The 224,570-nt window shown below is 36.2% G+C and overlaps 1 protein-coding gene and 1 pseudogene across 6 annotated transcripts; one reads left to right on the top strand and one right to left on the bottom strand.

Moving 5' to 3' along the window:
* Positions 1 to 88,910: 88,910 nt before the first annotated feature.
* Positions 88,911 to 215,098, top strand: FAT1 (FAT atypical cadherin 1). 6 transcript variants are annotated; one of them, XM_039839245.1, is made up of 28 exons: positions 88,911 to 89,259; positions 106,349 to 109,631; positions 146,365 to 146,679; positions 166,520 to 166,581; positions 169,422 to 169,751; positions 170,097 to 170,307; positions 173,151 to 173,290; positions 177,456 to 177,731; positions 177,858 to 178,068; positions 183,468 to 187,535; positions 188,156 to 188,352; positions 190,883 to 191,036; positions 191,839 to 192,072; positions 193,128 to 193,517; positions 194,767 to 194,981; positions 195,252 to 195,389; positions 197,594 to 197,737; positions 198,385 to 198,582; positions 198,997 to 199,798; positions 199,927 to 200,058; positions 201,441 to 201,598; positions 202,229 to 202,691; positions 204,239 to 204,392; positions 204,558 to 204,668; positions 206,142 to 206,773; positions 207,466 to 207,603; positions 212,610 to 212,645; positions 213,666 to 214,294. In XM_039839245.1, the coding sequence occupies exons 2-28, from the start codon at positions 106,367 to 106,369 to the stop codon at positions 214,292 to 214,294; spliced, it is 13,803 nt and encodes a 4,600-aa protein (XP_039695179.1). In that variant the 5' UTR covers positions 88,911 to 89,259; positions 106,349 to 106,366. The 6 variants fall into 6 exon arrangements, with proteins under 6 accessions (XP_039695179.1, XP_039695180.1, XP_039695175.1 ...); XM_039839246.1 differs by lacking the exon at positions 88,911 to 89,259 and adding an exon at positions 91,758 to 91,895; XM_039839241.1 differs by lacking the exon at positions 88,911 to 89,259 and adding an exon at positions 92,241 to 92,416 and having other exon boundaries at positions 213,666 to 215,098.
* On the bottom strand, positions 130,525 to 130,642 carry LOC120583959 (uncharacterized; annotated as a pseudogene).
* Positions 215,099 to 224,570: the final 9,472 nt, after the last annotated feature.

Raw genomic sequence — 224,570 nt, 5'->3', positions numbered from 1 at the left:
TTATGCCGAAGAATACATATATATGTACATATCTATATATAATACATCTATATCTATCTCTCTCTCGAGAGAGAGAGAGAGATGTATTATATATAGATATGTACATATATATGTATTCTTCGGCATAAGAATGATATATATATATCAGTTATATCATGCCCCTTTACTCTTAAATATTTCAGCATATGTTTCTGAAAACAAAGACTTTCTCATATATAACCACAGTGTAATTATTGAAATCAGGAAATTTAACATTGACATCATAATCCAACCTATGGTCCATATTCAAATTTTGCCAACTGTTTCAATAATATCTTTTATAGCATTTTTTTCTTCCCAAACTCAGGATCAAAGCCAGGATCACATACTGTATGTAATGGTCATGTTTCTTTAACCTGGAATAGCTACTTGGCCTTTCTTTGTGTTTAAAATGTGCTTCAAATTGGGTTTGTCTGTTGTTCATGATTAGATTCAGAATATGCACTTTTGGCAGAAATGCCACAAAGTGGATGTATATCATATCAGAAGGTACATAATAATTTGGCCCATTGTTAATGACATTAACTTTGAAAAGTAACCACATCAGTCAGTCAATCAAGAAGTAAATAATACGAACATAGGTTTTTATGATAGCTTACAAAAAAGTGAACCAAATATAGGAAATGTTTAACATTCAGAAAGATAGCGTATGCTCATAGCAGACCCTTTTGACAAATAGGCAGGAAAACAACTGAGGCATTAGAAACAGAACAGAAGAGACATGGCTGTGGGGAAATCTTGGAAACAGGGACATTTGCATATTAAGGGAAAGCAAGCCACTAATAGTTGCAGAGAATATATAATAAATTGGAGGCTATTTTTTAAAAACTAATTTGAATTCCCCTAATTTCTCATTCCAGGACCTCACTGGTAATTACGTTTACAAATCATAACTGCTTCGTGACAATGGAAAATTTGGTCTGTCTCTGGTGAAAAAAAAGTAAGTTTTGAAAGTTCCTTTTGACTCAAAGCTTTTAATTTTAAAGGGTTATAGGAATATGTCTTTATGACACAGATGACACAGCTTTTAGTAACAAAAATATAATACTTGTGAGCAAACTAATCAAAACAATATATAGATTAACATGTATATGTGTAATAGTATAAATACACATGCTGTAATATATACAAAAAATGGAAAATTTGTTCCCTTCTGTTAATAAGAGTGATAATTCACAAAGCATTAACTCAGTTAATGTCACCTTGGTTTGCTACCTTTTCCCATCATGAAGTTTCCATGTGTAACAGGCAGCATTTCGGCATAAGAATGATACTCAGAAATCTCCTGTGGCAATTTTATTCCATCCCCGCAATTGGATATAGTACAACGCTATTTAGAGTGAAGTAGAAGGGAATTTCAATGCATTACAATGTCCAAGCTGTAATTTCAGTCTCAATCTTCACAAATTGTTCTGTTAGAAAAAATAACTTCACTGGAAGCTTCAGCGCATACTATTTTTATGCAACCCTCTAGGCATGTAAACTTAAAGACCTGGATTGCCCAGAGAAGTTATTTGTTTTGTTAAGAACTCAGTTCATTTAGCACTTAAGCAGAGAATGAAGAGAACTTTTTTTTTTTAAGATGATGATGTGCTGGCAAGAAGCAGGACAAGGAGTTATCCTTTTTTGCTCTTCATCTTTATCATTCTCCAAAACTTAAAAACATTAATTTTAATGAGGCTAACTCATCTGCAAAGCACCATTCTAAACTATGGTGTAGGATTTTAAGAAGAGGACATCCTATCACTTGAGCTATTTAATACCACTTAAGGACTGTGAAATATAACAAATCCAAATAATTTGGGGGTGATGCCGCCATGTAATATTACAATAATTAACAAATGACCCTGTGAGAAAAGTCATCTAAAAAAGTTTGGTGGAGGCGCTGGAGTGGGATATAGTTGACTGAACTTTGTGTACATCTCAAGGTGAGAATCTCTCAGACTTTTAATCTCCAGAAAAAGGGATATAAAAAAAATAGTTCTTTCTTAGACATAATGGACAATCTTCCTACCCATTTATTTATTTAGTTATTTTTATTTATGTTTTCTTCGTACTCTTTTATAAAAAACTTCTGCCATGAGTTCTAAAACATGAAGTCGTTCAAAGGTAAGGAAAGTTCACGGCCAAATGAAGAAAACTTCTAGCACATTCTCATTCTTTTCTAACCGGGTCTTCTTGTGTTAACTCCCTTTGCCCCATTTACTTTGCTGTCTTCATAATTATGCACTTTCTCTTTGGGTCATCTTTAACAGCTGAGTCCTCATAAATGTTCCCTCACAAAGAGTTTATAGAGAAACAGTTGAAAGTAGATTTGGCCACAGCCCTGTCTTTATAGCTTCTGACTCCCCTGTCTTTATAGCTTTTGGCTCCTGAGAAGATAAGAAAATTTGGCCAATTCTTCTTCATGTCAAATCACTTTATCAGATGGAAGAAATGAGTGAATTAATCAGTCACCAAGCAAATCATTGGCAGAGGAAGCAATAACTGACTCTTGGACTCTGCTTACCCCTCCCATGTGGCCTTTCATGTCACATTCATTAGAGAACCTGTATGGAATGCACAGCAAAATCATTAACCAGGGAGCCGATGATCCCAGCACCAGATCCTCACAACCTAAGCTACTTACAGAAGTTTCTACGGGAGCCCTTAAAAAAATAATCCTGTTTATATTTGAGGCCTTACAAGAGAGCTGGTCATTTTTGCTCTTTTATTTTTTATCACTATGGAAAAAGCTAGAAGTTGTTTATGTGAAGATTGCTGCTTGTTGCCAAGGGCAAAATGTAGCAAGAAATGATGTAAACAGGTTAAAGTGTAACAACAAATATAAATACATGTTTTAAAAAAAATGTTGCAACCCCTATAGGTGGGAAGCAAAGATTTTTAAAGCAGTCATTTTTTCTTTCAAAGTAGTTCCTTTAGTTATGAATTTTGATCCATTTTTACACAGGTAGCAGAGACTGATTGAAAAGAAAATTACATTCCATGCTGCTTGAAGTGAGATGAAAGAGATAAATCCAAGGGATAGTTCAAGAATTGGAAGGTACTAGACTTGAGGTTAGTCATGTTCTTGCAAAGTGGAAATCGTTACATAGTATTTTCCTTGTGATAGCCTCCTCTTTGGGGTCATGAAAATAACACTGACCTTAAATGAACAGTGTGAGCATCCCTACACCATCAATAGCAACACTGTGTGTGCTTGTGAATTACATGTTCTCCTTATAACCAATGGGTATTATGTAGCACCTCACTTTTCTAATCCAAAAGGAAAATAGACATAGAAAGCAGCAAAATCTGTCAGCTGACTGAAATCCTGGACCGAACTCACCTTAGAGAATGAGGGGTTAGCTTTGAAGTGGTTGTTGTTTTTATTAACCGAAAGGACAGACTGAATCTCTAGCATATTTTAACTAATCCAGGTTCTTAAAAAAGTTTTGGAAACATTTCAGATACGGCAAGCCCCCTAAACCAGCATTTCCACAGCTGACATGATTTGCTCGCTGGTAAACTAGAAATTAAAAGTGTCTACTGTGTGAAGTCCACGGTGGCGTGGTGCACAAAACGGTCACTCTTCTCTCTCCCTTCCACACTCCTGGGTGCTACAGTGGAGAGAGAACTGGGATCTGCGAGAAACTGATTAAAACTCCCACTGTGAATTTAACTTCCAAGTCAGATATTTGAGCAAAAGTAAGGCAAGCAAAACCAATAGTGCCCAGCAGAGTCCAGCCCTTTGTGTGGTTTCTCTTTCAGAAACCTTCTCCTAGCAGGATTGTTTATAACTAAGAGAAAAATTAAAGACAACAAAATTATCCACCATGAAGAGCTGGTTAAATATGATCTAATAAGCCAATTGAACACTATTCAAAAGTTAAAAACAATGAGGTAGGTTTATGTATCGATATAGAAAAATAACCAAGATGTCGTTAAGTGGGAAAAAAGCAAGTTGCAGATTAGTAGAAATACAGTTCATTTGTGTAAAAAACATTGAGAAAAAATATATATTTTTTAAATTTTCTGGAAGAATGTGCAAAACATAGCTAGTAGTTGTCACTCCAGGCCAGAGTCTCTCAACAGAGGCATGAAGGACACTTTGGGCTGAATAATTCCTTGTCATGGGGGCCATCCTGCACGTTGCACGATGTTTTGCAGCAACTCTGGACCTTTCCGCTAAATGCTTGCAGCAACTGCCTCCTTCCCACAGCTGTGACATCCAAAATGTCTTCAGACATTGGCAATGTCCCCTGGGAGTCAAAATTGTCCCCAGTATAGGACCACCGCTCTGGGGAGTGAGGCTGGATGGGGGGATTTTACTCCTCCGAACCATTTATTTTTGTTTCTTTGTTTGAGTCTACCATGAACATGTATTACTTTTATAAGAAAAAAGCCAGTTATTATTTTTTTAAAAAAAGGCATAAAGTTTCCAAATTCACCTCAGAATTCATATATAAGCTGTGAAAAAAAAACTAATAAAGGTTATATAACTAATAAAAATACTTCGTAAAGTTGTGTTGCCATTTTAAGTGATTTAGTAGCTTCACATACACATAGTACTTACTCCAAAGAGCTTAAGGTATTGTTAAAAAAAAAAAAAAAATTCTGAAAATTGTATAGCCAAAATATGACAGCAGCAAAAACAGTGGAGAAAATGGCAGCCAAAATCAAGCTACTTAACAAATGCAATTGGCATCGGTATCCAGGGTTAAGAATTTATTTCTCCCTAGGAGAGCCAACTCTCAGCAAGACTTCGAGGAATGTGAAAACTGTCTTCAATATCCTTTCATACTCTCATGCCCCTGGCCTTGATCATCTTCATTTATTTACTCAGATATGCAGAAGAACTATATTAGACACTGAATTCTTTGGGATTTGAGAAGCATCAACAGCTTTGGTATAAATTAATTTATGATTTTATCCTTATCAGTGACCTATGCACTTTAACACACTACTCAGAGACAGAAAAGTTCTCATGGGGCAACTTTACAGACCAATGTCTCCAGGCAGGAGCTACGAGGAGAACAGGGCTCCCTGCCAAATTATACCACAAAGGCAGCTGCCTGATGAGTTCAGGGGCAGGGCCGGGCTGCTCCTTAAAAAAAGATAAGTGAAATCCATGAGAGGAGAGGACAGCCATGTTGTTTCACTCAGTAAAGAGAAATTCCAAAAGAGGACATGGAATCTAAAATCTTTTGAAAGAGAAAAGTCAAATGTTTGGCCAAACAGAGAGGAAAGCAAGCAACAGATTGAGTAACAGTATGGGGGGTAAAGGAAAGAGCAGGGACGACAGAGATGACAACAACGCTGAGGAGAGCAGTGTGAAGAGAAAGAGTCCCAGGAAAATAAGGAGCAGAAGGGAAGTGCCTGCCGGGTAGTGGAGCAAAGAGTAAAGTTTGAAAAGTAGTCTTGGATCTGGATCAACCGGAACAGCACTCAGAGGCCAAGGGTGTTTTCTTAAAGCACAGAACCAGTGGTGAGTTTTGACAAGGTCGATGAAGTGGCATTCCTGAAAGTCAGAGACATGAATAAGTAGGTTCTACTTTAAAAAAAAAAAAAAAAAAAAATTATTGATAGTCTCTTCAAGTCACCCTATTTTAACTTCATCATGTTTATCCATCATTCAGCTTGTACTTTCATCAGTTGGTGGAGACTTGAACTGCCATTTCCTGGTTCTGTGGGTGGTTAGGATAATGAGGGGTATTCTATGGCTTTGCTTCATTTCCGGCTCCCTCCCTTCTTGAGGGTGTGTGCTCCCTTTGCTCTGCTCCATAAAAGATACTGTCACATATGAACGCTGTCTGTGTGTGGCCCTGGAGCCCCTCCAGCCTGAGCCTTAATAACAGCAGCAGCAGGAAAAGGCAGAAAATGGATTATAAACCTCAATGTTAATGTTAGGACAGGCAGTGGCCATGGTGCTGCCACTCTTTTTCTGAAACAGAAACAAAGAATGAATGTCCTAGGCTGTCTATGAAATGAGTCATCTCTGCAAAATATTTTCTTTGTTCTATCTCAAGGCAGTTGTCATGTCGACTTTTGAAAACATCAGTGTTCTTACCATTTAGAAAATCATAAAATCAAGAATTCTCCATTGAAGAATAAGTAAGACTTTTTTTCCTCCCTCATAATCTTATTTATGACAATATTTAAATGATTTACCTAAAATTTAAGTGTTAAGAATTATGAAATACCAAACTGGAAGCTCCCTTTACATAAACTGCTTATATCCGTGGTTCTTAATCTGAAAGAAATAGGGTTTCCTAAGCCATTTTCAATATTTCTAAGCATTAAAGGAAATGGTAATTTCACTTTCAATAAATTTGGAAGGCTAATTGAAATATCAAGCACCTTTAATTCTGCATGGAATTATATTAATGTAAAGTGGCAGCACTGATTATGTCTTGCAGGTCAGAAAGGGAAGCGATAAAGAGGGGAGGAAAGGAGAAAGGGAGGAAAAGAGGGATATAGGGGGTAGGGAGAGAGAGAAGAGGAAAACAAGATTTAGCTCTAGGCTTGAACAGGTCTTTGTTAAATTGGGTGATTTATTTCCTATCTCAACATGCCTCAAGCTCTCACCTGTAACCTGAGCATCATGCGGTGTCGTACCCGGATGAGCACTGGGAATAATCTGTGTAAGCATTCAGGTTGCCTAATGTGGAATCACCAACATTTCTTGAGTGCTTACGATGTCCTAGACACTGTTCTAGGTGCTTTTCATGAATTCATTTAAAACAACATTATGAGGTTGACAAAATTATTTTCCCCCTTTTAAGAAAAGGAAATTGAGACAAAAATAAAATAGTTTTCAAAAACATATCTCAGGCCTCACAGCCAATGAACTGGGGTTTTAACCAAATGACTGTTCATTACAAGTCCATGCTCTTAATCACTCTATTGCCTTAATATGTAATGTGAACCTAACATGCAATCACTGCTGTCAATACTGGTTTGGCATTGTTATTAAAAATGAGAAAAAGAAATTGCTTACCAAATAAATTTATCATGTTTAGTAGACAAAATTCTTCAAACTACAAGATCCATGGTGGTAAAATGGTTGGTAATCATTGCTCTTTAATGGGAAATTTGACATTTTATGTTCAATCATTAATTTAGTCACTAGGATAACTCTGATATAATGTGAACTTCCCATTATTCACTTTTCCCCAATCATTAATTTACCAATTGCATGCCAAGCACTATTTTAACAGATTCAAATGTAGTGTTATTTTGAAACCACAATGTATTTATAATATATATTTTTATACTCATTAAATATAAAATATGCTCTTAGATTTCTAAGTGTGTACTCTGAAATCACGATTCCTATACTTGATTCACTTCCAACTTTGTTCTGTGTTACTAATTTATAATTTATTTATGTATAGCTACACACAAAACTGAATTTTCTGAAATATATAAAAGGTCTTATGCATTCTCTGAGAAGATTTAATCCAAATTGAATTAATAAGCATAAAACAAAGAGGAGGAAAAATAACCCCCAAATAATTGTTACTTACTATGGATTTTAGTGCAAAAATTATATAAGATACATAATAATCCTCCCATGTCCTGATATACAATTCTTATAAATCCAATTAGTAAAATTTAAAAAATAAAAAGCTTCTTCTAACTATATCTAATTAGAATGCAATTAGCTACAGTGGATGGTCCATTCCTAATTGTTCAACAGCAGGTTATTCAGTTTATAGATTAACCATCTACTACCATTTTTTTATTTTATGCTTTCTGTTTCCCTTCCTTTAGCCTTGTACCTGTTTATCAACACATGAAGATAAGAGGCTCAAAGAATAGGATTTTGAGGTAGAATTTATTGAAGTACTTTGACTCATTAGAGGTTCTCATGGGGCTTCAATCAGAGGGGAAAAAAAACCAATACAATGAGTTATATTAGGTTTCAGATATCAGAGTGACATGTCCTCCTTTCGATAGTTAGTTTGACTGTATGTGACACCTCTGCAGCTGGAAATATTCTTAGAGATTGTGAATTCCTACCTCCATACTTTACAGGTGATGAAACTAGAGACCAGACAAGGAAGATAATCTGCCCCAGGTTACCCAGTTAGAATGAGAAACTAGGTTTTGCTAATGTCTCAATCAGTTCTTTTCAATCCTCCATACTATTTTTTATCTAGACTCATATTTTCCCAGTACATTTTATTTCTACAATAGTTCATAATAGTGAGGAATAGAGTAAATTAAAATAAAACAATTATATTAATAATTACAATAAAATTAGTTTGTTCGAATAACAGTTTTGAGTCTTTCCTATTGGTGTGGAATGTATGCATTTAAAAAAAATTTTTTTTAAATTTTTTGTGTTTGTCTTTGTTTTTGTTTCCCTGCACCCATACTAATATTAGGTGTCTTCCCTATTTTCATCTTTACCAATCATCAAAATCTCTCATGCTCTCTCTCCTCCCTCCACATCTCTCCCTCTCTTGATTTTCTTTTGCACTTGTCTATGTTAATTTGTAATCACTTCTTGTAAGTTAGGTGAAACAGTCCATTCTCTTTCTAATGCTTTACACGTTAGGTAATCAAACTGCTCTACACTAAAATAAAGAACTAGAAGTAAGAAGAATAAGTGGGAGGAGAGGAAGACCACACATTATCGCAGGAACACAGACCTGGCATATAAAGACTAACAAGGGACTTCTAGGCCAATGTCTACCATAGGATTTTTACTTTTTATAACTGTAACAGTATTCTCAAACTTCAGTAAAATCTTCTGCACACAAACACATTGTAAAAAAGATTTTTGTTGTAAAAATTTTTTAAATGCTGAGATTAATGTTTTGGCCAATAAGAATCTCAAGACCATAAGGTATAATGGTGAAATGATCCTGAATAAAGTTATTCAGTGGAGATAAGAGCCAGAGAGGAATAAGAGTGTAAATCAAAAAGAATCTTAAGAAATCTTAGGTACAGCCTTGTCTTTTCCATTTTCTCTAGAAAAAAGGGTTTAAATAAATTATATCTAGATTTGAAGGGCAAGATGTCTTTAACACACTTTAGTGTTGCCATTTCTTTCAAGAATAACTCATCCTTTAAAAAATTAATTACTGCATCTTTCGAAAGGGAAAAATTAAACACTAAAAGTTTTTTTGTTTTGAGCATCAAATAGTGTCAAATAATATCAAAAAATACAACAGGAGCTCTTCTAAACATACAAGTTTTCTGTCAAACAAATTTAACCCGTAATGAGACAAACAAAATAAATACTAAGAGCACTACATCTTTAGAAAACCGTTTCTGTCTGTTTATTCCTGCTAATATTTTAGAGTTGGCAAAACCCAAAAACTGTTTTGGCAACCATTTTGTTTTAAATTTAATATATTTTAAAGCAAAGGTTGTTCTAGGACCTGGTTTATCATCCTGAATTTTTTACATAGATCAGAAAACTTCGTTCTTTTTTTTTTAAATTAATTTATTATTATTATTATTATTATTATTTAGTTTATTGGGGTAACATTGGTTAATACGATTATATAATTTTCAGGTGAGAAAACTTCATTCTTAATGATGACTATTCATGCCTTCATTCTATCTCTCCAGCCACTTACTGCCTATATTCTTAACACTCACACACACACACACACACACACCTTAATATTTCATCAGAAACTACTCCAGGATCCAGAATATGGCTGAGACAAAGAGTTATCAGAATCTTTCCTTACAGAAAGCTGGATGCTGCAGAAATGACAAGTTAAATGTGGTCCAAGAGAATGTGAGGTGGGGCACAAAAGAATCAAATACAACTCACCTCATATGTCATTCAGATCCACTGAGGCTTTCCATGAAAATTAATCTGTCACAGAATTTTTAAACTCTGACCTGATCACAATCTCTCCTGCAGACCTAATACAGTAAGAATACAGGAGGGGTAGTGAAACAAGCTTCAGTGGCCACTACTCCAGCTGCCTCCTCCAGCATCCATTGTAAATTTCCATCACTTTTGGTCATCATTTCAGCAGTTCTCAAATGCTTGCCTGGTGGAATGACCCAGATCTTCACTCTTAAGGGAGCTGAGTCCTTAGTGGCCTCACCCTTGTTGGACATTTATACTTATTGCTGGACAAGGAAACATCAAGACATCTCACTGAATTTCCTGGATTCTGGACATACTGCTTTGTACTTCTGTTGTGTAGCAGCAACAATAACTCCTCATGGAAACAAATACATAACTCATTTCTTTGCTCGATGACCCACTATCATGAAATATCCAAAGTGACCAGGCAGCAGTCACAGTGTGAAGTTCTGTGACATCCTTATTGTATCACCCTGCATAAGAGCAATCCCATCCCCACTCTTGGGAACCAGGACCTCTAACCCAATAAAGCTATAAATTGGCAATGACAGGAGACTAATTCTGCAAATGGGTCACTGGGAGTGATAGTGACAGGAGCTAGTCTATCATACCGTTTCCTTCACCTGTATATTCCATTAGATACAAAGTACCACATTTGATCATTGCTTCAAATGAGATATCTCATTCCAAAGATAGTACCCAAATCTTATAAGTATGTTCTCATACTGGTGCCTTAGATAACTCTTTAATTAAAGTTATTTCTTCCCTTCAGGCCAGCTGCCCCTGGATTAGGTTTGCACATGATCCAGGAGAATCCCAAGGTCATATACATGTTGTTGCATTTCCTTGCCCCCAAAATGGGTCATTTGATCTAAGGTACTGCTGTGAAAAAAACAATGCTGGTAAATTTGGCATTCTGAAAGCCCTCAGATGGTGATTCCGAAAGAGGCATTTTGGGCAAAGAAAGCAAGCCCAGATCTAGAGTTTACTTCAATTCTGGTAAAGAACTATTTCCCTGCCAAAGTAGAGAGTTCAGTGTAATCAAACTGCAATCAAGTGGCTGGCTGGACTCCTCACAAAAGTAGTCTCAGCATTGGTCTCTGCTGCAGGCAGGTTGGGCATTGAATGGCGGCAGTATTTATGCCAGCCAGAGCCCATGTGTACCTTCTATTTCTGCCACTATTGCCATGTCATTTATAGGATAAGAATTGGGTAGCCAACGACAGAGGCTATCTTACCTATACTGGATGAGTCATGATAATCGACCGGTTGTTCAAGAGCCTTTTGTTTGTGCTCTCTTGTGAGCATCACCTTAAGACACAAAAGATCTACAAGTTTTGTGCCTGTTCCCACTTACTCATTAACGCACCTCTTCACTAATTTCCTTATCTCCAGTTTTCCAGTTCTGCTCCTTTCAGGTTCCTAACCAACTAGCTATTCACTACTACCCAAGAGTCCATATATATTTTATATTTCCATAAAATACGAACAATCCAGGGCACTGCTTGCAGTTCTGTCATCTTGGTAGATCTCCCTCCATTACCATCCTTAAGTCCATCCCTAAGTGGTGCTGTTGTATGGCAGCACTCCATTTATAACAAGGACCAAGATATTAAGCCAACCCATCTGGGAACCAAGCCTAAGTTTTTTCTTCCTCTTCCTGTTGGTCATAGGAAACCCCCCATGAGACCAGAGCTATGAACTGAGGCACTACATAGAGGCAGATAACAATGGACTCTGAGTCAGATATTGAATGTAATTTAAATGTGGTTTCTGGGCCAGTTTGAGGCTCATTGCAAATGTATCATTTTCATCATAAGAGAAATCACTGCTGTACCCACTTAACCTGGTAATATTCAAAACACGATGGATATCATCAGAGTCATGATGTCCCACAGTCAAGTGCTTGGGCTCTACTAGGATCCGGTAACACTGAAATAGCCATGTTTCTAACAGCTAGTGTTTTTATTTTGTAGAATACATGATCTTGCTCCAGAACCTTAGGGACATTACTCTAGGGATTCATCACAGATTTCTCTAACATCGCTGAATGTGAAATCTCTATAAACTCTGTCCCGGAGACTTTTGATTTTTACAACATTCTCTGATTTGACAGTTTGCCAGCTAGAGCCTGTTATTATATTTTTCAAGACTTCTGAAGCAATGAATAAAATCCAGCTTACTTCTCAAGCATTATGGTTACTATTGTTTCTCTACCTTTCAAACTAACACGTAAGTTAATGTCCTTCCATCAACTGTACCTTACCTTAATCTACCATCGTTAAGAGTAATTGTGCTGCTCCTGCACGCCATTGTTCACCCCCCACTTACTGCCAATAGCAATGCTCTTACCGCCATCTGAACTGTGAATGATCCAGTTCCTAAGCATCTGCCTGAATTCTAAGGCCATTTCTCAGACCAACCAAAAAGCTTATATACAGGTGGTCCATTTTAGGAATTGATCCTAGAAAACAGGTGAAGAGGACTAGAGAAAGTAAATCAGGAAAAAGGAAAAAAGCTAATCTAGTGTTACAATATCCAGCTGGTTACAACTGATGGCAGTTGGGCCTCAACAGCTGAGATTTTTTTGAAGAAAGCCATGAGTCCTGCACCTGTGAGACAGAAAGCTGACCTTTAGCCACTGACTCCCATATCCCACAGGTTGTGGGTTGACCCCATGGGATACTAACTACCTTCTACTTCCTTGTTGGGCATACATGATTGCAAACAGCCCAGGCTTTGGTATCAGAGGAGCACCAGAGAAGAAAGTGAGATATACACAGTGCAGTGAGGCCACATACAAGCAGAAAATTCGTGCGAAGCTGGTTGCATGAACAATGGCTAAAGCAAAAGATGGATTAAAAGGATAGGACACCAAGCACAAGAGATTTCCTATGCAGACAATTCCAAGGTTATTTTGTCCTTCATAAGGACTAAGTTACAATTTACCGAGATGGAAAAGACTGCAGAAGCATTTCCACAGACAAGCCTGAACTTCAGAGTGGAGATCGAGATTGGCAAATTAAATTTGGGAGTTGGTCATATAGATGGTATTTAAAGACTAGATAAGAACATCAAAGGAATGAGTGTAGATAAGGAAGAGATCTAAGGACTAAGTCTTGTGACAGTACAATGTTAAGAACTAAAGAAAATGAAGAAAGACCAAATAAGGAAATTGAGAAGTGGTGAGTTTAGAAGAAAGTCAAATTGTGTGTTTCTAGAAGATGAATGTAAAGGTGTTTCAAAGAAGAGAGAGGAATCGATTATGTCAAATGCTGGATATATGTCAAGTAAGACAAGAATTGAGAATTTAACATTTAGATTTAGCAATATGGAGGTCATTGGTGACTCTTTCAAGTAGATTTTAAGTTTACCACTGTGGGGTGGTGGGGAGCAAATGCCTGATTATAATGGGAAGAGAAAAATAGAAAAAGGGAAAGTGAAGACACAAGTACTAAAAACTCTTCAGAGTTTTAACTGAAGGAGAGATAAGGAATATAAATAAGAATAGAGAGTACAGGGGAATAAAGCAGTAGCCGGAGGAGAAAGAGTCAAAAGAGATTTACTTGTTTTAAGATGGAAGAAATAATGTCATTTTATATGCTGAGGAGAATGATCCAATGAAGAGGAAGAGTTGATGATGCTAAAGAGAGAGGGGAGAATTACTGAGATTCAACATCACAGAGTAAGTAAACAGAAATAACATCTGTATTAATGTTCTGTAATAACAAATTGACACAAGCGGGCATCTTGAAACAACACAAATGGGTTATCTCAAGGTTTGTGTAGGTTTGGCTGATTCCTCTACTCAGAGTATCACAAAGCCAAAATTAAGGCATTGGCCAGCCTGGTCTTTTGTATGGAGGCTGTGGGGGAGAATCCACTTCCGAGCTCATTCAGGAAGTTGGCAGAATTAAGTTCTTTGTGGTTGTACGGCCGAGGTCCCCATTTCATTACTGGCTGACTGCCAGGAGACTCTTAGCTCCGTAAGGTCACCTGCCTTCCCTGTCAAGTTGCACCCTTCAGGTTAATCAACAACCACACACAGACTCCTTCTCAGGCATCCAGTCTCACTGACTTTTCCTCCGCCACATCTCTCCTGCTTTCCAGTAGAGAAAGGTCTCATGTATCTAGATTGAGCTCACCTGGGTGGTCCAGGATAAGCTCCCTATTTTAAAGTCTATAACCTTAATTATATCTGTAAAATCACTTCTTGCCATATAACATAAAATACTCACAGGTTCCAGGGACTAGGGAATAAATATCTTTTGAGGATGGGGTGCAAGTGTTTTCTGCTCTACCTACCACAGGAACTACTCAATTGGTTTTAGATAGGATGCAGAGTAAAATATGCAGGTATACTGGAGAGATGGTAAGTGGAGGTATATAGACTGGAAGCTGGAAGTTGGTAACTGCTCCTGTTTATTCAATGACATGGGAAGCAAGGTTATCAGATAAGTGTAAAGCTTGGGGTGGAGGTGCTGGAGTTTGGAAAAGAGAGAAACTATGAAATAAGAGTGGGGAAATGAATGGACTAGATGTACTATCATTTCCAGGCAAAATAAAGGATTTAGTTGATGTTCATCTAAGAAATTAAAAAGAGAGTAGTCAGACCAGTGGTTATTGAGCCTGAGAACAGTAGAAATTGAAAAGAGAGGATCTAAATGGAAAGAGATATTAGAAACTTTGATGACTGAATGAATAGGTAAGGAAAGGGAAAGGAAGAAATCCTATCTAGGGGATAGGTATAATTTCATAAAAATAAGGAACATTTGATAGAAATAATGAAGTTGGAGGCACGGAAGAACTCTCATAGGAATAACAAATACATTAACAACTAAATAATAGAATACAAGCCACTAGAATTATGAGTAGAATATCTGTATTGTGTAAGAGAGGTAGTTGATGAGTTGCTAAAAATTGGGTTAACTGATTCCTTTTATCTGGATCTTCCAGCAAATGCCATTTACACACTTAGTAGTAAAAAGTAGTAAAAAAAAAAAAAGTTATTTTTTACTTAAATTCCTAATTGCTCTATGATTGTGTTACTATAGTTCTTGTTTATTATTCAGGTACCAACTTGAAAAAACAGGTACACACAACACAAACACACACACTGAAAAAGTGTATAAAAATTCGTACATAAGGAACATAAATATGTTAATATAAACAAAGTATACTACCAATACAACCTGTGTAGAAGTGATAAAGATTCAATTTCAATTCAAGTTATACCACCACCATTTCAGAAAGACAAGAACAATATATTTTTATAGACACTGCAAAGTAATGGCTTTAAATAAAATGTTAACTCATAGTAATAAACTTTATTATTTCACATGAATAAAAAGGAGGCATTATAACTTTTAAAATAAATAATTTAAGTTATTCATTCAAACAACAAATGAGGGAGATAAAATTCAATGGAATTCTAAGATTATTTTAATGTTATTTTGTTAATTTTACACATTAAAAACAAAATTAGAAACTAGCTAGTCTATCCTCACTCCAATTTTGCAGAGGAAATTACTGACCAGTAGAACACAAGTCAAGACGTTTTACCAGTTTCAAAATTTACCATCTTTTCTGAACTAAATTCCTATGTTCCAGCTTCTTGCATTATCAACCCCTACCACTTGTACTGATTGAATAGATAGTATTGACCAAAACTGAGTGCTTAGACTTACTTTTTCACTCCCACCCTGCCGCCAGGCCCCGTCAGTTCCCTCTTTGCCCTAAAGACATAGGGAAAAAGAACATTGCGAGATTTCCATATCTCAAAACATTACACAAAGAGATTCAAACACTCTATTATGAAATACATAAGAGTGTTAGATGAAATATCTATACTACCCTTATGAACAAATGGTTGAGCTTAGAAAAAAATAAGAAAATTCTTGTAAGATCAGAAATGAAGTTAGAAAAAGATTCCTAGAAGATAAACAAGTAACTAAGCCAAAGTTGACCTGGCCATACCTACTAGCTTCAGGTGGCCTGGAACTTTGGTTTCATTTCTGCAAAGGGTCCGAGATCCCTGCTTAAACCTAGGATCCAGTAGCATTAATGATAGGATAAAAGAAGGGGTGGACAGAAAGCCACTTTGCTGAGGCAGACAAAAATCAATTCATAAAACAAAATTGCAAAGAACCATAATACAAACTATATTTTCTAACCACAATTTAATAAAGATAGGAAATAGTAACAATAACATAAAAAATATTGAAACTCAATAAGCATTTGGAATTTGAGACCTGATATAGTTTCTTCTGAATGACTGCTCCAATCTTCATGAGAACAAAATTTGCTAAATTCTGCACCTAAAATTTATATGCACTGATTATAGTCTGTAAATCCGTTATGAAGTTACTGGCTCTGTTGGCTCTGCTTGCACTTCTGTATGTCCTCATGATTCTTTATCTGGGGACTCATTTGTTCAATACTATAAATATTTTTCAAAAAAATAAAAATTAATGTTTTGAGCTAGGAGTCTTGATATTTTTAGAAAAGAGAGAGAGCAAGAACAAGCATGTAGCATTAAATAAAAGAGGTCCTTCTGGTTTATTTACTCAAATACACTTCCTCCTCCACCAACCTCCTGTTATAAGTAATTTCCTCCAGTTATTCATAGAAGTTTCTCTGAAGTTCTTTATAAATTGTCCTACCACCATAGACCTTGAAAGATTATACTGCATTGTTAAGCTCCACTCAACAGAGAAGACCCCCACTTGTAAACACTATAAAAAGAAATTACTATTTTCTGTAAACACATTCACGTTTTTTCATTTCAGCAGTTATTCAGTCACCCCAACCCATGGGGCCAGTTATATTCATTTATTCATTTATTGCACAAATATTGAATGATATAAATTATGTGTTGGGTACCACTAGCCATTAAGGATACAGTGATGAAAAAGACACACATACTCCTAGTTTAGAGCTTGCTTTGCAGCGAAGACACATTATACGTAATATGTGTTAAATATTTATTCAATTACGTAAATGCAATAAATCTGTTCATAAAATTGACTTCATTTCAAGAAAAATTACAATATAGAAAAATGGTACATGCATTTTATTAAAGCTTCCTCAAAATCTGTTTTTACAAAAAGCTAACAAATTGCTTTTGTAGAGATGTAACAGATAGCCTTTTGATTTCATAATATATAATTACATAGAATAAAACTGGAAACCTTTACTTGCTTAGCACGAATGGAGAAAAGGCTTCCTTTAAAGAACACACTCTACAACAGGCTTTTGAAATATGATCAGCTAACTTTATAACTAAAAATGAAGTACCCAGAAAAACAAATGACCCATTCTACTCAAAAATGTATTGTACACTTGTGACAGTTGTTATATCGTAGTATAATCCCCCTAGAGAAAACTATGAAGATTTCCCACCCTCCCCCCACCAAGAAAAAGTTAATTTGCACATACTAGTTATTCAACTATGACCTATTTGTATAGCATAATTCCCAAGATATTCAACCCACAAATGTGCCCACTTGTTGGACCTCCTGATTGGAGCCACTCTTTTCAGACTTAAAGAGGAAAATCCTCTGAGGGGTTATGTAGGAGAGAGGGAGACAGAATCTAATCCTTCACAGCACACTGGCTGCCTGCCAAAGTGCTCCAGAGGAATTCAGGAGCCCAGAGCCCGGAACGCAGCCCCATCTGGAGAGGTTGTCTGACGAGAGAGAGAGAGAGAGAGAGAGAGAGAGAGAGAGAGTGAGAGAGAGAGAATCATGGAAGCTGCTACTGCTGCTCCATACAGCACTCCCGAGAGACGTGGAAATACAGCGTGAATGGCAAGTACCAACTCTCCATCTTGACTGCAGCACTCCTGGCTTAGACACTATAAGAGAGGGAGATGAAAAATGGTTTGTCTTTTCCACAGCAATATAAGAAAATGATTTGTCTTAATTATTTTTAGATTGCAATATGTTGCCTCATATGTCAAATGTACATTAAAGAGCAATTAGCTTAAATGTCAGCATTAAACGATTCACTACTTAGCATTTCAGAAACAAAAGCAAAAATAATGAAACCAAATGTCGGTGTACCCAATCCGAAAAGTACATAACAATATATTCTTTCTGCTTTAAATTTGGAATAAAGCTGTCTTAACTCCTATCCAGGAGATAGTAACCACAAAAATAAACAAAACAAAATTCAAAAAACAGTCACAAGAGTCAGTAAACTAAGGCCCTTAAGCCAAATCTGGCCTGCCACCTGCTTTTGTGTATGTTTTATTGGAACATAGCCACACCCATTTATCTGTATATTATAAATGCTTTCAGGCTGTAATGGCAAAGTTGAATAGTTGTAACAGAGACCATAAACCTAAAATATTTACCATCCGGACCTTTACAGAAAAAATTTGCTGACCCCTGGTTTATACAGGGTGTATAATTCTACAAGGAGCATCCTTTGTGCAGATGCCCAAGTATTGCATAGAGAGGAGTATGAAAACCTGTGGAGAGCCCCTTGAGTATTTGGCAGAGTACTGATCAGTGACCACACCACCTAAAATGAGAGCAAAAACATTAGCAGGATTAGAGGGAACAGTGTCAGGCTCTCACACAGAGTGAGGAATAGTTTTTATTCCTGCCAGCCATATTGGAAGACATCATAATTCTATCTAAGGCGTCTAGTAGAATATTTAGAAAGGCATTGCCTTAGTGAAGTAGAGGGGATATTTTTAAGTTTTTCTTTTTGCAAAAGATAAGATTAGTGAACTTTAAGACAAATAAGCAGAAATTATTAAAAATTAAAATCAAAAAGAAAAAAATTAAGTGAAAAACCACGGGCAAACTCTGGAACAATATCAAAAAGCCTAATGTATGTTTCACTGGAGTCTTAAAGGAAAAGAGTGAAAAGTAGAGAAGTATTTTAAGAAATAATGGCCAAATATTTCAAAATTCAATTAAAACTATAAAACCACAGATTTTAGAAGTTCAACAAATCCAAGCTCAAGAAACACAAAGAAAACTATTCCAAGGTTATCTAGTCTCACCATTTCTATTCAGCATTATACTAGAGGTTCTAGCCAGTGCAATAATGCAAGAAACAGAAATAAAATGCATTCAAATTGGACAGGAAAAAGTAAAACTCTTTATTCACAAATGACAAAATTGTCTATGTGGAAAATTCAACGAAAACCGCAAAAAAGCCACTAGAACTAATAAATTATCTTAGCGATGTTGCAGGATACAAGATCAATATAGAAAAATCAACTTCATTTCTATTGACTAGCCATGAACAATGACACTGAAATTTAACAAGCAATGCCATTAACAATAGCATCAGAAATATGAAATACCTAGCTATAAACACCTGTACACTGAAAACTACAAAACATTTCTGAGAAAATTTTTTTAAAAACCTAAATAATGGAAAAAAATGTATTGTTTTATGGGTCAAAAGACTCAATAACTAGATTTAAATTATCTCTAAATAGAGCTATAGATTCAATATATCTGAAAAAAATTCCGGTAGGCGTTTTTGTAGAAATTTACAAGCTGATGCAAAAGTTGATATTGAAATTCAAAGCACCTAGAATAATCAAAATAACTTTGAAGAAGAAGAACAAAACTGAATGATTTACACTAATTTCAAGACTTCCTTAAAGCTATTTTCAGGTACTGTGTTATTGGTATCAAAATAGATAAATAGATCAATGGAATAGAATAAAATTTAAAAATAGACTTCAACATAGACAGTAAATTTTAGAAAAAGATGCAAAGACAATACAGTGGTAAAAGATAGTCTTTTCAACAAATGGTGCCAGAAAAATTGTAATATTAATATGCAACAAAATAAACTGATTCATATCTTGCATTATATATATACCTATATATATATACATATTAACTCAAAATGGATCATAGACCTACATGTAAAACCTAAAATTACAAACTCCTAGAAGAAACATAAGAGAAGATCTTTGAGACCTTAGACTAGGTAAAAAATTTTTAGACACAACACATAAAAAAGAAAAAAAAATTGACAAATTTGGCCACATCAAAATTAAAAACTTCTGCTCTTTGAATGGTACGAAAATAAAAAGACAAGCCACAAACTAGAAAAAATATTTTGCAAAGCCTATATCTAATAAAGTACATGTATCTAAATTATTATTTCTCAAAACTCAGCAGAAAAACAAACAACTAAATTAAAAAATGGGCAAAAGTTTTAATAGCCAATTCACTAAAGAAGATGTACAAATGACAAATAAGTATATGAATAAAACCCCAACATCATTAGTCATTAGGGAAGTGCACATTAAAACCACAATGAGATACTAAATCACACCACTTAGAATGGATAAAATTTAAAAGACTGACCATACTGAGTGATGGTGAGGATGTGAAGGAACTGGAAATTATACATGACTAGCGGAAGTATAAAATGAATTGTACAACTACTTTGGACAACATTTTCACAGTTTTTTAAAGAAGTTAAACATATATATGCCATATAATCCAGCCATTTCACTCCTTGGTATTTACCCCAGAGAAATGAAAACATACAATCATACAAAAACTTGTGCATAGATGTTCATAGCAACTTTGTTTAACAGACTTGATATTTTTAAAGCAATTTTAGGTTCAGAGCAGTATTGAAGGGAAGGTACAGAGATTTCCCACATACCTTGTGCCCCCACACATGCATAGCCAGCCCCATTATCAACTTTCTCATCGAGAGTGATATATTTGTTACAATTTGATGAACTTACATTGACATATTATTATCACCCAAAGTTCATTGTCAGAATTAGGGTTCACTCTTAATGTCATACATTCTATGTGTTTGTAGAGACAGGTATCCAAGATTATAGAATTATACAGAGTAGTTTCATTGCCCTAAAATCCCTCTATGCTTCACCTATTATCCCTCCTTTCTGCATCTTAATTTTTAACATTCCCAAAATGCAAACAAACCAAGTGTCTATCAACAGGTCAATGGATAAACAAACTGTGATATATCTATACGATAGAAGGCCAACAGTAACAAAAATTAGTGTACTGATATATTCAACAATAAGTACTAACCTAACATCTGTATATTTAGTGAAAGAATCCACACAAATAAGAGTACATACCTCACAATTCCATTATATAAAACGCTAGAAAACACAAACTAATCTTTAGTGACAGATCCAAGATCAATGGTTGCCTGGGGAAGAAAGAACCAAAGAGTACAGGAGAGAGTGACTACAAAGAAATGGAAGACTTTTTTGTGGATAATGCATATGTACATATCTTGATTGTGATGGTGCTTCCGTAGATATATACATACATCATAATGTATCAAATTGTACACCTTAAATATGTGCATTGATAATAGCAATTGTACCTCATTAAAGCTGCCCTAAAAAAGAATATGTAAAGATCTACATCACAAAATGAATTTGTTTTGGAGCCATGTCAATCCTAATAAATTAATATTCATTGAGCTCTTATTTTTTTTCCAGGATGTTTACAAACATCATTATATTTAATTATTGTAACACAGCATATGAGATAGGTACTGTTGTCCTCATCTGATAAGAAAACGAGGCTCGGGATGGTTAAATTCCTTATTGTCATGCTACTGTGTGGTAGCAATTTGATTTCGAACTCAAAAGCCAAAGATACTCTCTCAATACACTTTGCTTCACAAACAATTCTCCTTTAATAAACAATTATTAAATAATATTGATATAGTATATATCCTGAAATGTGCTAATGTCTCAAATGATAGAAGGTAAATTCAAATTTCAACATTTATAATTCAAGCAAACTTCTTAGAAATTTATCATAATATAGAAGTCTTCCATGTATCAGGGTGCTAGAAAGAAATTTGCTAATAAGTATGGCTATTTAGAAAAGGAATGGCTATCATATGGGGCAATAAATTAGTTTTATTTCTCTGTAAGACTTTAAGTAGCATAACGCAACAAGATATCCATATGCAAAAAAATGAAGTTGGACCCCTACTTCACACCATATGCAAAAATTAACTCAAACTGAGTCAAACCTAAATGTAAGAGCAAACAAAACTATAAAACACTTCAAAGAAAACATGGGGTAAATATTCATGACCTTAGAGTTGGCATTGGATCCTTAGATACAACACCAACTCGAGCTTACGTCATAGAAATATTTATCACAATCAAAGGTCCTATGTGTAGCAAGATGCTAGGAAGAAATGTGATGATATTTACAGCTATTTGGAAAAAGAATAGGCTGCCTTGTGAGGCAAGAAGTTTATTTTCTTTCCCCTAAAAATTAGTAAAACTATTCAAAACTTTGTCTTATATTCTGAGTTCTTTGTATTATATTCTGATCTCTGAGTTCTAAAGGTTTCAAACTAGAAAAAAATACCATCCCTTTCTACTTTTTCTTTCTCCGCTCCAATCTGCCACATCAGTTGTAGGAAAACAAACAATTGAAATTTTGAGCCAAGTAAGTACTAGCTTCCAAATTATAGGAAATTTGCAAAACACCCATGTGTTTGTTCATTTTATTTAAAAAATGAAATTTTCTGGAAACTCAGTATTGTCACATCATCTAGCCTAATAAAACTCTAAACATTTCCTTAGTTGAGAATTTTACAAGAGAACAAAAATTGTTTTGTTTTTCTACTTTACAAGGAAAAAGAAAGGAGAGAGAGAATAAAAACAAAATATTTAATTGCCACTCTTTAGTGTTCTCTACTTAAGTAGACATAAAATCGCTTGAAAGAAGACTTTTTTCTCATTCAATTCTATGGTTATAATCGCTATTTAGACTCAGCAATATTTATTTACATTGTGACAACCTCCCGGAATACAAGGCCACTGATTACTTTGGCTAGAGATCTAAATCCTAGAAAATATTCCACGAGAATGTCTCATTAACTCACAGATTAAATCAAAGATGTCTAATAGGGTCTTCAACCTCTTTTACTTTTAGTTTATTCCAAACTTTGTCTTTTAATCTTGAATGATATTACTGGACATGGCTATTTCTGGCAATAATCATGTTCTGTCTATTGCTATATTCTCAACAGAACCTAAAATACCACATTTCTCGTAATAAACATTGCATACATTTATATTAAACAAATATGTGAGTGCACAAACAAGTTTATATGTTTTGTGACACATATAGATAGAGATAGACATAGTGCTAGAGAATATGTATAGTTCTGAAAATGGAGACAGATTCAGGTGTACATCTGAATACAGCTACCAATACAGTTGCTAATTAAAAGATACTACAAATACAGATGAGGATTTATATGTGTTTCTTAAAGTGAAAGGAAATTTAGAGATCTCAAAGTCAGCCTTTCATCAAATGTAGGAATTCCTTCTTCCGTATCCTCAACTTTGGCTTGAACACTTCCAATGACAGAACAAGTATTATTTCAAAACCACTGTTCTTTTCTATGACAACTGAAATTTATAAAAAGTTAATCATTATAGTGAGGTTGAAATCTGCTTCATATTTTCTACCCAATGGCCTTAGATCAATCATCTGTAGCTAAAATGTCCATTCTTTTATGGGTAGAGGAAGGAAGAGGCAGTCTAGTGGAAGAAAAGCAGTTTTTAAAAACCAAGTTGTGCAATGAAATAACCATTGGATAAACCATTGGATTAATAGGTTATGAACTAATCTGAGGAGGTGCTTTCTGAGAATGATGACATTAAGCTGCATGTGCCACTTTCTGAGCTCAGGACTTCATCTACAAAATAAAATGACTTAAACAGTTCAAGGGTTATAGGTTAAGATGCTTTCAAGAGACAAAGAAGAAACGTCAGTGAACAAAAGATAACAGGGTAAACTGGGGACTGTGTTGAAATGAAAACTACTACCCTTCTAATGACATTCATATTCAATTTAAAAATCATCTTCCTGAGAGCCCAAACAGACACATCCACACCATCCGGCCCTCAGGCTGCTAGTTTCCTCCCTTGAACTAGATAACTTCAACCTATCTGTCAGGTTGCTTCCACCTATAACAACTACAATTTTAGAGTTAACTGATCTCTCACAGCATTGGTCTTCTCTGAGCATCCTGCTATTTGCAGTCTACTTGCACTTGTGTTAGCTTTCTGAAATATGGTAAAATTTGTATGTTATCTATTCTTTTTGCTTTTGTGCACTTCACCGTTCTGGCTCACTTCTTATGGCATGCTGTTCCTATACTCAAGCCTGTCGTTGATATGTAAATTAAATGTTTTTATTTGTTTAAAATAGTTGTTGTACACAGCAAATAACACTGGACTTTAGGGAATTAAAAAATACAAGGTCCTTCTCTGTCCCTTAGCAGATTGATCTTTTGCAAGAGATTTAATTTGTTGGGCCCTAGTTTTCTAATTTATAAAATAGAAAGGTTGATGTACATCTTGCTTAATTCATAGAATTGCTGTGAGAATACAAATTAAGATACTGTATTTACTTTGTATAATATAAAGATTATATAATGCAGTATACAATTAAAATTAATTTTCTTGACCTCTGTTTCTGAGATGTAATAGGTTGTGAAAGGCCACTGCTTCTATTGTAAAAGTAGAAAGAGAGAGACACGTTTAAAAATATTATGTTCATACAGACATCAGAGAGCTAGAATAGGGCCCAATCAGAGATAATTATCATGAAAAAAAAAGAAACCAGAAAAGTACTTAGCAGTTGTATAGTGCCAGAGGACAAATTGGAAACTTGAGGAGCCACAAATACACTGTTTTTTTTTTTTACCTGATGGGCTATTTGTTGAGTTCTGAGGTTTTGCAGAGGTTTTGCCGTGGAGCTAGACCTAAGCATCCAAAAGGAGAAATGATATTTTCTGCAATTTCACCAGGCTTAGGAGACACACACGCCAGGGGAGAGGGACTGCTTCAAGCACGTGATCAATACCCAGAAGGTAATTGGCAACACAAAGATGAATTTTTCTCCAAAATATTTTAACTCAGTCATTTTGCCTGGAACTATAATCCTCAACTAAAAGTCTCTAACTGAAAATCATCCATTCGTAACGTCATGAAAGGCTTTTGTTATTCCACTTGTAGTTGGCTTGCTCTGGATCTTTAAGAATTTGTTGACATTATGTCAAAAGTTCTTCATATCAGGGATAGATATCCCTTTACAGGGTCAAAATTCACTTATTCATTTGTATATAACAAGATAGTTAAACTTGAATTGCTTGCAAACTACAGCAACTTAATTATATATTAGATATAGATAGCTATAGCTAAAAAAAAAGAAAAGCATAGTAGAGTGATAGCTGTCCTATGTCCATGTACTTGTTTTTTCAGGAAAAAAAATGTCATACATTTAAAAAAATGCACTGTATCTTTAATTGAAAATATATCTGTGCTTCCACAAAAACAGATACACAGAATATCCTCAAACTTAATGAGTATATGAGCCATTTTTCATTACACTGCTCCTAAACCTTGCTGCTTCAGTTGGTAACATTCTAGGGTAGAACAAAATGTAAATAAGTGTAAGGATGACTAGACTGCATCATGTACTGTGGAATCTGTATTCTATTAGCAGGGTCATTGCCAGGATTTTTGTAATTAAAATTCTATTGACCCATCTCTTTTTCTTCCAAAGCTGAGGAAGATTATTTACTGGGTCATACATTTAAAGGTCATCAACTCTAAGACTGCACAAATAAGCAGAGAGTTGCCAGAAATCCCCTCAAAACAAGCATTGCCACGATGAAGTTAGAAGCACACAAGCAAGAATGAGTTCTGAGGACGTGTTCCATATTTATAGTTTTATCATTACATAAAAATACTTTTTTGCATCCAAATTCAAGTTTGTGCTGAAATAATTTAAAGGCCATCTCTACGAATATGTAAATATAATTAACAAACACGCAGCTGTCCATCACTGTGTAACCTGTATGGCTTTTTTTTCCTCATTACAAAAACTGTAGCTTAGGAACTGACTGCCAAATACCTAGTTCTTCACTGTAGCCAGTACAGGGATAAATCCATGGAAAATCCATTTCTTAATCTGTCTCCCACCAGCAGGTTCATCGGCAGATTTTATAAACAGCAGTTGTAAACTTGTTTACCTATTCCTTGTTTTACTTTGTATGTGAAAGAATCATTTCTCTATGTCCTCAAATCTTAAAGTTTTCAAATGTCAAGCCTAAAAGTCAAGCCTCATTTTAAAGAAAAGAGTTGTAAAATCTTTCCTTGTATTTCAAGTTTAATTTTACCTTGAGCTGGAACACAATATCTATGGACTGTAGAGAAGGCTTCAATACATGACACTTCATAAAACCGAGGAAAGTGCAAATTGTAAGGGTTAGATAATTTGTTGAATGTTTATGACTTATTTTTCAATATTAGAAAAACAAGTTAGATAACCTTTCAGAAAATTTCCTTTATCCTAAAAAGAAAGAGTTTCATATAGCTCTCTAAGTCTCAATTCATTACAACTAATCACAACTTCATATGCATTTTTCTTGTGTGTCCACCATTCAGTTTGCATTAAAATGCAATAAAAAACTATCTTTATTTAGATTCTACCTGATTCATCTGATGACAAAAATTAATCTCAGAAAAATATAAGAAATTATAGATAACATATTGTTTTAAATTTCAGACTGAAATAAATTATCTTTTTCTTTTTGGAACATATTCATTTAGACTTATAAGTTACATTAAAATGTAGTATTTTAAAATTCTTAAGAATGAAGGGCCATCTTTGCAAAGAATGATTATTTTACACAATTGAATGATCTTGTGTTGTAACACAAGGTAATTGCAAACAAATGTAAGCTATATTGAACATATTTATCTTTAATTTCAGACAATGGAATAATTTATCCAGCTTCTTTAAAGTGAGTTGCCAGCTTTAAATGAATTGTGAGGCTTTTGTTGAAATTGTTGTTGTTTGAAGTAACAGGAATACAAAGTTCATGTTTAATGTTACAGTTAATGATTGATTTCTTACCCTGACAAATAAAATCTTTCTCTTTCTCATTTCTCTGGTGTCCAACTTTTTTTTGGTCTTCAGCTGTGAAGTGGTTGCTTTATAAAACCAAGTAAAAATGTACAAGGCCTCCTTGAAGTATTGAACTTCCTTCTGGCAGATTTCTTTTGTTCTACATAGGACAATCCATTCTTATTCCTCATTAATTCTAATAAACTCAGACAGGTGGCTGGCCTTCTCAAAGGATTTGCTTTTAAAATATAACAAAACCTGTTTCTACACATATCAAATGAAGTGGCATAATAAGCTTTCTTTTGTTGAACTCAATTAGTGTGGGGTGGGGGCCAACCTCAACTATTTAGGGGAAGAAAAAAAATATTTTCTTCAGTAGGCAATTAGAGATGGCTTAAAAAAATTAAAATTAAAATTAAATAAAACCCATTGCCTATTTTTATAAATAAAATTTTATTGGAACACAGGCATGTTCATCCATTTACATATTGTCTAAGGCTGCTTTCATGCTATAACAGCATAGGTAAGTAGTTGTAACAGCGACCACGTGACCCTCAAAGCCTAAAATAATACTATCTGGACTTCTACAGAAAACATTTGCCAACTCATGGTCCAAATAAATATCTCAAATTTTTACTTCATTCTTGCCTCCATAGAAGAAGCCAAAAACATGCAAAAATAACTGTTTTGGCAGCCCAAACTAACATTATATCTTTTTGTTGAATTTCTATGAATCATTATTTTAAAGAAGATACAGAAGCAAATTATTTCAATCAGGACTTATTTTAATGTTCAGGTAAATCCATTGGACTTATTTTGTGATAGCCTCAAAGGGCATATGAAAACACTCTCCCTGTAAATTGCATCTTATTCAGTTAAGGTCATTTGGTGGTTTGATATGTGTGGTTTTCTCTTTAATTGCTGCAAGGGTATAAATTGCAGGTGAATTAAAATTTAAAATTCTGATCATTTTGCAAACTTGTCATTATGAATGCTATAGGCAAGTTAGATTTAGTTATGCCAATGATAGCAAAAAGATACATTATTGCTGCATTATAATGCATAAACAGGTTTTATGTTCTTCTGCATGATATTAGAAACTCAAATTTATGTAGTCACAGAGCTATGATCATCATCTAGTTTTTAAATAAGAAAGCGTTTGGTGATTTATATCACACATAAAGAAGTTTCCTTGTCAAGGTGCTTGCTGATCTATGGCATATAATTTGGATAAACGATACAAACCTTTGATAGGGTCATTAGCAATTATTTGTATTCATGGTTTTTTAAAAAGTGGGGGTTTTTTTTGCCGTTGTGAATCTCAGATGGCACTTACTTATTCTCTCTCAACAAATTTTGATTGTTCAGAAAATCCATTTCAAGAGTTTTTACATAAAAACTTTTAAAATTAAAATATATATATGAAGATCTAGGCATTGTGCACCAACAGCCGTTAACAGTATAATAAGACAACACACCATAAGTTACAAGTCTCCTAATGAAAAAAATACAACTTCGTCTATGAAGAAGTCTTGCACCCCCCAAAAAAAATTGAACCTGGATCCGATCTACTATCTAGATTCAATTAGCAATTTACAGGAATACAGAGAGCAAAGGAGCATATTAAATTACACTATGGGGATTCAACCCCCAAAAGCCAGACTGGGAAAAACTCTATAAGATAATGACCCAGCGTCCTAACCAAATAAATAAATTTGAAGGATAAATAGTGAGGTGAAGTGGAATCTACACAACGATAAATAGTAGTAGGCAATTGCAATATGAGCCCAGACTCAAACAAATAGTTAAGAAGCTACAGATGCTCCTTGATTTACGATGAGGTTATGTCCCAATAAACCCATCATAAGTTGAAAATATCGTAGGTCAAAAATTCATTTAATATACCTAACTTACAGAACATCTTACCCTAGCCTACCTTAAATGTGCTCAAACACTTACTATTAGCCTTGAGTAAAATCATCTAACACAGAGCCTATTTTATAAGCCTTATAAGTGTTGAATATTTTATGTAATTTATTATGCATATTGCTTTTACACATCATAAAGTAGAAAAATCATGTTGAACCATCATAAGTCAGGAACTTCCTGTATTTATGACATTTAAGAGATAATGAGAAATTTAAGCCTGGCTAGATATATAATAAAAGGATTATTGTTAATTTTTAAGAGCTATAAAGGTATTATGGTTTTTAAAAATAGAATTCTAATCTTTAGAGACACATTTTGAAATTTTGTGGATGAAATGATATGTTTAGGATTTGCTTCAAAATAATAAAGAGAAAAATTAATTTAAAAATAAAAGAAAAAATACTGAAAGAAGGGGTAAGAGGAAACAAAATTGTGATGAGATCATAAATATTAACACTGAATAATGGGTATATTGAAATTTATTATTCTGTCTCTACTTTTGTATACATTTGAATTTTTAATAATAAAAAGTTAAAAATATATGTGGGATACAATATAAAATAACATGCCTCTTATGACTAATTTTACTGATTATTAGTGACTAATAAAACAAATAGATGTAAGTAATTTATTTAGGTATAGGATTAATTCTGTTACTAGCTTAAAGAAAAAAATGATTTACTATCTGGTTAGCAGTAATCAACAGAGATTTTAAAAAAACGAACAGCCTCAATAAGTTAATGAAGTTCAAGAAATATAGAATTTGTGTTATCTGCTCGTTTCCAATATGGTTTATATTTTGTTCTTAAAACTCAAAATCCTTGAGCCTGGTCAAGACAGCAGAGAAGGTTAAACAATGTACTTGCCTCCTCTCATGACCACATCAAAATTACAACTACACATTCGAACAAACAGTATTGAGAATCACCTGAAATCTAACTGAACAGAAGTCCTACAACTAAGGAAATACAGAAGAAGCCATGACAAGATGGGTAGGAGACACAGGAAAAGCTGGTCTCACACCCACGGGTAACAGCTGAAAATCAGGAGGGACCATCAACGATACAGAGGCAACCAGCCGAATGAGAGAAGATATTTGCGAACAGCCTCTGACAAGGGCCTAATATCCAAAATATGTAAAGAACTCATACAACTTAACAATAAAAAAAAAAAATTAAAAAATGGTCAGGAGACCTGAACAGACACTTCTCCTGAGAAGTCATACAAATGGCCAAGAGACATGAAAAGATGTTCAACTTCACTAGCTATTAGAGAAATGCAAATCAAAACCACAATGAGATACTACCTCACACTTGTTGGAATGGCTATCATCAACAGGACAAGTACTAACAAGTGTTGGAAATGTTATGGGGAAAAAGGAACCCTCATGCACTGCTAATGGGAATGTAAATTTGTGCAATCATTATGGAAAACAGTGTGGAGGTTCCTCAGAAAACTAAAAATAGAATTACTATATGACCCACCAAACCCCTCTTCTGGGTATTTTGGGTATTTATCCCCAAAAAACTGAAAACATTTATCTACAAAAATATATGCACCCTGATGTTCCTAGCAGCATTACTCACGGTGGCCAGGACATGGAGGCAACCAAAGTGTCCTACGATAGATAATTGGATAAAAATATGGTACAGATATACAATGGAATGTTACTCGGCCATAAGAAAAGACAAAATGCTGCCATTTGCAACAACATGGATGGATCTTGAGATAATCATGCTAAGCAAAATAAGTCTGACAGAAAAAGTTGAAAAACATGATTTCACTCATATGTAGGATATAAACTGAAAGCAACAAATAAACATGGCAAACAAACAGAGATTCATGAACAGAGACAGTGGTTACCAGAGGGAATGAGGGAGGTAGATAGGGGTAAAAGGAAATTTAACTTTGCAATATATATATATATAATGTATTATTGAATTGTATACTTGAAATTTATTTTATTAATGGATTTTTTTAAAAAAGAAAAAAAAATCAGGATGGATAGCAAGGCTGTGGAGATCCCTCCTGAGTAACAAGGGGTCCCAGCCCCACACCAGGCTCTCCAGCCCAGAGTTCCAGTGCCGGGAAGAGAAGTCCCCACAACTTCTGGCTGTGAAAACCAGCATTGATTCTGGCTGACTGAGATGAGAGGCCGCTGAAGTCCCAGGTATTCCACTTAAAGGGTCCATGCATGGGCTTACTCACTGACAGACTCACTGATTCTGAGCTCCATTTCTGGGGCACCAGCTCAAAAAGTGCCAGGAACAGACAGGGAGGAACTGAATTGTCTGGCTTCAGCATGAGGGCTGCAGGGGCAGCTTTCTTCAAGACAGAAGTGCTGGTAGAACCCATTGTTTCTTTCTTGAGCCCTCCCCATCCCCAGCATGTGGACACAGGCATCAGCCATATCTGAGTCTCCATCATCCTGACTAACACAGGTTGCCCTGCCCTGGTGATTCCGAGAGAATGCCTCACCCAACTTTCAGGCCCACCCAAGCCACTCCCAGTGGCTTTTCCACACAAACAGCCTGCTTTGGCTTACGCTGTGGACTTTCCTAAAATCTCTCAGAGGTTCACACAACCCAAACAAGCAGCAGCCAGCCATAGTTCATGGTTTGGTCCCTGAGGCACCTCTGAGCCTAATGTGGGTGGCAACCATCTGTGGATTGCTTGGTGGCCCCAGCAGGGCACAGGGTGAGGCTAAACTTGGCCTTTGGCAGGGCCCCTCCCAGGAGTCCCCAGGGCCAGCATGCCTGCTGGCCAGTCGTGGACCAAACTGGAGCGCCACCCAGGGCCAAATGCAAGGACAACACACCCAAAGGGCAGACAGTGCAGGCACCCGAGCCCTGCTAAAGTGAATTCTCTCTGTAGGATCAGCCCTTGCACAACAGCTCCTCCACTGTAGTTGCCAGCCAGTCTTCACAGCCAACCAGCCTAATGGTCAGTCTCTCCCACTGACATGAAAACAGCAACCAAGGCTCAACTACAGTAGGAGGGCACACACAACCCATTCAAAGGACACACCTGGAGCACCTGGCCTAGGTGACCAGGAAGACTGTGCCACAGGACACCCTCTACATAAGGCCGCTCTACTAAGACCGCAAGATACAACAGCCCTACTTAATACAGAGAAACAAACACAGGAGGCAGCCAAAATGGGGAGACAAAGAAACATGTCCCAAAGATAGAATAAAATATAGCTCCAGAAAAAGAGCTAAACAAAATGGAGACAAGCAATCTACCAAATGCAGTGTTCAAAACACTGGTTATAAGGATGTTCAATGAACTTAGAAGAGTAGATGAATTCAGTGAAAACTTTAACAAAGAGATAGAAAACATAAAAATGAAGATAGAAAACATAAAAAAGAACCAGTCAAAAATAAAGAATATAATTATTGAAATGAAGAAAACATTAGAGGGAATCAACCATAGATTAGATGAAGCAGAGGATCAAATCAATAATTTAGAAGATAAGGTAGCAGAAAACACCCAATCAGAACAGCAAAAAAAAAAAGATTTCAAAAAAAATGAGGATAGTTTAAGGGGTCTCTGGGACAACATCATGCATATCAACATTTGCATCATAGGGGTACCAGAAGGAGGAGGGAGAGAGCAAGGAATTAAAAACCTATTTGAAGAAATAATGCCAAAAAACTTTCCTAACTGGTGAAGGAAATGGACATATAAGCCAAGGAAGTGCAGAGAGTCCCAAATAAGATGAACCCAAAGAGGCCCACATCAGTACACATAATTAAAATGCCAAAGCTTAAAGAAAAAGAGATCATCTTAAAAGCAGCGCGAGAAAAGCAGTTAATTACCTATAAAGGAGCTCACATAAGACTGTCAGCTGATTTCTCAATAGAAACTGCAGGCCAGAAGGGATTGGCAGGAAATATTCAAATTGATAAAAAGCAAAGACCTAGAATCAAGATTACTCTACTCAGCAAAGCTATTATTTAGAATCTAAGGACAGATAAAGAGCTTCCCAGACAATAAAAAGCTAAAAGAGTTCATCAACACCAAACCAGTATTACAAGAAATGTTGGACTTCTTTAAGAAGGAGAAGAAAAAGATAAAAAAAATATGAATAATAAAATGGCAGTAACTACATATCTATCAACGATTACTTTAAATGTAAATGTAGTAAATGCTCCAATCAAAATATAGGATGGCTGAATGGATAAGAAAACAAAACCCTTACACAGACTGCTTACAAGAGACTCATTTCAGATGGAACACACACATACACACACACACACACACACACACACACACACACACAGAGCAAGCACACAAGGTCTGCTTCACGAACACATAGTAATACTTTAATACTATGAAGCTCAGAAGTCAGAAGTCACATTTTCTAATCCAGATATCTTAAATATCTTTACGGTCATCCATACACCATCATTTCCTATGCTGTTGATATATCACACTACATGGTAATTTATTTGTTAAATGTCAGCCTGCTAGTTCTTGTGTTCCTTTAATTCCAGCAACTGTACTTATTTTTATATTTCTAGCCTTCAGTCCAGCGTGTCGTACACGGTAAACTTTAGCAAGTATTTGTTGAATGAATAAACGAATAATCTCAATGCTGTTGTTCATCTAGTAAACCCTTGGCTAATGCCTTCTGAAATAGTTCAATCAATTATTTAATAAACGTTTATTTAGCATTTTGTGTAAGACTGTGCCAGACACTGATGTGGGTTACAAAACTGAACAAAGTATGGTAAAGTAGCTGTGCTTTGGGAGAGAAGATAACAATGGTACACATGCCACTGCGGTAATAATGCAAAGCACAAAACCCTACAGTTCTCATAAAAAAGTGTAAGCAAATTTTTGTATAAATTAGAGAAGAAATAGGAAGGAGGTACCAGACTTTTTAGTGGGATGGAGAGGATTTAATCAAACAAATTGTTCAAAAGCTATGGAATAAGGTTGATATTTTTGAATGAACCTTTTACTTTTTACTACCCTTTTAGCTAATGTTCAAAAATGACTTTTTTTATAGCTTAGAAATATAAATCTGAAGGAAAACTAAAGATCTGGTAGTCAACTGCATTATTTTAGAAAGAAAAAAACAGAACTAGATCTCAGAGCTTCTTTCTGCCAGTCTATAACTCTTTCCATAATGAAAAACTGTCTCACATTTAAAAAATTAATTCTATATATTTCTATTTAATTTGTGGTAACTCTAGACATAGACACTAAACTATGGATAGAAAAAAAGTTGAAAGACAAAATTTTGTCTGTATCTAGGACTACATAAAATTATTGTAAATGCGTTTCAAAGTTTGTTTCTCTGTATTGCTATCTTTTAAGTACTATTTATGGATAAAAATTAAAATAAATATCAAATTATATATGACTTAACTCTGATAATAAAATAATTTTAAAGTTATTTGAAAGATAACGCATAATAGTTCATTTGTTTCTCTATGGATTTTTAAGCATTTGACAAATTATAGATTCTTGCTGACAGCAGATAATGTATGATTTTATAGAATACAATTTTGTATAGTTTGTATTGGCAAATAAAGTGGATATAAACAGAATTCATTTGATCATTCAAAGATATTATTTAGTACCTTCCATGTATAAAATATATTGGTATGGAAACAAAATAGTCTTTTTATTTTTTTAATACCTAGGCAAGCATTAAGATTAGATAACACCTTCTGCCTGTTATATTTAAGAGTTATATTTTATATTTTAAAATAACATTATTCACCCAGACTTTATAAATTTATTCTACTTTCTTCATATCGAAGTCTTCTTCCAAAACTAGCATTTGGCAAAACTATGCATTTTATCTGTTTCGTTGCACATTACATTAAACAGCTAGGTGGAGAAAAGATTTAATATCACCTTAATGGAACTTTTGGGAATAAAAATCTCCATTTATCTTTCTGCAGATGGTAGATTTTCCAAGTGATCTTTTTCTGATGAAAACTGTAGAGAAAAATATATTACCCACTCATCATAAACCGCAACTCAAATTTAAACTTTGTGATGCAATCCTCCAACTCTTGCTTTATTCTCATTCAGATGATTGTTTAGAAATTGGGAGGAGGGGGAAGGTGTTAAAAACATGTCTGAAGTTGGTGGCTTGAGGTACATCCAGGCTCAAGCAACATCATTTGTACATCACACCTTAAGGTGAGATGACATGAAAACCACAAGATAAAACACATCTGATAGTAGCCTTCCTTCTTGGAGTTTGACCCAAGTGGTCACCATCTTCAGCATAAATATGAAAGTACTAAAGCCATGATATATTACTAGGAACATAGAGAGTAAATGTTAGATAAAAGATAATGGTCAAGTAGAAACTTGACAGGTGGTGACTTATCACCTATTTGATGTGAAAAATCATCTGTCATATCCTTGAAAGTATTTCTAATCTCTATTGCCAAATATATTCCCTTTTGGAGAAATTTAGAAGTAAATATTACAACTCAATTATAGGTTTTGTCTGTAGTCATTGTTGCCAAACTTTGAATTTCAGAGATCAGTAAAATTTCAAATATACATTTGGGGATTAATGTAGAGTTACCTTAAAAGCTTTTGTCAGTTCAAAATTTTTTTTTTATTTGAGTCATTATTTAAAAAATCATTATAATGATAATATTTCAAAAGTAGAAAGTTCTAAGCAAAGTTGTGGGAAGGGCACGATATTAGAATAAAGAGCAATCTTTCAAGATTAAAAAAATAATAACTTTATTTAAAATCCACCATATTAGACTAACTTTTCTCACTTCAATACAGACCGATGAAGTCTTTAACTCATTAATTAATTAGGAACTACTGGAGGAAGAGAGGGATGAACGAAAGGACTCAAGGAAATTTTAATATAGTACAAATGTGAGCAAAAAAAAAAGTGAACAAAGACTATCTCATTTTTGAAAAGGCTTATTCAGTAGCATTAAGAGTTAGTTTCTTATTTACATGTCTCCCTCTAGGTAAAGAGCTAGAAAACTATCACAACCAATTCATTGGTCTAATGAAATCCTTATGGTTAGCTTAAAGTTTTAAAGGAACTTCAAAAATTTCTGAGCATATTGTATTATTTATTCTAAACTGTCGCTCATTTTCTGGGCAAATAATAAAACAGGGCCTAAGATACTTGGGGCTTAATAATGCTGTAGCTTTCTTTGAAAGGCTTAAGAATTAGTTTTAAAATGACTGTCCTAAAATATATTCAAGAAGAAAATTGCTGGCTCTACATAATACTTGACTCCTGAGCATCAGTCATCTTGTCCTCAGGTGAACATAGGTCTATGCAGTTGATGTTCTTTCAGCACCTATAGTGTCACATAAGAGGCAAGTGCCAGGTTCTAGATAACAAGATAAGTTCTGAGTTACAGGTGACTCAAAGCCAGATATGCACACTGAAGTAATAGAGATTCAGAACAAGTTTTTAAAAACGAGAAGAAAAAAAAAAGTGTGATTACGAATATTTCTTAACAATACTACAAAACAGTTCAGAAACTTACCTTTAGGATTTAAGTTCAAAAACTACTTTAATGTTGGTTTTCACTGTAATGTCCCTAATCTAACATATTAGTTGATAATAAGAATAATAAAAATTGTTACCCTATATAAAAACAATATGCCAAAAGAAAAAATGATAGTATAGCATGATTGAAAAACATTTCAAACATATAAACGAAATTCTTCTTGTACTGTGTTTTTCTAAGTTTTGAAAGTTTCCCTCTCTCATTAGACCAGTATTTAGTAATGTACAGGGTCAGGAGAATAGTACAGTCTGCATGGTGCATTTCAAGATGTCAAAATAAGGACAGTGAACACAGCCAAATGTAATCAAAGAATAACACAACTAAAGTAACACTAAAAATTTATAGGCTACATACACAGTTAGGTACTGCTTAAGAAAGGGCAAATCTTGTACACTTTGTTAGTAAATTGCTGTTAGTTAATTCAATAAATAATTCTTGAATTTTGGAGAACTATCAAGTATAAATGTTAAATATGTGTTAGTGAAACATCTCCTTCACATCAAAGCACTTCCGAGTTAATGATAGTGGCTATTACATTCCATATATAATGTGAATGTCTCAAGAACACTCTGGCAGAAATAGTACCATCTGACATAGCACACTTTTTTGTCCTTCACACATCCTCTGTTAAGAAATAAATTATTGTGCTAAAGAAATGAATTTCTGATATTAAGTTAACAAATATAGGCTAAGCACTTCAGTTAGAAATGCTACCTTTGGAGTTATATCCTTTGTAAATTGTTATCGGAAGTTCTGAAAAATCAATTTTAACCTTGTATAGGAACTAAAAGCAAAATAATTATGAAGTGTGTCAAGACAGAAAAGAACCTTAAGCCAAAGAATAGAAAATTTAGACTTACAGGGTAAAAACAATAAATCCTAGATGTATTGATCCAACTTCCATAGTAAACCAGCTTTTGATTATTTTATACTCTATAAACTTTTCAACCATTATTAATGCAATAAATAACATCCAAGAAAAGAAGCAAAATTTGTTCCTAAAATATTCCAGTTTTATCAAAAGGAAATAAAATTTTATTATTTTGGAAATTCAGGCAACTATTTGGCCCCAATGAATATACAGTGTTTGATGCTTAAAGCTTCTAAGTCACTTAATTCTCAAAGAAAAATTTAGTTGTTTTATAAAAGAAATTAAAGTTTCACTGATTCTCCCTTATTTTTCTGCAGACAGACACATGTTGAAGTCAAATCACAAGTTGAAGGTTGAATTTAATCAGGCAAATATAGACTCACATCTTCGAAAGTCAGTTTTTTTCCCCAAATAATTAGAACAATGGTCTACACCTCGTACAGTTAATCTGAAGATTAAATGAGATATAGTGTATTTGAATGCTATCACATAGTAAGCATTTAAAAGGATCTATAGTGGTAATAGCAGTAGGAAAAGTTGTAATAACAAAGAACATGAATCAGAACAAGGGAAAGCAACTGAATAATATTTCATGACATTAGGCATGAAAATCTGACTCATCATTCTCACAGATAGAATAGTTTTGCCTATGGTATTCAAATAGTCTCTACAGAAAGACATTCTGTAACTCATCTTCATTAGGGATGTCCTTACAAATAGGATAGGAATAGCTAAAATCTGTTGACCAAAGTCTTTTCTTTTTCTGAGAGTTATTGGCTGGCTCTGCCATCATTGCCTTCTTTAACTTCCGTTTTTCTTGGCCTCCAATATTGCCCAGCTTCTTTTTTGATCAATATCCTTGCTACTCGTTCTTTAGATATGTTAACACCTTCAAAGCTGTTATAGTCTCATAGACTCAAAAGTCATTCTCCTTTCCCTCTGTGATATGAGATGATCAATCTAGGAATTGACTTGAAAGTTTAACTTTCTAGAAGGCAATGTTTTTCTCCATTTCAAATTGAAGGAGGCATCACCAAGAATAGTAAAACAAGAATATCTGCAAAATACAATAATTTTTACTTTTGCATTGTTTCATATTAGTGTAATATGAATCTCAGTTTGAATCTAAATCATGTTAAATCTAGGATTCAACCTGTCTGGGCATATCTGGAAGACTAGTCAGGTCAACATAGCATGGCTTTATTTAAATGACAGGTGGGAAGGTTTGTTGAAATACACTCACCAAAATATATATGTTTAGTATAAGAATAGCAGAATGAGTTGTAGAGGTGATTCTGAACACAAGATAGTTGCTGTCCCTTACCTGTTCCTCAGTACAAGTCCATGCATGCTAAAATTCCAGGAAAAGAAGCTGTAATATAGCAATGAATAAAACTCAAAAGCCATTTATTGCAATCCCATTAGGAACAAAAGCACTATTAGACAGTACTACTTTATCACTTCTGCAAAAGTATGGCTCAATTTAGAATGTCAGAATTATGAACTCGGTGAACTGAGGAAGGCAACTGCCAGAAGTCCAGGAGAGGCCTTTTAGACAGGGACCCCTCAGGCAGGGCCCAGACAGATCCTCTTAGCAGAATCAATCACAACAAAGAGGAATAACCATCCAGAAAAAAAATTACAACAGCCCATGATATTTCCCTATAGAACATTCCCAGAGGACTCTCAAAACTCTCTGCGAGTAGAATTTAAGCTGTTTGGGATTTCCAAAGAAGAAACCTAGGGAGTCAGTGAAACTGTTTTGTTTCTGCTGTAGTAACCTTGTTTTAACCTCCAGGTTGTTGTCAAACAGGTAAAGATGGATTACATAAACAAATAGTTTCATCCATTAAACTCAGCTTTTTAAAAATAGTCTCTGTTTCCTTATTAAAAAAAAAAAAAAACATTTTGGATATAGAGAAGGAATCTTATTTGTTCTGTCAAGGAGGAATATTTTACAGTCCAAAGAACACACCAAGTAAAAGATTAGAACACCATTCTCCATTCTTTCATACTACAATTTTTGTATATGTTATTAAACTAGGCAGTAGTTATTAAGAACATGGACACTATAAATAAAATGCATGAACTCAAATGCCGGGGAAAACACAACTGTGAAACCTTGAACAAATTCTTTAACTTCCTATGTCACTCTGTCCTTGTTTGTAAAATAAAGATAGCAATTGTAACTACCTCATGGTGGTGTTGTGAGGATTGAATGGTTAATATGTTTAAAATACTTAGAACAATTCTAGGTGCCTGCCTACGCTTAGCTGAATAAAAATTAGTTAATAAATGACGAAACATTCATCCCACATATGTTTATTGAGTGAACATCTGAACATAACAAGCACTTCTGATACTGGGAATATGGAAAGAACAAAATACACATTATCTTCCTCGAAGAGCTTGGATTTTAAGTACTCTCTAAACCATAATCAAAGCTAAACACTCCAGGGTACCATAAATAAAATTTTTATAATATCAAGCATTCAGCATTCATAGTTTCTCATGTTACATAGAGCATTACTAAGATCAACATTTTTGCCTAAATTTTGAATACTTTCTTAGAATGAATATTCAAAAGTTGAAATATTCAGTTAAATTTTTTCTTATATTTTAAGGAATATATGCATGGTTTTTCAAGATAATTTAATTAGCATCTATAAAACATAAATATACATAAATGTGGCTCAAGACACAGTTAAATAAAGGTTAGTGAAAACATGGCTAAACCACTTTAGAAATTGAATAAAGCAATGAGTGCTACTATATTAATAATAAATTTAAGCTTTGGAAAAATAGAAATAACCTTAGACCTACATTAAGATAATATAATTTGGTTATATTGTATCCAAAGACTAGTTCTGCATGGAGAAATCTTTTCTGGAAGGAGATTTTACACAGAAGTTATGAATTTGGTGTAATTAGAGAAAATCTATGAATTTTCACCATTCCGATGTAATTAAGAGCTTCAAAAAATGTTTTAAACCAAGAATGGCCCGTAGTAAGATAATTTTCGGTGTCTTAATAACTACCAACAGCTCAGATTGTGGAATACCATACATTTATGGACCAGGAAACTGATAGTATTAAATCATGTAGAAAGATCTATTAGGACAATTATTTTCTACTTGGAGTATGTTATCACCTCATTTTCTTAAACTTTTATAAAACTACAGTTTTATTAAATAGTATATCTATTTAGTATCAAATATGAAAAATACTCATTTGAAGACTATTTTAGTTTTCAACATTGTAGTCTGAAGGCATCATCCATTATTTTATCTGTATACATAATTTTAGAGCCAGAAAATTTACTCTCAAGAACTTGCATGCTTCCATTTGCCGAGGACAATGGAAGCTATAGAACTCTTTGTGTTTCCTTTGTCAAAAACTCAGAGCTAAATTTAGGACTTAGCTGCAATAATAAACAAACTCTACAGCTAATATATCTATTTCTTCTGTTTAGCTAAAATTCTTGGGGTTTTTTTGTTTGTTTTCTTTTTAATTGCCCTGCTTATTATGCCTTTAAATATTCAAAGCAGTATCAAATCCATGTTGGAAGAAATTGAGCTTGGAAGTCATACATAAATAGAGGATAGTACAGCCAATTAAAATTTTTACCCCAAATTACATAATCAGTGACAGGTATTTCAACATCACTCCTAGTACTGCCTCGGCACCTAGTTCAACTAAACATGGGATTAGATAGTGTCTGAGAGCCATTTTACCACAAAGTATACAAAGACTGTAATCTGACCTCTCTGTGCAACTACACAGTAGAAAACCTTTGGGCAAAGAATTGATCTCTATGCTGTATGGGTATAACTTGAATTCAAGAACTAGTTCATGCCTTAAACCAATAATTGTTCCAACTAAAATGAAAAAAAGAAACCTTAAATGGAAAGTAATATCCAGAGTTGGCTGGGTTCTGGGAAACAGGAATTCTCATATACATCTGGTGAGAGTTTCAATTAGTACAGCCTTTCAAAAAGCAGCATAGTAGAGTGATTAGCAACCAGGGTCTAATAGCCAGAGTCAGAAAGACCTAAGACCCAGTTCTGGTTTTCCTACTTACTGGTTTTGTGATCTTGGTCAATTTTTTGTCTTTAAGCCTCATTTTTTTACCACCTTTAAAATGGGTATAACGATAAAATTAACTTTGTAAAGTCATAGTGATGATTGAGATACGGTGCCTAGCACACTGTAAACATTCACATGTTTGATTTTATTGTGATTATTCTTAAAATTGTGATTTGGCAATACATACAAAGTCTGTACGTTAAACATTAGCTTCTGATCCAGAAATTCCAGTTTTAGGAATTTAGCCTAAGGAAATAATTAAAGACACCCACAATGATTTAGCTGCCAGGACACTGAAGAATTCCAGAGTCAGTGTTTGTTGAACATCACTTGTGTGTATTGGGTCTTGGAGTTGAAAAGAGAAGGTGCAAACTGAGTATAGAGTGACTCCAGCTCTTGCCTGCTGCTAATTAAGCATTCTGTGATTCTTTCAAAGTGAAATAAAGAATTTAAAATTTTGATTATTGTATGAGAATGATACTACCTGGAATAGCAGTGTTAAAATTTAGGGGAGAAAAAACATTTAGAAAATGATCTTCAGTATGAAAGTTTCCCTGAAGCTTTAAGTTTAATTTTTTTTGTTTTGTTTTTAAGAAATGCTTTGAGCTGACAATAACTAATTAATAATAAGATTAGCTCTCTGGCAGTGTTTACTTAGTATGATTTCTGAAATCCCTGATTTAAAATCCACTGATTTGTTTGTTAAACAAGTATATTCCCGTGTTCATCCCAGGCCTGCTAAGTCACAATCCTGGACAGGAGATTGGAAAGCTGCACATCTTAAAGGCACTCAGAGGTTAAATTGGCTTTCATTCCATTCTCCTTGGAGACGGGGAGCAGCGGTCCATCTGGGGAAACATTCGCAGATCTCAAGTGGGAAGATTCAAAGTCATGGCCTGTCAAAGCATTTTTGAGAAGACAAACATAGAAATAAATGACTTTTTAAAGAAAAATGGAAGAATACATATTGCATTTTTCTGACTTACGAAAACCTATTAGATTATTTTAAATATTGCCCTTTACGCCTGCCTGTTTCTGTATATGTGTATTTACAGGATTCTATCAGTGGGTTTTTCTTCACGTTTCATCTGCAAAGAATGTACATGTAAGCATTCCATTCTTTGAGGGGCACTTTTCTATAAAGTCTGATATCCCTAGCAAAAAAATAACAGCTGTCCAGCCAAGCTCTGGCAAGGGGTTTTATTTTTCTCTTTCTACTCACTTTGCCAATATAAGCCTTAAATTTATTGTCACAGATGAATGCGGTTGAAAGATTGGCTTTCAAAAGGCAAATATGGGCCCCTCGATGGCAACCATTCTGTAGAACAGAAGGAATTCCCTCTGCATTCTTTCTACATCGTAAATCGTTTCTTATTTAAGCAGAGATCTCAATAAAGAATTTCATAATTCATTTTTAACTTTTATACCACTTTTTCAAACAATTCAATATCAAAAAAAGTGAGAACAATGTCCTAGTAACCCAAACTCTATGATTATGGACCTATGGTCCTATCCACAGGAAGTGGACCTTTGCTTTAGTGTCTTCCATATGTAGTGTCATGGAAAGTAGGTATTTAAAAATGACAATGGCTTGAGAAAATTGGTGAGGAATGAAGAAGGTAGCAGTTCCAGCTGATATGAAATTTTTTAATTGGCCAAAAATATATACATATATGTGTATTCAACTCATATACGTTAAATATATATGTGTATATCTTTACCAATGCAGTAGGATATACATGCATATTATATTATTATTAGGCATATATGTTAAAATGGTTCAATTAATGACAAAAATAAAAATTTACTTTAATGTAAACCAGAGTTTTAGAGAATTTTTTCTGTATTTCATATCCAAAATCTGAGTTTAATACAGTATGTGACATCTGAAACCATGTATTTTTTATTTATCTTTGTCAGCCTGACCCTCACCAGTCCCATCCATCCCATCTTATCTCCCGTTTTCCCCACTCAAATGCATACACATGAAAATCCTCCACATGTAAACAAGCCAAGTCTTCTGATGTAATTTCTCAGCCCCTTAGATTTCCTCTCTCTACTATATATTGTCATTTCTAAGTGCCCCAAGGCTGAGATTCCCTGTACTTTATAAAGGGCTGTGAGTTCCCATTCAGTGTCTACCTCTCACTCACACAACTGAGGCATTCTTGGAGTGGTAGTCCAGTCTCCTAGCCTAGAAGAGTGAAAATCTCGGCAAGGGGCCAAGGGGTAGAAAGAGGAGAAAGACATCAGGAGAATGTTCTGGCATATGGGAATCTTGAAGCAGAGAGATGGGGATGGGGGGAGGAGGTCAGAGTGAAGATGCCAGGAAGGGACAGCCTATTCCTATATTTTTAAGGAATCACTTAAAAATATAGTCAAAGTTGGCAGACATGCCCAGAGCACTTAACAGAGGTCATCCTCTGTAGGCAAGTGGAGAGGCCGGGGAGGGACATCGATCACGTGTTCTCAGTCAATCCCCTGAGCACTCTGAAGAACTGCGTTCAAAGTGTCCACTGACCCAGTAACCTGCAGCTCTCACTTACAAATTTAAAATAAAATCAACTTAATTGTTCAGTTCGAAATTTAAGTTTATTTTAAAGTCTAGAAAATAACACTGACATAAACACGTTTCTACAAAGAGTATACAACTATAATTAGAGCCTGTCTTATTTTAATGGAGAGATTCTGTAGCTAAATATAAAAATAGGAGCTGAAATAGGAACAAGGAAGCCACTGGAGGTGAGGAAGTAAAGAGGGTAGACCAAAGGCATCTGATATGATCTTCACTCAACTGCTTCATAGTTTTCCGAGGACCTGCCTATCTCTTTATTGATGGAACTGAAGATATGCAGATGTACTTTCGGTACTTAATATTCTACATGGCTGGGAATGAAGCGTGTTGGCCTGAATTCTGCCTGACTTTGCCTAGGTGTGGCTGATTTCTCTACCCTGCTAGGTCAGTACAGCCTACAAATTCATGAAATCTCCTGCAATTAACACTCACCTTTCTTCGCATAAAACAAGACACTATTACGTTGCTCATTTGGAAACCCTCACATCTCTGTCCTCCCTTTAGAACTGGCTTCTCAACTTATCTCTGTTCTTCCAGCCAAGTACTTTAATATTTCCTCAGTCCAAAAACAGGGATTCCATCTTGGGCTTCTCACTCTAACCCGCACTTGTGAGACATTCTTATCTATTCCCCTGGCTTTAGTTATGATTTTTATATCCATACATATGAAAATCTAAACTGAGTCTCCTTGAAGCTCATCCTTGAGGCCTAGATCCTAATATTAAACTGTGCACTAGACAGATCCTCTTGAATACCCAGCAGACACCTCAAACACCAGTATCTAAGATGTAACTCATCATCATTTACCCTCCCTCAAAGGCGGTGTTCCCCATCTCAGCAATGACACCATCATTATTTCCCTGGGTCACAAACCCAGTCACCACACTGAGATTTTCATTCTCATTCTCACAAGTAGCCCTCCCTCCCACATACCACATCAAACCAATCGTTTAGTCCTTGCATCCTGAAGAATTCTATCTCTCCATTCCTTGTTTCTAACATACTCCAGGCTAACGTCACTTCTTTCTTCTGTTGAGAAAAAGTGATATTTTTGTATGCCCTTCTGTTCTCTTTAGCCCCCATTGGAAAAATCCAGATGCAGATGCCCTTTCATAAGCCAATTCTCCATAAAAGTAAACCATATCTGACATTGCTCATGGATTCAAATCTGTACATCTTAAGGTTGCATGAGAATCTTTGTTGATCCTCCTAGCCTTAACAGAGTTAGGCTTCTCTATTTCCACCAGCATTAATTTCAGCTTATTTTTCCTTATACTCTTTAAGGTACCAAGTTCAACTCATCTCAGTGCTTACCTTTATACCATATTTTTTTTCAGCTTGAACTCAACTTTACCCCACCCCTTGCTTTAGCTGGGCCACTTCTCCTTAGTATTAGTGATAAATATGACTTTTTTAAAAAAAATTTACTTAAATTTAATGAAGTAACATTGCTTAGTGACATTATGTTAGTTTCAAGTGTACAACAGTGTAATGCATCATCTGTATATTCCATTATGTGCTTAGCACTCAAATTCCAGTCTTCTTCTATCACCATACATTTGACCCCCTTTACCATCTTTATCCTTCCCATCTCCCTTCCCTTCCAGTAACCACAAAAAAAAAAAAGGTGAAATATTGCCTTTTGCAACAATATGGATGGATCTTGAGAGTATCATACTAAGTGTAATATTGCTTCTTAAGATCGACCATCCCCAGCTTTCAAACTAGTTAGATCTTCATGGCAGACATGGCTAGTTACCTATGCCAAATTCATTCTACCCATCTTTCGTAATAACAAAACGTAGATTGTGTTCTGTGTAGCAACATGACCAGCTAAAATACTTACCTTCTAGTGGTCATGTGACCCAGTTCTAGCCAAAAAGAGTGAATCAGAAGTCTCCTGTGGGACTTACAAAAAAAGATTTTTTAAAAAGAAAGATTTAATTGGCATGTGTCTTTTCCTTTTGCATTTTGCCTTTGCCTTTCCCTCTCCTTATTTCTTGGACTCGTGAGTGATGTCTGGATAAGGGTAAAACCAACATCTTATGACTATGAAGAAAAAACTCAAATTATGATTGTGGAACAGGAAGGTAAAAGGTACTTGAATTTTTGATAATTAATCTCTGGACTCTCATGCATTGAGGTGGAAAATTTCTTACTTTTTAAAGCTTTCAGTCTTGTTTATTACTACATGCCTCATATGGTGCTAGACACAAGAAAGAAACTATGATTATGGAATGAATAAGTAAATGGAAGGGAAATAAAATGTGGCAGTCTCTAAGAACAGTGGACGTGAGCTTCCTCCAAGGCTAAATTTCTTTATTCCTTTTAAAGATTGATAATTATAAAGGTTCTATGGATATTTAAGTATAAATATCTGGATATGAGAATCTAATATTTCCTCATCGATCATTCATTTGATTTGAAACCCTAAAACCATGGTTAAAATGCAGACATTCCATAGGTAAGGAAACAAATTAAGTCATTAATGTTAATGTTCAGATCCGTTTATCATGAGGAAAAGAAAGCAAGTTGAAGATAATGAGAAGTGGGTATCAAAATATAGCCTGAAATTTAGGAAGTGCTCCTGTACCAATCTCTGTGTTGGCCATAAACAGATATGGTTCCTTATTTCACATAGGACAGCTCTTCAAGGATCTTTGGGTATACTTTTTTAAATCTCTTTTACATTTGAAACATTTGCTCTATTGGCACAGTCACCAGAGGAGTGATATCATTTTTACTAACTGAAATATAGCTTTATAACTACATTAAAAACTGCTATAGGACAGCGATTCAGAGTAGCGGGTGGAAATGGTGGTGGAAATGAAAATACTATTTTTGTTGCAATTATTAACCTAGAGTAGCATTCCCAGAAATAGCAAAGACTGAATCCCATATAGCAGCTTCACATTTTACCATTTTTAATATGTATAATACTAAGTATGGGGGGAAAGGTAAAAATAGTATCTTCTGAGGGATATTTCTTAGTATGCGACTTTCATTAAGAGACGAAAAGACTGAAATTAACTATCACAAATTTAATTCTTAGCATCTTAGAAAAGAAATTAAATACTTATTGTACTTCTTTTCAAACACATGTCACTGAAAAGATAGATGAGTAACAGAATTTAGAGAGAAAAGAAACAGGTATAAAGTTTACTAGTCCTTGGATGCTAAGCCAATTTTCTTTTTAATTTAAAATACGCAAAGAGTAAAGAATATTTTGATCCAACGGCTATAAAGTACAACATGATGAAACACAATCAGAAAGTTGACAGTTGATACATTATCACTTTAGGTTTAATATGTGAGCCAAAGTAAATAAAATATAGGTTAATCGGGATTACAGTTTTTTGAAAATACTTCTGTTTGGCTTACTTTAATAAATGAAGAATCTCTATTCCGATAATTAAATTAAAATGATATGTTGTTTCTTTTTTATTTGCTCTTTTTCGTGAAAGGAATTTCACTAATGCTCTTCATTTCCTGAATAGCTACAGCAGTTATCTTCCCATGTTAAACACTATGGTCTGTGACTCAAAAAAGTCATGTAAAAACACAGACCTCTCTTAACAATGGAAGTACTGTTAGCGGGAAAAGGGACAGGCTTAGACAAGAAAAGCTAGGTATGGCATTTCCCCGTTTTTTATAGGAAAATAAACAATTTGGATTGATTGAGAAAAGAGATTGAAAATGTATTGAAAGACAAATGGAAGACCAAATAAGAATGCAATAAACACTTGTCCTTTGTTTAAGATTACAAACCTTATATCTTCCATAGGGAAAAATGCTGTTCACAGTCCAGACCCAGAGAGCTGAAATAGGTGTTAAAGATTGCTGAGAAGCAAACTCTAGAAGGCTTTCCTGTACTTTGCCCCTGAAAACACTTGAAGAGAGTGAGGAAAAAGCTCTGAGGCCTGGCTAGCAGATGTGAGACCACATTCTCATCAGAAGAAAGACAAGAAAAGAAAGAGTCTTTCTAAAAATTGTTCACAAAACAATATTTCTATCTTACCACCCTAAATATGCGTGGTTTATAATGATTTCAAAGGGTGATCACTACAGCTAAAGATAATACTGATTGATTGAGTCATTCACGATTTAGCAATTCACAAATTGCTTTCATATGCATTGCCATGTCTTGGACCCAGTGTAAGACTTATCTGGATGGGCGCAATATTTTGAAAGGCCTAATTCAGGGAACATCATAACCTAAGAAATACTTTTTTTTTTTTTTTTTAACAGAAACTCCAGTGAAAGATTGACGATGTATGTATTGCACTTTTCTAATTCCAGCAAGAGAGTACAGAACCTGTTGTCACTCTGGGTCAGTCACCTCGGATGGGCATCGGCCACACATTCAGGCACCAAGGGAGTAAAAAGGGTTTACTAGATGAATGTTCTCTGCTTTCAAGGAACATACTGCCTTCTCTACTTCCTCAAACTTTCCCCAGGTCTATACCTGGCACAAAGGGAGGGACCAGGGTCCCCTTGCTGGGTGCTAGGCCTCATCTCCATTTGCCACCCCAGGCATAAACTTTCTCTTCTGTTATAAATGTGGTCAGAAGTTAACAAATGTAAGGTGGAGTAGCAGTCCTGGGGCAGAAGCATGGCAGAAGTAACTTCTTCCTTTTCCTCATCGTCTTCTCCAAGGAGAGCCACAAGCAAATAAAAAGATTAGGTCACACGGTTTTAGACTGGGCATAAATCTTAAACAGTGGTGCAAGTACAGCAGAAGCATCATCATTATTAGGCTAGTCTGTGAGGCATTTTCAGCTTCCTTGAGCCACTATTAGTCATTCCCTGGTAATTACTGACTCAGGACTTCATATCTACTTGAGTTGAAGTAAAATTATTTATTTATATGTCCATCTCTTTGTTCTCCTGTGGACTGTTAAATTATGAGTCCTCTACAGCACAGCTAATGTCTTATATATAACGTATCTTTTCTTTCCCAGCCCATCCCCCTTTTCCTCAAACTTGCAAATGCCTAGCACTTACTAGGCTATAGAAAAGCATTCGCATGGTGAACAAATAAATGAATGACTTGCAGCTCTGAGCCAATACATTCAATGGAGGGAAGTTTCCAAATAGAACATAAAAATCACCGTGTCACATTTTTGTCCCCAAGCATTGGAATATATTAACGTCAAAGTCAGAAAATAAAAGAATTGTATTAAAAATATATGGAACATTTCAAGGGCATGTGTGTACATATGTATGCATTTCTTCCCAATATAAAGTTATTTTGAGCCTAAATATGCCAATAGCATCCTTCTGAACAAAATGAAATTCTATATTTCTGCTTGCGAAATAGTTTCCACTGACTATTTGAACAGATCGATATAGTGCAAAATGTGTATGTAATGGGAGGTCCAAACCAGGAGCAAGCGCTGGATCTGAGATACAGTAAGCGCAGCTGGGGAGCAAACACATAAGCGAAGCCAACACAGAGGAGGATCCTCAAACAAATCTAAAACAGGAAAGAAGAGGGGCCAAGAAAAGACAGGAAAGTGAGTACCTGAGTATTTTGGTCTGTCATTTTGCTTGGAACACGGGAGGGTTCCTCTCAGCAGTGCTTAAGGAAACAGCTGCTCCTCACCTCAGCCCTTCCAAAAATAAGATCAGCCACACATCAGGGGCCCTGGGGTTTTGTTAGAAAGGTGGTGTTGCTCAGAGAGGTGAGCCTGCGCTGGGCTAGGCTGAGGAGCCTGAAGAGGGCTGAGTTCAGCATGCCCAGGGAGCAGTGGGCATGACGCACCCACACTAACAGTCTATGAGAAAGTTAACATAGAAACAGACAACATCCAAAAACTCCCTTCTGGGTGGATTTCTGAATCTTGTGCTCACTTTACTTCCTCTAAGCTCCTTTCAATTTAATTTAACAGCTGTATGTCAACATATGTCCACAATTTCACCTTAAAAAATCTGTTGCAAAGGCACCTCTTTTGGAACCACTGGGGAAGGCAAGGAACCATTGCCTGCTTCTTCCTGGCTGTTTTTGGTGCTGCTAATCTGAACGGTAAATTAGAGAGCAGCAGAGGGGAATCGTAGAAGAGTCTTCCTCAGAGCAATTCACAGGGGGAGGTTCCAGAAAATTCCAAGCTCTGTACGGGAAACTAGAAGAATGTTTATGTAGTAGAGGTGGGCCAGCACATGGAGCAACATCACCCAGGCCCAAGGAGCACATGGGGTTTTTTCACAAGTGACAGTCCTAGTGAGTGCATGACGGAGAGTCTATGGGTGTCTCCTTCACTTGCCTTTATGTCCATCCAGGAAGAAAGACTAAGGCAGTGGGAATGAGCAATGAGTGTGGGAGAATCCTGTTCCTATTGCCATTTGAGAGGTTTAACTATAGATGAATAGTCACTTATCTAGCCTGAGTTCAAGTGTTAAATACAGTTCATTTTGTTAGAAAAGTAAAGTAGTTAAAATTCTAAGTTTTTTATAATAATATATGCTCATAGGGACAAAAATGCATTTTTTTCTTCATTGAATTTATAAATTGTTTTGTTCGAAATAAACCTACTAGTAAAGCCATAGTAAAGCACTCAGTCTTCAATAAGATGATTCTGGCATTTAATTTTGAAACTCCTTAGCAGAAATCAGAATGCCTTGTTTCTTCTAGTTTGTCTAACTCTTATTCATCTTTAGAGAATGCTGATGGCTGTATTTTTATATGTTATTTGCCTCTTTCTGAAAATTGTATTCTAATCCTCTTTTTTAAAATTCTCTTATTCTAATAAACTTCTACAGAAATTTATCGTCTGAACAGAGGTGTTCTTGTTTTGATTTATACAAATCACTGTGTGATATCAACGAATGCTTGGCTGATGATTTCACTTGCATAAATTTGCCTGGAGATAATGAATACCATTCACCTAATGTTCCAAAGGAATTGACATGTTCTGCTGTGGCATTTACACCTGCATTTGATCTTTGTTCTTTTTTAAAGATGAGAAAACTCACTTCATTTTCTATGTGTCTATCTACAAAGTATTTTAGTACTCTAATATTTGAGAGATAGCACAGTTTTGTTCACTTTTCCCCTTATCCTGTAGACTAATGAATAGTCATTTTGAATCTTAAGCAATATAAATAACATGGACTATGAAATAAAAAATTAATTTTTTTACAATTCTATTTCTTTACAATCAGGTGTTTAATGTTACATAGGCAGACCGTTTTAATGTTTTACCTAAATTTTCAGATATCGCTTTAATTTTAGATTTAGATACTTATTAAGCAAGTTCTATGTACAAATTCACTCTAGTTATTATTTCAGGAGAGAAGAAAAAAGCCTAACACATTACACTGTTTCTAAAAGCTTTAAATATACTTGGAGAAATAAAATCCCAATAATAAATAATCATAATAATAAATAATGTAGGTAAAGTGTTTAATAATTTACCAAACTCTATCACATATAGACTACTAATATGCTCCTCTGAGAAATCCTGAGATAAAATAGATATTATTATCTTCATTTTATAGATTAAAAAATGAAAGCTTGTAGGTGAAATACCTGCTCACCTAGTGGTAGAGCCAGGACTAAAGCAAGTGCTAGATTTCAAATATTGTCTTATTTCTACTGCAGCAAATAACAACAACTCAGGAAGTGATGGAGATGACATAGAGTGACTCAGGTAATTTGCTACAGTATTTAGACAAGAGTGCCATCTCTTCTGATTAAAGAGCTGGCATTACAGCTAAGCCTAAAGATGGAGTAAGAATTTATACAATAACATTCCAGAAAATAAAATCATATAAGGAAAGGCACAGAGGTGAGAAAGGGCAGGACATATTGGAGAGAGATCGAGGGATCAAATTTGGCTGGATTACAATTTATATCTTGTGCAAAATACATTCAGAAGGCATCTTAAGATCAGAATGCAAAGAGCCTTGTAAGTCTTCACTTTATTTAGTAAGCATTGGGGAACTACTAAAGATTTTTTTGCGAGGGGAGGGCGAATGACATGCTGAGATTTCTTTACACAATAGGAAAATTACTATGATGCTGGTAGATGAATGGAATCAAAGGGAGGAGGATTAGCAGATGAGAAGAATATTGCAAAATTTGGACCTACATTAGCGTATTAGTGGAGGGATGTAAACATAGGAATGGACAGGATGATTATTTCAAAAGTAGAAACAAAAAGACATAGGAAAAAGTTAAATGTTGAGAAGAAAAAGTGAGAGACTTGTTAAAAATTTATTCTGCAATTTCAAGTCTGAGTGTGGGAAAAACACTGGTTATCATGAACCAAAATATAGAAATCAGAAGTAAGAGGTAATTTGGGTGAAAGAAAGGTAATTTCCATCTTAGGAATATTGAGCTTGAGCTGCTGGCAAGGCATTCATGTGAATAGGGAGTAAATATATCATAGATGAAGATGCACCCCCATAAGAGAATCCATGGTGGTAGAACAGTCGAGGGAGAGAATAGAGAGAGAAACGAAGTTAATGGACTGAACTTAGGGGTGACATAAATTTGTTGAGCCAGGTAGTAATGAGACAGAGTAGAGATTTTGGAAAGAATGGTCAAATGAAAAGATAATAACCATCAGTATTGTACAATTCTTTAGGAAGGATAACATTCACAAACATAATTGGATTTATAGTAAGTAAAGAAAGTTTTGTATAAGGAAAACAAATTGTATAAAACTAGAGCAGGAAAGGTTGAATACTCTTTCAAGAATTTTGAGAAAGATAAAGTAGGATTACAGGAGGAAAAAGAAAATAAAAGAAAAAGATAAGGTGGTAGCTTGAAATCGAGGTACAACTAAAAGAAAATGCTTTATAGTATGAGGAAGACTCAAGTATATTTCAACACAAATAGGAAAAGCCTGAAGAGAATATGATATCCAAGAGAGAGGGGGGGAAACCAAAGGAGCCAGTGGCTAAAGGGTATAAAGTAAAGAACTTGAGTGAAAAGAATATTTTGGAAAGAAAATATATATTTTATGGTGACATTGGTTAACAAAATCTAGTAAGTTTCAGGTGTACAGTTGAATAGTAAGGCATATATATATATTGCATTGTGTGTTCATCGCCCATAGATTTCTTTCTGTCACCACATATTTGACCCCTTTTACCCCGTCTACCTCCTCGCTCCTACCTCCCCACTACCCTCTGGTAACCACTAGTCTATTGTCCATGTCCATGAGTCTCTGCTTGTTTGTCCTGTTTATTTGTTGCTTTTAGGTTTATATCCCCCATATAAGTGATATCATATGGTTTTCAACTTTTTCTGTCTGGTTTACTTCACTTAGCATGATTATCTCAAGGTCCATCCATGTCGTAGCAAATGACAGTATTTCATCTCTTCTTATGGCTGAGTAATATTCCATTGTATATATGTACCACAGCTTCTTTATCCAATCATCTGTTGTAAGACATTTTGGTTGCTTAACAGGAGATATATTAAGAGAGAAATTTTGAGGTGCAGTGAATTTGCGTATGTTCAGAAAGAACAGCTCCAATTTGTATTGATCTCGCCCCCAACACAATCTACATTGAACAGAGTGGTAAGTCACCAAAATCCAATTCTATAGGTAGATCTCACCTACTTCACAGAAGCAGAATTAGATTGATTAGGTTTTATAAAGTAAAACTAAGGATTAGAAAGAATTTGAACCCCCTATTTGATACAATTTGATTTCTTCAGCGATGTAATTAGCAAGCCAAACTGTTGTAGCAGAACTCCTGAATATGATGTGACTTAAGGGACAAAGAAGTTTATTTCTCTTTTGTTTTAGTTTGAGGTAAGAGTTCTTTGTCAGAGGGAGGGTCTATTCCACACGGTCTTTCAGGGGCCCAAAGTGACAACAGCTCTGCCATCTTTGACACATGCTTTTCAAGGTGCTGTGGGCACCACCAGTTGTCCAGGGGCAAAATCACCTCTTAAGAAAGCTAGGTGGTAGTAAAGACTTCGTTCCATTCACATTCCTTTGACTTGTCCTGTGGACACACTTCATTGCTAGGGGCTTGGACGATGTAATCCCTTGTTGGGCAGTTACATCCCAGCTACAATGCTATTTCTAAGGAAGAAGAGGAGAACAGATGTTGGTGGCAAACCAAAAATTTTTGCCACAAGTATCTCAAAAAAGAAACTCTTACTTGTGGCTTGTGCTCTAGAACACACTTCTAAATAAGGTTATAAAAATGGTTGTGCTCTTGAGGAAAGCTCTCCACATTATAAAGAGATAAGCTTAGAAAAGAGACTTAAATAAGTTTATTTCTTACTGGATTAACTTTCCCTTCTTTGGAAGAACAGATAAAAGCCCAGTACATCATAGATGCTTATTAATTATTTACATAAGTAACACTTACTATCCTTCACTTATGTAATCTGATAATTCTCTGGATGCAATTAATTAGAAATGAGATCAAAGCTACATACTCCTTTGATGTCCTATTTATATAATTTATTTCTGTCAGAAGAAAATAATCATAATATCATGTGTCATGTGAATATATGCAAGTTCTTTCCGACATTGTTATTTTGAATTTCTTAGCTTTTTCTCACGAAGGATATGTCCTGTGATGTGACATCTTGTCTATTCTCACTGCTTCTTTTTATATACAGACTTGGTGGTCTTTCTAACTATTTAAGTCTTCTGGATTATTTTTACTTTATTGACGTAACTTTTCTGAACTTCACATTGTTCACTTTAGGCTCCTGAATCTTAAGTCTTTTCTTCAGTAAATAGCACAGTTATGGTAGTAATATGTGTTAATGTGCTTAATTTGTAATCCTAATGATTATTACCTATATTCTCTACCTATATCATGTCTTGGAAGTTTGATTGGATGAGGTCACACATTTAAAAAGCTATCTAGACATATTATTGGATGTTTGGAAACCAGTTATTTCTAATTCAAACACTTACCAGTAAATAACTTACCAAATGTTCTGAAAGTAACCAATTGTGTGTTGTCAAAAGAAACTATGTTCTTGTAGTACATCTGCATAAAAATCTCATCTGTGGTTTTTGGTTTGACCCTGACATGAGATAGTTCTATCTTTTGAGCCAAGTCTCTTAGTTTTTCTGAATTTCTTGTATATCCACACTGGCCAAACAGAAATAATGCCTTCCCAACCTGCCTTGTCAGTTGGTTAGAAATTATATATATTTTTTTAAATCAGAGTACTTTCAAAGGCAAAGTAATAAGCATCATTATTTTAATTCCTCAAAATTTCAATTTGCTGATAGATCGAAAGAGTAGCAAGAGATCACACCAATAATCACTAGTAACAGCAAGAGATCACATCAATAATCACTAATAAACATTCTCATTTCAATCTAGGAATTAGAAAACAGGATTTAATGGGGAAAAGATAAATTTTTCTAAAACAATCTCTAATTTTACTTGACTGTTTTTTCATTAAAAATCAGATGAGACTTTAAAATCTTCATCAAATCAATTAAAACTGATTTTGAGATGGGATTCTACACTTAGAAGAGAATATATGGATAACATTTGTTATTTCCATTAGTTAGGTACAGGCTGGGTTGCTATAACAAAAAGACCCCAAATGCAGCAGTTTAAATAAGATAATTTCTCACACAAATAACAGTCCAAAGATGAGCAGACAGTCCAGTACGGCACTGTGCCCGCCCATACAACTTACAACATCTCTGAGTCTTAAGATTCTTAACTTAATCTGCAAAGTTCCTTTGGCCATTTAAAGTCACACATTTACAGGTTCTAGCGATTAAGATGTGGGTATCTTGGGGTGCCGGGGGCAAGATATGATTCAGCCTACTACAAACAATAAAAATAGACTTTCATGAAAAATAACTGTATTTCCACAACTCAAACTAGTTTAGTGAGAAGAGTGACATTGTTTCACATTTTGCAACTCTCTTCAGTGACTTGATAAATAGAAGACAGCTGGATTCTCACATTTGCTTCTATACTCAGTCTGTTGTGACACGTTTTGGTTAAGTATATGAAGAAAATCCATCTTCACACAGTCTCATATTTAGGAAAAGATTTCTCAGATAATTGTGCATATGCTTATTTAATGCTACACCACAACTTGACAAGTGGTAGTTTTTAAAGGTTGGTTGCAATGTGGAATCTGAAACAATATTAATGAAATTTTTATATTCGCTCACATGAAAATCCACTGGTCTAGTTTGTACTTTAAATGATTTTGTGACATCATAGATTCATCATTTGGAAAATACTGATTCACTAAATTCTGCATATCTTTTGAAAATTACAACTTTTTATTAAATGATATTTAAAAAACATTTATTAATATCACAACCAATCTTATCAGAAAAAGCCTTTAAACATTGGTAAGCTGGTAAGCTCACAGGAACAGATACAAGTTTCCTAATTCTAATTTATTTCTTTAAATCTTGAATTTTAACTCTGGTAACAAACACTGTCAGTTGTTTTTCTGGAAGCAACAGGTTTCTTTCTTTCATTTTCAAGAATATGTTTGTCAAGTACTTATGTCTGAATAACTATGGTTTGTCTGTCAGTTGTTTTTTCAAATAAAAATAATTTGATGTTAAAAAGTAATAATAATAACTGAGTTCCATTCTCAACTCAAACATTTACACAAGTGATTCCTTTCGAGACAATCGTACTTCAGTATGTACATGTGTTTTATGCATATTTCTTAATTCGTTACATAAACCATTAAAAAACTGTGTAGTTAAAGTTCCAGATAGATCCAAATTGAACAATATTGACCATTGTTACTGCTTTAATATATTCATCAGCGTATTTTTATATTTTTAAGTGAAACTGACATTTTTCCTCTGTGAGTGCGTGGCAGCGAAGGATACACAGCAACTGCTTGTTTTACCACTACCTTGATTCACACTAAGGCACTAACACTTCTACCCACCATTGCTTTAGCTCTGTCAGGGAGAATATCAGAAAACATTAGTATTATTATTGAAATAGTTTTGACAATGCAGACCCACTGAAATTGTCTCTGGGATCCCTAGGGACCTGGGGACAACAAATTCAGTATGGCCGCCTTAGGGCTTGTCTTTCCCTATCCTCTTTGAATCAGTGCTACACCCACAATCCAGCTTTCAGGAAGAAAGAGCAGAAGCGGAAAGCAAGTGATTTCTTTTTAGAGAAGTGATAGAGCAGTTATGGACATTACTTCCATTCACATTTCATTAGGGATAACTTAGTCATATGACCAAAGCAAGATACTGAGAATAATGGGAAATGCAGCCTCCAGCTAAGCAACACTGTGTTTATCAAAAATTGGGTTACTGTTAAGGAGAACAATTTTTAGGGAACAAGGAGCTTTCTGCCACATGAATCCCATTAAATAACATTGTTTAACTTGCCATATAATTAGCTTCCTGCCTGTTTATTTTAGCACATGTATATCTTTAAAAGGACCATAAGTTTTCCATGTAATTCATTTTAGAAGTAGAGTTCTGCTGACCAAGATCCATTAAAATCATGGAAATATAAGGTTTAATACAGTATTAATACAATTGAGGTGTTCTTAGAGTTAAGACTAGCTCTGAGCAATGGTTCCTGGATGGGGAAAAGATAATGGGAGTTGTGGAGCACACTGCTGAAATAAATGCTGGAATAATTTTAAAGAAAAAATAAAATGTCTATATATTTGTTTCTTGTCCTTTCTCCTCATTCAAGATAGGAGCCTTCACAGTAATGGAAGAAGCATGGGCCTTTGCACAAGAGAAAGTCTAAGTTCTTTTCTCAGGTTCCGCATTTGAAAATGGTAATAAATAATATCCACCTCATAATAGTATTGTGATAGATTAAATGAGATCACTTGTATGATACACTTACCACAGGCTACTTAACTAACACAACAAAACTATGATGCAAATCACTAAGCAAATAAGTAATTTTCCCTGTTAGGAGCTAAAGCTAAAGGTATTGAATAATTTCTAGGTTTCTAGTTTTGTCACTATCATTCGATGATTAATGTAAATGCACAATAGGAGTTAACCTCTCAAAAATCTCGAGATAATTCAATGAAAAATAAGAGACTTTCCAAAATCAAAATTTTCTCTACCACCGAGTAGACTACATCCCAATTTGTCTGAATCCAGTGCTTTCGTAGACTTGTTTTAATAGCCTCTTTCCATTTAGGTTAACAGATTCATCAGTTAACCCACTCAGCAATCTCTCCCCACAGGAGTCGGGGTAGGGGTGAAAATCAAGACAGTGGCCAGTTAAGAACAGATAAGATCGCCAAGTGCTCCCTAACGCAATCTGGCTTCTTTGAGAAGGTAAATGCCAGTGGTTCCTCCTCATTTACTTGTCAGGGAGCTGTGTGCTTTTCTGCTTCTCTGCAGCTAGCGAGACAGTCGGGTTGGTCTTAGATCACAGATCCTTATCAACTTCTTACAGGCACTCTGCCTTTCATTAGTGTAAACAGAGAAAATATCTACTGCCTGTTCAATAATTCCAAAACACAGAGAACCGTTGGGGACAAAGATGAGTTTCTTCTCAATTGCTTGATTCGTTTGTGAATTGATCAATGAGAGACTGAATGCTTTGATTAGGTAAGAGAAACAGGACTTTTAATGAACTTGGATGTGGGGATTTGAGGCTATATCCCAAGAGGATTCCTGGCAGGGGCAAAGTGCAAGGGCATGCAGAGGGTGCAGATGAAGGCCTCTCACTCTGCTGGGCTCAGGGATGCAGAAGGCAGGGAAGAGGTAGCAACCATGGAGCCCCACAGCTTGCTACAATCACGCTTTAGTACATGAAAAGGAAGATGAGACTAGAAGGAAACAAAGGCCTAACCAGACCATGATGCTGCAGAAAACAAACATGATTAATCCAGGTTAGCCCTGACAGTCTTCGAGATGAATAAACAGGCCATGGAATTCTGTCAATCATGTAATGATTCACGCTGATCATTACTAACAGAATAAAATGGCTGCATCTACAGTGCTACATTAAAAAAAAAAAAAAAGACTGCACCAGCTACAAAGACACTCAAAAACATTTTCTCTTTTAAGAATAAAAAAACAAACTTATAAGAGAGTGAAAAATGGCTATCCCTCTCGACTTTTGTGTGATGACATGGAATGGACACAGACTACTCATAAACTTCAATGACCACAGCTCTTCTTTGCAGTGTCCCTTTCTGGAGGCCTTCGCCCCACTTTTCTTGCATGATTGGAGGTTTGAGGCAGAGCTGTGGCCAGTCCAGCCACACATGTAGTCACAGAGTTTGCAGACGCAACTACTACTAACCACTGCTAAGAATCTCTCGAGAATCCACGTGCTGGCAGCTGGGCATACTCAGGATTCTTGAAGTACTACCTCATAACAGGACATTTAGCACCTACAACTTTATCCACTGAGTCTTTCTAAAAAATGTTGAAACATGCCACAATAACCAAAGGATAGCTTATTATAGTCCAGGTCACTTGGGCAAATAATGATTTATTCATTATTCTATAATTCAGTAAATAAAAATAAACAGATTATAAAATCAAAGTTTATAAATGCAGAAATCGGAAGTCAGAGCATATTAGGAAAGCATAAATAATTTAGAAGTGCTTACTACTTCTCGTATTTTTCTGCAAAGTTTTAAGAGAGAGTCGTGTTTTGTAATAATTACAGATCTCAAGGTTGATTTATCTTTTTCTAATATCACCCTTTCTCCTACTTTATTTGGAGAATACATCTAGTCTGTTATAAAACATTGCAACAAAATGAAAGACACTTCTCCACCTGGGTTGAAATTTTTAAAACTTTTTTTTTCACTGTTTGCTTTAAAAGAATACTCATTCAAACAGAAAACTAACAAGTAAGATTATAAAACAATTCTGAACCTAACAGACAGTGATTTGTAGCAATTATCTTTGGTTTTTTTTTCCCCTCCTAAATGGTTATATTCTCTGGAAATGTGTATCCTACAATTTCTTCCATTCTCCTCACAGGTGTTCATTTTTCTGATTAGAGATCAAAATGCTTATTTTATTCAGCCCATTGCTGTCAAATTATTGGTACTCAGAAACTTATTATTTGCAAGTCATGCAGAGAGAGTACTTCATTTTTACTATACCTGAAATGAAAATCACACAATTTAAATGAAGTTTTCATCAAGATTAGTGATTAAGTCACCATGCAATTAATTTGGACTTCAAAACTTTTTCCTTTTCTTTAGAAACACACTACAATCTGTAAGCACCCTATAAAAATTTGTGAAGCAGTTGAAATCACAATCAGACATCTCACTTTCTGTAGACAGCCCTAGGAATTCATACTATTTCCGTGTCTCCCAAACTTCTTGTAGAAAGGCTCCACCAAGTCCAGATCCATAGATGTTCCCACTGCTTCATCCTCATTTGGAATATAGTAAGCATCCAATTAATGTTTTCCATTACTATTATAATCATAACCTTTAGGATTAAAATATGAACACTATCCCATATTTTTAAGTCCAAAAGCTAGTTATCTTAGTCAGCTTGGACTGCTATAACAAAATGCTATATACTGGGTGGCTTGAAAAACAGACATTTATTTCTCACAGATCTGGGCGACTGGGAAGATAAAGATCAAAGTGCTAACAGATTTCGTTTCTTATGAGGGCCTTCTCCCTCTGTCCTCAAATGGTGAGGAGAGAAAGCTAGAGGAAACAAGCTCTCTGGTATCTCTATTTATTATGGTTTCACCCTCAGGATCTAATCTAAACCCGATTACTTCCCAAAGTCCCCATCACCAAATACCATCACATTGACAGATAGGCTTTCAATACATGAATTTGGTGGGGGGACACAATTCAGTCTGCAGCATTTGGTTCCAACCCCCACAAATTGATGTCCAACTCACATGCAAAATATATTCATTTCATCCTAACAGCCCCCAAAGCCTTAACTCATTCCAAGTCTAGGGTCGGAAGGCTTATTTAAATATTATCTGAATCATATATGAGCAAGACTTGAGATATGATTTATTCTGAGGCAAAATTCCTCTCCAGCTGACAACCTGTGAAACCAGACAAGTTATGTGCTTCTAAAATACAATGGTAGAGCAGGCCCAGGGTAGGTATTTCCATTCTAAAGAGAGAAATGGGGAAAAAAAAAAGAGTAATGGATCCCAAGCAAATGTAAAATTTAGCAGGGCAAATTCTATTAAATCTTAAGGATCAAGGATAGTCTTCTTTGATTTAATGCTTTGCCTTCTAGGACCACTGAGGTGGTAGTATCACCCTCCCAGTAACACTGAAGTGGCTTAGAGTGAGGTGCCCTGCCCCCTGGGCTCCACAGGACCTGCTCCCATCTCTCTCTGAAGGCCTCTCCCCTGAGGCACTGGGTAGGGATCCTGACTGATAAAGGCTAATGTATCAATGGGTGCTATCAGGATTAGTACTTTGCACCATATTTTTTTCTTTTTCTTTTTCTTTTTTTTTAAAGTAGGCCCTGTTCTATCTAATGCATTAAATTTAAACAGTGGGAATTTCAAGTTCAAGTAGAAGCTGTGCCTTGGCAAATGTCCCAAATGTAAGGGAATAATCAGAAAAGGCAAATGTTAGTAATCTACTCTGATCTCTAGGTTTCAAGCACCATTTGGTAGCTCAGTTTTGATAGTGATGTGCAAATGCCTGTCTCGAAGCATCGCTCAGTCCATAAGAGACAACAATGACATTGTTTGCTTTTCAGGGCCTAGAACATAAGACTGCTGCATGTTTTATATTCTCTATCTGATGAAAAATATACCCCAGGACAAAATATGTCTCTCAGACAGAATAAATCAAACATTTTTAACTCCTTTCTTTGACATACACCATAGATCTCATGAATAATTAAGTAATGATTCACAATTGGCCAGTTTTTTTTCTCTTTTTTACTTTGCAGACTTCAAAGTTCTTTTGTCTAGTAGAAGGTGAGGCTGGTGGTAAAGATCAACTTAAATTATCTTATCACTCAATATATGTTTTTGCTAAGGAAAATTTCATTCTTTGCCATGATTAGAAAAAGCCAAATCTTCATCTTCAAAGCCTTAGAGTCTTTAACAAATCCTTGCTCACGTCAACTTGTAATTCTGAATTCCACCTGTACCTGCTCACTCATCTGAGTCAGTCTGTGCGTAGTTACTTAAACCCTCACTAACCAAGCCTTAATCCTCCTGCTGAATGACTTCGTGCAAGTAGAGACCAGATTTTCCAAGGTCAAAACACATAATTTATATAGCGGTGGTAAAGCGGACAAGTGGATAAGGAAATGGAGTTGAGTTTATGATAAAATTTGTAGTTCATGCTCTTTACTAAATATTTTATTTAATGACTTGGTTTTTAAGAGCAAAAAGCTAAGCAAAAACAATTATTAGAATACACGTCAGTTCCTCAGCACATTAATTCTCTTCTTTAAAAAGAAAGTAAAGTAGTGAATTGAATCCGATTACAGTGGATGCTAAAACAAAGCATACTTCAGAAATGTGCTACAGACATTTCATTAATATTAGTTATAATGTATTTGGCCTTCAGTAGGTCATGTTCAGTAATTATCTTATGAGACTTTTTGATCAGATTTAATTTCACTGTTTAGTTGCTTTAATCCACTGTTCTTAATAAGAGAAAAGATGTGTTCAGAGCCCAGGAATAGGATTAAGTTAACTTTTCTGCAAATCCAAGTTGGCCTCGGGCCCCTGAATCACACTTTGGTAGGGATCCCCACAGGCACTTGTTTGCCAGGGAACTGTTCCTGGACTAGGCCAAAGGCACAACACATTATCTGACACCTTCTTAGGCAAGTTTAAGATTGGCACAGTCCTCAGTGCACATATCCTTATGAGTAGAGGTTTAGTATCTTCCCTGTAGGATAGTCATGCAGATTAAATGTCATGCAGATTAAATGAGTCAGGTCATAGAAAATGCTTAGAACAGTGCTTGGCACCTGGGAAGTATTCAGCAAATGAGAATTATTATTTGGTTACTATTGTTGCTGCTGTTTTTATTGTCTTAAACCATGAAAGGACAAGTAGGTAAGCAAATCTTTATTATCTTTGGTACTTGCTGAAACTGATGAGGTTCTGTATGGCATGGGTGCACCCATGGGAAATGCATTTAAATAGAACCTTTGACATCCTTACAAAAGGTTTCATGTAGAGATCTCAAAGAAAGCCTTTCCTATAACATACAATCTGTGACCCAATAAAGGTAGCACATATAGAGGTCATTAAGTCAAATTCAAAACAAACTTATTTTTTACAACCAAGAAAAAATGTTTCAGTGCTGGTGTTATTTGAGATCTGGATGAGTGTGTGGCCAGCGCTGAAATGTAAGGTTGTAGAGAAGGAAAGATGGAGAGAAAGAAAAGAGATATAAATTTAGAGAAAGAGGAATTTACATAATTTGTAGTGGTATCTTTCTGATAGGACAAAGCTGGGCATATCATATTCCATTCATTCACCATTCATTCTGAATTTTCCATGAAAATCATTCATAAATTCTAAATCCTATTCCAGTATCCTCCCAAAATAATTCAGTTCATCAAACCATGTATCCCAATGTTTACTAAATCTATGTTCAGTCACTTCATTAGTCAAGAGACCCTATTTCTCCACCCACTTCTTCCCACTACTTCAGCATAAAATATTTTTTTATACCAGTTTGTCAGTGCCTAACATCCCATCTCACAATTAGGCCTCATGCATGATTCTTGAGTACTTCCTATCCCCTTTTAAAATTCAAATTAAATTATACACTGTTGAGTTCAGAGTGTTTCCAAAAACCAAGAGTTAATAGCAACTAAGAGCAGAAAAGACACACGGAGGCTGAGGTGAGAGAGTGGGGTAATGCACTACAGAGAGCATTATGGGAAAATAAAAAATAATAAGAAAGGCTAAGGGCCCAAAGACAAGTTTGCAGTCTTCAAAGAGTGTTCAAACATTAGACCTGACAGGAGCCTTGGTTGAATAGAAGTGAGAAGGTGCTGACATACAAAACCATGATTAAATTAGCTTTTTGTGTGATATACAGTTTCGTTTGGTCATCTTTTCTCTAGGGACAAAATGGGTAGAAGAGGGATTAGTTCCACTAACTCCACAAGGAGAGAGTATTGTTGTCCAGAGAAGAGATCTTGCTGGTAATCAGTCCACAAGAGTCAACGGAAATGAGGGCTTCTCATACAACTCAGTTAGGAAAAAGTGGCCAAAAACTACAAACCGCCAATTATAAGATAAACAAGTACTAAGGATATAACATACAACAGAATGACTATAGGTAATACAGCTGTATTATATATATATAATATATATGTGTGTCTGTGCGTATACACATATATGTGTGTATATATATATATATACACACATATATGTGTGTGTGTGTGTGTGTGTGTGTGTGTGTATGTGAAAGTTGTTACAGTAAATCCAAAAGTGTTCTCACTCACAAGGAAAACTTTTCTTTTTTTTTTTGCTTTTTCTTCTTATCATATCTATATGAGATTATGGATGCTAACTAAACTTATTGCAATAATCATTTCACAATACATGTAAGTCTAACCATTATGCTGTATATCTTACACTTATATAGTGATATGTGTCAATTATAGTTCAATAAACGGGAGGGAAATAAAGAAATGAGGTCCTTTGAACCCTTTTTCTTAAACAAGCCCCATGGGCCTATCTTACAACTTCCTCTGGGTACATGACTAATAGAAATCGAGGATACGATTCTCTCTCTGCTCTAGTGAAGTATAAAACCAGGCTTGGAAAGGACAAGTAGGGTTTGCTATAGCTTGTTCTTTTAGAATCAGTAAAAACAAAGGATTTACCTAAATGTCTTTTCCCCCTTCATTCTACTTAATTCTTCATTGCTAAAGCAAACTGCATTTAGCCCCTCACGAATGTTGGAATGACTTGGCAGATAGTCCAGCATTACTATGAACGTCATGAGAAAGTTCTTCTGTCAATACGTTTTAGAGTCCCAATTAACATCTATAAACTCATCAATTAATATTTTGATACTAATGCCAAGAATATCTTTGCTTTCTGATATCTTCAGACTTTTTTCAAAGCTAGTTTTTTCATCCCTATAAAAATTGAATGTCAGTGTGTTGGGTAAGGAAATTTACCTACATATAAATAATTGAAATTTAAACCTGAGTTAGAAAGTAATAACAAATGGTACACATTTAAAACACTCATATAGTGGAGAAGAGTATATCCCAATCTACAGAATCGGAGATGAAGCAGAACTGGAAAATGACTGCTACTTCTGGTCCAGTCCCGCAAAAGAGAAGATGTGATTCAAGAGGCTTGGTATGGCCTGAGGACAGTGGGTAAGACCCTGCAAGATAAGGTGTGAACCTTTGATGAACAATTAAATCTACATTAGGGAGAGGTACCAGTTAAAGAGCAATAATACCTTAAACTTAAAATTTCTAAGCTCAAAATCTGTCAGGTGGCTATTATTTCTTGTTTTACATATGAATACACTGGGATCAGGAGATAGAGTGATTTACTTAAAGTCACATGTCTGGGAAGTCCTGGAAACAAGATCTGAGCTTAGGCCTAACTGGATGAAAAGTTATGCTCTTTCCAACATACCAAGTTACTGAAGATAAGACTGGGCCTCTCTGGTGATTACATTCCATTTCCTTTAAGTTGCCGACATTCCATTCACATATTCACCATCCCGTATTTTATGATATTCATCAAGCTTTGCAAACTTGCACCTGGATTGCGAGGAACTGTTTCTTTTAAAAAGCTGTTGTAAATAAAAGGGTCTATAGTACTTTCCTTGTTTGTTGACAAACTATAGATAAATCCTCATTAATTCACAAATTTAATGCCTTGTTCTAGAAACACTATGAAAACAAGAATCTTTATTTTCTTTTTCCTCTGTGTTGTCTTTATCTTTACTCCTAAGCGTTCTTCTGGAATAGCATCAGGTGTGAGTTAGGGTCATGATAATAAGCCAACCATAGGAATATCTTCTGTGACACATTAATTAAGTTGGCTATGGCTTCTTAACACTCTTCTCTCTGTGGCTCCAAGTACAGAGCTGGGCTGAGATGGGAAAGGGCACCAAAGTACCAATAGGTTCTTCAAATGAGGAAGCAGCCAGCCTCGTTTCCCTGTGGTGAGCTTTCAGAGAAACTCAGTGGTTACAGTAGATAATTTAAATCTTTAGTGATGCAGTTTTAAAAAAACACTATGCCCATCTGTTGGCCTCATGTACAGGCAGCTGCGCTAGGGCCCGAGTATCAACATTCTGAATGTCAAGGGGTTGTGAAATTTTGCTTTTGTGACAAGAGGTCTTCAGGGCCATAATTAACAGAGTAGGAAATTTCAACTCAAATATTACAACTTCTTTAAAATTATGCCCATCTGCTAGCCTTATGTCCTCAACTGAGCCTGAGTCCTGAAAGTAGCAGGAAAAAAAATACAAAACTTAATTTTCATTTTGATGTTTTGTTGTTGTTGTTGTTTTGTTTTGTTTTGTTTTTGTTGGTGGTGGTTTTTTGGTTTTTTGAGGGTGGTGAGTTGCTGAGGAAGCAGGTATGGGCCTTGTTCACAATTTACAAAGGAAGAAAGTGAAACTATTGTATTTGGACTTCTTTCTGCTTTCTAAAATTTTCCCACTACAAGTAAAGTTATAGGTTTGGAGAGCACTGGTTTAAGGCTATCCAATTAGCAAAGCTTATGCTTTTGTTTTTGCTATTGTCTCCTTCTTTCCTTTCTCCCCCACTTTACCTTTCCTTTCTCCCCACTTTCCAGCTTTCTCAACATTTTCAAAGTAACTTTATTTTTCTTGGTAATTTGGATCAGCTTCACACCAACACCTCTTATGGCCAAAGTGGGAGATGTCAATAAAACATCAAATATATGGAATCTAGCTATGTTACATGGCTATCTTTGAGGTTTGTTTTTTTTTTTTCCCCCCAGATGTTTATTTAGTTTGTTTATTTATTATTTTTTCCCAGAATTAAGACCAGACCACAAACATTTATTAAGCCCCTATGCCAGGGACTAAGGATATAAAGATAAATAAAACACAGTCTCAGCCCTAGCGATAAATCGTTTAATATTTAAACAGATCATTTTAACCTAGGTGATAATGCTACAATTAAAAAGTCACATAATGAAAGTATCATAAATAGGCAAAAGAGCTACTTAGCCAAGGATAAGCAATTCGGGGAAGATTTCCTAGAAGAGCTGTCACCTGACCTGAAGGATAAGGAGTTGGTTAGGTAACAGAGTCAAGAGGTATTTTGGGGGGACATAACAAATTGATCATTGAGTAACAGTGAACTGACAAGTGTTCAGAATTGCTAGAGCAGAAAATGTCATGTCAGAGGCTCCAAGACTGAGAGAGGCTGGCTTAGAAAGGGCCAAGAAAGCTGTGCTAAAGAGCTTAGATTTTGTCCTTCAGAAAACTGAAGCATTTTAACATGGCAGTACTTTGCCATTTAGATAGATGACACCAGAAGCAGTGTGAAGTCTGGATTTGAGAGAGAACACACCAGAGTCCAAAGGACCAGTAAGAAGACTGGAATTACTCCAGTGGAGCAGCAGACAAAGAGAAGAGAGTGAAATTCAAACTGCTTGGTGGTTAGGGTAACGTTGCAAGAGAATGTGTTATTTCTAAAGATTACCACCGTGAATAAAGTGATCATGATCTAATTAATTTAGACAGAATAGGACATAGAGTTTGTCTTGATGCAGTGAGGTGAGGCAAAAGCTGAGTTCAGTTCATATTTAAGGTATAAAATATACATGGCCAGAAGAATTGAAGCTTGAGTTCTGGAGGCAGTTGAAGGACGGAGATACAAATATAGAATTTATCTGCATATAAATGAAAACCATTAGAATGGAGGAAATGATCCAAAGAAAGTATACAAAGTGAGAAAAGTTGCAGACAGTGAATGACCCCTAGGCCTCATGCTTCAGCAGCCCCCAGTGTCAAATATTGTGGTCAACATGGTGAAAGATCTCACTAAACATCTGCTTAGTCATAAATCAAGATGTACTCACACTCAAAGTGCAATACATAACTTACGAATCAACTTTTTGCAAAAGGTTATTCCCAGTGAATGAAATAAATCATTCATTTATTCAACAAATCTTTATTAAGCACTACAAGGCAGGTAACAGTTCAAGACACCGTGGGTAATGGTAGAAATATAATGATTGTTAAAATATGTAAATATTTCTGTACCAGATGGCCTATAACCGTGGCTCTCGGCTAGGGTGATTTTGCTTCCCAGGAAACATTTGACAAATATCTGGAGACTTTTCTGGTTGTCACAACTGAGGGAGAAGTGATCATGGAAACTACTGGGTAGAAGGCAGAGAAACAGCTAAGCCTCCTACAATTTATAGGACAGCTCCCAAAACAAAGGATTATTGGTCCCAAAATGTCCACAGTGCCAAGGCTGAGGAATCTTGGTAGATAGTCACTGTTATGAACCCTTGGGAACTTCCTCATTTTTCCTCTGCTTCTTTCTTAATCTACCTTTTCACTCCCACTTTCTCAGGATCCAGCAGCTAAAGGGTTAATGTCTGACCCCTGAAAGGGGCCTGAAGGACTTTGTTCAGCTTTATGGCTCATCTCCCTTCCCATTGGTCAGTGCTCCAGCCTTATCAGTTGTTGAGTATTTGGAATATTTTATAAACATTTATAAAATATGGTCTCTCCCCAGTAAGTTCAACTGAATCATCTCAATGATGATATTAAATCCCTTCCTTTAAGAAAGATAATACCTTTTACTAAATAATATGTATTACCAGAAAAATTAAGATTTGGTACACCAAGCTCTTTGTGAGGAGTTTGGAAGATATAAATTAGTGGTACATGATGGTACAAGACAAAAACAACAACACAATTATTGTTTATATACAGGGAAATCTAGAATAAATCTAAGAAACTTAAAACAAAATGACCCGGATTTAAATAGTTTTTTTCCAAAGTATATTAAGGTATAAAAATTTAAACAATGTTTAAAAAGATATTTTTAATAGAGCAGGTGATAATAGGAAAAAAACTTTAACAGTTGTCGAGCCAATAATTTTCCACTCTTAAACTCTTACATAAATTGTATTAAATGTGAAGTACAAATAATATTTGTATAAGCAGTACATCTTTTTATAGGTTTTAATTCAAACACTTTAAAAAACAAAATATCCCAAGGAAATTACGTAGCAAAGGAAATCTGTTTTGAATATGTCGTTTCTTTCAGAACATCTTTACATACTGACATGGTTAGTTACTAAAGATAAACATAAAATATTAATCATCCACCTACAGTGTTGCTTTCTGCTCTATGCTACTGAGAATTAAACAACTGTATTATGCTTATTAAAATGCACTGTAAATTAAAAAATAATTTTGTAAAGACATAATTTTCATGGTCATACGACTTAAAACAGGGGAGCATGCCTTTTAATTTAACAGCCTTCAAAGTACCCCTCCATTTTACCAGATCATTCAGACCTAATTAAGCAGCATTAGAAAGAAAGAAGTTGTCCCCAAAGGATATTGGATTTTTTTTCTTTTAACCATCAAGTTCAGCATTATAACTATGGACCACTCAAATAATGTATTGGTGAGTGATGCCTTTGGAATACACTTCCATTTCTTTTGTTACTACATTATTTTTAGCAGGAAGGTACTACACCAAAAAATGAGGTTTATCCATCTTTCACATAAAATTTAAGCCAATATTTACAGGAAAAAGTTATTCAAGAATCGACATTAAAAATCTAATGCAATAGCATAATTAGAGTGTTTTAAAAAGCATAAAATAAAGTGTTTACTTATTGTTATTAAGTAATAACAATCCTTATTGTTTTTTATCCACATGACACTCGATGCCAGCTACGTGGTAACTTCCTCACAGAGATTCTACCTTATGTTTCTTTTATTCCTCAAGCCACTGAGAGCAGCACCTGGTCATAGGTGCTCAGTGAATACTTGAAAGCTGCCTCAAAAATAATCATCTTGGGTCATCTTTGATTGCTTTTGATTAACTCAGTTCATTTGGTTGGTCGATTATAACTTTTTTTAATGGTAACAGTTGAGGCTCTCCTGTCAATGTTAACACAAACCAAAAAAATAATAATAATAAAGTGAAAAATAAGAATCTTGACTCTCATTGTCACCCAGGAAAAATCAAGTCTTTAGAACACAGACTTAGTTTAGCACGAGAAACACCACAAGAACCAGATATATATTGCCCTTATAATGTTAGCATGATTTTATTGCCATCTGAAATACCACTGGCTGAAATGGCCTTAAACTTGGCAACTTATTTCCTACAGGAGCATATGTTCAAGTTAGCTTTAATTCAATGTTTACTCGCAGAGTATTTGTATTATATGCAATGTTCTGTTATGATGCACAAATGGTTTGGCATTTTGAACTTTCTCCTGGGTGTCAAGGTGTTGATGATAGGGCCAAAATGCATTTTGTGTGGTTTAACAGGGCAATATCCCTGAAAACCAGGTAGGTAACAGGGTCTATCTTAGAGCACTTAGACAGGAATTGGCCCTAATGCCGGCTGGGTAGTTCTTGAACTACACTAAAACTTCACATTTACTTGGGACGAAAGAGTCCATAGTAAATGCTCGCTAAATACTTGCTAAATGAATGAATTTGAATTTTTTAAATTTAGAGATCTTTCATTTATTTTACAAGACATCTTAGACCTAGTATATACTACTCATTTATTTAATTCCCTTGAAATTTTAGGAAACTTACTTTTACATGCACACATACACACACAAATTTAGTTAGAAAGGAATCTATTTTGTAGAAATGGTCTTAGTATATTTTATAAATGATACTATGTATTGAGATGTGAAATTTTTACAATGGTTAGAGAAATCAAACTTTTCTAATGTTTCAGAACTTCAAAAGTCTTCAAATGTCTAAATCTTACTAACAATAACACATACATGAAAAATCATTGACCGAATATTTCTATGAGAATAAAAATTGGGGCACACTTAAATTTTCATTGTTCAGCATCTGTTGAGAATCTGTTTCATCAGATTATTTATTCTAATTCTCAGTTTCTATATCTGTCAAGTATGAATAATACCTACATCATAAGTTTGTCATTAGGAGTAAATGAAAGGGCATGAAAAGGAATGAGTACATTTTTACGTGTGGACAAATCAAATTTTACAGATGGAAGAACCGTAGCTTTCTTCTGTTTAGAAATGACAAAATTAAGCTTCAGAGTGGGTAACTCGAACAAGGTCACACAGCTCGTCTGTGGAAGATCCAAATCAAAACCTGGGTCACAGGACATCCAGCTCGGTGCTATTTCCACAGCATTTCGCTGGAGTCTGAGCCAAACTGACTTTGAAATAATTAATAGTGAATTTTGTGTCATAACCACACACACCATAAGCTTCTACCCTCCAGGTAATCACTCGTCAAAAAAATGTATCTTATTTTAGATTGTAATGCAGTCTCTCAACAGTGACCGATTTGATTTATTTTCTGGATTAGTTAACATAGATGCTTTTCGAACTGTTTTCCACAGGCTTTCTCATGGAAATAGAAGCTAAATATTAACACTCATTAATTTTTTCCCTATATCTAAGAAGGAATTTTAATAAAACTACGAGCTATCCCATCAAGCAGTTTCTCCTGTATCCTGAGTTTTTCTGCATCGCCTGCGCATCACTGCGATTGTGAGCCCTTGAGAATAATCCAATGACCAACTCTGAGAGCACTGCCACTGAGGGTGAGAAAGCAACTGGGAACAGTGCAGGGAGAGATGGGGGAGGAGCAAGATAGAGAGTTTGTTTCAGCTTCTCTTCACTTGTTTCATCTTTATTCCAAAGTTCTTGCTACCTAAATGATTCCCAAAGCTATATCGGAACCAACAGGGAAGCTTGTGTGTTTAAGAAGAACCTGTTCATGTATTTTAACCTTTTATTTTGTGATACATAATTTTATTTATTTATTTAAAATAAATTTTATTTTTAAAATATTTTTTATTTATTTTTAAATAAAACTTTAAAAATTATAAACTTTTAGTACAGACATTTTCAAACATACACAAAGTAGAGAAAATGGTATAATGCATGACATATATTCCCAACCAGCTTCGACAAACTAGCAACATTTTCTCCATATTTTCTGATCTATTCCTCTCCCCCCGCCCCCTTTTTTTGTTTGCCCTCTTCTGGCTTTTAAAAAGCAAATTTTGGTCATCATATCACTTCACCCATAGATACTTCAGTATTTCTATCTAATAGATAAGAGCTTTTAAAAAAATCATCTCAATGTTATCACACGAGGAAATTAGCAACAAACCTTTAACACCATCTAACACCCAGATTGTGTTTGATTTTCTTTAAAATGTATTTTGAAGTTGGTTTATTTGAATCAAAATCTAAACAAGATCCTAAAATATGTTTAGTTGACATGTTTTCTAAGTCTCATTAAATATTTACTATTTCCCTCTGCCCACTCTCATTTTTTCTATGCCATTTGTTTGTTGAAAAATGGGTTATTTTGTCTTTTAGGATTTCCCTTATTCTGAATTTGGCAGATTGCATCCTGAACATAACAATCGATATGTTCTTCTTTCCCTCACATCTTTTATAAACTGGGCAAACAAGATGCTTTGATTCAGATTCAATTTTCAAGGCACGAATATTGCTTAGGACAGACTTAATGTCTGGTTGTTTGTTCTACTTTTACTGATAAGATTGATCAGTGGTTCAGGTGTTACCAGGCTGTTCCACCCTTACAAAGTTTCCCCTTAACCTTTCACCTAATGGTTTTAAGAACCTTTGTTTATTACTGCCTAGATTCATTATTTTATTAAAGCTTGCAACATTAACAGTCTCATATTCTAGCATTGTTTCTGCATTTTTTAATTATTTATTTATTTATTTTAGATTTTTTTTAGATACAATTGACGTCCAACGCTGTATAAGTTTAAAGCATACACTATAATAACTTGACATATGTATATTGCAAAATGATTACCACAATAAGTTTAGTTAACATCCATTACCTCATATAGTGACAAAAAAATATATTTCTTTTTCCTATAATAAGAACTTTTAGGATCTACTCTCTAAGCCACTTTTGAATATACCATACAGCACTGTTAACTATAGTTATCATACATTATATCCCCAGTACTTATTGGAAGTTTTACCATTTGACCACCTTCGCCAATTGTTTGACACACACACACACACACACACACACACATGCCGCCACCACTCCCTCTGCCTCTGCTAATCACAATAAGTTTGGGAGTAACATTATTAGTACATGAATTTTTTAAAAATGTATTCAATGTGTTGCAATCCCTTGTACTCATTCTTCTCTTTTTTTGTTCCTGAAATTATCATATTTTAAGCCAAGATGTGTTCCCAAGTTGTCACTTGTGTCTTTTTGACAAGACCCAAGTTTGGCAGCCTCTTTCCTTTCTGGCAAAGATGCCCTAGAATCATGTTCTCTGTTACCTGCCCTGTTGATTAGGTACAGCAGACTCAGTTTATATACCTCTCTAGATTTGCCTGGCCGTGTAGCTTTTTGCTCAGTGCTGTTGAAGACCCTCAGAGAAAGCCTAACCAGTGCTAAACATAGCTTCTTTAAAACACGCAGATTATTCTGATGTACTGTAGGGCTTTGAAACCAAGTTACACCCTTGCCTTACTCTTGAAGGTAAAGAAAGGGAGTAAGTAAAGCTTGGAAATAATCACACCCACCTTCATAATTCTCTTTTTATGTCTTCATTTAAAATTAAAAAAAGGAGTGGCAATTTGGCTTCAAGTGTAAGCTCTTAAAGCCTATGCAAACATTTCTCTTAAATTCAAATCAAACCAAATTTTCCAACCAAGTAAGTGAACTGGCATTCGAGAAAAAGGAAATAACTGGAACTGCATGATTATCAACACTACATGGCTTGATATTTGTGTCCATGGTCCACAAAGAAGGTAAATCCGCAATTATTTCAACCACTTATTTCTATTGTTTTGTTTATTTAATGTATGAGAGTCTAAAAATCTCAGCCTCTCTCATCTGCCACACACCTAAAGCTGCTGGATCTATGATCAATAAAACATTACTAACAGAAAGTCTTTTCTTTAAAAGATTTGTTATATTGTGCTATGAACAACCATAACTACAAAGTATACAGAATAGTACATCCATGTACCCATCATCTAGCTTTGTCTAATCTCAACATCTATTCATTTAAGGAATAAAACTTTACAGATGCAGAGGAGCTCTCTGTTCTTCACTCATGACCAATCTCATTCTTTTCACTCATCTCTGAGATTTAACCACTTTTGAGATTTGAATTTATTATACTATTCACATTAATAGTTTCATCATGTATACATTCATAAGTAATATAGAGTAGTATTTGGCATTTTCTAAACTCGTATTACATAATTGTGTTATATAAATTGTATGATGCTGTATGTAGCCTTCTGCAGTGAGTTTTTTTTTCATCTTCATTGTTTTTAAGATATGGCCTTTGTTTACTCACTTTAACTAGATTTTATTCTACTCAATGTGAATAAATATTCCACAATTTATTTACTTATTCATTCTTTTTAAGGAATATTTAGATCATTTCCAAATGTCACTAAACAACATTGAGATGAACTAACATGCATTAGTGAGTTTTTGTTGGGATAACAAATAAACCCCCAAATCTCAGAGGTTTACAACACAAAACATTAATTTTTTATTTTAGTGGGACAGTGGTTTTGCTAAAGCTCTAAGATTGAAGCATGGGAGAGCAGAGAAAAGGAAGAGAAAATCAACGGCAGGGATCTCTGTATTCCCTCTGAACATTATGCATTCCCTTTCCTGCTCTTCAGGGGGTGGGAGGTGAACTTGTTAGAAATACAAATTCTCAGGCCACAACCCTGACATAGTGAATCAGAAACTATGAGGGTGGAGTCCAGCAAGCTCTTAGTGGTTCTGATGCCTGATAAAGTTTGAGAACCATCAGCACAGAAGAATAAACGATTAACAGTGATTAACATCTTAAGATAAGGAAAGTGAAGACACATGTGCTCTTTAGTGTGCTTAAGGTAGGTGAGTGATATTTACTAAACAATGGAATTCTTTTTATATTGCAAAGGGTTATAAAGCATTTGCAAATTGCATAAACTATAAAACATGAAGAGAAACCAAGAGATGCTACACTACTGACATATTTGTAAATAATCTTGATTGATGTAATAACTGAATGTATTGCTGTTGATTTATAGGAAGATTCTACTTTGATTTATGTTTTTGTTTTATTACTACTGACCTTTGTGTGATCCCATTTTGTGAGTAAGTTTTTTGGATCATAGTAATACAATATTGGTCTCTAAATGAATACTACTGAAGTTCATTTTCTGGCTAATTTACATGCAAATGGCCCTATCTGAAACACTGATAACAGGGATAAAGATAGTTTAAAGACCCAAACCTTTGGAAGAAAGCTTATTAAGAGTTCAGCTTGAAGAGTTGTATTATGCTAGGAGATCAAATTTCCTATATAACAATTTTCTAATCTATGCCTTTTAAAGAAATAAAACAGTCTTTTAGGTTATTGCTTAAATAAATAGAATTTGTATACATTTCACAATAGTTAATAGGCAACAAATATATTTTTAAAAGGGAGAAAGTCAAAACCTATATTTGAGACTTGCTATTTTTCAGATTTTGTTAGGTACTTACACACATTATTTCAATAATTTATTGGGTAAATACGATGTACATTTTTAGATAAGAAAACTAAGGCTCAGAGCTGGCAGGTAAGTTCTCCCACGTCACAAGTACCACCCTAACGTTGGTCTGTCTGACTGCAAACTTTTATGCTTTCCATGTATCATTTGTGTACTTAGGCAAAATAGTCTTTCTAATAAGTTTCTACAAATAGTTACTGGGTAGATGCATCGAAAAAAAAAAAAAAGTCTTTGCACAGGAAAGTGTAGTATAAACTTAGCCAAGCAAGGGTCAAATCTGAGCCTGAAATAAAGTTAACCTGTAGGTGATTTTATAGAATGCATAAGAATATTCACCATGTTTTAAAGTGGGTATTTCAAAGTAGCTTTCTACATTCAGCTATGTGATCCCGTCCAAAAAAATTAATTCGTGCAGTATGCCGTGATAATAACCAGTGTCACAATTAGTTATGAAAAAGCCGCTTAATGAATATATCAAGTTTCTGTGGCCACACTCTTGGATGCTGTGTCTGCCCTGTTCCCTCTCAAGAAGCATCAGGATCAGAATCACCATGTCCCATGTACACAGCCCGCGTGAGGCAGCACAAGTAAAAATAATGCTCACTGGTCTAAACGCTGTGATGTTAATAATGAGATCCTTGCTTCTCTTTGAAACGTTCCCACATAACTAGTTGTGAAACTGCTGAAGTTTTACAGAATAAAGTTTTAAAATAAAATGCAGTACCAAATAGAAGTTGCCTACATGGTACAGTTCAGAAACTAATTCTTCATCTATTTCAGAACATTAAACTTAACAAAGAAAGAATTTAGTGCTTCCTAAAGATTTTCAGAGGTGGGTTTACTTGAATTGCTAGACTAAAGTCTACCAAAATGTTAGCCTTCTTAGCAGAATCATTTACTATATTTAAAACATGCACAAAAATAAAACCATCATTCCAAAATAACTATTCAACAGGAAGTATTTGGACAGAAAGAGAATCTAGAACATATCCCCATTGCTAAACCTGTTCAAAATACACACATGCAGTCTAAAGGCAAATTATACACATTCATACATAAATAGGACATCTCAGAACTAGAACATTTCTGGGAAAATGGATATACATATACATATATATCTCCTTAATTTCAGACAAACTTGAGAGCCTTATCTCTTCATTGCCTCTTCGCAGTGAAAATAAACAGATCACGAATGACAAATGTACAAGTTCAAAAAAGAAAAACTAAAAAACAAACAGAGGTAAGCCGGTTATCTACAGTCAAAGTACTCAGCTCATTTCCAGAAGTTTTCATTTTATATCCAAGCAGTATAATATCAGGGAGTCAGTGCCAAATGAAGCACATGGAAATGCATTTTATGGCTGACTATTTAATCAGAATGCACTTTACCTCAGAGAAGTAAAGACATGATTAAGGAGGCTTTTCAAAAATAAAAATAAAAATAAACAAGAAATAGTAAAAGCGAAGAAATAGTAACTTTCACTAAACTAAAGATTAAGCAATGAGGTTTCGATAGGTTCTCGGCATAGATGCTATACCCTGTACAGTAAACATTAAATATGAAACCCAAGAAGACCTTAATTCCTAGGAGCTGATTAGGTGATAATGGTGATAGCAATTTTGGAATATTATGCTATAAATAATTTGAGGTCACGACAAAACTGTAGTTTTTCATAAGATCGTTTTTAGTCATTATCTGAGACGTATAGGACTTTAGAGAATGGTTCCTTGAGCTCTTATAACATTCTTCTAAACATAATGATGCCATCCACTTACACTGTTGACTTATCACTTCTCAACAAAGCACAGAAAGGTGGTGGGAGTAGCTGAGATCCCCCCAAGATCCCCTCAAATGGTACATTCTGCTGGAAGATAAAAAGCATCTCTCCCCACTGTCACAGCATTCCACAAATTAACTTTATCTCTCCAATAAGTTACCAAGTTCTTTCTTGAACAGGAACTACTAGAACTACATTTGCCCTGTTACTATAACTAGAATAATTATCACATGCTGAATTTTTTTTCTCTCACTACCATATTTGGGGAGGGTATGGGCTGTAGAATTAGATGATAATCCCATTAATACAAATCTATTTAATAGACTCCCTCAATTCATTAATCTCCAATAAAGTCATCTACGTAGGACACTGTTGAAATAGACTTGAGTCACTTATTTAACGTGATGGTAATAATGAGCCCCCGAGACTCACCCCACATTAAATTCATCTAGACAAAACTATTCCCCCTTAGTTTTTAAGCTGCCTTTCTATCATCCACTTGTACAGTACTGGAGAGTTCCATATATCTCAGTCATCCAGACTCAGATCATGTTAGGAAATTGTGCTGTTTCCTAACATGATTTTAGAAAACGGAACAAGAACTCAGAATTTGTGTTGCTTGTCTGGTATCATCGCCTCACCTTCAACTTTTATTTGTAGTCAGGCTGCTAAATAAAAGACATGGATTGGTAGGTACCTAATACCTTTTACTTGCCCCCTACCTTCTACCCTTCTGCACTCTGCTCTGTGCCTTAGAAATATATTTTACATATATTTGCAACACAAATACAAGTATGTATATATAGTTTTTTGATGGACTATCCTTAGCCCTTTAAAAAGAAGAAGAGCCTACCATTTGTAACAACATGGATGAATCTGGAGGACATTATTTTAAGTGAAATAAGCCAGGCACAGAAAGAAAAGTACTGCATGATCTGACTTACATGTGGAATCTAGGAAAGTCGAAATTATAGAAGCGGAGAGTAAAACAGTGGTTACCAGGTGTGGAGAGATAGTGGTATTTATCAAAGGGTGCGAAGTTTCAGTTACACATGATGAATAGTTCTAAAGGTACAACCTGACTACAGTTACTAGTACTGTACTGCATACTAGAAATTTGCTAAGAGAATAGATTTCAGGAGGTGCTGTCACCACACACACACACACACACACACATAATTATGTAAGGAGATGGATATGTTAATTAGCTTGGCTATAGTTATCATTTTACTATGCATATGTATAACAAAGCATCATGTGGTATGCCTTAAAGAGAAACAGTTTTTTTAATAAATAAATAAATAAATAAATAAATAAATAAATAAATAAATAAATAAATAAAAAGTTTAGCTGCTATTAGCTTCAAGATGCTGGACTATCCATTGTGATTCTGCTATGCTAATGATTCTCATGCTTTAACACATATCAGAATATCCTGGAGGGTTTATTAGAGCAGATTGCTCAGCTCACCCACAGAGTTTTGGATTCAGGAGGTAGGTCTTGGGTGAAACCCAAATTTTGTGTTTCTGACAAGTTCCCAGGAAATGCTGGTGCTGCTGGTATGAGACCACATTTTGAGAATCACTGCTCTATACTGACACCTTTGTTTACAAGGCTATAGTCAAATAGTATGGTAATAGCTGTCAAGAAACCACACCCAAGATTGCCAACAGCTGGTTTGAGAGGTAATTAATAGGCCTGCTTGTACCAGTTAGGGTCCCAACTGGAAACAGATGGCATACTTCAAATAGGATTAATTCCCTGCAGCCAACAAGTGAATATACGAATCTTGTTAGGCCTTGGAGTTTTGTGCTGAAGACCTAAACACACAGATAAAAAATTGAACTCTGCCCATCTCCACATGCACTCCTTTAAAATAGCTGACACAAGCTCAAGTTCCAAGATTATATTCATCTGTATGCTAACTAAAAGGCCCAAGTAGGTATCTTTGCTGTACATTGTGAAACTTTTAGGTTTTTTTCTCTAAGGGCACCTAGTGGCCTTGCCCACTTCATCCCACTAATTCATCTTTAGTCAAATCATGACTCATATTTTGAGTATCTAGGAGAACTTTTTGTGGTGGATCAGACTTTTATCTAGGCACTTCTATTGTCCTTTTTCTGATCTATGGCCCGTTTTTCTACTACCTACTGTAACAGCTATTCTCACCTCGACACATATGCAGAGGGTTAATCCCTTTCATTTCTATATTTGAGGTTATATCCATTCTTGCTACCCTCCATTTCTTCAAATACCTGTCAAAAGGGTATTCAATGGACACAGTGATTAACTTTAGGTTACAAGTGATCGCTATGTGGCCTTAATTATTATAGTTCTCCTTTACTTTTGTCTTAGTATTAAATATTTTTAATACTAATATATAAATAAAATAACTTATATAAAATATTTTTAAGTTAATAAGCACAAATGCAATCAAGTAGGGGCCCATTCCCTATCTCAGAACTAGAATATTCCTGAACCTGAGTTTATCTCCCTATCTCATCCACCACCCTTCTCTCCTTAAGTAACTGCTATCCTTTTTAAAAATGAATATGCTATATATTATATGTATTTCCCTAAGCAACATATTGTTTAATTTTGCTTGATTTTGAGCAAATTTCTATAATGTCTATTTCTCATTTCACATTATACTTTTTAAAATCACTCATATTATTACATGTAACAATAGTACATTCATTTCCTTGTATAAATTTCATAGCATAAAGATGCTACAATTTATTCATTCTCCTGTTGCTGGGCATTTGTGTGTTTTCCAGAGTATTATTATGAACAAAGCTGCTTTAAATTTTCTTATAGATATCTTCTGGTGTACATGTTTTAGAGTTCCTCTTGGGTATATAAACCTAGTGGTAGAAATGCTAGATTATAAGATATGTGCAAATTCATCTTCACAAGGTAGTACCCAACTGTTCTCCACAGTAGTTGGACCAATTTACAATCCTACCACTACTATGTAAGAGTTCCTGTTGAGTCATCTCTTCACCACCTCTCATATGACCAAACATTTTAATTTTGCCAATATGGTATGTGTTCAAGGGTATTACATTGAGGATTTAACTTCTGTTTCTCTAATAATTAGCAAGTAATCTCTTCTTATGCACTGTATTCATTTCTTAGGGCTGCCGTAACAAATTACCACTCACTGGGTGGCATGAAACAAAAAAATGTATTCTCTCATGGTTCTGGAAACCAGAAGTCCAAATACAAAGTGCTGGCAGAGCTATGATCCTTCCAAAAGCTCCCGGCATCTTTCTTTGCACCTCCCAATTTCTGGCGGTGCCAGGCCTTCCTTGGCTTATGGCTGCATAACTCTAATCTCTGCCTTTGCCTTCCTTTGGTCTTTTAGCTCTGTGTGTCTCTCATCTGAATGACTCTCATAAGAACACTTGTCATTGGATTTAGGTCCCACACAGATAATCCAGGATGACCTCATGTCGATAGTCTTAATTTAATTACATCTGCAAAGACCCTTTTCCCCAAAAGGTCATATTCATAGTTCTGGGGATTAGAACATGGACATATAATTTTGGGAGCCACAATTTTAGCCCACTATGTGTATAATTACCTTTCATATTTCCTCTTTCAAAATACGGGTTTATGATTTACCTCATTTTTCTATTGAATCTTTCCTATTTTTCTATTAAATCTTTTTCTTATTGATTGGTAGAATTTTTCATATTAAAGATATTAATATTTATCAATTATACTAGTTAAATGAGTATTCTCTGACTCTGGGACTTGCATTTTCACTTTTCATAATGGTGTCTGTCTTTCAATAAACAGATGTTCTTAATTTTTATGTAATTAAATTTGTCAATCTTTCTTTCATGGTAAGAACATTTTATGTCTTAAATAGTAAATCCTTCCATAGCCCCAAATAAATTATTTTCTTCTAAAAATCTTGACAATTGGCCTTATAGCTTTATATATTTAATTCGTCAATAGAAAATTTTTGGTATAGTGTAAGGTAAGGATCCATTTTTTTTTTCCCCCACGAATGGGGATAACCAACCCCTTCTGCATGTTTTGATCAACGTCTGAAACAGCAGCAGTTATTTCACAATAAATGTGACCACAACTTGAGGATAAAAGGTATGATCTGACATGATGAAGGGTCTTATTTTAGGGAAACAGTCAACATTTAAGACAATCAGCTTTATTACAGAGCACAAATAAACATATATCATTTAGAAAGAATAAGAAAATCCAGAAGGACATCCCTACTCTACTAATGGCACAACAGATATGACATCCTACAAGCCTTAACTGATATAATTTTGTATACACTGAAGTCTACTTCTAGTCAGGTTTAACTATTGTCAGAAGTAACTTAAGAAGTTTTTGCATTTGGATTTGCATATTTACCAAGTTACACCACTGAATAAAGTTGTGTCAAGAAATATTCAGGTTATTAACTCTTTCTCACTCACCAGATAGATCAATCAGCAGTGCCCTATGTAGTTAGGATAACAGTTGGTTTTTATACAAGAAAGGAAATAATTGCTTAACTCAATCCATAATTTCCAAATTTCATAAATAACACGTCTTCCTTTAAAAAAGTCTCAATTAGAGAAGAAAACATGCTCACAATTTTAAGTACTGTGTTCTTTTTTGACTCTGTTTTGGAATAGTCATTTGTTGGTTTAGAAACCTCTAAATTTGTTCTGTCCAAAATGGTAGCCATTAGCTACCTACAACTATTTAAGTTTAAATGAATTAAAGTTAATAAAATAAAAAAATTTAGTTTCTCGTTTTATACAAGCCACACGTCAAGTACTCAATTGCACCATACAGGTCAGCATAGATAGAACATTTCCACCTTCATATAAAGTTCTTTGGGATAGTGCTGTTCTAGACCTTTTCTTTCACTCTATTCATATGGTTCTGACATTCATGTAGTCCTTTATGGTTTGCCAAGTGTTTTCTCATCCATGCTTTTATTGAGTTCCTACTATATTATTGGAAGAAAGCCATTAGCCCAGATTTCTTTATCTATTGCTGAGTAACAAATTCCCCTAAAACTTAGAAGCTGAAAATAACAAACATTTATTATCTCATGTAGTTTCTGAGAGTCAGGAATCTGGGAGCAGCTTAGCTGGGTGATCTGGCTCAGGGTCCCTCACGAAGCTGCAATAAGGTACCTGCTGGGCTATAGTTATCTGAAGGCTTGACTGAGACTGAAGGATCCAATTTACCATGTAAGCTTTGGGCTTGCCTCAGAGCAAATGATGACAGAAATAAGGAGAAAGAGAGAGAGAGGAAGAGAGAGATATTATTGTTTTTTATAACCTAATCTCGAAGTGATATGACATAATTTCTGGCTTTTTCTACTGTTACACGGATCCTGGTTGTTAAGGTATGGGAGGAGATTACACAAGGGTATAACTGTAAGGAATTGGGAATCATTGGGGCCCATCTTAGAGTTTAGCCAATCACACTGCTATTTAAGAAGCTTAGTAACCTGCCAAGCCCACGCAAAGAGTAAATGTGTGAGGCAGAAGTCACCTAAACCCTCTGACTCTCAACTCCTTTCTTCCACAGCATTCCACCTTCACCCATCTAGGTGCTACCTCAACTTCCTTAAACAATTTGACTTTTTTGTACAACAATGATGCAGATTAATAACGTTAACCTGCATATATTATAGCTGAGACTCAAAGGGTCTCAGACACTTGATTAATAACAATAGTTGCTCTCCTTTTCTGTGCTTTTCAGGAAAAAAACAATTATAGGAGAATAGAAAGAACACTCTCCTTGACCAAACTCTAGACAGGTGTCTATCCTTGTTGAGCCTGTATCACCCAGTCATAGCAAGTCAGTTTAGCAAGAGTCACCCACCCCGGATATCTAATCAAATTTCCTCCTCTCCAGCCATACCCCCGATAATACCTGATCACCTTGGCTTGTCATCAGCAAGAATCCGGTTGTATCAGAATCCCCTCTTAACCCCTGATGTTTCCTTCTTAGTAATTTTTTATCCACCGACACTCATTCTGCTCCTTGGCTGTAAATCCCCATTTTCTTTGTTTTAGAGTTGAGCCAAATCTCTCTTTCCTGAAGCAAATGCCACTGCAGTAGCCCCCACATCTATCGTGATAGTCCCAAAATAAAGTCTGCCTTATTGTGTTAACAAGAGTCATAAATAATTTTTTAACACTACTACAGAACAAACATCAAATGGAATGAAAGAGATAAAAAGATTACTTTGTTCTTTGTCTCATATACCTGCCCACACAGGAGAAGTGACTTTTTATAAATTGTTGCCTAGAAAAGGGGGAGGGACAAATATATTCCTTCCTAAACATACAAATCAACAAAGCTAACTTATCTTCAACCATAACACATACTAATTTTTAATTTTTTAAATGCTTTATTTCAAATAAAGGGCAAAGTGTGAACCAAGTGAGCCATATGAATATAAACTGATTTCACTTTTTGGCTTGCCTTTTCATATTGGCAATCAGCTGTACAAATAGACTTAAACTCAAAATGTAATGGATTTACTGACAGTGAGCACTCCAGCTGACTGCTTTACCCCTTGGCAATTATTTGAAATTAGGGTTTGGTTAATATTCACTATAGATTCTAAGAAATTATTTCTGGGATGTCTTTACAAAGATAATGGGAAGTATACTAGAAAGGCTTGGACACGAGAAAAAGAACAGTAGGAATGAAAAAAAAAATCTCTTAGTTGAACAAATAAAATGTCATATTCTTATTTCTATCTTTGTTATGGTAGAAAACTGGGCAGTTTGCAAGACTGAATCATTTTGTATCTAAAAACTTCCTTCTTGCCTGTAAGAGAAAGCTCCAAGGGTGCTTCCATGTTTATAGTAGAGTTAGTCTCAATTCCTATTGACCAATGAGTTGAGGAGGTACTTCCATTTATTTTTTTTTATTTCAAATAATTCCTAGTACAATTTAGAAAGGATTACCTAGATGTGGGAGATGATGACAAGTAAAAGTAACCCAAATCCTGACATGATCCAGCTTAAATAAGATGAAAATTTATGTCGTCCCACAAAAAAAGAAGTCTTAAGATCGCCTTCAGAGAGTTGGTTCAATGTTATTGAGAACTCTTATCTGCCTTCCCGAGTTCAGGCCTGATCCTCAGCAAGTAACATGGCTGTAATGGTCCCAGGCATGGTGTCCCAACTTGACAATGTCCATAGAGAGACATGATATCTTTCATGGATCTCCCTGAGGAGGGAGATAATTTTTTTTCAAGAAGCCTCCAGCAAATTTCCTCTAATATCTCATTGGCTACAATTGATCCCTATGCTCATGACAAGGGGTAGAGAACTACCATGATGGGCTCAGATAGGTCATCTGTTAGAGAAAGATTGTTGGGGAACTATCACAATTCTCATTTCCCAAATGGGATCCTCTTAATTTCTATGGCAGATTAGCTTTTAGGGCCAGAAATTTCTACCAAAAGTATAGATAAAGGGAATATTCTGTATTATCATATGGGAAAGCATAAATGAAAGAGAGAAAAGAGAACTGGTGAGATCAAGAAACAGTAGTCATTCCAGATCAAGAAAGGGAAAAGAAAGAATAAATTGAAATGCTGATCATGAAATCCTATGAGATAGTCTTTGTCAGAATTCATTGAGAATCATTCGTGTGTATTTTTCTGCTGTTTACTAAACAAGTTAAAAGCCAGACGATGATTTTAAATGGAAAAGAAATATGTTTAAGAGCATGTATATCTACCTAGGAAAATAAGTAAACCAAACAAATAATGGATGTATTACCTGTATATTCCTAAATACAATCAATGATGCTCTCACTCTGTGATTTAAAGGACCCACTTTTCAACATATTTTTTTAATTTATTATTCACACTCAGCGTAGTTGTTGGAAAAGAGAACTTTCCTCCACCCACCATTTGATAGTTTTTGTTATCCTCTTAGGTTGCTTCTTAAACCACAACATTGTGGACAACAACAGCCTTGCTTCATAAAGGATATAAATGAGGTTTGGAGTACAAGCAGCTAGTATATTGCATTGACAAGAGACAGCCCGCCTTGGATTTCAGTCCAAAAGGTGACTCAGCATGAGTTATCTAATCTACCTAACCTCAGTTTCTCATCTGTTACATGGCAATTGAGTATGAATTGCTAATATCTCACAAGATTTTATAAGGATTACATGAGATAATGTATATAAAGAAGTTGGAACAGAGTGTGGAGCATAATTTGCATTAAATCAATGTTATTTATTGCTATTGGTTCTACAAAGCCTCGTAGCTGAGATGGGAGTGGTAGGGTGAGAAATAGTGGGTAAATCTGAGGAGAATAATGACATTGTAGTCGTTATCTTTATTCTTTACTGGTATCTCTTGTAACCAGTGAGGAGGATTTTTAAAGATCATTTTAGAGATGCACCTTTGTAGAGGACAGTGAGACTTCCAAAACTCAGTAATAACCAAATACATTAGATTTTACGTGGCAAAGACAAGACTCAAACCAGATTTACTGACTTCAGTGTAATGTTCTTTCTACTACCTCTATTGAGAAAGTATTTTAACAGTTTCCGCCTGATTCATTACTTACTGTTCAAAAAGGTAGACTTGGAATCCTTCAATCACTGAGCTGGAAAAGCATCACAAACATTACATTTATCCAGCAAGAATAGTTCCCAAACTACTTGGGGATGTTGATCTTACATTTGTAGGGACAGAAAGTCCACAACCAGCCTTTTCCACTATGTATTTATACCTAAAATGAAGATATACTTTGTTAGCTATCCAGTAGCATAATTGTAATGCCTCCAAATATTTTCTTGACTGGCTATGGCATCTGGAATTTCACTATTAAAATAAAATTTTATCATTAAGGTGTAGCTTTAAGAAAGTCTTTGTTCTAATGAACTTGGAAGGGACCAGGGATATTAACATATTCATACCACTACTATTCCTCTGAGATTGACTAGTTGCCTGTTCTGATGGCCCCCCTTGAAGAGTACAAGCAGATCCTAGAGGAGAGCTGTATTTGAATGCAAAGGGTAAAATAATTCCAAAATCTGGGGAGGTGGAGAGGGCTGAATTGTATGTCACTTTCAGGAAGTGTAGGCAGAAAGGGGGTGATGGCAGATGAGAAAGTTATGAAAAGAAACAAAGAGGGTAGGACACAAGAAGTCAACCAGCCAATTTGTAATTACTTAGTCCTAGGACTATTCCTAAAAATGCCTTAGAATTCTTTCTTGCTTTAAATTTAGTGTTTCCTGGTTTTAGTACTCAGCAATGATTGAAAACAACAAAAGACTATGTTAAGCCACGTTAATATTTCTTAATCACTAAACACACCTAACTCATTAAATTTTTAGTCCTTTCTAATTTCACTTAACATATTGTTGGTACTTGATAAATATTTGTGGAATGAGTGAATCTTTCTGTGTATCTATTTTGTTTCTGGTTTTTACTTTGGAAGTGACTCAATATTGGATACATCAAAATTATGATACTTGATGTAGCCTTCCAAAATCCATAGCAAAGTCTTTAACAGTGCTGTTCAATAGAACTCTCCATTATGAAGAAAATGTTCTTTAATCAGCCCAGAACAATATGGGCACTGGCCACAAGTGGATATTGAGTACTTGAAATTTAGCTAGTGAGACTAAAAAACTGAATTTTGATTTAATTTAAATAGCCATGTGTGGCTAGTGGCTACGTATGGTATTGGTCTGCGTAGATCTAGAGGTTTTATTAAACGTTTTCTGCCCACTCACTTTGTTTTTAAAAGTAGCTATTTTGATTAGTTTAATCAATTAGTATGTATAAGTTCTTCTGGCTTGTAGTTTTCTTTTTTTAATAAATATAATTAGATTTACCTATGATAACTCCAAAGATTAGTATAGCAAACCAAAACTCCAAAGATTAGTATAGCAAACCAAATTGACTTGCACAGCAGTGTCTGGGGGGTGGGAGGGGAATTAATGTGTGTCATTTATAGGACCTCGTAATACATGGTCAACTTCTAATTTCAGCTATCGACATAAAAGGAGTGAGTCTGTGTAGTTGAAATAGTGAAGCATGAGGAGTCTGTCCTCTGCACTAACAGGCTAACCTTACAAGACAGTCTTTCTTTTGATATAGTCTCCTCCTTCCTCAGGAATCTGGCACCTTCCAGCTGCCCCTGGGTCGGCCGGCCTCTAAGGTCCTTTCCCACAGTTTTCTATTTTCCTAGCCTCTCCGCCTGGCCCTCCCTAACTTGAATTATTTGTGATGACCTACCTCCGCTTAACATTCCTAATTTTAGAGATGAGAAAATAGAGACATTGCAATGAAGGAGGGTGGGTAAGAAAATTAGTATTACTTGTGATGTGCTTGCTAGACAGTTCATATGATACTCAATAAAAGCGCTGCCTGCGTGCATGAATGTTATCTCCCTAGCAAACAAATGGCATTCAATAAATATTTTAATGAATAAATACAAGAATATAGTTTACCATGGGGAACATTATTATTATTCCCTTATCACAGATGAGAAAACCAAAATTTAGAGAAGTTATACACCTCCTGAAGGCTAAGCACACAAAATACTTCAACGTTTAATTTTTTTTCTTAACCATTTAACACCTTGTCTTGTTTCCTGTGTCCTCCAGGTTTTGCCCTTTACCTTCCAAAGACAGAGATCAACTAAAATGACCACTAGATTTACACTGATGGCTGCAAATGCAGTGAATGAAGCCGTTCAGAGCCCCCTCGCCCTTTTCCGCAGATCTTCGAATTTTAATGCCGACTTTCTGGGGACAGTGTCAATCAACTCACAGATAGATGGCTCCCTGGGAATTTCACGCTATACAGGAGAGATTTTATTTGGGTATTTTAGTGTTAAAAAAAATTCTACAGCAGATATTTTCCTGGAGTCTGGACGCTTATATAAAAACAACACATTCATTTATAAATTAAACTTCAACGGTGTTTACATTTATCTTAGTTTACATTACGAGGAAGAGACAATTGATTTGTGTATTGGCCCTATCACTATGGATGATTTGTAAGGCACATTAGAAATTGGCTCCTCCTCCACCTCTTCCCCCACCCCTTGGAACCTTCTATGCTTCAGAGTAAGGTCTAAAAATGTATGCGCTTTTGTAAAGGATTTGAAAATTAAAATATGGTTCCATGATTTTCAACACAAAGACCACAAACAGCGCTAGAGTACAAGAAGTATTTAAAATATATCACCTCCAGAAGTTGGAGGGTTACAAAGTACAAGTCGTCCAGGCCAGTCTGCAGAGACTGTTTGTGCCTCCGCCCTGCAAAAACCGGGCAGGCGACACGTCGCGACGAATTTCAGCTGCAGAAGAGGAAGAGCATCACCTGCAGTTCGAGGCGTGGGAATCACTGCGGGAGGGGGCTTGAAAGAAAGAAAGCCTGAGAGGAGAGCACAGCGGGGCTCGGGGGCCGCTCAGGTGCTGAGTGCGAGAGACGCCAGCGCTCGGAAGAGCCGAGGAGACACGGCGGAGTAGAGAACGGCAGACGCTGCGCGGGAGGGACCGCAACTGATGCAGGAGAGCCTGCTATAGCCTCCCAGCTGGCTGCCGCTACTGTCCCGGAGGCGCACCCCACGAGAGTATCCCTTCCGCGCCGCGGGGAGAGGAGCGAGGCGGGGCGCTGACGTCACCTCCCCTCCCCCAGCTTCTCCAAGAGGGAGGGAGGGGGGAAAGAGGCGGTGATCCGCCGCGCTCCCGGCCGCAACTCCCAAACTCCGCGGCGTGCTGCTTGGGCATGTCCTGACAAACTTGGCTTCTCTTTGGCTATCTCTCTAGCCCTGCGCACTCTAATCTCGCTCTCTTTTGGTGCTCAAGTTTCACCCAGGAAGGACGCCTTCGGAGATGTGGCCACCTGGGTCCGGGCAGCACAGGCGGATCGTACCCTCGTTGGGGACATGCTGAAGATCAGAGGAAGGCAAAGTTGGTACTTCAGGCACGGCTTTTAACAAATATCCAAATCGCGTGAGGATTACGGAGCTGCCAAGGACTTTAAAGCGGAGCACCGAGGACTCGGGTGGACTGGTGAGTTCTTTGTTTAGTACAAGCTTATGTATTTAAGTTTCTAAGTAAATGAAATTACGGGTATTTGGCTCTAAGCTAGTGCAGTGAAGCGTGTGCATCCTATAGGCTCTCCGCTCTGCGAGCTGCACTCCCATGTGGCTGTGCATGGCTCAGAAATGAAAGATCGGTATGCACAGGTTTTTGAATTCATAAAATACGTAGCACTGTTCAAAAGAACTTGAAAAGCTATGCTGTTTGTGCATTATTTTGAACGTAACTTATTATAGAAACGGTGCCCAGGGAGGGCGCATCCGGGGCCGCGTGATTCGCAGTGGCACAGCGCCCTCTAGTCAGGACACCTGGCAAGGCGCGCGCTCCCTGCCGGGTTCCTCGCGGACCACGAACTTGGACCTGGTCCTGGGACGTGGGCGTGAGCTCCGTCGCCGCCACCCCAGCCTTCACTTACCATACACTCGGGGGGCCATTCCGAGGCATTATTTTTCTTTCCCAGCCATAACCTGGATGTAGAGGCGGTGCCGAAGGAAAGCGCCGTTTTCGGAAACGTTCCCCTAGTCTCCTAAATTCCAAGAGCCTTTGGGGACAGGGTTAGGGAGAGTCCACTATTAAAAGGACAAACGTGGAGCTTGAACTACATTTCTCTGTCACGTTAAAGAATTCGATGGTAGCAAAAACACACTTCTATTTCGTTTCGTTGGGGCTAAAGGATCAGTAAGAAACGTGGCAGAACCATAGTAGGAAATCTCCATCTCTGGCTCTCGGCTGTTCCTATGGCGAATAAGTGCAACTTCTTCCAAGCAATTTAGGTTTCTCAGTGAGCCTAGAAAATCGGGATTCTCAAACACATGTTTTAGCTCGAGTAAGCATTATATGTGAATGAATGGTAATTTTCTCCAAGAATTCTTTTGTGCTATTTAAAAAATCTTGTTATTTTATGTTACGTGATGGTGTCTTGACTCCTCCCCGTTGGTGTGTCTTGTGAGATTGTGTTGTGTTAACAGTTAGAATTCGGCAAGGGTCGTAAACTGGTTGATCTTGGAGATCAGGTCACCTACTTTCGAGGTGTTCCAAGTATGAAATTGACATGTGACTCCGGGAGCACTTTGCGCAGTATGGCTGTGGCCAAGTGTTTGGATGATAGTGTTTGTTGGGTGTGCGAGTTTGTGTATATTCTAAATAGTGAGCAGGGAATACACCACGTTCTCTTAGGGCTACGAATCAGCACACTCATTCTGCAGGCATTATTTTTCTTTTCCAGCCATAACCTGCTAGACACCTTTATTTTTTCAATCACCTTCTTTAAGAGGAGACTGCAATAACTTTGAACCAAGGAAATTTTCTCGCCCCTATCTCCCTGCAGCCCCGTCTACGAATTCCAGGGAAATCAGATCCCTTTGTCCTCACAATGTTAAAATGTTCGAGCCCCATAAACTTTCGGAGATCATGTCCGCCCTCTTCTCCGGGCTTTTTCCCAATGCCCGGGAGCATTCCAGGCTTCGGCTGTATCTAGGGTGCGCGGACCCCGCGATTGGAGCTTTGCCGGCGCTGAGATGGGCTCACAGCCGGGAACGCCGGACTGCGCGCTCTGGCGTTGGGAGAGTTCACGGAGGGGGCATCTGGACACCCGGGCTTCCCTCTCTCCCTAGGGAACTTGTAGTTTCAGGTTAGACTGGGTTCACAGCTTGCGAGGTGTGACTTACCGGTTGGGAAAGCGCACGAGGCGGCACAGCTGCCTTTTGTCCCGCAGATGTAGCAGTCGGGGGTGTCCGCTGGGGGAGGCCGGCGTTGGGGTTCCTAACCAGGGTCGGCGAGGTTATAGGGTCTAACTAACTCTGTAAAAGAGGTCGCGGAGGGAGCGCTTTCATTTTCCCCAAGATATTAATGTAGATTTAAGAAGGTAGTCGATTCCGTTCTAACTGCATTCCTTTTCAGACCTTTTGGAAGCTTTAAACTCAACGCGGCCCCCCTCCCCCCACACCAGCTATTACAGCCCAGGAACCGAAGGCAGCAATCAGATTTGGGAATTCTGAGGTTCTAAGATTCTAAAAGGTAGGCGTGGGAAGCTTTTCATTGCCTTAGCTGACTTTTTTTTTTTTTTGAGCGAAACTAATGTTTCGCTTTTCCTAGCAAGAAACATTCCATATTCTCTGCACAAATCTGTGCTGGCCGTAACCTAACATCGGCACTAGAGCAACCCCACACTGGTCTTCGGAGTGTCGCTAGATCACCCTGGGCACTCACTCGCTCGTCTCCTCGCCAGGAGTTGGCTGCTTACGCAGCAGGGGATCTCTGCCCCGTAGCGGGACGTCCTTGCCGGGTACCCGCGGGCTCAGAGTCCCGCCGCCAGGGAAAGTCAGATCGAGTTTCCGCACTGGAGAAACGAGCGCCGGCGCTCGCGGGCGTGGCTGCGGGCGGAGGGATCTACCCCGCGCCGGCCTGGGAGCGGGGCGCGTGGGTGGGGAGCTGCTGCCTGGGAGAGGGGCGCGCCAGCGGCCGGGGCGTGCTGGCCATACCATGCGGACTCGCCAGCCGGGTGAGACCCCCAGCAAACCCGATCCCCGCTCGGGGGCACGCTGAGGCGACAAGGTGTGCGCCTCTCGAGAGCACTGCCTCCACCGCCACTTGAGGCCAACTTTGCTGTAAGTTTGATAGAAATGAAGTTAGAGCTTGAGGGTGGGTGGGCGAGGTTGCTAGCGCCTGGGGGCATGCAACTTGCTGCATCGGTGTGGCGGCCTTTGGGCTGCAAGGGTGCTTTACTCAGACTGCCAAACTGCAGAGCCTGCTCCTTCCCGAGCTCTGGAAAAGGGGTTGAAAGAAAGAGCCCGGCTAGAAGGTGGCAGTGCCGTGGCGCCTGCCCACTGGAAAGTTCAGTGCTGGCCCTGGATTCGGTGGCTTGGCGTGGAGGCGGGGGCGGGACGGTGGGGCGGGAGAGGGGATGATTCGCGACGTGAACGGAATGAGAATCAGCGAGCTGGGTGCTGCTGCGAGCTGGCTGCAGGCGGCGGCGGCGGCCCCCGCCGCACGGCTCTGGTCTTGGAGCCATTGCTGGAAATCAAAGCGGCGCCGCCGCGCGGAGCTACCGGGCGGCCCCGGGGCGAGGACTTCCGCTGCGCGCTGGACCTGGGAAACATCCCCAACGCGCTTCACGCCCCTCTCTCTGGTAACACTCGAGCCTGCTAAGGACTTAACTGATTTTTAATTGATCTCGCTGCTAGGTTAATTCTTACCATTTATGAAATAGTATCCACAGCGGAGGTGAGGTGAAAAGAGGCCAGTAGTCAAGAGATGGCATCTTTGAAATGGAGTCGCAGAGTTCTCCCAGATGTTTTGCGCCCCGAAGGAGTGCTGCTCTGAGGTTTAATTACTAACTGGTTGAATGCAGATAGAATGGATGCGATTGATAAATTGCAGGGCTACATATTTGCACGATGTGCTGTTTATCAGTTTGTTTCTATATTTCCTGAAAGAGAAACTCGTGAGATGTTTTTAAAGAGATTCTAGTTCTTCAGTGCTCTTACCCAAAGTGCTTTCTTCTAGGAAGCTAACTTTCTGTCGTCTCTAAGATTTTTTGTTGCCAGTGATGTGAATTGCACGGCTTTGAAAACAAGGACGCAATTGTATGCATTAGGAAAGTAAACTTATAAATATTTTCTATACAAAGTTTTTTTTTTTTCATGTGACTGAGCTATGATTTCATTAAGTGGCTTTTGTTAAGCAACTCTGGTGCTCGGTAGATTTTTTTTTAAAAAAACTGGATATTTACAATGACTGTTATAATTGGAGAAGTTTTAAAAAGCACATTATCTCGTTATTTATATATTTTATAAAATCAGATTCTTAAGTCTTCATATATTCCGAGACAGATTTCAGGAGGTTTAAGATATATGCACGTGTTAAAACTAGGTAATGGTGATGTTTTTCTATCTTACTTATAAAGTTGTGGTTGTTTTTCAGCTGATCCAGTTATTACAGTTACTCATGAAAATTTGTTTCTTGAATTAGATAGATTAATTCCGATATTTGGCTTTGTCTTTGTGTTTTAGAAGGACCGCTCTGGTTCCACAATTATAATTATTATTCACTTTTTCTTGTTATATATTTAAGCTTTAAAATGAATGTGAAAATACTTAAAAGGTAACATAATTTTAAAAACAGTTGATATAACTGTTATGCCAGATGTGGCATTTGACAAGTTTGAAGTTTGATTTGAATAAAGTGTGCATTTGTGTACCCGTTTCTTGAAAAACTGAACATCTTAAATGAGCCAAATTTTTTGTCACTCTGAAAGGAAGTGAGATTGTTAGAGAACTAAATAAAATCATTCAGGCCAACTGTATTTTCATTTGTATCTTTTAATTAATCATTAGAAGTACCCCCTGTGGGTTCTTATGTTAGATTATTTAAATCCATGTGATGGGCAGGTGCCAAAAGAGGAATCTAAAAATTCGGTGCAAACTAACACTTTTCATTCCTTTGATCCCCCACCTTTTTAGTGTATGTGTTTAGACTTAGCTCTTGAGCCACCTTTGAGCAGTTGTGTCTTTGAATATTCTAGGTGAAAGGGATCTTACCGAGTATGTTTTATCTCCCTTATCAAGTCCACTGCCACTTTTTTCCCTCACCCAGGTTTGGCTGATTTCTCATAAAGTCAGAAACTGAATCAAATTAGTGCATTATTGTGCATTAAATGTTGTCTCGGTGGCCTACTTTGTGGCCTTACGGACCTGATACAGTAGCTGGAAGCCATAATGCTTAGGTGCGTGTTTAATCTTTATGAGTGGGAAATTGCAGTAGGTTAGCTCTCTTTTGACCAACTTATATAGATGATGAAGCCAAACTATATCTTTTTGTCTTACTTAATTGTTGAATTTGCAAGTGTTAGTTTATCCTTAGGCACTGGAAAGGAGTGTTTGAAATGAGTGATGCTGGTAACTCATTTAACTAAGATCAGAAAGTTGCCATTTTCTCATATCTAAGAGGAACTTTTTATTTTGAAAATATATTTAATCAGATAAAGAATCAGTATATTTCACATTTTAAAGTATTTTAAAAATTACTTTTTAAGTCCCAGATTTATGTGTATTGCCAACATTTTTGCTTAATTCCAAACTTTATTATATATGTGGAGATAAATCTTTAATTAAATGTCTTCTACAAACCACTTAGGAAAATCAGTCATTATTTAATCCTCATCCTTCATGGAATATTCAAGTAAAGAGTTTCATAATAAGTCCTACAGTACAGACACTGATCTGGCATTGCCTCTAGCCAATTTGGAAGCATTTTGAGATGGGTGGTGACCTCTTTCTGAGCTGCTGGAAATTAGAACCATCTCCAGGGCAGCCATCTGCAGTGTTGTTACAGGCCTGGTGGTTGCACCTGGATTTTCTGTTAATTTTGGAGTGATGAATGTATTATTATCCCACATTATCCCTTCTTTTCTTCCTTCCCCTCCTTCAGTCCTGCCTACCATTCTTAATCCTCATCCATCTGTTCATTTATGAACCCAACGCCTGTGGATCTCCTCTGCGCCAAACATTGACTGGGCCAGACACAGCTGACTATGAACAAATCATCTTTCCTGCCCTCAAGGAGCTCACAGTGCAGTAGTGGAGAAGAACAAATAAACATTCAGCTATATCCAGTGCGATGAGAGATCCATCAGGGTCAGGGTAGTTCATCATGTCACCTTAGTGAGGTGGGGTAGGTAGATATTAGGATGGGGTGAGAGCTGAGGGAAGAGTGAATCAGGAGGGACTAATTCAAGGAGTGGAAATGACATGTGTAAAGCCAGTTGTAGAGACCTTAATTACTTGTCAGTTTTAAGGATTAAGCATTAGTTGTGACTTGATTGTGGTGTGATAAATGGTGAGAAAAGAGACCTGAGACCTAAGCATGCCATGTTATCTTTAGGAAGAGGGTTGGTGGTTTTATCATCAGTACTTCTTTAATCCTGTTTTCATTTGATTATGAATTGTCTTTTTCCTTTGTGTGGAGAGAACATAGATAAACCATGACTAGGGCTTACATTGGTTTACAAAGACAGAGAGGATAATTTTAATGAGACAAGGGTTAAGAAGAGAAGGAAATAAATGTCGAAGAAAAAGGTGAAAATAACTAAATTGTATGTGAGGAATGAAGGACAAGAGAAAATAAAATAGTAATGTTTGCATTATCTTTTAAAAGGGAAGGAGTGGAGATGTTATAAGTTAGAGTCTGAACCACTAGGTTTCATCAGCTCAGGACAGTTGGGTTGTTTCAAGCCTGTGGAAAGTATACTTTTTTTTGGTTTAAAATAGGAAGTAAGATTGGGAGATTAAATTAGGAAAGTAGGTAGAAGTCGGAATATCGAAGGTCTTTAATACAAGGCTAAGAAGAACATACTTAATCAGCAACCTGAGGAGAAACATCGAATATTTGCAAACTGGAGAATGATATTACAAAGAAGTTTTAATGAGGTTAATTTGATTGCAGTGTATAGGCTAAATAGTATGGGGACCAGAAAACAGGAATACCGAAAAGTTATGGAGATGCTATGCCCGAACAAAGACAAATATGAACTAGGTGGCAGCAGGAGAAATGGAAAGGGAACAGTTTTGAGAAATTGAGAAAGAAAAAAAATGTCAACTCTGCCTAACTTGGTAGATATGAAGGTTTGGTAGTTAAGACTAAAAGATCATAGAAATTCTGAATTTTGAGAGAGTGGGGTAGGGAAGGAGAGAGAATTTAGAGGAAGGAGGGAGAGAGAGAGATATATGTAGAGAGAGAGGTGGGGGGAAGGCAGAAAGGGAGAGAATGAGAATATGAATGTGTTATCTGTGGAGGGTAGGAAGCTCTAAAGATTTTAGGCCAGTCTCTGGTTTTTCAAATAAAGAAATGGAATCCAAAGATTAAACAACTTTCTTGAACTCACACAGTTAATCAGTGAAAAGTTCGAGGCTAGATCACAAGTTTTATGTCTCCCAGCCTCCCTACCCCTCTTTTTTAAATTTAACTTCTTAGATTGCAAATGTGGGAGGTAAACTTCACTGGAATGGGAAAATACAGTGGAATCCCTGTTACAGGCATATCTCATTTTATTGCGCTTCGTATACGCTGCATTTTTTTACAGATTGAAGGGTTGCGGCAACACTGCATTGAGCAAGTCTATCAGTGACATTTGCTCACTTCTCTCTGTCACATTTTGGTAATTCTCATAGTATTTCACACTTTTTCATTATTATATTTGTTATGGTGGTTTGTGGTCAGTGGTCTCTGATGTTTCTGTTGTAATTGTTTGGGGTGCTGTTACTATGCCCAAATAAGACAGTGAACTTAATAAATATTGTGTATGTTCTGACTGCTCCACCGACCAGCCATTCCCCCATCTCTCCCTTTCCTCTGGCCTCCTTATTCCCTGAGACACAACAATATTGAAATTAGACCAATTAATAACCCTACAATGGCTTCTTAAGTGTTTGAGTGAAAGAAAGGGTCGCATGTCTCTCACTTTAAATCAAAAGCTAGAAATGATTAAGCTTAGTGAGGAAGGCATGTCAAAAGCCAACAGAAGCCAAAAGCTAGGCCTCTTGCGCCAATTAACTAAATTGTGAATGCGAAGGAAAAGTTCTTGAAGGAAATTAAGAGTGCTACTCCAGTAAACACATGAATGATGTGAAAGCCTTATTGCTGATAGGGAGAAAGTTTTGGTGGTCTGAATAGAAGATCACATCAGCCCCAACATTCCTTTAAGCCAAAGCTTAATCCAGAACAAGGCCCTTAGTCTCTTCAGTTCTATGAATGCTGAAGAAGAAAAGTTTAAAGTTAGCAGAGAAAGGTTGGTTCATGTAGTTTGAGATGCTGTCTCCATAACATGAAAGTGTTGATATAGAAACTGTGGCAAGTTATCCAGAAGATCAAGCTAATTATTGAAGGTGGCTACAGTAAACAACTAATTTTTAATGTAGACAAATCAGCCTTATTGGAAGAAGCTGTCATCTAGGCTTTCACAGCTAGAGAGGAGAAGTAAATTCTTGGCTTCAAAAGACAGGCTGACTCTCTTGTTAGGGGCTAATGCAACTGGTGACTTTAAGTTGAAGCCAGCACTCATTTACCATTCTGAAAATTCTGGGCCCTTGAAGAATTATGCTAAATCTATTCTGCCTGTACACTATAAATGAAACAACAAAGCCTGGATGACAGCACATTTATTTACAGCATGGTTTGCTGAGTATTTTGAGCCATTGTCGAGACATACAGCTCAGACAAAAAGATTTTTTTCCAAAATATTACTGCTCACTGACAGTGCACCTGGTCATCCAAGAGATCTGATGGAGATGTACAAATGAGATTAATGTTGTTTTCATGCCTGCTAACACAGCATCCATTCTGCAGCCCATGGATCAAGGAGTATTTTGACTTTCAAGTCTTATTATTTAAGAAATACATTTTGTAAGGCAATAGCTGCCATAGATCTGGGCAAAGTAAGTTGAAAATTTTTTGGAAGGAATTCATCATTGTAGATGCATTCGTAATTCATAGAAAGAGGTCAAAATATCAACATCAGTAGGAGTATGGAGTTGATTCCAGTGCTCATGGATGACTTTGAGGGGTTCAAGAATTCAGTGGATGAAGTAATTTTAGATGTGGTAGAAATAGCAAGAGAACTAGAATTAGAAGTGGAGCCTGAAAATGTGACTGAATTGTTTCACTCTTGTGATAAAACTTGAACAAATGAAGAGTTGCTTGTTATGGATGACCACAAAGAGTGGTTTCTTGAGGTGGAATCTACTCTTGGTGGACATTCTGTGAAGATTGTTGAAATGACAACAAAGCATTTAGAATATTATGTAAACTTATTTGATAAAGCACTGGCAGGGTTTTGAGAGGATTGACGCCAATTTTGAAAGCAGTTCTACTGTGAGTAAAGTGCTATCAAACAGCATTGCATACTGCAGAGAAATCGTTTGTGAAAGGAAGAATCAATCAATGTGGCAAATTTGATTGTTGTCTTATTTTAAGAAACTGCCACAGCCACTCAACCTTTAGCAGCCACCACCCTGATCAGTCAGCAACTATAGACATTGAGGCAAGACCCTCCATCAGCAAAAAGATTATGATTTGCTGAAGGATCAGATGATGATTAGCATTTTTTAGCAATAAAATATTTTTTACTTAAGGTATACACATTGCTTATTTAGCCGTAATGTTATTATACACTTAAAGGACTACAATATAGTGTAAATATAACTTTTACGTGCACTGGGAAACCAAAAAATTTGTGTGACTTGCTCTATTGCAGTATTCTCTTTATTGGGGTGTCCTGGAACCATATCCACAATATCTTCTAGTTACACCTGTATTTTGCAGTGGAGAGTGGGTGAAAAGGCTGTATAACAGATCTGATGGTATCTCAGGAGGAGTGTTGTATGGTACTTGAGGGAGTTTAGGGTTGGAATGTGGGATTCTGTGGTGATCCTTTTGAAAGCATAGTGGATGAGATCTTAAAAGGTGATAATATGTACATGTATACAAAGAGTTGGAAGACAGAAGCTTGCAGTGCCAGACTTCAAGGTTGAAAGAGTCAGTATAGAATATAAAAGAGTATTGAAAAGAATCAGGAAAATTGTGTTATTTTTTCTTTATATGTTATGGATTGCCTCTTTATTTTAGGCAAGTCTGTGGCAATATAAGGGGCACAAGGGTATTGGGAAGAGAGATGAATAGTGTCACATGTGACACTAATTTCAAGAGAATGAATACTGAGAAAAAAGACATTTGATTCGATACTAGCTTGTGTCAGAGTGGATCTGAGGCTTTGTAGAGCAGTTGAGGGCAGAAACCATGCTTTTAGAGGTGAGGGAATTCTAAAGAAGTCAGGGTAGCACTAAGAAACTACTTTTTTGGAACTCTTTGCAGCATTAGAAAGAAAACAGGGTGTTAGTTTGAAAGAAGTAAAGGTTTGAAGGAAGTTTATTTTTAGGTAGGGATGAACCTATGTGTATTTGTAGACTGCAAAAGATGGCAGTAGAGAAGGGGTCTTTGAGTGTGATGTTTAAGTGGGAGAGAAAATTTAGGAAAGAGATGTAGAAGAGGCAGAATTTTATGGCATCAGGAGTGTCTTTATTAGTGAGTAGGGTGGGTCCCATCTCCTCTGTGATGTGGAAAGAAGAGAGAATAGGGGAAGGGAACTTTTGAAAGTGGGGAAGAGGACAGACTTTCTACCTGACGACTTTTGTTTTATTATATATTAAACATTCACATTTCTTATCCGTTATTTAGTGAAATGCTTGTACGTGTACCTAAACACACAGGAGCATCATAATTTGACCTGTAATAAAGCCTTACTAATTCGGGGGTGGAAGAAGTGGCCAGTATTAACCACTGGTTACCCTACCAAAACATCATTTGAATGATTTCTCTTTGTTGAGAAAAATACATTAGGTGAGATGGTCTTAAATCACAAGAGGTAAACAGTTTGTTTATTGAGCTTCTCCGTGGATAAAATTTGCCCTGGAATATGGATGAGGAGAAAGTGGTTGGAGGCTGAGTAATAGTGGACGTTTCTGTGTGTGAGGAGAGAAAAGGATGCCTGGCCCAGTCAGAAATGTACACACAGCCCTTGTTCGCCTGTCTCATCTCTTATGTCACAAAAGCACAGAACAGCTAGAAACAGTCACCTTCATAATGCTCCCAGGCATGTTTAATAGTTTCATGTAGTAGGTAAATTACATAGTAGATTTTGAATGGAGGCTATTTAAAAATTAGGAAGTCTGTTTAACTTTCTTAAGGGTGAGAAAACTTTTTAAAAATTATTTTGGATTGACTATATCATGTAAATGTGGACATTTTTAAGTTCTGAAAAAGAGTTATAATGTGTTGAGGAGAGATATTTTGTAATTCCTCACTATCAGTATCAGTAGTTTGAAGACTGTTTTCAGTTAAATTGGAATCAATTGTTGATCATTGAAGGCAACATTTGAAATAAGTTATTGCCAGAGTCATCAGACTTACTGCAGCTCCAATCAAAACTAAGAAGAGTTACCAGAAGTAATAAATGATACATATTAAGCCTAAGGCTGCTTAAAACGTATTAAGATGGCTTAAAAAGATTCAGTGTGTACCCAGAAAATAAAGAAGATATACCCATTAATTTTTCAGTGTAAGAACAAAAGCTTTTAAAAGTACTGTCAATGACTATTATAATGTAAATAGAAAATTATGTATTTTTTTTTGTTTTAATGTTATCTAGAAGCTGTGAATTGATTATAGCTAAGTAACAGGCTTTCTTAGTAAGACACAATACTTGTATTTGACGCCTATTAAGTGATTTTAGAGATCATTAAACATTTATTAAATATACAATATTTTTTTTAAAAAAACGAGTCATTTAATTTCATATTTTGTTTTTTGACAACTTCATGACATTTTTCTTTGACAATATTATTTTCCTCTCAATTTAGACTTCTTTAAAAAATACTCTAAAAATGTGACACTATTCAAACTGAACATTAAGTTCTAAATTTCAATAGTAAGTTAAATTCTAGTGGCGCTCTTATAAGATATCCATACAAAATGGAAGTATATAAGAGAGCATGATGAAGGAGAATGCAAAGTTCTTGGATATTTTTGTGTGTAATTTTATTATTGTATATGGAATGAGAAGTTTAATATTGTTTACCAGTTGCACAGAGGGCTAGAATGACTAATGACGTGTGTAGGAATTGTGACCTCTAAATAATTAATATGCAGCATTGAATAGAATTTATGCGTTGTGTGATGCTGTGGCCCACCTAATGTCCTGTCTCCGAGCATATGAAACCCTTCCGAGTCTTTCGCTTTAGACCTAAATATTTGAATTTATGCAGTCATGTTCTCGGCATGGGGGTTGTGTTCTGCTTTGTGAAGAATGTGCAGTCACAGTAATTGACTGTAACACTTTACATGAAGTCCTCCCTGATGAAGAAATATGAACATATTAATATCTGAGTCCTACTAGGAAAATTATTTTTCTCTTTTATTTATGGATTTTTAGAGATCTCTACTAAAGAAATTTAAGCTTTGGACCTGAGGCCCTTTTTCCTAAAGGCTGAACTAAGTAAACATTCTTTATTTTCGCTTTGGAGAATGCATGGAAGAAATACTAAATTACTGTGAGTTCAAGTAGTGTGATCACCTTCTAAATATCAAAGTGTAGCCTCTGGCTAAAATGGTTTTTGGAGCTTAATTTTCATAAGCATGAACTCTAGGTAATAACATACTTTTTAGATGAAATGGTATTAGTACTGTTTTTTTTTTCCCCTACAGCTTTATTGTTTGTTTTGTACAGAATAACAGCCATAGTTTTATGTTTATTTCTGTTTATTTTTTGATCATGGCATTTTGTAGTGAAACCTGAGTTCACAGTTCTTGGTTACATTATTATAAGGTTAACAGTATCCTAAAAAGTAGACCCTTTTTCTGATCAAAAGAACTATATTTAATAAATTATTTGAATCATAACGGCATTCTGTTAGCCAACTTTGCACAAGTACATTTAAGGTTTTTAAAGTTCTTGGTTATGTATGTGGTGCAGAAAGTTTATTCCAGCTGCAGTGTGTCCCATGAGCACTGTGGCAGGTGAGTTGTGAAAGGTGATGGAGGTGTTTGGAATTCCAGTTGTGAGAGGGAAGTGAGTGGTGGCAGAGGCTGTGGTCGGACTGAATGAGTGAGATGCCATGGCAGGGGAACAGCTTCAATCACTTGACACGTTGGATGTTTTCCTGGGGGGTGATGGGGATGTCCAGGGCCTTTCAGTGGTGCTGGTAGGAACAGTGTGACACCAGCCAGTATTTATAGGTCATTTATTTACAAGTTCTAATGTTAGGCTTCAGATGTTCAAAAAGATTTGCTTATCATGTCTTTATCACACCACTCAACTGTTCTTGCTTCTCCTTCTTCAAAGGCTGCTGTAGCTCCTTCACTGGTTCCTCTTCTCTGCTGCCGTCTAAATTCTAGGGGAGCAACAGGGCTCTGTCCTTGGTGTCTTCTCTATCGGTGCTCTGTCCATTGGTAATCTCAGTTTTGTGGTTTTAAATACCATCTTCTATATTCTCACCACTCTCAAATTTATGTCACCAGGCCAGACCTCTCCCACATGTCTATCTGCCCACTCAGTCGTTACAAGTTGTCCAAAATTGAACTCATCTTACTCCTGAAAACCTGTTCCTCTCTGTCTTCCCTCTTCAGTATCTGACAGCTTATTAGTTCTTGCTCAGCACACAATCCTTGGAATCTTCTTTGATACTTCTCCTTTTCTCTTCCTGCCTCAGCCCCTCAGTCCAATTCATCAGCAAATCCTGAAATCGATCCAGAATTTCCTACCTTTACCATAACCTTTTTTGGGTCAAGCCACTGTGGTCTCTCACTTCTACTGTTGCAGTAGCAGCTTTCTAACTGACCTCCCTCCAGCTTTTGCCATGGTCATTCTGCATTCCCTTCTCAACGCAGATACCAGAGCCACTCTCCACTTTAAGTTAGAGCATGCCACTCCCTGTTCAACATCCCCAAGTAGTTTCTCGTTTTATTTGTAGTAAAATTCAGTCTTAAAAATCACCCTTCATCAATGAGTCCGTACTGACCTAAAAGAATGATTGGATGTAAATACATAAATGGGAGAGAATAGACAAATCTCTCTTGTAGAAGAATTCTAAATAATTCATGTAGCATAATTCTCCATCTCTTAAGTATGGGCTGCACCTAGTGACCTCCTTCTAAAGAGTACAGTACAGAAAGGAAGGAAAAAGAGTAACTTTACTGTGGAAAAACCTGACTGAGCATTACTTTAAGTGAACAAGGTCAACGTCAGTATCAGTAAGTCACGGTGATATGATGCAATAAAATGGCACTTCACCTCTGTGATCTCCCTCTCCGCCCTCCCCCCCAAACACATAGCCCCAGTGTAATCACGAGGAAAACATCAGGCAGATTCCAATTGAGGGACATTTTACAAAATACCTGACTAGTACTTCTCAAAACTGTCAAGGTCATTAAAAACCAGGAAAATTAGAGAAACTCTTACATTCCAGAGGAATCAGAGATATGATGATTCAATGTAATGTGGTGGTCTTGTTTGGGATCCTGGAACAGAAAAAGGGTATTGGACTTAAATGGTTAATAGCAGTGTATCAATATTACTTCACTAGTTGTGACAAATGTACCATAATAATGTGAGATGTTAACAGTAGAGGAAACTATCTTCCAAACTTTTCTGTAAATCTGAAACTATTCTAAAATTAAAATTTTATTTTAAAAAAAATCCATTACTGCCCTCCCCTTACCCATGTGCTCCAGCCACAATGGTCCCTTTGTTGTTTTTCTAATTAGACTTCTCTCCTGGAGGTGATTTTGAGCCCCAGGGGACATATGGCAATGTCTGGAGAGATTTTTAGTTGGGCGAGGCTGGAGGGGGTTTGGAGGATCGTTGCTACAGGCTTCTAGTGGGTGGAGACCAGGAATAATACTAAACATCCTACAGTGCCTGGGACAGCTCTTCCTCTGCCCCCATCCTCAAAAAAAAATTCCAAAATATCAATAGTGCTGAGGCTGAGAAACCCTGGTCTTTTTGAAGTTAGGTTTCTCTCTTTCCTTTCAGGTTCTTGACCACATTCTCTCTGCTCTATTTATGTTTCTCCTTAGCACCAAATCATCAGCGTCTTTTTGTTTACTTGTTTGTCACAAGGAAATGTATCTACCATGAGGATTTGTTGGTAGTTTGCTTGGTTCACTTTTGAATCCCCAGCATTTAGAACTGTTCCTTACACATAGTAGGCGCTCATTAAATATTCATTGAACAAATCAGATAATTGATGAAGCGAGTGAGTGAATGATAAGGATAACTAACATGCCAAAAAATTCATATAGAAAAATGAAAATGTAAACGTTCTTCCAGCTACCTATTCTCCACAAATTACCACTGTTAACATTTTATTTTTATCTTCTGAGAATTTTTCTGTTTTTTTTTTTTTTAAAACACCTTTATATACTCTACACACAATTTATCTCTCCCCTCACACTTTCTTACAAACGTAAATGGGATCAGTTTAGTTTTTCCATTTAGTATGTTGGACATCTTTACATATCAACATATAGAGTGTTTATTCTTTTTAATTCATAATGTTTTTTATGTAAAATTAAGCAAAAAAATATTTTAGTTGCTTGCAGTAGAATTCTGGTATAATACTTTTTTGTAAACTGGGTAGTAATAATGTTTCCTGAAACAAAAGATAATGGTTGTTTAACATCATCTTTTTAAGTGTTCTTTAAAGCATTTCTTTTGTGTGTGTGTGTGTGTGTGTGTGTGTGTGTGTGTGTGTGTTCCTACTTTGTAAATGCCTTGAGATGGGGATCTCTGTCTTTTAAAATTGTTTTTAATTCTATGTACCTTTCATGGTTTGTTTCATAGCAGTTTCTCAATATCTGTATGAGGAACTGAATTGAAGTTTTCACTTGTTTTGATAAAAATTACTGGCTCATTAGATAATATTCAAATTTCCCTGGGTATTAGAACTATTGACCAAACTAAGAAATAGTTTTTGGGGGAAATTGTTTATTTTGTTTTAAATTATTTTCTTATTTTCTTAATTGTTCATCTAGAGGCCAAAAATCTAATTTCCTTACTTTCTCTGCTGATCTGAAAAAAACAAGAGAGCTAAAGAACAAGTTAGGATGCCCAACTTGAACATGATTCAATATTAGTTAAGCTTCTAATTGCTTTCAGCATATCAGGTCATTTTTTTTTTTCCCTAATGAAATGAGTAATGGGGCAAAGTTGGCAGCAGCTAGCTGAGGTGAGGTACTGTAAATTAATGTCGCCATACTAATTTCAACCTGGCTGTTTAACCAGCCCTCCAGTCTGCTGTTTATTTCGCTTTTGGTATCATTCACATTTTGCGAATATTCGTTTGAGAGTCACTTTTCCAAGGGTACAGTGCTGTCCTCTATTCTCAGTGCTGGGATGTTTTGTAAAGATACATTGATTTATGAGGTGAATTTGTTGGCATTTAGGGGAGCAGTTGATCTGAACATCATTGTCCTGCTCTCGTGCCAGACCTCAGCCCTGTGGACCGCTTCCCTTCATATGTCCCTTTCTCATGTGTCCTTTCCTTCCTCTTCTCCCTCTGTTTCTCCCACAGTGCCTACCACCTTGCTGCATTGATTAGGCCCTTTATGTGTGTAAGGTTAGATGATTTGGCTCTTTGTGTGTGTGTCTTGTGCTCGGGTGACAGGTTATTCAGTTACCCCGAGACAGTAGGCACTGGTTGCTGGCAGTGGTGATAAAACATTGATGCGGTTGGTGAGATGTGCTTTGCTGACTCGGCGAGGAGAAGTTCTGTTCGTCCTCAAGCTACTGGTTTTCCTTTTGTAAACGGACATTTTTTTGTGGGGAGGGGGGAGGCTTGTGATAGTTCAGAAATGACCTCAGCATCACGCTTGAATGAAATAATTATTTTAATACACTTAAATAGTTATATGATGCTAAGTGAGACAGTAAACCCTTACATTATGTAGGGAGTGAACTTAATCATTCGTATAAAGAAATAATTTCAGGATAAATTTTGAACTGAGATTACAAGCTATCGTTACAGGATGTCATATAAAACCACTGTTGAGAGTTTTGTGTTGTTTAAATTAGTCGTTTTCTAAGCTTCTCATGCTCAGGATACTGTGGTGGCATAATTGTGAGCTTTTGAGTATTTATTGTATATAAATGAACACAAACAGTGTAATTATCTACCTTTTTAACTTTTTTTATATTTGCCTTGAAGATTTAAATATAAGGATGCAATTTAGTCACTACAGTTGGCAGTCTTTCATCTGATGCTCATTAGGATTCTTTGAGTCACTAAAATATGAAAAAAGATTCTTAAACTTAATAACTCTAGAGAAATAACAGCATTGATACTTATATTGGAAAAAAAAAAACTACAACCATTGCATTTATTCATAGTCCACCTGGGTAGAAAATACTTTAAATATTTTATTAAAATGTAAGGTCTAAAATGAGCTGTAAGAAATAAATTTGCATTTTTTTTTTATTTCCCCAAAATAATGATTCTTATTTTTTCTATTTTAGGTTCCTGAGTGTCAAGCGATGGGGAGACCTTTGGTGGTGCTTCTGCTTCTGCTCCTCCTCCTCCAACATTTTGGAGACAGTGATGGGAGCCAGTCACGTGAACAGACTCCCATACAGTTTACACAGTTCCAGTACAATGTCACTGTGCATGAAAACTCTGCAGCTAAAACCTATGTCGGACATCCTGTAAAGATGGGCATTTACATTACAGATCCATCGTGGGAATTAAGGTACAAAATTGTCTCGGGAGACAATGAAAATCTATTCAAAGCTGAAGAGTACATTCTTGGAGACTTTTGCTTTCTAAGAATAAGGACCAAAGGAGGAAATACAGCTATTCTTAATAGAGAAGTGAAAGACCATTACATGTTGGTGGTCAAAGCAGTTGAAAAAAATACTAATGCTGAAGCACGGACAGTGGTCAGGGTACAAGTGCTGGATACAAATGACCTGAGGCCATTATTCTCACCCACCTCATACAGTGTTTCTTTACCTGAAAACACAGCCATAAGGACCAGTATTGCAAGAGTCAGTGCCACAGATGCAGACATAGGAACCAATGGAGAATTTTACTACAGTTTTAAAGACCGAACAGACATGTTTGCTATTCACCCAACCAGTGGTGCAGTAGTTTTGACTGGTAGACTTGATTATGCGGAGACCCAGCTCTATGAGATGGAAATTCTTGCTGTGGACCGTGGAATGAAATTGTATGGTAGCAGTGGTATCAGCAGCATGGCCAAACTAACAGTTCATGTAGAACAGGCCAACGAATGTGCTCCTGCGATAACAGCAGTGACGTTATCACCGTCAGAACTTGAGAAGGACCCAACATATGCAGTCATAACAGTAGATGACTGTGATCAGGGTGCCAATGGGGAAATAGCTTCTTTAAGCATTGTGGCAGGTGACCTCCTTCAACAGTTTAGAACAGTGAGGTCCTCTCCAGGGAGTAAAGAATATAAAGTCAAAGCAGTTGGTGGCATCGATTGGGACAGTTATCCTTTTGGCTACAATCTGACACTTCAGGCTAAAGATAAAGGAACTCCTCCCCAGTTCTCTTCTGTGAAAGTAATTCATGTGACTTCTCCACAGTTCAAAGCTGGACCAGTCAGGTTTGAAAAAGATGTTTACAGAGCAGAAATAAGTGAATTTGCTCCTGCCAACACACCTCTGGTCATGGTAAAAGCCATGCCTAGTTATTCTCATTTGAGATATGTTTTCAAAAGTGCACCTGGAAAAGCTAAATTCAGTTTAAATCACAACACTGGTCTTATTTCCATTTCAGAACCAATTAAAAGACAGCAGGCATCCTATTTTGAACTTGAAGTAACAACAAGTGACAAAAGAGCCTCAACCAGGGTCTTGGTTAAAGTCATAAGCGCTAATAGCAATCCCCCTGAATTTACCCAGACAGCATACAAAGCATCTTTTGATGAGAATGTGCCCATTGGCACCACTGTCATGAGTGTGAGTGCTGTAGACCCCGATGAGGGTGAGAATGGGTATGTGACTTACAGTATTGCAAATTTAAATCCTGTGCCATTTGTGATTAATCATTTCACTGGTGCTGTGAGTACTTCGGAAAACTTGGACTATGAGCTGATGCCTCGGGTTTATACCCTAAGGATTCGAGCGTCAGACTGGGGCTTGCCATACCGCCGGGAAGTTGAAGTCCTTGCTACAGTTACTCTCAATAACTTGAATGATAATACACCCTTGTTTGAGAAAATAAATTGTGAAGGAACAATTCCCAGGGACCTAGGCGTGGGAGAGCAAATAACTACTGTTTCTGCAATTGACGCTGATGAACTTCAGTTGGTCCACTATCAGATTGAAGCTGGAAATGAACTAGATTTGTTTAGCTTAAATCCCAACTCTGGGGTACTGTCATTAAAGCAGTCACTGATGGATGGTTTAGGTGCAAAGGTGTCATTTCATAGTCTGAGAATTACAGCTACAGATGGAGACAATTTTGCCACACCATTATATATCAACATAACTGTGGCTGTCAGTCGCAAGCCAGTAAACTTGCAATGTGAAGAGACTGGCGTTGCCAAAATGCTGGCAGAGAAACTCCTGCAGGCAAATAGATTACACAGTCAAGGAGAGGTCGAGGACGTTTTCTTTGATTCTCACTCTGTCAATGCTCACACACCACAGTTTAGAAGTTCTCTCCCAACCGGTATTGAGGTGAAGGAAAACCGTCCCGTGGGTTCCAACATAATTTTCATGAATGCTACCGACCCCGATACTGGCTTCAATGGAAAATTGGTCTACGCTATTTCTGGAGGAAATGAGGATAGTTGCTTCATTATCGACATGGAAACTGGAATGCTAAAAATTTTATCTCCACTTGATCGTGAAACAGCAGACAAATATACCCTGAATATTACAGCATTCGACCTTGGGATACCACAGAAGGCCGCTTGGCATCTTCTGGATATCAGAGTTCTTGATGCCAATGATAATCCTCCCGAGTTTTTACAGGAGAGCTATTTTGTTGAAGTGAGTGAAGACAAGGAGGTGAATAGTGAAATCATCCAGGTTGAAGCCACAGATAAAGATCTCGGGTCAAATGGACACGTGACTTATTCTATTCTCACAGACACAGATAAATTTGCAATCGACAGCATGACTGGTGTTGTCAGGGTAGTGTACCCTTTGGATCGTGAAGCGCAGCCCGTGCATTACTTGAAGATTGAAGCCCGGGATCAAGCCACAGAAGAACCTCAATTGTTTTCCATTGTACTTTTGAAGGTCTCATTAGAGGATGTTAATGACAACCCCCCTCGGTTCATTCCACCTAATTACCGTGTGAAAGTTCGAGAAGACCTTCCAGAAGGAACCATAATCATGTGGTTAGAGGCCTATGATCCTGACCTTGGGCAGTCTAGTCAAGTGAGATACAGTCTCCTGGACCATGGAGAAGGGAACTTTGATGTGGACAAACTCAGCGGAGCAGTTAGGATTGTACAGCAGTTGGACTTCGAGAAGAAGCAAGTATACAATCTCACAGTGAGGGCCAAAGACAAAGGGAAGCCGGTTTCTCTGTCATCCACTTGCTATGTCGAAGTTGAGGTGATTGATGTGAATGAGAACTTAAACCCACCAGTGTTTTCCAGCTTTGTGGAAAAGGGTATAGTGAAAGAAGATGTCCCTGTCGGTTCATCAGTCATGACAGTGTCTGCTCATGATGAGGACACAGGAAGAGATGGGGAGGTCCGCTATTCCATTAGAGATGGTTCTGGTGTTGGTGTTTTCAAAATAGACGAAGAAACAGGTAAATATGTTCTTATTTCTCTTTTGATCTCCCCTCCCATTTTTTTCTAAAGTAAATAGTTCCTTCACAATTCCCCACTGGCCTCTGTTGAGGCTCAGTATAGAAGTGCATATGCATGCTTTTTGTCCTGCTGCAGGTGTCTTTATGTGTGGTAAGCCTTGAAGATGGAACCAAAGGAACCTAAGTGAATCAGCATACAATGAGTGACAAACAGGGAAAAATTGAAATCATGATCACTGATACTGATATCTAAGTTTGTACTCTACTTTATCAGAAGCATCTTGTGGTTTTGCTGTAACTTAGAGAAGCCCTTCCAAAATTTTTCAAGCTATTATGTTTGCAGACTTCACATAGTTACTACCACCACCTAGCGTGCCATTCAGAGGTTATTGCATACCTGCAAAATTGTGCAGTGCACACAGAGAAAACTGTACTGACACATCCATTGTGTGATCTGCTTTTCTTAGTACCTCCTTCAGGTTTTGTTTGAGAGGCACATGTAGGGTAGTTCAATGTTGAATTGAGAAGACCTAGCTTGGAATCTTGGCTCTTTCAGTTTTCAGTTGGGTGATCTTTGGATAAGTTACTTATCTTCTTAAAACCGACTTTCTTCAACTATAAGATAGGGCCGCTCAAAATTACTGTAAGATTTGAAATAACGTGGGGAAGCTTCCTAGCATGTATTAGAGGCTATTAATATCTTTTGGAAATGGTAGCAATGCTTCGTTAATGATATTCTTTTACCTAGTATAAAGTCCCCAAACCAGAACATCCAAGACAGCCATTTATGCTAGAATATGTATTGTTTTGCACTTTGTGCATAGATCTAATTTAGCTGCTTTTCATAGGTACTATAGTTATTTGCCATTCTCCTCTGATGGGGTGCGAGCCTTTGTATTGGTTTGCTAGGGCTGCCATAACAAAGTGCCATAACAAAGACTGGATGGCTTAAACAACAGAAATTTATTTTCTCGCAGTTCTGGAGGCCAGAAGTTAAAGGTCAAAGTGCTGACATGGTAGGTTTCCTCTCAGACCTCTCTCCTTGGCTTGTAGATGGATGTCTTCTCTCTGTGTCTTCACATGACTTTCCCTCTGTATGTCTGTCTCATTTTATGGCACCAGTCATATTGGATTAGGGACCACCCTAATGACCTCATTTTAATTTACTTATCTCTTTTAAGACACTATCTTCAAGTTCAGTCATGTTCTGAGCTACTGGGGATTAAGACTTCAACACATGAATTTACCCCCAAACCACCTTTAAGGGCAGGCTTTTAGCTTATGCATTTTTTTATCCTCAGCATCTAGCAAAAGTGCCTGGAATGTAGAAGCTGTTCATTAAATGTTCAAAGAATGAAAGAGTAAATTAATGATTATTTTGACTTTAAATATTCTACCTTTTGAGAATGGTAAAGGAAAAAGATGGAAACTGGATAATTGCAGCACTAATCAGTGATAGATGGAGTTCAGTTTGTTTATTAATCTCACCGATGTTTCTTTTATGAATGTACCCATTCTCAGAGATTTTTTTATTACATTAAAATTTCGTTTGTATTCAGTAATACCACAAATAAATTCTTAAGGCAACACCTATGCCGTTTATCTGCTCCCACATCTAATAGGCATATAGCACATGAAAAATATAATTATTGTCCTAGAAATAAGTTATTTTCGATGCTATAATGTTTATAATGTACTCTTATTTATTCAAGGGATTTTTTTTCTAATGAGTTAAATAGCATGTGTTTTATATGTGTATGTATAATACACATATGTATTTGTACATACACACACATATATAGATTTTATACCACTCATCTAAAATACCCATTCAAGAGAAAATAGCATACCCAACAGAAGTTAGTAATTACTCATCTAGAGTAGATCTTTTTTTTGGGTGGGGGGAAGTGGAGGTGTCATACTCTTCAACATGAATTAGAATTTTCAGGTACAGTGTCAACATAGAAAAATACCCAAGACTGAAGCCGAAACTATGAAGTGTTTTGTGAATTTCTACATTGTCGTTTTCTAAAGTGGATTTTGAAAGCCTATAAGGAACTGTTGTAAGTTAAAGTTCAGACAGAAAATAGAAACAAAATCTTAATTTACATTTCCTTGAGGACTTAAATTATAGGAGCACTACTTTCTGGGTTTTTTTTTCTTTCAAGTGAAGAGCATTTTTGTTGCTTTTTAAAGACTCATTTAAAAACTAGTATTTTTCACCTATAAACTTAAGAGATTGGAGAATTTTTACTCCCAAGAAAAAACAAGGAAACTGCCCAACATGGCAGTATCCTGAAATAGATCTATAGTAGTTTTTAAGCTGAATGGCAGTGCCAGACTTTCTTAGTGGTTCTTAGTGGGAGGCCAGGCCATGAGTCGGGGGCATTGAGGTTGGTAAGTATATATAAAACTGTTCTGCATTTGTATAAATATTGAGATTTAAAGGTGAGAGCAAAGTCTACAATTTTTAGATCATTTATTCTATAGCACTTGCTTTACAGAGGAAAATATCTAATGTACAGATTTATGTTTATATTCTCTTTGAAATTAAAAATGATATAATCGTACTTACACACGGGCCTGGTATCTATTACAAGATGTATTTTTGGCAGTAGAATTATCAGCCCAAGTTATTTTAGAGATTCCTGGCAAGACAATTGGTATCATAATGTAAAATTCCTTCACGAAAAGTCAGTGTGTTTTGAGCAGTGGAAATACTTAAATTAGATCTGCTAATTTTTCATTTGGGGTTTGACTAATTTGTAGGGCAGGTTGGAAGTGTAGAGAGGTGCCTTTCAGGGGAAGAAAAGTAGGAGCGGTTCAGAACAGCAGTGAGGACCCCCACAGGACATTAGCACTTTCCTAGAACTTTTCTGCTCATTGCCCATTACTGCTGTGCTCCTACCTTCTCTTCTAGTCATGCATCTGATACTGGGCTACCTGATACAGGCCTGCACAGGACTGCTTTGGCCCTGGAGACCGAAAACCTGCCCAGTTAACTGCATCTTGTATTTGACCTAACCATAGTGTTGGTTGAGTAGTATAACCAAGTTTTTATGGTGGTTTAACTATTTCAACATCATCAAGCATGTATATCATTTGTATGCTTTTTATAGACCAGAGAATGCATTCAGAAATCTGAATTTAGTTCTTACCATTTTTAAAATTCTTTTTCTTAAAAAAAAAAAAAAAATCTGCTTACATTTGAAACATCCCCTGAAAAATACTTTTTTTTAGAAATAGAGATTCTATGGACTACCTAAAATATGTACAGTCCTGTCAGCTCTGAATTTTGTACGTATTTTGCTAATTGGCTTTTCAGGGAGGGAACTTGTAATTGCAGTGTGGGGGTGACAGTCAGTTGACTCATTTGATAATCTCTCACCATATCATATGCTTTTCCTGGAGAGGTCTCTGGGTGTTAGTGAATTGTTCTGACAAATCATGCCCACATGATTGCTCATCCATGCGAGGTTTAAAAGGGGTAATGTTATGTGAAAAATTATTTGGAAAGTCAATCTTGTTAGAGAGCTCATCTCTAGTTCTGTCATTAAGATTTACCTTCTTTTTTTTTTATTATTATAAAGTAGATTTAACAGAAATGTTGGAGGAGTCAGTATCTTTGAAGCATGTGTGATTTCACATTTAGGTTTTGATTGGCCTGACTACTTCTTCTCATCATTCTTCATTCTTGCTTTGTTGTAAGCTTCAAAGTTGAGCACGGAATAGAATCTTGAGCCATCCCTCTGTAGATTCATGGAATCCATTCGACTTTGTGTTCTTGGCTGATGGTACCCATCCAAGTTAATTATTAGTTGAGCACCAATAAAAAGTTAACAGCTATTTGCTAATTTTTAAAACTATGGGTATGTCTAGAAAAATGATTAGCCAAAGATTTTTTAAATTGTTAATAGAAACTTGTGTTGAGGCAGTGCTTAGTTGAGGTCTGTTCCGCTGATGTATGTATGGTAATGGGATGCCCATAAGTATGTTTTCCCTTTAGTCTGAGTATTTTGGTTCAGTTTTTGGCTGTTAGTATATTGCATCCCAAAAAGAGGGTTTCTCCCTCTGACTACTTATTTGGGGAGACCACGTTTTTCATTAAGATAAGAGCAAACTCTAAACTTATTAGTGCTGTGCTATTTTTAGAATCCCAACCCTGGTTTCAGGGTTAAAATTGACATTTTGATGAAAAGACTTGGAATGAATTAATATGGAAGTACAGCTGTTGCAACAAGATAAATCACCATTCATGAACTATGGGAGGGGAAATTAGAGCTTCTTTTTTCTTAAGAGAATCTGTCTACATTCTCATTATGAGGGTGTATTACCCATTTGGAGACCAGCCCCTGGCCTTCCTTAGGTAGGGACACAGGATGAGTGCATTCGTGTAGTGGGAACAAAAGGGAATTCTAATCCAGTCTAACCTGTTGTTGACCTCGGTGAAAGGAGAATGTTTCCGGGGCTTCTGTCTGGTTGCAGAACTCTGAATTATTATTATTATTAAAAAAAAACAAAAAACAAACAAAAAAAACCCTTTTCCCAGCAGAGAGTAGGGTATTCTGCATACAACCAGCAACTTACGTTTTTTTTGTAGGGCCTCTCATGACAGGAAATAAAATATAGTGGATATTAATGGGCTCAAGTGCCATGACCAAAAAGTTTGTTAAGAGTGGCCGTTAGAAGTGTCGTCTACTGTGGTGAGACCAATTACCTCTTTTGGAGCTGGATCTAGAATTCCTGGCAGCAGGAACTTAAATAGATACTGGTGGGAGGCCTGGTTAGGGAGTGAAGAAATTTGCTGGTGAAAGGGCTTTTGTATTGCTGTCTCCTCCCTTAAGTGGCGGCAGCTGCTGTCCTGTTCTTAAGTTTTATTCTCCTAGAAAGGTTGGAGAGAAAAGAAACAAAATTCCTAGCCACAGTGAGATTTAAAATTAGTCTTTATTGCGAAAGTACCTGTTATGTGTCTTCCTTTGGTACCACTGTTTGGAATTACCCAAAAATCACAACACGTGTGTCATGTGTGTGCGTGGTTAATTGTGTGTGTGTGTGTGTGTGTGTGTGTGTGTGTGTGTGAGAGATTCTGAGTCGAGGCAGGCCATGGTAGTAATTTCTACTAGGGAAAGGATCCTCCTTTGAAGCAGGAGGATTTCAAGGTGAGAAAATAGGATCTAATTAGAAATCCTTAGGAAATTCCATTTTGTTTTCAGAGAAAACAGAGGATCAGCTTTTTTCAGTTTTTTTGCATGATATTTAACGAGTGATGCTTTAAGTACTGAAAGAATACAGGTTGGGGCGAAGTTGGGTTACGAAGCTCTGTGAACTGTGATTGGGGGTGGTAATATGTTGTGAAGCAGAATGTCGTGAGGCTGTGCAATGCCCTTATATATATAAATCCTGAATGGTATATAAAGGCCAGAATTTAGAAATAAACACAGCTTCCAGTCTGGGCTCTTTGGCTTTATGGTTTCAATGGTAATGAAAGTAACGATGATGAACATCAGTAATAATAATAAACCACAGACACTGAGTATTACAACCAGGTGCTGTTCTAACCACTCTGTATATATTAACTTATTTAATTCTCACACTGACCAGAGAGATACTGTTATCCCTGTTACTAGTAAGGAAACATTCATAGAGAGGTTAAATAACTTTCCTAAGACACTTGGGTACTAAGTGGCAGAAAAGTGAGCCTTGCATGCAAGCACTACCTGGTACTGCCTTTCACTCTTTAAAGAATAAGGAAGCCCATTTGAAAGCTGCTATTTCTATGAGACTCTGGGCTGAACTGGGTTGGGCTGGGCTGGAGACTTGCATCCTAGATTTGAGGTCTTGAAGGACTATTAAGTGTAAGAATGCTCCGCCATCACATTTTTCTCAGGATGACATGTTGCTCTTTTGCACATTTAGGAGAATAGGATTATAGAGTTATGAAGTGGTGGCATTTAAACAATTTAAGATTATTCCAAAGAAGTGATTAGTAAGGGGTGAATCGTGCAGGGTATAGGTAGTGAGCTTCACTGTCTAGTTGAGATGGTTGGGTGTCTTACCTGTGTTTGCAATTGTAAAAGTACGATCTCGTAAATAAAAATATGAGTCTGAACTGTATAGATGTTAATTGGAGCCTTTTTTTCATCGAAACGAAGTTTTAGATGATTGTTAGGGTCCTGCCTAACCTTTAAAACAAGTTTTAACTCACAGAGGAACTGAAGTTAACTTAATCTGCACTTCCCCTTTGAAGCAAGTTACTTGTAGTCATTGTTATCTTGTATCGTCCTCCTGGATGCCTTGGCTTTGTCAGTGTGCTGCTCCTCCGCCATCTGGTAGGTGGCACGAAAGTGAGTGAACAATGTTCTCAGTCCTCTTGGCAGGGAACCATTTTTATGTTCTAAGAGTGTTTTGAGAGTTGAGTGTTCATAAATTGATGAATATGGCCTGTGTGTAGATTTCTGAGATATAATGCTCAATATCTGGTCTGTTTTTTACATATTGTCTGCCTTGCAATATAAAAGTGGAATAGATTTTAAAACTTAGATATTTGTTTGTATTGGGTTTTTTTCCCTTAACCATTTAGTTCTGTTATTTTGACTTTGTGGATTACTTTAGTTCATAAGGCTGAACTTGTCAAGTTTTTATTATCTATTAGTTTGTATTTTGCATTTTGTGTTACTTTGCAGCTGGCTTTATGGCACTTCTTTAAAAAAAATCAAACCATGTTGGTTATAAATAGTGCATGCTCACCATACAAGACAATGCCATGAAGCACAATCTTTCATGTCTTCGTTACCAGTAATAAGTAGACTTAGAAAGATTGCCATTCAAGGGCACATACCCTTACTAATTGGCATTTATCCAGTTTAACAGCAGAGATAGTAAGTTAAGTCTAAGAAACTATTCACATACACACTTTAAGGGCCAGTCTTATCAATTAACTTGCCTTGCCAGTTAAACTATGCCAGTTCTCCTGAGAATATCCACCATATTGAATTTCTCCTGAGAATATCCACCATATTGAATTTCTTTCATTGCTAGGCCTTCAAGTGGCTGAGTGAACTGACCTGTTGAAAGAGATTCATTAGATTTGTCTATTTATTTTATGCCTAGGAAAGTCTACCAAATGTAGTCTTTTTAGTTTTAGCCTAATTGACTTTTTTTTAAAATAAAATTTACCCAGCTATTTCTGTAGTTTCTTAAGACTTCTTTCTAGTTTTTAATATAACCATGTTATCTTCTTATCACTTGTGAACTTTTTCATCTTTATCATGGTCAGTGTATAATTATAGCAAACATTTATTGAATGCTTGATGTGTATCAGCATTATTTAAAGCTGTTTACAGAGACTGTCTCATTAGATCACCACAGATTACTGTAAAATTAGATGGTAATACTCTCTGTTTATGTAGTACCTATATGAAGTTATAAAGACATGACAATCAATGGGGATTAAGATACACCTTGTTTTTTTTTTTGATTTTGAAAAAAATTTAAATTATGTAATAGAAATTGATGTAGTTTGAAGGGTGACACATTTGAAGCCATTCTAGTAATATAGAGATGATTCTTAAGCAGCACTGGTCTCTCTCTCACGGAATCCTCCTTAAACCTTTCAGTGTTTCCCACTGCATAATGTCCAGGCTCTTTGGCACAGCTGGTGATACCCCAATAAACTCTCTTCCCTCTTCTAATTTACTTTGTGCTCAGTTCCGATTCATCCCCTTCGCCTTAGCCAAATGGAGCCATTCCCTTCCCCACACAGCCTCAGACACTCTGGGCCCCATTGTTTCTTGTCTCCCTGACTTTGAGGAATATGTTGACGACCCTTGATCAGCCCTTACTGTCTTTAACTCTACTTTATAAATCTTTCTTCTGTTTCATATGGTCCTAATTCTTCTTTTTTTGTATTTTTTTTTAAATCTAAGCATCACTAGTATAATTGTTTATTTACATGTCATTTTCCTCTAAATTGTCAGCTCCTTGTGTGGATAGATTCTAAATCTTTTACTACTGGATTCATGTAACAGGCACTCAATAAATATTTGGTAGATTGGCCTAATAAGCCATTGTTGCCTCTCCTGTGAAGCCTTTCCTGTGACACAGATACTTAGTCTTTGCATCTCTTTGTTTCAGTAGTACTTTCTATATGTTTTTCTTTATTGTATGACTCAGGGTATTGATCTGTCTCCTACAACTCAAGGGTAGAGCACAGTCTTACTCATTTTTCTGCCCTCTCCTTAGCACAATGGCTGACACAGCAGTACTTCGCCATTTGTTCAAGAAACGAACTGATTATAACGTATACTAATGGTAATCGTGAAGGTTGAGTGAAGCCTTTCTTCTGTAGCCTGGATACCTATTTCTAGACCTCTAAAACAGTGATTCTTAATGTTTATGGCATCAAATAAATTTATGAGAATCTGTTGAAAATTGTTTATTTTGTCTTTAGTGATACAGTAATTTGATTACAATACCAGGGGCTCATGAAATGCTGAACCTGTTCATGGACCCTAAGTTTTAAGTTCCTCCGTTCTGGGGGTTCCAGGGCTGCCAGTCCTCACAAGTTCTCATAAAGGAGGACAGGAGTGTGAGAAGAATGGTGGTGATGACGATGACGACAGCGGTGATAGTGACAATGACAAGCGTTTATACAATGCTCCATAGCCTGCCAGTTTTTCTACATATACTCTCTGGCACTTAGTCTGATATGTGCTTATTATAAAGAGGGTTTTATTTCTGTTTTATAGGTGAGATAGATAAATACAAATAACAAGTAGAAGTTGCTTTTCTATATATTTGTACACTTGCTTAAAATGATTCAAGATAAACTCATTCAAGGTTGTTTTCAAGTAAAATAATAACCTGTAGTTCTTTACAGACCTATATCATCAGATAGCCTTATCTTTCCATTTAGGTGTATAAGCAAACAGTTATAATAAACAATATACCTTTTTTTAAGCAGCCCTCTGGGCCAGGATTTGATCTTTAGTGCTGCCAGCTTATCATGGAAACCCTACTTTGCTCAGTTACTAGTAAAGTTAAAGCAATGGGTCAAAAACTCAGACTTCTGATAACAAACTTAACTTTCTTGACCGACTGGATTTTTATTTAAATGGACTTAAAAATTAGAGCATTTGGGATTCAATAAACCATTTTAACTTTCTAAATAATCTCCTTACTTGGTACAAAAGAAAAAGTTGGTAAATAATGCCTATTTTTCTAGGTTACTGTTCATTGTAAAAGGAGCATTAAACTTTATAGCGAAAGATGAAATATGTGGCAGAATTTTCTGATCTGCGATTTACAAGCATTGATTTCTTATCAGTTCTAGTCAGTATGTTTTTTTGACCTCCATAGAGGTCATTTTTTGTATACAGTGATTTTGGAATCTTCTATAAAGTAATATGTTTTCTCCTTCACAAGTTGAAGACATTTTATTAGTTGAAAACAGCTTTTCAGAAAATTACCTTAAAGCTGTTCCACTTTAAATTTTTACTTAAAAGATAGTCTAAACTCCATTTGCTTTCAGCTCTTTATTAAAGTTTTTTATTTGCCTGTTTACTCCTAACGCTACTCAATATCAGGTTGTCTTAAACATCTTTATATCTCTTATCCCAGTGCTTGGTTCACAGTTGGTATTTAGCAAATACTTGTTCAATGATAGTCATCTTTTGATAAACCCAGTAAATGTTTGGCACATGATCATCTTTTGATTTGTTTCTCAGATGAAGATGTTTACATTTTTACATGAAAAAAAGTGTCATCTAAACACCAAGCTTTTCCCTCAGTTAAGGCATTAGAATGGAAATCAGTAGTTCTAAAAGACAGATCTAAAAAAAAAACATTAAAGAAATGTTTTTTCTTAATAGAATGATAACCTCATGTAGAAGATGAAAGCTGATTAGGAAAGCATGAACATGAAGAATAGTCACGTTTGGTTTTAATTAGCTCGATACTGCTTTTAGAAAGAAGTCAGACTGAAGTATCATACCCATATGAATATGAAGTTTTATAATTTAAGGCCTACAATTTCAAAAGTATGTATTTTATATATAGTACATATTAAGAATTATCCTAACATAGTTTAAAAAATCTGCTTTTCTCATTTTACTTCCACCACAATAAAATAATCTTTATGAAGTTGAAGACTTTCCTTTGTATGTCTGTCTGTTGCTGGTGCCCCGAACCGTGCCTGGCACTGTAGGTGCCCAGCTAGCACTAGATAGATGAGTGCAATTTGAAATTGAAATAGATTATTGCAAAGTTATAAAAGGTAACATCAAGTAACTTATTGGGAAATTTGTTCTGTTGGGAACATAGAAAATTCTAATTGGGGATAGAAGGCTGTCACATGTGTCGTAGGTCTGCCTGTTCTTTTAATGCAGGTAAAGCTGCTCATTCACTTAAAATCTCCCTTTCCCGTGCCTCTGAAACAGCCGAAAACAAAGTAGAACAACAGCCGCAACAAAACTTCAATAGCAGTGCAGATTCCTTTTGTTTATATTTTACCTTCTATAGAAGCAACTTCATTTGTCAGATTGAATACCGAAGTCTTAGAATTAGAAATCCTAAATTTTGTGACATCACAGGTGAATATACCTGGGTTAGGTGGTGGTGTTTTCTTAGGCTAGGGAAAGGTAATATTGCCTATATCATCTTCTGGATTAAAAATTATTTCTTCTATTTTAAGTATAATAGATGAATATCCATTTAGAGTGTTCATTTTTGGTGAAAATTTGAACTCTTGAACGGCTTTCAGGTTAGTAGGGTTTATTTTTATTTGCTAGTATCATTATTGATGAATTTCTTAAATCTTAAAAAAAAGAATCAATTCTAGAGTTTCACAGAGTATTTTTTTGAAATTGTCAGTTTCCTGGATTAAATTGAGCACATATAGATAGATGTACTCTTTTAAAAAGCCATTTGTTGTGTGTTGTAGGTCTCTTGGTTATTTCTCTTGATGAGGTGCTCTTTACTTATAAGTAAACCCTTCTTTTAAAGAGTAATTGAATTAAGGGAAATTCAATGACTAGACTGTTTTAAGGAATATAATGTATATAAAACTAAAAATATTTTCCTCATTTAGGAAAATATGCATCTAAATTAAAAAAATTAAACTTATTTGTTCTTTGTCTACTTTTCCTGCTCCCTAGGGCATCTGATTGTATACTTTTTAAACATACAAATCATGGGTTAACAGTTCAGTTAACTTTATCTTTCTAATTTATAAGTAACTCCTTAGGATGATTAAAGGAAGGGCAAAAACCTTTATCGAAGTTTTTTTTCTCCGGATTTGGGTAGAGATCTGTTCACAGGAGGCATATTTAGTGCCTGAGAACAGTTAAAAGAGTTGTAAGAAATGAGATGATGATCAGGTTAAATTAGGGTCCATGAAGGAGATTAGAAGAATCACTGGAGTAAGTGCAGAGACATCCAAAGCTGAATTGACATTTTTATTATCTTTGGGCTGATATTAAATACTGTGAAGGGAGTAACAGACACTTGTGTTATTTAGCCTTTGGTTGGACACTAACCCTTCCCTCCTCCAACTTAGTGGTTTCAACCAACCACCATTGATTTAGGTCATTAATTCAATGGGTTAGCAATTTGGGCTGGACTCAGCTGGTTGTTTCACCTTTGCTAGTTTCACCTGGGCTTACTCATGTGTCATGGAGTCAGTTGCTGATTTGCTTGGTGGCTCCGCTTTTGGGAGTTGGCTGGGGCAGGGGCTACAGGGCTCTATGTTTTTCATGATCATTCAGCAGCCTCGCCTGGCTTTACATGATAGTCTCAAAGTTCCAAGGTTCCAAGAGCTGGAGAAAAGATACAGCAAGATCTCTTGAGGCCTACTCTCAGACTCATAACATTGTTACTTCTCCCACATTCTATTTGGCTGAGTAAGGTGATTCAAGTATGTTTCACCTCTTGATGGGAGGAGTTGTAAAGTTTGTGTTCATTTTTCAGTGTACCACAGAGATACTTCATCTGATTTTTCCCTTTTAGGAAATTTCTTTGGATATTAAATGTGCATAAGAATTTAAAGACTTTTGAAAATCATTTGTGAAAACATCTATCTATGATATTTAAAAAAATTCTATCAAGTAGTCAGCTATACGTTAAGGTTTTTAATACTGTTAAAACATTTCATAGTATCAAAGTACTTCTTTATTTTTGATATATTTCCATTTAAGCTGGAACTTAACCACAGATACCAGGAGTATGCATGAAGTCTAAAGATACCAAAGCAGTAGTTCCTTCTCTATTTCAGTTTCTATCACAAAGATTTTTGTTTTCCTGCCCCCAAGGGAATTTGAGAATACAAATTTTTGAACAGCCTTTTAATGACAAAGAAAAGAGGTATTGAGTGGTAAAAGGTATCAAGGAGTTCTTTACAGTAGTTTGGCTTACAGATGTTATTTTTGCTCATTAGCACCACTTTTCTTGCTAATGAATGTGTCACAAATTTTTTCATTCATATCTTGCTTTCTCTTAGAGAATGAAAAACTTGGGGGAAATGGAATAGGAAGTAGATGGAAGATTTGGGGAACATAAAGGTAGAAACCAAAATGGAATATAGAAGTGTTGCTTTGGTATCTTTAGGTTCATACACATCCCTGAGATCTCTGCTCGGGTTTCAGTCTAGATGGAAAGGTATTAAAAATAACTTAAAATGTATTTCAATTTAGCTTGTATTAGAGTTGTGGGACTGTATATGCAACAGAATAATTAGGAAAATGCCCTATGATAAGTTGAAACAGAAATCTCAGGATTTGAAACAGAAATTCATAACTGTGCTCATAAGTATCTTGATGTTTCTGTCTGGAAAATTTGAGAGTTAGTGTCTTTGAACTCTTTGATATACACATGGAAAAGGGAACTCGGGGCAATCTTTAAAGGGATTTTTAGAGATGAGAAAAATAAACTCCAGTTAGTATTCTTTCTCTCAGATTGGAAAAACAAGGAAGTAAAAAAATCATTATTAGAGATCAAATAAATGACCTCAGTAAAGCGTAAATGTACACTGCTTATTGCTTGAGAAGAGTTCAGTGCTCATTAAATACCAAAATGAATGGTCTTGTTTCTAATAAAGTTCTTTTGCAGGATAAAATTAAGGTTCTATAACAGAAGTTTAGGTTTCATTAGAAATTTAACCCAGAGATGCTGACTTAAAATTTGATATTTTAGTATATAGTGAGTCTTGATTTGGTATATAGAAAATAATTTTATCTAAGAGAATACTAGTCTTAAATTCTCTATTTTGGGATTAGAGGTGATCCTGCACGTGGGCACCCCATCAGCACCACTGTATAAACTAAAACACAGCAAAACGATCCACGTCTCAGAATACACTGTGAAACAATTTATTAGAAATATTCTGTTTAGATTCTATTATTTAGATACACATATCCATATGAGTAAAGTGAGCTGCTTTCACAGTTAATATTAGCACAATTGTGTAAACTCTGCCAGTATTTCCTTTTTTTTTTTCAAAACTTCAGTGGAATTAACAGTTTAAGGAAGCACTGCTCAATAGTACTGTCTGCCTATATAGTTTTCAGTGTTCTAGTTGCTACAGTAAGAAAAAATAAACATTAAAAATTACTTTTAATAATATAATCCAACATATCAAAAATTATTTCAGCATGTAATCAACATAAAAAGTATTAATGAGATCTTTTACATCCTTATATTCATATGAAGTCTTTAAATCAATGTTTATTTATGTAAATCAATATATTAGTGCCATTGGACTAGCCCCTTTCACAAGTGCCCATCACCACTGTGCAGCTTTAGAGATCTATGTAAAGTTCAACTTCTTTAAAGTGGGGCTCAGGCAACTGCCCCACGATGTAGTCTTCCATGATTGGTTGGCACACCCTGTGGGAAGGGAAAGTGGAAAGAGTTAAGTTGTGCGTATTGGGTTTAGCATTGTGTGGAAGACAGATACCTTCTTGTAATGGCATTCAGTGAGGACGATAAAAACCCATTAGGCTGGTGTTGCAGAACATTTCAAATGTCAAGGACGCTGATGACATAGTTCCTGGCATGGCCTTTAAAGTACGATGCTGGAGCTATTCTTGTGATGTTTTCTGGTGATGTTTAACTAGTGTCAAATCTATATGGAAACTCATTTTGCAGTCATTTGACTTGGGCTCTCTCTTGCTTTTTATTAATGGATATTTGAAAACAACCTACCAGTTAATTTCAAATTAGAACTTTGTTTTCAATTAAATATTATCCACTGATGGCTTTTATAAAATTCTTATTGAATCAAGTGTCTTTTTTTTCAAGGTAAGCATCTATTATTAAACTTGTCCTGTTCACATTGCTTTTGGGGGCATATTTAGGGTTGGTAGTGTAATTCTAATCTAGAGATTAGAAGTTGACTTGACCTATGAGACAAATCTTTTTTATGTGAAAGTATGTGATGTCTTAAGACAATATTTTACAGAGTAATTTTAGAAAAGGTTTGATTTGTTTAGGCCCACCATATCCAAGTGAAGCAAAACTTGTAGTAATTAACAAACAAGTTCCTGTGGGTTTGCAAAATTGTTAACCTGTGTAATTCATTCAAACCCATATTTTTCATACATCTCTTTGGAATTAAGGGCGATATTGAAAAGTAGTCCCTTTTTTAAGTAGTCTCTTTTCTGTAAACTTGTCTTTTGTGTTGTTTCAGTGTTCTACTTATTAATTTCAGAGTTAATATAAAGGTCACATTTCAGATGTCGGGATTTTTTTGTGTGTAAATTTTAAGACATGTACTGGGATGATTTTTTTTCTGTCACGTTTAGTCTAGTCATGATACTTTTCATGACATTTAAATGAACACAGTCCGTTAAATTCTACGGTACTGTACTGCCACTGTTACACAAATCTACCTGTTTCCATTTGGGCTTCAACAGTTTCACATCAAAAGTTGTGAATGAAGCCTTAGTAAACATGTTTGTTCTGTGCTGGCTGCTGGCTGGGAATCTGCTGAAGCAGCTGGAGATTTTTTTTAAGCCTCTGCGGGGCAAATCATCACTGTGACAGGTAAATAGCATTCCTCAGTAAAGCTTGCACTCTCACCTCCATCCCCCCTTCATTTCTTAGGACTGTAGAATGTAGGGATTGTCTTGCTTGGAACACAATTGATTAGGTCACAACCTGGTCTGCTGAAAACAGCTGCCCTGGGGCTACCTCACTGTAGGGGATTTTGGAAAAGCACTGTGAAAGGGCCACATGGGGTCTCACTATTACCTTATGAAGGGCAATCGGTTCAGGTAGCAGAGTACATATTTAGGGCCTATTAACTTCTTCAGGCTTGTGGTTGAATTGAAAAGCACTTAGGAGTGAAGGAAAAATAAGAGGAAATTGTTGCTAAAGCCACTGAAGATGAGTCTTGCCCAATCTCTGTGGGTGCATCCGTTCAGTTGCAAATTTATTTCCTGCTGGGGCATTTGTTAGCTTTAGAAGTCCCCTTTAAGGCCCTGAAGGGGTGTTTGAAAATAATTGCATAATGTTGATTCTTTTCTTTGAAGAGTTGACTTTTCATTGTATTTGGGAAAAATTAGCAAACAAGTACCCTTGTTTTAAAAATGAGCTTTATTTTCCAACGAAAAAGGCAATATATAACCATGATAGGAGTCTGGGAAAATGGAGACTTACAAAGAAGAAGGAAAAAAGCTTCTTAAAGTTCTGCTACCTAGAGCACCATTGAAATTTGTTCCCAACTTGTGTACAAACACACACGCACACACACCCGACCTCTACAGCTCTAGGTTGCTGCGTTAAAAAAGAAAAAAAAGTAAACATATATTGCACATATTTTGTTGACTGTGTTATAATATATCCAGAGCCTTTTATGATTCTTAAGTTTTTTTCAGAGATCATGATTGTTGGTAATATAGTCTGCCATAACAGAGATAAACTGTAGTTAAGTATAATAATATTCTATTTTTGAACATTTAAATTGTTTCCTTGTTGATGTATTTCTCTGTCACCGTAGCATAAATTCCAGGAGGTGGAATAACTGGATAAAAGGAAATAAAACTTTAAAAAGCTTTTTAGTGCAAAACAAATTACCACATTTTTACCCAGAAAAAGGCTCACCAGCAGTTTGAGAGTACCCACCTCTGTATTCTTTGCTGCAACTGAATATTTGGATTTAAAAACAAAAACGTTCCAGTATTGTTAGTGAAAAAAAAATTACACCATTCAGGGAACTGTCATAATCAAAATGGTGATTGTTAATTTTGTGCCTGTAGTTCTGGTTCTGTGTTTAGAAAAATTCTTATTTTTATAAACCAACTTTTTTTGAGACAGTACTCTCTGATTTAACAGCTTTTTTAGAGCTTAAAAAATAGCATCTTAAGGCTTATTTCTTTATTTTTTTAACAAATGAGTGTCTCGTGTGCCAGATAAAGGGCCTGTGGGAAAAAAAAAATAAGTGAAATGGGGGTTTATTTTTTATTTCATTTAATTAGCTACTGCTTACAGTATAAAAGCATATGTTTGGTATGACATTCTAATTTTAGTTGCTATGAGGATTTTCAAATAAAAAATATGTTTTTACTGTTAAAGCCAAGACTACAAGTTCTTCTCTCTTTCTTCCCTAAGTGGTCCTTGTAAATTAATTCACCATGTCCATAGCTAATATATACTTAGCAGCAGAGTGTGAATGAATTAAAACAAATTATCTTATTCATGGGATGATTTGATAAGAGATTATCAAAGATCGTTATCAGGCAATAAGCAGTTCCTTCGCAGCTATTAATTCAAATTAAATACTTGCTAAAGACTGAAGCAAATAAAAGACACAGGTTTCTGTTCAAACAATTGAACAAAGAACAGTTTTTTTAAAAAAAAAAATAAAAGACACAGTGATAAAGTTTTAAGTTAATGACTTAGGCAGTAGATCTAAGAATTAAATATTAAAATTAGATTTGTATTGACCCAGAGTTCTACATTTAAACAGATTAGGCCCAGATGTTGGAGATTGATACATTGATTTAAATATGCTAAGCTGATTTGATTGAACCCTTGGAGTAAAGAACACTCAGTCAGAAATTGATGAATATTGTCTTCTTTATTAACTTTATATTGCATGCTTACAATCACAGTAACTCAAAAACTGCATTTTAGAGTCTAATTTACCAATTTGGGTGAAGAAAATTCACAAGTTACACAAACTTTTGCCTTAACATGCCATGGGGACTAATTGTAAGTGCACAGTACTGAATGGATGTATCTTTAATCATGTGGAAGTAAGAAATCCATTATTTTTCTGAACCAGACAGTGGTTGTCTGTTTCATTGAAACAGTTGGTTGATTACAGTTCTTCAGGGCTTTATTTTTTCCAGTGCTTACTTCCTGTCTGTTTTTGAATTCTAGCATTAGAGATTGTCATAAGTGAGTCAGAGAGTCAAAGAATTTAGAGTAGCGATCTGAGCTTGATTATTTTAGTAGTTTTTGTGGCATTGCAGTCAGACTGTTTAACTAATTAAGGAAGTAGATTTCCTATAGCAGATTCCCACCACCTGGGTGCTTAGAAATTGACTACAAATACACAAGCAAAACTTTGATGTGTGAAGGTGCAGCCTACCAAATAGAGCAGAGAATGCAGGATCTGCCAGTGTTTTCTTTTTAGTAGAATTATGCTTCTTACCTATGTCGAAGGAAATAAAAGTCTGTTGTAGAAGTTAACAAAAAATCTTTACTGCTTTTTACAGTAACCGAATGTATGCCAGTTTTATAGAAAGCAGAGCTCTGTTTTAATTGCAGCCTCCCATATATAGAAAGTGTTATACAGGTAGAAAATTACTGGCTAAATGCTTCAGAAAGTTAAAGAAAGGAACCTCTGAGATGTATTCAAAGGAAAAGTTAACTTGGAGTAAAAAAAAAAGTTGAATACATCCTTAATAAGGAATAACTAGAAACACTAAAGCAATCCCAGGCCACTATTTGTTGGTTGCAAAATCTGCTGTGATTTTAAGAAAATCTTAATGAATATTTTTCATTTGAAGTTGGAACATTTAAGCCTTCATGTAATTTATGTTCTTACCAAAAACTAAAGAAGTCTGTAACCCTATTAACTTTCTCATTGTAGTCATTTAACGCTCTGAGTGCAGTCTCATATACTATCAGCTATTTGAAATTTTATTTAAAGACACAGACAGAAATGCTTCATTACAGCTTATTCATTCATGAAATGTAAGGCTTGTTCTCCTTCTCCCTGTGAGAAGAGATTCATGTGAATGCCTCTGCCTTTTTGGAATGCTTTGTTTGATCTAAGGGTAATGCCCTTGGAGTCCCCTTCCTGTAACAAAAGAAAGGTGAGGTGAATCAGTCATGCCAGATAAGACAGGAATGCACTTCTTGATTACTTCTCTATCATTTTTGGCTTTGAGACTATGGCTCTCTATATTTTACCTTTTTAGCCTGAGGGTATAGGGCATTGGTTGACTTCCTTTTAGATACAGTGTTTCATGCACAAATAGGACTTGCCTGCTGAATTCCTGAAATTCATGACTTGATTTGGGACATAAAAGAAGTTGCCAAAAATAATAAGAGTTTGATATTTTTTGTTAGTTGAAACGAACACAGAATAGTAAATGAAAACTATACCTCTTTTGTTTAATATGTTACCCTATTCACAGGTTACCCTTTTTGTTTAGATTTCTTAAATTTTTATTTAGTTTTGTTACCCTGTTCAAGTTATTTGTCTAAAAATGTTTCACTGTGCCGCCTTTAATACTGGTGGGGTAGAGGGATGTGTGATTTTTTTTTTCTTTTGCCCCCAAAGTTAATGATCAACATGTGGTCATTCACTTGTGAAAGGAATTTTGATTGCTTTGGAAAATACGCGGTAATTATTTAAAGTTTCCTGAAGAAGTTTGCTAGTTATTTTGTGGTGTTGAAAATGGGCCAAATGTCAGTTTCCTTTTCTGTGCATTGGAATGTTCAGGTGTGCAAGGCGGGTACATTCTCGGCTGGAAGCATGGTTAACAGTAGCTAGTGAGTCTTGTGTGAGAGCCAGCAGGGAATTTATGAAAGCACTTTCTCCCTCTAAATAGCTATAGGCCTGGCCTTTCTAAAGCAATCATTTCATAGTGTCAAAGCACAGAAGCGCAGTAGAACCTCAGTCTGGGATTGGGTGCCGTGTAATTGGAGGGGAGGGTCAGTCTAGATCACACACTTAAAAATAACTGTGTAATTTATTTTTTTAAATTTATTTATTTCTAATTCTTTAATGTCACCAGATATTTGACCCCTTTTACGCCATATACCTCCCTCCTCCCCACCCTCTGATAACCACTAGTCTATTGAAAATTGTGTAATTTAAGAAGATCTTTAAAAACTTGTTTTTTAAAAAAGAAGATAATGTAGTTTATTATTGTCAAAAACACAGTTTCAAATGACCTAATAGAGTGGGTGGGTAAGGCTCCTATGAAATGAACAATTTTTAATAAATTTAATACATTCTTAAATAGAACAAACAGGATAAATCCTAGCTTATTTTCTTAAATAGATAATCATATATCTGTACTTCTATCTAAAGTGTTAGTTTGCTTATTCAAATATTTGTGTAAGTGAATTATAATACATATCTGTGTTGGCTTATTGGAATTAAATAGCAATCTTACTGTACCATAACTCTTGAAAACAACTGGAAAATTCAGTTTTATTAAATTTTATGTGAAATGTGATTTTTGTTTTTAATTTTCTGTGAAGATTTTGGGGGTTACAATGGGATCTCTGATCCCTGACAGGATTAATGACTCTAGAAGATGACTGTAGAGAGTGTGAAGAACCAAACAATAAGCCCACATGATCCTTGATGGGTCTGTGATTTTAGGGAGAAGAACCAGTTTATTAGACTGTCTCAGCACCCTGGGGGGAGGTTGTGGGGGAATGAGAATGTGGGGAGGGAGGCAAGGGGTGGAAAGTGTAGGTGGCCAGAGTCTGAACATCAGACCCTGAATCAACCCTGCTAGAGTCCCTGAAAGAAGAGGACTTTGGAGAAATCACCTTTGAAAGTGAAGCTTTAGGAGGATTTCACTGAGGCAAGATTTGAGGGGATGAAAAAAGGCCTCGATGAAGAGTTCATTCATTTATTCGCTAATTACTGTTTATTGCCTGCCTCCTACATATCAGAACCTGTTCTAGATGCCAAGGATTCTGCATTGTATAAGGTATACAATGCTGTCATATTCATGGAGCTCTCTTTCTAGAGAGAGGAGACAGCTAATGCAAATCCATAAGAAGGTGAAAACCCTACTTTCAGCTTACAAGTGCTGTGGAGAAGATAAACAGGGCACTGTGATAGTGGTTGTCTGCAGGGCCTTCTTTAAATTGAGTGACTTCTAGGGAGGAAGTGTGAACTGGGACTTGAATGACTAGAAGAGAGCCAGCCATTTGAAAACAATTTTTGATCAAAGGGAATCAAAAGCCCCAAAATACAAGCAAGCTCTCATGGCTGGAAGTCAGCAATGAGGGAGGTGAGAAAGGCAGGGGCCAGGTCATATGGAGACTTGTAGTCTCTGACTGAAGGTGGGTGGTGAGAATACAGGTCAGTCAGCCCCAGAGAGGAAGAGCAGCTTGTCTGCCCTCCCAGTTTTGTGGCAGGTGCTCCTTTTTTCCCCGCTACTGTCTTACTGTCCTGGAAGTCCTCCTGTGATTTTTATCCAGTCCAAGCTTTACATCTGGTTCTTTGGGGACCTCTGCGATAGCTGGTAATCACTGGTGACAAGGAGAAGAGAAGGAAAATGCTCCTCTATTCATCTGACTACTCCTTTCACTTTTGATGGTTTGCCAAACCAGTGTTTCTCTTTGGTAATAGATTTCCTGTTGAATAAAAACCCTTGAAATAAGATGGCTCTTTTTTGTTTGTTTGTTCGTTTGTTTTAAACGCCTACAGCACCTAGGCTTCCTAGGTGGTCTCCCATCCAAGCACTAACCAGGCCAGACCCTGCTTAGCTTCTGAGATCAGAAGAGATCGGCGTGTTCAGGGTGGTATAGCCGTAAACATAAGATGGCTGTTTTAACTAGTTTTTAAAAAAATCATTAAAAGCAAGTTCTCTCAGAAGCATGTTTTTTTTTTAATTTCAAAAATTTCAAAAATTGCATATATGTCATAAAAAATCTCGAGTTTAATTTCAAAAATTGCATATATGTCATAAAAAATCTCGAGTTAGAGACATTTACAGTTTTTAGCAGTTTAAAAGAAGGTAAGTTAATATTGAGAAGAATCAGATGTATAATTCATATTTTCGCACCTTATGGGGGTCCTAGGTTTTCTTCCTAGGTCTTAGATAAGGAGGTCCTTGAATGCTTCTTACTACCTCTATATAATAATTTTGCACATTTGGTGACTAAGGATTAACTATTATACAGGTATAAAGTTTATGCTTTAAATTATTTTGGTAATGGTTTATTCTAGGAATGCCTTTTATTGAACTTGGTTAGTTTTAACTTGTAAAACTGTGACAACTTCTGGAGATTTGATGAAAATAAGCAGTGAAGGAGATAGTAATTGGGGCAAAGATGGATATAATCTTTGAATTTTTAATTTGATTCTTCCTAGTTTTGATTATCATGTTATATTTGGCATGAGACTTGATAGTGTTTTATAAAAGTAGCTCTGTACTTTACTGGGGCTTAGGGGAGAGTTTATGACAGACCTCAGAGGCCACTTTAGCAGTATTGATGCATGCTGTGCACATTTTAACATTTTTATACTGTCAATTGAAATAACTTATTTGTGTGTCTCCATTGAAAATGTTGCCACAGCAGTATACATTTCTTTTGCTTTGCAATATTCAATTCAGAGCACTAGGAGTATTTTAGTCACCTGATCTTCCAATAGTTCTGTTTCAAACACTTTTATAATAATGTGGGTTCCGTTAGCCAGTTTTCTCTCTGAAGAAATAGTAGCATCTTTGTAAGTACAGAGGTTGGGGATTAAGGTATCATACCTCTTTAAATTAATCTTCTAAATCTTGATTTTGTTTTAATGTCTCAAGCATCAAAATAGACTTAGTAATTACCTTTATTTTTATACTAATCACTTAATCCTTATACTAACATCAGTTTCTCCCCACTCCGTTTCGTAAATGAGGGAACTGAGATATAGAGAGTAATAAATTGCTAAAGGTCACACATTTATTAAAATGCAGAGTTGGCACAGTTAACAAGAATGCCGTGGGAATAAATGATTATATTGCTCGAAGACTAGTACTTTTAAGTAACATACTTGGAGAATAAAACCTACATTCTCTGAAAATTCTGTTTCCCTCTCCATTTCTAAAATACTCTTGGGTTTTGTGATTGGGATGTGTGATTAAGTCAAAGTCATCAATACGACAGGGAGGTAGGGCCAGGAGTACTTTTTAAGCTTTCTTAGAATTTTGTTGCAAATCACTCTGAGATTGCATCACCGAAGCTTGCTCTTCCTGCTGTCAACTATTTCTCTCACAAATTGGAAACCATATTTCACTCCTAGTGGAATTTGGATTAAGGCAGCATCTGACTTTTCTACTAGGTGCCACTCTTGAATCTTGAAGGTAGATTGGAGTTTCAGGAGACTAGGGTTCCAGTTTGGGCTTTGATTCATGCTCTGAAGCCTAATGACAAGTCATTTACTGTCTAGACCTTTGCTTCCTCATCTGTAAAATTAGAGGGTAGGACCGGATGATTGTTATTGCTCTCTTTTAATTATTAATTTTATCTGCTTTTTGGTTTGATTGTTTAAGATAACTAGATACCTTACTTTAGAACTTTTCTTGCTTTTGGTACTTAATAAAATGCTGTTTCCGTAGGAGGTCAGCTGCCTGCATATGCCTTTGTAAAGGTATTTGGGGGTATGAATCCAGTTCCATTTTCTTCCAGAGGGGCGGGTAAGGAGAAGAACATTAGGAGTATAAATTATAAGTTAATATCAGTTCTTATTTTGCCTGTTATTACTACTGATCACTTGCAAGTTTCTTTTGAACAGATTGGATTACTCTGTTGTATTTATTTTTAAAGACAGTAATTAAAGCCATGGATATACCAAAATTATTTCAAAATATGCTGGTAAAGTGAGCATCTTTAAAGTTTCTTCAATATTTGGCTAAATTAATTCAGACTAAATTTATAAATATAATTTTAAAAAAGATGTCTTGAGATCATTTGGGAAATATTTATGTATTTTCTTCTGTAAATGGGTGAAATTAGCACCAAATGGTACTAATGGTAAGTGTACTGGATCTGTTGAGTCGTGGTTGAGAATTTACTAAATTATAAAGTGATCATTTAAATGACACTTTTTTCGTTTGTTTTAGATCTTAACAAGTAGCTTGTTACAGCAAACCAAAGTAGTAAAATAACTAGAAAAAATACGTGATTGCTTTACTACATCTTTTGTAAATGGTTGGATGGAGAGGCAGATCCATCCAGGAGTTCAGGATTGAATCTCTTTTTTAAAAAGTCATTTTAAAAATGACAATCAGACTTGATAACAGAACATCTGCCTTCTTTCCTTTGAACCTATATATCTAATATCCTTTCATGAAGTAGAAATATTTGAACTTCTTTAGAAATGCCAGTAATGTTAAATATTAAATACCATGTTTTGTTTTGTTTTGTTCTTGCATTTTGAGTTTTTGTGAAAAGTATTTGGAAAATGCAGATGATTTTCTATACAAATTTGAGGTACTTTCATTTTATTAAATTGCCATTTACTATTAATAAAGGAGATATAAACTATTAATAAATGAGATATGTTTTTAGTGTTTTATACTCTCAACCAATTATACATTTAATCAAGAAGATTTTATTTTTATTTATATTTTTATATTACCTCTGATACATTTTAGTAACTTTTACTAGTTAATTACAACTAATATGCTGTAATTAGCTGTTGCATACTTTTGAATATATTCTAATGGATAACTTGATTATATATATTTTTCTAATATGTTTAGGGTACATGATGTCCCTGTGTTTATTTTCATATTCTATATCTTCTATTACCACCACATTTTATTATTGGTTAGAATTAGAGAAGAAAATATTTCACTTTTTAATAAAATATTTATTGTTAAAGAACAATTTTATTAATAAGAACAACTTCGGTCTCAATAGAGGGAATAATTTATATAAGAATTATTGTAGTTATTCTGTATCTTAAATTTTTCCCAAATTAAGTTCTTTGTTTTAGCTTTTTAATGTAGACACATGACAGTTGAGATCTACTAATCTGTTCTTATATAGCCTTCTATTTTATCAAGTAAGAATTATTTCTCCATAATCTCTAAGCTGATGAATTAGCAAGAACCTTTCTTCATGTGCCTTAACTCAGTGTTTCAAAGTGTGTGCTCCATGAAATGTGTTTCTTGTGTGGTTAAAATAATGCAGGTTATATAATTCGCATGTGTGCATCACTGTTACACTGAGAAATCTTGGTTATAATTGTTCTGTATGTGAATGTGTACTGTATATTCTAAATTTGTTGTCTTGATGGTTTCCCTCAATTTTTAGAATCCACTGATAAATACAAATGTGCTTGTCTTTTGTGATTTAAAAAATATATCAAATTAGAAAACTTCTGATACATTCAAATCTGTCATGCCTCTTTCTTCATTAAAAAAAATCTGAATTTAGAAAATAGGTAAATTAAGGGATTATATGTATTTACAAGTTGATATTTCACTTTAACAAAGATTCCTAGTAAGGTTTACATAATCAAACCTTGCGATGCATTTAGATCATATATTTAGATCATTATATATTTGAAATGTTTGTTAGCATAAAACATGATATACTGGAATTTTCCCCTAGTTTATCATTGTCAGTGAATCAATTTATAATTATGTTAGCTTCACCTAACTTAAGTTTCTGAGTTCTCAGCAGGTTTGGCAGCAAATTGGCTATTAAAAGTTACTGAATATTGCCTCTAAATTATACCTTTTCAATTTGTAAAATAATTTGGATTTTTAAAATTTAAAAACTGCTTTATGGTTAAAATAGAATTTAATAGAGAAACAGGTTTGTTTGTTTGTTTTTTCGTTTGATCAAAAGTAAAGAAAAATGCCACTGGGGAGTAGGTAGGAAAGGAAAGGGGGATTTATACAGTTTCATTACCACAGGAGCCAGAAAAGTAAATGGGATTTTTATTTGCTTCAGCTGGTATTCAGTTCATCTAAAATCTTCCTTTTTTGCATAACTGAACTGCATGTGGGCCTTAGGTTTTATTTTAAGAAAAATAACTACTATTTGCAGTCTTCTGTATTTAGAATCTGTTTTATAGAAGCCTAAACAAGCCGTAGACAAAAGAAAACTTGCTCTTCTACCAGCGTTGTGCGTTCTAGGACTCTGGAGATGACTGTCTCTTATGGAAAAAGCTGTGTTTATACAGTAACTAGTGTAATATTTGACTGTAGCAGGAGGAATCTCATTCCATTCCTTCTTTAGCAAGGGAGTGTTTTAAGGAGTTTGGCATGAGGCTTAGTCATTTCAACTGACATTTTAATCATTGAATAGTGCCTTGTCTTCATGCTAGAATATACTTTGCAATACAAATGTTTCAGGCAGTTGTTACCCAGCTTATGGAAACCTGTAAGTCACCCTTAACCTTCAAAGATGGCTTTTGCATTTCTGAAATTTCTCAAGTTCTGTTGATACACTTTGGATTAATCCTTATACACATGGTTTTAAAAATATTTTAATGCAATGCATATATATTTCTTGTAGAAAAATAGAAAATATTGATACAAAGAAGAAAACATTCATGCATCCCTATAACTAACCATTTTTTAGTGTATATAAACATCTCACTGTATTTTCTCACAAAATAGAATTATAATTTATTTTTTTAAATCACATAATTGTTGGCATCATACAATTCAGGCAGGGATCGATAACCCAAGGAAGGATTTATTTGACTTTTGTGTACAAGACATTTATAAAATAATGAAAATAATTATTAAAGTAACTGGATGTAAAAATACTCTGTTGCCCTTCTCAATCATGTGTGCTTTAACTGTTTTTCTCATAAGACCTTTTTTACTTTGCTTGGGTTCTTTAGCACCTTGTACTGTGCCTGGCACGTAGTGAAACCATGTATTTGTTGAATGAATTACAGAAAGGTACAAGTCAATAATGCCAGATTCCAGATTAATTTCTAGCATGATCCGGGCCATTACATACAACATTAAATTCCTTTTGATGAAAAGGGTCTTACAGCATACAGTTTTGAAAAATCTGTTAAGTATTGGGAACTAGATTAAAAAGTCACCAAGATTTCTTTTCCAAAGATGAGTATTCCTTAAAACATCAGTTTTGATATGACACAAAACTTTTACAACCAGTTTAAGATTTAGAACTCTGGATCTAACACGCACCCTCAGTATTTTAAAATTATTAACAGTACCTCTATTACTACCCAGTTATGATATTCTCACAGTGATTTCAGTATTTTCTAATGCTGCAAAAACCTATTATGTTTCATTTAACGTAAATTTAGTCTGCATTTTCACATAATGAGATGGTATGATAAATACACTAACTTCCTAAATATAGAACGGTGCTGGATTCTTTTTTTACTATATATCCTTTTCCTTTTTTTATCTTAAATGGATGTAGTCACCTAGATTCTCGACCTTTGTACAGGGGTCCTTTTGACATACATAAAGTCGGGTTTATACTTTAAGTCATGTTATTCCTTCCACCATGGGCAAGTGTTGGTAAACTTGTGTTGGTGTGTTTTTTCCATTAACAGTGGTGGATTTATGAAGATCACCTACATGGGCTTACAAGGAAAGAGCCAGAGCTTGATAGACAGACAGGGATTGTTGAATTCCAGCCCTGCTCCCACCCCATAGAACAGGAAAAGCAGAAGAGAGCATCCTGGTTGTTATGAGTTTGGACTGTGGAGCTAGTCAGCTAGATTTTGGATTCTTCCTTCTCTGCAACTGGTTGGGTAACTTAAGGGAACTTGTGTAACTTTTGAGTCTTAAATGAGTTATTAAATGTAAAGCACTTAGATGGCTAGATGGCAATGGAATTCATTAATTCACTGATTAACTTATTGCTATTATAATTAAGAGTAAATGACTTTAGACGAGTGACTTCAGTTCTAATATGGAACTGAATTCTCATATGGAAAATAGGGAAAGACCACCCAGCTTACAGGATAATCGTGAGGATTAAACAATATGGCATCTATAAAGCATTCGCTGAGTGTATATCCAGTAAATAAAAGGTAGGAAAAGTAATCAGCATTGAAATTTTAAAATGTGAAACAAACTGCTAGAGGCATAGCCATTGGCATGTTAAATGTGTCCTTTGAATTTTAATGTCTCTAAAGGCTGTCTTGTTTTTGCAGTTTTATCCAATTAATAAGTGTTCAAATGATACTTTTGATACCCAAGGATGATCTTCTTTAAAAGAGCTTATCTGTGAAAGCCCTCGTTAACAATATTAATGATTCTGACATGGAAATCAGAACTTGGAATCATTTCTCAACAAAGCATGAAAACATGGTTTAGCAGAGCTTGCCATGGGAATGACTCTGCAAAGCTAAAGAAATCCCTGGACTTGAAATATGATGCTTAAAATCTGATTATGAACTTAACTGATAATAAGTTCTAGCAAGTTTGTAAGTCAAAAAACTTCCTCAGCTAATTTTCAAGTTATTGCAACAATTCTAATTGAAAGATTTGACAGATCTACATTTTAATTAAAATGACTTAAATGGGCAATCTAAATGAAAAAACAGATTGACAATTGCTATATAAAAAGTTCTCCTTTTAATCATTAATTTATGACCTACCTGGGCGACATGATTATAGAATTTCCTAGACCTAAAATTTTATAAGTAGTTTTATATGTAAATACTTTTGGAATATTAAATTGTCAAAGCTGTCAGAATATCTTTGTTATACATCTACTCAGATTAAATGAAACAAATACTTGGAAATGAAAGTATATCTGAGATATAAAGGGAAAATAAAACAGGAAGGTTATACTAACAAAACTTTTGAAGGATTGCTAATACTTATGTTTTATTTGGCTTTTTATTGTATACATTTTAAATATGGTTTAAAAGTCATCGTTATAGAAATATACAGATTAAAAAAGTTTTTTTGTTCCTTGGGTTGATTTTTTTTTTTTTATTGTCCCTTCATCACCTTGATTATTTTAGACGTTTTTTTTTTTTCCAGGACGTATAATTGTGTGTGTGTTTGAGTGGTTTTTATTTTTGAAACAGAACTAAACAGAACCAAGATCATACTTTGTGCACTTTCATAAAGATTTATATTTTTCATTCAATTTGTATATCACTGACATTCTTCCATGTAATTAATATACACATCTTTTTTTTAAAGCTGCGTCATATATACCATATACGTTAAGCTCGTCTTTTTTTCCATGTTATGGGACGTGCTTAGTGTCTTAATGGCACAGAACAACAAGGTGTTTGCAGCATCACATACTTTACCCAGATACCCAAATATTGGGGAAACAACAAAACCAGTATTTTTCATGTGGTCACCTACATTTTTACATTTCACTGAAGCCGGGATTTTTTTCTCAGAAACTGCATGTTGTGTTCATTTGCTCTAATGCTTCTCTCCAGTTAGAGGACACAGCCAGAGACTGAGAGGTGCTACAGCATGGTTATCTGGCGCCGTCTCTTTGGGATTGAATCCCAGTTCCACCATGAATGAACTGTGTGACTATGGGCAAGTTGCTGACACTTTCCCACCTGTGAAACAGGGATGATCATATTACTCACTTAGAGTTTCTGTAAAGATTAATGAGTTAATATGTGACAGGTACTTAAAATAATGTCAGGCAGGTCATAAGCTCCATATAGGTATTTGCCGTTTTATAATAGTATCACCATTATCATCATTTCGCTGAATGTGCTGTGTTCCTGATCACAGATGCTTATCACAAAATGACACTCATGGCAAGTCATTGGTTTTGAAAGATTGGCTCTTGGTAATAATCGGTACTATGTCTTTGGTTAAGCAGGAGAGATAATTTTATAATACGATTTATTCAGTTTTTAGCTGTAAGAGGGCGGGGAGGTGTCTCTTGAACTGTGCAGTATACATGTAGACTGCCTAGCAGTTTGCTTGGCTCATGAAGGATGCTTCTTAGTTGAATTAATTTTACTTATTTTGACCTTTTTAAAAATTATCAAAAGCATAGGGTATTTTTTACCTCATATTTGTGGTCTCAAACATGTAAAATATATATCAGGCATTTAAAAATTAATTGTATATAGCATTATATTTTTGTAAGTACTAGAATTTTTTTTTGCAGAAAAATTTTCTCTGCAGAATAAACCATTAAACATGACTTTTTACATTTTCTTTATGTTTTATGGTTACCAACACCAGTAATGGAAATAATACTACCTTGTATATTTGAGGTGAAAGGAAATATAAAATTTTTATTTGAGTACCAAAGGTGTTGTTTTTGTGCCATTTTCCTAAGTAGACTGTATAGCCATTTTAGAACCTTAAATGCTTTCAACTTAACAGACTCTTATTATCTATTTGTTCTTCTATTTTAGTCAACATAGCAACACTATTTTGCCAACTAATGGCAGAAACAAGCAAGAATATTAAATATATATTATATTTATACTTGCTTTATTATCGAAGGGTTTTGATTTATTAGATAATATTACATGTCAAATTGGTATAGTCATTTTAAAGAGTGGTTAAATTTCAGAAATCTCACTTTTTATATCAAGAAACTTAAACCAAGAAACTACTACTTTTTGCTACTTTTTGCACATTAAGATTATCAAGGCAAAACAAAGTAATAAGAACGTTTTTTAAATTTACAGTAAATTTAGAAGTTAAAATATAAACAGATATATACAATTACAATTTAAATCTTTAGTCCTGACATTTAAAATTTTTTATGAACATATTAGGATCTCTCAGGGTATATTCAAGGTGTTGAAATATTAACAGCACTGTCAGTCAAATGTAACATTTAATGAAAATGAGATAAAAAACAAATTCGAAAAAGTTTAATCATTTAAAGATGGAAACAGATTAATCTACATATGAGCTCTGGTGGACATCTTTTTAAAAATAATTTAAGTAGATTTACAGAAAAATTGTGCAGATAGTACAACATTCCCATATAGCCCCCACTTCCACACACAGTTTCTCCTTTTATTAACATCTTGCATTAATATGTCTGTGTTAAAATTAATGAACCAATATTGATACATTCTTATTAACTACGGCCCTTAGTGAACTCATATTCCTTAGCTTTTACATAATGTGCTTTTTCTGGTCCAGGATCCCATCCAGGATTCTGTGTTCTACTTAGTTGTCATGTTTCCTTAGGTTCCTCTCTTGACTGTGGCCATTTCTTATACTTCCCTTGTTTTTTGATGAACATCCTTTTTTCAATACATACGTAATAAGCACCTGATCAAAACACAGCAAATCCATGCCCTCACGGGGTTTGCATTTTAGTAAGGAGCTTATAGTCTACTTTTTAAATTTAATTTTAAGGAAGAAAGAATATCTTGTGGTAGATTAATATTTAACATAACAGTTGTGGGACTCATAATTATCAAAAAAATTGAGTAACCATTTATGGATTAATTGCAGAAATGTAGATGTATCTCTAGTTTATAGGAGATAACTAAAAAGAATACTTTCTTTTTATATTTGGGAAAATACTTATTTCCAAAAGAGTTATTCTGTTTATGATGATGCTATAGAATTGGAGAAAAGAGTAATCAGTCCCTTGTTGCCTACAGGCAAAGTATCGAAAATTATATTTCATGTTTAAGTTTATGTTGTGATGAACCAAAGAAGCTTTTGATATAATTGCTGACGTAAGCTTGGTTCCAAAAAAAAAATGAAAAACAAACAAAAATTGTACATAAGGTGGTATATTAAAAGGAGGGTAAGGTTCATGGCAAATTTATGTTGCCAGGTTGTTGCTGACATAGTATTTTTGAATTAGAGTAGCCCTGAAATAGCAATATTTTGTTGAACTCTTTGGCACTAGGAGTTGATATGGGGCCAAGGCCTTTTAAACAAAGAAAATAGGAAAATTCCAGGAAGAAAAGTGTTCTGTGGCCATGGAAATTCGAGTTAGTTAAATTATTTTTGGCAGTGAAATGGCTACGTAAACTTTATTTTTGTCCTAAAAATTAGTATGTTGAAAGCATCTTGCTCCACCAGTGTCAGTGGAGATAATGCTGGCTTTTCCTATTCAAGGACAATTAGAGTTAACAGCACCATTAGCCATCAGTGATGGGGGGTAGAAATTATTTGTTGAAACCTTTATTTACTTTTGGACCATTTACTTGAGCACCTAGTACTGTACCCTGTAACCTTGGAATAATCCAGCTATAAGAAGACAACATCAATACCTGTTTAATTAAATATATGAACATTAATGAATCCTTCTAGAAAGAAATTTTATTGTGAGCTGTATTTTCAGCTACATTGGCCAAGCTCTTTTAACAATTACATTGTTTTTTTTTTTTTTCCCCTTCAGTTTAGTTTTTCCACTGTATTCACATTTAAAATCAGTTTCCATAGTGACATCTGGTGGTGGTTTTGGAATCCTGGAGAGTATGTTTGGAATGATAAATATTTTTACTTAATAGCTTCGAATTTCCAGCTTCTTTCAAATTTTTCGTCTTATTAACTTTTCCTGAGAATGTCTTCATTGTATTCTTGAGATTGGTAGGCTAGCATTTTCTTCTGTAATGTTTCATTAAAGCAAAGACATGATTTCTTATAACATTGCTGAGGAGTGCATATAGCAAGCTTGTGTAAACTTCTGTGCTCAAAATATATAATATACAATTCACGCAGCAGCCTCCCTACCTTGTGTACTGCTTGTGCATAGTAACCTTGTGATAAGAAAGGTGTCGTGTCCACGTTCTCCTTCTCACCAGCTTTTCCTCTTAGAGCATTGGTGATCTTCTTATTTGACTGGAGAGAGTTCTCTGGACAGCCTGGGCTGCCACTTCTCTTTCTTTCACAGCCTGAGCTTACATGCCGTCTGATTGCATCCTATTGTTTCAGAAAGTGAAAGTGGAAATAAAAAATTAGATGGCAGAGAAAGAAGGGAGCTGAGAGAAGGGAAGATATTTGAAGACGGGGGAGACCACAGAGAGTTTATGTATGGATATATATGTATTATGTATGTGTGTATGTATATGTGTATGTGTGTGTATATATACACATATATGTGTGCTGAAAAAGATGTGGTGTTGTGGATGTATGTTAAAGAGACATATCTTTAAAACTAGAGCTTAAATATATATAGTTTGAGTTCTTTGAGAATTGTTTTAGGAAAAGTGAATTAATAACCCAGTGTGCAAAAAAATAGTTACTGAAAGTTGGTTGGTAGATGATCATGGATTGAGAAAATAGGATGAGGTAGAGTTTTGAGAATGAACACAGTAGGTTGATTTACTTTCACTGATGGCTTGGAGCCTAATTATTGTTTTCCTGTATTTAAAGATACTGATTAGAAGTCTTCATAATGAAATTTTGAACATTTTTCTTTTATGAATTAAGGTAACTGCTGAAGTTACAGAAGAAATCTATCTGTAAACGCTAGTTGTGGCTTTATGAAGGATCGGGAATAGAAGGCCGATCAAGTGTAGGAATAAGGACTTGTAGTGACTAAAATAATAAATAGATTCTGGTCAGACGTGTAGATAGTTGGTATATTGGTCGTCTCAGAAACCAGAACCCCCTGTAAAGCATGATTGGGATTCTGATAAGTTTGGGTTAAAGAGGTGCCTCACTCTGGTGTCTAAACTCTGCCTCTTTCGCTTCCTGAGTTAGGTGAATTATTTCAACTTTAAGAAAAAGAGAGTTGCAACTGAGGATGTCTAAGGGATTGCCAGTCTGCAATGAGATGCTAAGGCTAGGTCTACGGGTCTTTCTTCACAGATTATCTAGATGGTTTCTATCCTTTCCTGGACTTTTCTGCTCTTCCTAGATTCCAGATGGGAGCTCAGTGTAGTGCTTTATGCCTGCTTCAGAAGTCTCTGCCTGGGAACCATGGGAGGATATATCCTGTGATAAAGCAGACAGATTAAAAAATAACCTTCATATATATGTTCTCTCCTTACCTACTTTATGCTTTTAGAATGGTGCTTAGAATTAGAATCTGCAGTCAGAATAATACTCAGGCACCAGCCCCTGAACCTCTGTGACCAAGCAGAAGCCTTAGATCCTCTCTCTTTTATTGTCCTTTAAGTGTGGGGAGGATCCCTATTTCAGCAGTTGAAAACTCCTTGTAGCTTCTCATCATGGCAGTAAGCCCTCTGCCCTCCCCGCCCACCCCCTGCCCCCCGCCGCCGCCCTGATGTCCCCAGAATCCTTGGTGTGACAGTGATGCTGTGGCAAATGATGACAGTCTAGCCTGATGGCAAAGAACCTGAGTTCTGGAATCAGACTGTTTGACCCAGATCCCAATTCCATCAAGTAACTTACTGTTGACGGTGTGGCTTTGTTTCTTAATCACTAAAGCTTGGGCAAGTTGATTACTTTCTCTAAGCTTCTGCTTCCTCATTTGTGAAGCTAGGATGAAAATCAAACAGTTCTGTGTTCTTTAAATGATTTAATGCATATAAAGCACCTAGTGAAGCCCTTGGCATACAGTAAATACTTGTATTAGTAAATATAAATATAGTAAATTTACTTGTATTAATATGAATTTGAGCATTTGGGTTAGAAGAGATTATTCAGTATGCCGTCCTTCCCCTTTGGCCCTTCTTATAAATTCACTTTATTTTATATAAGCTATATTAAATAATTTTGTTTGTTCTTTTACAAGGGTATAATAATTAAAATACATCAAAACAAACATCTTAGCAGTCACTATGTGATATAAATATATAGTCCGTGAGTTAATGAAATATGAACATCTGAGCATCTCACTTACGCATATTTAATATTTAAATTGTTAATTAATACAGTCTTCATTTTCTTCCATATTTGAGTAGAGCCATTTTGCTGTTTCACTTTTAACCTTTATTAATATCCGGAGATTACCTGAGATTCAGGAACTTCCTCTCCCAACGTGCCTAGGGGTTCATGCAATGAAGGCTGTGGCTGTTCCCCAGCTGCCAGGTTGACAGGGAGAAAGGGGCAGTTTCCAACAGAAAGCATCCCATACACTACGTTCTGGACACTTACAGACCAGATTCAAAGTGGAATTCGATGGGAAATAAATAGCTGTTTTGTCTGTGACTAAAACTTCCTAATATATTTGTATTTTATATTTTTCCCTTCTACCGTGACACAAGAGAAAGCTATTATATATGAATGAACATTTAATACACTCCCGAATACTAAGGTAAAAATATGGACAAAATATGAGATTTGACTTGGCTTTTCAGTTTTCACATTAAATTTTGTATACTTCACTTTTGTCACACTAACAATAGGACTGACAGGACTTTGCTGACACTGAAGTCACGGGATTCGTGATGTCTGAACTCCAGCTCTGCCATTTACTGTGAACCTGGGAAAGTTTCTTGTCTCTTAATCTGAGCGTTGTATCTGTGATATAGGTATAATAATACAGATGTAGACAGGTTGGATATAAAGATTAAATTAGGTAATGAACGTAAGACAGTTCTTATAGTGCCTGGCATGCAGTAAACTGAACAAATTTGTTTCCATAATTACTGTTGTCATTAAATGCCTACAAATCACAGTGAGGGGGACATAATTTTAAAAAGTGAATAGCAGCATGAAGTGTTTGAGGATTAGAACTCAAAAGAGGTGAAGACAAGCACCATGTACCTGTCTTCTTGACATTTTCTAATAATACTAAACCTGTCAGTTGAATTATGTTACATTTTAATGAAACGGCAGAACACGAGAAGAGAATATATATTCATTTGTTAATATGTAATCCTAGGAGAGAGAACGTTCTGTATTTCCTCGCAGCCTTTGTATCTGTTAGTTAATGGGGCTGATGAAAAAGAGAAACTGGAAAGGTTATTTTCCCTTGGTTACTAAGGACTCTCTTCTTTCAGGTTAAAAATGTATTATTTTACTAATTTAGCGGATAGATTGAGGGCATAGCCTGTGTTTGGACTGGGGAAAAAAGGGAAAACATGTTTGTTTATCTGAGTTGTCTCTGCTGCATAGAAAGATCAGCTCTTTTTTTATGAGTTCTAAGGCTTTATTCTGTATTTCTATGAGTAGTGTTATGAACCCATTTATGATTTCAAATCTTTGCGTACTTAAGGTAGTTAATATGAGAAGATCTCATTTGTTTTGAATGTTAGATAATTGTATCTAAGACTCCCAAAAAGGTTTATGACTTATAAACAGGAAACTTAGCTAAATATTAAAATGTAAAATAGATTATTATAAAATGAATGTTGCTATTCAGAAGCATTATAATTATTTACTGTTGCTTCATTAATTCTTAGCAATCCTTCAAAATAGAATTGTATTAAATGAGAAACTTCAATGATTCAAGAGTTGTAGGATTTCCAGATTCCAACCTGGACCATGGCATTGAATCCTAAAAATAGCACTCGTTTGGAATGATTAATGTACAAGAAAAAAAATACAGTGATATATTTTGGGAAAGCCAAAGAAGAAGATTAAACCTCTGAATAAAATGGTGGGGTTTGCCTAAGAGAAACAGCCATTTCCACTGTTCATCATCCCGGGAAGAGGCTAATCCTGGGAGTAAGTAAAGTTTGACTGATTTCAGTGGTAGGGTCAAAACGTTACACTCTAACCCTCTTTTTTTGTCATTATATAACTCTATCTTTTACTAGTTGACATAAGAAATGTGTCCTACTTTGGGTCCCAATTGAGGACTCTTCTGTACCAACCCCTAGTTAAGATATCTATTCATTTTTGTTTATTCATTTAATAATTATTAGGCTTTGGGTAAGGTGCTGAGTACATTGGTATTCGAGAAAGATGTGCCCTTATGGAGCTTGTAGTATAAGTGAGAGAATTCATATTTTTAGCACACTGGTTGTGTTGCTCTTTGCTTAAGGTGGTTAAAAGAAACTGAAAGTTCAGTACACAAGAGACCTGAACAGTCTTTTATTGTGGACTTGGAAAGGCTATACTCTTTGTTTCATAGCCACTGTAAAGGATGTATATACGAAACTAAGATGTCAGAGGAGTGCCGTCCAGACCCCTTTGTCTGAACTGTAGCAGGGATCAGATGAATGCATCGTGGGAGGCAGGGGGTGCTAGACTGTTTGGACTCAGAGCTGGGCCATAGCTCCAGTTTGTTCCTGGCTCCCTGATTGACATCTAGGGAAGTCAACAAATGTCAACCTACCATAAATTTCATCCTTGGAAAAACACAGTATGGGGCCATTAGATAATCTCTTAGTTCCCATATATCTCATTGAGTTATTTCGAGATTTAAATGAGATAATATTTGTAAAGTGCTTCACATAGTACCTGGCACCTAACGCTAATAATAATAGATACTTTAATAGCCAATATTCCGTTCCTAGACCTGTTCTAATCATTGTGTATTAGTTCATTTAATCAACCTATGAAGAACATACTGTCATTCTCTTCATTTTATAGGAAAGAAAACTGAGACACAAATTAGGTAAACTTTCTCAAGATAATGTAGCTCTAAGTGACACATAAGACCTCAATCAGTTATTTAGGTTGACACTTTCTCAAAGTGGCATTTTGTTGTTGTTGTTGCTGTCGACATGCTACTTCATGTTTTTCTTCTTTCTCTCTAGGTGTTATAGAGACTTCAGATCGACTGGACCGCGAGTCAACCTCCCATTATTGGCTAACAGTCTATGCCACTGACCAGGGTGTTGTGCCTCTGTCCTCATTTACGGAGATCTACATCGAGGTCGAGGATGTCAATGACAATGCACCGCAGACATCAGAGCCTGTTTATTATCCGGAAGTAATGGAAAATTCTCCCAAGGATGTATCTGTGGTCCAAATTGAGGCATTCGACCCAGACTCTAGCTCGAATGACAAGCTTACATACAAAATCACAAGTGGAAATCCACAAGGGTTCTTTTCAATACATCCTAAAACTGGTACGTATTCGTACTGCTCTAAGAAATGTTGTTTATACTCTCCAGATACAGGGAAATTTAAGAATTTTCATCATTTGCTGCTTTTCTTTAGTTTTTAATAAATTGTTTCCTTTTGAGTTATTCAAAATAAGCCTTTATTGCCAGATGAAAATTTAAACCAAACTTTTTTTTCCCTTTGAATTTGCTTTTATAAAGCTATTTTATGATTTTGCTCATTAGTAGAGTTCCACTTGCAGGTTAAAAAGCAAATCATTGTTTCAGTAATAGCTCCTAAATTAGTGATATATCTTAAGCTTACTGCAAATTCTGCTGCTGCTAAGTATTCCAATTTTTATGAAGAATATCAAGAGTTTATTTTACAATTCATAGTAGTTTTTTTTTTTTTTTAATGTTGTTTAGAATTTTTCCATAAAGTAGCACTGTGTCTGCAGGCAGTAGGGGATCAGAAGTAAACAATTTTCAGATTCAGAGCAGTTATTTTCTTGAACTGATAATTCAAGTTTTCCTTTTAATTGTTTTCACCTCTCCATCTCTGATCCCCTGTTTCTAAGCAGATAGCATCTTGGCTCCAAAGTCCTCTTCTAGAATCCATATAAACTTCTCCTAATCTTTGTTCGTTTATATTGGATGATGCATCTACTTTTTTTTTTTTCTTTTTTTTTATTTTCCTTTTTTTTTTTTCTTTCTTTCCTTATTTTTACTTTTTTTGTTTTTTTTATTTTTTTTTATTACTTTTTCTTAATCCTTGGTTTGTTTTTTAATTATTTCACAAAAAAAGAGGTTCAATTTAGCTGTCATTTGTGTAGTGAAAAGTTAGCTATCATTTATGCACTGAAAACTTCCTATGTGAAATATTTTGCTCTTCGGTTTCTTGATTATAGAGTTAAAACAAAGAATCACCTTATGACATTGAGAAGACAGTTTATTTGTAGGAAGATAAAACTTCTCATCAAATAGATCACTGGCCTTTGAATCCAGGCATTTCCATGATTCAATACTTTTCTGTAGAATCTAATTATGAATTCTAAAGAGAGAGATTTACTATCGTTTACATACCTCTATCATGTCTTTGCTTATTATGTCTTTCCTTATTCTAGAGGAGCTTGCCTTTTTAGTTACTGGGTTGTCTATTTGATATATGTCAAGGAAATAATATACAAAAATCAAAATTAAGGAGGCATTCTCCACTTCTCTATCACTCTTTGTTATCCCTTTTATATACCATGTTTATTTCCTAATTTCCTTTGTTAAACTTAAAATGCAGCAATTCTTAAGGTGGAAAAAGGCTTGAGTTCAGTATTTGTAGACTATAATGCCTGTAGAAAGATACCTGATAGAGATCATGGGTGAGTGTAATATTTTGTCTCTTAGAAAGCATGTTAAAATGTTAGTTTTAAACTTCTTGTCAGTATGTTTCAACCTGACATTCACAGAGAGTCTGTCTTTCTTGATATTTAAAAGTAAACGTAAGTTCAAGATTGATTTTGAATGTATTAGGATTTTCTTTTGCTTCATTGATTTTGAATGTATTAGGATTTTCTTATGCTTTAGCTCTTTGGCCAAAACTGATGTGCTGCTCCTTTGAAGTCTTAGAAAACCAGTAATTGATTATTAGGAATGTTTGAGCCATATGAGTTTAATTATATAAGAGAGAAATAGGATCTGAGCATTTTTTCTTTTGGAAGTGTTAGGGGCAGGATGTAGGACCCTGGCCTACAAAAAAGGGCTGGAATTAAGAAATTATGCAAGAACGTGAAGACTTGAAGCAGCATCTATAAATGATTAAGAAAAGGCTTGTTTAAGCAGTATAGTCGTATACTCTTTACTGCACAAGTAGTAACGAAGTTCAGCCTTCTTTATTGTGAAATAAAATGAAGAGAAAAGCAAGAGCTAAAAAGTTAGACACTATCAAATATAAAAGAAGAAAGATTAGAAGTTTATTAAAATTTCAAAGGAGGATTTCAGAGTCAAGTAACTATTTGCATGAAAGTGGGGCAGCGGGGCAGGGGGCCAGTGTCACAGGCCTTGAGAAACAAATCGAGAAATTAAAGCCTTTGAGGTGGTAATTCAAGAACATAACTAACCCCCCTTTTAAAAATTGTTTGATCAACTAGACTTTAAAATGTTTTCATTTTTCTTATGTCTACTCTCTTTTAGATTATGTTAAATCCTCTGTAAAGAGACAGGCAAGCAAGCAATAAATGGTCTTTTGAATATCTGAACAAATACTACTAGACATAATGTGTAGTCAAAGAGGAGGAGAAAGAGACTTAGAAAATTATGTATGTTAGAGCTATTGTGGGGAGCCTTGGAACCTACGCTATCTCTGGGGCCTCTGAAATCATGATATTCCTGCTGAGTTGTTATGTCTTGTGGAAACATGATTAATGTGGCATTGCCACTCCCCTTTGCATCTCCCTGTTCCGACAACTCTTAGGAAGCGATGTCTGCAGAGACTTCTTCCTTATCATCAGAGAGAATAAATTCCCCCTAGTAGTCCACAGCCAGCTCCCAAACCCCAGGGTGGGAAGCACATGCATCCTGCTGACAGAAGAGCAGAAGAAAATTCATAAGGATGCATAAAGAATTTTTATTTTCTTATGAGTAGAAGGCAGATAACAGTGGAGAATAACTACAATTAATACACAGGCATATGCGTTGTGAAGTATATTATAGATTATGATTAGTAAAGAAGTCTAATCACTCTACGAGTCAAGAAATAACCGTTTTTCTAGGTCAAGATCAAGAAATAACCATATTTTAGAATGGGCAGTGTTAAAGAGTATAGTAAATACATCTTCACAAGATCTGTCTCTAGACAATTACCTTCCCCCAACTCAGCACAAAAATTTCAAAATTTGGGCATGATCCTCAGTGTCCCAAGTATAATGCTTCAAAGTTTACATTTTCCTCAAAACCTTTAAAGCAGACTTATTTTTAATAGGTAGGTCAGTATTATTGGAGGCCAGATTGTGAAAGCTGATAAAAGGCAGTCTGGTAAAAGAAAGTTTCCGTGATTTGCTGACCCATAACACTACCTGGAGACCCTAAATCATGTTACTTAGTAATTAATGGCTGAGTGAGAAAATCACTGGGCTGGAAATGAAGATATCTGGGCAATACTGAGGTTTTATCTCTGTAATCTTGGAGAAAACTGACTTCCAGGTCCTTATATTTTTGTGACTAGTGATGTTTTTGCACTCCTGTTAAGAGAAAGTCATTTATGGGAAAGATGTCACAGCCTCTTCCAATTGCATATGTGACATTTGTTCTATAAACTATACAGAAGATAATCAGGGTTTTAGTAGATTAATTGATGTGTGTGTCTCTCTTGGATAAACAAATTTGATGAAGTAAAGTGAGGCTAACTTTACTTAACTTTACTTGGAGAAAAACTAAGGACCCTGATGATTATCAAAATGTCCAGCAGGCTGGAGAAAACCCGAATTCATTGCTATTCAGATCATTTGTTTATACATCAAGTATTTACTGAGCTTCTGTACTGTATACAGTACGTTAAGAGGTGCTTCGGAAGTTTGTAGTCTACATGAGTGAAAGAGGAAAGAGAAATGGATGGGTACAAGATAGTATGGGACAGGCTCTAATACACAACCCCGGAGGAAGTGAGCAACAGACTGATGTGTGATGAGTGTAATGAGGAGGATGAGGTCTTGGAAAAGTGACTGGGCTGATTTTGAAGGTAGTAAAAGTGAATGGATGGAGAAGAGGTCAGAGATGTTGGGGGACATTTTGAAGGAGTGGTGAGTTAGTGGCTGAGAGATAAAGTTAGATGAGTGTATGAGAGAATGGCCACACTTGATGGAAAACCTTAAATACCAGAACAAGGGTTAAAGGATAATATTTATGCTATTTTTATAAATAATGACCTATTTTCAAGTCTCCATGCAATCCCTTGGACCATTTTGTATACACATAAATCAGATGACCTCACTAAGCCATTTTGGAGAGGAGGAAAACATCTTCACAGTACTTTTTTTCTTCTTTTGTCATAGTATGCCAAAATATTTAAAAAACAAAACAAAACCTTCCTAGGACTGGGTTTGATGATCTGAATTTTGGGTATCAAATGACAAGTTTAAATGAATATTTTTTGAATGGTTTTTATCTTCTTGTCAAAGTTTTTGTGCTTGATTAAGGTGCCAGGAACTGTCTTTTGCATCTCAAATGGTTCTTAAGTTTATAAGTGGAGTGATGGGGCGTTTTTCTTTTTCAGAGTATATGGGCAAAAAGAGATTTGATCTCTTTCTCTTTTCTGGTACACTTTTGTTGACACCAGAATTTTTTATAACATTTTTTTCATTTATGTCCGATATCAGTTAGGGTAAATTTGCTTCTTTTAACATAAATGATGCAGTTGTTCAAGGTGGGAGACAGATAAGAGTATAGAATGTTAGATTGTCTGAGCCTTGACAGCTCCAGCCCCTGCAGACAAATGCGTCACAACTTGGTTTGCGGTATGTCAAGGACAGAGAAGAAGAGGAGTCACAAACAATGGGGACCAGTGTGTGCTTCACAGATTGCATTATCCACCAGTAGCCTCAGGAAACTGAAACCTTAGCAAAGTGTTTTTTTGTTGTTGTTTTTTTTTTTTTTAGTTAAGGTTATCAATTTGAGCTTTTGAGGAGTGATATGCAACTTATAACTGGCAAATAATTTTGAATTGTTACTTTTTAGGTATGTGCATGCTTTAGAAAAGACCATAGTTTTATTCCCTTATCTGTATGCTTGGTACTTTCCATGTTTTGGACACAAAGCAAGTATTGCTTATTTTTATTATTATTATTGAAATTTAATTGCATACAGTAAATTGCACATTTAGCTATACAACGTAGCTATACAACTGTGAAACCATCACCACAAGGAAGCAGTGAACTTACCCAATACTCTCAAAGATTTCCCCTTCCTTCTTTGTATGCCATCCCCCGCATTCCTCTCTGCCCCCATCCCCAGGGAGCCATTCATCTGCTTTCAGTCCGCATACGTTAGTTTACATTTTCTAAAATCTTAGATAAATGGACACACAGGGTCTGTACTCTTCTTTTTGGTAAAGCTCCTTGCACTTATCTTATTTACTTCTGAGATTCGTGCATGTTGTAGTACTAATACTAGTACATTCCTTTTTCTTGCTGTATATCTCTAGTACAGATACATTACAATGAGTTTATCTAGTTACCTGTTGATGGACATTTGTGTTCTGGCCGCTTTTTGGCTGTTACAAAAAAGCTTCTATGAACATTTGAGAATAAGTCTCTGTAGACATAAACTTCCATTTCTCTTGGATTTTACCTAGAAATGAGTAACTGGAAACTATCTCAAGGCAGTAGGTCTTACCTCCTTTGTTTCTCTCCTCTCAGCGATCACCATCTTCCCTTGCTTGGTGTCTAGTGTCCCATAAACCATTATTTTATTTATTATTTATTTCGTCTGGGGTTTTTGTTTGTTTCGCGTTGGAGGGTTAATCTAACCCCCTACGTAGAAGTAGAAGTTAAATTATTGCTTTTTAAACTGAAAAAAAAAAATGCTTATGTAACTTTATGTAACTATATAAATATAAATATATATATACTATTAAGACCTCATTTAATATATAGCATGAATCTTCTTTTTTGTGTTTTTAAGGAGTAAAAATTAATTTCTAGATATTTTAAACAGAAGCTTAGCAACCACCTGGGTATGTTTATAGAGTTTGTAGACATGTAGATCACCATATACTTTTATCTGCAAAATTGTGTCACTGTATTGTACATAAAGCCCAGAATGATGATCAAGTTCTGGCTGGTACTCCTTCCTCAGAACACCATTATCAGTATGTTCTGTCCATCAATACTGGATAGTAGATGTGTGCGTGTGAGCCTGTGTGTGTGCGTCAGCATGTGTGCATGGACGTGCACATATATGGTAATGCATTAACAGTACACAATTCAGGTCCTGTTCAGTTCCCTAGACATTCAGCTTTCTTCCTTAATGTATTAGCTATATTTTATTTTCTGTTTTCTTGCTGCTCTGGGTCTGGGGCCTCCCTGACTGAGCAGAGATTACCCCTCTCAGAGCTAGGTGTTTCTTAGAGATAGCAAACGACTCACCTTTTGTATGAACACTGGGCCAGTCTAGACCTCATACTTGGAACCATGCCTTTAATTAGGCCACTGCTCCCTGCCCTAACCATCTCAGGGCCAGGTATAGGACAACTAGAGACAGTCCAGCCCCTGTGCACCAGAGCCCATGGAAATATTTCTGGCCATTGCTAAGCCTGCTATGCTGCTTCGCCTTGGCCTCTGTAGACACCACAGTAACGGCTCTTGCCCACACTTTCTCTTTGCCCCCTCTGCTTCCTGACTGACCTTGGTGCAGCCTCACATGGCCCTGTGTGGTGTGGCATGGCATGCCTCTCCTCAGGAACTGTGGGTAACAAACTGTCTTTTCAGTGATACTTGTCTCCTGATCGGATGGCCTCTCCATAGCTGAATAATAATAAAACCTACATTTTAAAACACCTTGAAGCAACTAGTGTTTACAGTTCCTTCCACTCATGTGTAAGCAAGTAAAAAAATATGTAGTAATTCCTAAAGCATAAAAGCCATAGTAAAGCCATTTTTACATAGGTGGTAGCATAATATAAACAATGATGCCCATCCTGGGTTTTTTCCTTAACAGTATTAGATGCTGTGCTACAGATCTTTATTGGATCTGCACCACGTGGCATGTTCACATCTTGTAAGTCCTCCCAGCTTTCTCTGTGAGCTGATTTCCATCAGGCTGTCTCATGCTAGTTACTTTCAGAGTTAGTTTGAAGGAGACTGCCAAAGGGAAACCAGCAGACCTTGGCTTTCCTTCTTTTGCTACCCTTCTGTCTTATTTTCTGATCTTCCCTGTACCACTCTACCACCCTTCTACCATCTCTTGACCTCACTTTTAGATCAGGTTGAGCAAAACTTTCATTAGGAGTCAGAGGGCAACAACAAGTATAGCTTATGTCTATTGTGTTTTATGTTACAAGCAACCTCACATACTTAATCTTTACAAGAAACTGTGAGATGAGTAGAGGTTACAAATACCAAAAGTCTGCTATCTTCCCATTTGTGTATTTTCCGTTTTACAAATAATAATATGACTTCAGAGAGGTCAAGGCCACCTGGAGGTGGGAGCCAGAAAGACATGAATTTCCTAACTGCTGCTTCTGGGGACATTGTCCCTCATTCACTCTCTGTGCCTCTGGGTTTGGGATGTAAATGTGGTTTGGGAGCCATTCTTCTGTTCTTTGTATTAAGGAATTCCTGAATTATATAATAGTTGCTTTTTAAGCTAATCTTATTTTTATGATGTTTTCAGACCAAAAAGCACAAAGCATCTAAATAACACTAGGTGTTTTAGTTTTATTAACCATGTACTACAAGGATCATTGAATTCTTTCTGTAAAAGGCTAAATAATAAATATTTTAGGTTTCGCAGGTCATACAGCCTCTGTCACAGCCACTCTGCTCTGTTACTATAGCAGCCATGGACAATATGGAAATGAATGAGCATAGCTGTGTTCCAATAAAACTTTATTGATGAACATTTAAATTTAAATTTCACAGCCTTTTCATGTGTCACAATATTTTATTTTTCTTTTGATTTTTTCCAACCATTTAAGAATGTAAAAGCCATTCTTATCTTGCAAGCCATACAAAACAGGTTGGGAGTAGTTTCCTGATCCCTGATAAGTTGATATAGTTACTAGTTGGACTAAATTGTTGATTTATTTCTGAGGGGGTAGCCTATTTGATATTCCTGAAGCAAACATCGAAATTTTTTTCATTGTTCTTAGTAGTGAATACTTAGAAAAAATAATCTGAGTTTTGCCTTCTTCAGGTTATTAAAATTATTCCTTTAAGAAATTGTAGTTAGAATATTAGTTATCAAGGTTAAAATCTCAGAAGATTTAACAAGTCGATGATAAACTATTAGTCAGATCTCTTCAACTTTGAGAAATAACTATTTCTTGTAAGAAGTTAAAATATTTCCAAGTTTTGAGATTTTCACACTTCTTTGTGCTGATGTATACGATTGAAAATATTTCAGAGCTTGAAATTCCATCTCTCACAGTTGGCTTTATGTATACTTATCAAATCTTTACCATTTTCTCCTTTTTTTCATTCTCTTATTCTGAGTTGAGATAGTAATTCTGAAATTACTAAGTTTTAGCTTCCTAGGCTTTGTAGAGGACAACTTTATACAGTGCCCTGTTTTTCATTTGTTTATATGTAGGGCAGAATATTTAATATAGAATTATTTTATGTTCAGTGTAGGAAATGTTATTTGATTACAGATAGATTTGATGACGTCTATATCTATATAGTTTATATGTAGTAATTCCTAAAGCATAAAAGCCATAGTAAAGCCATAAAATGCTATAGTAGCTAGTAAGTATACTGGATACTCACCCATGTTCTTGTCCAGTATCACATTACAATTATTTCTTTCTCAATCAAAGTAAATGACATTTTATTGTGGCTGGAACGGAGGCTGAACAAAGTGCAATAGGAAATAGCTACAGCTGCAAACAACTTCCAAGGGTTTCCGGTAACATTTGATAGCTGCAAAGGAAGGAAATGAAGGGCCAGTCACTTTACAATGGCAGGAATTCATTTAAAAAAAATAAGTTTACCTATTTGTAGTCTTTTTTTCCCAAAGATATGCAAATCCATTATTAATAAGAATCTACATATTTTTCTTACCTGTTTCTCCTACTTATTTTTTACTTTATAGTGAAGTCTGTTATCCTAAAAGTCTGAAAGAAGTCAAATTTTGTTCAGTGCCTTTTCTACACATGTCAAAATGATGATATGCTTTCTTCCTAAAATCTGTTAGCCTTGAATCCTTTTGATAATTTTTTTAAGAGGTATTCTATTTTATTAGCATGTTGTTGAATATAATTTGCTAAAGTTATTCTAAGGGCCAGTATTTTAAGATTTTGCATCTAAGTGTCTAAGTGCAATTAGCCTTTTTTTGTCAACATGATGTTAACCTTACAAAACGGGTTGAGTCTCTTCCCATTTCTATCTCTGCTGTATCTGACATTTATAGGAATGATGAAGGCAATTCCCAATAGATTGCATTTGGCTTTTGATCTTGTGTTTATCTTCGGTTTTAATACCATCAGTTTTCAACAAGAAACCATAAGATAGAATTAAAACCAAAAGAGAAGTCTAGAGATTTCAGGGTGCAGGTCCCTGCTCAGCCACTACTTGTGTGACTTTAGACTCATCATTTGATTCATTTTATTAGGGTTTTCTGTGGGACTCTGAAAGTATGAACTAAATGAGCTCTGAGCTCTTTTCCAGCCTAGACACTCTATGAATAGAATTCCATTTTTGGCTCCAAGCCTAATCCTGCCGGCACCAGCATTTCAGTGACAAACAATAGCTGCTCAGATGGCCCCAGCTGCCAGAAGAGCTCTAGACAGGCTGTAGTTAAATGCAGTCTTAGAACTGCACCTAAATAAAGGCAGCGCAATATTGCCGAGTATCTCTGAGCTCATGGCCTAAAGCTCCAAGGGGGTGGATGTCGAGTGATAACTGTAGGAAAAATTGAACGTTTCACTTGGCTTATAAAGCAGCCTGTGTTTTTAGAATGAGGCTCTGGAGGTAGCAGTGCCCAGCCTCCCTGCCCATCTTTGCATGTCTGCTTTGCTGTTTCGGTGTGGGTGCTGGTCTTACCTATGCTGAGGTGGGGATCCAGCCCTGGCTCAGGTTCTTGAGGGCCGGGACCACCCCACGTTCATTTATTGTAGCCACCATACAACCAAGCACCATCCTGAGTATGCGGTTGCTGCTCAGTATTCACTTTTTGGTTAACTAATACACATTTTAAAAATAAGTGAAATTGATACAATTTCCATTTCACCTGTTTGGAACAGAAGATTTAAAAAGTTTGAACAGGAAAAAGGCATCCCTGGCTTAGTTTCTGTCCCTCCTCCTTCCTGCCATGTCCTCTATCCACCCACTGTATAGTCCTCAAGACTTCATCTGTGATCTTTGTAAATTGCAGTAAACAGCCTTGTTCTGAGAACATTTTCACTTATTATTAAAGCTGGTTGTGTACAGATCTTGTAGACTAGAATGTCCCGTGGAAACGTGTGACAGAGTGACAATCATGTGCTGCATGGAATTCTACAGGTACTGTCTCCTGCTTCCCCATCTCGCTGTACTTTGCTTGCTTTAATATTTTATTTTAAAACGTAGAATGATTACCAATTGTATTGTGTCCTTTATTTTCCACAGATTTGATTAGTCTCTGTAGTTTTTGTTAGCTTAACTAAAAGCGTGTTATATTTCAGTTGTGTACCATGGAAATGAAAAAAAAATCAGGCACTAAAAGTTTAAAATACATATCTCATAAAATTCTAAAACACTTAACTTTTAACCCCTCATATCTTTTACACTTATTTTGTAGAGTTTATGTTAATTCTTTCTGATAGTAGGCATATTTTACTTTTCTTTCTTAGCCTGTCTATAAGAGGAATGAGAGGGCATTATGACCAAATAGAAAGGATAGTTTGGCAAATGTAGGTAGGGCGAGCACAGGTGAATTTTTTCTGACTAAAGAAAATATTTTATTGGGTAAAGTATTTTTTAAACTTTTTTTTTTTAATCTCACTGTACCCTGAGGCTTGTGTTGCTTGTTAAATGAACTCTAAAAAACAAATGGTTTCGGTTTATTCAGAATAAAAGGGCCTTTTCTATCTTGGTCCTCAATTAAACAACTTTGTAATGGAGGCTTTGTATTTTATAAGTGTTAAGCTAGTATTTATAATTATTGTTAATGAGGTTACTGAAAAATATTTAGGCAATTCTTGTTTCATTATTATGGAGAATGAAAGACTACGTATGACATAATAATATATTCAGTGATATAATTGATGTACAATTTGTGACATAATTTATATATTAATTTTAAAAAAGAATAAGACAGCTCATTTATGGTTCTCAGCCAGGGGTGTTCAGGAAGTCCCCCCAGAACTGAGGCAGCCTGCTTCACCTTCCTTTTGAGGGAAAGTATACAATTAATTTGAATTATTTGGAACATTTGGTACTTTCCTACCTGAAATTATCTTTGTGCCTGAGACTTTTTTTTTAATCTTCTGCCTTCTGTTCTGTATAGAATGATACCCTATAAAGTCATAACACATTTCAAATGAAGACAATAATAAAATATAGAAAACAATATAAGTGATTATCTTTAGATTATAGAATTGTTTGCCATTCTTACCTAATTCTTTACTTTCGTTTGATATTCAAATAAAAAAGATACTAAATTTCTAAGGCTACAGTAACAAATTGCCATAAACCAGGTGGCTTAAAACAACAGAAATTTATTCTCTCATACTTCTAGAGTCCAGAAGTCTGAAATCAAGGTGTTGGCAGGGCCACGTTCCCTCTGAAGTCTCCAGGGGAAGATCCTCCCTAGCCTCTTCCAGCTTCTGGTCGCTCGTGGCATTTTCTGGCTGTGGCAGCATCACTCCAGTCTCTTTCCCCATCTTCACTTGGCCCTCGTTCCTGTATCTGTGTATTTCAAATCTTTTCCTGCTGTTCTCCTAAGAGGACACTTACTGAATTTAGGACCCACTGTAAATTCAAACTGCAGTAGTTAATTACATCTTTCAAGACTGTTTTTTCTAAATAATATCATAGTCACAGGTTTTAGATTGGACTAGTTTTGGGGGGTGAGACCACATTCAACATAGTACAAAAAGAAAATATGCTGTTAAATTATAATCAATACGACCATTTAGATTGTTATTTCTTTTTATGTTGGAAAGACTATGTTTCATTTAACTTAGTTTTAGCAGGATTTAATCATTTGGGTCAGTAGTTGCAGATTTGTCAGGAAGATTCTAGAAGCCGTTTTAGGCTTTAATAAGTAACATAAGAACAGTTGGAATCTTGACGTAGGCTATCTGGCCTGCAGAGTTAGTTATGATCCTTAAACACTGTTTATCTCTTAAGTCCATAGTCCTATATATTTCTCTATATCTCAAATGGTGTTTGGAGATACTTTGTTCCTAAATATGACCAGTAGTGATAATTACAGTGACTAAAAAGAATTCTGTGTTTAGGAAACTATTTGAATAAGAGGGCATGGATTTTTTTTTTTTCTTCCAACTTTGTTGGTTCAAGGCGATTAGCATGGGGTGGATCACCAAATCTATGAGACTGTATAAGGTGAGACTTCACGAATGGAAATCCTGATTTGGGGGAGGGAAGGAAGTGAGTTCAACCCATCATTTCTTATGCTTCTATGCATACCTCTGGTTGCAATGGGCTAGAGCAAAAACGAGACTTAAAAACATTTTCTTTGGGAAGAATGCAACTATGATTTTAACTCTACTGCTAACTCTGACATTCAGGAATTAATTTAATATTCCTGAATCTCATTTCCTTGTTTTCAAAGTGCAGGATTTAGGTAAGATTTTAAAAGACTCTCTGGCTCTAGCAAACTTAGTTTTTATAGTAAGAGGACATATTACAATGTATGATACATTCATTAAAATTTTGCTTCAGAAACAGAAAAAAATGTAAAAGATATGCCACTGTAATATTTCTAAGAAATTTTAAGTATTCATATACATGGCCAAATATTTGAGGGTTTAAAAAAATCATTCATTTTAGACTTTCCAACCTAAGATTAGTTTCCAACCAATAAACATTTCTATATCCTTTCACTCTGACCTTTAAAATATTTTAATGTTGAAATTCCTTTAAATAATATACTTGTCAAAAGTAAAACATTACTACAATAAAGGTATGTATAAAGTAAAATGTAATAGTGCCCTCTTCTCTTTTCCCTTCATCCTTTGGCACATTTCCCAAGAGTAGACATGGCTAATAATTTGGGGTTTAGCCATTTATAAAGGTGTGAGCACATTCTACATATATGTTGCCATTTTGGTTTTTATAATACTCTTTGTGTAAAAGTCGCTTGAGCGGTGTTAAATTTTACAGTCTTCTTACTGGGATATTACAGTTGTTTTATTGTAATTGTTGCTGGTTCTTAAAGCATATTAAATGTCCTAGTAGCAACACCTGCTAAAGTAGGAGTTGACAGTAGAAAAGTAGAAATCAAATTTCCAGATCATAGTAGTAATAACATTGAAGAAATTACCCTGTCCACTCTGAAGATGCCTAAGATTATAAATACTCCTTGTCACTAAATGGGCCACAATTAAAGTTCTTCTACTCAACAAAGAGTGGAATACATATTAAAGTGTTTCCAGAAAATCAGTGGGGAAAACAGTTGAAAATAGAAAATAGTATAGCTAGAGTACATACCTGTAGTCAAGGGTTAGTCATAATAGTGCTGTGATTAATAAACATTGTGAAAAAGATGGAGAGTCCTGAGGCGACACCTGCAAAAGAAACCACAATTGATGGAGAGAACATTCTAGTCCTAGAGTAATGTGAGAGGCTCATAACTCACCGAATAATTCTATTGTGTAATTGTACATATTAAATATATAACTATGATCTATACATTTATAGTTATTTATGTGAGTTCTCTGAGATCAGGCAGACTTATGGTCAGATCTCAACTCTGCCATTTCCTGGCATTGTGACCTCTCAAAAGCCTCAAATATCTTTAAAATGAAGTTAGTATATTAGTAGCTGCCATTTGGGGTTGCTGTGGTTATTCATTGAGAATGGTGGACATAAAATGCTTAGCCCAGAGCCTGGTCCTTGGAAGCACACAATTAGTGTTGCCTAAAAAGTGAACTATGAGAAAATGGTTTAATACTCATCCCTCGTTTTTCGATATAAGGGCTGTTTCCTTAAATGAATTGTATGTCTTTGAGGACAAGGGCCTTGTCTTACTTAGGCCTTTATATGTGTGGCTCAGAGTGAACTATTTGGGGGAGATATTCTGAAAATAAGTTAAATAGTTTAATACAGACTGAACAAAGTGGGCGACTTTGAGATAGTAAGCTTATCACGTCACTACTCCTTATGAACATATATTTCATCAGTTAATTTTTAGGCATTAGCAAGTGATCATCAGAGGCAAAAAATATAAATTGGTAGATAATGATTTTTCAAAAGTCATAAACACAAAGACCTTGATTTCTAGATGTGAGGATGAAGCCGTAAACTAACATACCAAATTTCTTTATGGCCAGCTGCGCCAGGTGAGGTGGAGGCAAGAAAGAGGGAACATAATGGAGCAGTGTCAGTACAGTCAAAATCCTAGACCTTTTTTCTTTTTTCACTATTTAGATTTAAGACATGTACAGAATTTGGATTTTGATAAATAAATTTGATATTACCGCTTCAGATTTTAACCACAGAAAAAGATTTTGAATATTGTAAATGTTACAGTTCTTTGATATGAGTAATTTGAAAGTGGAGATCACAAAGGAGCATAGATGATTTGTGACTATTTAAATTTTTGAATTTTAAAAATCCAGTCTTTAGTCCCACATGCCACAGTTTAAGTGCTTAGTGACCACATTCTGGGGACCGTCATATTGGACAGTGCGACCATAGATCATTTCCATCATCACAGAAAGGTCTGCCAAATAGTGCTTGTTTAGAACACATGTTGCTGTGGTTCATGCATTATCGCAAATAAGCAAAAGAATAAAAGAGCCAAAGTAATTGTAGGAGTTAGAGGATATTTTCACCTTCCTCTACTTATTCTCAAGTAGAATAATTGGAAAATAGTTCAAAGTAAATTTCCTGCCAAGCAAGATGAACAAATGACCATCAGTATTTTTCCTCTAGAACCATGACTTTCTTTTTCAGTTTAGTTCTTAGAAAACTCCTACTATAGATCACAAGTACTTCTCTCATTGTAGTTGGAATTTCATCAAATTCAAAAATCCTTCCCCCACCCCCACTTCTCTAGCTGCCATTGAGTTGCATCTGCAGTGCTGGTGTTTCAGACCCATTTTTACAGACCCAAACCTTCAGTCCCTCCTAGCTTTTCTTATTCATTACGTGGCCTTCAGACTCTGATGCTCTAGGTTTATTGAACTCTCAGCTTACAACCTTGCTAAATGATGTTGAGTAAGCAACTTAATCTCTCTGAGCCTGAAAAATTATTAATTAATTTATTATGGTATAGATATTGTCCTATATATACATATGGATTAAGTGAGATAATGTATTTAAAGCTTATAGCATAAGAACTTAGCATTTAGTAAGCCAGTAACCATTAGAGATGAGGTTATTTGATTTATTAGTTAGCTTTTGCTTTGTAGCAAACCATTCCAAAACACAGTAGTTTAAAACAACCACCATAACTTATTTAGGAATTTTGCTGGACAGTTCTAGCCTTGTCCAGGCTTTCCGGATCTCTCTTGCAATGATGGTCACTTGGCTGGTGGGCTTCAGGCTGGCTGGTCCTGGATGGCTTCATTTGCATATTGGTTGGTTGGTTGGCTGGCTGCTAGAGTAACAGGGTTGACTAGACTACTTGTGTCTCATCACCCAACCAAGTTCTAACTTACTTGGAATATAAAGCCCTCAGCAACAGCCCTTGCTTTTCGCCCTCGTATTCTATATGTACCCTATACTCTATCTTATTGTTTCTTGAATGTAGTCTTTGCTTTCTACCCTTCATCCTTGTCTTTTAAAGACTCTGATATCAAGGCTCCGTCTTAATCATCTCTACATTGAGTGGACAGCACAAGTAATTGAATAAATACATAAAGGTAGCTCCACCTATGCGGACTATCTCACTATTTTTGCCTACTAATGCTCTAATACTCACTTTTATGTGCATTCTACTTTGTGAAGTCTGTTTGATCCCTTGAATTTTGAGACGTTTGGGGATGGTTTTTAGTATTGCTTATAAAAAATGTCAGAGTAAAATTTTCCTTTGAATCATTACAGTTAATCTGCCATTCTCTCTTAAATGAACTCTTCTCTAAATGTCTAAAGTGGCATAGAAAAGCTGAAATTTTTTTTAATGATATTCATAAAACACAGGAAAGTTTGGTTTCTTAGTTTTATATACATTTATGTGGTAAATTTGAACTGCTAATTGGTGAAAAGATATGGTATGTACTCTCTCAGCCCACCTACATTTATAATACTATTGGTCTACAGAATAGGGTGTTTTTCTAGGCCAAGTAAAGAAAGTTTTGTCTTATTTCTATTTTTAATTTAATGATGCTCTGCAGAAAGATAAAACACAGAGTTACAAAAGGCACTACTTATGTATGCATTTTCTTGCTTTCACCCACTCTATTTTATTTTCTAACTTGCTTTTTTGGACCTGTTAAATGAGTAATGATTAACTATTGCTCATTTATTTTCTTTGAATTTTATATAAGTCACAGTTCAGAATTTATGGAACATTGAAATGCCATAATGCAATAAATTATGTAATATGGTATGGGGAGGGGAAAATAAGTAATAGAGAAACTCTCATTTGGGCCTTAGGAAAACTAAATTCTAATCCTGGCTCTGATAACAACTGACTGGTAACCTTGGAACAATTTAACTTCACTTTGACTCAGATACCTGAGCATTTTCCTCCCCAGTTTGGAAATAGTATGCTGTTCCTATTAAATGTATATCCTTCTCAGATTCAGTAATAAACGTTACAGATGAGCACAGTGTTTAAAATGGATATTTAATACCTACAAGGTTAGTAACATGTACCAGATATATATAGAAAAGGTATACTCTGGATTCAATTTTGAAATAGGTGTTTTATCACGTAGACAAGAGTGGAGGATTAGTAGGATAACAGAGTTGAAAATAAGTGTGAAATGCATAATGAATTCTACAGCTAAATTGATGTGGCTAGCATGTGGGAGATTCAAATAGCATTTCTATGATGTTGAGCTTCCAGTGTGATTGATTGCTGTAAGGTAAAGTGTACCCCCAAAGAACACCCACAGTTTGCCTAGTATTTTCCTGCTTCATTCAGAAATTTTGTTTTCAGGGTTCATTTTGTATGAAAATTCCACCAGAAGCACGAACTTCCCCCTTCTCTTAGTGTTCCACCTCCAGAGGATACACATGCACAGCCTCTCCCTGGTGATGGCATTAGGGAAAGGCAAGCACTGTGACACTGATAGGATTCCTTTAGGTAGGAGTGCCGTGAATCGAGAAGGAAAGGGCTCTTCGTCAGTCTGAAATATCTTACATGTTTATGAAGTATCTTACATGGAATTTAACTGTCAGTAGCCACATGAGGCTAATGGCTACTGTATGGGTGAGCTCAGTTCTTGATCTTTGTCTTCCTTCATGTATATGGTCACTCATTATATCCACTCTCTGTTAGCATGCTAAACAGTCTCCTCTTCATAAAAGGTATACCTTTCCTAGTCTACTTCCCGCCTTCCTGGCTCCCACTTTTCTACAGTACTTGGAGAAGGGACTTCCTCTTTATCATTCTCTGCCCCTGGCTTCCGGGATACATGATTCTCTTCCAGCTATTGCTTCATAAGCTGCTTCATAGTTTTCTAAACATTCATGTCCCTTACTTTAATAAGATTGGCCCACCATTTTCTTTATTTTTTTGTAGGCCCACCATTCTTTTTGTTCTTCCTGTTCTCTTCTATGCTTGTGATATAACCCAAATCTGTCTGCCTGGGACTACTTCCCTGCATTGCCCAGCTGTGCCTCTGTGTGTCTGCTGGACACCACCATCACCTAGCTCAAATGCTATAAATTTCTATCATTATTTCTAAGTTTAATGTAGTTTATGTGTGTATTCTCTTATTGAATACATATTTTAAATTTTGCTCTTTATAGTTTTAAGAAATTCATGTGTTCATACAAGTGTTTTTTGAGAGGCATAGCAGTGTAGCCAAGATATACATGAAAGACAAAGTCTCTGTCCTCATAGGCCTTGCAGTATACAAAAGAAGACTTTTAAATGAGCGACTGTAATAAATAAATGAGTAAGTGAGTGAGTGAATGAGTGACCGACCATAGTACCATTGAGTGATGTTAAGATGGAGGAAATAGAAGAGCTTGGAAAACCCATCTGTGGGACCCCTGGCAGGCCTGTCAGGGAAGACTTCAATAGTGATGTTTAAGCTGAAAGGTGAAAGAGTGGACAGGAGTAGCTAGGCTAGAATGAATAAGAAAGGAATATTAGAATTCACTGCGTTTGAATGGAATTAAGCTTCCATTTGAGTTAACAGAGGAGAGTTAATTTGGAACGAATAGAAAATGCAAGTAATTCCAAGGAGAGGTCAGGTCGACTGTCCTCGAATTGGTAGCATGGATGTAGGTACATCTGAATTAGCAGTTTGGCGTGCTGTAAGTAAACTGCGAAGTGGGGAATTTTCTTTGCTCATGGATATTTGTATATTTGCTAGGGAAAGTTATTTGCTAATGGATATTTGTGCAGTGAATGATTATGCTCTACAGAAGAAGAATACTATTTTGCTGTGAACATGGCAAGCTGTTGTCCCTTGTGAAGTTACCATTGATAACTTTTTGATGGGCACATTAGGACAATTAGATGGGCCTAATCACAGTGATTTTCTGTCATTCTTGAACTACGTAAAACCACAATCCGAAGGGGGTGGTAAACTTTTGATAGGAAAAAAAATTAACTTTAAAAAGGTTTTTAAGTAATGAAAATTGAGCTTGTGTGCTAAAGCAACATTTTCTCACTATTAAGCATTGTGAAGCATTTTCGTTTTACCTCTCTTAATATATAAGTATGGTTTGGGAAAAACCCTAGATTCTAGCTTACAATAATAGTCTTTTGTTGTTCTTATTAAAAAGAGCACCGCTGCATTGAAGTGTGGGGAAGATAATGTTGATTTAAATTCTTAGTGACTAAGAAAAAAACTTCAAATTAAATGAAAACAAACCTTTCATTTACAAATTTAGAGAAACATTTTGGATAGCCTTTAATTGGTAGTTGTGTGAAATTGGTTAGGAGAATAAGAGAAAATCCATCAGACTGACTGATAAAAGCTTTTCCTAAATGTAAATTTTCTGAAGCATTTCTCTGTTGAAAAACCACAGAGAGCCGGGCAGGAGGAAGGTTAGCCCTGGTTGTCTTGCCACGTGAGGCTTTACCTGAGCTACTCAGTGTGCACCTGTCCGTTATTAACACAGGCTGTAGAATATATTTTAGTGGTTGGTGAATTTTGTTTGTATTTTTTTTTGTGAAGTACAAGCATATAGTTAATATATTTTGATGGTCTTCTAGGTTCCAGCATATGTTAACATTTTAGCAGACAGTTATTAAAGTTCTAGAGATAGAAACTAGATATTCTCGTTTGATAGAAAAATCAAAGAAATAAGAGGTTTCTTTGAGGATCATTTATTTTCTTCTTTTATTGGAAATTAAATGATTGTTATTTGATCAGCAGTACCTGGAAAATTACATTACTTGTAACAATTCTTCATTTTTTGAGAGTAGACGATTCAAAGGTAATAAAGCATAGTTAACATTATATTTTCCAATGGTCCTTTTTAATAGAGTTATAGAAGTTATTTCTGTCAATTCCTAATCATCTCTGCAGCAGTTAAAGGAAATATGGATGAGATTGAAATCGTGAATAACTTCACTTTCGAAATATCTTTTCTGACAAAATGGAGAAACTATTAAGCAAAAATTGTAACTGATTTGAGTTTCACTTTCTTGATTCTTCTGTCATTTATCTAATGTGTTTAAGAGTTATTAAAATTAATAAGAAAGTATAAAGTATATTGTTTGTAAATAAAATAATTAACTGTCCCTGTATTAATCATTTATTTTTCCTTGGGAATAAATTAGAGATTTGCTTACACTTTTATACTCTGTGGTAATGTGAGGTTACGGTTTATTTTGTGAGAATTAACGAGCTGTTATCATTTTACAGGTCTTATCACAACTACATCAAGGAAACTAGACCGAGAGCAGCAAGACGAACACATATTAGAAGTAAGCGTTTCTTTGTTTTTAATTATTTTTTAAATGTTATAATTATAAATACCATGGGAAAGAGCAATCTTGTTCACATTAACCAGTATTCATAGCTGTTACTATTTTCTTATATTAGCTTCTGGTCATTAATGAAAAGGAAAATAAAGGAAACATTGTGAGTATACTTTGTGTCCCTTTACACCCCTTTTTATCTCCAGAACACAAGACAGCTGTCTTAAGTTCCATTTTGATTTTTATACTTTATACATGCACACACACGCACAAGCAAACAAAACTGAAAACAATTATTTGAATTTCATTTTCATTTGCAGAAGTGATGTTTTTCTCTATGCCTTCTACCTATTTTTCCTCAGTATTATACTTTTGAGATATATTTATGTTAATAGATCTAATTCAACTTTTAAACTATAGTTAGCTTGTTTCCAGTTCTTTTTGCTCTTAAACCAGTTGTATTGTTTATGCATTTTAAACTGAATTATATAAAGTTTGTGCTCTATAAAAATTTCTAAAATAAAAGGAGATTGAAGTCTGATGCACTATTCTCCTTTGATAAAGGGTCTCACAGTCACGATGTAGTTAAGCTGCCTTCTTAGCCCTTGACAGAATAAACACAGCCATCGTTTACTGTTTGCCTCGAGGCAGGAAAGGGATAGGAGTAACTTGTGGGGGAGGAAGGCAGAGTGTAACGTGCGAGCGTTGGGCCTGACAAGATTGCTGGTATCCTTGCCTGCATACCAGGAAGCAGCCAGGAGAGAAGGAGAGGGGAACTGAGCAGAAAAAGCTAATGTTTCTCTGTCACACATTAAAAGCCAGTGTTGAGTATTAGAGCTGGACTTGGAAAAGACCAAGTACTTTTCTTTAATTGTGAATTAATCTGTATAATTCTTCCAAACTCTTCAGTATGGGTAATTGAGAAAATTCAAACTGTGAATTTTTTTTCCCCCAGTGGAAGACAGGGGTTTTTATTTAAATCATTCTGCACTGCTCTTTTAAGGGTTTTTCAATAAACCATGATTGTTGTTAAAGTCTTCTCATATTATTGCTGTTTATAATGGTGCCTGCTTAATTTCATTTTACCTTAGTTAAAATTTTCTAACTTTGTCAGTATTTTGTTTTTATAGCTATATACATACACATATACACGCACAGACACAAATATTCTGTCTAGAAAGGGGGTTTCATAGCCACAGTTACAATTAGTCATTTCTTCGTGTGTTACATCTAAGTGTTTCGTCATAGGTGATATAATTCCCTTGAATTTAATTTTTTTTCATCATGGAGCAGAGTTTTCAGTTTTCCTTCAGTCACTACTATGATTGACAGAAGGAGAATATGGTTCCTGAAAAAAATAAACAGATGGCAAAATATTCAGAGCAACAGATTGCACACTGGCATCTTCCTTCAGTCTCCTCTTCCTAGTTAGAATTGCACATACACCCAATTAATTGTGTGGCACTTCAGAGCCCTCCTTTCTCAATAAGTGTTAAAGGCTGGATGAGAGCAAGTATGAGATACTTTGAAGATAATATTAAGAGATGGGAAATAAGATATCGTAATGTTTGTTTATATATCTTGTACTTTCTTTATAATCTTTTTGTGGTGTGGTATATTTTGAGAGCCAGTGCCAGCATTGATTTGTCTACCTTTAAAAAGTAGTTTTGTTAAAATCACATATTAAAACGGTGTTACTGGCTACTGGTTATTGAATCCAAGCTTAAACAACATGATGGTGAATACTATAAAGCATAGTACTTGGTGGTATTTCTCTTTAATTTTTCTTTTTTTCCAAATACATGAAAACTGATCAGAAGATTTTAACTTTGAGAGGTTAGAATTAAAATAGTAATTTTTATTTTGTTTCATTTTGAGAGTTTGGGAAGGTAAATCATGTACTTTAAGTAAAGCAACTACTTTACTTAAATACTCTGTACAGGTGCCATCAGGATACATTCACACTAGCAAGCTTCAAAAAGAAAGTAGTTCCATGGAAAACTTCAATCTACTTTAGTTTTTAGTGTTTCAGTAATTAATTTAAGAGGATGTGGGTGAGGGAGAATAACAGTTTCTAAGGTCGTTACTTTTAATGTACACACTGAAGTAAAATTAACATTTGATTTAATGGAGGGTAAAATTGTTTCCTATGCATTAGAATAGAATCGTGCTCCAGTGCATCCTCAAATATCCCTGATTTTTATTCCTCAACTGATTACATGAATAATTTACTTAGAATAACAGTTATTTTACATTTCTTTTACTGAGAATATTATTTCATAAATTGGTCTTATATGTCAGTGTTTACATCTGTGTAAGAGCCAAACAAAATAAAATGATGATTACGAGTATTAAAAGACATGCTACTTAACGTATATTTTAAATTGACGATTTAGTTTATTTTGTTGATAAAGCTTAAAAATGAGTTTTCTGGTGTATTAGGTGGAGTTTTTATTTTTAAGTATGTATAGCGTATATGACTTTTAAGAGGACTCTTTAGATATTTAAATTTTCATGTATCTCTTTCTTGGCTTAAAAACGTTAAATTTTTTATAGCTTAACATTTTGGTGACATTCACATTACAGTAATGGTAATGAGAGGAAGAGAGGGCCTGGTAAGGAGAGGGCTGAGACTCACAGCCAGTTCTTTCTTAGCCCTTCTCCTCTCCCTGAGTTTCTGTCTGAAAATGGGAGAGGTTGTCTTTCCTCTTCACAGGGCTGTTCAGGGGGAGAAAGATGGTATGTGTCACGGTGCTGTGAGAACTGTAGAGGTTAGGAAGAAGGCATTCACTTTTTATATTGCACATTTAAAAAACATTTGTCGATCTATTATCTTTAAAAAACAGGTTACCGTTACGGACAATGGTAGTCCCCCCAAATCGACCGTTGCGAGAATAATTGTTAAAATCCTGGATGAAAATGACAACAAACCTCAGTTCCTGCAAAAGTTCTACAAAATCAGACTTCCAGAGCGAGAAAAACCAGAACGAGAAAGAAACGCCAAGCGTGAGCCTATATATCGGGTTATAGCTACAGACAAAGATGAAGGTCCCAACGCAGAAATCTCCTACAGCATTGAAGATGGAAATGAGCATGGCAAATTTTTTATTGAGCCAAAAACGGGACTGGTTTCATCCAAGAAGTTTTCTGGAGCTGGAGAATATGATATTCTTTCAGTGAGTTAAGATCTAATCTTTGAATTTCTTATATACTTTTATTATTGTATTCTTATCTCTCTTCTCTTCTAACTTTATCTCTATTCAGTAAATGGCCTCGGTATTCGTGACCCAACAGCAGAGGAGTATGGGTTTGTTTTTTTCTTTTCAACTGTCACTTCAGTCATTTATGTTGAGTATAGCATGAGGAGGTTGCTCTTTTTATCAAGCATTAAGCATGGAATATACAAATATAGATGTTAAATGTTTGAAAGTGGCTCAGTTTAGGACCAAACCAGTCCATGCTTCAGTTATGGGATGTAACTTATAATTTGTCATCTTCTCCCCTCTGCCCATGCTTTATAGATTAAGGCAGTTGATAATGGTCGACCCCAAAAGTCATCAACCACTCGACTCCATATTGAATGGATCTCCAAACCCAAACCATCCCTGGAGCCAATTGCCTTTGAAGAATCATTTTTCACCTTTACTGTCATGGAAAGTGATCCAGTTGCTCACATGATTGGCGTGATATCTGTTGAGCCTCCTGGCACACCTCTTTGGTTTGATATCATTGGTAAGCCTGGCTCGTAGTTTTCATTGGCCTTATATATGTTGCACCGAGGCCCTGTTTATGGTTGTGATTTTCGTGCACATCTCAGAATTTAAAATTGGGAGTAAGACCTATAAGTGGAGAATTTGTTTTAAATTGCAGCAGTTTGATTGCAAAATTTATCACATTATCCAGTATATATTAAACTTGTTTAAAATAGGTGCTTTATATGTACCATCTCATTAATTTAAAAGTAAAGGTTTTGAAAAATACACCAAAGAGTTATAGAGAATTCTAAACATTTTGGTATAAAAGTACAGCTTCTTAATTTTACCTTCTTGATACATAACATATGGCACATTTCTATTTTTAGTGAGTATGATTTGAATGTTTAAAATAACTATGCCTTCGTGATTGTCACACATCAGTATTTTAAAGGGAATAAATAAGTTTATAAATTTTAATTTTATAACTTAAAAATGATAGTGCCATCCATGGCTTTTAAAGTTTTATTTACCTCATTTTCAGTAAGAAGCAGGGTTCACTAGATTAAATCACTCTGTGATAAAAATTACATGCCTAAGCCAGTTTTTTAAATCATTTAATTTGGCTTAGACATAAAATGTAATACCATATTCCAATATACTTAAAAAAATTCCCATTAGACTTTGACATTTTAGGTTTTTTTCAATTCTATTTATTTACAGTACTTGTAAGGATATTGAAGATCAAACATTATGTATTGCGATTCACGTCTAGTTGGAACTTCATATCCCTTTTCCATTGTTCACCCCTTAACCTCCCTCCCCCCAAATGCTGTCTCAGCAGGTTGAACCTTATAGGACATCAGCTGCAGGGGACTATCGGGTGCAGGCAGTATATGCAGAACGGGCTTTTCCTCTTGAACTTTCATACTAGACAGGCTATTTTCATAATTTTGGTCAATGTATGAAATTGTGGATGTCATCAACACCTGTGAAACCATTATAGATTAGTTTTAAAGACAAAAGATTACTTTAATAATTAACTATAATCAGAATTGTTTGTTGTCTGTTAACTCCTGTCACATTTCCACACGAGCAGGCTGCTGCCGTGAGGCATCTAACTTCACTGTTTATGACTGACTGCTTTTGGAACTGGTCTGATTGATGGCTCTTCCTTGTTCTGTGCTTCCTTCCATGCTTGCTTGCTTCTTTTTGGCTGTGCCAGGAGACACACTTGCTAGAGAAGTGTTTTACATCTTTCAGATGACTTGTGACCTGAACTGTACAGCAGAAGGTATCTGCTGAGATCACATAATTTGCCTCAGATTATGAGATCTAAAATAAAAGCATCAATTTTTAAAGTTTATTTCCGGTGATTATCTTTCATTGCATTTTCTTTTCATAGTGTGCACATGGTCACCCATTCCAATGGCAAACATAATGACTTCTCATCCATCCCCAGGTTTTAGGTTTAACTGAAGACTTCATTTTGTGTGTGTGTTGTTTTGCTTTTTGGTAAGATTTAATAATAGAACTTCATTATGACATTAAGACTTTATTTTCATTCTGTTTCATTTCATTGGTTTAAGTATCTCAGGCTTAATGGATTTGAAAAGAGAGTTTTATCTAGAATATAATTAGGACTGCCTTTGGATAATGTAAGTAGCACAGAAACTTTTACTTCCTGAATAAGCTTTGTGCTTGACAACAATGGGAAAAATTTTCAAATAATTTTTAAGAGTCAGGACTAACTGTTGTTAACTACCACTGTTTTTTTCCAAGTTAACACTTGTTTTTAATAGGTATTTATTGTATTAGGGCAGTATGCCCAAAATGTCACAGTTTTTTTTTTTTTAATCAATTAAACTTTTAAATGGCCAACCTTGCTTACTAAATGATGTCTTATATAGCTACTGAGATATAAATTAAAGAGCTGTTTAGAACCCCTGAAAAAGCAAGTTGAGGCAATTCACTGGCAGTGTTAGCAATGCTATTCTGTTTTCAGAGTTGCTTTCTTGCCTCCTTTCACTTAGTTGCTTCCTTGATAATTAGATCTCAACTTTGTGTTACTAGGCAGTTTTTTTTTTTTTTTTTGGCCATGGATTACACAGGTTTTGATTGCACTGATGAAATAATCCAAAAACTTTATTGACCTATACCTGATTAGAATATGCCAGATGAGAATCAATATCGTACAAGAGTTGTACAGAATTTTTTACATAGTAAACTTTGCATCTGTACCACATGCATTTTATCCATCTGAAAAGATTTTCTACGCCCATAGTTAAATGGAATACTTGACAATCTTGTCATTTTGTTAACCGTCAGAGCATAATTCACAGTATGAATATACTTCTAGTAAATCTGACCGCCCCAAACCATGCCAGAGTTATTTTAATATATTCAACATTAAATTCTGTACATAAAGGAAAATCTACATCAAGCCCCACCACCCAAAAGAAAAGAAAGTGACAGCAATCTAGGTTCATTTTGCAGTGATTCAAGTTTTGGTCCTTGAAAGATTATGCTATTTTAATGGCTCATGTTTAAAAGCCCTAAGAGAAGTATATTACAGGTAATTATGTCAGTAGGGATATTTTCTACCCTTTTTTTGTTGTTGATCATGACAAGTGTCAGCCGCAGTAGCTTCTGGCCATGTTGAACCTTCAAAATTACCAACTACCCCCCCCCAAAAAAAGGGAGGCAGTTGTCTTTCTTATTGGCCCTTATCTTTTCAAATGAAAGCTTCTCAGAATCACCTTGATTAGTATATCAGTTTTTTTTTTTTTAACTGTCATTAAGAATTAGAAAGCCACAAAATAAATGATGGGTTTTCATCCTGTGACCTGTTTTTACTCTTCTGTTTGTCCTAACATAAACTAGGTGGCAACTATGACAGTCACTTTGATGTGGACAAGGGCACTGGAACCATCATTGTTGCAAAACCTCTTGATGCAGAACAGAAATCGAACTATAACCTCACAGTGGAGGCTACAGATGGAACCAGCACTATACTTACTCAGGTAAGTGAATCACTGCTGATGTATTCGTCAGAAGAGGATTGAAACAACATTCTGATTTCAGGGCCCACAGGCAATATGAACAGTTGATTCTGCCCTCTCAGGTTCTCAAATCAGAAGTTACCCCCCTTTGATACAGTTAATGCATATGCACATCAGGGATTTTTATTTAGAGAAACAAAACTGCAAATCTTGATTAAGGCAAATCTTGATTAAGGTTTTGTATGTAATTAGTTTTGAAAAGTTTGAAAGAAAGCAAAAAGAATCCACGTTGTTGCTATGTCATCAAATCTTGTCATTTTATACTCCTTTCAAACTATATCAGTAAAAGTATATCACTGTCAAGGATGAATTATCCAAGTCATTTTCATTAAATCTGATTAAAGCCTTGGCTGCCCTAACTAGGGCTGTGTAAAATGACTGATAACATTGTTCTAATAATTCTTTTAACCTCTTTCTTTTTTCTTGCTGGTTAGGAGATGGCCAGATACTGAGATTTCAAATTTAAATGTTAAAACCCACTAAATTAAAATTCTCTTCTTTCTTATTAATTCTCTTTGATTCTCAGTGTGAGCTGTTTGGGGAATTTGTTGAACACCTGCTACGTGCCAAGTGTCGTTCTAGAAGCTGAATAGTGGGAAACAAAATAGTGTCCTCTTAGAGCTTCCATTAGGATGGTAGAAGCTGAAGGCTCATGTATAATCTGTATTTGAAAAATTCCAGCTTTCTAGCTTAGATTATATATACTATTTTAAATCTTAGATCATCTGCTAAGTCATTTAATTGCATTGAAGAATAAAAATTATAGTCAATGATGTATTTTCAGTTAAAAAAATAGTAGATAATTTAAAGCCAGTTGTAAAAAGATTTTATTCCTTTTTCCAAACCCTTGTGATTTTTAGTGTATTTAAAATTGATACATGTACCATGCTTTGGGGTCATTTTGAGATTGTCATGTAAAAGTTCTAGTACAGTATTAAAATTTCAATTTTGTTGGTAACTGTTCTCATAGAAGTTAGACTTTAGAGCATGAAAATGAGAATAAAGCATCAAAAATTATAATAAATTTAACAGGATAATTCTGAAAGTTTTAAAGACTTTAACTATATCTTGACTAATTCAGCAATTGATAATCAGAAATCCAGCAAAGGGAACTAAATAAGCAGTAGAAAGGACCCTCTGTGCCAAGCATTCTTATTACTATAGATGGTGTATCTACCTGTAACATTTATCGTTTATTACATAAGTGTATAGTTAGCAATGCCTCCTTTCCCAATAATTGTAGTTTTAGTACAGTTAAAAGCTCAGTATGAAATATCGTGTAGATTAACAAAAATTTCTATAAAACCCATAACTCAGGGATAGAGAATATCTTAAATTCAGTGCTTCATTTATATTTCTGTATCTGATTTTGAGTGATTTTTAGAGAGTCTTGGTACTATCCTAATGAATTTCTGGCAGGGAAAGGTGGTCGGAATATCAGAGGATGGTTACAGAGCCCAGCTGAACTGTTAAGGTGCAGAGAGCAATGGGAACAATCAGTAAATGGGTTTGGCTGTCCATTCTGGGGCTGAAAACAGAGTTAGAAATCAAGGTTGGAGCAGAGTAGTATATACCATCTGAAAAGAGACACAGAGATGGGAATGGGTTGATAAGACACTGGAACATAGCAATGTAGATTCCGATTTGTAGGTACAACTCAGGAACAATAGAGTAGGTTTACTGCATCAAGTCAGTAGCAGCAGATGTCAGATCGGAGGTTTGGAGAGCACTGTCTTGCTTAAGCCAAGGTGCGTCAACAGAAGTGGGTTGTGAGCAGGTCAGAGTGTAACCACCAGTGCTCTGCTGTAACAGCTCTTCCTGCTTTCCTATCCTATTTTCTGCTTAGGATGCTGACTCATGTTAATTCAAGTCAATTTGCTTTATCTGATACTTCAAGGTAACTTATCAAATTCAGTTAACATTGTTTTATTCTTTCTTTGAAAGGGCTTTGCTTTCATGTTTTCTTTCAGTTTCTCTTGAGCATCAGCATTGTGTACTCTGGAGCAGGCCATCTGGTTTGAATCTTGGCCCTGCCTCTTACTCCTATTCATGGGCCATTGGCTATAACCATCTCTGTACTTTATTTTCTTATCTGAAAATTGGGCATAGTGATTTCATCCTCCTAGAGCATTTGAGAGAGTTAAGTGAGATAACACAAGATAACACTGATGTGGGCTCTTGTCCCCTCCCTTGACATTTGAGTCAACTTCCTGTCGCCATTCTCTGTCCCCACACTTCATCCTGTAGTGCCTGCTACCAGGATGGTCTGCCTGACTGGGAGGAAGACTAAAGGTAAATTTTCTCTCATCAGAAGGTTCAGAGCACACAGGATATGTAATTCCCCAGCCTCTGCTCAGGAGTCAGGCTTTGCATATTCGATCCCACCTTCTCCTTACCCCTTCACCGTGTTATCCCCAGTTTCAAGTCTTTCTCTCCAGTCCCTAAGAGACAGGATGGTCCCTTCCACCTCTTGCCTTCATGTCTGTGACCAAGCTCTTCCTCCCACCCCAGCATACCTTCATCTACAAACCCAAGACCTACACAAGCAAAGCCGTACCACTTACATAAAGCTTTCTGAATGTCCTGTGGCCATCTTTGGGCTCCTAAAGACTTACTTGACAGTGTAGGAAACCTCCTTAGTTGTTGCATGTGCAGAGTGTTGCTCATGAGCTTGAAAGCTTCATGAGGGCAGGGGCTGTCACACATTTGTTCTACACCCTTGGTAAACAGGGTCAGGTGCTAAGCGTGTGAGTGCCCAGTAAATACGTTTCAGTTGAATTACCGTATTAATAATGGCTGTTTTTACTTTAGCTGTTCCTATTTACTTGTGATTAATTGTACTTGGAGAGGATTAAACTGTCCAACACTTCATGAGAAAAAGAATTTTTAAATTTATAATGGAAATAAATATATGAGGATTGAATTTATAGCAGTTACCTTTATAGCCATGTATTTTGGATCATCATTGACATTTAAGAGTGAAGCATCTGTAGTTTTAAGTATTTACATAACTTTCACATAAAACCCTTCTGTGGTTTGGTCCATTCAGTATTCATGTAAAGCGTAATGTCACACTCCATCACTGATATCTTGGTGTTCTCTGAGAACACTGGTATAGTCTTCACGGAAGGGCCTTTAATTCATATGCCTTCACCAGTGTGGTTAATAGCTTTACCTATGCATTCCTGGGACCTTGGCCTCCCATGCCATTTAGACTAGCAAACGAAGTTCCATATGCACCAATGAAGCTCAGATTTCTTGTTCATAACTGTAAACCATCATTTATACTCAGTAGTGATTTCCACTATGCCTTATCCACATACGTTTTTTCAATTTGAGACTTAATCCTCTTATTGTCAAGTAAAAAAGTTTACTTGGAACTAAGTTTTTAAATATCTGCTTTTTTTTCTCTCTAAAGTTTTTATTCTACGTTGACATATTTAAGAGCATTTATCTTTTCAAATACTTAAATTGTTTTTAGGAAATAAACGTGTTTACTATTTATATGTAGGTTTTATGATTACAAAAATTTAAGAATTTTTAAAGTACATTTCTAATTTCTCTCTCTCTCTCTCTCTCTCTCTCTCTCTCTCTCTCTATATATATATATATATATATATATATATATATATATATAAAAATCTATTGGTAGGAATTTGAAGTCTCAGTAGAACAAGAAATTTAGATACTGTGACATCTAATAGTGTACTCACCCTAGCAGCTTGATAGTTATAGATTCAGATCTGATACAGGAAATTAGTCTTCTTTAAATCCTAGTAAAGTAAATTCTTTGTTACCTTTACATGAGTAATCTAGAAATATTTCTTTTGTGGAGACTTAAGAGAAGTCTGCATTTCAGAAAGAAATGTGTGAAAGGCATTACATTTTCTCTCCAAAGTTAGTCTCAAGAATTCATTCTTACTCATATTTATACAAGGTAATATATCAATGAAAATTTTTAAAGATTTTTTGATTCTAGATTTTTGATGCTTTTCTCGTTTTTGTATTTCATTTCGCTATGAAAAATCAGGATTTTTTTCAATGTGCATCTGATTTTTTCCCCTGATTCTTTAAATAGTAAAATACCATAATTAGAAATATTATGTGAGTCATTTTGTTATTATAGGTATTCATCAAAGTAATAGACACAAATGACCATCGTCCTCAATTTTCTACATCAAAATATGAAGTCATCATTCCTGAAGACACAGTGCCAGAAACCGAAATTTTGCAAATCAGTGCCGTGGATAAGGATGAGAAGAACAAACTAATCTACACTCTGCAGAGTAGTATTGATCCATTGAGTCTCAAGAAATTTCGTCTTGATCCTGCAACTGGCTCTCTCTATACTTCCGAAGCACTCGATCATGAAGCCATTCACCAGCACATTCTTACCGTCATGGTATGGCTGCCTGTTCATTCTTCTGCCACCATTTGGTTTTCAAAAGGGTTCTATGTGTGTGAGAGAGATTTTTAACCAGGTATAAGGAAAACCTCAATATGATTGATAACGTGTTGATTCTTTTAGGTACGAGATCAAGATGTTCCTGTAAAACGCAACTTTGCAAGGATTGTTGTCAATGTCAGTGACACGAATGACCACGCCCCCTGGTTCACGAGTTCCTCCTATGAAGGACGGGCTTATGAATCAGCAGCTGTCGGCTCAGTTGTGCTGCAGGTTACAGCTCTGGACAAGGATAGAGGGAAAAACGCTGAGGTGGTATACTCCATCGAATCAGGTATTTTTTGGAGCATTCACTAGGCTTATAGCTTTGCACTTGTTACAAAGTATATTTCTCCTCTTTTAAAAGTAGTTCTGGATGTTAAACATTTCTCTGTATCACTATGAAAATTGATCTTTAGCTACCATTTTACATGTTAGGAAAAAGAAAAAAAAGGGTTTTTTTTTGTTTTTTTTTTTTTTTAGCTTTTAACTAAAAAGCTAAGATAGTCCTAAGTTTGGATACATTCTTGGAGATTCATGATATTAGTGTAATTCAGGACAGAGACATTTTGCAGTAAAGAAAGCTTTATTTGAGCAATCCAATATTTCTAAAATTATTTTAACCACACAGTCATTTTCCTTCATAAACTATGAAACACTGAGTAAAACTCTGGTCTGTTATTAAAATGTTTTACTTTTCGTCAGAGTGTATCTTCTCTTGGGCAGAGTAGGAAATTTCATGAGAGAGTGCTGACTCATCCAGTTCTTACTGAGTCAGATCTTATGAAGAGGGTATTATGCCTCTGCTACCCTTTCTCATTTTAGTTTTGCTGCGACTTTCATCCCCATGCAGCACTAACAGTTGCACTTCATTCATGGGTTATTCCAGTAGACCCCAGGGCCGAGATTTGGGCATAAAGGAATGTTGAAAATCAAAGGGGCTGGATTTGGACAAGAGGCATCAAGGGCAAGGAAGACCAACTGGAAGTACGGACAGTTCTTCTAGGTATAATAAGGCAAGAGACCAAAGACTCACTGGTGATTATAGAAGGAGGATCATCAGAAGCAGTTGTGGCAAAGAGAAGTGTTTTTGTTGTCTGTTCTGTTTTATGCTGCTATTCAGTCATTCATTTATTCATCCTAAGGACTAATTAAGCTCATTCATACTTGTGCTTGGCACATAGGGGGGTTACCATTGGTCCACAAATATATGTTCTTGCAAAAGAATTCTGCCCCTGATTGAAACAGTGTCTGCTTTAGAGCATATTACTTGGACAGTCAGAAATGACCTTGCTTTGGGACTTTTCCTACTCATGCCAAATAATATGAGTAAGTGATTAAATGTCAAGAAGGCAGCTTTCATTTTTCCATTTTTCTGTGTCATTGTTAGTACAAAATCTCTTTCATTCTTCTGTCTTTATAATGATTTTAGAGTATTGAGATCATCCACTTAACTTGACTTTTTTGGTAAGCCCATACTTCTGAATATTTAGAAATTTTGTCTTTCTTGGGCATTAGAATTGGAAGAAGTATAAATTAACTGTAGATCCTATAATCAAAAGTTGAGCAAATGGGGAGTAATTTTAAAAACAACACTTAGTTGGTATATTTTATGTGGTTAAACTTTTTATTTCTTAATATATTTGAAGTTTCATTTATTTCCCTGAAAATGACCAAATTTAGTCCATTACTCACAAATAAGACCTCATATACTGCCTGTGGTTGCAGTGTTAAAATGTATTATAGTGCAGTTAGTGCCTTGCATAACGATGAACTTTTTCTACTGGTTCAGAAATTTAGACATTAAAAAAACAGTACATTCCATTTGTGCATGCCTGAGCACTGCAGTAAAATAATTTTCTCAAGGACAGACTGGCTGGATTTGTGTAGGAGAAAATGTTAAACTTTCCCTTAGCTTTCACATAATTTTCAACAACTGGGTGGTTAAAATATGATTCTTGGTGCCTAACTAAGGGCATGTGCATTCTTTAAATGCTTGTAATGACTGATAGAATTAGTAATTTGGTATTCCAAGAATGACACTAGATAATATCAAGGGCCTACTCTGATATGGAATTTGGACTTTTAAGAAGATATTTTTTTAGATTTGGTGATGTAAAAATTGTGCTAAACAATTACTTTACAAGAAATGACTACTTTTAAATGCTGTAGAATTGTGTGTGTGTATATGAATCTGGTAGAATAGCAAGAACTATAAAATGATCATACAGCCTTTCATTTAACAGTTTATTCATAATTACCTGCTTCTAATTTCTGTGAGATTACATTTAATAAAGTTCAAAAGACTAGTTATAAATTCAGGCCATAACACTGCATGTTTAATTAGTAGCATTTATTGAGCAAACGGTTTGGTCTGATTGGGAGTCTTTAGGGGAAAAGGAATTAATTAAAGGATATTTTCAGTAACAATTGAGTTATGTGCTTTGAGACACATCAGCACCGTACTCTGGGCTGTGTAATGTTTTCTTCTCTTTATTTTTTAAAGTAGATTATTATAACTTTGAAACACCTGGAAATAGAAGGTACTCAGTAAATATACTTATTGACTAGAGTTGGTTTTCTTCCCTAAACTTAGATTAAGTATTGAAGCTTCGTTGAGATTGCCATGCTGTGAGGAAGTCAGCATCCACAGTGTGTCCACAGTGAGACAACACAGACTCCTGGGCACAGCTCTCTGATATGCCCTGTGGGGTCTGTGTGTAATACAGTCATAGCTAATGAGCACAGACGTGCAAGTTTGTCCAGATAATTGTTCCAATAGAAAAAACAATTTAAGGCTATTTAGAAATCACCAGTGTGTCCAGCTAAAGTGAATCACCAAGCCCCCAACCTAGTACAGACTTCTACCACCACCCGATGAATTTATTCACAAAGGCCATACGAGTATTTCAGTATTAGTGAGTGTGCTTATTATTAGATCAGACAGGGGCATGTTCCAGCCAGTCAGCAACCTTCAGTGTTTTTCTACATAAACATGATATTGCTCTCCCATCTGCAAATCTGATGATTTCTGCCTTAGTGTACGTGTATATGGGATCCATATATTCATTGACTAGCTGGGTTTCTGTTTAATCTCCTTGTTATCAGTGACGGGCTCCGGGCTGTCTTTATCGAAGTCATTATACTCCAAATAATAAAGAATGTTCCTGAATTTCTCATGGCTGATAGGAAATTTTTATCAGGAATTCCTAATTAATCAATACATGTTCTTTTCCTAATACTTTAAAATGAAGTACTTAATCCAATAAATGGTTGTTGGTAGTGATAGAAGTATAAAGTCAGGAAAAATAAACCTAATGAGAGTACAAATAGAGTACCTTAATGAATGTATTAATTTTTTTCAGGCTGCTGGTCATGCTGCTTGGTATTTAATTTGTTGTCTTTCCATATGTGTGTAAAAGTGGTTTCACTCAATAAATATTTACTGAGTGTCTCTAATGTGTCAGGCATTTTCTAGGCACAGGTGATAAAATAATGAATAAAACAAGTCAGGCTTAAACGGGAGCTTACATTCTAGTGGAAGAACAGATAAGAACAAGGTTGCAATACGTTCTATAAAAAACAGGGTAAGAGGACAGGAACAGTCTCCTGAATAGGCAGGTCAAGGAAGGCTTTGCCATTATACTCTGTAAGCATAGTCATTTGCATAAAACGTGAATGAAGAAAGGAAGGAAGGAAGCAGTGAGATGAGCATGTCCTTGCCTGATTGAGGAGCAAAGAGGAGGCAAGTGTGGCTAGAGGGCAGGGAGTGAGTTGTGCAGAACCACCAAATTGCTTTAATATAGATAAAATCTATCCATTCCTTCATGTGAGGCCTTGCGTATTTTGAAGTATTCGAAGTGGTAAGATTTCACTATATAAGGTAAGACAGAAATGCATATAGATGAATGTATATAAAGTATGGTAAGTCAGCTGCTTTTTTAGCACAGACAGAGGAAGGTCTAAGGGGTGGGGATGAAGACAGTCATCCAAAGGTGTGCACAGTCTCCTCTGAGTCCAGGCAGCCAGTCACAGCTTTGGAATGTAGAGTGATACACAGGTAGGATGAGAAAGGACCTTGTGATTCCGATGACTGACTAAAACACAATGAGAGAGAATTGGGGATCCTTGACTTATAGATACAGGAAGGCCGGAAATTAGTGCCTGCAAGGCCTGCAGAGGCAGCATGACCCCATTCATGGGCCAGGGTGTAGCACAGAGCTGCGGGGCCTGGAGAAAGCCTGGGTCTCTGCCCTGGTGCTGACTGAGGGACAGCTGTGGGGCCTGGACGCAGAGCCAGGCACATTTAATGAAAACCAGACTGGGTCTGGCCTCAGAAATAGGTATCATGGATTTTTGGAAAATGTATTAAAAGAAGGAAATGAAGGCTATAGGGGAAGTGTGTACTAGTAATGATGTGGAGAAAGAAGTGCTTGATTAATCTCCCTGGTTTGCAAATCATGCTAAGTAATTCTGTTCTCTGAAGTGCCACACTCCATTGCAAACCTAGAGGAAAATAGAATTTGAGAAAGCAGTTACGTGTGGCAAGTAAGCTTTGTTTTGGTTAAGTGTAATAGTTCACTTGGGGAAAATAAGTTCAGTTCTGTGACTAGGATAATGGATCTGGACTCTTCGTTTATAAAACAGAAAGGTAATGAAGGGTTCGTGGATGGGTCGAATCCGAGGATCCCTCACAGTGCCTTGATCTATCTGAAGAGATAGTACACTACCAAAATGTAGCAAGCTGCTGGCTTCTTCAGAAAGATTTCAATTGATGATACAAAACAATAGAATATTGTGGAGTTGCATTTGCAGCTAAGTACGTATATATAATATAGCTGAAAAGGGTTCAAAGAAAAGCAAATAAAACAGTCTATCCTACAGGAGTTTCTCAGACTCGACACTACCGCTGTCTTGCACCAAAAAATCCTATGTCATGGGAGCCATCCTGTGTATTGCAGAATGTTTAGCAGCATCCCTGGTCTCTACCCACTAGATGCCAGTAGTACCCTCTCCCCACACGTAATGATGGCCAAAAATGTCTCCAGACATTGTTGAATGTCTCTTTCTGGGCAGAATAACCCCCAGATGAGAACCACTGATGTAGGGAATAAATTAACCTGAAAAAATTAAGAAGAGACTATTACTGAAATCTTCAAAACCTGTAAAGTGGGGCAGGTTCTACACAAGTTGTTCAGCAATTTCCTGAATATTTAAAATAAGGGACAATTCTCTTGAAGGTTATTAAATTTCCTTAGTAAATTGAAGTCTTCTCTTTTGTAATGCATAAGAATCTTGAGCATTTTCAAATGATAAATGCCAAAAATAAAAATATGTTCCAAAAGATTTTTGAGGGACTCTTGGAAAATTATGAACTTAATTGCTTTTTGGAAGGATAACCATGTCCTTCTGCAGCACATTCCCATTTCAATCAACAGAGTGAAGTTTGGTGTTTGGTACAGTGATGTGTCTTCTCTTTCTTGCTTTTCATAATCTATGGACAATCTGAAAAAACCTTTTTATTTTAGGTGGGTAAAAATGAAACAAGTTCCATTCAGATGTTGATAACCCCCAAATTTCTGTTTAATTTCATAGTATAATTTTTAAAGCTATCTCTTTGTTTCTGTATTTTCAACTACTACTTCTGTTGATCCCTGTATTTTCTCTAACATGCTTTTTTTTTTTTCCTCCCAGGAAATATTGGAAATTCTTTTACAATTGACCCCATCTTGGGCTCTATAAAAACTGCCAAAGAATTAGATCGAAGTAGCCAAGTGGAATATGATTTAATGGTAAAAGCTACAGATAAAGGCAATCCACCAATGAGTGAAATAACTTCTGTGCATGTCTTTGTCACAATTGCTGACAATGCCTCTCCTAAGTTTACATCTAAAGAATATTCTTTTGAAATTAGTGAAACCGTCAGCACTGGGAGTTTTGTTGGAATGGTGACAGCCTATAGTCAATCATCAGTGGTATATGAAATAAAAGATGGAAATATAGCTGATGCTTTTGATATTAATCCACATTCTGGAAGTGTCATCACTCAGAAAGCCCTGGATTTTGAGACTTTGCCCATTTATACATTGACAATACAAGGAACTAACATGGCTGGTTTGTCTACTAATACAACTGTTCTAGTGCATCTGCAAGATGAAAATGACAACTTGCCAGTTTTTATGCAGGCAGAATATACAGGACTCATTAGTGAATCAGCTTCGATTAACAGCGTGGTCCTAACAGACAGGAATGTCCCATTAGTGATTCGAGCAACTGATGCTGATAAAGAATCAAATGCTTTGCTTGTTTATCACATTGTTGAACCGTCTATACACAAATATTTTGCTATTGATTCTAGCACTGGTGCTATTCATACAGTACTAAGTTTGGACTATGAAGAAACAAGTACTTTTCACTTTACTGTACAAGTGCATGACATGGGAACACCACGCTTATTTGCTGAATATGCAGCTAATGTGACTATACATGTAATTGACATTAATGACTGCCCTCCTGTGTTCTCCAAATCATTATATGAAACGTCTCTTCTGTTGCCAACATACAAAGGAGTAAAAGTTATCACAGTAAATGCTACAGATGCTGATTCAAGTGCATTCTCACAGTTAATGTATTCCATTACCGAAGGCAACATTGGGGAAAAGTTTTTTATGGACTACAAGACTGGTTCTATAACTGTACAAAACACAACTCAGTTGAGAAGCCGCTATGAGTTAACCATTAGAGCTTCCGATGGCAGATTTGCAAGCTTTTCCTCTGTGAAAATTAATGTGAGAGAAAGCAAAGAAAGTCAACTAAAGTTTACCCAAGATTTCTACTCTGCAGTAGTAAAAGAGAATTCTACTGAAGCCAGAACATTAGCTGTGATTACAGCTATTGGGAATCCAATCAATGAGCCTCTGTTTTATCATATTCTCAACCCAGATCGCAGATTTAAAATAAGTCGCACTTCGGGAGTTCTGTCAACCACTGGTATACCATTTGATCGTGAACAGCAAGAAGCATTTGATGTGGTAGTGGAAGTGACACAAGAACATAAGCCTTCATCAGTGGCCCATGTCGTTGTGAAGGTCATCATAGAAGACCAAAACGACAATGCACCAGTGTTTGTCAACCTTCCTTACTATGCTGTTGTTAAGGTGGATACTGCTGTGGGCCATACTATTCGCTCTGTTACTGCTGTAGACAGAGATAGTGGCAGAAACGGGGAAGTGCATTACTACCTTAAGGAACATCATGAACACTTTCAAATCGGACCCTCGGGTGAAATTTCACTGAAAAAGCAATTTGAACCTGACACCTTAAATAAAGAATATCTTGTCACGGTGGTTGCAAAAGATGGAGGAAACCCAGCTTTTTCAGCTGAAGTTATAGTTCCAGTGACTGTCATGAATAGAGCCATGCCTGTGTTTGAAAAACCTTTCTACAGTGCAGAGATTCCAGAGAATATCCAGATGCACAGTCCAGTTGTCCATGTGCAAGCCAACAGCCCAGAAGGGTTGAAAGTGCTCTACAGCATCCCAGATGGAGATCCTTTTAGCCAGTTTTCCATTAACTTCAACACCGGAGTTATAAATGTCATAGCTCCTCTGGATTTTGAGTCTCACCCAGCATACAAACTGAGCATACGAGCAACTGACTCCTTGACTGGTGCTCATGCTGAAGTATTTGTCGACGTAATAGTGGAAGACGTCAATGATAACCCTCCTGTGTTTGTTCAGCAGTCTTATGTTGCAACACTGTCTGAGGCATCTGTGATCGGGACGTCTGTCATTCAGGTTAGAGCAACAGATTCGGATTCAGAACCAAATAGAGGAATTTCATACCATATGTTTGGGAATCACAGCAAGAGTCATGATCATTTCCACATAGATGGCAGCACTGGTGTCATTTCATTAGTCAGAACTTTGGATTATGAGCAGTTCCAGCAGCACAGGATTTTTGTGAGGGCCGTTGATGGTGGCATGCCTCCACTGAGCAGTGATGTGATTGTCACAGTGGATGTCACTGACCTCAATGACAATCCACCACTATTTGACCAACAGCTCTATGAGGCTAAGATCAGTGAGCATGCCACTCATGGGCATTTTGTGACCTGTGTGAAAGCCCATGATGCAGACAGTTCAGACATAGACAAGTTGGAATATTCCATTCTGTCTGGCAATGATCATAAGAATTTTGCCATTGACAGTGAAACGGGGATTATCACACTCTCAAACTTCCGCCGGCACACCTTGAAGCCATTTTACAGTCTTAACATTTCTGTTTCTGATGGAGTTTTCAGGAGTTCAGCTCAGGTTCGCGTAGCTGTAATTGGAGGCAATTTGCACAGTCCTGTTTTTCTTCAGAATGAATATGAAGCGGAGCTAGCTGAAAATGCCCCCTTGCACACCCTGGTGATCGAGGTTAAAGCCACTGATGGGGATTCTGGTATTTATGGCCACATTACTTATCATATCGTAAATGACTTTGCCAAAGACAGATTTTACACAAATGAGAGAGGACAGATATTTACTTTGGAAAAACTTGATCGAGAAACCCCAGCAGAAAAAGTAATCGCAGTTCGTTTAATGGCCAAGGATGCTGGAGGAAAAGTTGCTTTCTGCACCATTAATGTCATCCTTACCGATGACAATGACAATGCACCACAATTTCGAGCAACCAAGTATGAAGTGAACATCGGATCCAGTGCTCCCAAAGGGACATCCGTCATTAAAGTTCTTGCAAGTGATGCTGATGAGGGATCCAACGCTGATGTCACCTATGCTATTGAAGCAGATTCTGAAAGTGTTAAAGAGAATTTGGAAATTAACAAACTGTCTGGCATAATTACTACAAAGGAAAGCTTAATTGGCTTAGAAAATGAGTTCTTCACTTTCTTTGTTAGAGCTGTGGATAACGGATCTCCATCAAAAGAATCTGTTGTTCCTGTCTATGTTAAAATACTTCCATCAGAAATGCAGCTTCCAAAATTTTCAGAACCATTTTATACCTATACCGTTTCGGAAGACATGCCTATTGGAACAGAAATAGATCTCATCCAAGCAGAACATAGTGGGACTGTCCTTTACAGCCTCGTCAAAGGGAATACTCCCGAAAGTAATAGGGATGAATTCTTTGTGATCGACAAACAGAGTGGGAGACTGAAACTGGAGAAGAGCCTTGATCATGAGACAACTAAGTGGTATCAGTTTTCCATACTTGCCAGGTGCACTCATGATGACTATGAGGTGGTGGCTTCTGTAGATGTTAGTATCCAAGTGAAAGATGCAAATGATAACAGCCCTGTCTTGGAGTCTAACCCATATGAAGCATTTATTGTTGAAAACCAGCCAGGGGGAAGTAGAGTCATCCAGATCAGGGCATCTGATTTAGATTCAGGAACCAATGGCCAAGTTATGTATAGTCTAGATCAATCACAAAATGTGGAAGTCATTGAATCTTTTTCCATTAACATGGAAACAGGCTGGATTACAACTCTAAAGGAGCTTGACCATGAAAGAAGAGACAATTACCAGATCAAAGTGGTTGCATCAGATTATGGTGAGAAGGTCCAGCTCTCCTCCACGGCCATCGTGGCTGTTACCGTCACTGATGTCAATGATAGTCCCCCACGATTCACGGCGGAGATCTATAAAGGGACTGTGAGTGAAGATGATCCACCCGGTGGTGTAATTGCCATCCTAAGTACCACAGATGCTGATTCTGAAGAAATTAACAGACAAGTTACATATTACATAACAGGTAAAAAATTAAAGTTTAATTTAAAATTAAATATATTGGAAATATAACTTCTGAGGTATGTATTTTATGGAAATTAGAAGGTTAAAGAGTGATTTTAGTCAATTATATCTACAGTAAGTAGAAATAGCATCTTTTAAGCTATATAACTCTGTAGGTAAAATGTCAGGCCAGACCCTTTCAGCAATATGGAGATGTTAACTGTTAAAGTTCCTCTTTTTATATTGTTTTATAAGAAACATAGTTTCTCTGCCTGAGCAAAGTTAACAGTTGTTTCATTAGACTGGTTTTGATTATTATGACTCATTCTGTTGAACTTGATACTTAGCATACAATAAATATATTGTAATTAAAAAGAAATAACTATAATTTCAACTAAATATTCTTAGTCTTTATATTTTATTTGGCTTATCGCTATGCTTAAATACACATTTTAATGCTGCTTTTTTTTTTTTGGTAAACGGGAAAGCTGATGTGTCAAGTTTATATGGGATTATTTACTTTAAAAATCTTGATTCTTTTAAACCATAACATTATATCTCCATTGTGTAATTTATTTCTTCTGTTATTGCTTTTCTTATTTCAATAAGTTTGACTGTTATCTTCCTCCATTGATTTAACAGGAGGGGATCCCTTGGGGCAGTTTGCTATTGAAAATATACAGAATGAATGGAAGGTCTATGTGAAGAAACCTCTAGATAGGGAAAAAAGAGACAATTATCTTCTGACTATCACAGCAACTGATGGGACCTTCTCATCAAAAGCTATAGTTGAAGTGAAAGTTCTTGATGCAAATGACAACAGTCCAGTCTGTGAAAAGGTAGGCTGCTCTTTTTTTTAATTTATAGATTATGAATTCAGATTAAACCTTTCAGTAAGACTGTCATGTGCTGTGGTGTCATTCAGTTGTGTTTCATATTACAATCTCTTGCTGTTTAAGCAAAGGTGAGCGTTAATGGGACAAGAATTGGATTCACATCAGAACTATTTTAGGGAATGTTAAATAGCTTACAAGCCTTGTCTAAAAATACTGTAAATTATGGACAGGATTACAGTTGTGTTTAACTCTGAAAACACTCCATAAAAATTTCACGAAGGGATTCCCTTCATTTGGGGATGAGGTGATTTGAGGGGAAGTACCTGGCCAGCAGTGCTTTGTACAGAGCCCTGTTTTGCTTTAACAGACCGTTTTAGGAGCACTTGCTTTTGACACACGAGAAAAACTGTGAGGTTAATAATGTGGCTCCTGTACCTGTAGAGCCACCGTCTCATGTGAGAACAAATATGTCAAAGAAGAGCTGCCCCATGAGGGTGCAGGGTAAGGGCCTGAGCAGGAGTGATCAGTGGGGCTGGAGGGTGAGGAGAGCTCAGCCTTCGGGTGGTGGTGATTAGATAACAGAGTAGAAGTAGAGAAGCAGTGGGGTTAAGGACCAATTAGATTATAGAGGCCGCAAAGGTCCTTCAGGGAATTGGGATTTGATCCTAGAGAAAATAGAGCTCTTTGAATTCTTTGTTCTTTGAAAGGTGAAGATGACATGAATCAAGAGTTTCCTAAAGAGGATGAGTTTAGTAGTATTGCGTTCATTCATCTGAGGAAGGCTGACATGATAGCAAGGGGATAGTAGAGAGTAGGTAGAGGTGGCAGAAGGAATGAAAGGACAAGAGATACCCCAAAGGAAAAACTGGTAGCTCTTGGTCCTGCCTGGTTGTGGCAGCATGGAAGCATGGCAAGTCAAAATTGACTTTAATATTTCCTACGGGAGTGATGAGGAGAAAGCCCAAAGATAAGACTGGAGTGGGAATTGCTTTTAGAGGAAGCACATTGTGTAAGTAACGGGATATTGAGTTGAATGTGTTTTTTTTAGACATTTAGAGATGATGAGATTGAGAGTGGATGTTTGGGAAGGATATGTAAATTTGTCAGTTTCTGTGGATAACTGGTAATTGAATTCATTTGAGAGGATGATAACAAAAAAGGAAAAAGAGCAGAAATAATGTATTTCTCAAGGGAGAAGGAAGGAAGAAGCAGAGATGGAGGAAAGAGAATGCAGATATCAGGATGGTATTATTGAGAGCCAAGGAAGAGAGAATTTTTAGGAGGTGGAATGGCGAGCAGAGGTGTGATTAAGATTGAAACAGACCATTTGGATTCTGTGACTGGCTCTGAGATGGCATCTTAGTATGTGGATGGATGCCTGATTAATGGAGATTGAAGAGTGTGTACTAATGAGGAAATAGATTTGTAAAGTTGAAAGTCGAAGGAAGAAAAGTGTGGCGTGTTGAGGGAAGCCTGGGTGGAGGGGAAAGTGAGTTGGAGAATGCAGTAAGCATGAGATGTGTTGTGGAAAGGAACAGAGAGCTGTTCTCAGGGGAATGGATACTTACACGTAATTCAGTCTGGAGAGGAAGTGGAACTTCTGAGGGATGAGGCTTCGTTCCAGTCTGTTTGTGCTTTTTGGTGATAATATTTTCTGAGGAGGAGGATTTTATTTATATATATACATATATACATATACACACACACACACACACACACGTCTTATAGAAACTAAATGTGTATTTTGTTTTTGACATTTTTATATTATTTCAATATAATACCTTGTCATCTTTGGGAATAATAAAATTAGGACATTAAATCATTTGAAATCATCATTATTGCAAAATACTCTGTTTCATGACTCACATAAAAATGTAGTTCACCTAAAATTGAGCTTAGATTAAGAAAATCCACCAAAATCTTATCTGTCTTATGTTTTGGTTTATGGCATGGATTTCTAAATAGTTGGAACTAGAAACAGCCATGCATTATATTGGAGAATTCAGTCAGATATGAAGAGCCCTGGCCGGATCATCCATTACCCCGCAGCGTGGTCTTGGGGGGATCTTGTTTTCTCCCATGACGAGAGGACCGCTTCTTTCTCAACTACAGTTATTTGGTTATGTGTTAAGAAGGATTGCAGTGTATTCGTGTATTGGAAATTAGTAGATAGGATGTCACAGGCATCTGTTCTTTCCGATCTTTAGGTAAAGAAAGAGCACCACTTATGTTTTCTCATAAGATTTTAAACTAAATATGAAACCAACTCAAAGACATAAAGCACTGTATTCAGAACTCTGTAGGTAAAATGTCAGGCCAGACCCTTTCAGCAATATGGAGATGTTAACTGTTAAAGTTCCTCTTTTTATATTGTTTTATAAGAAACATAGTTTTGAAAGCTCCTTGGATTTGTAACTAGTTATTTTCCGAGTTTGCTGTGGCTAAAGTTAAGTGATTTATTTTCCATTATTCCCTTGGCAGCCATGTTAACTTTCAATGTTTATGTTAACAATGTTGTTTAAAACCTTTGTAGACTTTATATTCAGACACGATTCCAGAAGATTCCTTTCCTGGGAAATTGATCATGCAGGTCTCTGCTACAGATGCAGATATCCGTTCCAATGCTGAAATTACTTATACATTATCTGGTCCGGGTGCAGAAAAATTCAAACTAAATCCAGACACAGGTAATGATGGAGTTTGGGGCAAAATTAATTGTGTTCCAACAGAATCATATATGTGGGTGGTTTTAGAGCACTCATAAAATCTGAAGTTACGTTTTGTTCTTGTAAAATGTACTCTGATGATACAAAATTGGCATCTTTTAGAAATCTAAACAGCAATTTAATGTGTAAAACTTGGGATGAGTGAGATTAAAAAAAAAGAACAGCAACAATAACACCTGCTTGAACTATGGATTTAAAATTGTTTATGTCACCTTTAAAAAAAAAACTCAAAAGTTAAAGTATACTTCAGACTTTCTGCTTTATCCATTTTATATATAAATTTATAATTTAGCATATTCATTAAAATAATTTTTGGTATTCATCTTTAAATTGCTAGAATTTTTTTCCTCTTATAGTTTGTATTGTGTTAAAATTGGGGTCAAGTAATAGTTTTCTGTTACGCTCACCCCACTTCCCACACGAGAACTAATTGTGTACATATGAATCTAATATTCTGAGTCAGTTGAAAAAAATTTTTTAATTTGGCAAATCAGGTAGCTGTTTTGCTTTTGTGACATGATGCAAGAGGTCCCTAGCCTCAAGTTATTTATGACTTAAAGAGCTAGCACCTGGCAGAGTTTGGAAACATGGAACTCACAGTACTCACACAGCTGCTAACTCTGTTATTGATAAAGCTGTTTTCCAAAGGAAGGCTGTTAATCAGGTTTTGTAAACGTAAAAGGAAAGGGGAAGAAATAAGATGTGCTGTTGCAGTTCACATCTTACATTTCAAGTGAGTTCATTTATTTTTGTTTGTTTTTAGGTGAACTGAAAACATTAGCCCCCCTTGATCGAGAGGAGCAAGCAATTTATAACCTTCTAGTCAAGGCCACAGATGGAGGGGGAAGATTCTGCCAAGCTAACATCGTGCTTACATTAGAAGATGTAAATGATAATGCCCCCGAATTCTCTGCTGATCCTTACACCATTACCGTGTTTGAAAACACAGAGCCTGGAACACCATTGACGAGAGTGCAGGCCACAGATGCGGATGCAGGTATTGTTTAGATCAAGGGTTCCCAACTCCCCAGTCGCGCGGACCAGTACCAGTCTGTGGTCCTTTAGGAACTGGGCTGCACAGCAGGAGGTGAGCGGCGGGTGAGCCAGCCTAGCTTCATCTGTATTTGCAGCTTCTCCCCAGCGCTAGCCTCACTGCCTCAGCTCCACCTCAGTCCCTGGTCCCTGGTGCCAAAAAGTTTGGGGACCACTGGTTTAGATGATGCTTTGCCTTCAAGCTGTATACTAAGATCCTAAGAACTTCTGTTTTAAAACACATCCTAAATTCAGTCTGTTTAACTTACCTTTACCTCATGCATGTTTAATAGTTCATTGTTGTTTTGTTATGTAATTCTTTAGAATTCAAAAGGGAATGAAGTTTTTAGGATAATTCATTTTTAATGAATATTTGAAGTTTCAAAATTGTGCCCAGTGAACTCGATGTTGTAAGATATCTGTGGTGTCCCTTAAATTCTGGTTAGTGACTAGATTAGCTGATCTTCATATGCCATTGAATTAATTAGTGATGTGTTGTTTCGTGAATAAGCCATTAGTGACATAAAGAATCTTTAGTATTATAGGAAGGTAACAGAAGCAAATGCTTATATTAAAGGTTTACAAACTTTTAAAATTTTTTATGGAGAAAATAAAACTCTAGGATATTCATTTATAGCATTTTGCTAGCAGAGAATAAAAATAACTTCTTCAGTCCTTCTAATACTGAAGAATTAGAAAAATAGCAAAAATGTTACTTTTCAAATAAATCTTTGTCACTGAAGTTAAATAATAGACTTTAAAAGATCTACTGAGTATTTATAGCAGGAGTTTGTTTAGAATATAGTCTTAAAAAGCCAGATAACTATGAAATTATATTTACTTTAACTCAGTAAATTGCTAATCTAAAAGTTTACTTTTTTAAGATCATAGTAATAGAATTTTTAAGTAATTGCATATTAGCATTTTTATTTTTTAATATGTATGTTATATGTTTTTTTAAAGTAATTTGATTAAACTTCTTGAAATAAAACATTCTAACATAATGTCATGTCTTGACAGGATTGAATCGAAAGATATCCTACTCACTGATCAATTCTGCTGATGGGCAGTTCTCCATTAATGAATTATCTGGAATCATTCAGTTGGAAAAGCCCTTGGACAGAGAACTACAGTCAGTATACACCCTTACTCTGAAGGCTGTAGATCAGGGTTTGCCAAGGAGGTTGACAGCTACTGGCACTGTTATCGTGTCAGTTTTGGATATAAATGACAACCCACCTGTGTTTGAATACCGGGAATATGGTACCACTGTGTCTGAAGACATTCTGACTGGAACAGAAATTCTTCAAGTGTATGCAGCAAGTCGGGACATAGAAGCAAATGCAGAAATCACCTACTCAATAATAAGTGGAAATGAACATGGAAAATTCAGCATAGATTCTAAAACAGGTAACCTACCATGCAAATGAGAGGAAGCCCTTTATTCTGCCAAAAAGGCTAGATTACCCAGCACTTGACCTGATAGAACGTGACAGATCACAAATTGCTAGTAGATACTCTAAAAAGAAAAAACTCAAGTTTTCTTTGTGTTATTTTAAGTGAGATTCAGAGTGGTTTTGAAGACCATAGTTCTACATAATGTTTCTGATATATCCATTATAACCATAAGCAGATTAACTTAGATAGAAAATTAAAGCATTACACTAGTAATTTAGTGGAGATATGAGATGCAGTAAGATAATAAAGAGTGGAAGATAGTAGAGGATCGTACATAATGGCTCCTTTTTATCCGCCGTATGGCGTTCATGTGAAGTGGCTTCCCAGGTGGAATGGCAGTTTTGACCTCTTTGATCTTAGTTTCTGTGGGGGCATCTGATAATTTCTAAGGTTGACGTCTTTATTATGCTAGTTATATATAAAGGTCACAGTACTTTGAATCACACTGAATGACTGCTAATAAGGTCAAAAGTCAGAGGATTTGTGCTGCATAAATACTTTCGCAGTCTTGTTAACCTTTGGACGAAAATAGCTGTTAAGTCTTAGCACATTGTGAAAAGTTGCTTCATTCAAACTGTATTTAGTTGCATATGACTATTTCAGATGAAGAGTAGGTGCGTGAAGTTGCAATTTTTAAACGTATTTTTAACATATATCACAAAACTTATTTTTAGGGATCTAAGTAGTATGGACAATAGAAAGTGGAAAAGAAAGATGTTAAAAGAGTTGTTAAGATATTTTTTAATGATAGAATATAAATAAAGAGTTAATCTAGAGATTTTTTTTAAAAAAAGATACACATTTCTATAAAGTATGAGAAGGAAAAGGAAATTAAAAAAAGAGAATTATTTATGTTTTATATTTTCTTTTTATTAAATGAAAGTGAAGTCTGTGAAGTCTGTATTAAACTATGGTTTAGAAGAGATAAGAAATATAACCATTTTATAGTGTGGATGTAGGTAGTATTGATTGGGAAAGCAATTTAAATATCACAAAGAATATTAGGAAAATAAGAGAAGTAAAAATCCAGGTATGGGCAAATTCATACATTGCAATTGTTAAGAAATTAGAAAATATGCATAAATAGTAAGTAAACCTTTGAAGTGAATATTAAATTTGTTTGAAAGTGTCTGTATCAGTCATAGTAGGAGAAAGTGGTGACATTTTAAAGTACTGGAAGTAATTCTGATTTTCCATGCAGGGGCCATATTTATCATTGAGAATCTGGATTATGAAAGCTCTCATGAATATTACCTGACTGTCGAAGCCACTGATGGAGGCACACCTTCATTAAGTGATGTTGCAGCTGTAAACATCAATGTAACCGATATCAATGACAACACCCCGGTGTTCAGCCAGGACACCTACACGGCGGTGGTCAGTGAGGATGCTGTACTTGAGCAGTCTGTCATTACGGTTTGTATTTTTCCTCTATGGTTTTTTTTTTCTGGATCTCTGTAAGAGTTTGGGTTTTTTTTGTCTGTTTGTTTGTTTGTTTTAGTAAGATTGATCCAGTTTTTGTAGTGGACTTACTTGAAAACAATTTGAAGATATGGAAATGTCTTTGGTTATTCCAGTCAGTTACTGACTCCATTATAAGTACTTGCCTCACAGCAGCAGAAATTTGCTTGAAGACGTCTGTCCTTTCCTGAGCTGTCTCCTCAACAAGAGCATGATATTTTCTAGGTTATGGCTGATGATGCTGATGGACCTTCAAACAGCCACATTCACTATTCAATTATAGATGGCAATCAAGGGAGTCCGTTCACAATCGACCCTGCCAGGGGAGAAGTGAGAGTAACCAAACTTCTAGACCGGGAAACAGTAAGTGAAAAAGTTTGGCTTAAATTATTTGCAAATCACCAGATCAGTAAATAGAAGTACCTTGTATTTGTATCGGCTGGACGTGATGGGAAATACCAAAGGGTAGAACCAGCCTTGTTTTCAGGAACTGACGAGCATGATATAAATACTTGAAAAGCAATTACAGTATGAAGTTCTCAGGAATATAATGGATATGTTTCATAGTAATATGAAGTTTGGATAACAGTTTATAATCGGGAAGAAGTTACTGTTGACTCGTGTTTTGAGATACTTCATGGAGCTAGAAGCTAGGTTTTAAGTAATAGCAGATATTTGGAAAAGCACAGGTGTTGAGGGAATTCCTCATAAGGAGTTACATGAACAAAGGCATGGAGAAAGGAAGACGCGAGATACATTTAGATCATTTTATTCACTTGTTTTGGAGTAGAATACAAAGAAATGAGGTAGATAAAATAGAAAGGTTTGTTTTAGAAACACATTATGGTCCACATACAAAACCAGGATCAAAGATTCAGACTCGATGCTTTGAGCATGAGAGAGGAACTGAATATTTGTGAGCCCCAGTGTAACATTATGAGGAGACATAATGTGAAGAGGAGTTTTATAGTAGGTCCAAGTACTGTTTAGAGTCAGGGAGGTAGGAACGCCAGTGACAGTAGTCAGGCAACAAGAGCCTGAACTGGAAAGTAGCAGTGACAGTTGAGTGCAAAGACAAATGCAGAAACTTCGTAAAGGGAACATTAGAATCTATGGACCTTAGACATGGCGCTCCATAGAATGCAGTGGTGACAGATGACTCTTTTTTGTGTCTTGCCATGACTGGGTACTGCTGTTAAAGAAGAACAGGGAGAGATTGTTGAATGCGGTTTTTGATACACGAATTTTTAGAGGAAAATGGCATAGTCAAGTAAAATTAGACAGTATTTGGAGATTTTTGTCAAACTTGAGACTTGAAAGCTGAAAATACAGATGCCTCTGGAGATTATTTATAGAAGTGATCTGAGGTGTTGAGATAAATGTGAGCAAACGAGGAGAGGCAAGCCAGGCTGAACATTTATTTATCCATCTCTTCATCTGTCTGTCCATTTGTCCCACTCATCGCCAGGACTGAAAACTGACAGGTAAGAAGCTACCTCAGAGAGGTGAAGAAGTGAAAGAGAAATGAAGGAAACCACGGTTTTGGGAGTTAGAAAGACAATGGTGATAATAAAGAATGTAATTTTGGAGAAATATAGATAAATCTAAGATTAGAGAAATTGGGGGCAATAGTGATGAGATATCTCATTAAAGTCTCTAGCTCCTTTTCTGACCTATTTTTTTTTTGAGCAGGGACTTTCTAAGAGTCATTGTTATGTTTAGGATTGCAGACTGCTGGACAGAACAAAATTTAGTATTTTTCACTGAAGAACTTCTGAGGTCCTTTAATATGTTAATATCCATTATGAGGTAGCAGAGGAGATGGCTGGTGGCGATTCCCAAATCAGTTTGTCATCACAACCATTTTTGTTGACATATATCGCTGGGATTTAACCAGCGTTTTGGCTTCTTCTACTCCTCATTCCGGAAGAGATGAATTAACAAGGAACTGTTCTGGAAAAGAAGCACCCCCATTTTTTTCTGTAGGAAGTCATGAAGAGATAATCTTGGGAGATTTAGACAGTTGACTACAATCCAAGTGTAAAATTATTGGGAGAGGGTGATCTGGAATGTCCTGAGATACTGAAAATCAGTAAGCACTCAAGGTGAGAAATGGCCTAACAGCTGTTTCTGGCTGAGAGCAACATTCGAGCCTTAGGTTGCCTTTCCTGTTATTGCTAAAGCAACAGGCTTTGTGATATGTTAACATTTTTTCTCATCATTTGTATTAATGTCCTGTCTCATTTTCCATTAATAAATCTGTAAGTTTTAAAAGTCAGAATGCTTTAATGAAATGCATACATGTTTGAGAGGCATCAGAGAATCTAATCACTGGATTAGATTATGGATAATTTTTTCTGTTGAGCGAATACGGTCCATATTGTAGATACATTACTGGCCGTGTACTTGTTATAGGTTAGGGAAATTGCCCACATACAGGATGCAGCAAATGACTACAGGTATTCAGATCTGCCCTTCCAGGTTGTCAGGAGTATACTCCTGATTAGATCCTGTTCTTTGGCCTTGTGAAAATGGACATGCCATCTCTTTGTCTTGTCCCCGAAAAGATTTCAGGTTACACACTCACTATTCAGGCATCTGATAACGGCAGTCCACCCAGAGTCAACACAACTACGGTAAACATTGATGTGTCTGATGTCAACGACAATGCTCCGATCTTCTCCAGGGGAAATTACAGCGTAATTATCCAGGTAATCTTGGGGTGTGGATGGGTTCACTGAACACAGCCCCTTTGGGGTGAGCTCTTTCATTGGCCTCAGCTGTTCATTTGAAATATCTTTTCCAAAGACTATGTTTTAGAAAAATGAGAAGAGTAAAATTAGAGGGGTCTCCATCAATACCAAAAGGTGAGCATTTTCAAGATGCAACCAAACTTTTACCTCTCTTCTTGTCGTGCTTTGGTTTTTAAGATACTCTCACTAGCTTGAGTCTTCATCTTGTCTTCTGCTGCTCTTGCTTTTCCTCTTTGCCCCCTCCTTCCCCATCTTGACCTTTCTCCTCCCTCCCACGTCTCCTCCAAAAACCACTTCCATTCCCCCTCCTCCTCCTCTGCTGCACTTTCTTCATCCCTCCCCTCTCCCACCCCTTTCCTCACACTTCCCTTCTCTCTTATGTCCCTTCCCTCCAGCCGCTCCTCCCTTCTTTCCCCTGTCCCCTTCTTTCTTCCCTCCTCCTCATCAAAACCCTTCCCCTGTCCACTTCTCTTCTCTCTTCCTTTCAAGTGGAGCAGCAACAAGGCTTTATTTTCCATATATTTTATATTATAAGAAAACTTGCATGTATCTATCATCAAGATTTGCTTTTCTTGAAAGTCGTTATTTTATTTTATTCTGTGCAGGAAAATAAGCCTGTGGGTTTCAGTGTACTGCAGCTGGTAGTAACAGACAAGGATTCTTCTCATAATGGTCCACCCTTTTTCTTCACTATCGTAAATGGAAATGATGACAACGCGTTTGAAGTTAATCAGCAAGGAGTCCTCCTGACGTCAGCTGCCGTCAGGAAGAAAGTGAAGGATCACTACTTACTGCATGTTAAGGTATTAAAGTCTTTCCTCATGATTTTATTGTGGATTCATTGAGCCACTCTGGTGGTTATCTTCTTGTGTTTAAACAGTTTACATTTCATGAGAAAAGAAAACGATGTATAGAATTGTGGTCTTTTTTTTTTTTTTTTTCTTTGCCATGCCTTCATCTTCATCCCACTGCACTTTCAGGGGGCTCATTGATTCCTTTGGTTACTTTATCATAGACAATGATGGAGCTAAACTTCAGTATGAATTGGTGAAAGGGCTGTAAAGGAGTATATATCATTTTCCTTGAAATGCTTCTCGTGGAGAAATAAGTATCTAATAACTGGTAATTTTTAAGAATTTGAATAATGTAAATATATTTTTATTAAGAAGTTGTAAACAACAACATAAATAATGGTGATTTTTTTTCTTTTCTCCTAGGTGGCCGATAACGGAAAGCCTCAGTTGTCATCTTTGACCTATATTGACATCAGGGTTATTGAAGAGAGCATCTATCCTCCTGCAATTTTGCCATTAGAGATTTTCATTACTGCTTTTGGAGAGGAATACTCAGGTGGTGTCATTGGGAAGATTCACGCAACAGACCAAGACGTGTATGACACTTTAACCTACAGTCTTGATCCTCAAATGGACAACCTCTTCTCTGTTTCCAGCACAGGGGGTAAGCTGATAGCACACAAAAAGCTAGATATAGGGCAGTACCTTCTCAACGTCAGCGTAACAGATGGAAAATTCACAACGGTGGCTGACATCACAGTGCATGTCAGACAGGTAACACAAGAGATGTTGAACCACACCATTGCTCTCCGCTTCGCCAATCTCACGCCGGAAGAATTTGTTGGTGACTACTGGCGCAACTTCCAGCGAGCGTTACGGAACATCTTGGGTGTGAGGAGAAACGACATACAAATTGTTAGCCTGCAGCCCTCGGAACCACACCCCCATCTGGATGTCTTACTCTTTGTAGAGAAATCAGGTGGTGCCCAGGTGTCAACAAAACAGCTTCTGCAGAAGATTAATTCTTCCGTGACTGATGTTGAGGAAATCATTGGCGTTAGGGTTTTGGATGTGTTCCAGAAGCTCTGTGTAGGACTGGATTGCCCGTGGAAATTCTGTGACGAAAAGGTGACTGTGGATGAAAATGTTATGTCAACACACAGCACGGCCAGACTGAGTTTTGTGACTCCCCGCCACCGTAGAACAGCCGTGTGTCTCTGCAAAGGTAACACCCATAAGTATATGAAAACGGGGTACAGATGATTTCAGTAATAGCCTTTGAAGTCTACACATTAAAGATCATTTTTTTATAATTCCTATTAATTAGCTTTCCCTTTTTTTTTTTAAACAAAGAGGGGAAATGCCCACTTATTCATCAAAGATGCGAAGACAATGCATGCCCTGAAGGATCAGAATGTATCACTGATCCCAGAGAGGAGAAATATACCTGTGTCTGTCCAGGTGGTGACTTTGGTCAGTGCCCAGGTGAGAGTTCAATGAATAAGCATACTTTTATTTTCATTTTTTTTTTTTTTTTTACCATTTTCTTCTTTATAACAAGTCAAACACAGATGAGTAAAGCATAAGAGTAGTAATTTTCCCTTCTTGTCATATAACAACTCACCCTTGAGTTAATAGTTTAATTTGCTTTCTTCTTTATCATCAGTGCTCGTATAAACATATCCCCATATGTACAGATTTATTGTCCTTTTTCTATCACATCCTCTCTCGCTTTAGAAAAGAAACCAAAAAGTTATATCACACAGCTCTCTACTGCTTGCTTTTTTCTCTTCTTAATGGTATGCTATGGGCATCTTTCCCAGTTAATACATGTAAACCTAATGCTTTTTCATTGCTGTATAGTATTTTCTCTCATGGCTGTACCATTTATTCAACATTTACCCTGTGTATAGAGATTCAGGTTATTAAAATCTTTCTTTCTGATAAAGAATCTTTATTTGTGTCCTTACGTATTGGTGCTTACATTTCTACAACTAGGGCTTACTATCAAAGATAACTGCATTTTCAAATTTTAAATATACTATTACGATAGTTTCCCCAAAAGTTAAACCAGTTTCTGTTTCTTCCAGTCATATGTGAAGGTCTCATTCTCCATTGTCTTGCTAATATTGAAGGTTTTCAATTAAAACAATAAATCTTCCCATCTAACGGGCATGAAATGATATCTAATTATTTTACTTTGCACTTCTCTGGCTACTTGTGAAAGTTGTCTTTGAACTTGTTCATTGCCTATTAACATTTCTTCTGTGATTGGCTTGTTTATATTCTCTGCTTGATTATCTAGGTTGTCTTATGTTCTTGTGTAGAGCTCTTCATGTATTATGAGTTTTAACATTATCTGCATTATAGTGTCTGTATATTATTGACTTTTTGATTTAATAGTATCTTTTGTCATTTTGAAATTTAATTTTCATTTTGTCAGTTTTGCATAATTTTACATAACAATTTCCATCTCTGGAGATTGATATTATTTTCATTATTTGGGGAGATTTGGGATTGTTTTATAACTTATTTGAGAAGGTTTCTTAAACCACCTCAAGGATATGTAAATATTTTCCTAAATCGTCTTCTAATAATTTCATATCGAACATTTTTATATTTAGTTTTTTTCATTATTTTAGAATTCATTTCTTTGTGATGCAGTAGTCTAGTTTATTCTCTTCCAAAAAGAGATTCAGTTATGCTGTGCTGTTTATTAAGCAAGTAGACATTTCCCATTGAAATGAATTTTACAATGTTCTGATCTTAAATAAAAACTTGGGTCAGTCTCTGGGGGAATAAAATTACACTTTTAAAAATATACTTCACTTGGTTCTGATTTATTTTTTCCTCTTCGTGATTCACAGGTAGTTCATCTGTAACATTTACTGGAAACAGCTTTGTGAAATATCGTCTGAAAGAAAATGAAAACAAATTAGAGATGAAACTGACCATGAAGCTCAGAACGTATTCGGCTCACGCCGTTGTAATGTACGCTCGAGGAACTGACTATAGCATCTTGGAGGTACGTGTTCGTACCTCAGATTATGGAAGACTTTAAAAATAATCTCATTTTAGTTTCATATTGTCCATTTTTGAAAAAATAAAGTAAGCAAAATGGTTGGATTCCACTTTTAAATAGTTCATAGATACTTATAGAAGCTTTAGACTGTGGGGCGAAAAGCTCTTTTTGCTCTGCAGTAACTTAGAGATTTACTTCTGTTTCTTACGAATGTTTTTAGGTACATGTGATACTTAACATTTAAACTCTAAGTGATGTTACGTCTTATTACATTTTTAGAGTGATCCTACATATGCTTGAAGGATCTCTGGCCTAACCTTTTTTTTTTTAAGCATGATTAACTTTTGACTTTTGATATTACTCAATGCTATTTTTGGTGGTCGTTCTGTTAACAGTTAATTATTAGTCACTCCCGTGATGCTTTTTGGATGTGCATTTGGCAGTTGAACTTTATAATCACAAGAGGTCCGTTTTTATTCTTTGTACAGTGAATAAATGAGCATGTGTTCTGTAGTACTTAAATGGAAGGCCTTATTACAGCAATTGCCAAACATACCTCTCCTCTAGATTTTTATTAGAGACTAATTGAAGATTCTCTGAGAGTAATGAGAACAGTGATTATTTTTGTCATAGATTCATAATGGAAGACTACAGTACAAATTTGACTGTGGAAGTGGCCCTGGAATTGTCTCCGTTCAAAGCATTCAAGTTAATGACGGGCTGTGGCATGCAGTGTCCCTCGAAGTTAACGGCAACTACGCTAGATTGGTTCTAGACCAAGTCCACACCGCATCAGGGACAGCCCCAGGGACTCTGAAAACCCTAAACCTGGATACCCACGTGTTTTTTGGTGGCCACATCCGTCAGCAAGGCACAAGGCATGGGAGAAGCCCCCAAGTTGGCAATGGGTTCAGGGGTTGTATGGACTCCATTTATTTAAATGGGCAGGAGCTCCCTTTAAATAACAAACCAAGAAGCTATGCCCACATTGAAGAATCAGTGGATGTGTCTCCTGGGTGCTTACTCACAGCTACAGAAGATTGCGCAAGTAACCCTTGCCAGAATGGAGGCATTTGCAATCTGTCACCTACTGGAGGTAAGCTTCATAATGTTATCATTTTTCAGCGTTACACATGTATGCACCTGAGGGGAAGTGGCCCAAATATTTTTGTTTTTCCTCTTTTTATTCAAATAATATTGTCAGATACCATGTCAGTGTTGGAACTGAGTGGTATGTGTTACATGAGAGCAGAGTAGGGCTTAGAATTCTCCCCAGCAGCTGGGCTGAAGGGAACAGTTTCTCTGCCTGCTGAGCCTCCTTCATCACCTTGCATTGTATTTCTAGACACGTCTCATTCTGCACCACAGGCAACTCACAGCTAATTCTGAACTCTTCTTCCAACTACAAAGATGTCGACCCAGCGGGATTTAGAATTGGTACCTCTGAATTCTTCTTGAGCGCTCCCTTCTATCCAATGACCCAGCATAGAGGGATTGCTACTTGCTAGATGGGAGCACTGGTTTTTCAGAAGGCCTTCAACCTCTCCTGAAGTGTTACCATACCTGTCTTGATGCCCTAGCATAATGGAATGCCCTATGGCTTCTGTATCCTCGACCCATTTGTACACTTATCAGTAATAGATCACAGTTATGAAAACGGCAGTCACCGTGCCTGAAAAATAGACTTTATGTAATGAATAGAGCAAAAATCAAAATAACCTTTTAATTAAGTGGGATTTCAAAAGACTCGGTTTTCTTTTGTTTTCTTTGAAACGGGTCTGTGCATTCTTTATGCAATGAGTAGGCCAGATAATCCCCACAGTAATACTCTGAACAAGTTTATATTGTACTCCTATTCCATGTCCAAATAGGTCATGAAGGAGGGTGTCCTCATTGTGTTGTCATGGGTGACACCAAGAGAGACATTTTCTTAACGTGTGCTACCATGATCACCATAGCAGCAGGGGGAAGGGAACCTGGCAATTACACACTGGCTCTTAAAGCTCCTAACCCAAAGTGCCACATTTCTTTGACCAAAGCATATTCCACAGCCATGACCAGCTTCAGAGGTGGGGAAGCGCAGTCCTACTGTCTTTTCCAAAGACAGATCATTAGAAACAGTCTCCACAATACCTGTCATAGTCTCCACCGTACCTGTCACAGTCTCCACAAAATAAAGCATCTGACATTCTTTCTGTTCTTTTATACAGATTTGAAGATCACTTTTCTTAAAATGGTAGTTTATAATTTTCAAAGTGCTTTTCCATTTATTATCTTATTTAACAAAAGCTTGTGAACTATAAACATTGAGATTTTAAGTAATAAGTGTCATTAGTCTAATAATGGTCATTCAAATAAAGGACTACTTTCTTCCTTCTCTGTATGCTTGGCCTAATAATCTTACATAAATTATGATTAACTAAAGCTAATTATGAGTTCTATTTTCAGTTCTTGTGTTTTGGTTATACCAGCATTAGCTTGTTGATACAGATGATTTTTTACCCAGAGGAAATGGGAACGGTCACTGGCTTTTACAGATTTTGGAGAACTACATCTCCACTTAAATGTAAAAACCAATATACTAAGACTTATTTTTTGAGTTATTGAATGATAGGACTTTTTTGCTCCCTTTTGCTAATTTAGGTTATTACTGCAAATGCAATGCCTTATACATAGGGACATACTGTGAGGTGAGCGTCAATCCGTGTTCCTCCAACCCCTGCCTTTATGGTGGTACGTGCATTGTGGACAATGGAGACTTCGTTTGCCAGTGTAGAGGATTATATACTGGTCAGAGGTATGTAAGTGTTTCTTAATTTTCATAATTAATTATAGTATTAAACTTTTAAAGGTCGTCGTGTATGTAAAACGGCTAAATTCATTTGCTAAATGTTTTCTGCTCTGCTGTATTTATCTGCAGTAGAAGTTTTAGGTTTATGCATATTTTTTCCTTATTCTTCAGGTGCCAGCTTAGTCCATACTGCAAAGATGAGCCCTGTAAAAATGGTGGAACATGTTTTGACAGTTTGGATGGTGCTGTCTGTCAGTGTGATTCAGGTTTTAGGGGAGAAAGGTAACCAGCTTCTTTCAAGATTTATATTTGCACCTCTCTATAGTGTCACGTGGATTAACAGATACAACAAAAAACTTCATTAATTTAGACTACTTTGCTTCAATAATCCTCATAATAGCTCCCTGTGTAGTTTATCTTTTCACTCTTAAAAAAATTAAGGAGCTGATGAATATAATAATGCTTGAAAAACCCTACCTCCATACTTTAGAGATACTATTTATAAACAAAGACTGTATGGGTTCTTGTAGGAAGTAAATGTTTGTGGAATGAGATTATATTTGTTAAAGCAAATACCTATGGAGTTATCACCTATCTTTGAGAGTGATGATAATGATGTTTTTTCCTTAATATATATAAATAACATTTAATAGCATCTAGAAACCTCTTTCAGCTTTCTCATTATCTTTTATCATTCTTACCGTAATCCTAAGGTGATCATTATTTTTCAGGGGAAGAAAAGGAAGCACAGAGGTGCCTGTTGTATACTTTGAAAGAGGTAGATTTTAGTTCCAGATGCCATTTCACCTTAGACTTCACCCATTCAGTTTTAAAAATTACTCAGTGCATATTATTCGTGAGTGCCTAGTGCTGTACATTTGGATGAGCCTTCACCATCCATCTGGTTCGGAGGCCTTAAGTGTGACCTGCTTGCAAGTGTTTACAGGTGGTTTTGCCCAAGTAATGGTTGTAGTCTTGAATTTTGCCATCAGTCACTTGGTCTTGGTTCATAAATTGATTTTTTCCTAATTCTAGTCAATTGATACTTAATGAATAAAAAATGTCTCAGCAATCGAATTTTAAATGCCAGGTAAGTATGGGGGATAGTAAGTAGATACATTTTATTAAAGGAAGAAGGGTTTGAAAGGTGCCAGGTTGATTTTCACAGGTGCATAATATGCCCATTTGGAAAGGCAGAGGGTCAGGGGGGTGGACTTGTATGTGAACTGTTCTGTGAGGGTGAGGGGCTGTGGGAGGTTTTCAACAGGGAGAAACATTTTTAAATGGAAAACAGTTTTTTAGCCTTTCACATGTTTTATGGAACTGTCATATTCCCAAATAGGAAGATTTTCTTAGAAATTTACTCTAGCCTGTTAAAACAGTTTACGGTATAATAGCATTTATCAAAATGCATATTCTATTTCTAGATCAGAATTAGAAACAAACTGATGTTTAAACTATGAATTTGATTTAGTAATCTGTTGAATGCTAGAAAAATGGTCAAATATTGGCTTGACATCATCTTTATCTCCTAAATGTCCATTCAAAGTATGGAATGAAATGATTAATTACGCCACAAAAGGTTTTTTGTTGTAGTTATCATTGTCAATGGTATGTTGTTGGTTTTTATCTATTTGGTTTTGTTTTGAACGTGTTATTAAGGAGACATTAGTCTTTCACCTCAAAGAATTACAGGCCTGACATCTGCTGACTTATACTGCAATGGTGTCTCCTCATTCTTGGCTTCTTTGGCAGGTGTCAGAGTGACATTGACGAATGTACTGGAAACCCCTGCCGGAACGGGGCCCTTTGTGAGAACACACATGGCTCCTATCTCTGTAACTGCAGCCATGAGTACAGAGGAAGACACTGTGAGGATGCCGCTCCCAATCAATACGTGTCAACTCCATGGAATATCGGGTTGGCCGAAGGAATAGGAATTGTCGTTTTTATCATAGGGATATTCTTACTGGTGGTGGTGTTCGTCCTCTGCCGCAAGATGATTAGTCGGAAGAAGAAACACCAAGCCCAACCTGAGGACAAGCATTTGGGACCAACCACAGCTTTTTTGCAAAGACCGTATTTCGACTCAAAGCTCAATAAGAACATTTACTCAGACATACCACCCCAGGTGCCTGTCCGTCCTATTTCCTACACTCCAAGCATTCCAAGCGACTCTAGAAACAATCTGGACCGAAATTCCTTTGAAGGATCTGCTATCCCAGAGCATCCTGAGTTCAGCACCTTTAACCCCGAGTCTGTGCACGGACACCGGAAAGCAGTGGCCGTCTGCAGCGTAGCCCCAAACTTGCCTCCCCCACCTCCTTCCAACTCCCCTTCTGACAGCGACTCAATCCAGAAGCCTAACTGGGACTTCGACTATGATAGTAAGAACCACTCTTTTCACCTCAATTAAATGTCACTGATATGAAAAGTGAGATTACAAGTTCTGCCAGAGCTTCTGGTGCTTCGAGTCAAAATGTGAAATCCGTTAGGGATAAACATGCTCAGACTTCAAAGACATGGGTCTGGTTTGAAAAACTTTTTTTCAGTGCCTTGGGCCCTGGCTGAGCATTGTGGCTGATATGTTATTTTAATTAAGGAATTGAGTATGGTCAATGTTCCAGTTAATCTGGAAGGATCATTTTATTTTTGTAGTTGATATGGGTTCTCAACTATAATTTTAGGGGCTCTTTACGATTAAAAAAAAACTGGGAGAGCATTTGTATGATAGCATTAAAAAAAACCAGAAGTGATTTATATAGTGGCCTAATGTATATTTGATACTTTAAAAAGCCATATGTATACTTTGAAACAAAATTTTTATTCTCCATATTGTCTAGTGGTATCTATAGGCAGGTTTATTGAAAATTTCTATTCTGTGAATCTGCAAGAATATTTTGTAGGTTTCTTGTTGAGGTTTTTGTTTTGTTTTTCAGATGTTTTTCTCTTTCTTTCAATTTTTTTTTATTAAATCTGTCTTTCTGTAATGCTTGCTTTGTGTTGGGACACAGCAGCAGTGAACAAAACAGAGGCCTTGGCCGTACAGAGCTTATTGTTTGTCCTCTCTTCCTTTTAGCTAAAGTTGTCGATCTTGATCCCTGTCTGTCCAAGAAACCTCTGGAGGAAAAGCCGTCTCATCCTCACAGTGCCCGGGAAAGCCTTTCTGAAGTGCAGTCCCTGAGCTCCTTTCAGTCTGAGTCCTGTGATGACAATGGTGAGTAAACAGAATTGTGAAATGCCGTGGTCACTTGCTTATTGCGCATAACACTGGTCACATGATGTTTTATAATAGCATAGATGCGCCCAGTGCCCCTGTGAAATCTCAAAATGTTTCCATATTTCATTTTGGCCCACTGTTGTACAGTGCCCTGTACATACTTCATGAATACCTGCTGGGGAAAATACTTAAAATGTTCCTGATGGATAGGTGCTTGAACTGTAGCAACTTATAAGTAATAGGGAAGAAAATATAATTAATCAATAGGTTGTTTTTACCTTATTGGCTAATCTTGTATTGACTTTTTTTTCCACAACAGAAAATGTTATAGAAGTTCTATGGGTTTTTAAAAAAATCCTTATAACAACTTTTTTGAGCATGCAAAACACAACACTCACTCTCTCTCTCTCACGCTTTCACACACTCCTAAGAGGAGACACAGTCGTCTGCAGTGTTCAAGTTCAGTAGTGCCTGTGGTATTACAAGGTTTTGTTTGCTTCTTCTCCCACTCCCCTGCGGCCTCAGCTCCCATTTGGATCAGAGCATACTGACTGAGAGCACAGTTTAAGAGATTCCTAGTAAGTTTGATTATCTTTCTAAATGAAGAAAGTTTAACAGTGGAATCTTTGATACCAGTTATGTTTATCTGATGTACTAGGGTAAATTGCATCGATAACCTGCTTAGCTGTGATAATGCATACTCGTAGAGAAAATGGCAATATTCAGTAACACAATAAAGTGAATTTTGGGTGGAAAGTTTCAAATCTCAGAATTATTAAGGTTGACAGTAATTTTTTATTTCTACATAAAGACATAATGTTTAAATGTTTCAAATATTTTATTGGCAAGAAACAACCTACTAATAATTGTTTCTAAATCTGGAGTAACGTAGCTCATAATATATTGCAGAGTCCTTTTCCACACTAAGGATGGCCATAAGTATGTTCCATTAATTTCCAATTTCACGCATGCTATGCATGACATCAGTATACCTGTGTGTTGTTTAGCGATGGAATATATGAACATAACTTTGCTTATTAAGCCAACAAAATAGAATTATTTTTTTCTTTAGGTTTAATTCTAAAATGTTATTGCCAGTTTATGTAATAATTTATATTTTAGTCTCTAAGTGCTCTTTATAAATACATTTCAGAATTTTGTCCACATTTTTTTAAATTCTTTTCCTTGAAATATCATTCTTTTTCATATTCCTAAATACTTTTAATAAATTATGTCCAAGTTATGAAAATTAATCGCTTGATAATACAACATGAGAAAAACATTTATCCAGGAGTTTGTATTTTAATCTTTATCATAATATTTATCATTATCAATTGTCAAAGTCTGTATTAAGAGTCTGTATTTAAACTAGATTTTTAGTTTTCTAAGGCCATTGTAACAGATTGTCACAAACACCGTGGCTTAAAACAAGATAAATTGATTATTTTATTGTTCTGAGGTTTGGAAATCTAACACTTGTCTCAGTGGGCTGGAATTAAGGTGTCAGCGGGGCAGTTTCCTGTCTGGAAACTCTAGGGGAGAATTGGTTTTCTTACCATTTCCAGCTTCCTGAGGCTGCCTGAATTCTTGGCTCATGGCTTCTTCCTCCTTCTTTCAAAGACAGCAACATTACATCTCACTGGCCATTCTTCTGTAGTCCCAGCTCCCACCAACCATAGCTGGGAAAAGTTCTCCCCTCTTTAGGACCCTGGTGATTACACTGGGCCCACACAGATAATTCAGGAAAATCTCCCCATCTCAAGGTCTTTAATATGATCACCTCAGCAGAGTCTTTTTTGCCAGGAATGGTAATGGATTCACAGGTTCCCAGGATCAGGATGTGGAACTCTTTGAGAGCCATTCTTCTGCCTACTACATGCATACTTATTTATCTTGGCATAAAAGCTTTAAACAATCTGATATACAAATGATGAGGGAATTTACACAGGAAACAGCCAGGCAGACAGTCTGCATTTTTCTGCTTCGTATGTTAGCTTACCAGCTGTTAACTCATCTACAAAAAAGACAAGAAATTTGGGAGTACATAGAGCAGAGACAAAGCCAATTTTTTGTATTTATGTTGCATATTTTACCTTATTATGTAGCTCCTTAAATTTCTTTTTCCTGGAACAATGTATGAGTTTATTAAATGGACCCAGAAAATTGTCTTAGCAGCTTTTACTCTTTGAATGTGAAGTGTTTTGCCCATGAGATGTTAAAATAAGGATTGTTTTGTCATGACTTGATCTATAATTGCAATTGTGAAAATATTTATAGCTAAAATTTTTTCCCTAAATTGCAATATAATATGGTTACTCTGTTCTTTTAATTAACAATAACAAATATATAGCTCAATTAGAAAAATCTCTAAGACATAGCAGAAAGAGTGCAGGAGTCATGCATTATTATGTAAATATTCACTTCACATTTTTAAATTATGAGGTAGAAATTATGTAAAATCATACTTAATGCACTATGTTCTAACTGAAGATTTTCCTAATTTACTCCTTTTGTACCTTTTTACAAGCTTCCATAGTGACCGTAATACACCTTGTCAATGCTGTAGTTGACACGGTGACTAATGAAGGTATAGTCACAATGCGTGCGCTTTGTGTTTGTGTTACAGTGACTGTCACTAGTGTGCTTTTGCCCATTGTAGTGTTATAAACAGCCATGTGTGGTTTTTGAGGGCCTGAGTAATTTTATTCTGTTCAGGTATGTACATTCGTAATCCAGATCCATTGCAAAAATATTTTTATGTTATTATGTCTTTTTGTTACTTGTCGCCATTCATAGTGAATTTACACAGACATCAGAAGTAACCCATAGGATCCTGACAACTTGCCTTTCCGTAGCATGGTATTAGGAAGTTTAGAAATAATTCTGATTACCTAAAAAAAAATTTTTTAATATGATAATCCTCTTCATATGAATATGAATAAGACTAAATGACACAGCTTTTATAATTGCCTGTAGCTGACTCTTCACTTTTAGATTTTTCCCATGTATGATCAAAGAAAATGGTAGAGCATGGCAGAGGGTAGATTTTCATACTTGGTTCAATGAAATCATTTAAAGTTTTATGAATCTGTTCAAAATTATAAAAAAGGGCATTTGACCACCTTCCTTAAATTATTTTAAATTAAATTAGCCCTTTATTAGTGTACTGAAGTTTGAGTAGTCACCTGTAAATTGCACAGGCTAGTACTTTTTAAACTAGGTAAATCCAGATTGCCAGGAAGGCTTGCTAAAAGTCAGCCCTAATGGCTAGGTCCCAGCACCAGAGTCTCTGACTTAGTAGGTCTGGGTTGGGCCCTGAGAATTTCCATTTCTAACAAGGTCCCAGTTAATTTTGATGTTACTGGTCTAGGGATCATACTTTGAGAACCAGGGGCATTGACCATCAGGAGCACGGAAAGCTTAGGGGACCCCTTTTCTGGGACATGCATGTTCGTCAGGATTGAGGTGAGAAGGATGGTTTCCTGCCACATTTGATAGGGTGGCACAGGAGTGAGGTTTCAGTGTTACTGATCACAGTTACTGATGAGACTGACACTTATTTCCCTAAGAAGAAGTTCCATGTTCTGTTTGCTGAATCAGAAAGTAATGTATATTTCGTCCAGTGAATTCTAGTTTTAAATTGATGAGGTTCTAATATTTTAAATACTGATGGAGTTTAAAGAAGCAGAATTCAAACGGTTCTTTTTTTTTGCAATCTCCTTCATTGAAAAATACTTTTTGGTACATTAAAAAATTTAAATTGAATTAATTTTGAAAGCTAAGAATTATTTGGTAACAGAGATTGTTAGTCCTCTTTTTAAAAAAGAATTACTGCATTTTCAGTAGACTTTTTAAAAATAATTCTAGATATACATGTTAACTAAATCCTGGCTTATTCGTTTTTTAGAGCCACCACAGTCTTTTCAGTTTTTAATTTAAATTCCTAGGAGAAGATATCAGTCAAATCTGATTTGTTCCAAATTACCTTACCACATAGGTTTCCAAGAACATTGTAGAATGCATAGAAAGCATCTTGGAAAACCACTAAAGTAGCCATACTTGTGCCGTGATTATAACTTTCATGGTAATAAGAATCCTGATGATAGCTAACAGAGCTTAACCTACATTATCTGACTTAATACTCATAATAACTCGAAGGGATTTCTGCCTCCATTTCAAAGGGTAAGAACCAGAAGCTTAGCCAGGGGAAGCAACCTGCCCAGGGCTGTGTGATTTACATGTCCTTTCTCTCACTCCATGCTGGGGTTCTGTGTGTAAAATGAAAGTTCTGAATAGGCCTGTGTAAGTACAGAGTTGGGATGGGTTGAGGAATAAATGCAGCTAATAGTCTCTCCAAAGAAAGGTGAACAGTGTAAACATCAAATCATGTTTGCCCATTTTGGGCAACGTTTTGGAGAGGTTTTCTTTTAGTTGTTTACTGAAAGTATCTGCGTTCACTCACAAATGTCTATGAGTTTAATATACATCTGAAGGATATAATGTGCTGTAAAGTATGTATGTATTATGTAGCTTTAGGTGTATTTGGATTATCACCTAAGTGACCTGATGCTGCTGTCTTAGAAAAAAATGATTGCATAATGTTTCTCAGTAACATGAGGGTATAATTTAAATTTTTTATCAATTTACACTTTATTAGAGCCTTTTTTACTTTGTTTTAATTATTCCTAACAAAATTCTGTGTTTTCAGGTTTAAATTGCTGAAAATAAAGAAAGTAAAATAATGTCTGAGTTTTCCAACTGAGTCTCTAGTTGATCATCAGTCACCTTTTTCCTCCACTTTAATGTCCCATTGTATTTGTGCTACATAAATTTCTCAGCCATTTGGAATTTTCATAGCTAATGGCTTAAAGGCATGGTACATGGCTGATTGGGCCTTTATAAACAGTTTGCATTGTATTATGTACTTATCTTAATTGCCTTTTCAGCCATCTTTCTGTTTTAATTATAAATGTTTTCTTTTCTCTTTACTGTGCCACCAAAAGAGTCTTTGGCTGCTCCTGACCTCAGCAAATCAAGAGGTGACTTATGCATGCCAGTTGTTCATTGATATTCACTAAAAAAATTTGGTAAAGATTTGACCCCAGTGCTCACTTGCTTCACTTGTTTGCTCAGTGGATGCCTCAGTAACCAAGTTCATCCTTATTTGTGCACTGCATTCTAAACGTGGATTGCCTCACCTTTTTCTGTCTGTCAAAGGATTTCAGAAATCCTAAGGGAGAAAAAAAAACTATCCCTAAATTGGGAGGTTTTTTTTTTTAAATGGTTACACTTCGTATTGTCTAAAATGATCTGTAGTCCTTTTAAAAGTTACAAGAATTGACTGATATAGTCTATCAAAAGTGCATTATATTTTTCAGTGTTTGATTGCATTTTGCTTGATTTGAGGCATGCTTTGATACACATCTGTATTAACAGTTCATTGTTTTGCTTAGGATTCAAGAAAAATAGTATAATTTTTAATATTAAGGTTGCTACGTTATTATAAAGGAAAGGTAGTTTTTAAATTTTAACATGTTAAGGATTACTTTTACTGTTTTAAAGAGTTGCATTAATTTAGTATTTTTTTTATGACAAGTAGTGCAGATCAAGTGATATTTGATATTTTACTATATAGAGACGTCTTCCTGAAAGGAGAAAACTCTTTACTGATATCTTAAGACTTCTTTACATGGAGCAATGGGTTCTAATTGACAGAAGGAAAGGTGAAAGGATGATTGGAATCATTTGGAGAAAAGTGCATGTAATTTAAATGCTAGCTACTGCTTCTGTTAAAACTTTCGTTTCCTTGAATGTTCGGTACTTACATAAAAATATAAGAACTCTACATTTTAGAAATTGAGCCTAGTTTATAGGGGTTCTCAAAATTGAGTTGGGGGATGTCTTCAGAGCAAAGACCAGGAATTTCTAAACAGTGAACCTCCACGTGCTGTGAATCCTTTGCGCCTTTGTGTGTTTAACGCACTGAGCTCTTTCTCTCTCCACGTCACAGATGCTTGAGAGTAAACACATTAAAATCTGTTGCCTTCTCTCCTGCCCAGGGTACCACTGGGATACATCAGATTGGATGCCAAGTGTTCCTCTGCCAGATATACAGGAATTCCCCAATTATGAGGTTATTGATGAGCAGACACCCCTGTATTCAGCAGATCCAAATTCCATCGATACAGACTACTATCCTGGAGGTTACGACATCGAAAGTGATTTTCCACCACCACCAGAAGACTTCCCGCCACCTGACGAGCTCCCACCATTGCCTCCAGAATTCAGTGATCAGTTTGAATCCATACACCCTCCTAGAGACATGCCTGCTGCAGGTAGTTTGGGTTCTTCATCAAGAAACCGGCAGAGGTTCAACTTGAATCAGTATCTGCCCAATTTCTATCCCGTCGATATGTCTGAACCTCAGAAAACAGGCACTGGTGAGAACATCACTTGTAGAGAACCCTATGCTCCTTACCCACCAGGGTATCCAAGAAACTTTGACACCCCCACCATAGAAAACATGCCCCTGTCTGTGTACACGTCCGCAGCTTCCTGCTCTGATGTGTCAGCATGCTGTGAAGTGGAGTCTGAGGTCATGATGAGTGACTATGAGAGTGGAGACGACAGCCACTTTGAAGAGGTGACAATTCCTCCGCTAGATTCGCAACAGCACACGGAAGTCTGACGCTCAGACTCCCCCCAAAGTGCCTGGACCTTAATGAACCTAGAGATTATATAAATGATCTGCATTGTTCTTTGCAGCAGTGCTTAAGCGCTTTTTTCTGGATTCCTGGGCATGGCTGCACTGAATCCTTCACCTCTTAACATGTTAGCCATTTCCAGTGTCCTGCTGTAATTGGAACAGGATTTACATTGGCTGTGCCATTTCTGAACATTTTTTTGTATTTACATTTGTCTGTGCTAAAATAATGAAACGAAAATCAGTCCTACCATCTTGTTAGCATGATTCATGTATTTATATAGATTTGATTATTTTAAATTTCTTGTCCCTTTTTTTTTGTAAATTTTATGTACAGATTTGATTTTTCATAGTTTTAACTCAATTTTCAAGATATTTTGTGCATTTGTTTTTGACCGAATTTTGGTGGTGTTAGTGTCATTACCTAGCACCCTGATCTTTTACTATAACCAGGGTTTCATTATATGACCTTTTTCACTGAAGTTTGACATTTCATTAATACATTTCAATGTAGTCATTCATTTCTAGCTGTACATAGGATGAGGAAAGATCTGATCCATGACATGTCTTAAATGGGTTGCTGTATTTTAGAATTATAAACATTTTTCATTATTGGAAAGTGTAATGGGACCTTCTGCATACCTGTTTAGAACCAAAACCATCATGACACAGTTTTTATAGTGTCTGTATATTTGTGATGCAATGGTCTTGTAAAGGTTTTTACTGAAAACTACCATTAGCCAGTTTTTCTTACTGACAATAAATTATTAATAAAACATTTTAAGTTTACTGCCTATTTCTCTTTCCTATTTATACTCCTGTTCTGGATTCAATTAATTAATTGAGAAGAAGGGTGGATGGATGAATGGAAGGGTGAATATAGAAACAGCTTATTGTGGCTTAAATGTGAAGTCTCTTTTTAGTTACCAAAGCCAGGTGATACTTACAGATGTAGCCACTAGGTGGCAGTATATGGCCACACGATACCACTCAGAACTCTAGGTGTAAAGGTAAACACATAATAAATATTTTCTAACTAAAAAGTCAAGGAAGTTTTCTTTTATATATTTTTTATTTTATTACTACTTATTGGCAATAATTTAAATTCTTTTACGGTTTTCACCCATGATTTATATCAAAAACAAAGTCTTTATGAAAAAGTATCTTTTTATTGTCAAAGAACATATCCTGCTTCTATATGATTTAATGTGAAATCCAGAAGCTATTTTCCATGGGTATTTATACATTCAAATCCATCCATTCATCTAACAAGTATTTATTCATTATCTACTGTGTGCCAGCCACCGTGATATAAATCACAATGAATCAAGCCTTCTTAGAACTTTGGAAAGATACTTTTCCCTTTTAAGTAAATGCCTTCTTTATTTTAATACACATACACACAATTTAAACATCAAAGAGAGATAAATATACATGTAATGAAAAACAGCAAATTCATACACTGCTATAATCACAGCTCTTCACTCTTTTTTCATTTTTCCTTTCATATTTTTAAGAGTATGTATTGTTTATTTCTTGAGTCACTAATTTTAGGAATTGCCTGTTCATGCAATGTTGGAGGAAGACCCCATAACCTCACAGACTTCCATTACTCTTGTTATCTTCCCATTAGTTATAGCCTAACTTCTTGATAAATATATGTTTTCCTCATTTTGATGATGTAAATATTCACTGGTGAGCTCTAAGTAGCATGTGATGTTTATTTCAACTTACTTTGCAACCTTTCCTTTTTCTTAAACAATTGCCTTAAGTTTTCTACTTATTTTTAAAAATTGTGACTCTTACATTATTTATTTTTTGAAATGTTTTTTTCTCACCTACTATAAATCATTACATGTACAGACAGATTACCCTACCTTGGATTTTACATGGTGGGAGCAGATGGGTGGCAAGATAAGATGGCTAATAAATGGAAGATGTATGGAGTGATGACTACTAAAGAGAAAATTTGATATTTGGAAAGAAATGTGTATGATTGGCAAGGAATGGGAGGTTGAATTTTTGATAAAGGAGAATACTGTATGACTACTTGGAAAATGAGCCTTCCAGGAAGAATAGTTGGCACAAAGTCCCCAAGATTGGAAAGTCGAAAAGTGGAGAAACAAGTGTGGCCTCTTGTGGATTTGTAAAATGCCTCTTAAGCATATGGTCAACCCACTAGAGAAAATCTTTGCTGATGTCTGTGTGTCTTTCCTTGAAGAATCTTGGTTTCTCCAGAGGACAGACCCACTTCCTGCTTGGGAAATATTGTTGCTCTCATTTTAAAGTTGTCTAGATGAGAAGACTGGCCATTTTATTGTATACTTAGTCCTCCAACTCTTTATTATGGGGATGTTTCTGCTCCCCCTTCTTTGCCTCTTGTTCCCTGAGTGTGCCCCAGACAGAGCTGAGAGTCTGGGGGCTGACAACTTACATACGACTGAAACAGGCAGCAGGCCTGGTGTTCACCCCATCCGTCACCCACTTGCCAGAGCGCACGACAAATTGCTGCTGTTGCCCTCTCCAGGCCCTGAGCTCTGATTCCTTCTCTGCTGAGGTGTGTTTTACCACATCGTTTATCACCTGCCGTCCATCCTCAGATGCTGTAGTGTGGTGCTTTAGAGTGAACAATACCTCTTACTTGTGCTGAACATGGAGTTGCTTTTTAACATTTTCCCCCTTTCCCTGTTCTGGATTTTCAAAAGAAGAAATTGGGCAGAGACATAATACTCTGTCTTGTACTAGAAGTCTGGAATATGCTCTTAACCATCGATTTCCAATATTTGGGAGAACATCGGCATATTAGTTTTCTATGGCTCTATAGCAAATTACCATAAATGTAGTGGCTTAGAATAAACCCCATTTATTAGCTCCAGTTCTGTAGGTCGGGAAGTCCAGGCATGGTGCAGCTCTGTTCTCTGCTCAGTCACACTAGGCCAAAATCAAGTTGTCAGCTGTGTGTAGTTTAATCTGAAGCTCGGGGACCTCGTCCAGGCTCACATGGCTGTTGGCAGGATTCAGTAGATTGCGGTAGTAGAACTGAGGTCCTTGTTTTCTTGCTAGCCATATGACAGGTTCCTGCTTTCTCACCGGCTGTGCCCTCTTTCTTGATAGCTTCTGACTCAGATTCGAGCTGCATGACCCTCTCACAACACAGTAGCTGACAGCTTCAAAGCCAGAGGAAGAATTTCCTTTTTGCTTCCAATCTCTGACCTCAAGAAGGGCCCAGTCTCTCATTTAAAGACTCACCTGATTAGGCCAAGCCAACCCGGGATAAAAACCCTTTTGTTTAAAAGTTAACTCGTCAGTAAGTTAGTTAACCATGGGAATTCCGTTCATATTCGCGAGGTCTGTTCACACTAAGTGGGGTATTATGCCATGTACCCCTGGGTGGGTTCTTGGGCATCTTAGAAGAGTCCACCTACCACCATTGGTACTATATGCTGCTCTCTTTTTACAGTAATTTGACCTAAATTATGCAGATCACATTTTAAACTGAAAGACTATTTGCAGTTTATGTTTTGGAAATATATCATCATCGTGACCTAATTAGAACTGAGTAAACAGTTTACCTGAGATCTCTGATGAAAATGATTCCTGTGACATAAGCCATAGGAATTAACGCTGAACACATTTATCACAGAAGAATCTGAGCAACCACATAGGACTAGTGTATGCTTGTCAGGTTTCCCACCCCGTAAAAAAACAAAAACAAAAACTTTTTAAACTTCATATCTCTTCTTCACAGGAAGAAGTCAGGATCTGTTCATTTTCCCTAACTAGGATTTCATTTTGACTGTTGCCCAGTTAAAATTCTCTTAGAAAACTCAGGAGCCTTAGAAAATTCCAGTGCTTCTTCAGTATTTTTGGACACTGCTAAATGTCATTTTCACCTGGTTTCTGTATTTCATACTTTTTTAGTGGTATATTTGTATCGAAGGCCACTTGTTTTTTGTCACATTCTCTATCTTCTACTCTGGAACAGTATGGTTCCGTTTAAAAGGAAAGAGATTTACAGGTTAATTATCCCTTAGGGGAAAAAAAATGCTCGTAAGAAATATATAAACTTTTAACTTCAAAACCTATATTTGAAAAGATATTTGCACTCCAATGTTCTTAGCAGCATTATTCACAGTGGCCAGGATATGGAAGCAACCAAAGTGTCCTACGATAGATGACTGGATAAAGAAGCTGTGGTACATATATACGATGGAATATTATTCAGCTATAAGAAGAGATGAAATACCGTCATTTGTGACAACATGGATGGACCTCGAGATAATCATGCTAAGCAAAATAACCAAGATGGAAAAAGTTGAAAATCACATGATATCACTTATATGTGGGATATAAACCTAAAAGCGACAAATGAACAAGACAAACAGGGACTCATGGACATGAACTATAGACTAGTGGTTAGCAGAGGGGAAGGAGTGGGGAAGGAGCGGGGAGGTAGACGGAGTAAAGGTGGTCAAATATAGGGGGGTAGGGGTAGGGCGAAGTGGGTAAAGGGGATCAAATATATGGGAGCTGAAGGAAACTGGACTTTGGGTGGTAAACACAATAGAATATACAGACGTCAAATGATAATGTACACCTGAAAATTATATAATTGTATTAACCAATGTTACCCCAATAAACTTAATTAAAAAAATAGTTTAGCCATTTAAAAAAAAGAAATATATAAACTTTTAAATTTCGATATTTGGCTTCATTCATTTTTCTTAATTCTAGCTCTAAAATTTAGATTTGTGTGCATGTATGTGTGATAGAAAGAGTACATTTATTCATTTTTATCAGAATGTGCAGAACTGTCATACTAATCTGAAAAATGAGGGAGATGCTTTTCTAGTATCCAAAGACAGCAGGTGCCTTTCGAGAAGCTGCATTAGCTTTTTGTAGTGGCTTTTAATTTATGAAAGCAAGAAATTGGCCACGTACGTTTTCAAATACCTTCCCAAAGAAACTAAGCATTATCCTAGGAAATGGATGAATTCTAAAAACGTGCTGATAGCGATCAAAGAAGGGTGCACCCAAGACACTCATTGTTAATATGACCAATATGAGTTTGAAAGCTTTTGTTTACTGTTTTTAATGAAAATACCAAGCGAAGTTGTAGGAAAACAGTGCTTCAAATTGCTAAAATGACCTGTCATAGAATTTTGCCTACCGTTATTTACTGGTAATTGGTAGCCAGGTTATCAAGAAGGATTGGGAGAAGCTTTGACTGTCTGTGTTCCTTTCCTGGTGATGGCTGAAAGTGTATGGAAACATGGCCCTGGGGAGGAGGAGGACAGGGTCAGGGGCCGAGATGGGCACCTAGCAGAGGCTTTCTGCTGGTACCATCGGCCCAATAAACATTCAGACCTGTACACAATTTTAATGAGTTTATGTGAGCCAAACGAGTGACAATTACTGGGGAGCAAAATCTCAATGGATTGAGAAAATGCTCTAGAGAACGGCAGTTTTGAAGCTTATTTTATACATTAGAATCAAAGAGACCAAAGGAGGGTTATGTGAAATCCATTGGTGGTAGATTAAGGGGATGGGAGAAAACAAAGGGGAAATCTCTGGGACTGAATGAAAAGTGAAATCGAGGGACACATACTTCTTTTACAATGGCGAGTACAGGATGGTTAATAAAGTTTACGGCACAAAGAGATGGTATTTGGGGAACAAGATAACAAAGAGGGGGTATGTGGTCTTGTGCTCTGGGGCGGTGGGTCGTGCCCTGAGGGGTCCGGAAAAGGGGATTTCTCTCACATTCCAAAGATGTGTTATCTTAGATACAAAAAGACAAGAGACAAGCTCACTTAAGGTATAAGATTGGTCTTTGTCAAGGAAGCTGCAGGCCCAGGACGTGACTACCCGCCATGACACACTTTCAGTTAGGAATTTTTATGTTCAGATCAACAGCCTATGTGGCTACTTTTGGTCTCTGAGTTTGTAGGGTCCGCCACACTAGCCTCTCCTGAGCTCGTCAGGTTTAGTGTGTGGCTTCTTTTTTGTCCACAGCACAGAGAGCCCCTAGTTCAAGGGTTGGACGTGAGCAGCTTGAAGACCATAACATTATCATTAGAATGCAAAGCTGCTTGTTAAAGTCGGCAGCAAACTAAGACAAAAATACACCAAAAGGCGTATTTCTTATGTGTCAGACACTGCCAGGCTCTAGAGACACTCCCCAATATCTTACTTCTTGGTTTTCTCTAATAGTGCTAGGATAATTCCCTTATTAAGCAGAATAGTTCAAACATTTTTAATGGTTTAAAACACCCAACTATGAGCATCATAAGAGGTTTGAAACGTGCTTAATGATTAATAAACTCCAAGAGAGAGAGAAAACACCAGCTTCCCTCCATGGCAGCCATTAAGTATCTCTGCTTCCAGGGGGTGAGGCAGAACCAACACAAGGAGCATACCATCCAAACAGCACATAGGTTCAAGATGATGCCCTTTTAGAGTTTTCACGATGATGCTCCCAGTTGTAAAAGGTTTATTTTTGCTCAAATCATCACCAGAAGACGTTGGAACGCAGCTAGTCTCTTTATTTTGCCATTCGTTTGCATACGAAGAAAGGCTTTTTACATGTTTTATATATTTTAATTAAAAAAAACAAAAACAAAAACATCTATACTGCATTCCCAAACATGTAATTTACAGGCGTACAGAGTAGAAACTAATCAGACACGTTTTCTTAAGATTTCTGGAACACAATCATGCCAACAGTTTAAAATTGCGATTTTATAAATCACTTTTTATTTGGTTTAAAAAAGTAGAAGTTTTTGAAAGTTTAAGATTATAATTCTATCACCCTGAAACAAACATAGTATTATTTTGTGCGTGTAATCTGATTTTACTACTAAGTTTGGTTCACAAACTAGGTATCTTATATCCAATTTTGCGCCCTGCTTTCCCACTTTACAATATAAGTGATCCTTCTTAGAAAATGCCTTTTTCAAGAGCTGCATAATATTTCATAGTATGGATTAATAACAGTTATTGATCTATTTTGCTACTTTTAAGATGTTTTTAATTTTTCACAGCAATCTCAACATTCACATCTTCAGATATTCATTCTTATTCCTCTTCAGGACAGATTTCTAGATTTGTGGATTATTTGTTTTTAAATATTGCATATAATATAACAAAATTCTGAAACTACAACAACATAAAAGATGGAATCTTTATGGGCATTGTGCTTACACTTCTTTAACGCCGATGTACTGCACTGCTGTGATGTTTCTATGACAATGTTTTTCCCTTGACTTTCCCATGTCACAGCATATGTAGAGAACGATAATGTTTTTATGGCACAGTGGCATGAAGGGACACGGCTGCTCTAAACCAGAGGTCCAGCTTGATGCCACGGGCTCCTCCCAACTGCCCAGAGAGCTGGAGAGTCTACACTTCTGTGCTGGGCAGCTCTGGTATAGAGTTCGCTGGATAGCCTACTCTCTTCTTGTGAATTTATTCTATGAAAAATAAAGTCTAGACAAGAACTGGATCATCTTCGTAAAATTAGGTTTAATTTTGGTTCAGTTTTCAGTGACTTCATGTAAATGTAACAGTTATGTTTATAATCTATCAGACCTGGAAAACTATCCCACTCGCCATCCATCGCCCCCAGTCTTTTTCCGTTGATGGTTCCCTTCTAGCTACAAGTCCACTTTCTTTTTCCCAGCCCACTGAATCTGGCCAGTAACTTTTTGAAGGTCAGTGTGGGCTGCTTTTTCTCTTTTGCAGACTGGCTTTCTGTGTACTTTCTGATTGCTCTTCATCAAGGCGTTAGGTTCAGTTTCAATTAGAGTGCCAGCTGAGAGAGAGAGAGAGTTTGTCAGAATTTAATTTCCTGCTAGCAGTTATTGCCTCTACTGCAAACAGAATGAGCCACTTGAAAAGAATTACAAGTATTTCTTTTTCCAAGAAAAATCTCTGCTTGTGTGAATACTTGGGTAATTAATGCACTTGTCACTGTGCTGTTAGAGAGTGCGGCCATATAAGCGGCTACATTTTCAAATTACGTTAGACCTAGAGGAGAAAGAAAATGTGTTACGCATTTGAATAAAAATGTCATTGGACCAAATATATCTTGTAAAGAGCACTCATGCAGCGTCTACATGGAAGGATGTAAATATGAGCTCAGTGATTCTAGATCAGAGCCATTATACAATCATCTCGAGGGGTAGAATGAAATTCTCAAAATGCCTAATGACTATTGCTTCAATTCATTTTAATCTTTATGGACACTACCTAACAGTTTTAGGATAATGGGAGGATATAGGAAAATCTATCCAGAGAGTGTGTCAAGCCCCTCATGCCTATCCCAAAGATTGAAACATAGTTCCATTTTGCCAAATTTGCAGTGTAAACCCACCTGCAAATTAGGATTACAAAAACAGACATTTTTGACTGATGCTCCTGTGGTTCGTGTTTTTAAATTTTTACCTTAAATGAATATTTTTTCTCTTCTTTCAAAAGCAATTATACTTTAAATATATTAAAATAGAATGGACAAAATGAAATTTTACTCATAAACCTTATTGAAAATACAGATTCCTCTAATTAAACTGAATATTCAAAATGCAAAAAGTTTCTCCAACTAAAAGCTCTTATTGGATTGTTTTAAATGATAATAAAGTCTCTAAAATGCTGAGTTTTTACTTCTAAGGGAGAATTTCACAAAATTTGAATACATCTTTGGGTCATTGACAACTGTGGTTCTTACATTTCATTTCCATGCCATAGTCTGGCATCATATCGTGCTTCTGGAGCTGTCCTTACACTGAGTGGCAAAGCCAGGCTTGTTCGTCATTGGAACTATGACGACCTTGTTGAGTCTGTGCACGATGCTATATTCTAGGAGCTTCGACTGCATGATCTGACAACTACCTTGTGGAGAGTATCTATTATCATCACTATCCCCATTTTATATAAGGGAAACTGAGACATGTGACAGAGCTGGCAAGTGGTAAAGGCCCATTCCACCTTAGGGTCTGACATCAGAGCCCACTCTCTACACCCAGCCCTCTCCTGCATCTGGCAAAAGCCCCGCTTCACTCACGTGGACAATCTACGACTGGATTGAACGGAGTCCACCCCCTGCTTCAGTAACTGCAGCCTTCAGGGTTAGCTGGTTTCATGGATCGAAGTTCGGTTCATTCTGTCGGCAGGAGGGCTGCTTTTTAAAATCAGGGACCCTCAGAGTGTACTCTCAAACTCCCAAGCCAGGCATCACTGACAGGTAAAGGCTGTGGCTTTTGAGTCACAGACCTGAGTTCAAAATTGTGTCGCTTATTAGCTATATAATATCAAGCTAACTCTTTAACTTCTCCTCCCCGCCTTGGTTTCCTCAGCTGAAAAGGAGGTGAACTTGTACCCTGCAGAAGTTGCAAGGAATCAATGCGAATGACCTGAATGGGAGCAGTTCTTACTGAGAGCTCATTCACTCCAAGCATTCTGCATCTATCCAGCAACCCCAGTGTTATCCCCATTTTCCGGAACAGGAGAGTGAGGCACGGAGAACGTGACTTTCTGAAGGTCACACCAAAGATCAACGTTGAGACCGAAATTCAAAGCCCTGGCTCCTGCCTCAGAGCTTCTCCCCACAGACCAAAACAACAGTTTGGGCACAAAGTAGTTAAATTGATGCTTTGCTGTAGTTACTATTTTCTTCCTCCTTCCCATCCCAATGTTCAAGTATGCATTTTAGTAGTCTATTATTTAAAAAATGTAGCCTAAGAAAGTTTAGTTTTCTAAGTGCCCCTACAGAACATGCTATAATTCATGGAAGTTTCCTATACTACTTAGATCATTTAACAAATTGACTCTAATTCAGAGGAGTTTTGATTGTTTGAGTTCTTCTCGTTTTCTACCTATTCAGTACATTTAACACTGGAGATTTTATGTGATGTGGGTACAATGAAATCTGAAGTTGCTACTTTTGCTCTTCACTTATCTAAAAATTATTTCTGATTATGTACTGTAGTCAACAAATGCCAGAAGCATTTTGTTTGCCATTAGGTAAAGGATGAAGATCAAGTCCCTGCTCTTCAGGAGGAATAACATGAGAGCACCCAGGGTCAAGTTCACAGCTTACGCCCTCTCATTCTCCCACCCTGCTTCATTTAACAAAATGAAACCAGTATTCTCAATTTCACCTTGGCTCCAAGTACGTACTCCTGAGCCTCAGATGCCCCTCGGATCATTCATGTATTCCTTCCTTCCTTCCTTCCTTCGTTCCTTCCTTCCTTCCTTCCTTCCT

The sequence above is a fragment of the Pteropus medius genome, unplaced genomic scaffold (genome assembly GCF_902729225.1).
Source record: "Pteropus medius unplaced genomic scaffold, Ma_sr-lr_union100, whole genome shotgun sequence".
NCBI classification, from domain to species: Eukaryota; Metazoa; Chordata; class Mammalia; order Chiroptera; family Pteropodidae; genus Pteropus; species Pteropus medius.
Note: the sequence above shows the minus strand (reverse complement) of the source record. Positions and strands in the feature narration are given on the sequence as shown.

Bases quoted from the DNA above. Each gene is read 5' to 3' on its own strand.
- FAT1 (XM_039839241.1), top strand. From the start codon at position 106,367: ATGGGGAGACCTTTGGTGGTGCTTCTGCTTCTGCTCCTCCTCCTCCAA. The intron at 194,982-195,251 runs GTTTGTATTTTT...GATATTTTCTAG, and splicing joins TTGAGCAGTCTGTCATTACG to GTTATGGCTGATGATGCTGA. The intron at 201,599-202,228 runs GTACGTGTTCGT...TTTTTGTCATAG, and splicing joins CTGACTATAGCATCTTGGAG to ATTCATAATGGAAGACTACA.